The sequence below is a fragment of the Lontra canadensis genome, unplaced genomic scaffold (assembly GCF_010015895.1).
Source record: "Lontra canadensis isolate GAN:19392208 unplaced genomic scaffold, GSC_riverotter_1.0 scaffold69, whole genome shotgun sequence".
Classification (NCBI taxonomy): domain Eukaryota; kingdom Metazoa; phylum Chordata; class Mammalia; order Carnivora; family Mustelidae; genus Lontra; species Lontra canadensis.
The window spans coordinates 3345105-3633462 of record NW_022631063.1 but is presented as its reverse complement, the minus strand read 5'-3'; the positions used below and the strand labels follow the sequence as shown (position 1 = coordinate 3633462).

Below are 288358 nucleotides of genomic sequence, written 5' to 3'. Positions count from 1 at the left end.
TAGCATCTCCTGTCAGCTCTACCTTCAAGATTTATTGTCAGTCTGAGCACTTCTCACCAAATCCCACATCTCTCACTTCTACCACTCAACAATGGTTTCCCACCTGGTCAATGCCTTCTCAATTGATTCCCCATTGCCCATGCACACAAGTGTCAAGCTCTTTGCCAATGGTCTGCATTTGCTCTTCATTCTTTCTAGAAGTCCCCTCTCACTCCAGATATTACATGGCCTAACCCTAACCCTACTATTAAGAATCTATCTTCAAAAAAGTAAAGCACTGGCGGCACCTGGGTGGTGCAGTTGGTTGGGCTTCTGACTCTTGATTTCAGCTCAGGTCTTGATCTTAGGGTGGTGTGATTGAGCCCCACCTTGGGCTCTATGCTTAGTGTGGAGTCTGCTTGGGATTCTCTCCTTCTCCTCCCTACCATAAACAAATAAATATATCTATATCTATATCTATATCTATATCTATTAGAGAAACAAAAGTAAAGCATTGGAGGAACTGGATGGCTCAGTCAGTTAAGCAACCAACTACTGATTTCAGCTCAGGTCCTAATTTCAGGGTTGTGATATCAAGACCCATGATGGCTCCATGCTGGGTGTGAGCCTGCTTGGGATTCTCTCTCTCCCCACTCCTCCTCTCTCTTTTCCAGTAAAGCACCAGTATATAAGGACTTTTTCAAAAGAATATGCATTATAGCCTTGCTCTTGCTGCATAAAAGCTAAGCTGAAAAAAATGAACACTTGTAGGGGAAAGACTGAAAAAAATAGAATATATCCAATATTTTGCAATCATCAAAAAGAATAAAATAGAGCTATGACAAGGACATTGGGGAATTTTCATAAGGTATTGTTCAATGAAAAGAGTCAGGATTAAGAAAAATGTATATAAGATAATCCACTTTTGACAAAAAAATCTTTTGTGACAATATCTTTATGATTATTTGATATTGAAAAAAATGAAAGGATATAAACTAGGACAATAAGAGTTACCTACAGGAGTTAGAAATATAGATGAAGAATGCACAGGAAGAAAAAGGAAAAACCAGGGCGCCTGGGTGGCTCAGTCAGTTAAGCATCTGCCTTTGGCTTAGGTCATGATCCCAGGGTCCTGGGATCGAGTCTCCTGCATTAGGCTCCCTGCTTAGTGGGAGCCTGCTTCTCCCTCTCCCACTCCACCTGCTTGTGTTCCCTCTCTCTCTGTGTCTCCCTCTGTCAAATAAATAAATAAAATCTTTAAAAAAAGAAAGAAAGAAAGAAAGAAAGAAAGAAAGAAAGAAAGAAAGAAAAAGAAAAGGGAAAGGAAAAACCAAGCAAAATAAAAAGAAAGAAAAGAGAGAGGGAGGAAGGAGAGAGGGAAGGAAACAGGTAAGAAAAAGAAAAAGAGAGAGAGGGAGGGAGCTCAAAATAAGATTATATTTTAGTTAAATTATTTGTGGATTATCTTGGAACCAGAAAATATCATGAAAATAATTCAACAGTAATCGATAGAACAATGTATAAAATTGAACATGCACTATGTACATGAATATTTAGAGCAACATAGGTTTTAATATAAAAAAATGAGAACAACTTAAAAAACAACTGGCAGGAGAAGGGATGACTATATTGGGTAAACTTATGCTGTGGAATAGTATGAAGAAAGAAAGAGATAGGAAGAAGGGAGGGAGGGAGGAAAAGAAAGAGGGAGGAAGGAAATTAAGTAAATTTTGTGAAACAATATTTACGACTTCACATAAAATGCATGTGTGTATGAAAGAGAATTATTCAGAGATTCCATTTTGAAGCACAGTATGTTTTTTGGACATTGGGCCCCCAATTTTCTCAAGCAGAAACCAACTTTTAAATATAAAATTGATTGCAGGTCTTCTTAATCTCAGAGAGAAAATAAAGGATTGCTGCTAGAATTGATCAGGTTCTCAGGAAATGAATAAATTCTTACAGATGGTCCCAGGAACACAGCTAAATTGCAGCCTATGTTAGTCAGTGTACTTTCAGTGTATGGCAGAAAATAGAAATCAAACCTAAAAAAAGAAAAAGCAATATCTACGGACAGGAAGAAAGAGGAAGAACTTTACAGAATGTGTTCACTCAACTTTTAGTTGTCAAAGCAGCCTGTGGTATCTGCTTTAATTTTTATAGTGGGCATTGTCCCTCATGGAAACCACACAGTAACTGTCCCACAGGGGAGGAACACCCAAATAAATAGTTGAATAGTTGCTGGGCTGCCCTGACAACTGGCATTCCCTTGAAGAACAATGAGGAACAAATCAGAGACATTGTATTATAAAGTACGTTCTCATCTTCTCTGCCACAATAAGATACAAGGAGCCTCACAAATATGCCCCTGTTGGAAGTGTCCAGCACCTACTATTTCATAAATGCTGATGTACTTTCTTCAGATTTCAGAAATATTGCATGTTGTGGCAGGCAGAATGGGGGTAAACGATTATGTAATTAACTTGGTCACAAACTGGTCCACTTGTAACACTGTGTTGCTACACATTGTGCCATGTTGAATATGAACTATGGATAAAGGAAAGAGGGATTCATTCTGGATATTATCTGAGGGAATTGGTTATAGAAGTCTGTTGTTGGACTTCTTGATAGATGACTATAATAAAGTGACTTTACCAGAAGGTGAATATAAATGAACCCTGAATGAAGATTTTTAAAAAATATATATAAGTAGGGAAATGCTGATTCAATACAGTTAAAGGGAGAAATATAAGTGACATAATAATGTAATATAAAGTGCTCAGGCTCTCGAGGATCAAAAACATAGACATTAACATCTTGCTGATGCTCTCATCTTACTTTATGACTTTGGGCAATTTACTTAACATCAGTTTCTTCATCTGTTAAATGGGCATATAAACTCTGATTTCATATTTTTCAGGAAAGATAAATAAGGCATTTAAAACAACATGTGAGGGATGCCTAGGTGGCTCAGTCATTAAGTGTCTGCCTTTGGCTCAGGTCATGATCACAGTATTCCTGGGATCAAACCCCACATCGGACTCCCTGCTCAGCGGGAAGCCGGTTTCTCTTTCTCCTACTCTCCTTGCTGGTGTTCATGCTCTCGCTATCTCTCTCTGTCAAATAAATAAACGAAATCTTTAAAAAATTATAATAATAAATAAATAAAACAACATGTGACTAATAGCAGATCTTTAACATATTAGTTCTCTTAATTAATTTTAAAAAGGGTAACCTAACATCACTCCTGACTTAATCTTGTTTTTACCTTGTTTTCCTTTCCCATAATTTTCTCATTTATTTTATATTTATTCTTATTATTTTATGCAAAAGAGAATTTTGATAGAGTATTTATAAATTTAAAAAACAATTGACATATTTCCACTATTCACCATTTATTTGTATAGTGCTGTTTAAACAAAAGTAATTTAGATCTTCATGTTTATTTACTATGGTATCAAAATGAATTACTAGTATGATAGCCATTATTATTGGTGACCCAACATATTTTTCTTTCTTCTATTTTTTTTTCTCTCTTAACATACTCTACATCTCCTTATTACCACAAGAGTGGATAAATGAACAAGATCTAGCCAAACAAAGAACCTCATTCCTTGGCCACAGTGATTGGTTCAGTGAAGGGCATGTCACCCAGGCTAGAGTTATCAGGCAGGGTCCAGTTCAGAAAACAGAGGCAATGCTAGATGGTTCAATGGAAGGAATTTCTTATGGTGAACTGGTTATAATAATTTTCTGAGTTGAGATGCCAGACAAAACAGAAAACAAAGGAACTCGGAGATAAGTAAGAAAAAGCTAACATTCCTTCAGCTGGAGGCACAAAGGAAGAATGGATGTCACCATAACTCAAAACCTGGTGCTACCTCGTGGGAGCTAGATATGAGGAAAGGCTGCTCCATGGAGTCTGTGACCATAAAAGCAAGGTCATTACAGCAAAGGCTGGAAATATGGTAGAGATGCAGTGGCCACTGGAAGTATCAGCTGAGGCATGGATGAGTGCAGGGGAATACGCTGGTTTATCCTTTCATCCTGCCCTCTATTGTCCCACCAGTGCATCTCCTCTGTTGAATCCATCTGGAAATCAATGGACAAGGTACAATTTTCAGAGGAAGGGCAGACTGAGAACAAATGAGCACACAGTTGACACACCGAGATAATTCTCACAAAGAAAAGATATTTCATCATCTAAGTTGCTGGAGCCAGGAAAGGAGATTTTTTCCTTGCCTTCAAGAACATAGTGCTAGGAAGACATCTATGTCTATGTGCAGGCAGATATCTTCCACAGATTAGGGAAACCCATAATCCCATATCGGTCAGAGAAAATGAGGCCTTCTCATAATGAGAAGAGAATGGGGGTGGGGAGAGCACTGAGTTTGCCACATGAGCCCCAGATCCATTTTGCCCGATGTGACCTCACACCTGTCTTTCTTGATTACATGAACTAAGAGGTCTCTTTTTGGTTTAAACTAGGTTATATAGGGCTTTTTTCCCTTGTAATAAAGAGTCTTGACTAACATAACCATGACCATTAACTGAATATCTTAAAGAGGTTCGAGGACAAACGCCGAATATTACCAGTAAAAAAAAAAAAAAAAAAAAAAGAAATCAAAGAATGGATATGTTACCAGTAAAAGAAATTAAATGAACATGGTGATGTTGACAGGCCTTGGTTGACATAATAGTAAATGAATTCTCTTTCTCTTTTATCTTAAATAAGGAATTTAAATACAGGGAAAAAAAGGAATCTAAAAAGGTAATTTCCCCCAGCCTCTTAAGACAGAGGAGCTGGTTGATTTCTTTGATTCATGCGTGGTAATCAGACTACAAAAGGAATCCAGATCAATGCCAGATGGGGGCTATCAAAACAAAAATTGGCCACAAAGAAACAAAAATGTATTTAAAGTTAATCTGCAGCTATAATATGTGGGATGTTAAACAGAGCAGTTTCATCCTCTTTTATCCTACTTCAACAATTCAAGAGAGAATTTTTTTAATAATGTAAGTGAATGATTTATCCTTTAACCCATTTGCAGAAAAGGTAAAGGAGGGCCGGTCCACTACCGTATCTGTTTACTTGTGCTGAACACTATCGTTTCTAGCTTCTCCATCTTGCACAGCAATCAATATATGTACTCTATCTTTTTACTACTCCTCAATCAAGTGGAAAATAGAAATTAATGGGTTTTGCTTTACAGAATAGAAATCCTTAGAAACCTAAAGGTGGTTAGCAGTTTGTTTGCTTTGAGTACCTAGAACAAAGAGTCAGATCTCACTTGCCAATAAGTAATTTTGTTTGAAGAACTTAAAACAACCCCCACCTTCCCCAAAGCATGTTTCCATTCAGTGATGCATCTTCTTCTAGGTCAAAGTTTCCTAGAGATCAGAGTTGATCTTTCTCCATTCTACATAATTTTCAGATAAAAATGATATTTCTCAGTATGGTTTCATGTCTATTAGTCTCATCTATTCATCTAGTGAGAATATTCCCCAGGGCAGGAGCACACTTTTACTCTGCCTACTCTCCAGCATAGTCTTCTACACACAGTGATCTCCATTGATTCTCTTAGGAACAGAAACTTAATAGCCTCTTGGTATATGGCAAGACTTTATATCCCTTCAGTCTTAGAGGTACCAGGGGCAGGAACACCAGAGGTTCAGCATTTAATTAAGCTAATTTTTGTGGCAATCAGCATAGGTGGGTTAAACTTGACCAGAATCTCAATTTCTATCACTTTCAGTTGTATTTCATTTTATTCTCACTAATATTAATGTAAAGGAGGACTGAAGAACCACTTGTCTTTAATGTAGAAAGTTCTTCAAAAATTGAGGATTTGAAACAAAGTATCTGTTACGTGGCATGGAAACAAAATGATTGTTTTTAATTTTTTATGGATTTTAGAACATACCTCAGAGTGTAGTGGTTAACAATGCTGTCTCTGGCATTTGAGCTTGTTTTAATTCCAGCACCAGCATGTACAAACTGTGTGAATTTAGGCTTAGGCATGTTTATGCTACCTTCTTCTCAGTTTCCTCATCTGTAACATGGAAATTCCACCAAGATCACCACCTTCACTCATGTCATAGATTGTCTTGTGGGGATTAAATGAGATAGTGATTCAAAGGCATTCAAAATTGAAATGAAATTTTTGTGAATGGCATATGATAGGGATCCAGTTTTGCTCTTTCGTATGTGAATATCTAGTTTTTAAAACACCACTGATTAAAGAGACTAATTTTTCTCTACTGCATATTTTGGCTCCCTTGTGAATCATTGGTTGGCTATATATGCATGAGTTTATGTTGGGGTCTCTATTCTGTTTCACTGATCCATGTATCTGTTTTTATGTCAGTACCATTTTGCTTTAATTACTACAGTTTTATAATATAGTTTGAAATCAGGAAGAGTGTTGCCTTCAGCTTTGTTCTTTCTTAATGAAACACATTTTAAAGTGAATTTTAAATTAACCTTGGCCATTTCTAAGGGCCCTTTAATGCATACACACTGCCAGACTAAATTTGATCCTCATGTGGGATTAAAGATTTTATTTATTTTTATTTTTACGAGAGAGAGAGAGAGCAAGTGTGCACATTCATGAGTGGGGAAGAGGGTAGAGGGAGAAGCAGACTACCCGCTGAGCAGGGAGCCTGATGCAGGACTGGATCCCAGAGCCCTGGGATCATGACCTGAGCAGAAGGCAGACGCTTAACCAACTGAGCCATGCAGGTGCCCTTCCTCATGTGAGATTGTTACCTTATTATGTAAAAGAGTTGAAGGTATTAATAGTTTTATATTTGGAAAAATATTTTTCAGTTTATAATATTAACAGGTCATAGAAAAAATGGGATTGTTTTGATATGAACTAATGAGGAATACGATGTAACTTCATAGTGCTTATTAATTAAAAACTCTTAATGGAAGGATACCTCCTTCATATAGGATAATGAATATCCTATGGCTAGATAAAGATATAACCTGGGAACATTTCCATTAAAAAAAGAAAAACAATGTCTTTTTAGTAACAAAAATAATCTGTTACAACATATATAAAAAGTCTCATTCATAATAGGGTCAAAAAACTTTGGGGATTCAGCAAGGAAAATGCACAGCAAGAAGAAAAGCACAAAACTACTGTAGGCAAAATAAATATGAAAGGATATCTGGCATTCTTTTTTTTTTTTTTTTTAAGATTTTATTCATTATTTATTTGACAGGCAGAGATCACAAGTAGCAGAGAGGCAGGCAGAGAGAGAGAGAAGTGGAAGCAGGCTCCGTGCCAAGCAGAGAGCCCGATTCGGGGCTCGATCCCAGGATCCCGGGATCATGACCTGAGCTGAAGGCAGAGGCTTTAACCCACTGAGCCACCCAGGAGCCCTGATATCTGGCATTCCTAAAATGGAAAAGCAATATGGCAAAGACACCAACCTTCCTTATGAACCAAATTAACCTACAAATTTAATGTAATTCCCATGACATAGCAATGGTTTGTTTGGTAACTTGGCAATATTCTTTTAAAATTCAAATAATGTTCATGTGAAATAGCTTATAAAGCCTTTAAAGAGTATGGTAGTGTGTGGTGTTTCTGTCTAGTTAAGGAAAATTGGGAACTCTTATGTGAGATAGTAAAACTTAATATAGAGTCCTAACATAACACTATTGTTGGTTTTGGAATAACCATCCAGATCATGAAACAGAAAGGAGACCACAGACACTAGTCCTATTGTTTTTAAGCATTTGGTTCAAGAAAAGAATACACTTTCATATTAATAGAAACTATATTATTCAGTATATGATTTTTGGAAAACTGGAAAATTACCTATTTCACACAATATGCCAATAATTTTCAACTGGTCTGAAGATTTAAATATATAATAGAAAGTTACAAAAGTTCTAGAAGAAATTATTTGCACACAATTAATCTTGGGAGCAGAGAAGTTCCACCTAAGTATTTCCTAAAAGCCAAATCCATGATATATTTGACCACATAATCATATTTCTATGGCAAACATAGAGTGAAAAGACAAATGGCAAAATAGGAAAGGCATTATTGCATATGTGTTAATCAAATAATCCTTAATATTATAAAACAATGAAAGAGAAATCATGATCATAATAAAATAATAGAACATTCATATACACAGAAAAAAAAGCAAATAAATAAATATATAAATAGTTGGCTTCCTAGTATTCAGAGAAATTCAAGTTAAAACACCAGTAGAATCAGTTCTTACCTACCAGATTGGCCAAGAGGTATATGTGAGCCCAATTGGCAAGATGTTGGGGCAATAGGCACTCAATTACTCAAAATAGGCATATAAATTGGCAAAGTTTTCTGGAGGGCAATTAAAATTATATTCTTTGAACTATGATTTCCATTTTTAAGGATTTATTCTAAGATTTATCTACAAGCATGTCATGATAGCAATAATCATATTAGTGAAAAATCTAGAAAACTATCATAATGAATGAACACAAGTCTTATTAAGCTAAAAATATGTGAAAATAAATTGAGAAAACATATAGATATTGTGAAAATTGAGAAATATGTAAATAACAAAACTTACTATCCATAATTTTAATATCCAGAGAAAATGTCTCTTAAGGTTTTCTATATTTCTACAGAAAATATTTCTCTTTTTACCTCTAGATCTTATTTTATACATATCTCATACAGATATGAGAGGTTTTATAAATAGGAGTAGAAATGTAATGGAGGTTTTATAAATGGGAGGAAAATATAATTTTGCAAACTTCTTTATTAATGTGAATATATTTTTATTTAATAGATACATTCGTTCAACTGTTTTTATTGGCCACAGAGTAATTGACTATATGGATTTTCCATAGATTATTTAAACAATTGTGTGGTATATAGGTTCTACATAATTTTTCACCCTAAGAATAAATACTGCAAAAACCATTGTTAAAGCTAAAATTTTTATACATTCAGTTTTTTTTTAAAAAGATTTTATTTATATATTTGACAGGGAGAGAGAGATATCACAAGTAGGCAGAGAAGCAGGCAGAGAGAGTGGGGGAAGCAGGCTCCCTGCTGAGCAGAGAGCCTGATGTGGGGCTTGATCCCAGGACCCTGAGATCATAACCTGAGCTGAAGGCAGAGGCTTAACCAACTGAGCCATCCAGGCACCCTTACATTCAGTTTTTGAAAGTAATAAGTAAATGTTAAACAAATTGATTCAAAGTATTTCAATGTTCTAATCTTAGAATATTCTGACTTAATGAATAAGCTTACAGATTGGTAAAGCTATGAGGGAGGTTGGAGAGGGATTTCACTTATACTGGCAAAATTGTGTGCATAAATTGGAAATTTTATGAACATTTGATAGAAATGTTTTTTTCTATGAGTCTGCACCTGTTGAAGTTCACCCCAATTGTATCCAAAATTCTTAATTTCTCTAAAATTAGTTAACTTATTTCAGTTGTCTCACGTCATGTTTAAAATGACAAATCATTTAATCAATTAAGCATTTCCTTTTTCAAAAAAAGATGTGAACATGGCAATCGAAAATAAATTTATTTAAGACCTAACATCAGAATGAAATGAAATAATTTGTTTAAAACATCTAGCATAATGCCTGGCAAATTATATATGTTCAATAAAGCTTGTTGTGATTATTATCATTAAGTAATGTGGGGTGAATATGGGATGCAGCTCTTATCCTCAAGGAGTTTAAATAATTATAATGATTAATTTCAACCATTTTCCATATTCTGGCTAAAAGCTAGTGAATGCTAAAAGAAAAAAAGTTATTTGAAATATAACAGAATTTATTTAAGCTGCATTTCTCCTTTTTGGATTCCATTCATTTTTTAGTTTTTCATCAAAACTTTTATTTACGTCATATTAAGGGGGAATTTCTAAGTATATATGCTTCTTTATTAGTGCCTATAAATTACTTAAGTTAAGTTTACTTAGATTTTGTTTTGCAGCCTCTCTAGCTTTATGCATATTTTTAAAAAATCTAGGACAAATATAAGATATAGATGTCCTAATGTAGCCATGATCTAATTAGCATAACATTTAATTTTAGTATTGATTAATCACCATGATAACTGTCAGCTTAATGATCAATTATTTTGGGAAGTAAAAAGTTCTTTTTTTTTTTTAAAGATTTATTTATTTGACACAGAGAGAGATTACAAATAGGCAGAGAGGCAGGCAGAGAGAAGAGGAAGCAGGCTCCCCACTGAGGAGAGAGCCCAACTCGGGGCTCGATCCCAGGACCCTAAGATCATGACCTGAGCCGAAGGCAGAGGCTTTAACACACTGAGCCACCCAGGCGCCCCATGTAAGTAAAAAATTCTTAAAATGTGTGTATGTGTGTATGTGTCTGAAATATAGGTACTACTTTCTCCAAGCTAAAATGGTGGTTGTCATAGAAACAGCAAACAGCAGAAAGTCAGATCTGACATAACAAGAAAATAGTGGACAAAATCTTTGGAGAAATTGTGAAATAGGACGGCTATATTAGAAAAATTAACCATATTTAAAATTAATTAGTCATCATTTCTTCCAAACCAAGTTTCTCAGGGATGGAATTAAGTATTGCACACCCTAGCATTGTTAAAATTTAAAGTATACATGTTTTTTCAAATGTAGACATTGTAACCATTAGAGGAATTTTAAGATGAAATATATTAAGTATTCTTTGTGAATATTTAAAAGCAATTTTATTAATAAGATGGTTTAATAATAAATATTTACATTTTTAGTCTTAAAAGATATATCCATTACCATGATCACGCAATCATTGTGCAAAAATGTGTTGCCTTACATGCAATTCAGGTCTTCACAATATCACAACTAATGGGACTCACTATTGCATTTCAGTCAGAAATATCTAGTGCTTTTAGCACTCTGTCTAGTAATCTTCCCTAGCTTTCATGTTGCTTTGTAAATTGTTTTAATAGAGTTTGCTTTTTTCGTCACGCTAATTAAGACCACTGCAGCTATCCATTAAGGATCTTAAAGTGATTTAATAGTTCATTATGTAAATCAAGTTTCATAACATTTCATTCAAAGTCCTAGAATTCTAAATTACATAAATCAATCTGTATTACTCTTCTATTATTATATTTGTGAGATAAGATAAAACCAAATACAACAAACTGAGCATCGATTTCAATTTTAATTCACAATACTTTTCTACTTGAACATTAAATATTTATTACTTTTAAAAATGCTTTTCTAATTTTTTGTGTTGACCTTCAAAAATCAAATATTTGTCTTCTGCTATACTTATTATGATTGCTCATTCTTCATTACATGTAAAAACTATACTTTTAACCTTAATCCCACTGTCAAATGAACTCAGTAAACTTGAGATATATAACAATTCTATTTCATGCCAGATCACTGTAGCTGAACATATAAGACATATGCTACAACAATTCTGTGGCCCTAAAACATTCCCAGTTTACTCCCAAATTCCTCAGACAAAAAAAGGGAACATTTTCAGAGTACAAACATGTACTTTCCAGAGTGAAATGGTTAAATATCGCAGCCAATTCAGAAATAGCACCAACTGGCTCTTTTTTTTTTTTTTTTAAAGCAAGACCAGATTTAATTCTATTCTGTATTCACATGCACACAAATATACTTCCCTCGAGCTGTCAGAAAGCATCAGATTGCCTAATCTGCATGATGAATTTTAAAATCTTCTGAGAAACACAAGGACATTTGCTTCAGGCACTATGATTTCATCATCACCATCATAAACAAGTATAAAGCCAGTCAACCTTTGGTATTCAAACCAAAGCCAAAAGATTATGGGGCTTTGAAAACGATTAGTAGAATTTGAATCACCTCAATTTCATTTGGATCCATTTTTGAAGTCATGATATTTTGCAGTTAGGCAATCATCTATCTATTGCCTGTGACTACTCCTAGGTTACCCCAAAATAAGGATGTAATTCTTATCAAGAGGTTTATAAAACATGCAAATATTCTATGAAATATTTGTAAAGAAATTACATCATCAGATGAAAATATTCTGATCACTAATGTGAAGATAGTGTCTTTAAAATTTAATAGCAACTCTCATTCTTATACTCGTGAAATACAGCTACCCAATCAATTCTACCTATAGACATTCTGAGTAAATAATGGATGTAGAAAATTGGAAGATTTGCTATGATATATTTTGGATCCCATCCTACTAGGGCTTTATCACTTCTATACTGTGAGAAATAGTACCATTAACCCCACGAGGAACTACCTTTACATTCTGTTTTTTCATGGTTGCTAACTGAGAGTTAAAACCACAAGCAGTAAGCATTGTTTTTCTAGATTCACTATGACAGTGATATATAAAAACGTATTTGAAATTCAGACCAATTGTGCTTAAGTTTAAAGCCAAATTTAAGTTTTTCAGGGCTTAAAACAAACAAGCAAATATAAAAGCCAATTCTGTACCTAGGCAGCAAAATGGAATATAATTACTGCATTCAGCCAGAAGCTGTGACTAAGTGAGTCTAATCGAAATGCAAGGTAAGTGGGTTTCTGAAGTCTTGAATTATTGAACAAGTAATGTAGGGTCCTGGAGTTCAAGGGATGGAAAGATATCATTATCTTTTTTTTTTTTTTCCTAGGGAGTCCAGGATGCCCATTCACCCCTCTGGCAAAAGTGGAATGTACAAAGGTTTTACTTTTAAGGTAAATGAAATAACCCTCTATTTGCTAGCTGCTGTTAAAGATGCACACTGCATACTTCATCTCATCTTCTTTTCATTGTTGCATTTTCACATTATCACAAGTAGCATTATGTCACCAAGACAAACCAATTTCCTTCACGGAAATGTAAAACAACATGTTTGCTCTAAGATATTTCCATCAATGTCAGTGACATACAAGGGAAGTCTCAACAGTCTGCCCTGTCACTTACTTACAGAAAAGGGGAAGGGAAAGTGCTCATTCCCACTCAAATTGAATTCTCTGTCCACTATTTCTTTTGCTCATTGAATTTATTCATAAAACTCATCAATGACACTATATTACATCCAAGAGATACTAGCACTTTCACTAGAAACCAACTGAAAAGGAAAAAAAAAAAAAAAGACAAGAGATGAAATGCCAATTGCCCTTTCACCAAAAGACTCATTCCATTTCTAAGAGGAGCTGGCACAAAAGCTAAACCACTATCTCTCTCTTGGTGATTTGGGTCTGACTTAGTATTCAGTGATAAAACAGACCCACCAGAGAGCAGCAGCATCAGTCTTATTGAAAGGTAGACCCTAAGGTTCTACAATAAAGTCCTCTGCCAATAGCTGACATGTGGATTCTTCTCTAGTTACTCTCACTGGGCCTCAGTCTCCACATCTGTAAAAATAAGAAACAGTCTAGATGTTCTCAAAGGTCCTAGTATACCTAACATTCTTTGAATTCAAAATGACGTTGATTCCTTACTGTTGTTTTGGTCTTATTCCATTACATTGTGTTGGATCCTCTCAAAAGAAATTAAAATGGGTTTTCTTCCTTCACTTGCCCAATTTTATGAAATAACAGTAAGCTTTATATTGATGATTAAGCTAAGAATCTCACAATAACAGGAAACCATCCATAGGTCATATTTTCCAACCATTCTTTCTTAACCTCCTCCCCACTGTTCATCTCAAGTCATGGTTCTGATCATGCATTCAATTACAAGTTGTCCAGTGATGCACACCATCTCCTTACATCAGCAAACATTTCCCTCAAAACCCTTGAAGATTCACTAAGAAGAGTACATTAGCAACAGTGCTCAAGGCAGTTAATGAAACTTTTGAAGCTACTTTCTTCATCAGCCTGACTTCTCCTCCTGGAGCCTCCTCCTCCACAGACTTTCACAATGGGGATGAATGAGAAAACTGCTGAACAGATGTCCAAATAGTTTATTTTATCCAAATAAAACCACTCTCCCCTAAACTTTTCCCTTTCTGGGGTGCTCAGGTGCTCATATCAAGTGCCTGACCTATAATTTTTCAAACTCCTCAAAGCCACCAGAACATCACTTTCATCTGGAAAGCATCTTGAGCCACAACTGTAAGATCTGATGGTATTTAAATGAACATTATAGGTACTTTGTGAACTCACAAGCTATAGAAATCAATAGATGTCTTGCATAGAGTGTCCTACAATTGATTTTTCCAGGAGAGAGTCAATTTGTAACTTTAGGAGAGACATAGACACCAGGGAGGTTGAAAGCATATTGAAGGTTTAAAAACAACAACACAGGCATGTGGAAATTGCTGCCCTAGTGAGGTGGTATCTCAAAGAAAGAGAGTCTAGACTGATGATGTTTTTCAGGAGTGGCTAAAGGGAAAAAGTAAAATAATTCCAGGGAGCTCCTGCGGTGTTCTGGGGCTTGGAGAAGGAAAATTCTCCAAGGTACACATGCAGGGTATTCAATAGCATTCTTGAGGGTCTTGAATTTAAATATAGAGTAAGGATAAAGACGGCCAGTAGATTCGTCCTCTCTGGCTTTTAAAAACTGCCTGAAATTGTAAAAATAATGTACTGCCTACTTGAAATTTGCTAAGACATTAGGTCTCAAGTGTTCACCATTAATAATGAAAACTAACTATGTGAGGTAATGGAAATATTAATTAGCTTGATTGTGCTGATTATTTCACAATGCATACATGTAACACAATATCATATTATACACCTTAAATATGTACCGTGTTTATTGTCGAAGAAGGTAACTATTACAAAAAAGGAAAAAGTTATCTAATTTTAATCTAATCACTCAATAAAAAAGTCTAAGCGTCATTCAATGCTTAGTACTCTTCAGCAGTCTGGGTGACAGCAAGTTGTGTCAGTTGCTCAGAGGAAGGAGGTGAAAGGTTTATTTATAGATAAATCTCAAACAAACCTACCCCCAGACCCACTGACTCACAATAACCTTTCTGGATAACTAGAGAATCCCATTCTCAAAAGAGCTCTTGCTTTCTCCCTTCTCCCAAGTGTTCCTTTATCTCCTCCTCACTTTTTATACTTCCCACAAGTTCATAGAAGTATGAGTTTAGAGATAAACGATACAAAGGCTAAACAGTCTTATAAAATTATACCTATTTTTATTCTAAATGCTTCTAACAGGGATGAGGGAGAATTCATGAATATCAAACAAACTTCCAAATTCTTGGAAGTGGAGGAAAGATTATTAAAGATGGAGTTTCAGGGGTCATAGAGCCCTGATGCATGAACAGCAGTGTGAATTTGAAAAGGTTATTTTGGGAAGTTTGGTAAAAATCCCCAAACATAAATGCCTCAGAAGAATAATATAGAAAAAACTATTATGGAAAAAAAAAAACCCGTAAAACTTCTCTTTTCTGTTGGATAATTTGTACTTTTACTTCTGGAATGGAGCTTTAAAAGGAAGTTGATATCCATCATCTTCTGGGACTTTATTTGACCTTGTTTAGTTTTGCTTTGGATGATTAACTTCTAAAACTAATTTAGAGATCCCTCTTTCCTTAATGACGGGGATTGAATGGACACAGGGATGTTGGAAATTTTCACCTATTCCGAAATCAGTTACATGTGTATTAGTTACAAAGAAGGCAGGTTGGAAGCCTAGAATTTTAAGTTAGAACCTACTACCATACTAAGGCAAATATTCTTGTTCATATTAACTGCTTAGGAAGGTATATATGTGCAGAAAGTGGCACTTACTATAGGGCATGAACCTGGCCTCAAGTCTGAGGTTTATCAGTGTTCAAACAGTGACAGAAGCTGAGGGATTTCAAGGCTTTGATTTCATAGCAGCATTCTTCTAAAAAACAAACATCAGGGGTGCCTGGGTGGCTCAGTGGGTTAAAGCCTCTGCCTTTAGCTCAGGTCATGATCTCAGGGTCCCAGGATCGAGCCCCACATCAGGCTGTCTGCTCTGCGGGGAGCCTGCTTCCTCCTCTCTCTCTGCCTGCTTCTATGCCTACTTGTGATTTCTGTCTGTCAAATAAATAAATAAAATCTTTAAAATAAAATAAAAAAATAAAAACAAACATCATTTTCTCACCTAGGAAATAAATGTTTTATACTGAGTGCTGTTAATTCCATAACTCATTATCCAGTATTATTAGAAGTTCAAAAAAGCTCAACTGATCAGATTTCAAAAAGATGGATTTCAGAAAGCTGAAGACGCAGAGGAAATCATTTTCAATTGCTTGCCTTAAATTGGACTCATTTCTGCCTCTCAGAATCACTCCATAGAGATGAACAGAAGAATGCTACTGAGATTTAATTAACCAAAATGATATCACATTTTACAAATAAGTCTGATAGGACAAAAAACTTGGAGCAGATATAAGGCAGTGGATAAAGAGAGAAACTCTAGGAACCAACTGTCCAACACGATTTAGAGTACAGCCTGAAATAGAGCTTCAGATACTCACCAGTGAAAAGATTACAAGCGGACGGATTGACACTATCAACACTGTCAGCACCGTCACAGCTAAAAACTTCATCATCTGATTCCCGCACAGAGGAGTGGGGTGAGGAGCCGTCAATTTCTTCAAACTTCCCCTTTAAAATTCCTCTCATAGCTGCAATGCTGTCACATGTACCTGTAACAGGAATGGGAACAACAGAGCCCTGAGACGTTTGACCACGGCAGAGTCCAACTCTTCAAATCGTTTTCTGAGGCTGTAATTTTTTGAACTACATCTACCCCATTATCATATCTGTGCAGAAATTATTCCTCCCATAATGTTTGAGAGCGTTAAAAACAATCCTACCCTGATTCGTTGTTATTTGCATTCTCATTTCTGACAATGGCATTTTATAAGAAAAATTCCAAATTAAGAAGGTAGAATCAGGGCACTGCACAAGGAAATAGGGTTCACTGTTTTGAAACGTCAAAACAGGAGTCCATTACACTTATTTGATTTGTTCTAGCAAATCGTGTACTGTCATTGACAGAGCTAGAGTTCAGAACAAAATAGATCACTCACTTGCATGCTGTCATACCCAGAGCATACTGATTAGGGCATGTCTATCTTGCTTGGGATTTCTTTTTTCTCGGGTACAAAGGCATCTACTTTCCTGGGGCTCTTTGTCCATCAAAAATCAAATTGGTTGCTAGGAATGGCTGGCTATACCTGCAGAATTTAGATGCCTTATCATGTTTCTAGTCAATTCAGCAGAGCTGCAGGGAGTACCTGAGTCCTATGCCAAGGAGGTTTGGCTGAATAGATTTTAGGCAGAGTGAACCACAGTCCCTAAGTCTTTTACTGGATAAAATATTAATTTGAGACTGCTCACTCTCTGAAACAGCATGGTCAGTGAAAGCCAGTCAGAGGTAGCCTGATGTATTTAAAAATTTTGTTAATGTCAATTTAGATGAGTCATTAAACCTCCAAGAGTAATAATTTCTTCATAGCTACAGAGTAACTGTTAAGATGATCAGCGGTTCCTTTGGTGACAGATAACCTCGATGAGTAAAGAGGGTCAGATGTAATAAAATCATGAAGTCATTTCAGTCTTCTTTTTTATCTACTGTTACTTGTAACAAAGGTATCAAGAAATATTCCTCTACCCTACTGAGACAAGAAAATTAAAGGGAAACCATGAAAAACTGGGGTTTTTTTTGCTCCTTTTCCTGTTTCTATTCTTATTAGGACCTAACCCTCCACGTCACACATGCCTCATAGAACAGATAATGTATGTACTCCTTTACAAGGCCAAAGAGTTAATGTCAAAGAGTTAATGACTTCTTTGGAGTCTTCCAGCGTAGTAGAAAACATCTAACGAGGGGCCGGGCAGGGTTCTCCAAGACCACTAGCTCACCAAGATCCCTGGCTCTAGGTCATATGTGACTCTCGGAGTCACTTTTAAACCCTTTTCTTTGTTCCTGGATGCCTGAGAAGACATGTGCACCAGACCACCATTCCCAATAAAAACCCCAGGCCCCAAGCAAAGGCGAGACTCATTCTCCTGTCTTTCTGAGTCTCCCAGATGCTCTGCCTGTATGCGCCTTCTCTCTCCATAAACTCTGCTCTCCCTTCCTCTTTATGCACATTTGATCTCTATTCTGTAAGCCAAGGACCATCTTGGCTAGTCCTGCAGGACCCCTCTGGGTCCTCAGTCCCCACCAGCTCACATCACTCTGATAGCACAGGCACAATAATAAATGGCCTCCCAACCAACGAGAGAGCGGGTAGTAAGTAGCATGAATTGTGGTGAAGTCAGGATGCACAGCCAGGCTGAAGGGGGAAGCCACTACTCAGATCCAGTCATTTCAGCCCCACGCCTTCCCCGCTGAAGCTGCTCTAATACTTGGCCAGTGTCCCATTCACTTTCAGAAGCAGTCCTTACTTTTTACGTTTTACATTCCCCATCCCCCTTCCCCTTATTAATCTTGTTTATAAAATTAGAAGAGCAATTTTTAGATTACATTGTAATTTAAAGCCCAACTTGGACTGGCTCAGGAAGAATGACAAAGAATGGTTCAGGTAGGTGATACCAAAGTGCTCACAGACTACAAAATCAAAACATTCCCTTCTCCAGTCACCCGGCACAATACCAGAAATGCCTTTGCTAGAAAATATCAGCTGGAGGAACAAACTGATTTTACAAAAGACATTCCAGGACATATGCTACCAAGGAAAGGTAACATCTGAAGCCATTTTATCTCAGCATGGCAGGCCTATCTACGTCTTTTGGTAACGCGGGACAAGTCTAACTAGAGTAACTTTGGTAAAAATGTAGCGACCTTGGGACTAGCTACCCTCCTAGGGCCTCCCACTGACCTCACAGTCTCCTGTTGCAGTAGCAGCATCTCAGCAGATGCTTCTATAACGAACTAGTAACTATCTTACCATTCAATGATAAAATAAGAGCATAGGAAAAAAAAAAAAAAACACTTTAGAAAGGGCCTGCTTCCCCCCACCCCCGCCTCTCTGCCTACTTGTGATCTCTGTCAAATAAATAAATAAATAAATTTTAAAAATTAACGATAAAAAAGTAAGCTTTCCTTTATCACTCTACAGGAATATTTCTTTTAGTATGGCAGAAAAGAGAGAATAAATGGACAATGGTTATTATACATGGGAAAACAGAGACAAAGCGTTAATAACTATTTTATTCACCACCGTTTCTAAAGTTACTTTTTCAAGATTTTTTAAAAAGTCAGATATACAACCACCACCTGCTGCTGCAGGAATTATAAGACTCTGGATCTGTTTAAAAGTCAATCTCCAGGGGCGCCTGGGTGGCTCAGCAGGTTAAAGCCTCTGCCTTCAGCTCAGGTCATAATCCCAGGGTTCTGGGATCGAGTCCCGCATCGGGATCTCTGCTCAGCAGGGAGCCTGCTTCCTCCTCTCTCTCTCTGCCTGCCTCTCTGCCTACTTGTGATCTCTGTCTGTCAAATAAATAAATAAAATCTTAAAAAAAAAAAAAGTCAATCTCCAGCTTAAAAAGTCACACAGTAGCCTAATATAACCGCTCATTATTTGGTTGAGTGACTATCTTATCTTCAAGTGACTTATAGAGGTTTTAGAAGAATTACAGAAAAGGTCCTAAAAACTCAAAGCTGTTGATAGATTTTTTTTTTTTTTTTAATGTTGATAAAGGGGCACCTGGGTGGCTCAGTGGGTTAAAGCCTCTGCCTTCAGCTCAGGTCATGATCCCAGCGTCCTGGGATCAAGCCCCACATCGGGCTCTCTGCTCAGCGGGAAACCTGCTTCCCTTCCTTTCTGCCTGCCTCTCTGCCTACTTATGATCTCTGTCTGTCAAATAAATAAATAAAAATCTTTAAAAAAAATAAAAAATAAGAATAAAAAATAAAAAAATACTTTAAAAAAATAAATGTTGATAAAACTTAAGTTTGTTAGTTCTAGGAAACTATTTGGAAATTTTTCCTTTGCTGATATGAAATCAATATGATTAATTTATGTGGATTTGCTCATATTTATGCTTTTAGGTCCTCGTGGCCCTGAAGAATCTTGGGCAAAGTCATTGAAGAGAGATGGGACTGTAGAACTCCACAGCAGAGGAAACACAAAGAAACGAAGTGTAGAGGGAAAAAATGTCCTAAAGCATAACAAACACTTGTTGAAAGAGAGATTTCATCCTACAGATTGTGTCTGCCAATCTGATCCCACTGGAGTGTGCTTTGGTTGTAGGACTAAAACTGAAATACTACAATTATTTCCATGGCAACAGACATGAGATCAGCAGGAAAAGCTAAATTGTGACTTTAAGATGCTCCCCCATTCAGATTTCTGCAGGAAGAAGTGGGAAGGAAGACCAAACAAAAGTTATGAATGTCCTTGGATGAGTTTTCCCCATCCACATAATCAAGTGGAAGCAGTCCTAAACAATACTAAGTCACCCCTAAGAAACAGAATACTGTTTTGAGAGTATGTAGCCAGAAGAAAATGTTAGCAAACAGCAAAGTACAGATGGCTTAATTTAAATCTGCAAGCATCAAAAAGATCATGCTATTTTTTGTATATTTGTTAGTAGTCAAAGTTTTATAATTCTACTTCGGGATCTCCAAAAAGGTATGCATTTCTGAGGTCAAAAAAAAGTAAAGTTTTCTTAAGCTGGTTGGCTTTTTTCTTCCTTCCTTTTTTTTTCTTTCCTCTTCCTTCTTTCCTCCCTCTTTCTCTCTTTCCCTTCCTTCCTTCCTTCCTTCCTCTGGGTTTTCTTGGTCTACTTAATGGAAATACTATATTATTACTGATCCTATGCCCAGTAATTCCTTTTTAGAAGCATATAAAACACAATTTTCTTAACACTGCTTCTAATATGAAAAAACTTACCATTTGTTTATCTGTCAAATAGAATAGTCAGATTTTGAATTAAAATATTTGAAACAGTTTAATACTTTAATACAAACCCAGACCCTGAAAAGGCAAGATATTATTAGCATTTAAGAGAAGAAAACTGTACGTTCTTAATTTTTATGTTCAATTGACATTGTAATGAGAAGTAACCAAGTGAAGACAGATTGCTAAGAGAATTTAAAGATAAAAATATATTGCATTTTGAGGTTAGAACTACTATGAATGTTGGGTACATTGACCTTTCTACAAATGGAATTTTTTTTAAATAATAGTTTAGAGTTTATGTGGATATCCCGTACAGACTTAAATATTTGTTGCGATTAGGCAAGCTTTACAGAACAAAATACCCAATGGTTGATTTTTTGATTGGATAACGAATACCAGTGAGCACAAATATTTTAGTAGTAAAGCTCCACAATCACAGAAATGTATTTTTATGTTCTTCTTATTTCCTCTGCAATAAGGACACTTCCTATAGAGCTAGAATACAACTGTAGGCTTGGGTTGATTAGTGAGGTTAATTGACAAGTACTAGAACAAGAGTGGGATAGGTTGCTGGGGCTAGAGATGGAGACATAATAAAGGTGAATAAAAATGAATGGAAGGTCCTGGGAATATGGAGGGAAAGTAGGGCAAAGGACAAGAGTCTGAGAAGAATAGAAAGCAATCCCCAAAAGAGAAATGGACAATTAAGTGACTTGAGAGATCCGGGCATTGATTCTTATCAAGGATTTAACTGCAGAGAGCAGGAGGTAGTAGAAACTCCATGGGCTATAGAGTCTGGAGAAATGCTAGTTCCAAAGATTATGGAGCCGTTCGTTGGGCTGATAGGGAACTGGGAAGAATTTCTTTAATCTGAATTCGTGGTGATAATCTTGATCTCCAATTAAAAACACATCTGTTACTTTGAAATTGAACATCTGAGAGGCCAGCGCTGGAAAAAGCTTAGGAGAAAAAAGCAATCTGTGTTGCTACTGTCACCACTAATTGGCCTTCAGGTACAGTAAAGCAGTGATACGTACTGCAGAAGATTTAAACTAGGCTAATCGTTAACATTTCCAAAAGCTATCTTAAAAAATAGAGTCCCAGGGGCACCTGGGTGGCTCAGTGGGTTAAAGCCTCTGCCTTCGGCTCAGGTCATGATCTCAGGGTCCTGGGATCGAGTCCCGCATCGAGCTCTCTGCTCAGCAGGGAGCCTGCTTCCTCCTCTCTCTCTCTCTGCCTGCCTCTCTGCCTACTTGTGATCTCTGTCTGCCAGATAAATAAATAAAATCTTTAAAAAAAAAAATAGAGTCCCAAGAACCATTAGGAATCATGGATGATGAAAAGATGGAAGCCAGTTGCTTAAAAATTTGGTTTCACCATTTTGTAAATAGGAGTTTTTCAGCAAGTCACTTAATTTCTCAGAGCCGATGTTTTCTCACCTGTGAAGCGGGGCTAATGGCTGTGGTATAGTGGTAGAATGTGGTAGAATGAGCACTACAGTGCTCTCCTCAAAACCGTTCACGTCTACCTCCTCCATTGGTATGTTTTATTACGTATTGCAGAATCTTACATTATAGCTGAAACAAAACAGAAACCATTCTCTAAAATCTTGACTGAGACTGTAATTTAGCCACTTTAATATAAAACAGGGCTATACATTAGGAATGAGCGACCAAACCACACTATTTGCATTTCGAGGCATTGAATGTCAACAGGACACCAAAAAAAAAAAAAGAGAGAGAGAGATGATGCAGTCTTTTTCTGAGGATGCCCATGTTGTTCTTTGCTTTCTTTCTTTCTTTTTTTTTTTTTTGGTTTTACAACCCATGTTGTTCTGATTGATGGACACAGCGAAACAGACATCTGAGTACGTTCTCTTCCTTGTCAAGTAACCCTGTCTAGCCAAAAACTTACCTCAAACTTTAGGAAGGATGCTGAAACTCCATAAGAAGTCTCTAGGAACCTAGTACATACAGCTGTCGCGTCAGGGTCTGTTCCCTCCCTTGTCAAGTGAACTTGGCTTTGCTAAAAGGCTACCTAACATTCTAGGGAAAAGCATGAGTTGATTAATATTGCTTATGCAATTTTAACCTATAATTTCTCCACTTCTGTCATGAGTTTCCTTCTCATTCAGTATTTTTCAAAAACTATATGTTTGTTTTATTTGATTTATACTTTCGTGCTTAAGGCTACATAACATTTCATTGAATAGCTATGCTATAATATTTAACTAAAACTCTAAAGGGAGATGTTTAGTTTCTCTTTAAGTGTTTATTATTATAAATCAAGTATAATTAACTTTTCTTTTGCATACCTTTGTGTATACCTCTGATTATATCTTTAGAATAAAGCCCTAGAAGTAGAAGTACTGGGCATTCAATATACATTATCAAATTACCTGGCAGAAGCATTCTACCAATTTGTTTCTTTTATGGTACATTGGTATATCATTTTACCATACCCTTGCCATGACTATGACAATACTATTTTTTTTAAATATCTGTGAGTTTTGGGGTGCCTGAGTTGCTCAGTTGGTTAAGCATCTGACTCTTGGTTTCAGCTAGGGTCCTGATATCATGGGTCATGGAACTGAGCCCTATGTCAGGCTCCATGTTAGGCTCCACACTCAGTGGAAGTCTGCTTGGATATTCTCTCCCTCTGCCCCTTCCCCTGCTCATGCTTTCCCTCTCTCTCTAATAAATAAATGTTTAAAAAAATAAAAAATAAAATAAAATAAAATATCTGTGAGTATTTCAGATACTCCATAAGAACAAGGGCTACACACATATAGTATTTACTATATGCCAGCACTGTTCTAGCATCTCACATATATATTAGACTGGATTCTAAAATGGCATCCCTATCCCCTAGTGTGCATGCCTTGTATACCTCTAGGATTGCAAATATGGTGAGATATCAGTCCTATAATTATGTTCACATCACAAGGCAAAGGGATTTTGCATATATACTTAGAGTCCTGTATCAGAGACCTGATAAGAGATGATCTAGGTGGGCCTGACCTAATCACATGAACACTTTAAATCTAGAGGTAAGAAATTAAGGGTGAGATTATGGATTTAAAGTAAGATTCTCTGTAGCTGACTTTGAAGAGGGAAGGGGTGCTATGACATGGCACGTGTGCAGACTCTAGGAGCTCTGAGAGCAGCTCCAGCCCAGCAAGCAGGATACAGGGGCCCCAGTCTACAACCATGAGGAGCTGAATTCTGGCAAAAAGGATGAGCTGGGAGGTAGATTTTTCCTCCACAGAATTACCAGACAAGAACTCAGCCAAACAGACACCTTGGTTTCCACCTTGTGAGATCCTGACCAAGGAACTTAGCCACACAGTGCAGGACTTCTGACCTATATGCTAATAAATGGGCACTGTTTTAAGTTGCTACATTTGTGGTAATTTTGTTATATAGTAATAAAAAACTAGTATATCATCATCTCATTTAATCTTCATCGTGCATATATGAAGTAGGCATTATTAAGGACATTTTCCAAAGAAAAAACAAAGCATAAGAAAGGTGACTAGGCAAAGGTTATAGAGTTAATTAGTCTTTAGAGGAGGCATTCGAATCCAAGCATTTTGGCACTTGGAATCATCCTTTTAATCACCACTTTCTTGACTATTGATGGTATCTTACTGCTCAAAATTGGTTTTCTCTGCATATTTGTGAGTTAGAACTATTTTTTCCCACGTGCATTCTTTCCCTCCTTATTGGGTTTCTGTGTGTTTGTATTGTGTGCATTTATCTAAGTTACTTAACATATTTTTTCTCAATAAAGGATATATTAAGTTTGTGTTTAGAGACATTTTATTATAGCTATTAGGAGCACACTCTGGCTTGGGATTTTTGATATTTTTACATTACGTTTAGAGAAGAAATAGGTCATAAACACTTTTACATCCAAGTGCCTCTTTAGAATTTAAATTGAATTCATTGGGATTCCTTCATACTGTCCATTATGTTCTACTTTTTCTTAATTAATAAATTGCTTTTCTTCTAAAAAAAGATGGATCATAATAATGTGGCTGAGTCCTTACTTGGTACCAGAAACTAAATTCTGTGAATGTGCTATCTCATTTGCACTTATAAATTGACTCTGAAATGAGTATTATTGTTGCTTTATTATCATTGGGCAATATGAAGCTTAGAATATATGTAACTTATGTATTTTGGACATAAGGCTCCTTTGTGACAGCAAATATTTTGAAACATAAGTGCACATGCCACTTTGTAGAAATTTAAAAACAAACCATGGGGGAAAAAAGAGAAATTTAAATTTGTATATATTACTCTTATGAAGAATATGCAATTCATGGAGTAATTTTGGAAATGTTTTTATTTTGGAAACATGGGAACTATTTTCATATTGAAAAAATTATTAAAACATGTTTCGACCTTGGAGTTAGAGATTCTTTGGGAGATTATAGGTATACATCTGTCTTAAAAATGATTAATGTAGCATATACAAAACTTGATCTATAAAATTTTAATGATTGAAGTTTTGTGTTAGAAAGGGAGTCTATGATCAAATAAGTTGAAAATTCTTAATACTATATACCCTTTTTGAAGAATCTCATTGTGTATTAGCCTAATAAAGGCTATACAGAAGTTGGTATTGTTTAAATTTGGTCAAGATTCTTGCAAACTTATTTAAGCATAGCAATTTTTTTTTTAAGATTTTATTTCTTTATTTGACAGAGAGAGAAAGTGAGAGAGGGAACACAAGAAGGGCGAGTGGGAGAGGGAGAAGCAAGCTTCATGCTGAGCAGGGAGCCTGGTGCAGGGCTTGATTCCAGAACACTGGAATCATGACTGGAGCCAAAGGCAGATACTTAACCAGTGAGCCACCCAGGCACCCTATAAGCATAGAATATTTTTTTCATGGAATATTCAATAACATTTCTCAGAACTTTGAAAAATGCTTTACCAGTTTATTATTTTGAAAGTCTTACCACTGTTATCCATTAATGATTCTAGGATTTGTTTTCACCATTATGAAAACAAGGAAAAATACTATCTCATACGATACTAACTTAATTAGCTGATGTCCAATGATCTCATGGCAGTTAATGTGGAAGAGTAGAAAAACTTGCCAATCAAGAATTTTATGGGAGGAGGAGCAAGATGGTGGAGAAGTAGGAGACGTAAATATCACTGGGTCCCAGGAGTTCAGCTAGTTATTTATCAAACCATTCTGAGTACCTACAAACTCAACAGGAGATCAAAGAAAAGAACAGCAATTCTAGGAACAGAAAAGCAACCAATTTCTGGAAGGTAAGACATGCAGATAAGTAAATCTGAAGTGATATATGGGAAGACAGACCACAGGGGGAGGGGCCGGCTCCTGGTAAGAGGTAGAGTAGCAGAGCACAAATTCCAAACTTTTAGAAGTCTGCTCCACTGAGGGATGTCGCTCCAGAGGTTAAGTGGAGGGTAGAGCCCTTGCAGGGACAGTGTGGTCTCAGGTCCCATGGGGTCACAGAAAGACTGGGGGTGCCCGAGTGTGGCAGAGTTGCCAGGTATCAGAGCAGAGAAGCTGGCTACGGAGATGGAGCCAAGGAGTGAGCTCTCAGCTCGGGATTACCTTAAACTGTGATCTGCGGCACAGTTGGGCCAATGCTCTTCGAGCAGAGACCCTACAAACTGTAGATACTGGGAGACCCCCTCCTTCCTTCTCTGGGAGGAACGGTACAGGAGCATGCTGCAGGAATCTGCTAGGTTTGGAGACTCCAAACGGGGCCATGTGCCTGAGATAGAAACACTCAGTCACAGGCCGGGTGAGCTCAGAGCGCAGCCGGAGACCAGGGAGACAGGAGAGATTGACTGCTTTTCTCTGAGGGCACTCTGAGGAGTAGGGTCCCAAGTTCTCGGCTCCTCCCGGCCAGAGATTGGGAGGCCACCATTTTCTTTCCTGTCCTCCAAAGCTATATGTAGCATTCAGGAACAAAAGCTCCCAAGAGCAAAGCCAAGCAGATTACTTAGTCTGGCCCCTGGCAAGGACGGTACAATTCTGCCTCTGGCAAAGACATTTGAGAATCACTGCCACAGTCCCCTCCTGCAGAAGATCAGCAAGAACATCCCGGCAAGACCAAGTTCACTGATCTACGAGAACTACAAAACTTCAGAGCTACAGGGGACAGCATATAGAATTCATGGCTTTTCCCCCCATGATTCTTTAGTCTTTCAACATTAAATATTTTTAATTTGATTTTTTTCTTATTCTATTAATTTTTCTCTTTCCTATTTAAAATGTTTTTAACTACTTTAGCTTATCAATACCTTTTTAAAAATCTTTAACTTTCATTGTTATACTCCTATTCTATCCCTTCATTGTATTTAGCCTTATTTTTTGTATACATATAGATTTTTCTTTCTTTAAAACTTTGGGATACAGTTTCTTCTAACAGATCAAAATATACCCTAAATCTAGCACATGGCTTTGTTCTACATTCCAGCCTAATCACATTCTTTCCTCTTTTTTTTTCCTTTTTCAACCAACTTCTTATCTTATCAATTCCCTTTTTAGAATCTTTTTTAATTGTCATTTTACAATCCTATTTCATCCCTTTGTCATGTTCACCCATATGTATATATAAATGTTTTTCTCTTTAAAATTTTGGAAGGCAGTTTCTTCTAACAGACAAAAATACACCCAAAATCAAGTGTGTGGCTGTTCTTTTCACCAGTCAAATACATATATATAATTTTCCCCCCTCCTTTCTTTCTTCTGCACCCCCTGATTTCGGGTCTCTTCCGATTTGGTTAGTGTATATTTTTTCTGGGGTTGTTGCTACCCTTTTAATATTTTGTTCTCTCATTCATCTATTCTTATCTGGATAAAAATGACAAGGCAGAAAAACTCACCACACACACACAAAAAAGAACAAGAGGCACTACCGATAGCTAGGAGCCTAATCAATATGGACATTAGTAAGCTGTCAGATCTAGAGTTCAGAATAATGATTATCAAGGTGCTACCTGGGCTCAAAAAAAAGCATGGAGGATACTAGAGAATCCCTTTCTGGAGAGATAAAATCCCTTTCTGGAGAAATAAAAGAATTAAAATCTAACCAAGTTGAAATTTTTAAAAAAGCTCTTAATGAGGTACAATAAAAAAATGAAGGCTCTTACTGCCTGGAAATGAGGTAGAAGAGAGAATTGGTGATATAGAAGACCAAATGATGAAGAATAAAGAAGCTTAGAAAATGAGATAAACAACTACTGGGCCATGAGGGAAGAATTCAAAAGCTAAGTGATACCATAAGATGAAACAATATTAGAATAATTCGATCCGAGAGGAAGAAAAAAGAGAGAGAGGCAGAAGGCATATTGGAGCAAATTATAGCACAGAATTTCCCTAATTTGGTGAAGTGAACAAGCATCAAAATCCAGAAGACACAAAGAGCCCCGCTCAAAATCAGTAAAAATAGGTCAACACCCTGTCATCTAATAGTAAAACTTACAAGTCTCAGTGATAAAGAGAAAATCCTGAAAGCAGCTCAGGACAAGAGCTCTGTAACATGTGATGGTAGAAATATTAGTTTGGCAGCAGACCTATCCACAAAGACCTGGCAGGCCAGAAAGGACTGGCATGATATATTCAGAATAATAAATGAGAAAAATGTGCAGCCAAGAATATTATATCCAGCTAGGCTGTCATTGAAAATAGAAGGGGAGATAAAAAGCTTCCAGGACAAACAAAAACTAAAATAATTTGCAAACACCAAACCAGCCCTACAGGAAATATTGAAAAGGGTCCTCTAAGCAAAGAGAGCCTAAAAGTAACAGACCAGAAAGGAACAGAAACATATACAACAACAGTCATCTTACAGGCAATAAAATGGCAATAAATTCATAGCTTTCAATAGTTACCCTGAATGTAAATGAGCAAAAGCCCCAATCAAAAGACAAAGGGTATCAGAATGGGGGGAAAAAAAAAATCAATATGCTGTCTGCAAGAAATTCATTTTAGACCCAAAAACACCTCCAGATTTAAAGTGAGGGGGTGGAAAACAATTTACCATGCAAATAGACATCAAAAGAAAGCTGGGGTGGCAATCCTTATATCAGATAAATTAGATTTTAAGACAAAGACTATAATAAGAGATGAGGAAAGAAACTATATCAAACTTAAAGGGTCTGTCCAACAAGAAGATTTAACAATTTTAAATATCTATGCCCCTAACATGGGAGCAGCCAATTATATAAACCAATTAATAACAAAATCAAAGAAACACATCAACAATAATATAATAATAAAGTAGGGAACTTTAACACCCCCCTCACTGAAATGGACAGATTATCTAAGCAAAAGATCAACACGGAAATAAAGGCTGTAAATGACACGCTGGACCAGATGGACATCACAGATATATTCAGAACACTCCATCACAAAGCAACAGAAGACACATTCTTCTCTAGTGCACATGGAACATTCTCCAGAATAGATCACATCCTGGGTCACAAATCAGGTCTCAACCAGTATACCAAAAGACTGGGATCATTCATTGCATATTTTCAGACCACAATGCTTTGAAACTAGAACTCAACCACAAGAAGAAAATTGGAAAGAACTCAAATACATGGAGGTCCTACTAAAGGATGAATGGGTCAACCAGGAAATTAAAGAAGAGTTTTAAAAAATCCATGGATACAAATGGAATGAAAACAAAACTGTTCAAAATCTTTGAGACACAGCAAAGGCAATCCTAAGAGGAAAGTACATAGCAATACAAGCCTTTCTCAAGAAACAAGAAAGGTCTCAGGGTGCCTAGGTTGCTCAGTCAGTTAAGTGTACAGCTCTTAGTTTTGGCTCAGGTCGTATCTCAGGATCGTGAGATCAAGCCTTGTGTCGGACTTCACCCTCAGTGAAGTCTGCTTAAGATTCTCTCCTCCAATCCCTCTACCCCTCTTCCCTGTGTTCTCTCTCTCTCTCTCTCTCTCTCTCCCTCTCTCTGAAATAAATGGATGAATCTTAGGGGGAAAAAAAAAGAAACAAGAAAGGTCTCAAGTATACAACCTAACCCTACACCTAAAAGAGCTGGAGCAAGAACAGCAAAAAAAGCCTAAACCCAGCAAGAGAGGAGAAATAATAAAGATCAGAGAAGAAATCAATGAAATAAAAACCAAAAGAACAGTAGAACACATCAATGAAATCAGGAGGTGGTTCTTTGAAAGAATTAAGATTGATAAACCCCTGGCCAGACTTATCAAAAAGAAAAGAGAAAGGACCAATATTAATAAAATCATGAATGAAACAGGAGAAATCAAAACCAATGCCACAGAAATACAATTATAAGAACATGTTATGAGCAACTACACAGCAGCAAATTTGACAATATGGAAGAAATGGATGCATTCTTAGAGACATATAAACAACCAAAACTGAACCAGGAAGAAATAGAAAACCTGAACAGACCCATAACCAGTAAGGAGATTAAAGCAGTCATCAAAAATCTCCCAACAAACAAGACCTCACAGCCAGACGGCTTCCGAAGAGAATTCTACAAACTTAAAGAAGAATTAATACCTAGTCTCCTAAAACTGTTCCAAAAAATAGAAATGGAAGGAAAACTTCCAAACTCATTTTATGAGGCCAGCATTACCTTGATCCCAAAACCAGACAAAGACCCCACCAAAAAGGAGAATTACAGACCAATATTCTTGATGAACACGGATGCAAAAATTCTCACCAAAACACTACCAAGTAGGATCCAACAGTACATTAAAAAGATTATTCACCACGACCAAGTGGGATTTATTTCTGGGCTGCACGTTTGGTCCAACATCCACAAATCAATCAATGTGATAAAATACATTAATAAAAGAAAGTACAAGAACCATATGATACACTCAATAGATGCTGAAAAAGCATCTGACAAAGTATACCACACTTTCTTGATCAAAACTCTTCACAGTGTAGAGATAGAGGGCATATACCCATATCATTAAAGCCATGTATGAAAATCCCACAGCGAATATCATTCTCAATGGCGAAAAACTGAGAACTTTTCCCCTAAAGTCAGGAACACAGTAGGGCTGTCCACCATCACCACTGCTATTCAACATAGTACTAAAAGTCCTAGCCTCAACAATCAGACAACAAAAAGAAATAAAAGGCATCCAAATCAGCAAAGAAGTAGTCAATCTCTCACTCTTTGCAGATGACATACTGTATGTGGAAAACCCAAAAGACTCCACTCCAAAACTGCTAGAACTCATACAGGAATTCAATAAAGCATCAGGATATAAAATCAATGCACAGAAATCAGTTGCATTTCTATATACCAACAGCAAGACAGAAGAAAGAGAAATTAAGGAGTCGATTCCATTTACAATTCCACCCAAAACCAAAAGATACCTAGGAACAAACCTAACCGAGGAAGCAAAGAATCTGTACTCAGAAAACTATGAAGTGCTCATGAAAGAAATTGAGGAAGACACAAAGAAATGCAAAAATGTTCCATGCTCATGGATTGGAAGAACAAATATTGTGAAAATGTCTATGCTACCTAAAGCAATCTATACATTTAAAGCAACCCTATCAAAATATCATCAATGTTTTTCAAAGAAATGGAACAAATAATCCTAAAATTTACATAGAACCAGAAAAGACCCTGAATAGCCAGAGGTATGTTGAAAAAGAAAACCAAAGTTGGCAGCATCACAATTCCAGACCTTAGGCTCTATTACAAAGCTGCAATCATGAACAGTATGGCACTGGCCAAAAACAGACACATAGATCAATGGAACAGAATAGAGAGCCCAGAAATGGACTCTCAACTCTATGGTCAACTAACCTTTGACAAAGCAAGATAGAATGTTCAACAGAACAAAGACAGTGTCTTCAACAAATGGTGTTGGGAAAATTGGATAGTCACATGTAGAAGAATGAAACTTGACCACTTCCTTATACACACACAAAAATGGACTCAAAATGGATGAAAGACCCCAATGTGAGACAAGAATCCATCAGAATCCTTGAGAATAACACAGGTAGCAACCTTTTCCACCTCAGCCACAGCAACTTCTTCCTAGAAACATCACCAAAGACAAGGGAAGCAAGGGCAAAAATGAACTATCGGGACTTCATCAAGATCACAAGCTTTTGGGGGCGCCTGGGTGGCTCAGTGGGTTAAAGCCTCTGCCTTCGGCTCAGGTCATGATCCCAGGGTCCTAGAATCAAGCCCTGCATTGGGCTCTCTGCTCCTCTCTCTGCCTGCCTCTCTGCCTACTTGTGATCTCTGTCTGTTAAATAAATAAAATCTTAAAAAAAAAAAAATCACAAGCTTTTGCACAGCAAAGGAAACCGTCAACAAAACCAAAAGACAACTGACATAATGGGATAAGATATTTGCAAATGGTCTATCAGATAAAGGGCTAGTATCCAAAATCTGTAAAGAACTTATCAAACTCAAAACCCAAAGAACAAATAATCCAATCAAGAAATGGGCAAAAGAGATGAACAGACATTTTTGCAAAGAAGATGTTCAAATGGCCAAATGAAAAAGTGCTCAACATCACTCAGCATCAGGGAAATGCAAATCAAAACCACGGTGAGACATCACCTCACACCATTCAGAATAGCTAACATAAATCAATCAGGAAATGACATGTGTTGGTGAGGATGCAGAGAAAGGGGAACCCTCCTACATTGTTGGTGGGAATACAAGGTGGTGCAACCACTCTGGAAAACAGTATGAAGGTTCCTCAAAAAGTTGAAAATAGAGTTTCCCTACAACCCAGCAATCGCACTACTGGGTATTTACCCTAAATATACAAATGTAGTGACCCGAAGGGGCACATGTACCCGAATGTTTATAGCAGCAATGTCCACAATAGCCAAACTATAGAAAGAACCTAGATGTCCAATGGATAAAGAAGATGTGTTTATATATGGGAAAAGAATTTATATATCTATCTATCTATATATATATATAGATATATATAAAACAATGCAATACTATGAAGCCATCAAAAAAAAATCTTGCCACTTGCAACAACATGGATGGAACTAGAGGGTATTATGCTAAAGGAAGTAAGTCAATCAGAGAAAGACAATTATCATATGATATCTCTGATAGGAATTTGAGAAGCAGGGTGGGGGGTCGTGGGAGGTAGGGAGGGGAAAAAATGTAACAAGAAGGGACTAGGGAGGGAGAAAAACCATAAGAGACTCTTGATCTCAGGAAACAAAGTGAGGGTTGCTGGAGGGTGAGGGGGAAGGGATAGGCTGGCTGGGTTATGGACATTGGAGAGGGTATGTGCCATGGTGAGTGTCGTGAATTGTGTAAGCCTGATGATTCACAGACCTATACCCCTGAAGCAAATAATACATTATATGTTAATAAAAATTTTTTTAAAATGAAGAAGAATTTTTAAAAAGATTTTATTTATTTATTTGACAGAGAGATAGAGAGGACAAGTAGGTAGGGCAGTAGGTAGAGGGAGAGGGAGAAGCAGGCTCCCTGCTGAGAAGGGAGCCTGATGTGGGACTCGATCCCAGGATCCTGAGCTCACGAACTGAGCTGAAGTCAGCCACTTAACTAACTGAGCTACCCAGGCACCCAAAAATTAAGAATTTTATGGGTTTTTCAGATAATCACATCAAAAAATGGGCAGAAGACATAAACAGACACTTCTCCAAAGAAGACATACAAATGGTTAAAAGACACATGAAAAAATGTTCATAATCATTAGCAATCAGGGAGATTCAAATCAAAACCACATTGAGATACCACCTTACATCAGTTAGAAAGGCCAAAATTAACAAGACAATAAACAACATGTGTTGGGAGAGGATATGGAGAAAGGGGAACCCTCTTACATTGTTGGTGGGAATGCAAGTTGGTGCAACCACTTTGGAAAACAGTGTGGAGATTCCTCAAAAAATTAAAAATAGAGCTACAATATGACCCTTCAATTGCACTACTAGGTATTTACCCCAAAGATACAGATGTAGTGAAAAGATGGGCCATCTGTACCCCAATGTTTATAGCAGCAATGGCCACAGTCGCCAAACTGTGCAAAGAACCAAGATGCCCTTCAATGGACGTATGGATAAAGAAGATATGGTCCATATATACAATGGAGTATTATGCCTCCATCGGAAAGGATGAATACCACTTTTGTATCAACATGGATGGGACTGGAGGAGATTATGCTAAGTGAAATAAGTCAAGCAGAGAGAGTCAATTATCATATGGCTTCACTTACTTGTGGAGCATAAGGAATAACACGGAGGACATTGGGAGATGGAGAGAAGTGAGATGGGGGAAATTGGAGGGGGAGACAAACCATGAGAGACTGTGGACTCTAAAAAACTAACAGGGGGTTTGGGTGAGCCTGGTGGTGGGTCTTATGGAGGGCACGTATTGCATGGAGCACTGGGTGTGGTGCATAAACACTGAATTTGGGTACACTGAAAAGAAATAAAATAAAATAAAATGGAAAAAAGGAATTTTATGGGCTTTTGATACATTAATGAAGAATAATACTTCGGAGGTCATTAAAAGCCCTGGGTATTGTTTGGCTCCATTCTTCCATTCCTAGTTTCCAATTCTTAGCTTATAAACAGAAAAGGATGACTAACAATAACAAAAATTACACACAATTCTGTATTATGTTCCACATTCTGTGGTGAAAAGTGTTCAACATATATCTATCAGTCTTTACAGTATCACCCAAGTTGATAACCAAATTTTACAGAAAGGGCAGCAGAGGCTCAGATAACTTAAGTCACTTTCCCAAATTTACAGAGGCAGTAAGATGGCATGACTAAGAGCTGAATGACAGTCACCTGATGGCAAAGTCCAATATGCATCCCATCAATTATTACACTATACCACCTAAAAAACTAATGGGCCAGCCAAAGTTAAAATACCCCGTTAGCTCAATGTATGCATTTCTAGAAGAAGGCACGCTGACTGGCTGACTAAATTATTCATTTAAGGGGATATATGTATACCACGGTACAGTTCCCACATAAATGAGAACAGTAATGTTATATTAGGAATCAATCTTTCTCTTGAAACTCCCAGACATCACATCAAGGCATAACATTCTTTTTTTTTTTCTTTTTGGTCAGTTCTACCTGGCTGTGGTAGACTGTGGGACTTCCACTGGTGTTATATTATCTGCCTACCTTTACCTTGAGACATATTAAACTCCAGCAAAATGGATATATAAACTCTCAGCATGCAACTTTGATTTCTTTGAGGTTGATTCAGCATTGTCACTTGCCAAACATTATGGCTTAGACTTGTTCACCAGAACATAATATAAATGGCAGAGTGAGGGCCCAGAGCAGAAGAAAAATACTGGTGAACAATTCTTATTTTAATCAACTTGTTGCTGAACAATTCAAGAGAGTGAAGAATACTTGAATAAGAGTATATGTATGAGAACAATCAGAGATTGGTAAAATACATATTACTACAGTGGTGCTCCGAAGGGGCACATGCACCCGAATGTTTATAGCAGCAATGTCCACAATAGCCAAACTATGGAAAGAACCTAGATGTCCATCAACAGATGAATGGATAAAGAAGATGTGGTATATATACACAATGGAATACTATGCAGCCATCAAAAGAAATGAAATCTTGCCATTTGCGATGACGTGGATGGAACTAGAGGGTATTCTGCTTAGCGAAATAAGTCAATCGGAGAAAGACAACTATCATATGATCTCCCTGATATGAGGAAGTGGAGATGCAGTGTGGGTGGGTTGGGGGGTAGGAAAAGAAAAAATGAAAGAAGATGGGATTGGGAGGGAGAAAAACCATAAAAGACTCAATCTCGGGGTGCCTGGGTGGCTCAGTGGGTTAAAGCCTCTGCCTTCAGCTCAGGTCATGGTCCCAGGGTCCTGGGATCGAGCCCCACATCGGGCTCTCTGCTCAGCAGAGAGCCTGCTTCCCCCTCTCTCTCTGCCTGCTTCTCTGCCTACTTGTGATCTCTGTCTGTCAAATAAATAAATAAATCTTTAAAAAAAAAAAAAAGACTCAATCTCAAAAAACAGACTAAGGGTTGCTGGGGGGAGGGGGGACGGGAGAGGGTGGTGGGGATATGAACATTGGGGAGGGTATATGCTATGGTGAGTGCTGTGAAATGTGTAAACCTGGCGATTCACAGACCTGTACCCCTGGGGATAAAAATACATTATATGTTTATTTAAAAAAATAAATTAATTAAAATACATATTACTACATTTTCTTATACAAATATGATTTAATATTTATTACATGTTAATGCAAAAATTATAATTAACTATGTTAATTTACAATGAATCCATTCACTTACTCTATGATGATGGGGTGTGTGTGTGTGTGTGTCAAAAACAGAGTAATAGATAATGAAGCAGCATAGAACAGGGAGTTATGAGATGCAGAATGCATGCAGAGGAGATCCCTTGTGAGGATAGGTGAGCTCAAATGGAATTTGCACAATAATATTTCTGCAATACGTAATTTTGCATGGCTTAACATTTACATGGCATGGACATTGTTAGATTGAAAAGCCTTAACAGAGAAGCCCGTGGAAGGAGGGTACTATCTCAGAATGGAATGGGTGTCACTGGGAGGGTATAAGACAAGGGTAAGAGGACTATCTGACACAATTATTCCCTTAGCAAAACAATTTGGCACGTAGGACGTGTATCAGGCATTATATTAGATGTTGTTGATAGAGACAAAGGACACCCCTGCCACCAAGAATTATAGTTAAGATAGCTGAATAAAAATTTATGAAGAGGTCAAAAAAGTGGCTGTCAAACCACATCAAGAAGCCTTGGTAGAAAGTGCGGGACAAGCCCGAGGCAGTTCTGGGTTGTTTTCATTGACTCTGTCCAGAAGTACTGTGGAGATCCCTGAATATAGAAACTGAAAAGGGGAGTGCCCAGGCTCAGTTTCCCATCTGACACTGAGCCCTAGAGGACTTCATTGTGTGCATAGGAGAGTCTACGTGGGACGCTTACTAATTTAGGTAAAACAGGAGGCAAAGAATCTCAAAACTTTAAGGATGAGTTTTATGAGCTACCAGAAAGGAATTTCGAAAAAGAAAAAAAAAAAAGAATTTTTAAAATAATGTTCAAAAACCTTTTCTAGAGTCTTTCTGGCTTAATATGCTGACAGCATCACAACCAGTATTACCTGGGTAATGACTGATGACAGATATTGATTTTCTGTGGCTAGCCCAACCTGGGAGAGAAAAGGAAATCTTTGTAAATGCATTCAGGAGTCCTGTTTGGGAAATTATTTGTTTCATTTATTAAATATATTGTGATACATTCACAACATGACAGCAGCTAACTGTATCAACCCTTACTAGAGAACAAAACTAAAATGTATTTTTTACCATGACAGCAAGCTCACAAAAAGTCAAGGAGACTGTGACAGTAAGTCAAAGAGATCAGTAAAAGGATACCAGGGCAGGTCTAAAGTGGAGAGTTCCATGTAACTCTAAAATTCCTGTGCTGTTATGCTTTGTGGACCATCTGGCCACAACATGCTTTTTCGCCTTCTTCCAAAGTCCTCCTAAACTGAATGCTTTTCTTGCATCCAGTATTTAATGCATTATATCCAATATTTAATACAAACACATAGTGTTTGGCTGTTGTTATTTTGCATAAGCAAATGCTCAGTTTCTTACTAAAATATCACTGTGGAAATCCCTCTCTGTGCCTTCTTTCTTCATAGGTAAAACAAGCAATCCAGGAAGAAACCATCTCTACAGGCCAGTCCCATGTTTCTAGGGTAACAGAAGACTAAAATATTCAAAGGGAATGCATGAAAATAAAATGAGTATTTGCCAAAGGGTTTTATAGTCAATATTCTTTAAAGATACAAAAATTCACAGAAGAACTACTTGTGTGTGGTGGTTGGTTTTTGTACAAATGTGCAATGCGAGTCAGGAGAAATATTAAGATGTGTATACCACAATTTGTTGTTGAATTAGAAGTTATTGTGTTAAGCTCTGTTTTTATAAAGATTTTATTTTATTTATTTGAGAGAGAGAGAGAGCGTGCACATAAGCAGGGGATGCTGCAGGGGAAGAGGGAGAGGCAGTCTCCCCTCAGAGCTGAGAGCCCCATGTGGGGCTCGATCCCAGAATCTGGGATCATGACCTGAACCTAAAGCAGACATTTAACCAACTGAGCCACTCAAGAGCCCTTGTGTTAGGCTCTTGATCTCACTAAAGTAGGAAGTCTTTGGAAATAAATCACATAGTTTCTATTCACTTCTTAGCCATAAGATTAAAAAGAATGGCAAAGTTGAGCTCCTTTCAAGTGTTTTTTTTTTTGTTAGACTGTTATTCTTAGAATTACTATTGACATTAATCAAGGTCATCATAATCTTGAATTAAATGCTTGGAAGGTTATGTTAAGTCTGTATTCTCAGAGTATACACATTTAGCAATTTTCAGGTCAAACTATTTAGTCTATTATAACAACTCAGATCTGAATAGTTGACTGACAAATCAAATGATCTGCCCAACTGATTGACTGAATATGTGAAAACATCCAAATGTGATCATTAGCTTGATAATCAAATCCAGTTCTTGCTTTCTGATGTACAAAATGGTAATTAAAAAGTAATTATGCTGCTTTAGACCAACCTCCCTTCCATACCTAGATAAGCCCTATATAATATTATCAAGTATTAAACATATACTAAGGCAAAACTGACTTCTGATCAATAATATTTTTGAATTATGGCCTACCATTGTACGAACACTAAAGCAATTCTTCATCTGTTTTAATTACCTGAGTACCTAGCACAACTTGAACATTGGGAAACCAGACCCAAGCTTTCTTACCTGGGTGTAACTTCCATTTCTTTTAAATCCCACCCTTCCATTCTCGGCAATGCAATGTTATTTGACAAACTAGCATACTTCCATGACAGATATAAAATTGTCTACCTATATTATAGGAGCAGCTATTAATATTTCATTTTCCTGAATACATTTTGTGAGACTTAAGAGACCCATGCAAACTTATCTACGAATCTGGCAAGCCACTTGCAGCAAATAAAGAACCACGGAGCAGTCAAGAGCCACTACTAACAAGCTGTGTTTTAAAATCATCTGCAGGTGCATGTGAGCCTAGGCAATGCGTTATTTTCAGGAACTTGAAATGCGCTTGAAAACTTTGATCGTGCCTGCAATAAGGGTTATCTGGAAAGCTTGCCCGACCCATCTCCTCATCCATCTGCTTTGTTGTCAGTGTGCTTTTTAAGGTCATCTGTCTTTAAGCTGAATGTGTTGCCCCTGAAGGGCTTTACTCATGTTAATAGATGAAAACTAAACACCTCCCATCACCCTCTTTGTGAAAAATAATGTTCTGATGTACCATATTAATTTAAGTAATGTATTGGCTAGATATTAAATACATTAATATATAGTTTAAGCATGTGGTATTTTATTTGCTGTATTACTAACAAGAAATCTAATAGACTAAAGTTATTATTACAAAAATAAACAATATGTCAAAAACATTGAAGTGAGAGGTAAAAGAGTTAGGAATCTTATTTGAATTATGATAAAATAATAGGAAAGCTATAACAGCTTTATGATGATTTTCCCTCTCAACAATTTGCTGAGAGAAAAATATTTATAATGAATGTGTTCTAATTTAGGAAATTGCCTCAGGTAAAATATGACAATTGTGATTTTTTTACTTCTAATCTTGCAAAGCCACATAGAGTGAAATTTTATTTCCAAATAAAGCAAAAGCCTTCCAACAAAACAAAAAAAGTGTATTTATAATAATTCTTTTAAAAATTCGATCACATTATGTTATTAATATTTAAAGTTTTTAAGTTGTGTAATTTTTTATATATCAGATTACAAAGAACTACAGTATAGAAACAGTATGGACATTAAGTTTAAAAAAGTCTTCATCTGTCAAAATATGAATTTGATCTTTGCTATCCATAGCCTGAACATAGATCTCAAGCTTTTCTTTCTATGATTGAGATGACTGATGCACTAAAATGTATTTCATCATTTTATTGTCTCATTCAGTATACTACTAACCATACAAACAGAAAGAAAAAGGAAAGTATTATGCAAAAGGAACATATGTAACATATAAACACATAACATGTAAAAACCTATATTTGAGTCTTAAAAATGCTCTAAAGGAAAAAACAAATGATACTGCATTTGCCATCTCACAGAACAGCCTTACATGGTTTTCATTTGCCTTGTTTCATCCTTCACTTGGACAGGAAGCTCTTAACTGTTTTCTTTCATGCTTTTTTTTTCCTCTCTTGCCTCCACTCCAGTGCACATGCCTGCCCCCGCCCCCCACCAACACACACTCTTTTTTTCCTATAGTCTCTGCAGTAAAAGCTACCATAGTTATCTCATGGAGATGTCTCATGCAGACGCCTCAAGCAGACGTCTGCCAGTGGATGATAGGAAACGCTGACTGAGAAAGGGTTTATCTACTTTTCATCCAAAATATGTGAACCATTAAGGAAATTATAAAAAGCAGCAACAATATACTCTGGTTTTATTCAGAACCTTTCCCTTAGCGATTATTAAAACGATGATATTTTTAGCCAAAGAAAGCAAAATGCATCTGCAGCAGCTGGTTTCCAAGGAAACAGAATAATTTAAAACCATGTGGAACTCTGCTCTCTAATTTTCATCAATTCCCCTTCATTCCTGGAGGTAGCTTTACTCAGAATTTATAATTTCCAAAAAACATAACTGCCTTGATTTATTTTTTTCTAACACATTTTAGGAGGTGAGAACTCTCTGGACTTATATGTCACCTAAATTCCAATCTAGGGGTAGATTAATTTCTACCATCATTTTGTTTTAAAAACCAAGATCAGAAGATTCCATCAATAATTAGAAACATAGCAACATTGCAGTATCGTGTAATGATTCTTGAAATCCAGAAATAGTTCAAAATAAACCATGCAAGTGTATTTGCTTGGGTCAATAAGACACAAGCATATAAACATATTATTAGCTATTTTTAGTATGTTTAGGAAATTTAAGGTAGTTCTCCATTCATTTAGATGATCTTTTCCAAATATTCAGTAGTTTTTCTCCCTTTCTCTTTTCGTAATTTTTTCAAGAACTATTTTGCATTTGTCTCATTTAAAACCAAACCCCATTTCTCAAACAAAAACAAAAAGCAAAGATCAAAATAATTCATAGATATGATACATATTCATTCCTGTTAGTTTGTGATTTATTCAAAAGAAGTATTTTTAAAATACTTGAATATACCATTTACATCAGAGAAATACTTTTATTATAATCGACAAGTCTTAATTGATTGCCAATGTGCCCAGGTCAGTAGAAATATTTCTTAAAAGAAGCTTGATTTTAATTAGATTCCCTCCTCCCTTAACTGCTCCCTGTTTATGAATTAAAATAACTAGAAAAGTAAATGACTTGTAGTAAAATTATTTTCCTTCTTTTTACTGTAAATGTGTCATTTAGTGTATATTTTTAGAACTCTCGCCTATTTTCCCTAAGGGTAAATCAAAGACAGTATTAAGAGATACAAGCAACTGGTGAAGTAAAATCTTAACTTCTGAGTTCTTTAGGAAAAAAAAAAAAACAAAAACTATTGCCCTAGGGATATTACCAACAATATAAATGTTGCGAAGGAACCCTTATCTAGATATGTTTGATTGATAAATGAAATTTGCCTATTAAGATGCTATTTTTTACAGCAATGTTTAATCCTTCACAAACAGGTTTTTGAGGTTTTAAAATGAAAACAGCCCTATGCATGTTGCTAAACATAGAGTCGCTTTATCATCACCTAAGCTTACGATTTACGAAATAAAATGATACGATTACTCTAGCATGAGATTTATCAAGAGCAGAAAGTTAAATGAAAGAGCTTAAACGCACACGAAATCATTCATTCTAATGCAGCACTGAAAGTCTCCAACCTGCAAAAATTATTTTCCTAAACCATTCACTGTATTGTACATATTAAAAGACACCACATGAAATTTTATGTCGTATATTCAGAGAAAGCTCCATGCTCTCCGAACCTGTGGAATTTACCGGGCTTTCGTCATCTTTCCCTTCATTCTCAATCACACAAACTTGAATTGGGGGAAAAAAAAAAAAAAAAAAAAGACACATGGTGATTCATTGTATCTATTAATTTTGCTTCAAGAACACTTCCTAGAAAGTTAACCAGGGCAAGACATGCCTCTGGTGTTTTTATCAGCTAATGGTTTGGCAGGGAGGAAACAACCGCTCACTGCAAAGCTTCCTTAAGCCACGAATGGGACACACTTTCGGGAAATGTCTTCAGAATAATTTTCGTATCATAAGATTGTCTCCATAGGCACGGAGAAGCATTCTGTTTTGAAGAAAAAGATTTTTTTTTCTTTTTTGCTCTTACCTGTAAATATGGTTTCTGTACTTCAGCTCCGTCAGAACAGACTGAAGAGTTCACTCCTCCCTCGTCTATCCATCAGGCAGCAGCCGACCAATAACAAAGCCAGATCCGCGCCTTCTCCGGCTCACGCTCCCCGCTCTGCTGCCATCCCTTGTTTCCTCCCACCCCCAGGCTCGTAGAGGGCAAGTCCTTGCAGCTGAGAGAGAGGAAGGGAGTGGAGAACAGGAATATGAAGGGGAGAGGAATAAAGAGATGAAAGATATTTCAAAGAATAGCTCCAAACTACCAAAAAAAACCCCACAACCAACAACAAAAACCCCACAATATATATATATATATATATATATAGAGAGAGAGAGAGAGAGAGATATCTATATCTATATATAGATAGATAGATAGATCTGCAGGTGAACTCCGCTGAAGTAAAATGCCTCTCTTCGGATTTAGGAAAATAGGGTTAATCAGTGTCTCAACCACCTGAAATTAAAGCCAAACACTCATGATAAAACCTAGGTAAATTGCCTGTCTTTTCAGCTCCCACTGATTTTTCTCGAAGGAGGGAGGGGGGGAGTAGCGGGGGGGGGGGGCGAGAAAGCTCTCTCCGTGGTCCGTTTTGATATGTAGATAGAGGAGGTTGAGACTGAACATCAAGATAACATTATGCATATGCCTTTTGCAAAGAGATAAAATGAATCAAGACACTTTCTGTCGATGTAAATGTGATGTATTTGCATTTAAACCTCTGTTTGGCACTGTTTCCATTTAAAACCAGTTTCAGAGTCTAATCAGTATGAAAAGGATATTTCTTCCTGAGAATTAGAATATTTAAATATTTCAAAGCTATGTGGTTTGCGTTACTTCAGATTCCTTAAAAGCTAGCATCAATTTGCCTTTGTGAATAATGGAGCTTGTTAAAAATTAAAAAGGGATCAGCCACTTAGTTGCTGTGTCTCAAAGTGACTAACTGAACTCCAATTTTATTCTAATAACCTTGGGCAAAATCATTTCACTTTTGAACTAAGAGCGTAACATGTATAAAGGGACAACTGAGGAAAGCATCCAGTTAGAAGCCTTTAAGGCAACAAAACAAATTTATCCATAGCTTTAAGGAGGTTAGGTTGGGACTAACAAAGAATTTAAACTATACACAGATTGTATTCTTAATTTTAAAAAATAGAATACAAACCATGGCTCTTTAAGATAAAAAGTGTTATTAACTGAGCTTCTGCTAGTGGAGGTGATCTGAAAAAATTTCCTTGGGGAGTTATAAATTTAACAATAGATACTTTCTCCCCTTTAGTGCTATGTACTGTCTACCTGAGATATTATAGGTTTTGGTATTCAATTTCTTAAATCCGTAATGTATCCTCATGGAAATAAGGCCACAGGGAAAAGAAAGAAATGGCAAGAAACTATTCTTTATCTCCAAGAGCAACATGGGAGCAAATCATTGGTGGTCCAGAAACAACTATAAGGAAAGGGTTTAGGGGTATCAATCTTGTTAGCGGGGTGTGGCTAGTAACTTGACCTGACACTGACTTCAGAGAGAAGTACACTGATTTCATTTAGTGTGTGTAGTTATTTGGAGTAGTTTTGGGAGACTCTACTAGAGATAAAGGGAAGGTTAGACTGTCCTTTATTCCTGCTCAGCCCCTCTACCATGAAAAATGCTTTCAAAACCTGGAGATTCACAGACTTGTACCCCTGGGGGGAAAAAAATATATATGTTTATAAAAAATAAAATTAAAAAAAAAATCTTTAAAAAAATAAAAAAAATAAATGCTTTCAAATCTTCTACCGTCTTAACTACTAGCACTTGCTGGAGGAATCCCTCGGACAGCATTTTTTAAGGCGGGGGCTGGGGGCTTTCAGCATCAGAATCATTGCTGGAAACCTTGTTTAAAGTCAGATGTATGGGCTTCACTCCAGATGTAAGGAATCAGCATTTGAGGAGTTTGCAACTCAGCAATTTTTGCAAACTGCCCCAGGTGATTTTTATGCCAACATGCTATAGGTAACAATCCCCAGAGGACAAGTATTCCTTGGACACAAACTCTAACCAGATTTCATCATCATTTCAAACAGACAAAAAGAAGTTGGGTGGGGGAGGGAAGTTAACAGATTCAACTTACTTTGAATTTTTCAAATATCCAGATTGAAATATTAAGTAGTCAGCTGATCTGATGGATAGGTCTGGAGTATAGGTGTGATTCGGAAATTGTCTAGAGCATGGTCAAAGCACTGAGAGTAGATGAGCGCCCTTACGTCAGTGCTTCTCCAAAGTGTGGCCCAAGGAACTCCTTTAATGGAATTAAAAATGCTGACTAATGGACTCCACCCCAAAGCTCCTGAGTCAGAAACTCTGGAGTGAAGTTCAAGACACTCCATGTCTACTAAATTTCCTAGCCAACCCTTTTTGTACAATAAAGTTTGAGAACCACCACTCTCAAAAGAGAAGTAGACTGAGAATGAAACTCCAGGGTATATTTACATTTCAGAACAAACAGAAGAGGATGGAAGAAAAAATTATGGGAGGAACAATTAGCCAGGAGGAGGAGAACCAAGAGAGTGGTCTAGCAAAATCCAAAGGGGTAGAGAATTTTGGAAAGATGGCCTATCAATGGCTCCGTCAGGGTCTAGTGCCTTTTTTTTTTTTATTAAAGATTTTATTTATTTATTTGACAGACAGAGATCACAAGTAGGCAGAGAGGCAGGCAGAGAGAGGGGGAAGCAGGCTCCCTGCTGAGCAGAGAGCCCGATGTGGGGATGGATCCCAGGACCCTGAGACCAGGACCTGAGCCAAAGCCAGAGGCTTAACCCACTGAGCCACCCAGGCACTCCAGGGTCTAGTGCTTTGCTATACAAAGTGCAATTCACTGAAGTTAGTTGAAGCCTCAAGTTAGTTGAAATATATTTGACATATAAGGGTGTAAATTTAAGGTGTACAACATGTTAATTTGACACATTTATATGCTGTAATATGATTGTCACTATAGCGATAATTGTCCCTCTATCACGATACATAATTATCCTTTCTTTTTAGTAGTTCTTAATTAAGTTTTAGTCTCTTAGCAAGTGTGGTGATCGTAATACATATTGTTATCTACATTCACTGTACTATACATTATATCTCCGGGGCTTCTTTACTACTTGTAAATTTTGTAGTTGTAAATGTGTACCCTTAAACAACATCTGTCCTGTCACCCAACCTTTATGCCCTGGTAACCACCATTTTTTCTGTTTTCACAAGTTTGGCTTTTTAAAAAACTTCCACCTCTAAGTGATACTATACAGTATTTGTCTTCCTCTGACTTGAGTTTTAGAAACACTGTTGCCACCTGTTGAATTTGACGTAGTTCTTGGTGAAATGAAAGTAAATTTCAGTGGAGCATTTGGGGCAAGAGGCAGATTAAAGCGTTTTGTTGTTGTTGTTGTTGTTTTAAAGATTTTATTTTATTTATTTGGCAGAGAGAGAGATCACAAGTAGGCAGAGAGGCAAGCGGGGGTTGGGGGGGAAGCAGGGCCCTGCTGAGCAGAGAGCCCAATGCGGGGCTTGATCCCAGGACCCCAAGGCCACAACCCGAGCCGAAGGCAGAGGCCTCAACCCACTGAGCCACCCAGGCACCCCGATTAAAGCGGTCTTAAGAGCAAATGAGAAATAAAGAAATGAAGACTATGAGTTCAGCGTTTATATACACCCAGAACAAGGGTCTTGTAGCACACTGATCACCAGGTTGTCTCAATTCAAAGGAGCTGAATATGAACAGAGGCATAAAGTGGTCTAGTTTGCGGATGTAGGTCTCTACTTTGTCCACTGCTCTGACAGAAGTGATAAAGAATTAACAGAGGTTGATAGTGAGAGAGGAGATGCTTTCCTAAGGAATAACGACAGTTGGACCCTTGATCATCACAGGAGCTCAGGCATGTATTGCCAAGAGCAAGGGTAACAGACCTTCCGAGAGTCGTCGGAGGATTTAAAAATCCTTTATGACAAGGCAATAGAAGAAAAATCTCTAGAAGTTAAATACCATTATTAGATAATTTAAGAATTCTTAAAAACCTGGAAAAGAAAGATAACTGGAAAGAACAAAAGAATTGCCAGTCCTTAAGGAAGTCTCAGAATTAGAACTGGTTGTCATAGGAAGGGACTTCAATATTTTATGCATTAACTGAGTGAAGCTTCCTGCAACTGAGCTGTAGAAGTAAGGTTTCAAGATAATACAAGTGACCACTAAGGAAACAGATGAGGCTTGACCCTCCAAATGATTAAACAAAAATTATTCATGCTTAACTGGCTAAAGAGATTATCTTAATAAAACCTACAGTTTTGAAAGTCAAGGACTTGCCAAGTGAATAGAATTGGGACTATCTTGAGGAGCGGTAGTCCAGATGCATCCAAAATTATGCTGTTCAGAAGCAAGGACACCTTTCCAAGGAACCAAACTGTCAAAGTTAAAAGACCTTCAAATATATTAATTCAAGCTGAAGGATCAATGAACTATTTCATGTCTCTGGTCTCATAAGCATGTCGAGAGTTAAAAAATACAGAGAGTATTGTTTTTTTATTCCAACTTCACTGAGGAAGTCATTAAAGGATTCTTAAATTGCCTTTTGGAATTTGGGATTCAGAACTATCAAATCAAAATGTGTTAAAGAATACTAGGACTCAAAAAAAAAAAAAAGTACTAAGACTCTTCAGTAAAGAGCAGTGCAACTTGTTGGTAACCACCCAAATGTTTGTAAGAATTCGAGGATAAATTTTGGTGCAACAGGCCAAAGTATTTTGCATGTTGCTGTAAGTTGCCTGGGTGCCACACATACTTTGGCCTGTTGCACCAAAATTTATCCTTCACTTCTTACAAACATTTGGCTTCTACCCATGTGAGAAGACCATGATAACCATCAGACAGTAAGAGATGCTCAATGATATTTGATAAAATCACTTAGGGTTCAATGCAACTTAAGAATCTATTCATTAGTGGCTTGTGAGGAAATTAACAATGTACTTCCAAAAGTATAAATTCACAAACATGTATTAAGCATTTCATGTGAAAGTTACTGTTCTTGATATTAAAATACTACAGTAAACAAAAGCAAGTCTCTGATTTTATGGAGTTTCCATTCTAGTGGAGGCAAATTATATCTTACTTATACGTATATGATCTATACTATGGAAGTGGAGTGCTGAATTAAGGAAAGAGATCCAAAGAGATCCAAAGTAAACAGCAGATGGGCTTCCAACCCTTGAAAGGCATCCCAGCAGAATGCATAACAAAAAGGATTTTGGACTACAGCAATAACTGGAATAACTATAGGAATAGAGGTGACAACCTATTTTTGTAAGAAAAAAAAGTGTGCCTTATGATCCCTTGGTTAAAGAGGTTTAAGCATATAAATTTTAATGTGGGCAAGAGTAATTTTTTTAAAATTCCTTCCAATACTATCATAAAATATGACACTTCAGAAAGATGAGTATTGTAGAAAACTGTATCAAAAGTAAAGAGTTCTCTTAGTGATGAGATGCTCTGGATAAAAATAAATTGATAACACAGTTTCTGCAGGGATTCATACTAGAAACAGCTGCAAATAGGGTTGTTAATCTTGTAACAATTAAGCAGTATTAATAACATATTCTTGAGGAACAGCAAAATAGTCAAGTGCTCTGATTCTACTTATATTTCCTGGAGAGTGCCATAAGAAATACATGAGAATAAGCTATAGAGAACTTTACAGGTCAGCATGAATGAACAATAAAATAGTAGGAGATTTTAATTAGGAATAGATATAAAGTTATAACTTAAGGACAAGTAATTTAAACTTCAAATGTGATAATGTTCGAACATCATTTGTAACTCAGGAAAAGATTATCATTTTGGTGCCTAAAGACATTATTTCTTGCCACCTACAATTGAGACACCATAGTAGTTACCAGCGATCACATTTCAAGAAAGACACAGAATAACTAGAAAATATCTGGAGAAAGGCAAATCAAGGGATCATTGGAATTAAGGAATTTCAAATGAGTTTGCTCATGAGATTTGGGAAACTTGATACAAAAATGGAAAAAAGACATAATCCAAGTCTTCAAATTATTGATGAGTGTGTATAACGTAAACAGAAATTTCTTTACCAAACTATAGGCAGTGTGAGCACTTGGAAGGGAGATCATTTCATGATTAATAAAAACAAGTCATTGTTTCCACCTCCCATCCTCCCAAGTACCCCACATCTGAATTACCCAACACGGATGGGAAATGCAGTGATTTAGACTGGACTGCTTTCAAAATAATTTAAGGGTTATCTTTAAGATTTTTAAAGCATGGAAAACTGTATTAAATATTTAAATATGCAGCATATAACCCAGGGAGTGGCAAATAATAAGTGTTCAATAAATGTGGAAAGATAAAAATCCACAGCGAGTGTGAGTGGAGTTTGGAGAAAATGTAGAGGAAAAAAAAGGAAACAAAAAGGACTGAAAGAGAGAGAGAGCAAGCACATACAAGCACAAATCAGAGCCGTATGGATAAATTGATCTTGTCTTAACTTTGGCTACCCTTTAGAATTATAGAGAAAAAGAATTTCAAACTCTCTGAGCAATGCCAACTTCTGGAACAAGGAGGTGAGATATAGATCCTAGAAATAAACAAGAAGTAACAGCCTTGTGAACCAGACTGAAACTGCTACTCTCTTTGGGTATTCATCTAGCTAATGATTCTCTGTCCAGAATATTCTGAGATGAATAAAAGGAGAGGAAAGCAAAATAGTGCCAAACTCCTTAATAGGAAACAATTTGGCAGGTGACAGTGAGAGAGAGCCCAACTAACACGGAAACATGCAAAGCATCTCTAAGATGCCTGCTGATTTTTGGTTAGGCATCAGAGCCAAGAAGTTGAAAGGAAGCTTGCATTTACGGCTGGTGAAGACTACAGAGAAAGCCTTTACTAAAGTGTGATTTGGCTTTCCCCCAAACATTACATTACCCTTGAATGGAAAATTGATCGGATGACATATGGTGATAACATCTGCCACCCATGGATAGAGCCGTAGTGCCATGTGGGTGGTAATAGAAGCTGTAATAGTGAGGGTGGAGAATTTAATGACAGTATGTAACACCGAGGAAAGTAACAGCAATCTGAAAGAAAGGAACAATTTGTGTAAATCTTTACGATGGGTACTTCAGGACCATACATCCTGTTCAGTAGTCATCTCGGAGGGGCATGATAGAAATGAAAGATGCTTTGTCATTTTATTTCCTCCAAGTTGTTCTCAGCCATAACCCCCAGGGAGACATTTCTCCCTTAGTGTTGTGCAGAGGCACTCTTTTCTTATCATTAAATAGATATTTATTACAAATCCAGGATGATCACAGCAAGACATCATAGCAATTCAGGGCTGTTTATGTTAAAGATAAAAATGAGGGTGGACGCATCACTTCCCGGATTTTCTAAAAAATATTTAAATGTGAATTTTCAGTAAGTAAAAGAAAACAAGTAGCAACATAATAACATTTGATAAATGAAATACTTAAGTCCATTTGTTTTGTCCTGCTCATATAGGAAGAAAAGAAATGGAATCCTCAGCTGCACACTGCAAACAGAAGAGCTTTATTTGCAAGACAGCAAAAAGAACAAGGTCCGTCTTGCTATGACTATACAATAAGGTGAGGTTTGGCCAAAGTTTCCTGTGGAATTCAAAATTTTGGAATGGCAGCAGGCATCCGGATAGAAACGGGCAATAAAAATTTTTCAGGTGAATTTTCTTTTTCTCAAAATGTCCTTCAAAACTGAGACTCCTAATACAATTTTTAAAAGTGTTCTTGATTAGTTCAAAGGTAGGTCTCCGTTTCTGCAAATTTCAAAGTATAGCTTTTGGTTTTCCTCTCTCCCAAAGTAAAAGAAAGCAGCAGCTGATCCACTCTGACACGCAGAAGACCCTAAACTGATTCTTAAAGCAATCCATAGAGGGTAATTGGCCAGGGCCAATTTTCTCAACCAGTTTAAATTTTTTGATCTGGTTTAAACTAATCCAGTCTAAATCACTGCATTCCCTTGCTACTCACATACACACACACAATTCTGAAGTCTTTTCATCCTCCCAGTTTTTCTTCTTATCTCCATTTGCAAGAACAAAAATGACATCGAGACTTTAAGTTCTGATCTCAAAGCAGATGCTGTGAAGTGATTATTGTTATTATTATTGATAAATATCACTTTGTACTTGTGAACTTCCCTTTTTATTTATTTATGTATTTTTCAAATGTATTTTTTTGTGAACTTCTTTAAAGCAAGGGATTAAGAATAAACTCTTAAGCTTACAAAAGGATAAAAATGAATAGGGTATGTTTTGTGATCTTTTTCTCACCTAAGTGTTTGTAGTGAATAGTAGTTGATTGATGAGAAGCATACACAATAGAATGTCTCAGCAACCTACCTTTGTTTTGTGGGTTTCAGGAGAATTTCTTCTCGGACTAAGGCATATACACTTTCTTCAACAGGAGTAAGAAGATAGTATGTTTGAAAGTCTGTTATATAAAGGAACTGTACTAGAGAAATAGCAGGAAAAACAGGAATAAAGATTAACTGTTGTCTAGTTGTGAAGATAAAAACACACCTTAAAATCATGGCAGATCTACATGCCAAGTACTGTTTTATAATTCAAGGGCTGCAGAGACACAAAAGTATCTATTTTTGATAACCTACGTGATCAACATTTGGAACCTGAACTAGAAAACATATCTGTTTCTCATCTCAGATTTGCAGAATCAAAATCATGAAGTAAGTCTTGGCCCAAGAAAATCTACATTTTCACAAGGTAATATACATTGTTCTTTAGTATTTTATTAAAGAAAATTTCACAACGATACAAAATTAGAAGGAATAGGTGAAATAACTCCAATGTATCCATCACCCAGCTTCACCAATAATCAACTCATGACTGGTACAGTGTCTGTCATGTTCCTATCCACTTCTGCAGAAAATACTTATGGTAGCAAGCTATAAGGGGCAGAGCTGTTGAGGGCCTGGCTGGGCTGCATTTATGGGCAAGGAGTGCAAAGAGGGGAATGCCCAGCCAGAATCCAAACAGGAAGTTCATTGGCTTGAAGCTTGGGAGGAGTTCTCGGTGGATGTTCATTGGACAGAAGGTAAGTCTTGGTCTTTCGTGAATCAGGTGTTTGTGGGAAAACAGACTCTCTGTTTTTAAATTTGTTTCTTTTGAGGATACGTGCATGAGATTCTCCATTACACATCCTCTGGTTCCACTTTAGATTTCAATCCTTTCACAGTACTATAGTGTACTGGAGGAGGAAAAATAATTTTTCATCTACCTTCTGTGTTCTTGGCTGAGAACCCTGTAACAACAGACAGACTAATGAAAGAAAAGCAAGCAGAAGTTTATCAACTTGTACACCTCATATATACATGGGAGATACCCAGGTAAAACTGAGTAACACCCAGGGTGGCCTAAAGACCATCTTCAGCTAAAGATGAAAGAAAGGTGTGGGAAGGCCTGTTATAGTGAGGTCCCCAGGAAAATCATAGTAAACAAGGGTACAGTTTCTTACACACATTGAAGCTTATGCCTTCTCCAAAGGTGAGAGTTTCTTGTGCTTTAGTCATCCACTCTTCCTGATACAAAGAGAGAGACCCTGACACATGGAGATTTCCTTTTCAAGTTTCCTTAAAGAGAGTAACCTCTACTGTTTTCAGAGTTTTTCTGTGTATTCTGGTTCTCAAAATCACCAACCCAAGATAATCCTTGTGTCAAAGAGTCATATTCTGGGGTGGCGTCTTCTGCTTCCCTTCACTGTCTACATCTGAAACTTCCTCAAGAAGTTTCACAGTCTAGAAGCTGAGTTAGTACATGTCTCACTAAACCAGTCTTTTAGATCTGAGAAGAAATCAGTTCAGTTAAACGATTGTGTCTCATATCAGGACATGGTGATACCAGATGGAATCCCAAAGTTGGGCTTATGTGGTGGGAGCAATCAGGTATTTCATAGGAGTCATTTACATGGAAGCAAAAGAAAAACAAAAGTTAATGATTGGAGTTGACTGTAAACCTAATTGGAGTCTGGAGGGCAGCCTGTTGAGATGTCTGCCTGTCAAGCTTGAAGCATCTTGTGCAGTTTGAATGTCTCTGGTGACGTCATCAGGTATTCTGGTGAACTTTCTGAGTAGCCCACACAGCAACAGGCAGGAAGCTTGTCTGTACATAAGCTGTTGTGGTGACTTCCTTATGTCTATAGTCAGTCATCAACTTCAACTGGCAGGGCTTTGGGAAATGATGGTTTTTGTTTCTAGTTATTCTGGGTCAGAAGAGTGTGAGATAATTGGAAATGTTAATTTGGAGAGTGGTAGCCAGATATTTGAGGAAGTGAAAGAGTTCAGAATCCAGTCCAGCTTAGAGATGGGATAACAAAACCTTTTCAAAGACACTATACCGGACTAGAATCTGATATCCTCAGATATCAGATATTGTTTTCCATTGAAACATAATTTTCTATCTACAGTCACCCCTGCTTCTATCAAAGATAATCACAGTAAGACTAATTTGTTTGCAAAATAAATCCAGTCTCATTAAACTTGGCCTGTTTGCTTACACAAGTGCAGCAAGAATAGTGATGACCATAATATACCCTTCTGAAGTCTGCTTTGCTACCACTCTTCAAAATAAATCTCAGATTGGGCTTTTGAAAATCTCTCATAGCAAGGGAGCCAAACCAAAGACTTACCATTAAGACTTTACCCGTAATATCTGTAGATTTGGGTGAATTCCTCTCTTCTCAAGGTCCCCAAACATCCTGAAGTTCCTGAACCTGCCAGGAAGTGACCTTCCTCACTCATGTCAAAGGTACCAGAAACCCTGATGGCAAGAGACCAGCAGGTTTTTTAGAAGGAGGCTTTATTGTCTTGACCTTGGTTTCTTAAAACTGGTCATTTCTGTTCTATGCACATCATGTCATGCTCAAATGGGATTCTTGTCAAAATCTTGGTAGCATAACTAACTTTTCCAGTTGTGTCTTGTTACAAAGGAAACAGAATCTTGTTGAACTTTTGCAAGCAATTGTATTGCCATGAAAACGAGACTACTCAATTAGTTTCCAGTTTTGCTGATTGTATCTCCATAGTATTATTTATGTTCCTCTTGTATTTGGATCTAGAGTTTTGATTACCTTCAGGCTTTCCCTTCAGGCTGTATATGTACTTCTATCTGTGTAAGTATGACTTGGGTTTGTTTTGTTTGTTTTTGATATTCGGTATTCATAATTATAAGTTAGATCCATTGTTTGATTGGAAGCTGAAAATTAGTGACAAGGTAATGCTACCATTCCTTGTACACTGAATAACTTCAATTTTTATTCTGCCTTAAGAGCTCAGGGGCACTTGGGTGGCTCAGTGGGTTAAAGCCTCTGCCTTTGGCTCAGGTCATGATCTCAGGTCCTGGGATCGAGCCCCACGTTGGGCTCTCTTCTCGGCAGAGCCTGTCCCCCCGGCCCCCCGCCTGCCTCTCTGCCTGCTTGTGATCTCTCTCTCTGTCAAATAAATAAATAAAATCTTTAAAAAAAGAAAAAGAGCTCATATACACGGGACAAAGTAAATCTATTTTTCCACTTCATTTATCATTCAAAATAAAAGGTTAAAGGTTATATATGTATGTAATTTTGCTAGAATTTAACAAGTTCCTTTTTTAAAGGAGGTTCTTCCATTCTGTAGAACCGTCAGAGTCATGCAAAGTGTTCGTGTTTGTTTTGTCACAGCCTCACCAACAGGGTATTTTGTGACACTTTTGAGTTTCTGTCAATTGGATTAGCAATAAATGAAATGCAGGTTTTTGAATACAGAATTTACAATGCATGATTAGGTCTCGTATATCCTGGGTATTTTCCTGAAAGAGCTGAGATGTGTACTGGATTTTAAGTAGAACGGGGTGGAGGATGCCTTTGTTTCTGCAGTAGAATTTGGGAGATTCGTTCAAAGGCAAAAATTAGAAGAAGCTAATTTTAAGAAATGACAAGAAGTAGGCTTAGGAAACTCTAGAGATCAAAATCCATTTCCTTTTAAGCAAACTGTTTTTTTTTTTTTTTCCTTTCTTTTTTCCTTAAAGGATATCATTCTCCTTAGAAAGAAGAAGTGGAAGGGAGTAGATCTTGGGTTTGGGGGTGGAAGAGAATTTTTTCTAGGCTATAGAAAAATAAGGGAGCAGAAGTAAAGGGATTCAAGGGAGTTTCTGAACAACTGAAGTATGTGGCTCTCGTTTGGAGTTAGCCACATGACTGGTTTGCAACTGGTGCCTAGATATAAATAAACCAAGTTCCAGGTCAGTATCAAGCTCTTGGACCTCTGTGTGATACAGATCTCAGACTAACCTCTTAACCCTCTTTGCTTTTGACATACTCACCCGACTCAAATCGCAGCAAAAGAAACCTTTATCGTGCCTCTAACGTTTAGGCATTCCTTGAAGGTGACCCAAATGGTCATGTTGAGCACGGGCATTTTAGGAGATCCTTAGTTCTAGATCTCTTCCTTTTACCATTTCCTTCACTTCCACTAGGAGGGACTGGATACAACAAATCAGCCTAGAGTTATATAAGAGACAACAGTTCTCATTTCTCTTTCTTAATGTTTCTATCCGTGCACTCTCTTCCAACCAAAACAGGATCTTGGATTGGAAATTCTGAGAGTTCCTCTGGAAAACCTGATTACAAAATCTTTTTTCTTCAGCCTGCCAAGGCACACATTTCATGAGCTTTCTAGATAATTGGGCCTGAGAAATAACTTTCTGGCAAAGAGTAAATTGGTCTTGGGCCAATACTGGGTCTCTAGGAAAGATTGTTTAAAAAGGAAATTTCAAGATAGTTATGATGTGGGAGTGGTCAGTGATCAAATAGGCATGTTTCCCTTTTAAATGCCATTACTAGCATAGAAAAATATGTATTTTTCCATAGATGAAAACACCGTTATGTCATGGTTTACTCCCGTTTTAAGGCTTGAGGCTCAGATGATGGAGGGAGGAAGAAAACCCCATTCCATTTTCATGAGATGTTGCCCAGTGTACTCCATCCTGTACTTTCAATTCTGATGTGTGAAACAAACATTCATAGCCAGATAGCTCCCTAGTTACCACGCAGGTGCCGCTGCTGAACATAGCACTGTTGCAACTAGTTTTGACACCAGCCATTTGTGCTTGAAGAAATGTCTAATTTTTTGCTTCCCTCAGATGGTTTCACACACCCGTAGCAAGCGGGGGCTTTTATTATAACATTCGTTTTGGGTCAGACTACACCCATTTTTGGGAACCCACCAACACAAATGTTAATGATATGCAGATCTGGCCTTTCTTAAGATGGCATTACATCAGCCAAATTCCATTTCCTGGGGAGGTTGCTAAGACAATTCATAAATCTTGCCAAATTTCATTAATGTGCTGAGTAGACCCGATGTTATCATATGGGTGTTTATCAGGAGCCAAATCTCTGTACATACATATTGATCATCTCCTTTTTGTGTTTTTCCTGACTACTGATTTCCATAAAAAATAGGAGGTTTAAGGAGTCTCAACCATGTGCATTTCCCTTGAACAATATCTATCACAATATTTTTATGTAATTTCTCACATGAAAGTCAAAAAATTTACCATTCTCAAGAGACTGTCTCATGGTTTAACGCAGACCCTGGCTCCTCTGTTGGTCATCGGTCTTCCGTTGCTATAAATCTACCTGAGTGAAAAGTAGATTTGTTTTCAAAAGTCAACAAACTCAACACTTCCACCTGCATGTCTCACAGACTGTATAGCTGTCCTATCTTATCACTTGCCATGGCCTTGTTTACTTCCTGGAATTCTAAGTTCATCATAATTTTGTAATTATGCAATACTCTCTCATTTCCATACATTCATACATTTTCTTTCCTCTGCTCTCCTCTGCTAAAAAAACCCAGCAAATGCCAGTTAGCCATAGAGCCTCAGAACAGACACTGCCTGGCCCGAAGCCCTTCCTATTTCTTTCAGGAAGTCTTGCAGGGGTGGCAGTGATGGTGGTGGTGTTTCTTGGCCCTCTATCCCTGCTGTCCTTTGTCCCCTTCTCCACTACAAAAATGGTGTTATTGTATGGTAACAGTTTGTTTCGTGGCTGGTTCATGCGATGTGGGCACATATGGCTCTCCAATAGGTTTTGAACTTGGCCCACTGAAAATAAAGAGTTTTGGTAAAACATTCTACTTATGCCCCAAAGTAGGGGGAAAAAAAACCCTGAAAATGAAAACGATAGAGTGCCTCCTTATAAGAAAATTTTGAGGGTGTAATTTTGCAAACATTTTCTATAGAAATATGGATAAGGATCATCATATTTGTTATGGACTGAAAGTTTGTGCCCCACCCCCCAAATCCGTATGTTAAACTTCTGATTTCCAATGTGGTGGTACTACGAAATGGGGTCTTTGGGAGGTGACTGGGGCATGAGTGTAGTGATCTCATGAATGGGATTAATTCCCTTATAATAGAGACCCCAGGGAGCTCTCCTGTGCTGTCTATCAGGTAAAGACACAGTGAGAAAATGGCCTTCTACGAATCAGGAAGCAGGCTGTCACCAGACTCTGAATCTCCTTGTCCCTTTATCTAAGATTTCTCAGCCCCCTGTGAGACAGAAATTTCTTTTGTTAAAAAAAAATTATGTTTATAAGCCATCCAATCTATAGTATTCTGCTATAAGCTGTCCAAATGGACTAAGACAGTATTTACATTATAAAATACAATTAATCTTGAGGTAATATTTTAAAATAAACCAGAAACACCTGGGTGGCTCAGTCAGTTTAGCATTTGCCTTCAGATCATGATCCCAGGGTCCTGGGATCAAGTCCTGCATCAGGCTCCCTGCTCAGCATGGAGCCTTCTCCCTCTACCTGCTACTCCCCCTGCTTGTGCCCTGGCTCTCCCCCCACCCACAATTAAAGAAATAAAATCTTAAAAAAATTATAAACCAAAATATTATTGATTCAAACACATTCCAGGTGGAGGGGGTTAGCCAAAAATTCTATAACCAACTATGTAGGTAAAGAAGATAACCTAAAAGTAATAAAAAATTTAGAGTTATAAAAAACTTCAAATGAAGACCTCAGAAAACTCAACACATACTTTAAACAAAATGTTCTTATCCAAAATTGAAGAAATTTCAAATAGGTCTTTGTGTTTATGTTTGTGCAGTAAGTTTGCAAAATTCCCAAGGGTTTTGAGGTAGCTAGAACTTCTGGAAGCTTAAAATCACTCGCAAAGCTCTTAGGAAAGGCATTCCTAACATTGCCTGGATCATTCCAGTACAGTCTGGCCTTGAAGGCTTCACCATGTTCATGCCACTATCTCCTTATCTCCTTGAGAGCTGTCTCAGCCACTTTGGATTATTTCCCTTAATTCTACCATACTCCTCTGCTTCATGGCCTTGCCCTCTGTCTGTGGAGGCTTTATCTCACCTCTGTCCTCTCTCCGGCTATGTTCACCAGGTTAATGCTTGCTTACACTTCAGAAAGCAGCTCAAATCTAATTCTTTCAGGGATGTTTTCTCTTGCCCTGTCAGATTCTATCATGTTCCCTGTTACGGTTTTGTTCTAACATCCTGTATTTGCATTTCCAAGTACATGTTACTATTTGTGTTTATATATTTGGGTGATGGTTTAGTTAGTATCTGTTTCCTTAACTAGACTGTAAGCTACGAGAGGTGAGGTGTTTGATTTGCTCACCATTCAATCCCCAACATCTAGTACGATGGAATTGAAAGCATGGGCCCAGATCTAGAGCCTTCATTCCACTCCAGGCTCTAGCATCTAAATCTCTCTAAGGCTTGCTTTCTTCTGTGTAATTTGATTAGTAGTGATAACTTCTTTGTAGGGTTGTTTTTATGTGTAAAGAGACAATATTTATGTTTATAACATATGTATATATGTATATTTAGTACAATGCATGTAAGAAGAAATATTTGCTGAAAGAATAAATAATAAAGTAGTAATATAGGGTTTTCAATACATATTAGTAGTGTACTGATTTTAGTAACTAATAAATACTAAATTTTAGGAACCTTTAGTAACTCAGTGTTGAGTTTGTAATTTAACCCTTAGGTGTGCATAAAAGGGAAAGCCAATGGAAGTTTCTATCACCCTTCCATCAGATGGAGTGAAAGAGTTCACCCCATCACTTACCTCGAAGCCTATGTAAGGGCCACAGCTTTATTCATCATTGAATCTCCACCATCTTGCACTCTGCCAGTTGTGTAAAAAGGTGTTACAAATATAACTGAATAAATAACACTACTCCTTATCAATTTACAGGTGGTTCAAGACCAAATACCTAGTTTGTTTGTTTGTTTTAAGATGTATTTATTTACTTGAGGGGGGAGGGGCAGAGGGAGAGAGAATCTCTAAGCAGACTCCATGCTGACCACAGAGCTTGACATGGGGCTTGATCTCACGACCCTGAGATCACGACCTGAGCTGAAGCCAGGGGTCAGATGTTTAACTGCCTGTGGCCCCCAGGAGCCCCGGAAATATCTAGTTTTATTCCTAGTGGTTGATCTGAATTTATAGAGGCCGGGAAATTTGTTTCATGGGGGATAAGTAGGTGACCCACTTATTCAGTTGACTACTTCAATAAACTTAGGATAAATCCTTCCTAAACTTTGAAATGACAGAACGAATTCTAAATGTTTCCGTTCTTTTCTGTCAAAATTCAGAAAAAAGTAGAAACTAGTAAACCTCATAAATCAGATGCAATCCGCCTCATATAGAATTTTAGGCATATTTTGAATATAATACTATAGTCCGAATGAAAATTCTCTCTTTCTGGAAATGACAGTAAACACAATAGGAAGAATTTAATAAAAGAACTGAACACTTAACAACACAGGTAGTAACTGGTGCATATTGAGCACTACATGAATACCCACCAAGAGAAGGAACAGGCTGTGTTTGACTTCTCTTTTAAATGTTTAGGTCTCAATGTTACAGCAGTGGTGAACAGTAAAACAGCTGGAGCAAGGACAACCCTAACTAGTAAAACAGCTGGGGCCCCATAATCTGCACACGATCCAAGGTCACAGCAGACATGTTTAGCACAGAAAGCACAGAAAAAAGTCGCCATCTACCAACTTCTTCTGGAAACATTGGGACAAGCCCACCTTCGGAAGAAGGGAAGGAAGGGAGGGAGGGAAGGAGGGAGGGAGGGAGAGCAGAGAGGAAAGAAGGGAAGGAGGGAAGGAAAAAAGAGAAAATGGTTTTAGAAGAACAAGGCTTGCAAATAGGGATTAACAAATTCCCACCTCGCTGGAGGTTTTTTCTCATTATTTTCATAGGGTGTAGAAATTTTGAGGAAGAAAGAGCTTGATTTTCTGTATGTAAAATCATGTACATGGACATACCTACACCAAGCACACACATTTGTTTCTATGCCAAGCCTAGGCATTTAGGAATATGCCTGAGAAAGAAACTGTTTTCTGATAAAGGTAGTACAAAGGGTCCATAGAGTATTCCTTGAACACAATATCCTTTTTGGGGGAAACTGTTTTAAAAAAATATGGGTAGTAGGGAGAAAGGATAGAATCTTCTTGCTTTATTTCTTCAGCTTCTTGGTAGGTGCAAACAAAGGTATAAAGCTTGTCAAATAAAAGCAACCTCTTTCCTATTGTTATTCAAGTTATTGTGGAAAAGATATGGAGGGTAGGCTGTCGAGAATATCACCTCATCATTTTCTCTCAAAACCGAGTGTATTTCATAAGCACGTGGCAAATATCACCAGAAACTGAAATGATATATTCATAACCCAATAGGATTTATTTCATAATAGTCTTAATGACTTCATTTGTTTGCCAGGGAAGAAAGGATTCAAAAGAGAGTGGGGGAATAAGAAACAAACATCAGAGGAAGACCAAAACTGTAAGGATGCTTAGAGTAGACAGATCAAAAAGCATAAAAGCCACATGTATGTATCAACAGCAAACTTGGTTTACTCATAATTGCACAGTTTGGTAAAATATGGTGAGGTAGTGTACAGAGTTAAACACGTGTTACTCATATATTCAACTGATGTGAGAAAGCATAGGTTATATTTCTGAAAAATGGAAAAAAACATTTAAATAAATAAAAAGACCAAACTCTTGGTGCTTTTATGAACTAAGAACTTTAAAAGCAAGATCTTCTTTAATTCCAGTGACACTTCATGGTAGGTAGCATGCCGTCTAATTTACAGGTGGGAAAATGAGATCGGAGAAATTAAACAAATTATCTGAATCAAATGAGTAAGGAATTAGAACATGGGAACATCTGACTCTCCAGAATATATCACTGACATCTTTCAAAAACCTTGAAATCTATAGTGTCTTGCCAGTAAAGGACACCTACATGGTATTTTGGACACAGACTCTGTCCACTGAATTCCTCAGCCCTGTCCATTGTCAGACAAGAAACTGGGCCATAGCAGGCTTCCTCAGAATGAACACGCACATAAAGCAAGCCATCATCTACTTTCTCGGAATTGAAAACTTGGGGGGGTTAACCTTAAAAAGACAAAAACAAAAACAAAAAAACAGTCATTTTACCAGCGAAAATGGATTTGTTTGGGAATAGCTGAGAATTGCAATATTGGACAACCAACCTACAATAAAAACCATAGACAAGTCTGCTGAACAAAGGAAAGGAGGACTCTTTTACAGAGGGAAGGGGGAAGTTGGAAGGATTGTTATAAGCAAAAACTCCATTGGAGTAAACTGGGAGTTCAAAGTATAGTGGCTTTTCATTGGCTGAGTTGTGACTGTCTTTCACTGGCTGGGCTGTTGCAGGGGTGGGGGTATTGGAGATGGAGGGGTGGGGGTGGGGTAAGGGAGTGTGGTAAGGGGGTTGGGGGATGGTAGTAAAGTAGTATCCAAGCCCAAGGTAAGGCCTGTCTCTTCCTGTCGGATTTGCCATTCATGAGGAGTTGTAGGGCCTGAGAGCTTCCCTGTGAACCTCCTCACTTGTTCTAGTGAGGTTTCCCTTTATTATTTTTAACAGTGGTAACAACAGATTTTTATATTGAGCACTTGGATAAAGGTGGCTTACTCTCTGATTTTTCAAAGTCTCAACAATTTCTTTGGAGACAGACCTTAAAATGGTTTAAGTAAGATTTGGTGATGTCATAAATATTAATATAAAACATATTAGAAAAGTATATTGAGGCTCACATCTTTTTTTCAACATATTAGGTTGTCAAGCATATAGTATCAATATTTAATTATATAGAATTGACCAATAAATAATAAAATGCTATTATGCCATTTAAGTAACATTGTATATTCACAGTAAAAAATGCATTTATCGACATGGAAAAAAATTCATAATGTGTACTTTATGAAGCAACTATTTAGTGTGTGTGTGTGTGTGTGTGTGTGTGTGTATAGAAAGAATTCTAGAAGAATGTATCAAAATGTTTACAATTTTTTTTCTGGAGATAAGGTCATGTCATGTAGGCTTTTTTCTTTTGCTTATTTGCATTTTCAAATTACTATGTAATAAATATGCACCATATAAAATTACACAATAGGTTAGCATAGTAAATCCCTGTTCAAATATCAAGATTTCATGGACATCAAAAACTCTTTGGTTAAAGCCAGAAATCACTTTTGTGACTTCAAATAATTTTCAACACAAAGATATTACACCAAATTAGGTTAGGGAGAAACAAAGAGTTCTTTTCCAGGAAATTGAAGGCCCCTTTCCTGCTCGTGAGTTCTGTTAGAAACACATTAATCCTGACTCAAGTGTGGGGTGACATCTAGTGAACCGTTTCTGTAGATGATTGCTGGGTTATCTCCTCTATGGCTCCCTCTTCTGCCTCTTTGCTTTAGTACATAGTCCTTCAGATCTGTCCTTTTCCAAAGTATGTGTATGTCCCCAATATAGAGAAGGCAGTATCTGAGTCATGTGTAGGCATAAATGAGATTTCTCATTTTGTGCACCTTGGCAAGAGAGAGCTGTTCAGTTTGCCATGTAAATAACACATGCTCTTTTCTCTGAAGAACAAAGACTTTGGTAGGCCTTGGATTATGATTCACCTAGCTTTTCATCTGTTCATAGTTAATAAGATGACTCCGTATTTGCTAAAGTGTAGGACAAGCAGAAAGTATCTATAGTCAGTCAACAAGTCACAGACCAACTCTTCCTTCACCAATAAGCTTGCATTTTGGGGAACAGACTCCTATCCCTAGGGGGTGCCAAGAGAGGCCAGCATAATCCTTGGGTTCAAGACAGATAAGTTCGTTATCAGTACTGAAGGTCATGACCAAGGCTGTCCCAGCAGGACCTGCAACTTAATGCTAAACTATATATTACTGAGATGGAAAATACTTTCTAAAGGCAGGATTGGTCCTGAAAAATAGACTGGACAGTAGCCAAGTGGCCTTGGCAATAGGGAAAAATACTGTATGCAGAGTCTGACACATGAAGTGGACAATCCTCTGTAATAATTTTATATAATAGAGTTTAGTCACTCTCCATATTATTTTAAAAGTGATCAGGATTCCATTTAAAGGTTGCCCATGAGTATAAATTATTGATGTAAGTTTGAGATCATGGCTCTTCTGAGTTTTAAGAGGAATTTTGACATTACAAACACTTTTGGCCAACCATAAGCAGAGATTTAAGCAAGCACTGGATATTTTATAGTATCATTCCTGTAGTAAAAAAATTTTGAGATCCATTAAGTTCAAGTTCAGAGGGTAGGATGGGTAAAGGGGAGTGGTAGGAGAAGAAAGGATTGGAGTCACATGACAAAGCTTGCTAGTCATCCTACGGAAGTACTTATTATATATTATCCATATTTTTCCTAAAACATGAGGCTGACTGGAGATCCTATATCCTGAAAATCAGATTTTAGTCAATAAATGTCAAAGGAGTAGAATAAACAGCTTGCACACTTATACAAAAATAAAGATAGTAAAGTGGCATACTCAAAAATCCACAGCATTATGGATATTAAATAAAATTGGGTTAAGGCAAATTTAAGTTACCAGTATGTACCCATTAAACTAGCAAAAGCACTAAAATTCCATTGGTGACAGGTTAAGGTAAAAAAGGTACGCTTATATATTTTAAGTGACATTGTAAATTGGTTCAAATTTTCTGCGGAGCTATTTGTGACAAAAACTATATAATGGTTTCTCTCCTTTGACCTAGTAATTTCACTTTGGGGAATATACTCCTAGAAAATAATCTAAAAGCAAACAAGTAATTTGTTCCCAGCTTTTCATACAATGCTGTTAGGAAAGGGGAAATTTAAAAATAACCCAAATGTCCAGCAATAAATGATTATCGAAGGAAACTAGTGTTTAATACCCTGAAATACAAGCTGGCCTGTTAAGTTGTGTGGACTAGTTGATACAGGTCCGTATTTATAGTAAATAACTGAGTGAAGTAAAAAAAATAAGATCCATCTGTGAAATCTGATTAGTCATCTATAGGCCTATGGATGAGCTGGCCATCAGGAAAGACGGAAGTGAAGAAAGGGAGTGAGTTCAGGTTATTGATATATTGAGGACATCTGTGTCCTGATATCTTTACATAACTTAACTCTTTTAATCTCAGAGCAGTATTGTGAGACAGATACTATTTATCCAATTTCTAGTCAAGAAACCCACTACTTGCCCATGGTCACGTGACTGGGCAAGGGACAGAGCTAGAATTTGAACCCTGTCTGGAATTCCAAAATCCCTAACTTCTAATTCATCACGTTGGATGTTTTCTGAAGTTCTTTTTAAAAACCACTAGTCTCATTACAAATGCCTCCAAAACAGATTGATTGGTTAAATAATTTTGAAAATGTATTAAACTACATCTTTCTAATGTTAACTGGCAAAAACTTTGGAAATCTTAAAATAAATAAGCCCATTTACATTTGTTTAAGCCAACACTTCCCAATCCAGTAAATCCTGTTGGGTGTTGTGTGTTTACAACTGTATGTAAGTATATATGGCAACTGTTAATAAGCCATAAAACTCAAGATCTCCAGAACATAGTTTGGGAAATACCAGTTTAAAGTTTTGTGCTCACTAGGCATATTCTTCTGAGGTTAAGTATTAAAACCTCAAGTTTTTAAAATTAAAACTAAAAGGATTGACCTTAAAGTGTTGAAATTTATAGAAGTTATCTCTACTGCATAAGCCTCTATCAGAAGGCACTCAGAGAATTAAATGTAAATTAGGGAATTGCTCAGAGCTTTAATGTAAATATATATGTATGGCCAAGATGAATATATATAAAATATATACATATGTAAAATACATATATGAAATAGGAATAAATATTTTTCCATATTTTCTCTCTTCCTTAAAATAAGTGGCAACTCTTTAAATGTTGGCACAAAAAATCACCATGGGATGCCTGAGGTTCATCTCCCCTGGAGGAGCAATTATATGGCAATTTGTCCTAGTTATTCTATAGATAAGAATAATAAGAATTTTGATTTTCTTGGATCAAAAATTTAGCTACTGGAGTACCACTGACGAGGAGGTAGAAGATGAGGATTCTGAGTCCATGAAGGAACACATCCTGGTAATGACACCGACCCCAGCCCTCTGAGAGACAATTGATTGTCTTGGTGAACTTAAAATAAATGAACACTAGGAGTTGTAACCCTGTGGGGTCTAGGCTAGTCAGGAATGAAGGTGTGGTTCAGAGGACTAATGTTTTCCCAAAAGCATTTTCACTTCAAGAATGTGGCACTGGCCATACTAGAGAATTTGGCCTCCCTTCTCTGACCTAACCTTTGGGTTCAAGAATTGGTTTGACAATCAGCCAGTTCTTTGACCATTGCAAGCATTATAATTAGGTGGCTGGGGTATGTAGCTTAGCTCATAACCTTCACCAACTTCTCATAACTCTGTAACTCCTTGAATTTCAAGTATAATAGGAGACCAAGACAGACTTGTCACTCCTCTTTAGATACTGATGCTGGATTTCCTGGGATACATGACAGGGATTGGTGTAAGAATTTAGAGGAGAATTTATTGGACTCCTGGACCCATTACTGTTTCTACAATGTGCTAGTCCCAATACATGGAGATGGACTGGCATAGATATGTGTGCCCAGTTTTCAGGTCAATTAGGTCAGAATCCATGGTTGAGCACTGCTATTTTTTAAGTTTCCCGGGTGATCTGAAGAATCTGGTTTGAGAACCACTGATGTAGAAAGCCATCTTTATTACAGATTTGTGGTGTACCTTATAATGTATTTTGTGATTTAAACTGTCCTTAATCTTTGCAGTCATATTCTCAGCTTCAGATTTCAGCCATTTCTGGTCTAGTTGATCTTGTATAGCTTGTGGAACAAAGAGCAATGCATACTGGACCCCATTCTTGCAACTTTAGAAAATAATTTTCTCTTTTTCTAAATTACAAGTAATCCCTAAATAGAAATAATAATCTAGTAGAAGTAATATAGAATATACCAAGTTCCTTCCATTAGCAAACATCTAACTGAAATTCAGAGATTATTAGGTTTTATTGAACAAAAAAGAGTTTGGAGTTACTAAAAAAATGCAATGAATACAAAGTAAACAATATTACCCTTTCTTCCTCAGATGTTGGACCACATCACCTATTCAAACAAAGCCTTGTTTCTACTTTCTGATCCACAAGACAAATGCCTTCTTGTTTTCATGATCAAAGATATAAAATGGTTTCCAGACACTCAATTCCCACGGAGGATATGCTCACAAACTTCCTTCCTGACTTAAGGAAATATCTATTCAAATCACCAACATGTATAGTTGAGGAGCACTGGAGTTTTTTGTCTAAGATCCAGGATGGTCTTAGACAACTTTTTACATCAGTCTGAGCTTTAAGTTTCCTCATCTATGAAACATGTTTAAACTGGCAGCTCACGGCCTCATTTTGGCCTAAAGATATGTTCTATTTGACAAACAGAACTTTTTTTTTTTTTTGCATGCATCAGCCGCCAACACTTAAAAATTGGGATGTTTACATACAAATCCATTATTTATTTATTTATTTTTTAAATTGATAGAGTTGGCCTATATTCTCACTTAGCAATAATTAGCTGTAGCTGTGTCTTCACTCCCCTCTTTAAATGGGACTTGTTCTCTGAAACATCACAGTCCCAAGCAGACCTGTTCCACACACAGTGGTACTGTCTGGCTCCCGGAGCATTAGAGATTGCAATCTGTGACCTAAGAATCTCTTAGGTCCCTTCCAGGTCTGAAATCCTAGAATCCTCCTTTTCCTTAAATACAAAACACATAGAGTGGGACAGGATGAAAGGTGGATGGAAAGGGTTAGAACAGGATGGGGAGAGAGGGGAATTCTCAGCTTCCTTTGAGGGTAGATGTGTAATTTCTCTTAGATAGAACTACTCCCTTCAAAAATTCAATTCACAATTTCAGAGGGGGTAAAGGATGAGAGATACATACAAACACCACAGTCATATTTACCACGTGATATGGAACGGAGAGAATGTCAAGATAGAAAAGTAGCTACTGAATTTCCTTTCTGTTATTTCAAAACATAGTTTAGTTTTTTGCTTATTTGTTTATTTGTTTAGAGCAGGAGGGGGGGAGGAGCAGAGGCAGTAGGAGAGGAGGAGAGAGAATCCCAACCAGGCTTCATGCTCAGCACAGAGCCCAACACAGGGCTTGATCCCACAACCCTGAGATCATGACCCTGGCCTAATCAAGAGCTAGATGCCCAACTGACTGAGCCACCCAGGTACCCTGAAAGTTAGATTAGTTTTTTTTTTTCAGATTATAAAATCAATTACATCCATCTTAGAACATTTGGAAAATTAAAAATGTATAAAGCAGTTCCAGATTAATATCCACTAAAGTCAAGTTTACAGAGAGATAAAATATTTTTATATCAATTGATTATAACAAGGTGCTACTGAGCACCTCTATGTGTGTTAGGTACTATAAGGGATGCAAAAACAAAGACAAACCAAAGAAATAATTTTGAACTTCAGGAAGCATATAATCTATGAGGAGGAAATAATAAAAGTAGCATATCCTTGATATAAGGAAAAAAGACCAAAAATACAATCCTTTCAAGGTCTGTAATTCAGAGAAACTTGCCAGTAAAAGAATATAAAGAATTTTATATAATCCAAAACAAAGAATACATCTTCAAATTTTGATTTACACCAAATAACACAATTCAAAAAATAAGGAATTGACTAAAACAAAACACTTGCTTATCAATGTGATGCATATACATGATCATACTTAATCAAAATTAATCTAAAACAAAAATATTAAACTATTGCAAAAAAAAAATCAAAGTAGAATATGAAGCCCATCCCTAATCATTGTGGTAGTATAAGAAATAGAGTTCAATTTCACAGTTACTGGGTGAACATTACACTTTGACCCAGACTTCATGGGACCTAGCACTGAAAGCAATTACCATAACTTAAAAAACTCTGTTTGAAAGATTTTCATTCTCATATAGGTCATAAACCAAGCAGAACATGATTTCAGTATGTTATGAACAATACTTGAGAGAGAAATTACCATGTCCAGACATATACTGGTAGAGAAGAAAAAAAAAAAAAAACCTTTCTCTTGATTTAATTTGAAAATGATAATTGGTTCATTTTTCAAAGGGCCTTAATTCTGAAAATGTTTTGCCATAGCCTTTTTGTGTATGTAAAACGTAATGATACCCTAGATAACAAGCTCCCAGATGAAATTACAAACAATTAGATGCTACATATGTCATTTTCAAGTCTACAATGTTATTAAATTATCATTGTTTTGCAAATTAATACTTGCTTTCATTTTTATAGTAAGTGACCAAGGGCAAAATAAGCTCAAAAATGAATGTAAAACAGAAAATAGGAATCACTAAAATTTGTGGCTATTTAGTTATACAATCATTTCCTCCTACATGTAAAATATGGTTTATAATAATAACAAAACATTTCCCCTAGCTTTTCATAGTCTCAGAAACTGGTATGCTTACCACAGGATCTTTATTAGTCTAGGAAATTTAGTGGAAACAGCATGCTATCCACTGGATAAGCCACGTACAATAAATGTGACCCTTCAAATTTACTGCTGATTTATCAAATGTACAGTTGTCAACTAATCCATTTCTTTGATGGATCAACATTTCCATTACTAAGAGAAAACGTACACCTCTGAGCTGTATACTATTCTCTGCAGACCAAAAAATGTGGTTGTCATGGCAACTGCAAACCGTGGCAAGTCTGTCATGACCCAGTAGATGTATAATGGAAAACATCTGCTGGGAAATCACAGCCTGGCACAAGGTCTTCAGGAGGAAGTATTTGTGAGAATTTAACCTTAAAAGATTTCCTCAACCCTGATCTCAGCCTCGCCCAATGCAAATATATAAAATGGTGCTATTCTTGCCAGCGTCCGCAGCGCACAACATAAAGAGAAAGACAGAGAGAAAACACAATGTTTCATTTGTTGCCAGTAGTACAACTTTTAAGGAATTAAGTTATTTCTTCACTATCAAATTGTTTCTTATAAAGCTCCCCCTGACATATACACACACACACACAAAGAAAAGGACAAATAATTTTCATTACTTGACCTCAACCACCAATCTCGAACTTAAATGTGTATTGGAATTGCACACATGGCTTGTTAGATGGCTGAGCAGCCATGCCCTAAGCTTCTGATTCAGTAGGATGGGGTAGAGTCCGAGAATTTGTATTTCTAAAGTTCCCAGGTGATGCTGTTACTTCTGACCCTGGATCTGCATTTTGAGAACCACAGAACCTCAGAGAACTCTAAAAGCTTGCTAGTAAGAGAATTTTGAGTGGAAAAAGAAAAAGTCAGTTCTTACTGCACATATAAACTTCAACTTCAACAATATAAACTGCAGTGGTTTCTACACCTGGCTCTGCATGAGAAATGATTTTAAAAATATAAAATTCCGGGTCTTACCCCTTGAGATTTGTTTTTAGTTTGTCTTGGATAGAAGCCAGCGTCTAGATATATTTAACAAGAATCCCAAGTTGATTCTGATGTAAGCTTGTTTCTCTATTCTGCTTGGTTTACTAACTGGAGGCAAGTTGTCACTTTGTGGTACATCCCAATCACCTGAAAGCTTGTTTTGAAACTTTAATCATTGTCCCAGCTCCTCAGGCTCAGTAGTTCTGGATGGAACTCAGTAACTGAAATTCTGTCAACCACCACTAGGACTTGGTGAAGTGACCACAGAAATCAGTCCTCAAAATGGCTTATTCAAGACATCTATTGAAAATTGGGGGGGAAGTACTAGAACTCTTTTTTTTTTTTTTTAGATATTTTTATCTGAGGCACCTGGGTGGCTCAGACAGTTAAGTGTCTGCCTTTGGCTCAGGTCATGATCTCAGGGTCCTGCAACGGAGCCCCTCGTCGTCCTCACTTCTCAGCTGGGAATCTGCTTCTCTCTCCCCATTCCTGCTCTTTCTTTCTCTCTCATTCTTTCTCAAATAAATAATTATAAATAAAATCTTTTAAAAAAAAGATTTTTATCTGAAAGTTAAGAAAGACGTTAAGCTTTACTCAGAAGTATGGCTCTCACAGTGGGTCCCGGACAGTCATGAGCCACCTACTGTAGGAGGCAAGATGGACCTTTATCATGGAGTTGGGGGAGGAAGGAGCACAGGGCGTTGATAGCAATACTCTGGTTCCTGTATTATTACAACAGAGAGCAGTTCTTTGGGACTTATTTAGGTAGACTTATGGATTTATTTTTGCTAGTTTTCACTGACCTAAGCCTTCAGAAAATGGGCTAGTGGCTTAAAAAGAATTGCAATTGATTGGAGACATTACAACTAATGCAACCACAAGTAAGCCACCTGAAATGGTACAACTCACACCATTTCCTGCTCTTAGTGCAAGCTGTTTCCCAACCTAATTAAGAAGAATAATTTAAGATCCAAGAAGTTGATCAATGAAAAGAAAGTAACTCTTTCCTGCAAGAAATGCAGGCTATGGACAGAGCATATTTAAAATAAATGTTTCCATTATTACATAAACTAATTGTTAAAATTTGCACACTTAAAAACATGGAATTCAAATGTTCTACTTTGATTAAAAATCTTCAAAAAGGAAGAGCTACTGGCTGGCTCAGTTAGTAGAACATGCAACTCTAGATCTTGGGGTTATAAATTCAAGCCCCACATAAGGTGTTGAGATTACTTAAAAAATATATTAAAAAAAAAAAAGAGCTTACTTTAAAAAAAATCTTCAAAAGGATTTCAGTAGGATTTGAACCACTGTTTAAAGATACAATAAACAAAAAATTAAGATATGATTTATACTTGATTAGTTTAAAAAACTGATAGAATGTGGGGAAGATTAAAATTTGCTTGAATTTCAATAAAAAATCTTTAGTGGACAACATGGAGAAATGAATAGAATGATTTGGTAAGCAAAAATCAAAAAATAGACATGATTCTTCCGTATGGATCTGCATCTTTTTTTTTTTTTTTGTCAGCTAAGACAGACTTCTAAACCCAAATATCCAAGTAAGCTGAGGTTAAACCCAGACCTACAAATCTGTATTATAAAGCGTGAGGCCAGGATGTTTTTGTAAATAATGAGATAGGAAAAGTATTTTGTTCCTTTTTAAATTAAAATAGTTGTTAAAATGCTTGTTATCCTCAGTTTGTTTTTTAAAAAATTCTATTGTATTCTTTTACGAAAGATTTATTTATTTAATTTAGAGAGAGAGAGAGAGAGAGAGAGAAAGAGAAAGGGTAAGTGGGGGAGGGTAACAAAGGGAGAGAGACAAGCAGATTCCCCACTGAGCGGGAAGCCAGACGCAGGGCTCCAAGCCAGGACTGTGAGATCACGACCGGAGCCAAAATCAAGAGCTGGACACTTAACCAACTGAGTCACCCAGGAGCTCCTAAAAAAATTCTACTGTATTCTTTGTAATGTAAAGACTACGGGAATGCATTTCTTTATAACATATAAATAAATAAATATACATGTATTGGGGATATGTACTGAAAATATCTTACTGATTTGTGCATACAAATTAAAAAGTTTGGAGATCCAGCTTTTGAAAAACTGGATTAGAGAAAATAGTTTCCCTTAGAGACATAGTCAATAAATTAGAAATCCTTTTCTCATCTATGAATTAGAGATATGCACCAACTGAGGATAATGATGTAGATATTAATTATGTGTGTATTAAAAGCATTGTGTTAATGCTACCTGCTATAGATGTTAAAACTTATGTAATTACTAAATAATTATTGAGCTAAAAGTAACTGAGACTTATCATTCCTTTTGTGAGTAAATAGTGTCAGAAAAGGTTATGGCATTATAGTTGACTACATGTTAACCAGCATCTTGAAATTGAAAGTCACGAAGTAAATATTTTAGCTTAATTATGTTAACCATCTTTGGGAAATCAGCGAAAGATTCCCCCATTTAAAAAATATAATTTGCTTTGCTATCACACCCTGTATAGACTTTGAGCAACATACAGTATAAGTACTTTTTTTTTTTAATTTTATTTATTTATTTGAGAGAAAGCATGAGAGAGAGAGAGAGTATGAGATAGAGATAGCATGCACGAGCTGGGGGGGAGGAGTAGAGGGAGAGGTAGACACAGGATCCCCGCTGAGCAGGGAGGCTGATGTGGGGTGCAGGGCTCCATCCCAGGACCAGGAAATCATGACCTGAGCTGAAGGCAGATGCTTAACCCACTGAGCCACCCAGTGCCCCAATACTTTTTAAATGGTCACAAGAAATAGAAAACACATGCTCCCCTCACATGGAATGAACAATCCAGTTGGAGAGGTAACACCTATATATCTATTTACATGATGGGGAGGAATGTCACACCGCTTGGTTACTCAGTCTTTGACCATTTCCCCTCCAGATGATGGTGCTTACTGTGTGTAGTGAGGGAATTTCTCACCACTACAAACATACCGCTAGCACTGGTGGTAAAGAAACATTTTGTTGGGAGTTGATGTCATAATTAGCACAATGGAACTTCAGCACCTCCATCGTATGGGCTTATTGGTTTTTCATTGCTATGTAACAAATTACCACAGATTAGAAGCTTAAACCAATAACTGTTTATTATCTCAGTTTTTGTAGGTCTCAAGCTCATGACTGTACTCTCTGGTCGAGGTCTGCAAAGCTGCATTCAAGGTGTCAGCCATGGCTAGAGTCTTATCTCAGCCTCATGAATCCAATCTCCTCTTCCAAGCTTCTGTGGGTTTTGGTGGAATGTATTTCCTTGCCCTTGTAGAAGTCAGGGTGGCTCATTCTTTATGTCCAGCAGGAAAACGGCTTTCTTAGACTCTACCTCCTTTCTCTTTTTTTCTTTTAAAGATTTATTTATTGGAGAGGAAGAGAAAGAACACGAGCAGGAGGGGCAGAGGGAGAAGAAGAGAGAATCTCAAGCAGACTCCACACTGAGCACAGAGCCCAGTGTGGGGCTCGATCTCAGGATCCCGAGATCATGACCTGAGCCGAGACCAAGAGTCTTGTGTTTAACAGACTGCACCACCCAGGCGCCCCAGACTTCATCTCATTTGAAAGGCTTCTCCTTGCTTAGATCAGATCCAGCATGATTACCTTATTTTTATTAACTCAGTGTCAGCTGATGAGGGCCCTAATGGTTGGAGTGATAACCCATCAGATTCATTGGTCCTGTGCTTAAACACTTCAGTGTATTATCAGTTTTGCATTAAACAGTTGAGTATCTTTTAAAGAACTTAAAAATGAGAAAGTACATTTTTATATTTTCCCAGGTATTTAGCATTTCTGATGCTCCTCATTTTTTTGTGAGAATTTATATTTCTCTCAGATGTAATTTTCCTCCTGCTTCGTGAACTTTTCCTCAACATTCCTTGTAGTGAAGGTTGACTGGAGATGAATTCTCTAAGCATTTTTGTGACTAAGAAAGTTTTTATTTCACTTTTATTTTTGAAAAGACAGTTTTCTGGATAAACATTCTAGAACAAAAGGGTTTTCTTCCTTTCTTAAAAGAATTTAAAGATACTGCTCTATTGTGCTTCTGACCAGTCTGACATTCTTCTTTCTCTTCTTTTCTTTTTTTTTTTTTTTTCTGGCTATTTCCATGATTATCTTTTTATGATTTGATTTTCAACAATTTGATTGTGATATGCCTTGACATAGATGTCTTTAACTCTGCTTGGGGTTATTAAGTTTTCTTGAGCTATTATTTTATAAATTTTATTAAACTTGGACATTTTCAGCCATTATCTCCTCAAATACTTTCTCTGTTCTTCCCACCTTCCTTCCAGGACACCAATTACACATAAATGTGGCCAGTTGATGTTGTCCTACAGATCACTGATTCTCTGTTTGTCTCCCCCCACCCCAGTCTCTACACTCTCTTTACCTGTGATCAGAGCTCCAGTCAGCCAGTTGTTGGCACCATGTAAACCATGGTAGCTTCGACTGGACTGCTTCTCCCAACCATGTTGACAGAGGAGCAGGTAAAACTTCTCTGCAGAAAAAGTAATAATAAAATCTGTCCACAGAGAGAAATAGGATTGAGAGACAGAGAAAGCAATGTGCTCTGAACTCTTTTTTTTTTTTTTTTCCCCCCCACATCCTGGATTCAGTTCTGTCTGAAGCTTTACAAATTCTTGTCTTTGGAGTAACAGGCACAATTCTTGCCCACATTTTTGTTCTTGGTTTCTGAGAAATGCCCAGTTTCTTTATAATCATCTTTATTTTCTTTCAGCTAGCTAAAAGTTCGTTTTCAACATCAATTCTAAGACATTTTTCCCCATTTGTTTCTGTGTGGAAAACTTTGTTCAAAGTGAATATCAATGGAACCCCAACATGTAAAGAAACAAACGTGGAAGTGCTCCAGGTCTGCAGGTGTTGAAGGGGTCTGTGGGGGTCCAAGTATTTGCATCCCTTCGCATCTACCACGGCACCTACTTCATTCTGCACAACTCTAGGGCTTCCTGGAACACAGTTTGACAACCACTGTCCTACAGGATTAGTCTAGCTACTCACATTTTCTGTGCATAATTATTGTCTTCTCATATCTGTGTTTTAGTCCATGCTGTTCCTTGGCTCTGGAATGTTCTTTTCCTTAACCTTTTCTTTACCTATGTTTTGCCTATTCCTTGGGGTCTATGTCATTTAAATGGGCAATTATTCTGAAAGCTTTCCTTAATTGTTCTTCTAAGGAGAGAAGTGAGGACAAGCCAAGATTTGGTGCCGCTTAAATATATTGTCCCATCTTTCATTTCTTTTTTTTTTTCTTCTTTCATTTCTTAAAAAAAAAAAAAAATTTGAAAAACACTTACCTAGTTCCTCAGACCAAAGAATCAAAATTAGCCAACCAAAGTTGAACCAAAAAGAACCAAAATTAGCCAACATAGATGAAACCTAATCTTTGTCATGCTTTGTGAACAAAAAGGAAACAATCACGTTTCTTTAAATATTTGGAGGAAAAACTTAACAAAGAGCAATGTTATTTTGTATATTTACAAACAACCTATTGTTCTAAGATACTATCTGATGTTAATGCTCTGAAAATTTTGCCTTAAATCCTTATGCCATCACATCGATAAGGGAAGAAGAATGGAACCATTATTGATAAACACTGTATACCAGCCAATTCATTAGGTTTAATTTTCCAAACTCTTTATGATGGTCAACTTTTCAAATATTTTCAGTTGGGACATTGTGAAGTCAGGATTCAATTGATAGTACTTATTTAATGAGACAAATGATGAGTAAGAATAATCTAGCATTTTAGAATGTTTATGTTAATTTTTTCTTAGAATTCAAGGTTTTTTTTATATGTACCAAATCTGTTTTTTTTTTTTTTTTTAAGAACAAAGGTGCCTTGTGCTAGTGTTTATAGTAAGAAGGAATGAAACAAAGTCTGATTCATGGTAAGAACTTCTTTCTAAAGGATGTTTAATAAATCACACACATCTAGTATAAATCATTTCATATCAACACACCTCTTTAGGTAAGAGTATCTTGTATGTGAGGACAACTTTGTGGCTGTTAGGTCATATGCACGTAACTTTCTATTGCAGCCACTTGCTTACTTTTGTCAATCAGCTCTCAGACATACTAACATTTATAGCCCAGTATCCTTCACGACAATGGTTAGAGAGGTGGTCTTCTGCAGTCATGTACAAATGTACATGATAAGATAAAATATAACATCTGTAGACTTAGCATAATATAGCATAACTATATAACTATGTATTCAAATAGTCATAATACATTAATATAACTGTCCCATCTTTTATAAAAAATATATTTAACAATAACCTTCATATTGTGCTACCACCAACAGCAAACACTAAAACATTCCAAATCCTATCACACACCAACTTTCCAACATAGATGCAACTTTCAGATGCACTTGTCAAATATTAAAGATTAAGAATACAGTAGTAGTAAGAGTACCAGGTACAGAATTATGCTTTGCACCGGGAGAGAACTATAATAGATACAATCCTTTCTCCAAGAATTTGTAACATAAAGCATTTGACTTGAGAAGACAAAAAAGTGAGAGAAGTGCTGAGAATCCAAGATAATTACACCATCACTGTAACACAGACCTAAGGTACTATTTTATTCAAAAGTTCAGTTTTTAAAAGTGAGTTGTTTAGTTTTTACCATATTAAGTACTTAGGAAAAAGAAATCTAAAAATGGGCTTTAGGAAACCTAAAATAACTTGTGATTGCTTGCGAAATATTTTGGGGGAGGGAGAAGTGTGTACATTTTGCTGGAGAGAAAGCATATGGCTTTCACCAGACTCTTCACTAGTCTAAAATCCCCAAGAGTTTTAGAGCTATTAGTCTAAAAGTTCAATTGGATTGTTATTTTATTGTTAATGGGAATTATTGCTGTTTTTATATAATGTTGACACGACAAAAGTCTGCTGAAATCAAATTGGATTTAGATGTAGGTCTCTGTTTAGGATAATATTATTCAGAATTTAGCAGGTATCTCACAGTTAGCTTCATCAATCTGATTAAAATCAGGAGACACTTGCCCAGTGGTCTGACTTAGGAGGCCAGAAAGGTGTAAAAAATATGTCGAATGACATAAACATGTAGGACACTACAGAGTAGTAGGAATGATGTAAAACCAGATTATTAGGCTCTCCTAAAGGTATTCAAATTCAGTGTGTTTCTTTTAATATGGGGCTGAAGAAAATAGCAGTTGTGACCCTGTAAAGTTGAGGAATCACTACTGATGATAAATGGAATCGCACCATGGGTGCCCGTGACACCACTACCGGCTTCATATGGTTTTACTGAGTAGGCAGAGTGAATTCGTCTCACATTTGCCAAACTTTTATTGGGTAAATAAGCATACAATGGTTAAATCATTCTAATTCTGGTCTGGGTGTATCCTCCATTTTTTTCTTTTTTAAAAGATTTTATTTATTTATTTGACAGAGAGAGATCACAAGTAGCAGAGAGGCAGGCAGAGAGAGAGGGAGGGAAGCAGGCTCCCCGCTGAGCAGAGAGCTCGATGCGGAACTCGATCCCAGGACCCTGAGATCATGACCTGAGCCGAAGGCAGCAGCTTAACCCACTGAGCCACCCAGGCGCCCTGTCCTCCATTTTAATATTAATTTAGATTGCTTCAAATTTGGTAGAAGTAAATTGTTAACAAGCCAAAACACTTTATCCTGTTATGTTTAGTGGTTGAAAGCTTCTTATTACACTGACAAATGACAGATTAGCAAGAAAAAATACAGATTAAATTATATATGTACTTGGGAGTACACAAAGAAAGGTGAGTCAGGGAGGTGGTTGAATTTGGGGCTTATATCCCATCTTCATTGGGAATGGGGAAGGGCAGAATGACATTTTTGGTGGAGCAAATGACTTGTTAGAGGGGAATGAAGGAGCACTTATGGAAAAACAAATGACTTTTGGAATGGGGCTTTAGGAAAATAGATGAAAAATATGATAATTTTGTGGCAATGTCTGCTTGGGTGATAGATTTCTGGTCTCCAAGAAGAGTTGATTAGAGTTACCCCTGGATGGGGATGGAGAGGGGACTTAGGACAGTTGGGTTCTCTTGGGAGGCTTTGCTTTTAGGCAGATAAGGGATTTCAGGAATTCAAATGTCTTTGGCTCAAAATAATTTTTATGCACACTGGGTTTATTCTGGACTCCTTCAATATGAAACATGTTATGAGTATATGAAAAAAAAAAAAGACTGCTTCCATTGTGAAAAGTCAACAACTGAGGTATCTTAAATCATTTGTACTAGACTCATTGAAGTTCATATTTTTGCTAAGTGTAGTGAGTTAAATCCACAAAGTCACCAGCCTAAGAAGTTTTGGGGAAAAACAAAACAAAACAAAACAACAACAAAAAAACCCTTAAAAAAAAACAAAAAAAAAAAACAAAAACAGGCCTGACTTGCTAAGTCACAGACCACAAACAAGTGAGCTGAAACAAAACAATTTGGTAAAATCAATGATTTATCCTTTTACTCTTTAAAGATCAGAGACTTTATTTTTTTTTTATTTTTTTAAGATTTTATTTATTTATTTGACAGGCAGAGATCACAAGTAGGCAGAGGCAGGCAGAGAGAGAGGGAGAAGCAGGCTCCCCGCTGAGCAGAGAGCCCCATACAGGGCTCAATCCCAGAACCCTGGGATCAGGGCCTGAGCTGAAGGCAGAGGCTTTAACCCACTAAGCTACCCAGGCGCCCCAAGATCAGAGACTTTAAAAAGTTTTTCTGAACTCACATGACTTTCTTACCACCAGCAACTTAGTAGTTTCATTTTAATTAATATTACCACTAAAAAGCTGAATCTGAGCAAAGTAATCTGGATGCCTAATAGGTTAGATAATTTTCTTTAAGAGTATACACTTAAAAAAACGAAATTTGTTCTACTTCACACTGACAATACAACAAAGTTCCCGAAGTTCTAGAGCAACCTCTCATACCTTCTAGATGCATCTTCCCGCTGGGACTTTCATTCTTCCACATCCTTCCCAGGACCCCATCATCTTAACTGCCCTTCTTTTGTTTTCTCTCCCAGGGATTGTTTTCCTTTTCAGGAATTTCTCTTTGACCCAGTGGCGGAAACTCAGAGTTACAAAGCACTCCCAGATCAGAGATACAGGAGCAGCAGCTCTGAAGATTCCCAAAATGAGAGAAGTGAATGGATGTGATTTTTAAGGGGTGAGAGCACTGCTTCTCAATCTTAATGAATGGGTTTACAAACCTCCTGTAGACTTTGTAAAAATGTCTATTTTGGGGATGAGACCTGAGACTTTTGAATTTCTGACAAGCTCTCAGTGATGCTAATGTTGCTGGCCCATGGGCCACTCTGCTTGGTGACAAGGAGTCAGACTGTTCTCTGTGAAAGCACTCCTTCCTCAAATGTTCTGAAAAACACTCTAGAATTAAACTGCTTTTCGTTATTTTGTTGTTGTTGCTACTTTATTATTCTTTGCATTTACTCAAGGTTGCCAGCATTGATTGATTGATTGACTGATTGATTTTTAAGTAGGCTTCTTGCCGAGTGTGGAGCCTAGCATGGGGCTTGAACTCATCACCCCGAGATCAAGACCTGAGCTGAGATCAAGAGTCATATGCTTAACTGACTGAGCCACCCAGGCACCCCAAGGTTGCCAGGATTTACACAGCATTTGTGAAATCTACTGTGTCTCTTAGGTGACAATGTTGTATTAGGGCATGGATCATGATGTATCTGTATGATAATCAGAAGATAAAACAGCTTTGCCTGATTCTTGAAACAGTATAACAACATTGCATTTTTAAAAACAACAACAACAATCCCAAAGACTATTTGTTAAATATCTATTCTGTTCCAGGCATTCTATCAGGTCCTGGGGATTCAGAGTTGAAAATTACATCATCCCTACTGGTAAAGATCTAAAATTAATCGTGCTAAGTGCTATAGTTGGGTATACATTAATGACAGGGAAACAGATGGGAAAATAACCTGCATATGGGGAAGAGTGAAAGGCCACTGAAAGGAGGTAAAACTTGAGTTAAGGACTGAATGATAGGTAAGGCTTACCTGTCAGGAAAGGGGGAGAGAACGTTCTCTGTGGAGAAAATGGCAGGCTCAAAGGTGTAGAGGCACTTGTCCTCCCAGGAGACTTATGAAGGTGGGTGTTAAGCTCTTTATCTGACAAGTTCATTACCCAACATATAAAATTAGCATTGCAGTGAGAAATAGTATTATGTTAGTTACAGTGACAAATAAATGAAATGAGAAGCAGGTATTTGTTTTAAAAAAGTACTTGCATAAGTAGATATTGAATTTTCTGTAAGTACTCTCTGCACTGCCTTTTAAATGAAGCTTTGTAAAAGAAAAGAATGTGTTTTGCATCTGTGCACAGCTCACTGATGAGGAAGCTACTAGAGCATGGGTCAGAAACAGCTTCTATTGCTTTTAGGCACAAGACTAGTTTCCCTATGGAATTAAAGACGGTCATTTTGACTAGGATTTTAGGATATCTCTACATGCGGGGTAAGCCTTTTAAGAAACGAGCTTTAGAAGGACTAGCTAGTCCTTCTTTTTGCTTTGTTTTTTTCCTATCAGCCAAAGTAACTGATAGACATTTATAAGGGGAACACTGTAAGCAAAACAGTGTAGTGCAAGTTTCAATTATAGCTAACATTAAATTCATTTGTTTTTTTATGCCCATATTTATTTTGCAGTATTTTATGCTGAGCACTTCTCTAGGCTTTGGAAGTAAAATGACAAAGCAGGCAGGGGTCCCTAATCCCAAGAAGCCTACATTCTACTGGAAACACCACCAAGAAATGGGGAACTCTATTTAATGTTTTCTTTTCTTTTCTTTTTTAAATTTATTTATTTGACAGAGAGAGAAATCACAAATAGGCAGAAGTAGGCAGAGAGGCAGACAGAGAGAGAGGAAGAGGCAGGCTCCCTGATGAGCAGAGAGCCCAGTGTGGGGCTCGATCCCAAGACCCCAGGATCATGACCTGAGCTGAAGGCAGAGGCTCAACCCACTGAGCCACCCAGGCGTCCTGGGAACTCTATTTAATAAGCGGTTCTCAAAGTGCGGTCCATGGAAATTTGGGGTTCCTCAAGACCCTTGCAGCAGGCTTATGGAGTCAAAAAACTTTTCATAGTAACACTAAACCATTTGTTTCCCCTTCTCCCCCACTTTGTTGACATTTGCATAGATGGTACAGAAGCAATGAAGGGTGAAACTGTGGGCGCCTTGGCACAAATATCACAGTGGTACCAATCGTCCTGCATTTCTAGCCATTGTATTCTCAGAGCCACACGTATGCAGGAGAAAAACGGAAAAAAGCCAGTTGCATTTAAGAATATACTTAATGAAGTAGTAAAAATTAATATTATTAAATCTTGAACCTCGAGTAAACATCTTTTATTAGATTGTACAATTTCAGCAAAATGGCAAAGCTTTCTTTTACCTTCCCATTAAAAAAAGAAAAGAAAAAAGAAAAAGAAAATACAGTTAGCTATCCATGAATGAAAATGGCCTTAGCAGGATTCAAGATTTAAATTCACATTACAGAAACACAGAGGGGGGGAAAAAAAGAAAAAGAAAAAAAAAAAATGGAGAGTAACCACGCCCAAAAGATTGCTGGGTGATGATGGCAGAGCCAAGACATCTGAGAAGGCTAGAAAGAAGGCTATCAGTACCAGTGTCAGTATCCCAATCAGCCCCATGGCTGGTTTTGTCCAGGTCCCCAGGGGCATCATCATCGCTGAGGACCCCGGGGAGGGAGACGCTGCTGTGCGCCTCCCAGGGAAGGACTACTGTTGTGTGTTAGCCCTGGAATCGGGGCTTACACGTCCCCTACCCCAATCCCACGGAGGCCTTGGACCCCAGACCTCCAGCCACGGAGCACGTACCTGTCCTCCAGACCATGGCTGTTAGGACGTTCCACACGCACCCACCAGCCAGATCCTAACCCCTCAGCTGCTCAGCGTGCACACGCAAGCGGCCCAAGTAGCCAAGCCACAGCCACGGAGGCCTACCTAGCCAGCCCCTGACCGCCAGAGCTGCGCTTTCCTGTGCACCAGCGCTCCAAGCCGGCTCTCTGGCCACTCCCTGGTTCCCAGCACATCAGACATCAGTGCTAAGGTGACTGCAGGGGACCTGCTAACCACACCTGGGGTTAAGGAGGGATCTTGTTAGCCACAATACCCTCCGTGGGAGAAAGGACTGGGGAGGTCTCCAGCAGCCTTTGCCACCAGAGAATCTGAGAGCTTTCACCACTACTGCAGACACAGACATCCTGGGCCCTTGAGAACAGCTGAAATCTTCCCCAGCACTGGCTGGGGGAGCCACAGGGAAACCGCATGGCTGAGCCTTTCCTGCAGCGGGAACTACCACAGTCCCTACAGCTGGGACTCTCTACTCACCCACGGGCCAGTCTCTTTCCCACACAAAATGAGCAGGTAAAGTCTGGAACAGGTGAGTGCTGCATGAAATGTGCAGATTATTAGTGAGAAATTACAAGAAATATGACAAGAAACAAACCAATAATGAGTAGAATTGTTAGACATTGTATCAGTAATCAAAAATCTTTCAACAAAGAAAAGCCCAGGACCAGAAGACTTCACTGATGAATTCTACTAAATAGTCAGTAGCAATCCTTCTCAAACTCTTCCAAAAAATTGAAGAGAGGAGATACTCCCCAACCCATTTTAGGAGGCCAGGGTTTTGCTGACACTCGATATGGACACTACAAGAAGTCAAAACTACAGATCAATATCCCTGATGAACAAAGATGCAAAAATCCTCCACAAAACGTGAGCAAGCCAAATTCAACAGCTTATTAAGACGATTACATACCAGGGGAGCCTGGGTGGCTCAGTGGGCTAAGCCTCTGTCTTCAGCTCAGGTCATGATCTCAGGGTTCTTGGATCCAGCCCAGCATTGGGCTCTCTGCTCATCAGGGAGCCTGCTCCCTGCTCCCCCCCCCCCCCCCCCCCCCGTCTCTCTGCCTACTTATGATCTCTGTCTGTAAAAAAAAAAAATAAAATCTTAAAAAAAAAAAAAAAAGAAGATTACATACCAGTATCAAGTGGGGGCCAGCCCTGGGATTCAAGGATGTCTCAACATGCACAAAGCAATAAAGATGATAAACCACATTAATATGCAAATGGTAAGTATCATACGATCATCTCCATAGATGCAGAAAAAAACATTTGACTCAATTTCAACATTCGTGGTAGAAACTCTCAACAAATGAAGAAATGAACCTGAAATGAAATGAAATGAAATGAATGGGGTAACTGGGTGAGGGACATTAAGGAGGGCTACCTATAGTAGGCAGGCACAGTCAAGGGCACAGTCATCCACCTGGCTGCCCTCACTTCAGATCCCAGCTGTAAGGTAGAAGGTCTCCAGGCCATCTGCATTTCTGACTAGCTGGCTACAATTCTGGGAAGTTCTCACTACCTTTTCAAGTTTAACTATTCATTAGAACAACTTAGAACCCAGGAAAGTGCAATATTTATGCTTATAGTTTTCTCATAGCAAAAGGATGCAGATAGAACTAGCTGAAGAGACACATAAGTAAGGTCTGGGAGGGTCCCAAATTCAAAGTTTCCACCCGCTTCACACCCCTGGGAATCAGTCACTTTCTCAGCATATTGATGTGTGACAGTACCCGGAGTATGACTAACCAGGCAGCTTTCTTAAGCTTCAGTGCCTGGAACTTTCATTGCGGTTTCATTACATAGGCATGATTGAGTAAATCACTGGCCACACGGTTGAACTAAGCCTCCAGTTCCCTTCTCCCTGGATACTGGGCTGCTATCACATGGCTTAAACCCCAACCCTCTTAACATATCGTTGGTCCTGAGTCATCTCAGCAGAAAGATCTAGAGCCCCCCATGAGTCGCCTCATTAGTATAAACATCCATCAGAGACCACTGTGAATGACAAAAACACTGCTAACACTTGGGACATTCCAAGGATTTAGAGGCTAGTTTCCAGAGACCGAGGACAAAGCCCAGCTAAATTTTTTAGTTTACGACAGAGACCATAGGCACTGAAATATGGAGACCTGAATACACATGTCTTCCATGACTAAAGACTAAACACTAGATTGGTTTCGCTTTAAGATATTTTGAAATATAAAATGAATGACAAACCAGAGAAAAGCAGTTTAGGGACATTTTATGAGGAATCTTTGACAGTAGCCCAAGGATCTTATCTTTTGAATAATAGAAAATCTCTTCCTATTTTTGTATGTGTTTGTTTCCATCTATGATCCTGACCTGAGTGACTTCTGTTTGGTGAGATGATGGAATTTCAAAAGATTTTGACAAAGAGAATTGGCCTCGGGCACCTGGGTAGCTCAGTCATTAAGCATGTGCCTTTTGCTTAGGTCATGACTCCAGGATCCTGGGATCAAGCCCTGAATAGGGCTCCCTGATCAGTGGGAGCCCGCTTCTCCATCTCACACCCCCCCGCTGCTTGGGTTCCCTCTCTCACTTTCGCTCTCTCTGTCAAATAAATAAATACATCTTTAAAAAAGAGAGAGAGAGAGAGAATGAGCCTTGATCATGTTTCTAAAAAATCTACTTCATACTTACAAATTGTTTCCAGTGAGGCCAAGAAAAATGTACTGAGACACCAGCAGCTTAGCAAAAATAAGAGCTGTCCTGATGCTTTCCTACAAGGCACTATTTGGCTTCCCAGGTCTGATTGCTTATCTAGCTTCCTCCCTTGACACTAGATCTGCTTTTGGTCTCTAGTAGTTCCCATTTTGTTTCCTGATTCAGTATGTTTTTCCTCTAGGATTCCAGATGTCTGGCTCCTCCCTGAAATATTTTTTTGTGTCCTAACTTATCAATGTCTGTGTTAATCCTTAGTTTGCCTACATGTTACCTCCCGCAAAGCCATCATAGCCAGATGCCTAAGTCTGCATCACTGTTATCCATGTGACCATGTCCCGGCCAGAGACTGCCAACTCTTTAGCTTGTGTCTTTCCTGTGATGCTTGCACTCTTCTTGTATGAGTGCCCTTTCCATTCCATTCCAGTTCTCGGCTCTCAGTCCCACAGTGGGATTTCTGTCCTAGCATACTCCTCCGCCATGGCACAGAGCACTGTACAACATGGGCACCTGATTCTCCACAGTAGCTCTACTACTTCTGCTGAAATAATTGACTATTATAAATGATTTATCCCCTTCCAAAAACCACGGATCTTTGAGATGGTGGCACACAATAAAAAGAAATTGTATCTGGTCTGACTTACAAAAGATTCTCAATATGATTAAATGTTCTGTGCTAAGCGAGAGATGTGAACAAATGAAAGGACCTCTAATCTCATAAAGCTAATAATCAAGTGGGTAGATTTTAACTTTTTGGAATATAAACACTATTAGTTAATTTTTAAACATGTCCTTTATTATATATATATATTTATACATAATATCCTAAATATAATAAATAAGTCATATATGTATATATATATCTTTAATAATTACAGATTTATTAATGTAATAATATATTGTACATGTTATAAAATATAGATAAACCAGAAAATCAGAAGGATATATTACATAGTATTTTTGTAGACTTCTTGATAATGTTTAATGTCTTTGGCCAGCTTCTTATTAGATACAATTTTCGTATCAGGTACATTTTTCATTGCTTTTGCCTGATTACATGGCTGAAGGAGAGGTCTAACTACTAATAGTGGAAATGCCATTTTCTGGTTGTTATGTCCATTTCACAGTTCCCGACCGGTATCTTTTTAAGCTACTTAGGCATAGAATCCAGAATATTTCTCTCATTTTAATTTAAAATGCCTTTAAGTTATTCAAACTTAAGGCCTCAACCTATGGTTAGTAACTCCTATATTCCTCATTCCTTTATATCTCCAGACAACCAGCTGAAGTGGGCTGGAATGATTCCTTCCAAGCACAGGTAGGCAGCCAGGCCATCCAGATTCCCTCTCTGGAATCCAAGGTAGGAAACAGAATCTGCAGGAGCCGAATATGTGGAAACAGAAGCTGAGAAGCTAGCCAGGATGCCATATTGTGGCAAAGGCCATGAAAGCCATGAGTGAGGTGAAGGGAAGCTACAAATGAGATAAAGGAGCTGGTTGGCAGGTGGCAGGAGCAGAGATAAGCGTCTGTATTGCCCTCGAGTACTGTTCTCAGTAAATGAACCCTAATACGGTGTAGATAACGCTACCTGTGTTCTATTCCACGAAGCCTCAACCGTTCAGCTGTTCGCGAGTTCCTGTGGGGTTCTTGCTTCCCTTATTGCGCAAGCATCCTTCTACTAAACTCCTGCAATGTGAGGTAGTCTAAGTGAGTTTCGGCTCCTGACCAACAGACACCACCATCGCTACTCCTACAAGCAGTGGGTCTCCTCCGTATTACCCTTGCAGGGCCCATCCTCTCTGTCACTGCTCCCCTGGGTAAGCTCCACAATGCGGCACCGGAGATGTCCTCCTCGAACCAAAGTCAGGTGAGAGCGAAGTGACGGAATGTGTGGGAAGGCATCTGTACAGTGTAGACGTGGTGGTATATTAGAGGAGTCCTAAAGCGCTATTTCGTGTACCGGTATTTCACAGGAGTTGGAGAATTTCCATTTAAATTTACAATCTGCTCTTCCCTAGAACACAAATGGATTCAGGGGCTTCCACCCAGTGTACACTTGAGGAGACCCACTATGATGCAAACAAAATCACTACCTCCTCTGAGGCTTTATTGTTGGGTCTGAGGCTTTATTTCTGGGTCCAGTTAATCCTACCAGCCCTCTTATTCCATTGCTGCCTTTAAGGAGCCGTCTCACTCCTTGCATGGGACTAGATTACATGGGACTAGGTCAGTTCACGTGCAGTCATGGTCGGGAACACCCAGCCTCCTGCAGAGAAATGGCTTCAATTCCATCACTTACACAAATAGACTTCTCTTGGATGGCTGGCATCATGACATGTTGACGCCATTTTGTACCCTTTTCACTGGCTGCCCATACGCATCAGATATTCTTTTCCTCTTAGAGTTATGTACTATTTAAATATTCTCAATCCCATAGCTTGTAAAGCATTTCTTGTGTTTAGGTTCTTTTGTGGCTTGTATGTCTTGGACTTAACACAAAAATCATTTTTAAGAAAGAGTCTTCAGGAAGCATGCTGGATTTAGGGCAGACAGGCCCAAATAAAGGGGCAGCTGGTTCACTAGTGATCCTCAGTCCCTGGGATTCAAGACAAAGTGCTCATTCAGACATTTGTTAAATGAATCAATTAATTCAAAAGCAAACCTCTGTTGTTTCATTATTTCAACCCTTCTTATTCCCAACTACATAAAAGTTCAAACAGTTAAAAAGACACTTGATACAGCAATTTCCCCCCACCCCGGGATAGTTCATCCTGAAGGAGGATGTTGGTTATTAATATTGCTGGACATGGGAGAGCTTTACAAGTACTTTGACCTGTCTGGTTGAATGGAGCCACTGAGAGAGTTAAGCTGTTTGGAAATAGAGGAGGGTTGAGTCAAGCTCATATATGCAGCATATCTCAGTGAGTAAGAGCTTAGGTCACACTGCATAGGTTCAGATGCTGGCTTTACAACCCAGCTCTGTGATATTAGGCAAGTTACCCAATCTCACTGGGTCTCAGGTTCTTCATTGGTAATGGGGAGAACATTATACACACACACACTTGATGGGAGAAGTCAATGAGAAAATTCATATAAATTACTTGGAAGAATGCTACATACTGAGTCTCAATTCAGATGAATAATCATAGTAAATATAACAAAAGTATTACTATTATTATTGTAGATAATAATTATATTATTATCATTATAATTCTTGGTAGGTAAGGAGCAAATATGATTATAAAAGAAAAATCTCAAGGAATATGGTAGAGAAAATTTTCATGGGAAAATTTTCATGGGAAAATTTTCTGGGGGAGTTAACTGTAGTGACTCGAAATTATCCTCAGGAAGATAAAAGATGATAAACCAATATTCAAGTTTCTTCCCCTTTGATGATAAAGTCACTTTATATTTCTCTCTTTCTTCTAATATTTTCTCTTTCACCAGCTTTGAGCCACTGCCCATCACAAGCCTCAGTCTCTTTCTCTTTTACTTGTTTTTACGCTACAGACATGTGGGGTCTACTGAATCTCCCCTGCTCCTCTCAGTGGAAGGCATATGCGTAGGGAGATCATGTGGGCTCAAAATCCTGGACATCAGGAGGGCTGACTCATGGAGAAGCCTAACGCTAGATGGTCAAGAAGTGGATGCCTGATTGGTGTTTTAGGAAATCAGACACCAGGAAGAACTCCAGAGGACATGACATAAGACCTGGAGTGTTTGGGGAGCAGTTTATTTCCCATCATGCATTGCATTACCTAATCCGAAGAGCTGCCCTCACCTATTCACAGCAGGAAGTCAAGCTTCCCCATGGAACTCCGCCTATTTAGCCTTCAGCTGCCCAGTGAGCATGGCTGGTATATCCTGATGGTTACCCAGTGGTGATAAGATCTGACTCTGAAGTTTGGGTTCTTGCTCAATGATATGTGTAAATGTACATCCTGCCACCCTTTCACTACTGAGTGTGGTCTGAGAGACGATGACAATAGGAGGTTTGAATCAATCCTCCATGGTGAGCTAAAGTGTGGTCAGAGAAAGAGTTGTAGAGTGAGACTGGGCAAGAACCACAGGGAGTGCTGGTACCAGTGAGAGTGGAGCAGGAGCTGAGGCGGACAGATCCATGTAGCCCAGGGCAATGTGGCAGGCTGGGGAGACATGCACTTCTGTGATGTTAGTAACTGTTACTCCAGGGATTACCAACTACAGTAATAACTTCAAAATACATGCATATATATATATATATATATATATATATATATAATTTTTAGTTTTTAATCATTCTCTGTAACCTATTTGAACTTAGATTTCTTAGCAAGGAAGAGTAAGAACCAGCAATATATTATTAATCAAGTTGTATACACTCTAAAGCAGATGAGTTTCATTAGAGGGTGTATTTTAAATATATGAATCTTATAAAATATTTTAAGCATATTGAAAAGTGTAATAAAAATAACCAAGAGAAAAGAAGTAAAGCAGCCTCAGATTTTAAAAAAAGTTTAACAGTTTATTTAAAAATAATACTATTCATTAAGAAGTTTTATACATAATATTTTGTTATTTGGTCTTCATGGTTCTCAGGAAAATCCACATAAGACATGAACTTACTTATATATTATTAAATCTGTGTATATATTCATGTAATACTATATGTATTTTAAAACAAACTAGAGTCAGGCAATTTATAAACTCCAGCTTATAAATAGAAAACCTCTACCAAATGCTCAACAAACATGTTCAATGCTACTGAATCTCTTCATTTTCTTTACAATGCATCTGTCACTTTCTTTATGTTAAACTATTTCTACTGAGAATTATAAATTTATATTCCTCTCTCTCTCCCTCCTCCCTGTTAAGCTGGGGAGCTGTTGTTGTTGATACAAAAACATTTTCCAGAAAAGGAATTTAACGGAGTTTAAAGTTGCTACATCCCTAAGAGTTTGTAATGTGAGAATGGAGAGAAAAGCTATTACATACTCCCAAAAGTTTTAAGTTTAATAAGTTTCATGCTTGAAGTGAGAAAAAATGAGGAAATAAAGTAATTCACCCACAGATGCCTTGTGTTCTTTCTTTGGCCTCCGGCACATTTCAAAACCCATAGATAATCTTACTTAAAACATCTTAGGTTGAAAGTAATATAATCTTCAAAATAAACAAAAATAAATGAATAAAAAGGGGATTTATTGAAAAGACATTTCACAGCATCCAAAGAAATGATAAAAAAAAAAAAATCCTTAGAAAGACAGAATCTTCCTAGCTGCACCAAATAGTTCAACTTCCAAATACCAATCTCTATGTCTTCAGTTCGGATTTATAAAAGAGAATCTGATTGATCCAGCTGGATCTTCATCCTTCACCCCGTGACCAGAAAGGTAAGGCAGCAGAGCTGGAAAAATGCTTGACAAATGCCTGGTGTGTGGGGACACGGGGTATGATTTGGGGACAGTTCTCATGGGAAAGACTGCCACAAGATCCAAGTTGTCCTGAACCCTTCAGAAAGGCTACATAATGGATTGTCATTCATTCAATTTCACAGCAATATTTAATAAACACCTGCTATTTTCCTGTCTACATGGGGGTGGTAGCACCCTGGCACTATCCCCACTTTTGACACAAATGACTGATTAATCTTGAGGAACTGACATCAAAGCCTTTCAAAAACACCCAGATGCGTTGATGTCTTTATGGCTGGTAACCATCCTGAAAGTAGCCACCTGGATTCTTAGACATTTGCTCACTTGTAGAAAGACAAAAACACAAGTATTCATCTGCAACAGGCCATTCTGTGACAAGTCATTATGTCATGGGGATACCTAAATGATAGCCAGCTTTGTTTGGTGACAAGACTTCCTCAATATCCTGATTCATATCAAACTCAAGTCTGGCACAAAGCCTAGTCCTGCACTGGGCATGTGACAGGGCTTAAGCACACACTTACTTATTGATTGACTTGATTGTCTTAATATTTCTAGTGATTAATTTAATCAGGACTTGCAAATGGTCCTCGAGTAAGAATTAGATTTTCAGTTTCAGATAATTATTCCAAATGTTATAGATCTCACTCCCAGCACTAACAAATTATTCATGATCATACAGACAGGACTGCGAGGACTGTTACCTCTACAAATTTTCTCCGATGTCTATTTCTCCAAGGTCTTTACTGCCTTCACAGAAGACTCTTCAAGCGTAGCATTTTTTACTTAGTGTTCTTTTACTTGTTGCTTTTCCCTGTTTCTTTGTAGCTGCGATTTAAGAGACCTCTTTTGTTTTTTCTCCCTGAGATTCTGATTTTTCAGGGAAGAAGTTGGGTAGACTAACCACTTCTTTTGATTAGTGCAGTAAGCGGTATCTGGATGCCAGATCATTTCAGTACCATCTGGAAATAGTTAAGTAAAGTTAGGTGATGTGAGAATAAATCATTGTGCTTTAAAAAAAATAGGACAAAAGTCACTAAATGTCCCAGGGATTCTTTACGTACGAAGTTAAAAATTATGCTGGGTAAATTCTAGCAGCTAAAGTCTACTCGATTTTCCTTCTGAGGTACTGGTAGAGATTTAATTACAATTTTAAAAATTCAGGCCTCATGCTTCTGAAGGAAATATCCTTTGGACAAGGGAAAACAATTGCCAGTGCTTAAGTCACTGTCTGATAGAGAAAGATAGTTTATTTTTGGAGTGCAAATAAATTAATATACTGGTGTGAAGGATGAAGAGTGATGTCTGGTTGTAACTGTTGCTTGTGTGATATATGTAGCCACCCAGAGAGAAATCAGCCTCGTTATTCTCCAGTGATAAGAGGCTTACAGAAGAGGGTGCTTTCTTACTGGCTTGTCTTCTCTGAGCCATATAATTTTGGTTAGGATAGTCAGGTTTCATTTAGTTCAGCTATCTTTATATGTGGCAGACACACCTAGGGTGACCCCCTTCCCCTTAGCTATTCCACCTGATGTAATTCCGTTTACCTGAATTCCAGCAGAACCTGTCACTTGTTTTTAACCATTGACATATGGCAAATGTGAAGGAATTTTGCATATGTAATAAAGATACCTAACTGATTTAATTGTATTTAAAAACTTTGTTCATTTGTTTTTAGAGCAGTTCTAAGTTCACAGCAAAATTGAGAGGAAGGTACAGGGTTTTTCCATATGCCCCTTGCCCCTGCACATGCATCACCTCTCCCAACATCAACATCCCCTACCAGAGTGGTACCTGGTACATTTGCTACAACTGATGAACCTATACTGACACATCATAATCACATTACAGTTCACTCTTGGTGTTTGGCATTCTATGGGTTTGGACCAATATATAATGATGTGTATCTGCCATTACAGTGAATCTGGAAACTCGAAGCAACAAAGACTCCTGCTGGCCTTGAAGAAGCAAGCAACCATGGGTTCTGTAGCTGTAAGGAACTGAAATCTACAAACAACCACATGAGTGTTGAAGGGGCCCGCAAGCATCAGATGAGACCCCAGGACTGGCCAATAGCTTGACTACAGTCTCGTGAGACCCTGAGCAGAGGACCCAGGTAAACCGTGCCCAGATTCCTTACCCACGGAAACTGTGAGATAACAAACATACGTTGTTTGAGTTACCACATTTGTGGTTATTTGTTACTCAGCAACTGGAAACCAGTGCACTATAACAATATCTAAAAGTTATTCCATGGAAAGGACAAAAAGATATTTCATTTTTTGGCCTTTAGAATGACTGAATTGAAGCACCTTAGGAAAATCTATGTATGCCTTATATGTTGACTATAGAGTAGGTTCTGACATATTTCCATTTCTTTCTAAGTAAATGTTTGTGAATTTTTAGATTCTCTTGCCAAGCCCCACGCTGAGTTTTTTCCCAAACCGTCTGTCCTGGAATGTCTATTTCACACAGGACTTAGTAGAAAGACCATTCTGATTTTGCTCAGAGTGTGGTCTTTATAGTTTTTATCAGGTGATTCTGAGGAAGGCTTTGCTTTCTGTTAGTATGCCTTGGAAAATGCTGACTGCTGACTTTATAAATTAACCCAAGAATGGTGGTACAATGCTATAATTATATGGTACTAATTAGAATGCTTTGAATCAGATTTGCTTTGGGGACTATGTTTTCTTGGGCTAATTTTTCTCTGCTGCAATTGGGACCTGTTGTTTACAATAGCAGGAGGACGTTCTTTTTGTAGGAAGAGTAACTTATTGTGTGGGTTGAATCTAAAAATAAATATTCCACACATGTGAAAGCATGACCCTTCCTGTGTGACTTTGTTAGAACTCCTGGCCATAATAGCTCAGGGAGATTATGGTCTAATTATTTTATTCCTAATACTACTTCAACAAATATAGCTTTATTAATGAATACATGACGAGTTATCTTATGAATTAGGGAAGGAATTTAATACATGAGCTGAGTTGGGCAGCCAGATTTTATTGTGCTCATGAAAATATGGATGAACACTTCAAGAACATCTCAAGTACTTACAGTAATAATGAAAAGTTATTTGAAACTATGTACTTGGACATTTTGTTCATCCAGTTTTATGTGACTTTCTGAAATGTTTTCCATTCACCGTTTCTTTGGCTTCATAATTTATTTGTGTTGGTTTGGATTTTCAGCTATGAGGTCTTCAGCGTTCAAGGAAAGAAATATTTGCTTAATAAAGATGCTTCACAAACTGTTTTTTCCAAAAGAGATACATTCAAATGTAAAACAGTGTTTTCCAATGTTTCCAAATGGTACAGTTGCTTCTATTTTTTCACATCTAAAATAGATGCAAAATAAGCACAAAATGTATTTGCAAAGGTAACTCTCCTACACCACCAAAAAAAAATGCTTGTCATGTTTCGTAATGGAAGTAGCGCCCCCTAGTGGGGAAGAGTTGCAATAATATTAACGAATTTTTTTCATATACATTTTATTGAAATGAAATTCACGTAATTATATTAAAATGTACAATGCAGTGGCACTTAGTGTACCCGATGTGTTGTGCAACCATAATCTATCTTTAGTTTCAAAACTTTTAAATCGCCTCAGAAAACATCCCATGACGAGTAAGCAATCACTCCCTATTCTGCCCTCAACATCCTCTAGTAAGTTCTAACCTGCTTTCTGTCTGTATGGATTTGCTTATTCTGAATATGTCACATAAAAGAAATCATGCAGTACCTTTTATTCTGGACTCTTTCATTTAGCATGATGCTATTAAGGTCAATTCAAGTTGTAGTATGTATCAGTACCTCATTCCTTTTTATTGTTGAATAATATTTCATTGTATGTATACTCCACAGTTTATCTCTTCATCCAATGATGGGCATGTGGGGTGTCTAAACCTTTTTGCTGAGTAATGTTAAAAACATTTGTGTACAAATTTCTGTGTGTGTATGTTTTGTCATTTCTCTTGGGTGTATACCTATGAGTGGAATTGCTGGGTTGTATGGTAATTCTGTCTAGCTTTTTGAGGAACCATCAAAAAAGGGCAACCAAGACACATAAGAATATGGTTTCATAAGAATATGGTTTCCTAAAATATTGGTTGGTATTACAAGAGAATGCTTTTTAGTTTTGGAAAATAATGGCAATAGTTATAAGCCCACTCATAGTTCCTTTTAATAATGCAATCTTTTATAGGAAGCCTTTCTAGAATTGAGTATGCGGTGATAATTCCTTTTACTCTCTAAAGACTGGCTTCAATAACATACAATAAAATTTGTCAATTAAAAATATGTGATGTATTTATGTAGAGAAAACAGACAAAAAAATCAATAAAGGTGAATTTTGAATGACATAAGCAATAAACTTGATCTATTAAACATATATAAAATATTGCAATAACAACTGAATAATACACTTTATTTTCAACTACATGTGAAATTTATATTTGCTAGCTGCAGAACTACAAAGTAGCCCCCTTCCAAAGTTAAATAATTAAAATTATGCAGAGAATATTATCTAAACAAAGGGAAAATAAATTAGAAGTCAAAACAAACCTATCTAGAAAATTCCACAAATATTTGGAAATTAAGCAGTACTCTTATGAATTTCTTATAAAATAAGGAAATCACAATAGAAATTCAAAAACATTTTTAACCGAATGGTAACAAAATAAAATGTAACAGAATTTGTGGAATGTTACTAATGTCACGCTTAGAGAGAAATTTAGAGCCTAGCCTAAGGCATTTACTAAGAAAGGAATAGAGGCTGAAATTTTTTGTTAGTAATTTAAAAATAATAGCAAATTAGAAGCAATGAAATAGAAGTAGGAAAAGATAAATATAAAAGCAACCAAAATTAATAATGAAATAGAAAAGGATATACTGTAGAGAAGATTAAAAAAGCCAAAAGTTCGTTCTTAATATATAACAATATAATACAATGTAACATAATATTAATATAATCAATATTGGGGAAAGGGTTTTTACTACAGATCCTACAGAGTTTTAAAAGATAATATTAAGTTATAAGTAACTTTATAAAGTGAATAAAATTGAAATCTTACTTGAAAAGTTAAATCATTAGAAAAAAATAGTTTTGTGGCAACTGAAACCAGAAGAAGCAGGAAAGTTAAATGGTCCTCTATCTAGTAAAGAAAATAAATACATGATTAAAAAGTTGAATGCAAAAAGCAAATCAGGCTTGAAAGACTTCACAAGTCATCCCAATATTAAGACAAATCAACACCTATTTAAGATTTTTTATTTATTTAGTTGACAGAGAGAGAGATCACAAGTAGGCAGAGAGGCCAGAGAGGCCGGCAGAGGGAGGGTGAGCAGAGAGCCCCATGCAGGGCTTGATCCCATGACCCTGAGACCATGACCCTGAGACCATGACCTGAGATGAAGGCAGAAACTTAACTCACTGAGCCACCCAGGCACCCCAATTAACACCTATCTTATTTAATCTGTAGCAGAGGACAAAAAAGGAGAAAACCTTTCCCAGCTTGTTTTAAGAGCATACCATTACCTTATGACCTAAATTTAACAGGCACATTAAAAGAAGGAAATATTGGGAGCCAAGCTGTTTCACAGATGTAGATGCGAGAATCTGAAACAAAATATTAAAGAACTAAATACTGTAATATATGAAATTGATAATGTTAATGACAAAATTGGAATCAATTCCAGGAGAATAATTAGGATTAACATTCTAAAAGCAATCAATACCATTTACCATAACACCAAAGTAAAGAATAATAACAGTAATATGATTATCTAAATAAGGTACAATAAAAATTTAATAAAGTTCAGTGTGCACTAATGATTTTGAAAACTCTTAAGATTAGGTATCACAGTGATTCTCTTCAAGTTGATAATGTTTATCTATTTTAAAAACTTGGGGCACCTGGGTGGCTCAGTGGTTAAAGCCTCTGCCTTCGGCTTGGGTCATGATCTCAGGGTCCTGGGATTGAGTCCCGCATCGGGCTCTCTGCTCAGCAGGGAGCCTGCCTCCTCCTGTCTCTCTCTGCCTGCCTCTGCCTACTTGTGATCTATCTGTCAGATAAATTAAAAAAAAAATCTTTAAAAAAAAAAACTTATACCAAACAACATACTTAATCTTAATAGGATTGAAAAGAGCAGAAATCAATGAATAGAAAACTGAAAAAATGTAGAGAAAATCAATAAACCAAAAGTTGGTATTTTGAATACATTAATAAAATTGAAGAACCCTTAGATAAGCTAATCAAGAAAAAGATAAATTACAAATTTTCAGTACCAGGAAGGAAAAAAGGGACGTAACTAGTGGTGCCACAGATATTGAAAGCATAATAATGGAATGACATGAACCATTTATGCAGTAAATTGGAAGAACAAATTCTTTAGAAAAATGCAATTTACCAAAACAACAAAAAAAAGAGAAAAATCATAAAAGCCCTATATCTATTAAAGGAAAAAGTATCTTTAATTAAAAAGTTCCCCACAAAGAAGAGTCAAGTCCTATGTGGCTTTACTAATGAATTTTATCAATACATAGGGAGAAATAATTCCACTTTTACAGAAATTCTTTCAGGAATGGACAATTTCTAACTTGTTTTATGAATCCAGCATTATCCTGATACCAAAAGCTGACAAATTACCCAGGAAAAAAAAACTAAAAATAAAAAAGGGACAGTAAAAAACATGGGAGAAAGATTTAGAAATTTCAATATATAACTCTCAGGAGTTTCAGTTGGAAAAAATAGAAGAATATAGGATGAGGAAATATTTGTTTCCTGAAAGCTAAGAATTTTTGTGAAATTTTCTGAATTATAAATATGAATAATGTGTCAAACCTCAAAATATATTAGCAGAAATTCTGTAGCATAGTAATAAAAACAATTTCATAATTAGACTAAAAAATTTAAAAACACCAGAATAATTATAATCTAAACTATTCCATTAAAAATACGACTGGGCTCTTTGGTGGCTGAGATGGTTAAGGGTCTGACTCACGATTTTGGCTCAGGTCATGATCTCATGGGTTGTGAGTTGGAGCCCCACATCGGGCTCTGCACTCAGTGGGGAGTCTCCTTGGGAGTCCCCCCTCATCCCCTCCCCAACTCATGCTTTCTCTGTCTCTCTTTCTCTATAATAAATAAACTTAAAAAAAAAAGCTGAAATAAAGCCATTTTCAGAAAAAAGAAAAAGAGTCAGTTTACTACCCACAGATATTACTAAAAGAATTCCTTATGTATTTCAAGAAGGAAATGGGGGGGCGGCGCCTGGGTGGCACAGTCAGTCAAGCTACCAACTCTTGATTTCAGGTCCGGTCATGATCTCAGGGTCATGAGATTAAGTCCCACATCGGGCTCCAAGCTCAGGTGCTCAGGGTGTGGAGTCTCTTGGACTTTCCCTCTCCTGGTACCACACCTCTTAAACAAATAAATCTTAAAAATGAAAAAAAAATAAATAAAAAAAGAAGGAAATAGAACACAAAATGTAGTAGACCGAAGAAACATATTTTAGGAAAGACTAATTAACAAGTAAGTCTAACTGAGCACTGACTACAGAAATTCACCATAATACTGTTCAATTTGTTGTGTGTCAGACCGAGTAGAATTAAAATAGAGACAAAAATCACATCAAAAGTGGGCAATAATATGCACTGAGTCTAGGGAACTTCCTTGTTCCAGATAAGGGTACAAATGCTGGTTTTATTTCACTAGTTATGTATGCATATTAAAATTTAAGGGCAGGGGTGCCTGGTGGCTGTTAAGCATCTGCCTTTGGCTCAGGCCATGGTCCCAGGTCCTGGGCTCGAGCCCTGTATCAGGCTCTCTGCTCAGCGGGAAGCCTGCTTCTCTCTCTCCCACTGCCCCTGCTTGTATTCTCTGTCAAATAAATAAATAAATCTTTAAAAAAAAATTTAAGAGCACTTATTTAAAACAACAACAACAACAAACAAAAACAAGAGAAAAGGGAGGAAGGGAAGAAGGGAGAGAGAGAGGAAGATGTGTAGCTTCTGGGCCAGTATGGATGTGGGAGAAAGAATAAACATAACAAAATTAATCTAAAAGAGGACAAAAAGGGAAAGAAGACAAAAAAGAAAACACTTGACAAATAAAAAGGACAGAATAAGGTAATAAAAAATAAAACCAAATATACCTGTGTATAAAATAAATACAAGTAGATTAAGATAGGCTATTAACAGAAAATGTTAGGCTTCTTTAAATCTATGTATATTCTTTTAAAAATATATACCAAAAGATAAGAACACAGAGATCTTTAAAAATAAAGAGATGGGAAAATGAGATCTCTGTGAAATATTAGCAAAAAGAATGGTCAGTGTAGTCCTCTTACTATCAAATTAAATAGGGACAGGTACACCTAATTTCACTGCCAATGTACTGCTCAGGAGTAATCAATCATTCCTCATTGCGAACAGAGTAAATCTCAGGGTCTTTAGCTTGACATTCAAGGTTCTTCACCTCTGGCTATACCTTTCTTTTGGACAGTTAATTTCATCTTTGATCTCGCAGCTCCTATCACAAAATTAATATGTAGTAGACACTCAAATATTTATTTAGTTCCGATGACAGGAAAAAATTTACCAATGAAATCATTCTAACATTTACTTGCATAATGTCCTCTTCAACTTTTTCAGGAGTATTTTTTCTTTAAAAAAAGAAGAGAGGAGAAACATGTTTGCACTGCACATCTAACATATTGACAACTAAGCAAAATTTCTTTTCCTATGCCTTTTCCTTTCCCCTTCCTTCACTATTGTTGTAGATACTAACAGCAAGACCTTTTCCCAGAGGATAATTTATAAAGCATCCCTTCCCATTTTTGTACACTCCTCCTTCCCTCTACTTCCCCCGGTTGTTCTTCCCTCTTTCCTTCTCCTCTGCCTTTCCATCCCTCCTCTGATTTTCTCCCCTCTTCTCATTGTAAACCAATCTGTATTACACAAAACTCGGGAGAACATGTGTTTGTGAGAGATGCCCCAGAATAGAGAAGTAGAGACTGGAAGTCTTTCCTGTTTAGATTTGTGACTTGATAATGGCAAATTGAATGTATGTTTTATGTGGACTATCTCCCCTTGGTCCAGATTAATGGTTTTTACCTGACAGGGCATGTAGGATTCACCTGAAAGAGCATTTTATGAATCCATAGTTTCCTAAACCATCTGTGTATTCATCTCCCCAATATGCACTAGGAATAATTGGGGAGCAGGTTGTGGGGTATATAATTTGAAAAAGCTCTCAAAAACATTACTGATAGAATTCCGTTTCACCAACTACAGTGTTAGAATAGAATCCCTGATACATAAATAGGTCAATGTCAGTTCCTCACAATGTAAGATAAACACCTCAAAAGCCACTATATTGGAAGCCTCACTTTATATGCAATGAATTATATAATGAAACTCTGAAATGGGAAGGGGGCATTTTCTGTAGAATATTTTTTTCCTATTGGGCATACAGGCCCTCATTCACTGGCTTTCAGCCCTTAGTAGGAACCAGCATCAATGGCAATCCTTAAAAAAAAAAAATTTAGATGTTTAAGTCTCAACCCCAGAAATATGAGTTCTGTTCATCTGGTCTTGGTCCATACTCTGGTATTTAAAAAAAAAAAAACTTAAGTATTTCTAATATGCAATCAAAATTGAGAAACATTTCCCGAACTGCTCATAATTAAGTAGAAAAATTTAATCTGTGGTTTTAATTATGATGTATGAAGACTTGAGATCTAAGCTCACGTAGAATTTTTGCCAAGGAAATTATAGAAATGAATATAATGATACACTATGGATTTTTTTTTATAGTGACAACAAGTTACCAGGGGTTTAAATTGTCTATAGGATGTAATTAATAAGAAATTGAGTGAACAGAAAAGAAACAAGAAAAGTATCCTGAATGAAAAACAAGAGCCAGAGGAAGGAATGTAAAATACAGGGGAAAGTAGATCAAGAATACACAGGGAAGGGCTCCTGGGTGGCTTAGTTGGTTAAGCGTCTGTCTTTGGCTCAGGTCGTGATCTCAGAGTCCTGGGATCAAGCCCCACATTGAGCTCCCTGCTCAGCAGGAATCCTGCTTCCCCTCTCCCTGCCGCTATCCTGCTCTCTCTCTGGCAAATAAATAAATAAAATCTTAAATTAAAAAAAAAAAAAAAAGGAATACACAGGGAAGAAACTGAAGTGAAAAGGAGAACAAAACAAAACAGTAGGTAGATGGGAAGGAGAAAGGACGCACAGCTTAAAATATTAGTCAATTTTTTTATTAAGTTTTGTAACTTTCCAGTACTCTACCCAATACCATATCTAGATTTTTGGCCAATATTAAAACTAGATATCCAATACACTCTTCTTAATTGATTTCCATTCCATGAAAAAATTTAAAGATGAATTATTATATTTAATGTGTATTCTTTACATTTATATTTTTTCTGATAGATCATTTTTACATGATAGAAATTTACCTTTAAATGGCATTTCAAAGATAGAAACAAAGACAGAACAATTAAATACAAAACAAAAGCAAAACCTTTATTCTTTTGGCTTGATTGTAATGTGGCTTACCGTTCTGTATGGTAATAGCATTTTCCTGCATGCATTTCACCAACACACTACAAGTCAATAGCTTTAGTATAAAGAATCTACATTTAATGTTGCTTGTGAGAGAAAAACAAAATGTTTTGCTGTAACTGGTAATATGATTTCACTACCTGGCTTTGTGAGGGAAAAAAAATAACCAAAACTTGGGTCCCATTATCATAACTGATACAGTTCTAGTGCCATACGGGTCAATAAGAGTAAGATCTATCTGGGTAAACGAACACTGGAAAAGACCAACGATTTACTGAATAAAAAGACTAGATGGAAACATCTGATCCAAGCAATGCCAAGAATATCAACTGATCTTTCCTTAAGCCTCTTTCGATGATAAGGTGTTACTATTTGAAAGCAAATGAACGCTGGACTCAGTCTGAGATTTGTTTCACATTGAAATGTGTGCAAAGTTTACAGTACTAATAAAAAAGCGGAAACCTACACTGCGTCTTAGTCTTTGTTTCTTATTTTGTGAAGTGCTGCAATTTAAAAGTGCTAGGAACAGAAACTAACAATAGTGACTGTGACATCAACCTGAAGATACTTTTAATTTCTCATTTTATGTACAAAAGGTTGAAAAATAAAATAAAATGAACTTTGTACAGTATTTATATTTTCTTAGAAAACTCTAACCATATAGTTTCAACAGATTTAAGCAGCTGGCAACATGTTCGTACAGTCGGGCTTTTTACCATAGGGTGTTCAATTAAGATTGGAAGAATAAAAAGCAAGAAGCTCTTCATTGTTTGCTGCAACCTATTGCTTAATGACATGAAGAATGAGGTCTTGGTCGAACAATTTTCTTCACTTTACCACTGACATATGGCTTCCCATATTAGACTTCGGGACAGTGGAAGGAATAAGATACAGCAGCAAAGGCAAGATAAACATGCAGCAGTGACAGCTTCAAACTATAATGGAACCAATTACATCATATTACCTGTTGAAAGCTTGCAAACTATACTTACTGTGGTACATATTTGATGCAATAAATACTGTGCTTAAGTCGTCATTTTTGTTTGCTCAAACATGCACCACTGGGTAAAATGACTATTTACAAAGCGGACTTTTCTTGTTTAAATTGACAAATACTCTGTCAACCTCACCAAGAGCAGAAGATGGCTAAACAATACTGCAGGAAAAAAGCAGAGTCAACTTTATAAAGTGGTGGGGGCTGCTTTTTGGTCAATTCAGGTTCTTAAAAGGATCGAGACGATATTTTTAGTTTATGCCAAAGGACACTTATCAAAAATGGTATAGTCATGCTGCCGGGACTTGGAATGACTACGTAATGGTGTATGTTTCTCTGTGTGTATACATATATATGTATATACACGCACATATACATATATACATATATACATGTACATATAATGGATCATGTAAAAATAAAATGATTCTTCAACGCTCGTGAATTCTATGGAACATTTACAGGCACATTAAAATTTTTCTGGATGAGAAACCTTAAAAACATGAATAGCTATTTAAGCACCTCAAAAATCTAAAAACATCCTGAAACAAGAAGTAAACTCTTTCCTTTTGTGATGTGTTTTTTTTTTTCATGTGTGAATGAGAAGTGCAGCATGCCTTCATTTAAAATATATCCAGTTATACAACAGAGAAATGCAGAATTCCCTACCTTTAATCCCTCTCCCCAAACATAAACCCATTTACAAAAATAGTCACATATAATAGTAAACAACCTGGGAATTAAAAGAAAAAAGGTGATAAATTCACAGCATACATCTTGTAAAAATATGGCAGGTGTGGCAGTTAAATCATAAACAGTGGTGACGATTACTATCATCAAGTGTCACGTGTTGAATTTACATAAAAATTTAACTTCCCTCCCCACTTTAAAGTGGTTCCTATAGTCTGAGTAGCCATTACATCTCTGCTCTTCAGCAGTGTCAGCTGGTTGTGAAAACAGAAACCTCCCGTCAATGCTGTTTTTCTGGTTTATTGAGTCCCAGTTTGCTGACCAGAGGTCTCTGTCTTGTTATAGGCACTGACCTTAAGTATACATTTGTAAAAACAGTCAGTTTGGCATAGACTTCCTGTGGGAGTCTTGTTGACACCAATACATCACCATCACAGGCTGTAAACAATTGATCACAAAATGGAATTATTCTTTGTTCCTTTTTACTTTTTACTTTCCCTGATATCTTTCCCTTTGTCTTCCTTTTCTGATTTGTCTTTTTCAAATTTTTCTTTTTCCGGCTTGGTCACACTATCATAGGAAGGTGGAGAAGTGGTAGAAGGCGTCACATCGGTTTTCTCTGGAGTTGAATTCTCATTTAGTTTGTCGATAAGGATATCTTCTTTGATAGGTGTTCCCTCACCTTCTTTGCCTTTGTCTTTCTTGTAGATACACGAAACCTTTTTAACTTTTTGCTTCAAGAGGTAGCGTCTATAAGCCCTCTGGATAACGATAGCAGACACCTCCTCTTGTTTGCGTTTCAGAGTGGTTGTGATGGGCTCGTAGGAGACTTTGGAGGGGTTCGATGCCATGAATCGCTCCTCCATCTGTATTCGAAGGGCATCCATCTCTCCACTTTCACCCAAAACACGCTTTGTAAAGGCAAATAAAATATCGAGGCAATGGATCCGGTCCCCACTGACCATGGGCAGGTCCATGGCGATGAGCTGGACTTTGTTTGGTTTGGCTATGAGAAGAGGAGGATCCAGGGCAGCTGCAAAATCAGAGAGCTTGGCGAACTCTATAAACTGGGTGGCATCAGGATCAAACTTCTCCCAGACTTCATAGAACATCTCGAAGTCATCCTCACTCAGGGGCTCTGCACTTTCTTCCGTGGCAACACTGAAGTTCTCCAGGATGACAGCGATGTACATGTTCACCACAACCAGAAAGGATATGATGATGTAACTCACAAAAAAGAAAATCCCCACAGAGGGGTTTCCACAGTCTCCCTTAACTGAGCTTCCAGGGTGATCTTTTTCAGGGTCACAGTCTGGAGGTCCGCTATTAAGAATAGGCGCCAGCAATCCATCCCAGCCCGCAGAGGTGGTAATTTGGAACAGGCAGATCATGCTGTTGCCAAAGGTCTCAAAGTTGAACATGTCATCAATTCCAACTTCCCTCTTAACATAGGCAAAGTTGGACATTCCAAAGATGGCGTAGATGAACATAACCAGGAAGAGCAGGAGGCCGATGTTAAACAAGGCAGGAAGGGACATCATCAGAGCAAAGAGCAGCGTGCGGATCCCCTTGGCCCCTTTGATCAGACGCAAGATTCGACCAATCCTGGCGAGCCGGATCACTCGGAACAGGGTAGGGGACACAAAGTATTTTTCTATGAGCTCAGCCAGAAACATGCCTGTGGAAAATCAAGAAATACAAACAAACCAGTGTTATATTTAATATAAGATTTACTATGTTATAGTAAATTAGTATTTAATATATTAAGTTAATATTATATTAATGTTTAGCAGTGAATGAAAATTTACATGGATCAGACAGTCATTAATTTTACAAAATGTGGACATAAATATTAGGTAAACACACACACGTACACACACAATCAGTGGTATTTGTTTAGCAAAAGGAAACTGGTGTGTTTAGTGTTAAAACATTAACCCCTATATGCTAACTGAGGTTTCAATGGTCATTTTTCCTAGTTCAAGAAAAGCATCTGTTGAAAGATTCAACCACTTGAAGGCCTAAAGACATCATAAAGTATGGGGAAGCCAAGCAAAGGAGTGGACTTGCAGTTCTAAAATCCAGTTCTAGTACTGGCATAAGAACTAATGGACAAGGCTTGTGATTTTTCGATCGGAATAGGGGAGTTCTTACCCTGACACCATTGTGATCCATTTTATTTGGAAGGTGGCAAGAATGATGGATAGGAGAGAATCCAGGCTTTGGAGACAGACATACTTGTGACTGAATTCTATCCCTTTTTTTGGCATCACTAAATGGTGATAGCATCTACTTTTGTTGTTTTTGTTAAACTTAGCACTCAACTGAGCCTTTTCTCTGTACTAGGCATGCTACTAAGTGCATCTACTTACATAATCTCATTTAATTCTCACAATAACACTTTACAGAAATATTCCCTGGAAAGCCAGGGTTTGGAGGTAACTTGCCGTAGGTTACAGAGCTGGTAAGCAGTGGAAATAGGAAAGCTCCAGGCCAGATCTGTATGATTCCCGAGTCTCATCTCTTAATCACTAATATGACCACCTCATAGCACTCTTGTGAAGATCAAACAGAATGGCATATTGCTTCAAGTGTTTTAGTCCACCAGAGAAAGCAATTTAAACAGTGGAATACTATTCTTCCCCCTCTGTGTATGTTTTCTTTTCTCAAATAGGCAGAACCTTGTCTTAAATCTCTTATATTTACTGCCAGCACCTCATTTAATGCTCTAGACCTAATCAGTTAATATGTATTAATAATAATGAGTCTGTTTTAGTTTTTTGAACAAAATGTCTACTTCTGGAGAAAGACTATTACAAGCCCTAGAAACTACTGGAATCCAAAGATAAGAGGAAGTTTATGTGAGCACGCATGCTAACTCTTCAAACTATCAACAGCTTATTTGTGGGCAATTTGGTTCCTTCTATTCATTTTTGGGTGTCTGTGAATGTGAATTATTTATTCAACGCAGTACTTGTCCATACCACAGGAGTGTGAGTGACTACAGCAGTGTTATGACAAATTGCAGTTATTGTCTTCTGAAATGAGGCAAGATGATAAATGAAAGCTGAAAAATATAAAATCTTTTTTTTTTTTAACACATCATTTCATGCACAGCATGCAACAAGAGAAATGACAAACTGAAGAAAGGACTCTTAGACTTTTATCTGAAATTTTGGGATGAATGAGAAAGATTAGGAAGAAACACTTTCAAAGTTTTTTGTTTTTTTTTTAAGATTTTATTTATTTGTCAGAGAGAGAGAGATCACAAGTAGGCAGAGAGGCAGGCAGAGAGAGAGAGGAGGAAGCAGGCTCCCCGCGGAGCAGAGAGCCCGATGCGGGGCTCGATCCCAGGACCCTGGGATCACGACCTGAGCCGAAGGCAGAGGCTTTAACCCACTGAGCCACCCAGGCGCCCCTCACTTTCAAAGTTTTAAACAAATTTTCATTATTAACGTCCCTGAGTAAAATCACCTCTTCTTACCTACAATAGAGAGAATGACCACGACAAAATCAAAAATGTTCCATCCGATGGTGAAATAGTAATAACGAAGAGAGATTAGTTTCAGCACACACTCTCCAGTGAACAGCACAATAAACACCAGATTAATCCAGTACAGAATGTTTGTCATCTCCTGACTCTGGTCATCAGTTTCCACCATCATGGTGACCATGTTGAGGCAGATGAGGATCATGATGCTGATATCAAAGACTTGTTTGGTTACAAAATCAAAGACCATTCCTTGGAATTTGTTCTGGAACAAGGAACATGCAAAATTCAGTTAGAAACATAAAGAAAATCAAATTTGACTTACCTGCTTTTACCACAGCAATATGAAAATGCAGCTTTTATAAGAACACACCATGTTTATCTAATACTTGGAAGAAGAGTTTGTATACGGGCATATGCAACTTTTTTCAAATGTATTTTATGTATACTGTTCATATCAGATTTTATAAACTGACCTTAAGAACCACGTATTGTGTTCTCAGTGCCCATCACATCATCAGGGGTATGGCAGACAGTCAGTCAATATTTGCCACTGTGACAAATCTCTGTTATCCCATGTATTGGAGGTGGGTATCAAAGCAAACTTCAATGAACTAATAAATACTTTCCCAGCTTTTTCCCTCATATTTATTTTTTTTTCATTTCTGTTTTTATCGTCTCTCCCCAAAGCCAGAGCACCTTAAATTTCACCTGTGAAGATGTTCTAAAAAATTGTAGCTCAAGAAAAAGGACATATGTGGAACACCTGGTGAAATCCAATTAAATTCTGTATTCTATTTAAATGGTATTGCACCACGGTTGATTTCTTAGCTTTGATTACTGATCTATGGCTATGCCAGACTTTACAATAACGAAAAGCTTGGTGAAATCATATGGAGATAACTCTTCTGTAAGAATATATAATAATCTTTTAAAAAGTTATAGTCCACAATCAGATGTTCAAGTTTTTCCTTACACAGTTTGGACCTTATTTCCAAGGACTAACTGGCTTTTTGTCTTGTTTATGAAATTAAGTCCTCACCTTATCAGTTCTGCTCACTTGGACCCTGTTTTGTACCATTTTGCCTACACCTGCTTGGTATTTCAGCCTTGACTTAACTTGCACTAGGCTGTCCTCTACTTTCTTAACTAGAAACACTGATGATCTGTTACCTACACACTTCATAGGCTGCTTTCCCAGATCTTGACATGTTTATCCATCTGGATTCCCTGGTGCTCGCTTCGGCAGCACATATACTAAATTGGATTCCCTGTACGAGTGTTCCGACCTCTCCCTGTTGAGAGGCATCCGTTACTCCCTATGGAAGTTCTTGGACATCAAACACCACCTGTTTGTTGTATTTTTCTCTTTTTTTTCTTAGTAGATATCTGGTTTGCTGGACCGGACTTCTATTGCTTCAGCTGAGCCTGTCCTTCAAGAGCCTTCTTCAACTTGATAAATGTGACTAATTCCAGTTCCAAGCCCTTCCTTCTTAGTTCTTATTTACTGTAGCTTACCTTTCCAAGTCTCCTATGTTTCTTTTATTTCTACCCTTCTGATATTTCCTATCCCTCTTAATAAAGTTTGCAGATGACACTGTGTCATGTTGTCTTGTCTCTGTATACTGAAACAGACTTCCCTCACTCCTTCTCTGGTGACTGTAAATTCAATTTGAAGTTTTAAGCACTCTGTGTCCTCAGAAAACTTCATGTTTACATTTGTCATAAAATCGATGCCACTGTATTGCAAATGGTTTGCTCTTGTTTATTTGATTTTAGTTTTCTCTTCTAGTTGTTTGAAGGCTTTGCAAAGACAGAGCAGTGTCATTTTTCTCATAGATAGAGCACCTAGAGTGTAGTGTGTTCAAAACTCCTTAAAATCAGAAGGGTTTTTTTTTGTTGTTGTTTTGTTGTTGTTTTTTTTTTTTTAATCAATGAAAAGCTCCTTAGATTTTCTGCTCATGTAATTTTCCAATGGGTCACTTTGATGTATAACTCCAATCCCCAATCACTAATCACTATCTCCAATTTAAACCTCAAGGTGTAGTATACGCTGAAGGAAGCTACATAACCCTGGCAGCCTTGTTCACCAAAGATTTATGTTCTCTCACTTCATCTTGGCCCTTGACAATGATGAGGAATCCTTTATCCCTCACTTGTTCCAGGATAGTTCCAAATTTCTAAAAAATACTCTATTCTTTCGCCTTCTTTTCTTTTTTGAGAGCATCAAAATCAGTGTAAAGAAATCTTCTACTTCTTTTTGCATTCATATTATCTTGACTTTTCACACTTTCATATATTACTCCATATTCATTAGAGGACTCAGTCCCTCTCACCTTTAAATCTAACCTAGACCATTCTATTCTTGACCTACATATTATGTGTGATTTTATTCTATATTCCCTCTCTTCACATTCTTCTTCTCCAGAACTCTTGCTTTGCTTCAAACCTAAACCTCTCTCCAAACAAATCCTAAGAAACTTTATTTTAGGGGCGCCTGGGTAGCTCAGTGGGTTAAAGCCTCTGCCTTCAGCTCCGGTCATGATTCCAGGGTCCTGGGATCGAGCCCCGCCTCGGGCTCTCTGCTCAGCGGGGAGCCTGCTTCCCTTCCTCTCTGCCTACTTGTGATCTCTGTCAAATAAATAAAAAACCTTAAAAAAAAAGAAACTTTATTTTACTACTTCTAGATATTCATTCTTCCCCCCATCTCCTTTCGATTGCCAGATTCTGCAAGCTAGCATCTCTAATTTTTTTCTCCATGCTGTCCCTTCTTCATATCCTGCATGACACTGGTCATCCGGCGTGTATGGCAGAAACTTTTAAGTTCTCTTTGTTGGGTCCTTCTTTGTCTCCCATATCCAATTAATAGAAAACCTTTAAATTTCACTCCAGTGACAGCTCACAAATCCACCCACTCTAATTCATCTCCACACCACTCTGGTTCAGGCTACCTCTCAAACAGCTACCTCTGAAACAGCTCCAAATAAGGCTACAAAGCATACACATTGTCCCTATCAATACTGGTTGAGTGATCTTTACAAAACAGAGAATGACCAGGTCCCCTTCTACAGTTCCCCAATGCTCTAAGGATAGAGACAATTTTTAATGTGGCTTACAAAGTTCAAAAAAATCTGGCCCATCCTAACCTCTTCATTCTCAGCACATCCCAGTGAGCCCTCCCTCTGTTCTCTAGCCTCACTGGCCTTCCTACCTCAGGGCTTTCACACAAGCACTGCCCTTCTCCTAAAGGGCTCTTCTCCTGACAACAATTTCCTGTGGCAACCAAGCAACTTTTGGCAAATATATAATTAGAATAGCCATAAAAATTCATGAAGAGAATGATGTTATCAGATTTAGAAGCAAGATGCTAGGGGAAAATATGAAATATTTTTAAAACCAGAAAAAAACAAAACCTGTGACTTGTTTCATAAATGATTCCATGTAATCACCAGAGTGGGATAGAAAATGGGGCATATCTGAGATGTACTGATTATTTCAATTGGTCCCCACTGCACTCTGTGAACATTCACTATTTCCACACAATGTATGTATGCATATGTTTTCTTCTCTACATTACTAGAAGCTCCTCATTGACATCAATCCTAGGTAATGCTATTGGCATATAAGTGTGAATTTTTTTTATTTACATATATTTTATATGCATATATATTATACCTATATTATATATTTTGTGCATATGACATATATCACATATACTTAGGCTAAGATAAAAATTTTGTTTTGCAAATTCACAAAAATACTAGTATCTGGCAATTTGGACTGTGTAAGTGATAAATAGCAGATCTTTCTGGGAATTAAAGCATATTATTTTATTGACATATAATGTATTATTTGTTTCAGGGGTATAGGTCTGTGATTCATCAGTCTTACACAATTCACAGCTCACCATAGCATATACCTTTCTCCCAATGTCCATCACCCAACCACCCTACCCCTTTCCCGACCCTACCCGCCCCCCCGCAACCCTCAGTTTGTTTCATGAAATTAAGAGTCTCTTACAGTTTGTCTCCTTCCCCGGTCCCATCTTGTTTCATTTTTTTCCCCTCCCTAGTCCCCACGAGCCCCACTCTGCCTCTCAAATTCCTTCTATCAGAGAGATCATTTAATAATTGTCTTTCTCTGATAGACTTATTTCAGAAAACATGTTATTCTTACAGCTGGTCGAGGTATGGGTTTTTGTGGTTTCTTTGAACCCAGTTTTTTCATTGCATTGTAATATTTCTTCTGTTCTTCTGTCATAAAAATGTCTTGACCTCCAAAGTAAAGAAATAAAAACAAAACTTGTTAAAATCATGTTCTTTGCTAGCTAGAAAATCCACTTCGTCGTCGTGTGAAAATTGGCTTCCACATGCTATTCTAGTGTTGTTAATTTTTGTATTTACAAAGACAGATGCATGTATTCCATCTATAAATTATTATATATTAATCAGTCATATTTCTATACTAAAAATATCAATCCATGCTATCTGAATTAGCAATTACTCAAATACTGCAATTGATTAAATAGTTCAAAATAATTTCAGAATTTTATATTCCTTCTTTTAGCTGATTGCATTTTAGAGCTAAAAAGAACCAGTATGAGATGTTTAACATTTTAGAATAAAGATAAAGGCTTAGTATACTTATCTTCTTTTTCTGTTGGTTGAAGTTATCTATGATGACACCAATGAAAAGATTCAGGGTAAAGAACGAACCAAAAATAATAAAGATGACAAAATAAAGGTACATATACAGATTGTCTTCATATTTGGGTTGTAATTCTACCTACAAAATATTAAGGAATGATAACTATTAGGACCACTACTTGTTTTATAAAAAAGACATCAGCTAATTTTCAATTCGCAAAGCATGTCTCAATTGTTGGAAATGGAAAAAAAAGATCAAGCATTAAACAGATTTTATGAAACATCAACACTATTGTGCTTGTTGAAGAGTCCTGCAAGACCAGTCATTGACTTGACAAAGTGAAACAACTCACGGAAAAGTCTAGATAATTAAAATTAATTTCACCCAATAAATTTCTAGATTATGACTGCACTTTCTCTTACAGGCAAAGACTTCCAACAGGGTATGCAAAGTCAGGATTTCCCCTTCCTGCAGAAGAGATGTTTGAGTCACACTATATTATGTTAAAACCTTCAAAATTTATTCTCTCTGATTTGGGTTTTTCATTTATAAAATGGAAATAACAGAACCTTAACCTCAGAGGGTAGTTGGGAAGATTAAGTATATTAATATATAAAAAGAGCTTAAAGAAACAGTGCCTGGCCTATAGTAAGTGTAAAGGTTTGCTTTCTATTACACATTTCTTTTCATAGGCTAGAATTATTACTGTATGTGTGGATCTGGGTACATCTGTAGGATCATTCCCTTCTGTAAATGAGTCTAAGATTCATCCTATTTAGTAGGCTTTAGGTGCAGTTTCTGTAAGAATGATGCCTTGTCTTATCCAGCACACTTTTGGTCAAAAAAAGAGTGACAACTGGGTGAGCTTTGGTTGTGATCTATATCTCAGGTCTCACAGAATATTGTTCTAACTAATTCAGTTAACCAGTCACAGGTGGTAATAGATACAGGTAATGACCCATTGTGTCAGCAAATCAATTTAGAGGGTAATGGCCAACATGATATGTTTTTCTAATGGTATAGAGTAAAATGGAAAATATTAGAAATATTGTAAAAGTACCTATTCTTTGATGAGATTTTATTTCATTTATGTGTGTATACCGTGAACAGTGATATGATATTTTTAAACATTTCAAAATTAAATACAATACATACAGAAAAGTGTACAGCACATTAAGTGTAAAATGTAGTAGTAAATTGTTATAAAGTGAGTCTCATGGTACAGGACATTGTCAGGAACTCAGAAACCCTTGCTGTATCCTTCCCAAACATAAACTCTATAATCCCTGCTAGAGGCAATCATTATCCTGAATTTTATGGTAATTCCTTCCTTGCTTTTTCTTTAGAGTTAACAGGTAAGTAAGCATTCTTAGATTAGTTTTGTCTGTATTTTGTATAGTGGATACATTTGTTATAACTGTTGTATTTTAAGATTCATCTATATTGCTATGTATGCTGTACTCACTGTATAACATTCAATTATTGTCCATTTCTACTACTTTTGAGTTGTTTCCAGTTTTTTGCTAGTTCAAAAAGTTATGTTCATTCTTGTACATGGACTCTGCTATGCATGTGAACAAGTTTCTGTAGGATATATTGCTAAAAATGAAATTGCAGGGTTAAAGAATATCTTGAATTTTATTGAATAATGTAATAATGCCCAACTTCTTAGAAGAAATATTTATTCTTTTGTCCGGTCAGTATTACATAGGAGTTCTTATTGCCCTTTGTCCTTGACAATACTTGGTATTGTCATAATTTTTAATATTGACAATGAGGTAAATGTATAGTTTCACAATTTTAGTATCCACTTGGATTTCATCGTTTGTAAGTGCTTGAGTTATGTAGCAGATACTGTCTGCTGAGTTACTAAGGAAGGAACCAAAAGAAAGTTGCGTATCAGGCTGCTGCTAAGGAAGGTAGAGAGAACTGTAAATGAATTAGTCAAAAGAGGTAGGAAACTACCATACAAGAAAGTGGTTATGAGCCCATTGTTCGTGGTCAGAGTTAAAAAACATGTACTACCACTTACCACATTGAGCCTATTTGCTTCAATAGTAAATGCAGTTAATATCAGCCACAGCATAAACGTTGTTATTTAAGATTAACTGGGATAGTGTAAGAAAGCCCTTGGTAGAGTGAGTAGTAATAAGTAGTAAATAATTAGTATTATTAAAAAAAAAAACCCATGACTGGGATTCCTGATAGCACTCACAAAGATACAATGCAGGGCACTTCGTTCTCATGCTTGCTCTTTTTTTAAATAAGACAAAAAATTAAAAAAAAAATTTTTAAAAAGCCAACAACTCGGGAATTCTTTCTTAGCTACCACCTGGCTATTGGTGCTAGGAAAATAACATTTCAAATTTAATTACTTTGTTCTGGCAATATACCAGAAGCCAATCTCTTTTTTTTTTTTTCAAAATGTGATTTCCTTCCCCATTGTTGAATAGTGAAAAATTAATGAAAATTGTACAAAATTTTCAAAAGTGCTGAGGTGTGTAAGGCAGACTGTGAAGGCCCTTTCTACCTATAACAAAATCTCACTTCCCAGAAACACTGTGAAGTTTTTGTTTGTTTTCTGTTTGGTTTTTTTCCCACCAGTAGCCAGATTCTTCCTATTATAGGGAAGATAAAAAGATGGAAGAAATCTGTGACAGATGAAGAAAGTGCATGTTGAGGGTTTCTAATGCACAAATGGCCACAAATCAGAGCCGGAAATAAAATGTCTCATTTTGCAAAATCAACAGAATTTTAAGTACAGGGTACCATGCTAGATATTAGAAAAGGTGTGCTAGAAGATGTACAGTAAGCAGAGAAAAACATTCAAATCAAAGTTTGGAAAAAATAATGTGAAGTTGAGTATTTTGTTTTTGTAATATAGATATTTTCTATACATTGATCCATTGTTTTATTTATTAATAAATTACAACACTGTGGAAATATTCACTGGATCACATTAGACACGCTACTCTCTAAACAGACTTACATTTCGTGAATCAACAGCTGCATACATGATATCCATCCATCCCTTAAATGTGGCCTGTAAAAAAGTCATACCATTTAATTTTTTCCCTACAAATTATAATTTTAGAAAAGAAGTTCAGTATCAGATTGATCAATTCAATCATTCAAAAACAGGTTCATAAAAGTTTGAGGTTAGTATTTGAAATCTGGGCAAAGTTTTATAATAGATGCATGGAAAATACTTCAACTTTACATTCTTCCGTAAATCTATAATTATATCATGGTAGATTTTAACAATATGCTACCATAAAAGCAATTATCAACAATCTTTGACTCTGACATATCTATAAGAACATAACATGAAATTTGATAAAATCACATCAGACAAGTTGAAAAATATGTTGCATTGATTTTAATGCTTTCCATCCTTATTCTTTTCTAAATGGTATTACCACCAATCACTAATCATGAAGATTTGTTCTTGAAAAATCTCCATATTGTTGATTACACTATTTTGAGGCAATTATTCCATAAGATGAAGTAGTTGCCTAATCTGAAAACAAACATATTCAACTGCAATTTACTCTTTTAAATATTTGTGGGTTTTGTGCAGATACGTGCACATAAAAACAAGTTTTACACATTTTTTTTTCAGTTCCTTAGAACCACGGGATCTGTCCTTCCCCCTAATATTCATATAGCATTGGGTGTCATGGAGGTGGATCATCTCAGGGGGTGGTCGGTTGAGAAGCTGAATGGATTTTTATGAATTTCTAACAGACATCATAGACTTGATAGAAGATTTTTACTTGCAGGATAATAAACACCGTATCTGAAGAAGTTCAAGCAAGAGGCAGGAAAGGGGGGAATCAGAGTAGATGTCTGTGTGACAGATGTAAGGTGGGGAGTTTAGTTACGGCCGTCGTCAAGATTGGGTGGATGAAGGCCTGATGAGGGTTTGGTACTGTCTGGTAGCTGAGGAGTACAGAAATCGATCACTCCCCCCCATCCACACACACACTTCTCCACACTAGGGCCAGTGCCTGTACTTTGCTCAGAGTAGGGGTAAGGTAAAAGCCTGCGGACCTTCATAGAAATCTCAGTAACAAAGGACTGGTGCTGTGGTAGCTAATGCCTAGTCTGAAAGACCATAAACTTTGCAGAGCAGTCCAGTTTCCTGCATGATGCAGAAAAGATAGTTCAGCGATGATTAGAAAGAATCTAGGCAGATGGGCTTGAGGAAGTATGTATTTGGAAATATTGAGAAAGGAGATTTCAGACTCACTTCAATAATACATCACAGAGAACAATAAAGTGGTTACTTACTACTTGAAGCAGAGAAAGATATCCAAGTCCTACATTATCAAAGTTTACTTTCACATTTTTCCACCTGGCGGTTTGATTGCTCTCTATGAGTGCTTTACATTCGCTGTAGTTGTTGACCACACTTACATCAAACATTTCTCCAGTGGTGTAGTTAATACAATGATAAAACTTGCCAGCAAAGAGATTTACTCCCATGATACTGAATATTAGCCAAAAGATCAGACAAACCAGAAGTACATTCATTATGGATGGAATGGCTCCTAAAAGAGCATTGACAACAACCTGGCACAGAAATGAGAAGGCAAAATAAGTGAAAACTCAGCAATCATGTTGGAACACTATTAAAAGAACAGCAGCCAAATGACAGAAAAAATATCTGTTTCTAAAGTTAAATATTGAGCAGAAACTAGTATCTTGTAGTTCCAATAAAAGACTCTTACAGTTATAGTTCAGAATGATATAAAATATATTTTATATCATAGAATGTTTTCTCAAGAGGTACGAAGATACACAGAGCAAATTTTCATCGAAGAATGGAACTAATTATAAACACAAATAGTGACAGGGCAATAGAAATAGTGTCAGCGCAGAATATCACAATTTCTAAAAATTTGTAAACCATAAAATTTACTATCCAAAATTTCAAAGTAAAAGAGAACAACACTTCAGGGTCAATTTCCAGAGCAAAAGGGAACACTAATAATAGTTATTCTGAGAAAGCAAGTATAAGCCAGTGTAGTCAGCTAAAACTTCAGAGTGAAGAGATTAGAGCATGGAAATTGAATATGTGCCAAGGAGAAAAGGGTTTGGAAGTCAGGAGCTCTGTGTTCCAGTTTACATCACAAATTAGCTGTGCACCTTTGGGTGAGTTGTTTCATTTTTCTGATCCTCCTTTGGGAAATCCCTTTCAGAAGAAAATTCTCATAAAGCATTGCAATTTGAGCCTAGGGTTTTCACTTAATGGCTTTGTTACTTGTAGCTTTCTCAGTTAGCCAGGGCTTTCAGGAAACATTTTTCAGCACTTTTTAAAATTATCCCTCAAGGAAATGTTCAGCTAAGAATGTTGTTCAGTGCAAGTGCACCTAACCTACATTAGCAATAAACTTTATCAATGAGCAGGCATGTAAAATATAATAAATACATGTATTTATCCTCCTCAACTCCTTTATGGGGTAAAAAGTACATACAACACATACATACATACGTACATACACACATAAATACATATGAGTAACAACATCTTACAACAACCATACCAAATGGGTATTTGGCATCAGGCACAACTCATCTACAAATTAGCACCTGGAGCCTATTCAGTAACAGATAATATTTTAAAGTATTTTGAATGAAAGTAACCTCTAAAGAATGTATTACAGTGTTGTTTTTTTTTTCTCCTGTAGAGTGTACTTTTATTAGGAAAAAATTTAAAAAGCTACATAATGCCATTTATGCCTTGTATCAGACACATTTTCTTAAGCATTCAGACTATGTCTTAGGACTTAAGGGGCTGAAGTTGTCCATTTATAAAAACCAGATCCTTATCCCTGACCACAGTGTTCCCAGTGAAGCAATGGGTCAGATTCCATCTCCCTGGAATGTTTTAGCACTTGGAGCGACAAACTGGAAAATTATTCACATTGATTTGGCTCCGACACTGTTGGTGGGAATGCAAGTTGGTGCAGCCACTTTGGAAAACAGTGTGGAGATTCCTTAAGAAATTAAAAATTGAGCTTCCCTATGACCCTGCAATTGCACTACTGGGTATTTTCCCCAAAGATACAGATGCAGTGAAAAGAAGAGCCATCTGTACCCCAATGTTCATAGCAGCAATGGCCACAGTTGCCAAACTATGGAAAGAGCCAAGATGCCCTTCAACTGACGAATGGATAAAGAAGATATAGTCCATATATACAACGGAGTATTATGCCTCCTTCAGAAAGGATGAATACCAAACTTTTGTATCAACATGGACTGGACTGGAGGAGATTATGCTGAGTGAAATAAGTCAAGCAGAGAGTCAATTATCATACAGTTTCACTTACTTGTGGAGCATAAGCAATAACACGGAGGACACTGGGAGATGGAGAGGAGATGTGAGTTAGGGGAAATCGGAGGGGGAGAAAAACCATGAGAGACTGTGGACTCTGAGGGTTTTGGAGAAGAAAGGGGTGGGGAGATGGGTGAGCCTGGTGCTAGGTATTAAGGAGGGCACGTATTGCATGGAGCACTGGGTGTGGTGCATTAACAATGAATCGTGAAACACTGAAAAAAGAATAAAATAAAATTACAAAAAAAAAAAAAAAAAAGAATCAGGACTTGGGTTTGGTACGGTTACAGTGTTGTTTCTACAAGAACTTCAACTCTCTGATGATTCAGAGGTACTTGTAGACCTAACAGTTCATTTTTAAATTCACTACAACGAATGTTCTGCAAATACAAGGAGATTCTGGTAGCAAGAGTTAAAAAAAAAAAAACAAAAAACTGGAGAACAAAGAAATAATACATGTGTTTTCCAAGATAGTCAGATGTATGGAACAACTGGGAATTTAGGTCCTTATCCATGCAAATTTGGTACAGAAAAAATGAAAGTTATTCTAGTACTGAAAGTTTGCCCTTTTAAAATTAAAACTACTACTGCAAAAACAGTGATTTTAAAGTGGTAAAGTGAAAAGAATTTAACAGCTAACAATTTCTTTTTATGCAACTCTCAGCACAACACAAACACACACATCTACACACATCATTCATTTCTGTTTAGGTTTGCAACATTCAGAGAAAGCCCCAGTAACTACTTTCAAATTATAAAAAAAAAATCATCATTTTCTAAAAGTTTCTTTTAGAATAGCGAAATCCACAGAGACAGGATGTCATCATTTCCTCTGTGCTGAGGGTGTGTGGTCTCAGGTTTTGTGCCTTGGACGGGTGACAAATGGCAGTACAAATTCCTCCTTCTTCCTTTATACCACCTTTCTAAATGAGTATTAGATTTCCACATTATGACCTACTTTTTAGCTACCTCTGCCTGTGTTTGAAAGCTAAAGGACCAGATTCAGATTTTAAAAGGCTCAAACACATCATATAAAGCAATGAAGAAACGAAGAGGAATTCTTTGGGGTTTTAAATTACAGTCAGTGGAATTTCCCGCACATTTACAAATGGAACGAACATAACTAATCTTGACTCACATCGGAAGTCTATACGACATGATAGAGATTTCCCACAGAGTGAAAAATCTACTTAGAAGCAATCACTTAGACATTCTATTCTGCGAGCGTCTCCAGCAGTGTCAAGTTTACAGATGTCTGACACATATTGATTGGTAGGTTATGTCAGTATGAATGTATAAGATATAAATCTCCATGGATTTGTCATTTCTGAGGTACAAAATGTCAGTCTGTTCTCAATTATAATTCCAGCAAATTCTAAGGCATGCGGTCTTACCCTCATTCCTTCAAACCGGGATAAGGCTCTCAGTGGCCTCAGAGCTCTTAGTGTTCTGAGGGATTTGATGGCACCAAGTTCTGAGTAACCCAAGGCATTTGCAGTCAAGCTAACCAATGAGACCTATACAGAGAAAGCAATGCAGTTTTCTCATTTACAGACAAAAATGCTTACCCAGTTCAACCTTGCTCTGTAATAAACCAGTTCAACCTTTAGTGAGTGTCAAAATCACCTGGAGGTCTTGTTGAAAACACAGATTACTGGCAGGGTCTGATTCGGCAGTTTTGGGGTGGGGCCTGAGAATCTTCAAGTTTCCAAGTAAGATTAAAGATACTGGTCTGTGAGCCATACTTTGAGAACCACTGTCATTAACTTATGAGAAAGAAGCTATGTTCTTTTTTCAAGATTCTTGATAAGAACAGATTTTTAAAAATTAAATGTAAAACAAGAAAACGAATGCCATTGAAATGCAATCTTCATCTACAGATCTGTAAATTTTTATCATCTCTCATATTATTTAGCTGACCTAAAAAGAAGATGACTAACACTTAGTGTAAGTACACAGGTGAACTAAGGAAACCACTGGCTAATCTGAACACAAACACAGTCAGAAAGATGTAGGCCTCTAAAATAGTGGCTTTGTCTTCCTGTCAACTTTGGTCTGAGGGCATCAAACCATGAATTAGGTCAAATTAAAATAATTAACCCAAAAAAAAGAAAAATTGAGATTTTAGTATGACTAATTAGAAGTTGCCAGACAATGGTTTTAGTCATTTATACAGACTGACTAATGTAGGTTGATAGAAATTCTAAAAATGTCAACTAAAAAGGAAAAGAACAACTGTCATAGGTAGCACAGAAATGTCTGATTTCCTTTGAAAATACATAGAAATCTCATTAAAATTATATAATCAAAGAAAAGGTATTTTGTCCAAAAGGACACTTGAGTTTCAAAAGCAAATAAGTAAAAATAGATGTGTAATAGAGCTTCTAAGAATATGGTGTTAATGGACATTTGAAAAAAATACTTTTTAAGAAAAATAAAGCACAAAAAATTTTTACAAAACTTATTCAAATCAATTTTGCACATACAATGTGAAATAGAAAAAAACCTCTAAATTTGGCAAAAAATGGCTACAAAAATTTATCTTAAGTTGTTTATATGTTTTTCTTAAAATCTAATTTTTTTTAATAAAGATTTTATTTATTTATTTGAGAGACAGTGAGAGATGGTGAGCGAGAGAGATCACAAGCAGGAGGGAAGGGTGGAGGGAGAAGCAGGCTCTCTATGGAGCAGGGAGCCCTGTATGGGGCTCGATTCCAGGACGCTGGGATCAAAACCTGAGCCAAAGGCAGATGCTTAACTGACTGAGTCACCCAGGCACCCCTAAAATCTAAACTTTTAATTTTACGGCTTCTGAGCCCTCTCTTCACTAATAATTGAAAAATAAAGTTACTGGATTATCATTTGTTGTGAAGATTTTCTGTATATAAAATATGAGGACCTGGACTACTTCATCTTTCCTGAAGACAGAATCAATAAGACATAAGCATAAATTAAAGGATGAAAGATAAATGTAGGACATAAGAAAAAAAAATTCTGAACAGAGGCAGTATTTATTTGCTAACTAAAAGAAATGGTGAAATACCCAATTTTATGTGACTTGTGTAGCTAAACATGAGGAGATACAATTATGCTTTCTCCTCTTCGTGGAATGATCTCCTAATTAGTCTTTTGGTCTCTAAAAAATCCTCTTTCTATTTCGTCATTCACAACTGCACCAACATTTCTCTCCCTAAAAGGACAAGCTTTCATGTCACTTTCCAGAAATAATGCTTCAGTGGCTTCTTCTTGAACTAGATCAGAGGCCTACATCTCTTTGGATGGCATCACAGGTTCTTTAAACTCTTCTCCAACCTACCTTGCTTACCTTGTCATCCAATTCGAAAATACTTTTCCTCACCCCGTGGCACTGTTCTCACTGTCAGGGATTATTTGTTGCTTGAACAGGCGCTGATTGGCATGCATTGTCTTAATGCTTTGGTGTCCTTCCCCTTATCTGTATCTGTTGATGTCTTCAGGCCTTAAATGCCAGCTCACAAGGGCACTACCTCACAAAGCCTTGCCTCCTTCCTTAGCAAAGTGAATGGCACTTCTAATATAGATGTCATCCTCTCGTTATATAGGTATCTATCCTCACTAGGCCACTCGAAGTTCCCACAAGCTAGAAAAATGACTTTCGTATTTGTATCTTCCATAACAAAACAGATGATCAAGAATGTATGTGATACAAAGCAGAGAATTGGTGCATTTAGCATATTGTCATAATTTTCTTAAATCTAAGAAGGTAAAGATCAAGATACACTCAGTATTAGCTTAAGGGAACTGGATTTCTCCTAAGAATTTATTTATATTCAGGTCATATTGATTTAATGCCTTTAATGTTATAAGGATACATTACATATCAGATATTTTTATTATAAACTTTCCAATGTTTCATAACTACATTGAGATAAAATAAGGAAAAAGTATCAACCATAAATCCAATTATACAAATAAAAGAAGGGTTATAGTCTTGGTATATTTTTCCTTTGTATAATATCCAATCATATGTGGTTTTAAGTATTTGTTTATTGTCTTCCTTTATAGCCAGGAAATTTTTCATGTAATTCTACATGTAGCATTATATATTATATTTAATAGTACATTTGCTGTAGGGGCGCCTGGGTGGCTCAGTTGTTAAGCGTCTGCCTTTGGCTCACGTCATGTTTCTAGGGTCCTGGGATCGAGCCCCACGTTGGTGTCCCTGATGGCAGGGAGCCTGCTTCTCCCTCTCCCACTCCCCCTGCTTATGTTTCCCCTCTTGCTGTCTCTCTGTCAAATAATAAATAAATAAAAATCTTTAAAATAAATAGTACATTTGCTGTAGATGGATTAGGAAAAAACACAACAAAGATACTCTTCTCTTTTAAATTCAAAGAACTCTTTTTTCCTATAATTTTTTTCTTCTGTTTGATGCTTGGAAAATTCAAATTGAATTAAAAGTTTATACTTTTTTCATTTGAAACTGTAAAAAATACCTTTCTCCATGAAAGGGTCCTTTTTTTATTTTGCTGGCATGATATGTAAATTTAATATATCAAAATATTTCCAGTTAAATGTATGTCTTTTATTTACAAGGAATCACAATCAACAAAATATTATCTTTAAATGCACTAGTTAGGGGTGCCTGGGTGGCCCAGTTGGTTAAGCTACTGCCTTTGGCTCAGGTCATGATCCTGGAGTCCCGGAATTGAGTCCTGTATCGGGCTCCCTGCTTGGTGGGGAGCCTCCTTCTCCCTCTGACCCTTCCCCTTCTCATGCACTCTCTCTCTTTCTCAAATAAATAAATAAATAAAATAAATGCACTAGTTAGCACTTGTGCTTTTTTGCAAATTCCAGTATCATCCTCTTCCTTTGTTAGCTGAGCACATCATCCTGTCACGTCCCCGTGTGCCAGTCCTCTGTCCCCACTGGCTTGCCTAGTCTTTTCTAGACAAAGGCTTCTAAGTTTCTTTTTAACCATTTTGAATGGACTACTAATTTAAGAGGTATTTAAGAAGTAAATCTCCAAGGTGCCTGGGAGGCTCAGTCGGTTAAGCGTCTGCCTGGAGTTCGGTCATGATCCCAGGGTCCTGCTATTGAGTTCTGCATAGCCTGCTTTTCCTTCTGCTTCTTTCTCTCCCTGTCTCTCATGAATAAATAAATAAAATCTTTTTTTTTAAAGGAAGCAAATCTCCAGAACTAAATGAAAACGATTTTTAATTCTTTTGTTCAATTAAGATTTTATATTTGTGAATAAAAGATGAGATCTTTAAAATTCTCCCTCAGAAATCACAAAGTAACCTTGTATTCAATTTTTTTAAAGACTTTTATATTTTGGTACTCCATCTCACTTTAGGTTCAACACCAGTGCAGATTAATAAAACTTTTAAATAAGTGACCCACAGCTAATCTGTTTCAACCATCATACAAATCAAGTGTGTCTCCTGCTTTTTTGACTTTCAAGTTTCTCTGTAGTTAGTAACCCATCTGTGGGACAAACACTTCTCAACAGGCTCTGGTGATGACAAAAATATTAATGTCAAAGATAACCGTGAGGCATTTAAATACGGTTATTGTGTCAAATGTAAGAGTGAAAAAAGCAAAACTTCTACATTAATATATTATTCTGTATAATTTGGAATTTAAATATTAATTTGAAATGAAATCAATAAGTACAGTAAGGCAGCATTTGACTGTTTGACCTGTGAAAGTATATGAATTTAAATTAAAAAATTGGGGGGTATCTACTCATTGGGAAAATTGGAATCGTCATTTATATTTACATCAAGTATTTACTGAGTGCCTACTGTGTGCCAGGCACCATTGCTAGAACGATCATCACATGGCAATGGAATGAAACACGGAAGTGCAGAACACTCACGTCAACAATCAGGAAATCCAGCCAGCACCACGCATTGGTGAAATACATCTGAAAACCGTATGCGACCCACTTGAGAAGCATTTCCAGGATGAATATATAAGTGAAAACTTTGTCGGCATATTCTAACATGGTCTTAATGGTTTTTCGCTGCTCAATATATATATCTTCAAAGGCCTGTGAGTGAGAAAATTCCATGGAATTTCGTTGTCATAAACTGTCTCTAGTTGATGTCTTAATAGAGCAAACCTGCTTCAAGCCTCGTCTCAGGTGCCTGTGTCTGGAAGGCTTCATGTTCCCCATGGTGGCACTGGCTTTGGGGTCTACCTGCAGGCACACTTCAGTCAACCAATGAATTCAAATAATTTTTCAATTTGGGTATCGGAACATCCCAAAGAGCTTAAAAACCCTGAGAGAATATCAGGTGCTTCTCTCTACAGCAGGAGACAGAAAGTCTTCTGTGAGTAGATCTGCTCTGTTCATTACATTAGAATGCTTTCTCTCAGTAATGCAAATGTAAGGCAAGGAGACAAGGACCACTATTCCCATGGTAGCCATGATAGCTGAGGAAAGAGGAACAGAAGATTACCCCTTTCTCCTCTCTATTTCTCTCGCTCAATGTGGGCACCTATGTGGGAACGTGAGGAAGCTCCCTGTGTTCTGCTCTGCTCTGCGACATTTTGCAGAGCTCTTGGGACACCATGGAGAATTCATTTTCAGGAGCCTCTGGGTGTTCTAGAATGAAAAGATCATTTATCCAACTCAATCCCCTTATAGGAAAAGCTATCACGATACCTTGGTCTGGATTAAGGACAAAAGATAATTTTCTTTTTTAGAGAAAAGGGGAAACTGGGCTTGTGATCAGGGCACAAAGGCCTAAAGTCCTTGCAGCTCAATTTATAGTTGAAGCTGGAAGCCCCTCAGAAGACAGCCATTGTGCCCGCACTTTGGTGAGATTTGACTGAGTATAATTGAGAACCAAGAGCTAAGAGAGCAAAGGCACTAGTTACTGGTGAGACTTCGGAGTTCCCTCTCTATTGGCATTTGAATACAGGGCTGACCCTCTTTGCTTAAGTACACGGCAAGAGGCAGGATTCGTATTAGAGACAAACTTAGACGCCTCAGATACAAGACTATAATCCTAATGAAATCAACTCGCCAAACCCTGTAGTGACTAATTGAAAAATAAAAGAAATGCAGCCATATATATATCGCCAAATGGGAAAACAGGTCACACTATTTTCATACATTAATTAATATTTTGACTAAACTGACCCTTCCATTGAATGAAATCGGACATAAATTAAGTTTTAATGTTTTCACTTTGCTACTCCTCCTCAGTAATTAAATCAGTCTACTATTTGCTATTTACTGTGACTGGCACTAGTGAATCAGCATGAACAAGACAAGTGAATTCCCTGCAAAATGGAGCTTATGTTAAGCAGTTTGATATTTAGCCGATAATCCCGTATCATGTCTGCATAATTGATTACTCTTAATAAGAACTGCCTCTGTTGACTCAAAGTCAGAAATATCTTTCTTTAAATATTACAAGAAACCATAATCTGAGTTTGATTCAATCTGAGACCTACTCCACAAAAATAAAAATTGCTATTTAGTGACCCTTGCACTGTGCTAAGAATATCACACAATGTCTCTTACTTCACAAGCACCATATTTAAAAAAAAATGTAACAAGAGGTTCCCTGAGGGGGGAACTAAAGAGTTTCAGTAAAGGAAAAGGAGCAGATCACATGTCACCTACCAGTGCCCCACTGCTGAGTAGAATCATGAAGACGATGAAGGTTTCAAACCAGTTGTGCTCCACTATCTTATAGCAAGTTTTTCTCAAGTTCCACCAGAGTTTCCCTTTGCCTTCTTCTATGCTTATCTGACAACACTTGAACTTCCGCACACAGTCTACAATAAGTCAAAGTAAATGAAGAAAAAATAGTTACTCTTTGATTATGTACATTTGTATTGGTGGCAGACTCATCTACGTTATTACCTAATACATTGTAAATAAATAACTACTTTTTAAGATGGCTTCCACTTACACAAATGGAAATCATCTGTACAGTTTTTAAATCATTCATTCAACAAATATTTTATGTATATATGATTATTGTAATGGATTATATTATAGATAAAAACATACAGAAAAACAGAAAGAAAAAATCAACAAAAGTTGGTATTTTCATCTTACCCTTATCATTCCATTCATACATGGACATTTGAATTCTAAGTATTTCGTTTAATGGTGTAATATACACATTTCCCTTTTATTGTAAGTAAATAGAACGTGAAAGGTTTCACTTCTCTAAATAAGATTACCAGACTTAACCAGAATCTGTAGAATTTTTCCACTATTATTGAATATGTTGTTTTAATTCTGGCTATTATCAGCAACAATAGTATAAATATCTTTGTGTAATTTATGAACTACTAGATCAAAGGCTTGTCAACAAATATTTATTGAAAATCTGTTATGTTCAAGGGATTGTACTGGACAAAGCAGACTAGTAGAATGTGTAAACATAGACTTTCTCTTTATTTATTTATTTATTTATTTATTAAGATTTTATTTATTTATTTGTCAGAGAGAGAGAGAGAGGGAGAGAGAGCGAGCACAGGCAGAGAGAATGGCAGGCAGAGGCAGAGGGAGAAGCAGGCTCCCTGACGAGCAAGGAGCCTGATGTGGGACTCGATCCTAGGACGCTGGGATCATGACCTGAGCCGAAGGCAGCTGCTTAACCAACTGAGCCACCCAGGCGTCCCCATAGACTTTCTCTTTAAACAGTGTGCATTTTAGGGCCACCTGAGTGGCTCAGTCTGTTAAGTGTCTGCCTTCAGCTCAGATCATGATTCTAGGATCCTGGGTTCAAGCCCTGTGTCAGCTCCTGGCTCAGGAGAGAGTCTGCTTGTCCCTCTCCTTCTGCCCTTTACCACTACCACCCCCACCCATGCACTGGCTCTCTCAAATAAATAAATAAAATCTTTTTTTTTTTTTTAAGTGTGCATTTTAGGTAGGGGACTTTTGCTCACAAATTCTATAGTTATAGATAGCAAAAAAAAAATCACAAATTAAATAAGGTATTGTGAGAGTTGATTGGTATAGACTAATTTCTGATATTGAGCTTTATAGAAGAAATGAATTTCAGCTTAGACTTTGAGGGATATGTAAGAACAGGTCTAGTACAGGAGCTATAAAAGAATGGAGAAACAATAACATCAATAAAACTTAATGATAGATCTAGAAGTTGCATGAAAGAACTAGGAGTTGAGACTAGAAAAAATACTTGGAGCCAATCTGAAAAAAGGAACTGAGTGAGTCAGCTGGAGAATTTAGATTTTATATACTGCCCAATGAGTAAAACACTGAAGGATTTACTTGGGAATTGTGAAGATTCACTTGATAAGAATACTGTTTTAGAATGATCTCTGCCTATAAAAGGCACTGGATGCATAGAAGAAAGAAGAGGGAAAAGGAGTTAAGAGTGCATGAGATTCAAACAAGGGTAACAGGGGTAACAGTGGTTAGAAATCAGAAGATACCATTGAGCTGACACACAGAATAGGGGGATGCTGGGGTGTGGGAGATGAGTCACGAGTTAAGGCTTTAACCATGAAGAGGGCCCTTGTTCAATGAATAGAAAAATGGAAACCTCATCTTGAAAAGAGCATAATATTTTACTGCGTAGATATTTATCAGATACTACTTTATAATGTCAGTCAGCCAGATCATATCCTTTGTTTCATGAAAATTTGATGATGTGCTATAAAATGTTATTAGCTTCTCAACTAAGAAATAAGTAGAATTATATTTGTTGTTTCTTTGAGGCAAGATACTTTTCATATTTTTGTTTCCCAAAAGATCAAGATTTACATGCCCTGAAAATATTCATTGTAGTAAATTAAATGGAACTAAATTTAGGAGTTGTTTGTTTTTTCCCTATAGAGGATATGAGATGAAAAAACAGTTTAACAGAAAAAGACCAATTTTAGCGGGAATAACGAATGCCAAATTTGAGACACTGGTTTATTTCTGAGAGGAAAGGGAGAAAGTAAGATAAGGAAGGGGAACAAAATAGGCCTAATCTGTATCTGTTTTACTTATAAATAAGAAGTCTGAAGTGAAGATGACAAAAGTATTCAAATTGTTGAAGTTGATTGGTGGGCATCTATGTATTATTCATTATTATTTTCTATAATGTTAAGTTATTCTATATTCTATGTAGAATATATTCTAAAATATTTCATACTTAAGTGTTTCCTTAAACTTTACAAAAGACAAATGTCGATAGTACCATAATTATTATTTCATAATTACTTACTATTTCATTATTGTGGTATATATGAACATTTGTGACCCTAAAAATAAGCTAATTTCTGACAAAGAGTAAAAACTAATACCACAGAAATTATTTTTGTGATATACCACTTGAATGTTTTGGAAAGTCATATTTTTTTTATAATCAAGTAACTGCACTGGAATGTACACAGACTTTTTGAAGTAAATAGCAAAGAGTGACTTCCCTCATAACTTATGCTGAATAAACAGTTCTTCCTCTGAAATTATTAAAAAATTGGTAATTAATATTTAAGTATTTATTTTCACCAATGCATTAAAGTAATCAATAAATATATGTAACATAATCTTCTGTAACAACCTTAAATCCACTGACATCAATTGTGATTTCTACCATCTGTGTAATTAAATATTCCAAAATTTGCTTAAAGTTTAAATTAAAACAGCTTTAGTGTTCTTAATGTAAACTTGGATAACCCAAATGAAATACTTTCAGAATTAGTTGTAATAAAATTGTATTACTGTAACAATTTGAGGCAGTAACTATTTTTTCTTTTCTTTTTTTTTTTTTTTTTTTAAGGATTTATTTATTCACGTTAGAGAGAGGGGCAGGGGCAGGGGCAGAGGGAGTACGGAACAGAATCCCGAGCAGACTCCCCGCTGAGTTACAGAGCTTGATCTCACAACCCTGAGATCGTGACCTAAGTCAAAATTAAGAGTCAGATACTTAACCAACTGTGCCACTCAGACAGTAACTATTTTTTAAAAAAAACTTTTGTTTAAGCAATTGCTATATGGTATTGATTTGAGACCAAGACATAATAGGATTATTAAGTAGCTGTTAACTAAAAGAATGAGTTGGGGCATGTGGGTGGCTCAGTCAGTTAAGTATCTGCCTATGGCTCACTCAGGTCATGATCTCAGAGTCCTGGGGTCAAGCCCCACGTCAGGCTCTCTGCTCAGCTGGGAATCTCCTTCTCCCTCTGTGCCCTCTTTCTCTCTCTCCTTCTCAAATAAATGAATAAAATCTTAAATAATTTTTTTTTAAATGAGTTAAATGAGAAGTGATATCCAGGGTTTTAGAGAAATGTTCCTGTACCTACAACAGTGATTTATATAAGAAATTAAAAGAATTTCATATTTTGTGATATTGCACTAAATTTTCCTGCCTCTTTGATCATTAGTGGTGCATTCCCACACAGTCTGGACTGGCTGGGTGACTTTGCTTTGGTGAAAAGGTCAGGAGAAAACTTGGCAGAAGCAGACGCTTGGCTGTTAGGCTTCCTCTCTTACTCCTGTGCCTTCACCCCAAGAATATGCCTGACCACTGTGCGGAGGATGAGATGAAAGCGGACTGCAGCTGAGTCAGTCCAACAGTCCATCCAAAACCGTAGGCTTGGAAGAGTCCTTTCCAAGATCAGCAAAACCATCAAGCTGGCCTTGGACTTGTGAGCACAAATACAAGGGTTTTTGTTTTTTTTTTTTTTTTTCTACATGCTAAGAAGTTCTGGGTTGTTGGACATATAGTATTATTGTTCAAGAGATAACTGACCCATACCTCAAATTACATAATTTTAGCTTTCTTCAGAAAATCTTCTTGGTATTATTGGCCCAATGGCATGGTGCTCCGTATTATAAAACTCATAGTATATTTTGGCATTTCATTATCTATTATCTATTATGATTCAAAACTAGTAAAAAAATTAATCTTGACAGATAGATACAGGTAACCATTACTCATGGACAGTTTTAAATGTACACTTATCATTTACTCCTCATCGTAAACTGACAAAACAGTAAACAATAAATTACCTCTTTGACCTTAATTTTTTTCTTTTTTTCTTTCTTTCTTTCTTTTTTTTTTTTTTTTTTTAAAGCTGAAGAGATATGTTTGATTTGGCATTTTCTCTGATTTGATATTCTAGAAGGCCACCAAAACACCAATATAGTTAGAGGCATTTCTTAGTTAAACAGTACATACAAAAATAGGAATGTCTGATAACATAAATCTTATCTTTCAAAAAATTATCTTTGTTTGAATACAGAAAAAACAAAAACCAAACAAATAAATGAATAGTCACTAAACAGACAGATATGATTAGATGGTGGGGAAAGAGACAGGTAAGAGGGGTCCGGTGAGCTCATATGCCTTGTTCCCACTTACCTTCTGTGAAACAGGCTTCAGGTTCAAGGGATTCTTCGGGTTCTACCTCAGGTTGCTCTCCCTCAGCAGGAGCTCCTATATCAACTGTGCTGCCTTCAGATGAACTAGTTGCATTTAGCTTCTGAAAATCAATTCCACAGAAAAGCTTTTAAAATATTTTCTTTAATCTATAATATAAAAATTCAAAAGGCGTGCCCTCAAGTCTTCTGTATGCATTTCCTTGATCTGTAATTCAAGAGTATCTTAAACATAATGCCAGTCCGCTTTAGTAGAGGTGGGGGGTCACAAGATTAGATGCAGTGCCACAGCATTTTTTCTCTTTAAAAATATGGTACTAACAACTTAAATAATTTTTTATTAAGCCCATGTATAGAGATTCTGGAATAAAATCCTAAAGAGAGCTCATGAAAGCTGCCAGAGTCATATAGTCATCTGTGATCTTGCTTTTGTAAATTAGCTTGCGAATGGTACAGTTTATTTTATTCTAAAATTGTGACCCAACCAACGAAAGCTGCACAAGTGTATTTTCATGTCAAATGCAGAAAAGATTGATCCAATGCACATAAACAGCAACAATCTAAATTTATCCACTTTTCATTGACATGAAAACATAGACCACTAGTTGTTATTAAATGTATTCTATAGTTTTCTAATTCAGAAAAGAGCAGCACATTGTTAGCTTTATAGCAAGAGCTGGTATTTTGCATTCTCTTTGGCCAATGCACTCCTGTGTTTCATTGTGCATTTGGAAACTACTTGTTACTCTGGCACTCTTACCTGTCCTGTTAATACAGGGAGAAATGATTCTTTGGCAGTTGTTTTGGTTTCCTTTAGGCTACATCAAAACCACCAAAAGAAAAATATAACAGAAAGAAGTTGTTTTAGACTGTGACATACAACAAACTTTAGCCAGGTCAGAGTGTTAAAGGGACAGGCTAAATGAAGGGATACCAGTCTTTATTAGCCTGGTCTTAAAATGCTGCAGGAATGACACAGGGCCAGGTATGAGTGCCACATGGAATCAGAGTAGTTTGGGCCACAGCATTCTCGGACCTGTTACAATGTTATTACCGTTAGTGCATAACATTAGGAAATGGCTGAGCTGGTAAGAGCTACTTTATAAAGGGGATGAGGTAAGCACATGATAAAATGCACACTGAAGTATGTTCAACTACTACAAAGTGGATATTATAGTTGGTACTAGAAACACTCTACTCATATTTGAGCTAAGGGTTATATGGATCTGCTCTGGAAAGATGGTTCCTTTATTTTATGAAAATCATTTTCCTTATTTAAAATATTTTCTTGGCATAGTGATGCTGATGAAGTGAAACTAAATGCTTTTGTCTTGTTTAATTTAAAAATATAGTGATAGAAGCATAAATATTAGATATGCCTCTCTTCATAGAGCCAGTTTCAGGGCATTTTCTTTAATTTGGCTGAAACAGTTAAATCAAGGATTATATATTATAAAATGCTTGAAGTTTGTTGAATTCTTCTCTTGCTCACCAGGTGTATTTACAATACTAGGTAGATAATCATGATATCTCTGTCCTTATAATTTGAATATATTTTGTTTTAAGATGAAATGTCAAAGTGGGACAGTTTATTTCACATATTTTAATTTTTTAGACTTCTAATTTTCTATCCTTTGTCTTTTGGTTAGACTTTTTGATAATATAGCTGTGTTTACATACATGTAATTGACTAAGATATGACCAAATTATCCTCTCATTCCAATCCATCTGACCCACATGAAATTGTTATATATTAGGGAGCTGATGATACTGATTTTTTCACTTGCAGGTTGTTGAAACATGGTAATCAGAAGAATTGAAGCTTTGTCATACCTAATCTAACTGCAAACAGCCCATAAAAAGAGACGGAAAACGTTCCTTTTAAGAAAAAAAGGATAACACTGTAAATACAGATTGAGGGAAAGCCTGGGGGTGAACCCAAGGTAGAAATGAGGATCCATATTCTGAGTACTCCATATGCTCAGGCTGGCATTTGTGAAGGACTGTATTCCAGCCAACGTTAGCGCTGGGTAGGTCACAGTTACTCAATAAATATTGTTTAAAAAATGAATGAATGAATAATAGACTTCTCTATAACAAAATGAAGGTTAGCTCTTGACAGTGACTGGGAGAAGTCATCAGATAACAAATTCCAGTGAATCTTGGTTTGAAATGATCCAGAGGATCCCAGTAATGTTAACTGTCACACCTTTCATTTAGTGCAGCTCCTTAATATTAATATAGAAGTAATGTTTTTTTTTACTGAAGTCAAGTATTTGTGTATTTAAAGGTCAGGTTACTACTTTTTTATAAGAGCAACATGAAACTGTTGGGTCTCTAGAAGACATATAGCACAAGACTTAATCTTCTGAAACAAAGATACTGCTTTTGCCATCTCTGTGTCCCTAGTACCTATCACCAATGTTTGTGTTTAATAGGCATTTGTTGAATAAATGAATAAATGACCTGTGCATGGAGTCTTTTATTCTTCCAGTAACTACTTCCAACACCTCCTATCGAATGCTTTTACATTTAAGTGCAGAATAACACAAATCCTTAGGTGCAGAATAATACAAATCCTTTAAGATTCTGAATTGTATAAATAATGGCCAAATAACTTTTAGAATAAGGAGTGCTGCCTGAACATCAAGCTCTCAATTATTCAGACCTAATACGAGTCTACAAAGAAAACTGCAGTTGAACTCTGGAGTTCATAAACTTATACCAAATCATTCTGACAGTGTTTTCTTTCTTTTCACTCTTTATAGGTACATCTGCAATCCCACTGGCAAATGCAATCTTTTTAAGGAGAGGCAATCTTCTCCTTCTCCATCTTCCCTCTGATATGGAACAGCAACCAATCTGGTATCTATTTAGAGAAGGAAATGTGGCTTTAAATATCTTGTCATAAGTTATAATGAGTCAGTAGCTGGACTCTAGATCTTCTATTTTACCAGAATTTCCTAGAAAAATTTCTCATGATTCAAGTAAAACCAATCTCTATCAGTATAAAATATTTAGTAGATGTAATGTGTGGTTAAATGTTGTAGGTTCAAGATAGTGCTCGTGATATTATGGATTCCCATGTTTTGTAACAATGAACTTAGTATTAGTTCAATTTATATTCATATTCTTATATGTATTAATGTAGAATAGAACTAAAAATTCATTGGAATATTAAATGAACAAAAAGTTTGAACAATAATACTGAGAGGTAGGCAAGAAACTGATTTATAAAATCTTCATAACATCAATCCAGTGACTTTCTTAAGCAAATATCATAATATAAAATATGTTGACTAAAAGTTAAAATGTGTAAAGAATCCATAAAAATCAAAGGAATAAAATTAAGACTATAAAACTCCAGCTTCAGATATGGTCATAATTATAATAAATCCTAGCTATGGTACAAATTCACCAAATAGAACTGTCAAATATACATCATTATACGGAACTTTTAGAACTCAGGTACTTGAAGAATTTTCAAATAAAGGTTGCTTGCAAATGCTACAAACTAGGCAACATCCACTGTAAAATGCCACATGAGTAAGAGACCAAAATATGAATTGCCTAGAAATAGAACCAGTTTTATACTTTTAAGTTCTACATTTGGCAAGTTTTATATTTCCCTTTGGTAAAAGTTAGATGTTTAGGTTCCCTTTTTATTTTTTGTGCTTATTTATTAGGAAATAAATGAACTACATGATATTGTTAGAGTGCTCTTGCCTAGTTAAATTTTAATAAAATATGATGTATTCTAGTATCAGGATAGTAAAAAGATCAAACAGGAATAGCCAATTGCTACTTGCTATGAATAGCATTGGCAATAATTTACTTTCAGGTGGAAATATTACTTGAACATTTGTTTTAATGAAAATCTCATACTATAGGGCTCTACCTATTGAAAATCTGCGGGATTATTAAAGGAGTTAAGCCAGACAGAATTGTATTTTGCTAAATGATCTAATAAATAAATATTAAGGCACATAATATTTCATTTTGTATTTTTAAACATTCTATCTCTTTTACTTTTCCTATTATTCATATATTATGATTAAACATCAACATGCCAAACTATAGTCTTTCTTTCAGAAAGTAAAAGTATTTTTTAAAACAATCACAGCAGAAAAAATGAGAGAAAACATAACTTGGCCATTTTTTTTCATAGGCACATTTGTTTCTCATTAAAAATTGAAATACATTTTTAAGGAAATATAATTATTTATAAGATTGTACATAATATTATAAAGATTGCATATAATTTAGAAAAGAGATGTATTTTACTCTGATTCAATAAAGGAATTGGGTTTAAAGAACGAAAACTTCAAATATAAAGTAAATCAAATAGTTCGTATCTGAAGAGTTTGACCCACAAGAATGGCAGTCCTTTGTTCCACATGGATCCTATTTCAGATTTATATTTGAGGAGCTCTGGGTTATTTTCCATGAAAAATCTTAACACTAGAACAATGAAAGTTATAATCTTGCTTGCTTTGGGATAAACTAAGAGCAAAGTGGCACAATAATACCAGAAAGGGATTGTTGGTGTTATGATCTTGATAAGGAAGATGGCAAAACCAAATATGTGACAAAAAGTATCATTATCATTATACTACATTACCCAGAAACCATTTCTGTCTTTATAATGGATACATTACACAATTTTCAAACCATACATTGTATTTGAAGTATCCTTCTTGGTCCAGCAACAGTAACCCTTATATCATGTTGGTCTACCCCTCAGCAGATAGATAGTGCCCCAAAGACACATGTTTAGTTCATTTTTTTCCTACATGAAGGCTATTAAGAGTCTTTTTCTTCCTTAATCTCTATGATACTGGAAAACTGTCCCTTGAGGACTAAACATTTCCCAGGATAAAATCATAATGGGTTCTTATTGAATCCTTCTCAAAAAAACATTCGCTCACATCTTTTTCCCTCCTCTACCACTTGTGTTGGAATTTAGTATACACTTTTATATACAGACAATGTTTCCTGAGGGAGGATAAGAGACATATTCAAGGAAATCGAAAACTGTAATAATGTAAGAGTTAAGAATAAATGAGGTCAATTTAAACCAGTTTGGGCTTAGTTTGTGTTTCACAATATGTACTCCAACTAAATCTCCTAAATAAACTGGTAGATAATACATCTGATAATGACTTTCTTGGTATACCTGTATATACAAAACTTGGAATATGGGATACTCAGAAAATAAGGAAACGAACCTTCCCTTTTTCCAAGAAACTGGGGGAAAAAAGCTATTATCTTAAGGAGTCAAATCCCACACTTTTCTGAAGAATTAATACATTCTAGGGAAAAAAAAATTTCTCTCTAGTCCCTCTGTATATGTTTATCTGTGTTTCATTGTGAATAATTATATATCTTAGGTCTCATTAGATGTCATTCTTCCAATATACAAAGCATCATCATTCAGAAGTCCTAGAGTGCCAGAGAGACTGAATATTTTGTCCCAAAGTATAAAAGAATACTATGAAAATGACATAATCATTGCTCCTTTCCAGAGAGCCAAATATGCTTATATTAGGGTTGTTCTATAGTTTTAATGGCAGAAGAGGAAACTGCACCTAAGAGAAAAGTATTTAATATTTCCTTTTTTTTTTTTTTTAACTAGTTTTATCCTGGAACTCTCTTTTGGGTATACTGGTGATTCCTCAAACATAACATATATTCAAATACTCATATATTCAGATATTCAAAGACTATATTCTTCATATGCCTGTCTCTAGACCTTTTGTCATAATTAGTCTGGGCTTACAATAAGCCATATCTATTTTTAAAATAAACTTTTAACTTTAGAACAGTTTTTGGCTTTCAGAATTATTCTAAAAGTAGTTCAAAGATTTCTTGAATGCCCTAAACTCAGTTTCTCCTGTTTTAATTAACATTTCTTAAGAAAATAATTAAATCGCATTGAGTAATTTGGTTAACATATTTGAGTACAAAACTATGATTTCAACATTAGGAAATGCAAAGGTCCAGCAAATGGACTCCAAACTGTGTTACCCTCATTGCCATGGTCATGACAAGGGAGGTCCCTTCATTTAAAAACACTAAAGGAGCGCACAAGGATTCTCTGTCTATATAGGAGTCTGTAGTGCACAATATATTTACATAACGTTCTTTGGTAGAAATTTCCCAGCAGGTCTGGATGAAACGAGGAAAAACAAAGGACAGAGGAACAACTGAGAAAAGAAGGTGGATTCCAGATCTATTTTCAGAATGAACATACTACCTAAAAGACCATAATCTTATTTTTTTGGTGTACAAAAGGCATTTTTTTTTCCTTTTCTTTCAGTCTTAGGAGTTTTAGGGGTAAATATCAACAGAATTTCCAAGAGAATCATATTCTAAATGTAAAATACTTTTGGTCAATTGCTGAAAAAAAGCAATGCCATTTTCTCTGTAATGAAGCAGACCAAAATTGTACCTATGCTGCTAGCAGCCAAAATGTAAACATTCCAATTCATTTACATTATTACCACATTAAAATACCCTTTAGGCAGTTTGAACATGAATAAGGAATTGCTTTGGTTTGCATATTGCCCTTCAGAAAACCTTAATATGACACTGAACAAAAATTACCAACAAAGTACACCCATTGGGGCTATATTAAAAAAGAAAAAGAAAAACAAAAGAAAACAAAAAAACAGGGCAGAGAAAGCTTTTCTGCAAGTTTTTAAAGAGCACCTACATTTCTCCTCTAAGCCCTTAGCATGTTCAAATCTCTGTAGCATTAAATGGAAATTAAATAATCCATAAAGGCATGCACTTTTATTTTTCAGTGAATATAATTTCTATTAAAAATCTATGTAAGAAGATTAGCAACTAAATCATTGTTTTAAAAAGTTAGGGTTGCCAGACTTGCCTGACCATGCTTTATATGACTCAGCATAAGAGCAGCTGTGCATATTTTTATTTTACTGCCAATGGATGGGCAAGGAATGTAGCTGAGTAGCATGCAGGCCAGTCAAAATTCATTTAGAAACTGATTATATTTATATATGTACCACTTGCTTGGGTAACCTGGGTAAAAGTGGTGGCCCGAGCCTCTGGCTGGTTAAAAAACACCAGAGCTGCACTCTTGATGGCTCCAGCTTGATTTTACTCCTGTGAGAAGTAAGAACGGTAAGCAGTGAAGGTTACCATATTGTACTAGTAAATTTCACTTTGAAAAAAATCATTTAAGCATGGCTTCAACATTAAAACTCTAAAAGAGAAATCAATCATTCAAAATCACAAACTATGAAAGGAATTACATTAAATATAGTCAAATAATGTTGAGTTAAAGCATACATGAGTGCAACATGATAAACTCTAGAGAACTTACAGCAAGTATCAAAGAATCACACAACTTTGTCAAAGACATAGAGGATTCAATTCAAACACCCAAACAACCTCCAAGTCCACCTGATTAGTCTGTTCTATAAAAAGGAAATTTTAGGCATTCTAAAATGTTTTAAGTGCCCTATTTTTTCCTTTAATTAAAAAAAATTTAGAAAAGAATATAAATAAGCTTTATACCATTTCTTACTATTCTACATGTGATATTTTACAGCACAACCCCATCCCACCAGTTAAATAAATGAACAGACAAAAATAACTAGAAGACAGAACACTATAAACTGATATTTTAGGTAGGAATATTTTGAATTTTTGGATAATTCTCTCAAATCTCTTGTTTTCTAGTATAGAGCTACTAGGTAAGATACAGGATGATTAAAACCTGCACATTTCTTTTTCTAGACTAGTGCCCTAATCTCTTATTGGTTTATGAGTTTATATTTAGGAAGTTTGATATAAAGACATACTTGAAAATTTCTGCAAATAATAAATTTTAACCAACCAGGTAACAATCTCTATGGTGGGAATGAATCGAAAAGACTCCACAGCCAAAGCAATAAAATAATTCTATTTCCAACAGGCAGCTCAGTTCTCTGCCTCCATTTCCAAAGTAACGACTTCACATACATTATTTTGTCGTACTTAACTGAAACAAAACAATTAAAAAACTTAATGGTAACAGAAAGAGAGAGTCTGGACTTTCCTACTATAAGCCCCACCTGACTGGACATTCCTCCTGTGTCAAACATAATGTTTTGAGGTGAGGTAAATATATATGCAGTTTTGGAGAAGCCTAAGGCTTTAAAGTTTCTGAAAATTAAAAAGACTGGATGTCAAGTTAACTACACCATGAAAGATACTCAAACTAAGTCAAAAGTTTAAACTAACTGAGGGCTTTAACATTTGATTCTTCATAATTTTTTCTTAGTTTATATGAAATATTCTAAAATTAAACATACATAAATAGAAAAATTGAAAAAAAAAAAGAAAATGGACTTCTTTTTTGGTAAAGGAAATATTTACTATTTGGTATAATGTCAAGATAATGAGAAGGGGAATATATAGTAAAATTTAATGACCCAATTCTCTTTTCTAAAGGCTGGCTTCAATTTCTTGTAATATACAGTAGGAACAATTAGGACCGATCCTCTCCTTCAGCAGAGCCCAACAAACTATGCTTATCCAAAATTCTGCTTAACCATATATTAAGATATTATTAAATTTAAAAATAATGGCCTTATTAGTAAAGATTTGAGTTCAACTAGTTACAGCAATTCGTTGCCTCAGGCTATAACATTTTATAATTTTCCCCTGGAATCACATCATTTATTTTGTGAAACTAGTAACTACGGCCTTGTTACTTACCTGTTAATTTTAGTACCTCTATTTAAACTTTCTCTGGGGTGCCTGAGTGGCTCAGTTGGTTAAGCGACTGCCTTTGGCTCAGGTCATGAGTGCAGGGTCCTGGGATAGGGTCCCATATGGGCAGGCTCTCTGCTCAGCAGGGAGTCTGCTTCTCCCCCTCCCCCTGCTCATGTTCTCTCTCACTCACTCTCTTTCAAATAAATAAGTAAAATCTTAAAAAATAAATAAACTTTCTCTGGATTTCACATTTAATATCTACTTAATCACAGAATTAGCGATACTTATCTTAAAACAAGAAAGAATGAAAAATAACATATTCTTCAGTAATTTTAGGTTATTAACATGGGAATACTGACAGCTAAGGTTTCCTTCATAGAAATATATTTTAGTTCATAATTTTATTAACTAATGTCCAATTTTTGTGACTGTTACACTACTTAAATTTTATCCTTCATTGTCTCAAGCTCCCCAGTCATCTATCTTTCTTAGAATGAAAATAGTATTGGAGGACTTTCTCTTGCTGTCAATCAACTCAAATGATAAGAAAAGATGAATCTTTGTTTTTGGCTTCTATTTTTATTTGCTTATGCAAGCTTTAATCACTGGGAATTCTGTTTTCATTTTTGTAAAGTTAAACAATTAAACATTAAGGGCTTAAATTCTTTCTTCTCTTTATCCCCGCTTTGTGCTTATTAACCTAGAGACAAACTAAAAGCATACTCCGGTACTCATACTTTTCTAGTAAATCAAAGACTACTTTAAACTGCCAAGACTGGTACTGTAGTTGATAAACTCAGAATTTTACATTCTCTAACATACCATGACTTCTTGTTTGTGTAGACAGCATGCACTAGGCTCAGCAGAGTTAAACATTTTCAGCATGACTCATTACTACCTTCATTTCCTTAAAAAAAATTACTTACTTCAGAAACATGAAACTATATGTAAATATCAAGCCAAGATCCCAATCATTTTCTGTGAATAAAAATTCCTATGCAAACTACGTAAGATCACATTTTAGGAAGTATTTCATAAAAGCCAAGTAAGAATTGGAACTGCCTTCTCACCAAGTATTTATCTAGTACATACCAAAAACTACCATTGTGGGAGAATTACAAGAAAGTAAACAAACTGAAGCATTTACACAAATCTCAAATGATTTTCAAATAATTAGAGAAATTCACATTAATCTGACTATTAATATTATCAATAATTCGAGATGGCAAATATTTTTAAAAATGAGTCAGAATATCATTTGTCTGGCTTTATTTTAATCTGTCATCAATTTATCTATCACCAATTTTGCCATAGAAAGTGTATCAATATCCTATTTCTTATAGAGATAAAACATAACCTTAAAGTGGACTCCTGGTTTAAAGCATACATTATGTCAAAATATCTTACTTAAAAATTCCTACCTCTTTGCTTTCCTCCATATCTGACTCGCTGCTAAACTCTTCAGTATTTAAGTTTTCGAAGTCAGACTCTCCGACAGCAATCGGCACTGTCACAGTGAGGCTGGGGTTGTTTATGAATGACATGTAATCACTTTCATCCACAACATATTTTTCCACACTGCTGCCTATGCCACTGGTTGTTCCATTTCCATCTTTGAGATAATTGAGATCTTTGCCTATTTCTATAGTGGTATGGTTGGAAATACAGCTGTCTTTTTTGTTATTTAGATCTTCGAGTGGTTTAATTTCATCTAGGGCTTTCTGCTTTCTTACAAAGGCTTTCTGAATAAATTCACGTAGTTTTCTTTTAACATAATCAATTCCTTTCTGCATCCTTCCCACAGCAATCTGAAGATTGTTCATTTCATTATCATCATCCGTGGCAGCAAGGTTGTCAGAACTGAACGAACTCAAGAGCAAGGCCAGGAAGAGATTCAGAACCTAAGCATGATAGGAAAATAGGTGATGAAAACATTGTATTGTTTCAGTTGCTCTTAAGTATAAGTTTTCCAAAATTGCTCTTACACCACATTTTTTACTAATAGGTATTTCTTTTAGTTTGTGATAAACTATCCTGAACAAAAGGTGAATGAAATAAATACCTGTCCAATATCAAGTGATACTATTAAGAGTATTTCCTTTTTAGTCATTACAAAATTACCGAAACCACTATTATGCGAAACTTCTAAATTAAGTTCAGTTCCAAAAGAGAAATCTTAGTTATCTAGTTAACTGTAACAGTGAACAAAGAAAAAAAAATTTTATTTGGGATGCTAAGTCTTTTCCCATGTAAACTGGATTTTCCAGGACACTGATAATTTATCATAACTTTATTCCTAAAATGATAATTCTAATACATTTAAACATGATTTTGTTTTCATGTATTTGTACCAATTTTTGCACTAGATAACTTACCAAATTAGGAAAAAATATACCTATTGCTAGATCAAAAGTCACAGTTTTTGGTTCAGAAAATCATGGCCACTAGATCTATATAATAGCTGTACATACTATAAAAATGGTTTTTATACAATAACCATCATGTTAATATTGACTTAAAAGATTGTGGAATCAAGATATTGCCATGGACAAAAATCACTAATTAGTCTGTAACTTGAGTCTTCAAAAATAGGCCCCACTGGTAGTAGTGAGTGAAAAGATTAGTGACTATAAACCCACTCCATATGTACTCAAAAGATGTAATTTACTAATGAATCAGGTACTCATAGGGGAAAAGATCAAGCTGTATAATTTTTTTTCAGGATTTGATTGATAATTTTATGAGTTTGTGATTATTGAAGTATATAGAATAACAAAGGATTTAGTAGTAAAGTAAGCCAAAGACAAAATGTAAAAATAATAAAGAAGAATCCTAGAAAAAACTTTAAGTAAAACTCCAATGAAAAGGATGCTGCATTCTTGCTACATTCCTATCTTTCCAAGAAGCTAATAAGGCCTATAGCACCTTTGTTTAACCAGTTACAAGTTAGTCTACCAATGGTAATAGGAAATGTAAAAATGTGTAAGATCCACTAAGGAATTCACATAATCTGTAAGTCTATTTTGACATTTCTCAATTACTATACCGTGTTTGCTGGTATTCATATGAAGGCCTACTCCTTCACCAATAAAATTATATTTTATTGTTATTTGCCTTTGAATTTGTTATTTGGATGAAAAATAGATGAAAGAAAAAAGTTAAATGCTACACTTTGGTGTTTATCCATAATGAAAATGAATGTTGGTGGCATTATTTCCTAGATTTTATTTCTGAAGGTTTATTAATGAACGATCTTTGTCTATTAAGAAATTTTTCTTGATATGTATCAATCAATCCTGCCAGAGTGAGATCCAACTTATATTTCCTCTTCAAAGCATGGAGGCAAATGCTCTATTTGTAACTGTGTCATTTACTGATCTAGCTGTATGGCCTGCTGCCCTTTCTTGCTAGAATGAGTGTGTGCCAGTCTTTGGCCCCTCCTCTGTCTTATCTGTGGACCAGTCATGGCAGTGATCACTGACACTTCTTGTGGTGGAGCACCATAAGAAGTTTATGTGAGTTCAAAGGGGTTATGTCAGCTTGCCTTTGGGGGACCTTCCTCTCTTCAGGGAGTATGAAAAAGAAAAATTATAGGAGGCATTGCATGAAGTTCATTCCATCTTGTTTAATCAAATGTAATATGAACACATTTCCTTACTGGTGGTAAAAATGACACATTATCACTACTTTAGCTACTCTGAAATATATCCAGGATCTCATGAAAGGGGGAACGTTTTTTAGCTCATAGTCAAAAAAGAAAGGAGAGTCTTTAATTTTCTCCTTAAAATACAGAGTTTCAATGTATGCATGTAGATGGGAATGATTATTTTACAGACTATTTCTCTTTAATCATTTATAGTAATCCAAATTTTTAAAAAAGATTTTATCTATCTATCTATCTGTCTGTATATCTATCTATCTACCTATCTGAGAGAGAGAGAGAGAGTACACATGAGAAGGGGTATAGGCAGAAAGAGAGGCAGTAGCTGACTCCCCGCTAAGCAGGGAGCCTGGCGTGGGGCCTGGGATCATGACCTGAGCTGAAGGCAGACACTTAACAGACTGAGCCACACAGATACCCCTACAGTAATCCAAATTTATATTAAATGCAATCCATAGGTATAGATGCTTCTGAAATTCTCCTTTCAATCTGAATCTTCTTTACAATTACATGTCAGATTTGTCTTATTTCTGTAAATTAACAGATTATATGGGATATGTTGAATTTCTTTCTCTTTAAATCCAGTGTCCATTTTCCAATTGCTCATTGTTAGCTTCCTAATAAAAAGCCATCTGTAGGGGCGCCTGGGTGGCTCAGTGGATTAAAGCCTCTGCCTTCAGGTCAGGTCACGATCCCAGGGTCCTGGGATCGAGGCCCGCATCAGGCTCTCTGCTCAGCAGGAAGCCTGCTTCCTTCTCTCTCCTCTCTCTCTGCCTGCCTCTTTGCCTACTTGTGATCTCTGTCTGTCAAATAAATAAATAAAATCTTAAAAAAAAAAGCCATCTGTAGCTCCGAACTGCCTACAAAAAATCCAATTTTATTGTGTATAATCGGTCTTCCCATAAATTAAACTCTACACAGTCTAACCCTACAGTTAACTTTCTACTACTCCTACTATGGATTCCCTGCTGCAGTTTGATCTGTTCATTCATTGTTGTCATAAAGGATTCTATTCTTTGCCTTTTCTTCTTTTCTTCCAATATATGCCAAATACATATATGAAATCAAACCAAATCTATAATATAAGCCTATGACTTTTTGTTTCTATTCTTTGTAAGCCCAGGACTCTCTCTTCCTGTTCTATGCAATCCTGTACTTCTTTGAAAAAAAAAATTGCATTAGGGATTGTGGTGGCTATAAAATAAATCTACAAATTATTTGTTATTCCTCCATTCAAGAGTTAAAGCCTAATTCCTTCTTAAGTTGAGTTTTTCTTAGTGACTAGCGCTGATGAATACAATGTGGCAGAAGGGACAGTGTAGGACCTCAAGATTAGAACACAAATCTTCTCCTTGCCTTCTCTTGCATGTCATCTGCTCTGGGAGAAGCCAGCTGCATGTCCTGGAGACAGTCAACAGTCCTACGGAGAGGTCCACATGGAGAGGAACTGAGGCCTTGTGCCAAAAGCCAACAGGTAACTGGGACTTCCTGTCAAAAGCTATGAGAGGGATGCTTCTTGGAAGCTGATCTTCCAGCTCCAGTCAAGGTAACTGGGGCTCTAGCCAACATCTTGACAATAACCTTATGACAGACCCCGAGCTGGAACCACCCAGCTAAGCTACTCCCAAATTTATGACCCACAGAAACTAGAGATAATAAATATTTGTTGTTTTAAGTCACCATTCATGTTTCTGGATTGCACCATGCTCATGTTTCTTGTTACTTCAAGAATAGGTCTGCATTATCTAAGCTAATATTGAGGAGGTGGAAATCTGCAAATGAATAGAAATAAATGATAACCTCTTGCCTTTTTTCCTCTCCCTTTTTTCTTCCTTTGAGGGAACTGGATGTTACTTTTATGTGAAATGAAATTAAATCTATAAATTATACATTTAAAAAATATGGTTATGTCAATCCTTGCTCTAGTCCACTGGATTGGAACTTAATCAAGCAACCCAGAATAATTCATATGTGAAGTATAAGAACCTGATCCCCATCACTGAGTCTATTGTCTTCTCTTCCCCATCCACTGGGTCTACTACTGCTTGGTTTGCGACAGTCTACTTTTCTTCCTACCAAGCTAAATCTTACATCTTAATTAAAGATAATTTGGGTTCAACCCCCTTGACAAAGCCTGTCTAAAGCAATGTCTCCACTTTGTGAACTTGACATACAGCACTTTGTTTTTATATTTTTGACGTGTATTAGATATTTCCATCTTTACTCCTGTTTGAGTATAAGTCATACCATGGTGTATATCTATCTTCTTATCACCTTTTCCATGCCTCCAGGACTCTCTAAAGATGTACTGGGAATGGTTCATTTGACACAGACATGATAATATATGATTCTTGAGTCAGTGTTATTTGCTGATACTGTAGTTTTTAGGCACCAAATAATGCATGCCCTTTTAATGCATTTGAGGTGATCATTAATTTTTTTGAACTCCAATTTGTAGGACACCAAAATATGAAAACATCTTTAAGTGATACAATTGTTGATACTTTAAAAAAGTGAGTGATTATTCTTAGTACCACATCCATGCTTTAACACAAGAACTAAAAGATAAAAGCTAGAAATGGCTCTCTCCATGGAATAGTAAGAAATATAGGTATGAACTCTGGTTCAAATGGTATTTTAACAGTTATGCTATATGGTATCTGTTATATGTCAATCATGTAAAACTGGAAAAAATAAAAAATAAACAATGAACAAATATCTTTTAAAAAGTTAATGTGGGTCTCAATAGTCCAAACTCTACCTGGCTCCTGCAATAATGAATAATTGAGCATTGTTTTTAAAAAGCCAAAATCATATAAAACATTCCTCAGTTGAACATACCTTTAATGGTTACATTTCTTTTACTAAAAATAAGGAAAATATTTTTACTACATACCACCAGGTTTCCAATCACCATGACCATCATGAAGACAGTAAGGCACATGGTTTGGCCAGCGACCTCCATACAGTCCCACATGGTTTCTATCCACTCTCCACACAACACGCGGAACACAATCAGAAAGGAGTGGAAGAAGTCATGCATGTGCCAGCGTGGGAGTTCACAATCATTGGAGATCTTGCAGACACATTCTTTGTAGCTCTTACCAAAGAGCTGCATGCCGACCACGGCAAAAATGAAGACGATGATGGCCAACACCAAAGTGAGGTTACCCAGAGCCCCCACTGAGTTGCCAATGATCTTTATCAGCATATTCAGGGTAGGCCAGGATTTTGCCAATTTGAACACTCGGAGCTGGAAACAAAAGTGAGAAGGCTATTACCGCCCTGACTTCTAAAGGATCTATAAATTTATTTACAAGGAAAATCTATGGCATAATTGTCTCAATTATAGGGTGATGGCTTATTTGCATGTCAAATTTTACCTAGCAAATGTATCAGTTATTTAATACCATGGGTATTTTTCATTCTAAAATAGTCTATTTTATAAGTAATACAAATATATTATACAGTTTTTATTGGCATTTTAATGATAAGATACACCAAAACTTCCAGAATCCTACATAAGCATATGTAAGATTTTTTTGTTTTGTTTTCCACAGGGACCTGACATAGCTAAGATTAATGATGATTAATTGGCAGAGACTGTTTCACAGAAGTAGAAGCTGTCATTACTTGGGTATTAAGGAGGACACGTATTGCATGGGGCACTGGGTGCGGTACATAAACAATGAATGCTGGAACACTGAAAAGAAATAAAATAAAATGGAAAAAAAATCTCAAAGTGGATACATTTTTTTAGTGTACTTGAGACACATAAGTACAGATAAAATTAACACAAATTATATAAGGTGCAAGAGAAAAAAAAACTAATTTCCTTAAATCTTTAGATTGCTTTAATCTTGCTATATCATAAGTTTGCTGTAACATCAAACTGTATTTTAAAGGAGATTTATTACTCCATAGTCCACCTGTCCTTGTTTGCATTTTCACTTTCTGTGAACCATGGTCAACCGCGGTCTGGAAGCAAATGATGCTCCTTCCTCCTTCTTAATAGTGGCCTAACGCTATGTCACAATGCCTACGTCGCGTACATCACTTCATCTCAACACATACGCATTTTATCATCTCAAGTCATCACTAGAAGAAGGGTGAGTACAATACAATAAGATATTTTGAGAAAGACACCACATTCAGATAACTTTTATTAAGAGTATATTATTGTAATTATTCTATTTTATTATTACTTATTATTGTTAATCTCTTACCGTGCCTAATTCATAAATTAAATTTTATCACAGGTGTGTATGTATAGGAAAAAAACAGTATATACAGGGTTCGGTACTATCCACAGTTTTAGGCATCCACTAGGGGTCTTAAAACATATTCCCACGGATAAGGGTGAGGAGACTACTAGGACTTATTGTATTCGAATAAGAAATATTTGGACTTAAGTAAAAAGCTGTATTTTGTCAACTCTTATGTCTTCAGTGACTTAATCAATTCATTATAGTATGTAAATGGCTTGCCACCACTACTTCACATGTCAGTTGTATGAGCTCATGGGGTCCTCTAAGGTACCATTTACAATTCAACTGCAGCAGCATCTTTATTTCTGATGCTTCAGTAAATGTCAGGCCAAGAGTAGTGCATTATTTAATGGCATCTAAGTTACCCAAAGGAGTGGATATATAAGTACCAAAATGCTTACTTTATTTCCAGAGAATAATTAATGCAAAAGAGCTACACACTAAGCAAAACACTAATGATAATATGTTTCCTATTCCCCCAAACTGCATCACATTATCCAAAGATTTACTAAATATTTTTAAGTAGTTGCCCATATTATTTGTTATATAATCACTTCTAATTTTTGCTCTGTTTTCTGCATCCTTCTAGCTTCAAATTAGATTCACAGCTATCCATGACAACTAGGGAAGGAAACTGTAGCTCTAAGGATCTCAACTGAAATTTCATCTTTGAAGGTGGTACAGAAAATTCTAAATAGACATCAGAGCAAAGTCTTGAATCTAATCACCATTAATACATTACTGATAGGAACCTGTCTTTAGTAACTATCTACAACCCCTGTTAACAGAAAATAAATCATAAAAAGAGCCAACTCAAAGTAACAACAAGATAAAACATATCGCACTTTAAATGGAAATGTGTCAAGTGATATTTTGTCTCTTAATTTTAAAAGATTCGTGAACTGATGAATATAAAGATCAAATAAAAGACTCTTTCTCTAAAATTAACATAACATAATATAGCAAGTCTTCTCAGGACTACATCTGGTGACTTCCTGCCTGGCAGAAGGGGCAAATGTGTGGGGCGCTCTACTTTCTTCCCTTGCATACTCTACCCATTCTCAAATCTTGACTTCTGTGGGGGCAAGGTGGGCAAATCCGTAATTCCGAGCCTCTGAGAGAAAGGTGAGCTCATCTTAAGTCTCAATCAAGTCTTATGCACCGTTAAGCAAACTTCACAAAACTGAAAGATGAATAATATGTTGTTTAATTGTATTTGGATTTATATATGAATCCTTTTTTCTCCCTCCCTATTAGCCCTGCCATTCAACTACTAAAGACAGAACTGTTGGTTGTTCATTTGAATAAACATCATTTACCTGTCAAAGCTATGATGAAGAACAAATTACCAGCTGGTTGTAAAGGAATCTGGTTTGTTTTTAAATATACTCAAATAATATTTTAACTATAGAAAAAATTATAATTCTTGTTCCTACTAGGTAAGAGAGAAATCTGATTAAATTAATTATAAAAACATTATGGATACTCTCAATTAACTTACCAGCCGAAATGATCGGAGAACTGACAATCCTTCCACGTTTGCCAAACCAAGTTCCATTAAACTAAGGCTCACAATTAAACCGTCAAAAATATTCCAGCCTTCTTGAAAGTAATAATATGGATCCATGGCTATTATCTTGAGAAACATTTCTGCTGTGAAGATCCCAGTGAAGACCTAAACAAGAAATGTTATTACACAAGTGAACACTCTTGAAATCATAAATAATTATTGAGCAATTTAATTTACTCCCAATAAACCACAATTAAATTATAAATTTTAAAAATTGGTTTAGATCCAGTAACCTCAAATGGTGTGTACTCAAATCAATATTTAAACTGTTTATTATATTTAAGTTTTATTAAGTTATGAGGAGTATATGAATTAAGACCATAAAATTAATATTGTCATTTTTATTTTCATGAAAGTTTCAGCTAAAACATTGTGGGCAACTGCACTTCATAAATTTCAATTTGATGATTTTTCATTTTCATTCATTTTCAAGTATTTCTAGTCACTCTTGTGATTTCTTCTTTAACGTGCTGTCATTTAGGAGAATTTTTTTTAATTTCCACATATTTGTAAATTTTCCTAATTTATTATTTCTAATTTTTTTATAATAAATTGTATTTTTTTTTAACATATAATATATTTTTATCCCCAGGGGTACAGGTCTGTGAATCGCCAGGTTTACACATTTCACAGCACTCACCATAGCACATACCCTCCCCAATGTCCATAACCCCACCCCCCTTCTCCCAACCCCCCTCCCCCCATCAACCCTCAGTTTGTTTTGTGAGATTAAGAGTCACTTATGGTTTGTCTCCCTCCCAATCCCAACTTGTTTCATTTACTCTTCTCCTACCCCATTAACCCCCCATGTTGCATCTCCTCTCCCTCATATCAGGGAGATCATATGATAGTTGTCTTTCTCCGATTGACTTATTTCACTAAGCATGATACCCTCTAGTTCCATCCACGTCGTCGCAAATGGCAAGATTTCATTTCTTTTGATGGCTGCATAGTATTCCATTGTGTATATATACCACCTCTTCTTTATCCATTCGTCTGTTGATGGACATCTAGGTTCTTTCCATAGTTTGGCTATTGTAGACATTGCTGCTATAAACATTCGGGTGCACGTGCCCCTTCGGATCACTACGTTTGTATCTTTAGGGTAAACACCCAGTAGTGCAATTGCTGGGTCATAGGGTAGTTCTATTTTCAACATTTTGAGGAACCTCCATGCTGTTTTCCAGAGTGGTTGCACCAGCTTGCATTCCCACCAACAGTGTAGGAGGGTTCCCCTTTCTCTGCATCCTCGCCAGCATCTGTCATTTCCTGACTTGTTAATTTCAGCCATTCTGACTGGTGTGAGGTGATATCTCATTGTGGTTTTGATTTGTATTTCCCTGATGCCGAGTGAAATGGAGCACTTTTTCATGTGTCTGTTGGCCATCTGGATGTCTTCTTTGCAGAAATGTCTATTCATGTCCTCTGCCCATTTCTTGATTGGATTATTTGTTCTTTGGGTGTTGAGTTTGCTAAGTTCTTTATAGATTCTGGACACTAGCCCTTTATCTGATATGTCATTTGCAAATATCTTCTCCCATTCTGTCAGTTGTCTTTTGGTTTTGTTTACTGTTTCCTTTGCTGTGCAAAAGCTTTTGATCTTGATAAAATCCCAATAGTTCATTTTTGCCCTTGCTTCCCTTGCCTTTGGCAATGTTCCTAGGAAGATGTTGCTGCGGCTGAGGTCGAAGAGGTTGCTGCCTGTGTTCTCCTCAAGGATTTTGATGGATTCCTTTCTCACATTGAGGTCCTTCATCCATTTTGAGTCTATTTTCGTGTGTGGTGTAAGGAAATGATCCAATTTCATTTTTCTGCATGTGGCTATCCAATTTTCCCAACACAATTTATTGAAGAGGCTGTCTTTTTTCCATTGGACATTCTTTCCTGCTTTGTCGAAGATTAGTTGACCATAGAGTTGAGGGTCGATTTCTGGGCTCTCTATTCTGTTCCATTGATCTATGTGTCTGTTTTTGTGCCAGTACCATGCTGTCTTGATGATGACAGCTTTGTAATAGAGCTTGAAGTCCGGGATTGTGATGCCACCAACTTTGGCTTTCTTTTTCAATATTCCTTTGGCTATTCGAGGTCTTTTCTGGTTCCATATACATTTTAGGATTATTTGTTCCATTTCTTTGAAAAAAATGGATGATACTTTGATAGGAATTGCATTAAATGTGTAGATTGCTTTAGGTAGCATAGACGTTTTCACAATATTTATTCTTCCAATCCAGGAGCATGGAACATTTTTCCATTTCTTTGTGTCTTCCTCAATTTCTTTCATGAGTACTTTATAGTTTTCTGAGTATAGATTCTTAGCCTCTTTGGTTAGGTTTATTCCTAGGTATCTTATAGTTTTGGGTGAAATTGTAAATGGGATGGACTCCTTAATTTCTCTTTCTTCTGTCTTGTTGTTGGTGTAGAGAAATACAACTGATTTCTGTGCATTGATTTTATATCCTGAGACTTTACTGAATTCCTGTACAAGTTCAAGCAGTTTTGGAGTGGAGTCTTTTGGGTTTTCCACATATAGTATCATATCATCTGCAAAGAGTGATAGTTTGACTTCTTTGCCGATTTGGATGCCTTTAATTTCCTTTTGTTGTCTGATTGCTGAGGCTAGGACTTCTAGTACTATGTTGAATAGCAGTGGTGATAATGGACATCCCTGCCGTGTTCCTGACCTTAGCGGGAAAGCTTTCAGTTTTTCTCCATTGAGAATGATATTTGTGGTGGGTTTTCATAGATGGCTTTGATAATATTGAGGTATGTGCCCTCTATCCCTACACTTTGAAGAGTTTTGTTCAGGAAGGGATGCTGTACTTTGTCAAATGCTTTTTCAGCATCTATGGAGAGTATCCTATGGTTCTTGTTCTTTCTTTTATTAATGTGTTGTATCACATTGATTGATTTGCGGATGTTGAACCAACCTTGCAGCCCTGGAATAAATCCCACTTGATCGTGGTGAATAATCCTTTTAATGTACTGTTGAATCCTATTGGCTAATATTTTGGTGAGAATTTTAGCATCTGTGTTCATCAAGGATATTGGTCTGTAGTTCTCTTTTTTGATGGGATCTTTGTCCGGTTTTGGGATCAAGGTGATGCTGGCCTCATAAAATGAGTTTGGAAGTTTTCCTTCCATTTCTATTTTTTGGAACAGTTTCAAGAGAATAGGAATTAGTTCTTCTTTAAATGTTTGGTAGAATTCCCCCGGGAAGCCGTCTGGCCCTGGGCTTTTGTTTGTTTGGAGATTTTTGATGACTGTTTCAATCTCCTTACTGGTTATGGGTCTGTTCAGGCTTTCTATTTCTTCCTGGTTCAGTTGTGGTAGTTTATATGTCTCTAGGAGTGCATCCATTTCTTCCAGATTGTCAAATTTGTTGGCGTAGAGTTGCTCATAGTATGTTCTTATAATTGTCTGTATTTCTTTGGTGTTCGTTGTGATCTCTCCTCTTTCATTCATAATTTTATTTATTTGGGTCCTTTCTCTTTTCTTTTTGATAAGTCTGGCCAGGGGTTTATCAATCTTATTAATTCTTTCAAAGAACCAGCTTCTAGTTTCGTTGATTTGTTCTATTGTTTTTTTGGTTTCTATTTCATTGATTTCTGCTCTGATCTTTATGATTTCTCTTCTCCTGCTGGGTTTAGGGTTTCTTTCTTGTTCTTTCTCCAGCTCCTTTAGGTGTACGGTTAGGTTGTGTACCTGAGACCTTTCTTGTTTCTTGAGGAAGGCTTGTACCGCTATATATTTTCCTCTCAGGACTGCCTTTGTTGTGTCCCACAGATTTTGAAACGTTGTGTTTTCATTATCATTTGTTTCCATGAATTTTTTCAATTCTTCTTTAATTTCCTGGTTGACCCATTCATTCTTTAGAAGGATGCTGTTTAGTCTCCATGTATTTGGGTTCTTTCCAAATTTCCTCTTGTGATTGAGTTCTAGCTTCAGAGCACTGTGGTCTGAAAATATGCAGGGAATGATCCCAATCTTTTGATACTGGTTGAGACCTGATTTAGGACCGAGGATGTGATCTATTCTGGAGAATGTTCCATGTGCACTAGAGAAGAATGTGTATTCTGCTGCTTTGGGATGAAATGTTCTGAATATATCTGTGATGTCCCTCTGGTCCAATGTGTCATTTAAGGCCTTTATTTCCTTGTTGATCTTTTGCTTGGATGATCTGTCCATTTCAGTGAGGGGAGTGTTAAAGTCCCCTACTATTATTGTATTATTGTTGATGTGTTTCTTTGATTTTGTTATTAATTGGTTTATATAGTTGGCTGCTCCCACGTTAGGGGCATAAATATTTAAAATTGTTAGATCTTCTTGTTGGACAGATCCTTTGAGTATGATATAGTGTCCTTCCTCATCTCTTATTATAGTCTTTGGCTTAAAATCTAATTGATCTGATATAAGGATTGCCACTCCTGCTTTCTTCTGATGTCCATTAGCATGGTAAATTCTTTTCCACCCCCTCACTTTGAATCTGGAGGTGTCTTCGGGTTTAAAATGGGTTTCTTGTAGGCAACATATAGATGGGTTTTGTTTTTTTATCCATTCTGATACCCTGTGTCTTTTGATTGGGGCATTTAGCCCATTAACATTCAGGGTAACTATTGAGAGATATGAATTTAGTGCCATTGTATTTCCTGTAAGGTGACTGTTATTGTATATTGTCTCTGTTCCTTTCTGATCTACTACTTTTAGGGTCTCTCTTTGCTTAGAGGACCCCTTTCAATATTTCCTGTAGAGCTGGTTTGGTGCTTGCAAATTCTTTCAGTTTTTGTTTGTCCTGGAAGCTTTTTATCTCTCCTTCTATTTTCAGTGATAGCCTAGCTGGATATAGTATTCTTGGCTGCATGTTTTTCTCATTTAGTGCTCTGAATACATCATGCCAGCTCTTTCTGGCCTGCCAGGTCTCTGTGGATAAGTCTGCTGCCAATCAAATGTTTTTACCATTGTATATTACAGACTTCTTTTCTCGGGCTGCTTTCAGGATTTTCTCTTTGTCACTAAGACTTGTAAATTTTACTATTAGGTGACGGGGTGTGGACCTATTCTTATTGATTTTGAGGGGGGTTCTCTGAACCTCCTGAATTTTGAGGCTTGTTCCCTTTGCCATATTGGGGAAATTCTCTCCAATAATTCTCTCCAATATACCTTCTGCTCCCCTCTCTCTTTCTTCTTCTTCTGGAATCCCAATTATTCTAATGTTGTTTCGTCTTATGGTGTCACTTATCTCTCGAATTCTCCCGTCGTGGTCCAGTAGCTGTTGTCCCTCTTTTGCTCAGCTTCTTTATTCTCTGTCATTTGGTCTTCTATATCGCTAATTCTCTCTTCTGCCTCATTTATCCTAGCAGTGAGAGCCTCCATTTTTTATTGCACCTCATTAATAGCTTTTTTGATTTCAACTTGGTTAGATTTTAGTTCTTTTATTTCTCTAGAAAAGGCTCTTATATCTCCTGAGAGGGCTTCTCTAATATCTTCCATGCCTTTTTCAAGCCCAGCTAGAACCTTGAGAATCGTCATTCTGAACTCTAGATCTGACATATTACCAATGTCTGTATTGATTAGGTCCCTAGCCTTTGGTACTGCCTCTTGTTCTTTTTTTTGTGGTGAATTTTTTCGCCGTGTCATTTTGTCCAGATAAGAGTATATGAAGGAGCAAGTAAAATACTAAAAGGGTGGCAACAACCTCAGGAAAATAAGCTTTAACCAAATCAGAAGAGTTCCCAAATTGTGAGGGGGAAGAAAGGGGATAAAAAGAGGTTCAGAAAGAAAAAAAAATAATAAACAATTAAAAGAAGAAAATTAATAAAGAAAAAATATAAAAAGGAAAATATATATATATATTAGATAAACTAGTTAAAAAACGTTAAAAAAGAAAAGGGTAAAAGTTTAAAAAAATTTAGCAGAAGAAGAGAAAAAAAATTGAAAAAGAAAAAAAATTGAATTAACTGCAAGGCTAAAGAATCATGGGGAGAAAGCCATGAGTTCCGAGCTTTGCTTTCTCCTCCTCTGGAATTCCGCTGCTCTCCTTGGTATTGAAACTGCACACCTTGGTAGGTGAACTTGGTCCTGGCTGGATTTCTTGTTGATCTTCTGGGGGAGGGGCCTGTTGTAGTGATTCTCAAGTGTCTTTGCCCCAGGCGGAGTTGCACCGCCCTTACCAGGGGCCGGGCTGAGTAATCCGCTCGGGTTTGCTTTCGGGAGCTTTTGTTCCCTGAGCGCTTTCCGTAGAGTTCCGGAGGACGGGAATGAAGATGGTGGCCTCCCAGTCTCCGGCCCAGAGAAGCCGAGAGCCCGGGGCCCCACTCCTCAGTGCGCCCTCAGAGAACAGCACCCAATTACTCCCGTCACCCTGGCCTCTGGCCGCGCTCCGAGCTGACCGAGCCTGAGACCGGTTCAAGGTAATCCTGAGCTGAGAGCTCACTCCTTGGCTCTATCTCTGTAGCCGGCTTCCCCGTTCTAATACCTGTAAGCTCTGCGACACTCAGACAACCCCGATCCTTCTGTGACCCTGTGGGACCTGAGGCCACGCTGACCCCGCGTGCGCTTCACCCCGGTTAAGCCTCTGGAGCGATGTCCCTCAGCGGAACAGACTTTAAAAGTCCTGATTTTGTGCTCCGTTGCTCCGCCGCTTGCTGGGAGCCGGCCCCTCCCCCCGCAGTCTATCTTCCCGTCACTTTGGATTCACTTTTCCGCCAGTCCTACCTTTCAGAAAGTGGTTGATTTTCTGTTTCCAGAATTGCTGTTGTTCTTCTCTTCAATCTCTCATTGGATTTGTAGGTGTTTGCAATCTTTAGATAAGCTATCTAGCTGATCTCCCGCTACCTGAAGTAGTCTCAGCCTGCTACTTCTCCGCCATCTTGACTCCTGTATTATTTCTAATTTCATTCCATTTTTGTCAGAAAAGTACTTTGTATGATTTCAATCTTTTTAAGTTTATTGAGGCATGTTTTATAACCTCATATATAGCTTATCTTGGGGAATATTTCATATATACTTGAAAAGAATGTATATATCCTGTCCATACATTTTCTACCATTCCATGATTCACCTCAAATGCAAATCTTGCCTTCCTTAACACATAAGACAAGTCCCACTTTGAATTGTTCATTTGTTGTTTTTGTCTTTCCAGCATCTACTCTCTCTTCATCTAGAAATGGTAGACTTGATTTTTTTTTCTTTATAATTCCACTCATTTACTCTGTCTCTAGTGATAAGAAATGGTTCTGGTTTGGCCAAATAGGGCATTCTAATTCTAGAACCAGAGACTGGCTTAGAAATGGTTATGTAACTCCAGTCAGGCCAATAATCATCAACTCTCAGACCTTTGTTAAGGAACTATTTAGGAAGCACAATCCTTCTGCTCAGGAAACTATGCTGGTAAGATAAAAGTTGGTGGGCTGTTGCCACCAATAGAATACCCAGCCAGAGACAAAGGAAACATACTGGGAAGAGCCAGGGTCAGAAAATGACTTCCAGTGACATTGCTCGAGAAACGGAATCCGTACAGGTTAAAACCTGGAGCTGTGTCCAAATGGGTGTTAGCTACTTGAGGTAATGAAATTCTATTTATTTTTGCTTATGCCCATTTGAGTTGTTTCCTAACACCCACTTTCATTAAGCTTTCTTCCATCCCTTGCTTGTTTTGTAGAGATAATATTGAAGTGGTTCCCATATAGGTGAAAATTTGGACTAGGTAATGTTATTTTTACTTCCTACTCCATAGTTCTATGATTTCTGACTACAGTTTATGATATTCTCTGAAATAGCTTTCAGAGTCTCTGATATAGTGTTCAGACATCCCATTGCTCTGTCAATTTCTTCTGGGTACAGTTTCCCTAGTTGTCAAATACAAACATAGTATCTGCCTTAGGACTGAATTTATGGGAATCTAGAGAGAGGAAGCTCATGTAAATTTCATTTCTCAAGTCAGGAGGTGCATGAGAACCTAAGCCACCTTCATTTATATATATATATATATATATATATATATATATATATATATATATATATATATACACACACACATATATGTATATGTATATATATACATATATAATTTAATTTTTTTCAGTGTTCCAAAATTCATTGTTTATGCACCACACCCAGTGCTCCATGCAATACATGCTCTTCATAATACCCACCACCAGGCTCACCCCCCCACCCCCTGCTCCAGTAAACCTTCAGTTTCTTTCTCAGAGTCCAGTCTCCCAAGGTTTGTCTCCCACTCCAATTTCCCCCAACTCACATTTGTATCAATATATTTTTGTTGCCTGAGTTAAGATCACTTTCCTTTCCTTTCTGTCACTCTACCATATATCCAGTGAATGTTAATACAAATTTTTAAGTGAAAATGTATGCAAAAATTTATCATTATAAATTCCTAAATTTACAGGAGAAATCCAAACAGAAATAAGAATCTCTATATGATTATTTCCTCCCAAAAGATTCCATCTTCAGTGTTTATAAATGATGTTTCAAAATTTTCTGACTTGGTATATTTTATAATTTGACAAATGTGGTCGTAACATTAAGAATCTATTCTAACTACCTGATGAGAAACACATCACAATCTTGTTAACATAGACCAATATCCTCTATAATTAATATGTGTCTTTCTAGTAAAATTTAATTCTAAATCAAATTGTACATAAAATCTTCCACTCTTCTGCATTATTTAACTGTAACAATCAATATATTTTTGTTATACAAAAAGGATGTTAAACTTTTGCTGTCCAGGTGTACATGGCCAATTAATACACATTTAACTTGAAGGTGATATATGAAATTTATCAAGGCAGTCATGAACTCTTTCAAGGGGAAGAAGAATCCTCAGCGAGTCTTACCAGGTTCCCGACTGACAGCACACTGCTGAACTGCTCTGTCATGGGGTAGTGCTCCATGGCCATAAAGAGTGTATTTAAGACAATGCAGATGGTGATGGCCAGATCAACAAACGGGTCCATCACAACCAGGTTGACGAGATGTTTCACCTTTAACCATGGTTTACAGCAGTCCCAAATCAAACACATGTTAGCAAATTTGTACCAGCAGGGTGGGCATTTCTGTCTGGATTCTTCAAGTTCTGGGGGAAAAAAGTTAGAATACTTATGAAAACTGCTTAATTTCTATTAGGCAGCATTGCTTTAAATTGAAAGTGATTTTTTAGAAATCTGAAGTTGTCAAAAGGCATTAATAGCTTAATCTGATGGTGGAACAGGAAAAGACCTATTATGGGTTAGTTGTCATAAAAACATGGGCACAGAAAGGCTAGTAAATTTTCCAAATCTATTTTGGCTAAACATAGTTTCACAGATTCTATCTGCAATATTAAACTGTCCAAAACTTATCTTCAAGGATATTTGAAACTAATGGGGAGGACTTAGGTTAAGCTCATCCATGCTCTAGATAGAGCCAGATGCATATAAATATATATGTATATTATACATATCAAAGAACCCCTTCTCAGAAGATGTCCTAAAATTTTTATCAGTCATGCTGAATCGCAGTTTCTTGGATTAGATATATGTTTTGAGTCTTTTAATGAAATAGTTTGGTCAGTGTCACCAGTCTTAGTCAAAAAGTTTCCAGTGAAGCTTTTTTAAATATAGGCTTGCATATTAAACTCAACAGGATTCTTTTTCTTTAAATTTCTTTATTTAACTAGAGGGCACAAAAGAAGAGAAAATATGCATGTTAAGAAACTAGGATACTCACTGTTAGCAGAAACCAATGTTTCAATTGAGAATTATGTACTACTGATAAAATACAAGAGGATTTTAGGTGGAACGTATGTAGAATTCAGAAATTATCATGTTGTGAATTTATTTTAAGGTATTAAAGTGTATAACTATCATACCAAGCCTGTGATATAAGATTTCATATCATAATACACTTATTTAAGAAAAAAGTACAGTGATTTCAAGAGGCATTTCAATTGAATAACAGGAGAAAGACAGACTTGCATAGCTCTTTAAGGTGATACTCAAAATACTGAATCTTGGTAAATACTGGCAAAGAATTTCAGAAAATTAGGAAGTGGGAAATTGCTATCTTCTTTGGTAAGATGATCTTTTAATCAATTCTTGAGTGGGAAAAGAATGCAGAACTTCTTTTCTGCCCATATCATTCCTTCACACCTGATTATCTGTTCTGCCAAATATAAGACCACCACTTCTTAGCACTAAAATAAAGGAAAAAGATTCTTTTTTAATTCATGGTATATTTGACTCTGGTCAGTTATTACTACTGTTGCAACTGGAATATTTCTTCAGACCTGATATAATTCACTAGAAGCTAAACTTTGTGGGGGAGAAAATAACATATGGAATGGATAAACACAACCATAGCTAATGATTTTTTATTTCACTGTAAACATTCACTATTAACTAATACTGGAAGTTCACCACTTTCCTAAAGTAAATTAATTTCCTGATTATTTTTAGCAGAAATCCATTAGAGGTAGATTCTTCAGTTGTCTCTTTAGACACTAAAATTCTTCAGGTGCACAGTTCATTTCTCTTTTTCTTAATACGTAATCTTGTAAACAATAAAGAATAGTTGAGGTATAAATCAGAGGAAAAATATAATATCAATAACCAGTTATTGCACAGATGCTTTTAAGACTCCAAAACAATGTCATGTTTATATTGAAGATAAAAAATATCATTTATAGTAATTAACAAAAGAGAAATTAAATAATAACTCTTGGCCTGTGTACAGTCAGGATAAGTATTTTTAATGCTACTTGTCATTTAGCAGGTAAAGAGAAGCAAATGGGAATTGTGTAGAAAACAAACAAACAAACAAGAGAAAAGTTCAAAAGGGAAAATTCAGGCAGTGTTGCTTATCTTGACATCAGGAAAAAGTGGATCAAAGTTGTTTTAGTTCTAAAATAAAATCATCCCATTATTCATGCCAGAGAGAGAGAATGAGAGACAGAGAGAGAGAAAGAGAATCTTACATTTTAAAACAAAACATAGCACTCAGGAAAGAACGACAGCCATCTCTCCATTATTCCTGTGTGGATTATCTGCACTGGGATTCCCTTACATCCTAGTTTGCGTATTTTGCTGGTTCTCCTCAATTCCTCAAGTGTTTGTAACTTACCCTCCCTCTATCCTTCCCAAGGATGTACCAGGAAACATTTCTGTACAGTTTTTGCATTTAAAACTTGAAAAGCAAACAATTCGTTTTTGCTCACCTCCTACAGTTTCATTAAGTAGGAGGCTATTCATTACATGGGACAATGGAGACTTGACTGTAGTTCAAAAGAAGGAAAACAAAAGATGCCAGCCAGCTGGATCAATAAGCCTGGTTCAAAGAGAGAGAGAGAGAGAGAGAGAGAGAGAGATGGGGTGGTGGTGGGGTGAAAAACTAACTCATGATTAGACTTAGAAGAAAGGACCCCAAATAAACGAATTATGTCACCTAAGAAACCTTCTACTGTTAGCAGGACCAAAAAAGGAAGGACTATGTAAGACAGCTCTGATATGCATGTGTATGTGAAGTATTGCTAACAACCAACCTAGATCAATGTCACATTCAAAAGTTTTAGATACCATTGAATAAAGAAAAGAAAGGTTTATATTCTATAAAACCAATGAAAAACAGAATGAAAATGTTGCCATGGTCCCTTACAAAAGTATAGTCAAGAAACTCTTCAGGTATTAAACCAAACACTCTGTCTTCTGCTTCCTAAGTTATACATATTTCTAGGACATCCTAGGCAACTCCATTGAGATACATTTCAGTGGAGAGCCATGTGGATACACTCATTTTGAACTTCGTATCTTAATTCGTGGACAAGTTAAATCTTGTGGTGGGTTGATGTTTTTCAGGTAATTGCTTACGTTAGCTCAAACTTAATGGTATCAGAAGTGCAAAGTAGGACTGTTGATTTAGACTTACCCTGTCTCCTTCTCTACTTCTTGCTTTAGGGAGCAGACATGCTGCTGACATCGGTAGCAGAACCACTGGCAGCTTCCTCTCAGTGGTTTTGCTATGGCAAGGAGCAGAAGACCAGAGAATCTTCAAAAGATTTACCTGGAGGGACAGGGAGGAGCAAGCTACTGGCAGCTGGGGGAGAAGAGGGAGTGCAAGCTAACGCAGGCGAGGTTGGGGAAGAACGTACTGAGTTTAATATTCCATAGAAATCAATGAGAAGATTTCTGATACTGCATTAAGATATTATGAAAATTGGGTCTTGTAATACTGACGTGGCTGTGATATATATCCAGACATCTACACTGTGGGTTTTTTCTGGCTGTGACTTTTAGGCTTTTGGTACTGGTATTAGTATCAAAAAATCTTTGCATTCAGACTGGAAAAAGAATTATTCCAAGAATACATCCAATGCCAAGAGAAACTATAACTAATAATAAGAAATGCATGTGCCCGTGCATTCTCTCTCATTCGCCATCTTTCTTTTTCCTTTGACACGTCTACAGAAACACACACACACCCATGCACACACATAAAACCTAGGAAAGGGCAGAAAGAGGGGGGTTATAAAAGAGAAAGGGAGAGAAGGGAGATGGAGGGTAAGGGAGAAGGATAGAATATATTTTATATGAAAGTATTTTCCAAGTAGTTGAAGTTGATAGTTCACATTTAAATTCACTTACAGTGTGGAAAGACACAAATGTGAATTAACAAAAACAATGAAAGTAAAATGACAATGATTATATTTACTGACTGCCTTCTACATTCCAGATATATAGGTGTTTTATATATGATGACTAAATTCTTACAACAACCTGATGCCTAGACCTCATTATCTGCATTTTACTGATGAAAAAAACCTGAAGTTTAGGGTCATATTAAAACATTTAACATGGAGGAGAACCAAGAATCGATCACAGATCAAGCTGTCCCCAAAGTCTTTATTTTGCCGTTGCAAGATCCAGACTGCTAAACAATATGTTAACTACTCAGATATACAATCTGCAGCTAAAGAAAGAGCTGATGTACTGTAAAATTCTGGTCAAAGAGAGGCAAAAGTAGGTCTATAAAATTTTGAAAAGTTTGCTTCAAACTGGTTAATATCAAACCTTAATCCATATTTTCATTTATATTTCTGGTTAAATCAAAGGACTTTATAACTTTTGTCTCAAGTAGTTAATACAATTCAAATGGGTTAGCATAATCATGAAAATAAACGTTTATCATTATACTCCTTTCATTGTCATGCACACAATAAGTTTCAATAGTTTAGAAGTGAATCTACAAAAGCAGTATTCCAAGCATATCTTGAATTTGCAGTAGCTTCCTGGAGGCTAAATGTAAAAATCTGTATGAGATAGTAGAATCTCCGTGTTGTATGTGGATTTTATTTTATCTGGTAAAAGACATAATGCTGATGTGATATAAAGTCAGGAAGAGTTTTCTTGGAATTTATGGAATTAGTATTTTTTTCATCATTACCAACACACCACCAAGTAGCTCTGCTATAAGACTTCTGACATACCTTCCATTGTGTTGGTCAAAATACTGGCTAGACTCATTGCTCTTTGCCTTGCTGTAGGATCTTCCAGCAAATCCATGGAAACATGATAAGAACTGGACCTTCTCTTTCTTAGTTCTGTTTCAGTAGTTGTGCCCTGAAAATAAAACTTCAGGTAAAATAACTGTTATTCTTAAGGGAAGCAACACCCAAAGTGTTGGGACGCCTGCATGGCTCAGTTGGTTAGGCAACTGCCTTCGGCTCAAGTCATGATCCTGAGTCCCAGGATTGAGCCCCTCGTTGGCCTCCCTGTTCAGCAGGGCATCTGCTTCTCCCTCTGACCCTCCCCGCTTCTCATGCTCTCTATCTCTCTCTCTCTCTCTCTCTCTCAAATAAGTAAAAAAAAAAAAAACAAAAAACAAAAAAACAAACAAACAAACAATAAAAAGCCCAAAATGTTCCTATAGTAGGTACTACTTAACTAAGCGTCTACCAGTTGAGAACAGTTCATTAAGATTTTGCTGGAATCAGCATTTCTGGGAAGTATTTGAAAGCCCATCAGATTCTCAGCCTTCAATGACGCCTGGGTTTGCAATCAAGATGGACTTTAATTCCTCGACGGTGGAGCTTTTGGTGGGATCATGGTGGGATCATGCCTACCATTGCAAAGATAATCTTTTAGCATTTCAACTATTCCTACCTAGAACTTCAGACTGAAACTCAGTGTTCCTTAATTTACTTTCAGGTTGAGTTATTAGATCTTTATAAATACATATTCATATGTTAAATATGTATATCTATGTATAGATACAGTTTAACATATGGGAGGAATTTTTAAGGTTTCCCTAATATGTGTTAGTAATGGTTCGCTTAAAAGATGAATTCAACTTATAAAATGCTTTTGTTCATTATAAGTAGGTAACGACTCCTAACATCCTTAATAATAAAAGCAAATATTAGAATTAATTTTTAACACTTACATTTACAAAACTCCACAAAGCATCCACAAAACAACACATCCTTGGTGCTGAACCTCTCATTTAAGTCAATAACACCAAGTTGGGGAAATTTGATTTTTCACTATGACAAAATGATTCAATGCTTTCCTATTCCAAAATAAACTCACCAAGATTTCAACATGGGCAGAAATTTATTCCTACCTTAGGAGATCAAACAATGAAGTTAATTATCACAGGAAGAAAGGGCAAAACTCACATATTTCATATGCTGATTTGAGTGCTAATAATAAATAAGAAGTCAAAAGTTCATAAGTTCATAATCCTCCCTATTTCTAAAAGAGCAACATGAGTCCTGTTCATCTACTTTGACTTTACTGTGGAATGAGAAATTAACATTATTTTATTAACCTGAATACTTCCAATGCAGACATTCAAAAGCAAAGTTTCCACTCAGTTGAAATGATTGCCACTAGTGGTGATAAACATCCATCTAGGTCACCCTAAAATTAATTTTATGGTAGAAGAGAAGCAAGATTAATGAGAAAAAAAAATACCTCCACCGTCACCACCTCACCCCTTTTTAACAAAAGCCCCTCAAATCAAAAAGTTGTTTCTCAGAAATTAAAATATTTGGCCTGGTCGGAGAGGCAAAGTTTTAAGGAAAAAATAGGGTCACTTAAAGGTCATCTAATCTCTTCTGCTCTACACAGAACTATATGTGAAATCCTAGATGTCTAATTTTTAATGATAGATTTCTGATCCTCTAATGATATTACTGAGGAAATTCTTTCTTAAGCTAAATTGCTTCTATTGAATTTACATGTTGAGGATGCTTGTACTTTGGGGGATATCATTTGCCTTCAGTGGTTCATTTTCTATTCTCATTTTCCGCTCTGCAGTCTCTCAAAGCCTACTCCTTTGCCTGCACCTTTGGCTCAGTGCCCTGCCTCTGAGTGCCTGGCTGCGTGATTGCAGAATGGACACGATGGAGTGGAAAATAAAAGGACCTCACTAAGCTTGGCTTCAAATGGGCTCCCATTTGCCTTCAGAGAGGTGTCCTATCCTTTCTGATAGGGCAGGAGTTTTATGGTAATTACTGATAAATTCTGTTTTCCAAGATACTCCTTGTATTTATGTAAAGAAATTAAGGATTTGTTTTATTTATTTCTTTACCATATATCAAGATCAGTGATGCTCATACTTTATCCTGTGTAAGAATCATCAAGGAAGGAGTTTCCCAGACTTTGTTCTCTTCAGTCTTGTGGTGTGAGTAAGTCTTGATTGGCCCAGAAATCTCTATTTTTTCTCTTTAAACCACTTTATTGAGGAATGACTGACATGCAAAAAGCTGTACATATTTAATATACACAATTCAGTGGGTATACACTTGTGAACTATCACCACTATCAAGGCCACAAACATCTCCATCACCTTCTAAAGTTTCCTTTCATCCCCTTTTTTACTGTTGTTGTTGCTGTTATGGTTTGTGATGAGAACAATTAACATAAAATCTACCATCTTAGCAAATTTTAAGAATACAATACAATATCGTCAGCTATGGGAATTATGTTATATAAATCTCCAGAACTTATTTATCTTGCTTAATAGAAATTTTCTATCCTTTGGCCATCAAACTCACAGAAGCAGAGAGCAGAATGGTGACTTCCAGGGGTTGGGGGAAGAGGAAAATGAGGAATTTCCATTTTTAAGAAGCATCCCAGGAAATTCTGATGTAAGTAGTCTGAGGATGAAGTATATTTTGAGAAACACTGCGTTAAAAATGAAAATGTTTGCTTCCTTAGCCATTTTCTTACTTTCCATTTAAGAAAATTTTAAAAAATTCAATGGAAGACAACATTGCAGTTTGGGTAGAATATAGGTTTAGTAGCTAGCACACCGGGGGTAAAATCTTAGTTCCACCATGCACAGACCTCAGCTTCCTCCTCTTTAAAATAGGGATAATATTAGTACCTATCATACTTAATGAAATAAATGGACTTAATTAACTAAAACACATGTACAGTGTTCTGGGCTGTGTCTGGTACATAGTCAGGCATGATTATTTTAACAGAGAAGTTGATATTCCTTCTGCATTCTTCCTGGTCCTTCATTACAAAGTTCTACTTTTTTCACTATTTATCTGACTCCAGGTACTTGGACATTTCTTTGGGAGAAAGTGGTGGGGAGAGGCCATGGGGAAAAAATAATCAATGGCTATTTCTATAACCTAGGTAAGGGGTAAGAAATTTCTCTCTTAGGTGACTGAAACCTGACTACATATGATTTTAATGTGGCTGAAAGAGCTTCTCCAGCTATAATAAATGGGCTTGTTTTAGAAAAATCATACAAAGAAGGTTACAATATGATTTGGAAAGCTATAAAATACAACCCAATGACATTGCTGGAATATTTTTATGTCAGGCAATAAAATCTTATTTAATACCAAAGTTAAAAAGCATCTCATGTTTTACAAAGAAAAATGTCAATAATATATCCCTATAGGTGTCTGCTATTTAGTTGAAACTCTTTTTTATATGCTTGATTTACAGCTTCTTTGTGTACAAAAAGAAATTATGATAGTAATATAAAAATTGAAATCTTCTCTAAAAATTGCAATACATGACTCTACCAGGTACTTTGAGTGACTTCTTTATCACACAAAGGTACAATGGCTGGCTAAAAATGAGTGGGTGCTGAAAATGTTACAGCATTCTGACCTGCAAAGAAAAAGAACAGTGCATGGCAGGATTTAGATGTCTTTAGTAATAGTATCTACTTCAAGCGGAAGTATCAAATTCTCCTTTCAATGGAACAGTGGTAATAAGAATCTTTTTTTATCATTTCTTGCATTTCATTCGATGATATTAATTAAACATTATGTTTGATAAATTGTTGCTGTGCTTTTTGGCAAGTTTCATACCCCTAGGCCTTTAAGGATATCCTTTTCTTCTTCCCATATAATGATGAATATTTCTAATCAGATGCTGTGAGAGCCAACCTATATTTTTAATTAATTTGTTGAAACATCTAAATAGAACAATTTGACAAAGTGAGTTCACAGCTGGACTCAACTAACCCCAACAAAAGACCTCACAAAATTCCTGGATATGGAAATCAAAAAATACAGCCACAGGTCCCTTCCCAACAGTGGCAGTTTTCATTGGCCTCACCTCAGGAAGGAGCTGTCCAGCCGGAGACGTGAGGGCAGAAGGGCCCCCGACCAGTGAGACCACTCCATTGCAATCCACCGCACTGTGCATCTTTCCGTTCACCGGCAGAATGGGGAGTACCCTGGAGGCACGGCTGGCCTGGCTGACATTGCTGTGACGCCGCTCTCCATGTCTGTGTGGCACAAACAGAGAGTCTCTCCGGCTGTCATTGTCCTCAAAGGTGCTGTGCTCATCATCGGCAAAGTCATTCTCAGAGCCAATATCCTTTGTTCGGCCTCTGAAACTGAAAAGGCTCGCCCTACTGTTGCGTCTTGGAGAGAAAAGGGAGCCACGGATGCTCAATAAAGACTATGAATAATAAGAAAGCAAACAAAACATGGATGAACAGAATTAAGAGCAGTCATCCCCAAACATGTGAGATGTGACTCGTGTCAGATTTGTTGACTTACCTGAGAGTAAGTCTCAGGACAAGTTGGAACCATGGGCTCCTGTGGTAACTGCTGGTGTTCTGGCACACTCTACCACGTTCACCCCATTGGTTTTGCTTTACCTTTTTCTCCCTTCCTTCATTGTTTATTTTCTATCATATTCTCTATTTTACACATGTCTTAAGATAGTTGCAAGTACCCCTCACCATTATTTTGTCCCATTACTGGCACATAGAACAGAATTTTTTGCTAGACTCTATTCTAGAAGTTAATTTCATTTAACATGCCAATGACAAGCAACTACACAAACACCTACATTCAGATCCTTTGAAGCCAAAAATACAGCCAGTAAGAGCCCACTAGTGACCATACCCTGATGCAGATCTCACCACAGAGGAAAATAAAATCAATCTTGCTAGTAGGTCTGTTTAATTATAGTACAAGGAGCAGCTTCTCCCTTCCCTTTGCATATTTTACAATGTGTTCATGAATAAATTAAATAAATCAAGCTGAGAGAACTGTATGATTCATTCCCTGATTTTCCCTCTTCTGTCTCTCAAGAAATTTGAAAAGACCATATTCACAAAAACCTGGTTTTCACCAAGTATTTGGTCACAATCATTACACAGATTACTAAATGGCTACATTGTCACTGCTACCGTGCAGTTTTCCTTGATTCTTAAGCATTGTAGCATTGAACACAATCATTTCGCGATTATTACTAGTCTACTTTTATGACTTCACTATAGTCATAAACACTTTCTTGCTTGTCCAATATCCATTCTTCCTTCTTCTTTCAACAGTACCCTGATTATCCTTGACAAATGATCCTCAGTCAAGACTGTGACCAGGCCCAGCCAATGAGTGCATTCCATACCTCAGGCTATCGAGAACCGTTTAAAGCTGGGCAGGGGACCCTGCTTGGTCCATTGGCAGCCCCCTTTTGCTTTCACAATTGTTGAGAAAGAGATGCATTTTCAATTGGGGTTGCTAAGAATATGGAATGTAAGTCTGAAGCTGCAGTAGCATCTTGCCACTGTATTTGGAGGAACTAAGGCTTAAAAATATGGAGAAATGTTTGGCCATAATAACATGTTTGAGCCTTTGAATCCAGCCATACCTGAAGCTACTGATAGATATTATTTATCCAACCTAATCAGTTCTCTTGATTAAGCTGGCTAGAGTTGGATTTCTAGGTTTATTAATGGAAAGAATACTAATTTAATCATTTAAATGTTGTTAGTTTGATCTTTTTCTCTCCAAAGGATTTAAAGCTAACTAAAATTATTTTGTACCTATATACTTTTTATATTTCCTGACCAAAAAGCATGCTTTTAATTTTCTTTTTGGCTAAAAAATAATTTTTCTCAAAAATGTCTATAAACATCTGTAAAACATTTATGAGCTTTAAATACTATCTTGTGTTATGGAATCTTATTCATTAATTACAGAAAGAAGGACATTTATTTTTTTTTAAAGATTTTATTTATTTATGAGAGAGAGAGAGAGCGAGCACAGGCAGACAGAATGGCAGGCAGAGGCAGAGGGAGAAGCAGGCTCCCTGCAGAGCAAGGAGCCCAATGTGGGACTCGATCCCAGGACACTGGGATCATGACCTGAGCCGAAGGCAGCTGCTTAACCAACTGAGCCACCCAGGCGTCCCAAAGAAGGACATTTAAAGAGACTGATCTGTTCCCTCAGAAGACAGCCTTTCTTCTTTTCCTGTTCCCATTTTTTCATCTTATTACCAACTTCACTAGTAAGATTCCTTCTTTTCCCTTACTGTTTTCCACATAAGTAATTTTTTTTATGTCTCTCTTAGACTACTACCCAATTTCCTTCACCTCTTTTCTCTCTTTTCACAAGGGACTTTGAATAAGCTATAAAAACATGAGAGTTACAGGATTTGTGACACACTGGCTATCAGCTCAAAAAATCAGGCAAGAAATGCTTGGCAATAAGAAATAAGGTAGAAACTATACGTATCACTCTTAGTAGGAGTTTATATTTTAACTACAAGTACTCTACTTAATTAGAGCCAATAGAAGGGTTTGGAGGGAAAAAGGTTATAAAATTGCACACAAGGTTTCTCTCTGAGTTCAAAGGTGAATTATGCCATACAAGAACACAGCTTACATGAGACAGCTGTATGAAAAACGATTGTGCCCCATCTGTTAACATTAGCTTCTGTTGTTTGCATTAATTATCTAATCCATAACAATCAAATGCTGCACCACGAATAAAGGATGGCCAATACGAAAAATCTGCCGTAACAAATGAATCCCTAAAAAAAAGCGAAACTCCTGCTTTATTATAAATAGGAAGTGAAATAATAACCTAAAAAGGTTGACTATATCTAATGACTTAAGAAGGTTGACTATAACTTCAGAATAAAATACTCAGGGACACCTAGGTAGCTCAATAGATTGAATGTCCAATTCTTGGTTTTGGCTCAGGTCATGATCTCATGGTCCTGGGATTAAGCCCTGCATCAGGTTCTGCACCCAGCACAGAGTCTCCTTGGGATTCTCTCTCTCTCTCCTTCTCCCTCTGCTCCTCTCCACACTTGCACATGCTCTCTCTCTCTAAAATAAATTTTAAGAATAAAATAAAATAAATAAACATCCAGATTGTTTTGAGATTTGATTAGAGATTGTACTCTTGACTTCCTTCTCTCCCATCTCCCACATGAACAAGTCAAACTGAAGTCTAAGAAATATTTCAGACAATCCACCTACTTTACTGAAAAAATTATAATCTTGCAGTTGAAGCCTACATTGTATATATATTTTTTCAGTGTGTAAATAGAAATGGTTATCAACACAATTGCCTTTCCATCATGTCACCACAAAATGATAGTCTTTAATACTCTTTGGGGTCTTAGACTCTCAAAAAAATCTATCATTGGGTCTTTCATCACCTTAAGAACCTCTATCTTCCTTAATATTTTCTGATTAGTATAAATTCAGGATTCTCTCTTTCTCTCTCCTCTCTCCCTCCCACTCTCCATCTCTCCCCATCCTCTTTCTTTCTCCCTCTCCATCTTCCTAGCTATTCATCTATTTATCAGATGAAAGGAAAGTTTTCACTCTTTTAAAATATAGATACCACTTAAGAAACAAATATCAATCTGAGCTAGATGTTGCATGTTGTATATGTTAGTAATCACTTATCATGCCCAACTAACTAGGAAATAGAGTTACAAAGAAGACGGTACTGGGAAAATGTTATATTTGTCGGCAAAATTTGCAGAAAGAAGTAGGTCAGAACTTAACCTTTTTAGGCTTCACTATTTCACCTAGACTTAGTTCTACTGGATTTGAATTTGGAGCAAATTGAAGACACCTGGTGATCTGCAGTCTCAAATTTAGGCCTTTTTATCTCTCTAGTAACTTACCTTCCTTCTCCGCTCCCTCCCTCCCTTCTTCTTTTCCTTCCTTTTCAACATGACCAATGCTGTAAAAAGGGGATCTGATTTTTAAGAAACTCACATTTATTAAGATTAATGTCTCCACTAATTAAATCAAAATGATTATGACAACAACATGAATGAGAATGGGTATAAAATGTAGAATTAAAACCAAATTCTATTTTAAATGCAAATCCAACACCACTAATCTTTTAATCTATCCTATCTCATAATGTTATTTGGACTTAGAATGAATTGAATTGACCTACAAAAATTTTACACATATTTAATATGAGATTGTGAGACTGTATATACTGCAAAGTTTATGAAGAGCAAGTATAACCCTAAATATATGTATATTTTTAGGGAATTCAAAATGTAAGTTTCTTTATCTGTTTTTTAAAATATTCTTTCTAGTCACGCTGCTGAAATGGAAAGTTTCAGTGTCACACCAAATTTGAATACCACCTCAGCCTTAATAACTACATGGCATTGGTTAATTATTCAACTTCACTGGGCCTAGTAAATAGTGAATACAATACTAATGTTAGCATTAATTATGGCAATATAACAAGAATACCAAGGATAAAACAAGCACTTGACAAAGAATACAGCCCTCCTGTTCTCACATCTCTAGACTGGGGGTGTTAATTATAGTACCCACTCGGGGCTGTAGGCCGAGTTTATACTGGAAGATGCAAAGGACTACGTAAGTGTTAGCCATTATCATTGCTATCAGTGTTGTTCTCGTTGTTATGATTACTGAATCATCCTAAGGTTTCACTACCAGTGACACTGTCATCTGAGAAACTCTATTTCTGGTAATTGTCTTGGTAATTGCAAAATATAAGGATCCTAAATTTCAAAGTCTCAACAGCTTGTGTTGGTACGTAAGCCACACGCATCCAGTGAACATTTACTATACCATATAATCAGGATATCTTTTCAGCACAAATCCTACATTAAACATGAGAGAGATAATCAAGTGCAATTAAGCACCACTATTTATTTAGTGTCATAAATAATCCTTAGAGCATTTCCCCCTAAGAATTTTGGCTACACTTCTAGAAAAATTTTGCATCAGTCTCCTTTGAAACAAGTGTCTGAAGAATGATTCTTCCAATGAAGTTTGTATGTGAATGGGAGCAACTACACAGATGGTATGGAAGAATACATCGTTCACTTCTAGGAACCTGCCACTCAGAAAACCCATAGCCACTGGGTCCCAGCACAGTAGTGTAGCTAAAAAGGGACGGGAACCATCTGCTGATAATTTCTCATATGGAAAATTGCCCCGAGATGTTTGAGCCTTCCACGAAACCTCAAAACCATAAACCCTCCCAAGCTCAGTGGGACCTAGACTCTAAAAACACTTTCTTGGGATTTCAAAAAGTTGCAAAACTCACAAATTCTCTGAGGTGATAAACACAATATTTGATGATCATTACAGTTCTGAAAGTACTGTGCGGTTTTATTTCTACCAAATTCTGGCACACCTTAAAAAAATGGTCTGTTGTGAAAATGCAATTTATGTAAGCTAAGAATATCTTTACCTGATGTGGAGAAGAGAACCTCTTTTCATATGTCAACCTGCTTCCCTCTAGGGAAAAACGGAAACCTTTTCTTCTTATGCTGTCTTCGGATTCAGATTTGCGGACCCCATCTTCCTTCTCTTCTTCTCCAGACTGCTCTTTCTGCTTCTTTTTCTTCCTTCTGTTTTTCAGCTCTTTTTCACTCTTGGAGCTCAACTTTGATGCTACTGAAGAACTCTCTGAGAAAACTCCTATCCCGCCGGCACCACTGAACTCTCTTGATTCCGCAGATGCGGCTGCAGCCGCCGCCTGGAAGCACACAAGGGAAACCTTGAAAAACTCTCTCCCTGTTTACTAGTTAACCGTCTTCAGTATCACGAATATGACCTTGAGAAGCAGTTCTTCATTCTGGTCCATATTTTGGAAAACCATGCGTTGTCATTAAACCAATTAAAGAGTTACGTTCAAAAGACACATGGAAGATGATACATGTGACTTTGATGGAAACTTTAAAAGCTCTGGCTTCTCACTATGCTCTCTAATTATTCAACAATATGAGCAAGACATTCAAATATCATAACAAATTTTCCATGACTTAATCACTGTATGAAGAAGGAAAGAATTTAAGAATTAAAGTTTCCTATTTTAACCTGATCCATCATACATCTATTTGACAATAAATTTTTAGTGCCAGCCTAAGTTATTGAATTTTATTCAATTAAGTATTTTAGTTTGGTAAACTTCTGTCTATGACTTAAGTGGGGGTATTTCACTAAGAAATATACAACAAAAACATATTACAGATCATATATACATATATGAATCCCAGATCATGGCATCTGAATAAATTTCTAAATTATTAAAGTACAGTTTTGGGAAAGGTATTGCATTCCATCTTGTTGCTGTTACCCCAGTATATCTTATCTATCTGACCTTTATTAAATATTTAGGATACTTAGTATTAAAAAGGAACTGTAGTCAAGATCCAAGAGAAGCCAAAAATAGGCACTTGGATTAGTTAATGCCATGAAGTCGAGCAAATACAATTAGAGCAATTCTTGTATTATTTTTAAGTCTTATCAAATCCAAATCAAATTATTTTTATAGGATAGGAGGCAGAGAATGTAGTGATTTCCTACATTTACACACCAGGATTTTCTTTAAGCGACCCATAAATTTGTATTTAAATACCCTTCAAATAAAAAATAAATATTAAATAGGTCCTCACTCTTCCAGGTTCCAGGAAATAATCTCAGTTTGAATCTGGTTTTCTGACCTTTCCCACCTCTACTGACACTAATGAAGAAGCAACTATAACAAATTCCTCTTCCTCAGGGCATTAAGAAAATACTTCAATTGCGGGCATGTAGGTCTAAATACTTTGTGAGCCTGAATAAATGAGGAGTCACAAGGGAGGAAAAAAAAGTCAATAAAGCAATTCTAACTCTCCATGTTTTGATGCCATCAGCATTGACAGTAACCATCAACATAAAATAATAACCTAAAAATCTAACACGCTCTTAACACCAAACACATATGACATGTTTCAAATGTTACTTTTATCCACTGCTGGTTTTGTGTGGTAAATGCCCTGACCTCACCAGTGTGGTCAGAGGATTGAGATCAACAAACACAAGAGCTCTATGCTCTTGATAACAATACCTGAGCTTCTTCTTGTTGCTTTTTTAACTGTTCAAGCATCTGTTGAAATTCAGCTTCTTTCTGTTCGGCTTCCTCAAGAGTTGCCTGATTCTGTTCCTCATAGGCCATGGCCACCACAGCCAGAATTAAATTTATAAGGTAGAATGAGCCCAAGAAAATTACCAGTACAAAAAATATCATATATGTTTTCCCAGCAGCACGTAGTGTCTGTAAAAATACAAGAGATATTTTATTAAATTTTATATAGATGCTAGAAGCTCACACTTCAAGTAATACAGTATTTTACAGCAATTCCCTTGATCTCAGTATTTCATGCTTCCCAGAACAATCTTTTTATCTGTTCTCACCAGTTGGTAAAGGTTTTCCCAGAAGTCTTGAGTCATGAGACGAAATAAGGACAAGAAGGCCCAACTAAAGGTGTCAAAGCTTGTATAGCCATAGTTAGGGTTTCTACCAGCCTTAACACAGATGTATCCTTCTGGACATTGGCTGTAATTAGATTAAAAGAAAAAGTCAGTACTGCAAGTCTGCTGGGTGACTTCCCTGTTTCTACAGATTCCAATATCTACTTTATATGACAGTAGGGAAAACAGATTTCTCTCACCATACCCATCACTTAACCCAACACTATGTGGACTGATTTACATAATAACAGAATATATTAGGTCTATTTGTGGATTTCTCTGTGATTCATAATTGTCATTATATTTATGTCTCCATATAAAAGTAACCCACCATGATTAATATCTTTGGAGACTTGTAAAATGAATAGAAGAGTAAGTCAACAGGGAAAAAATAGATTTTCACTGAAGATATCGAGATGCAGAATGTGTGTGTGGCAGTAGAGAAGAGAGGTGATGGAAGGATGGATGGGAGCACATGGAGAGGAAGGAATGTCTCTGCATAGTGAAGATTTCATAGCTATGACTTTAATGATCAAGTCAAACCTGGCCCCAATATTGTGCCTGACACTCCTGGGATGCATGATCTTGAGTTAAGTTTCCTAACTTTGCTAATCTTCAGGCATCTCGTATGTAAGAAAGGGCTAATAACAGAACCTGCCTTACAAATACACAAGCGTTGAATAAGATATTCTATGTAAAGCATTTAGTATGGTACAGACAAGGAATTAAAATTAGCCTGTTCAACTTAATCACTGGGATTTGGAGAAAAAGGCAGCACAATATTTATCAGATGAACTGAATGGAAAGTCTGTTACCACTGGAAATTCTCCTACAGGGATTAGTTATTAATGTCCACAGCACCATCTTCCCCTGAAGAACACGAAACTTCTTCTATGGTTCTAAATTCTTGCCAAACAGGGAAAGGTAATTATTTCTCTGAATTTTCCTAGGCTTTAGCTCCTAGTGCCAATGCTTCTTCATAACAAAGTTCACATGTCAATCATAATAATCAAAAGCATTATTGAATGCTGTTATAGCTACATATCTGCTAATCCATTTAATCCTCACAGCAACTCTATTATTATACCCATTTGTCACTAGAGGAAACTAAGGCAAGGGGAGGGAGTGTTATTTTGTAGAGTCAGGATTGAATCCATGCAAACTTTGCAGCCTGTGCTCTTAAGCACTTTGCTAAAATATGCTCGACATACACTCACCATGACTCAGATACTGACATTATCTTCAGAGATCTTACATTTGAAGCCATGGAGACCACATTAGCATATATAAAATATCACACTTACAAAAGTACATGCTTATGAATTCCATTAACTTAATCTTCTAATACATATGTACTGCTTTTCTATTTTCCATTGAACTAATTTGGAAGATTAGCTGAGACCTAGTACGGAAAAACAATTGCCACATATGAGTGTGTGAAGGAGGTGAGAATCCACACTTATTTCAGCTATTTTGAGAATCAGCGTGAAGTGGAATTTATGGAGGGCTCTGAATGGGGAGTGAGGGAGGGTTGGGTGGGAGGGATGTGGCAAGTTTTGGGGGCCAATGGAGCAGTGTGGTCTGAAACTCAATATGAAACATCACTTACCCTGCATCTGAGCTGTTGCCACAAAGCAGAGCATCATTTTGCCCTTCCAAAAAATAAAAGTGACCTATTTAAAGAGTGAGGAATAGAAAGAATCATTAAAAAAGTGCTCAAAACACTTCAGCCATTGTGTTCAAATAATAAACCTCATAATTTTTTCAACCATAATGAAATGGATAAAATAATAAATACGCATATGGCTAAATGAAAATATGTTAATAACCGAATACTAAACAAATATCAAAATATAAAATTTTTATTTAAACAAGTGCTTAGAAAATCTGTTTTAAAAAGAATATTTTGGGGAAGGAATAGCTATTATAGCATTCTCTTATCAGCATTTATTGCAAATATAAACTCAAATTGCTTGGGATAGTTCAAAAAAAGAATTGCAAATTAAGGCTGTTTGGCACAAAAAGTGAGAGAAAGGGAAGGCTTGTTGCTTCAAATTGCTTCCATGCAAGTAAAATTTTACTTTATAAGTACTTTTTTGCATGGACTCAAAATAGATTCAGACTTTTTTTCCTACCAATTTTACCTAATTTCCTGTGAAAAGTGGGGTTAAGTCTTTCTCTTCTATGATGCTCTAAATAAGTATTATTTGGGATCTTGGCTTGATTACTGTCTTTCAAAGGAACAGGATAAACTTATTTCTTTGAGGATATACAATTTTCTAAGTATATCTAATTTCTATTCTTAGGAAATCTTATATATAACTTCAATAAGTTGCAAAGATGATCTCAAAAAACATACACATTCATAAACATACATATTCACATACAAAAACACACAAACATTAAAACACATACATATAGGGGCGCCTGGGTGGCTCAGTGGGTTAAAGCCTCTGCCTTCAGCTCAGGTCATGATCCCAGGATCCTGGGATCGAGCCCCGCATCGGGCTCTCTGCTCTGCAGGGAGCCTGCTTCCTCCCCTCTCTCTCTGCCTGCCTCTCTGCCTACTTGTGATCTCTCTCTCTCTGTCAAATAAATAAAATCTTTAAAAAAAAAACCACATACATATACCACACAAAAAATTATTATAATGGTTTTTAAGACTGCTTAAAGACTATATTGAAGGAATTCCTTAATATATTATGCAGGAAAATCTGGGCTGGAGTTTCGCAAAAAGTTTTAGATCCTTACATCACAATATATGCCAAAAAACAATATTTCTAGATTTTTAAAGAGTGAAAATTCAAACACAAGTCTATTAATATAATACAAAGAATATATAAGTGTTTTTATGTAGGATATATAGGTGGTTCCTTTATACGTACAATATCTAAGGGAATTAGAATATCTTTATGATCTCTGAATTAAGAAGCATTTTCTAAACTTAAATAGAGAAAAATGAAAATAATTTTGATGATTATATTGCCTAAATATGAAAATCAGTTAAGCATTAAAAAAAAGCAGTGAGATGAAAAACAAGTTAAATATATTTGCCAAAAAAGGACAAAATGTTAACATGCTTGATAAATTAAAGAATTCATATGAATTCTCCAAAATTTACTATCACTTGGTGAAATAATGGGTAAAAAAATCAACAGATAATTCACATTATATGAAATATGTAACTTGTTAATGATACTAATAAACATGAGTTTAAAAATTCCACTGCAATAATAATTAAGGAACAGTACACTTTTCTTTCTACCAAAAGATTTTAAAATACAAAAACAGTCAGTATTAAGGAGAGTTCAGTAAGATGACCAGTTCTGTAGGGAGTATATAGTGGTATATGATCTTTCTTGAGAGCAATCTGACACTCTTATCTCCATAGCCTTAATCTGGTTAAACCCTTTGACACCCCCCACCACCAAATTCTATTAATAGAAATTTATCTGAAGGAAATAATCAGAAATAGAGAAAAGATTTATGTGGAAATATTGTCACTGTGCTGTTATTATAATATTAATAAGTAGGAAACCCCATAAATAACAAATTAAAAAAAACTATTTATTCAATGAATCTTAATCCCTGTTACAGAAATCTTCATAGGAATATTAACTCTTAAAACATGTTATAATTTGAGAAGGGATAAAATTTCATATGGTTCTAAAAACCATGAAGGATACCTTAGAGTAAGTATTCCAGTAGAATACTGATAATCAAAAGACCAATGGGAGTTGGCTAGCTAAAGCACATGGAGAGGGAAACACTTGGACATCCAAGTGACAGTGAGGCTGGCTTCAGTGTTAAGAAATTATACTGAAGTATATGGCGTCATACATTTATACTGATGTCCATTCCTAAATAAAATCAAACTAACTAATAAACAACTCTAAAACAATGACTGACACCAAAGGGATAAATTACAATCACAGAGGTTGGGTTTGAGTTTACACTTTCTAATCATCAATAAGTGAATGGCTGGACTGTGGTTGCTTAATTTCCTGATGAGTACACAAACGTAGATTTCCATCTTGGTGAGTGATTTCTCTATTTCCAGATATATCATATGCACTCAATACATATCATGAGTCAACCAAATAAGGCCAACTTATTTTCCCAGTCTTCTTAAAAATGCATTTCAGCATAATACACTGAATAGTTCAAACTACTGATTTATTTACTACACGACTGAAAACTCCTTCCTGATCAATGCTTACCAAATACCAAATAAAATGGTATTGCTTTCAACACTGGTTTAGGAAAAGATAACACATTTTTAAATGATAACTTTTATTATACTGATTGATAGGTAAGGAAAAAGGAGTAAAATATCATCATATCATAAATATCATTTGATTTCTGTATCACATGTGTTATCTTAAATTGGTTAAGTCATTTAGTTTACATTAAAATTGAGACAATTTCCACTATATGTATTTCTTTAACTAAAGGATTAAGCAACTTAATGGTTAAAAGAGTATATCTTACTTTTATCCTCAATATAGTCATCCCAGTTAAAAATGCTCACTGTCCTATTGAAAGTGGTACCATTCCCATCCAATGAGTTATTAAAGAAGGAAGTGATGTTTATTTCAAAGGAAGAATTATCTGGGGGCCATTGCAAACATTTATTCCGCAGGTTGCCCATAAACAGCTGTAGTCCTATTAGTGCAAACACGCTCAGACAGAACACAGTCAGAATCATTACATCAGAGAGCTTCTTCACCGACTGGATCAGGGCCCCCACAATGGTCTTCAGGCCTATGAATAAAATCAGAGGGAGGGATGTCGATATACTATTCAACAGCTACGTTATCGACAAAAACATCATGAGCTTGTCCTGGAAAATAAAGATGTCATGCAGAATGCCAAAAATATTAGTTTAATGTTTGTGACTGAATAACATTTTCATGAAAAGCCTGTAGCTGGTGAAAATGAATGAAAGCAGAACTTGAATTTTCGTTAGAAAACTGTGAATGGCAATGAACCAAAAGTGTATTTCCAAATACCCCTTAGAGCAAAAGAAATGATTCTGTTATTCATGCTTAAACATCAACCTTGTGTAAATATTTTGCTTTTATTTGCAGATGTCTTACTCCTTAACCTCTTATTGATTTTACAAAAATCTATATGAATAGAGTAGTAAGAAATCTTAAAGTCAATGGATTATGAAGTTATATATTTGTGATTTCTGCAAGCGTGAATATGGGTTAAAAAAGGAAGACATCTGAAAACTGAGCCCCATGCAGCACTCATGCTATCTATTGCTCTTTCATTTATCTGCAGATAAGAACATCACCAGTTTTCGACCTAAACGGCCAAATTTGCATCAGTCTGAACGCCTCATTCTTTAGCTTCTATGCGGAAAGCTTGATGTTACAGGATGCAAACCATGTAGCCTGTTACTGCAAATGCCTCATGCAAAGACCTGTTAAACTCAAAGGCTGATTTAGAACAGTTTTAAAGAAAGCAAGAATTAAAAGCAAAGAATCAAACCCATCCAAAATATGATGTCTTGATTCTTGCTTTTTTACATATTTCTTTGCGAAGTGTGACAAGCAAAAGGCTTATGCACAAAAGCTGTGATTGTAACACCAATGCAGTAAAGTCAGCCTCGGTGTTTAACCTAGCTCTCACCTGGAATGACTGAAATTGTTTTCAGTGCTCGGAGAACTCTGAATGTTCTCAACGCTGAGACATTGCCCAGGTCCACAAACTCTGTCACATATCTGTAATAGGGAGTTCACACACAACACAATAACAAAACACAAGAAACAATTGGAGATATAAGGGGCCTACCACCTTATACCAGTTTCTTCTTACCTGGAATTACAGAAATAGTTTTCAAAGCTCTCAAGACTCTGAAAGTTCGAAGAGCTGAAACATTGCCTAGGTTTACAAATTCTGTTACATACCTGTAGAATTAAATCAGAGTTATTCAGAATTTAGGGAAATCTAAGTCTATGTTGGTCTTTCATCAAGACCTTTTCAAGTTCAATGAGCGTTGCCATCAGATTTCCCAATTAAGAGAAAAGTGGCATTGTCTTCAATCTTAGTCTATGTTACTTGGGAAACTTTATTTTACTACTTTACAGTGCTAATTGAATCCAAATTAGACAATTTACTACTAGATCCTTAATCTTTCCAAAGTGCATCATTTGATTAGAAGAAAAACATTCTACGTTTACATGATAACTAAGAAAAATGCTTGATCTGTCAAGGGAGGCCACTGAGGAGAAATACAGCATAGGCTCCCACCAGTGACTTATTATTCCAGGATGGAAAATGTATGAAGATACTTACGCAAAAGTAATGACTGTGAAATCCAACCAATTCCATGGATCCCGCAGAAATGTGAAATCTTCTAAACAAAAGCCCCTTGCAAGTATTTTTATAAGTGATTCAAAAGTATAAATTCCTGTAAAGGTGTACCTGAGAGGAAATAGCCAAGTCCACATTAAAGAACTAGTAGGTAATTGACATTACCCGTCTTAAAGGAAACTTAACAAACAAAAATTAGAATCTTCCATGTGGGTCTATACTAGTCTCCCTATGATGTAAGCTTAGGAAGAGTTTAAGGCAAAAGAAATATTACATTTTGAAAGACATTTTCATTGGCTGTAAGTAAGTAAGTATTGTATTTGCTACATTAACTAATTTGCAGGCCCAAATAATATGGTTCCATATGATGATATTACCTGAAATACACTGGCTTTCAGTCTGATTTAAGTAAATAGATGTTAACCTCCAAATTACTGTAGCATTGTGTTTAATAAAATATGTATCATTAAGAGCCATGAAATATATAATAATAACACAGAAAGATGATAGCCAGGGCACTTGGGTGGCTCAACTGGTTAACCTCTTGATTTCAGCTTAGGTCATGATCTCAGGGCTCTACGTTCAATCCCCTTGTCAGGCTCATTGGGGAGTATGCTTAAGGATTCTCTCTCCCTCTTCCCCTCCCCCACTTCCGCTCTCTAAAATATATAAGTAAATCTTTTTTTTTTTAAGATTTTATTTATTTATTTGTCAAAGAGAGAGAGAGAAAGAGAACACAAGCAGGCAGAGCGGGCAGGCAGAGGCAGAGAGAGAAGCAGGCTCCCCACTGAGCAAGGAGCCCGATGCGGGACTCGATCCCAGGATCCTGGGATCATGACCGGAGCCGAAGGCAGCGGCTTAACCAACTGAGCCACCCAGGCGTCCCTATAAGTAAATCTTAAAAGAAAAAAAAAAAAAGAAAGAAAAGAAAAGAAAGGTTATAGCCATGAGAAAAAGAACATACAAATTAGGTATAACTTTTATCACTGGATATCAGTAATTACTGATAATATTCAAATGTGTATGAGACTCACAAGGAAGATAAAGGGCTACAAATACTGGCAAACAGGTGCAGTAATTTCAGCTAATGAGTGAGCCACTGCAAGCTTTGTCCTACGGGAAGTTAGTGGTTGAAATGATCCTGAATCATTGTTTAAACTTGTCTGGTTTAGAGTAGCTAGTATGATTTGCTAAAGAAAGTGACAGGGTCTCAAGATAGTAAATTTGAAATGCAAGGGATGACAATATTGAAAAACATTTTTCATTTTCTACTTACTCCACATTCTTTGTCCAGTCTGGAGGGTTACTCATGGTCATAAATACACAGTTGGTGAGAATAGTGCACATAATGAGCACATTGAATAAAGTAGAAGAGTATTGTCAAGGAAGACAAAATACAGTGGAAAAATCTCACTTTTATGCCCCACCATGCCTTTTACAACATGAAGCTTAGAATTTTCATGCCCTTATTATTTTATTCTTAAGTCCATCTTTTCCATTTCTGTAATCCAACAGCCACATATTTAGGCCATGTCAGGCCAAGCCTTCAAATATTCTGAGGCCATTTAGGTATTTCTTAATAATTAGATATAAAGAGATAGGCTCACTGGTAAATAATTTATCAATTTAAGTTTTTTAAATGACAGATTTACCTCAACAACTGAACTGCAAGTTCAACATGTCTGTAAACTATGACAAAACCTCTACAAAAGAATTTAAGTGATTACTTAAATGCATTATAATTCCATTCTAAGGATCATTCTGGCAAAGTGATTTTAATATGATCCTTTCTGTATGGAGTGTAAAATATACAGTAACTGCTCATAAAATTTTAAATAGCATGAAAAGATGGCTGTTATTAGTGACGGCATTTCTTGGGTTTATAACTGTGGTGAAATTATTTACTAATGTACCTAAAACTTGGTTCAATTCACTATAAAACTGAGAAAAAATAACTATTTCACAAGATTGCTGTGAGGATCAAATTAGTTAAAATAAACAAAAGCTCCTGCACTTCATGTGCCTGGTAAAGAAAAGATGCTCAATAAATTGTCTTCCTAATTTCCTGAATCATAGAGAACATTCCTTATAACAAACATCTGGTTGTGTCACTGTTTCTTACTTTGGCTTTGTAGACACAGCCAATACCCTTCACTTTCCTTCATACTGAAAAACAACAAAAACTGAGAAAATATTTGGTAGTCAGAGAATTAAAATGACTTTCATAGTTAAGAAAAAGCACAAGAAAGATTAATTTGCAATTATGTAAAATGACAATCTTTAGCAATGTAAACTTAGACACAATGATAAAAATCCCAGAAATTGAGTAGGTGCTGTTCATAGCCCTTCTTACTCTTAATTTTTGTTGTAAGTTTTCACATTACTTGCACAAAACAAAATAGTAACATGATTTTAAGTACCGTCAACTAGGACACTGAGTAGCCAGTGTTGCATTAATCTATAATGGAAGTTTCTTTGCACCTACAACTGCTGTTAGTCAAAGTCACAATTCATTTTTCATTTTTGCTAACAAATAGCATATTTGTTATTCATATAAGGTATATGCTTAATTCTCAGCTTGTTTAATGCATCCACATTAAAAATAGTCCTATGTGAATGACATAGATCAGCCATGTGAGGGCAGTAGAACCTAGAGAACACTTTAAAAAACAGCATTTCAAAGAAGAAACACCTACTTTTCCTTAATTGCTAGAAATAAACAAAAAGATAAAATGTAAGATGGTTTGCTATTAGTATATAAAACTAGATCTTCCATGTCTGCTAGCTTGCTAGGTCCTACGGGAGAAAACAACACCTTTCAGCAGATTGGCACCATTCTAAATTCATGGTTCTGAACCTGGTCACTCCTCTACACAGTCCTGTAGTCCTTAGCACCATCTCTGACCCTCTGCAAAGGCAATTCCATTCTCCAGTCTCCTCTGACCTCCAACTCTCTTCCTCTTTCCCTCCCCACCTGAAGCTGATGTCCTATTACCTACTTCACTCAGAGAACAGTATTGGATCTCTATTTCCAACTCCCAAGCTGATAAACCTCTCTGGAGCCTTCTGGACCTATCCTTTTTTCCTTCCTGTTTCAATAGGGAAAGTTTTCAATGCTCCCCACTTCACATTCTGGACACCTTCTTTTCCAAAATACTTCAGAAATCTCTTCTCTCTTTTTTTCTTTTATCTTTATTATCTCCCACCCTAGTGAGAACTTCAATATAAACTTGCTTAAGCCTCTCTTGTCTTGGGGGAGGGCACACTTTCTTGTAATCCCGAATTCTCTTAAAGTATTTACAGTCCTAACTTTTCTCCATTTCACAGCCAAACTTCTTGAAAGAGCCATTTATCTTTTTTTCTTCCTCATGTATCCAGCACATCCTCAGCTTACTAGCTTTTTTTCCCTAAAGATGGCATACACTTCATGTTTTGGCACTAAACAAAAGGGCAATTTTTTTTCTTACTTGACTTGCTCTCTCAGCAGAATTCTGCAAGGAAAATTCTTCCCTCTTTCATTAAGTTTTCTTCTCTTCCCTTTATTGAAATCCCAATTCTCTGGTTTCCTCATGCCTTATGGGAAACAATTTTTTGCATCCTTGGAAATGTTGCAATTGCCTTTTGAAAAGGAGATAGGTTATCTCAGCCATTTCTCCCCTCTCTTGCTATATTCATCCTAGGAGAGTTCATCAACAAACATAGGTTCAAGTGTCATTTATGTACCCACTATCTCAACTACTTCTCTCTAGGTCAGACGCCTCTTCTGAATTCTACACAGTCAAAGGTTCAAATGGCATCTGTACTATGTGTCTCACTGATACTTCAAAATCATTTAAAAGATTCTGAGTTCTTTTCTTTAAGATTTTATTTACTTATTTAACAGAGAGAGAGAGACAGCAAGAGAGGGAACACAAGCAGGGGGAGTGGGAGAGGGAGAAGCAGGTTTCCCACTGAGCAGGGAGCCTGATGTGGGGCTCGATCCCAGGACCCTGGGGTCATAACCTGAGCCAAAGGCAGCGAGTCGCTTAATGACTGAGCCACCCAGGCGCCCCAAGACTGAGTTCTAAAACTGAAGTAAAATCTTTTCATCCCACCCTTCCCATCTCCCCAATTCCTTCTCTTCACACTGCCCCCATACTGCTCCTTTGACATTTCTGTATCCTACAGAATGTCCCAGGATCTAGCCAGGAACCTAGAAGCAATCCTGGATTTTTCTCTCTCCCTAAACCTCTAAACTCAATTTAGCACCAAATACTGTCAATTCTATCTGCTGTCACTGGATCCGGTGTACTTTTGCATCCCCACATCACTACATAGTCCCTGCCACCAAGTATTTCCTCCAAACTGGTCTTTCCGAATCCATGCTAAGTTCTTTACAATACATTCTGCATACTGTACTAAAATGACTTGTATAAATGTAATTCAGATGATTTCAATAATTTTCCATTATTCTTAAGATGATGATCAAATGTCTTAACACAGTCTAGATTCCAGAATGTCTGAACCCTGTCTACTCCCCTAGATTTGCACACTTTACTTTTTTTTTCTGTATTGCTCACTCTTAATTGCACTCTCCCATGATACCATAATTGTTTTAGATCATCTAATGAAATATTCTCTTTCTCAGATAAGGGTCTTTGCAAATGCCACCTCTTCTCCCTGGAAATGCTCCATACCACACTGTAGCCAACTCATACTTGTTCTTTAGTACTTATCTTTAGTACTTATTTTGAAAAAGATTTCTGGTAGAAAGTTACTCGCCATAATACCTCACCTGTTTAGGTCTACCAGTTATATAACCCCATAGCATCTTATATTATTCTTCCAGTGACTAATTTTAATGCTGATCTTTTCTTCTACTAGACTGTCAACTTCATGGGGACAGACACCATGTCTGTAGTGTTCACCACTAAATCCTGGCCATTTTGCACAGTCAGTTGACAACTGAATGAAGTAAATTTTGCAACCCCTTTGTTACTAAATAGAATAACATTTTTCCTGTTTAATGATTTCTGATGAGGTATTGATATGATATGGGATAAAAATACAGCATGAAATTTGTCTTCATGTATACTGAGTACACAAGTTTCTATACTTTGTTTTTTGAAAGAGAGTAGGAAGGCAAACATAGGTGGAAATTAATAACCTTATGGGATTTATGTCACATGATGATCTGAGTCATGGTTTTATGACCCTTAAGAAGTATTTACTCTTTATAATGGTAGAATGTAATTATATATGATGAAGTAAAATAAAAATTTCAATATTATTAAACAACAGAAAGAATGATTATTGTCCCATAAGTCACAATTAATAAAGCAATTGTGCTCATACAGGAGTTTTCCACATTGCATGACTATCCTTTTAATAATTTGAAAATATACTTAAGGGCGCCTTGGTGCCTCAGTGAGTTAAGCACCTGCCTTTGGCTCAGGTCATGATCCCAGGGTCCTGGGATCAAGCCCCACATTGGGCTCTCCGCTCAGTGGGGAGCCTGCTTCCCCCCACCCTCTCTCTCTGCCTGCCTCTCTGCCAACTTGTGATCTCTGTCAAATAAATAAATAAAATCTTTAAAAAAATACACTTAAGTTAAAGATCCTGACAGGCACTCAGGAAAGGAAAGCAAATAGGATTATTTTGCTTTTAAAACAAAAAAGATAACTAGAGGTAGGTTTTCTGCTTTTGATTTAATAGGTATCTCTAAATAGGGTGTGTATTAGAATTCATCAACTTATAGAGATCACTGTGGATTAATTTTAGCAGTCACATACTTCTAAAATTCCTGGAATTTAGGGAGTAACTTTTTATAGGGTTTCAGATAATCATGATAAATATACAGATATTTTTAAAAATGTAGGTATGGATTTTGTTTTGATGATAACACACGTTGAAAAAGTATAGAAACTCCACATCAAGGCAGATTTCAAGGGGGAAGAACCAGTAATAAAGTGTGTAAATCCTACATTATTTTCTGAATATATGGGCCAAGACATCAACAAAGTATATTTTTCAAAAGAATAACGTACCCCAGAGCAGTATTTCCTTAAGAGCCTTCGTATATAAAATATAATAGAAGCAGACTAAGCTTAAAAAATTCCAGGGGAAAAATGATCCTTTTAATCTATTAATTTGTTTATACCAGGTAAAATATGTTAACCTTTGATTGATACTGCTGGTTGGCAAATCTAAAGTATTTTCTGTGTGTATATGATGAAAAGAAACTTCAAGTTTATACTGCACATGGTTCATGTACCCTTTGACATGATATCTGAATATTTAAAAATACTGGCATGCCTACCCCCAGCTCTGTGAAGATAGGATGGGACAACATGAGCTTTATCGCACTGAAGGACAGACCAGAGGTATCCTTTACCAACTACAGGGGTTTGAGCAAGTTGCTTAATTCTTGGATGTTCGATTTTCTTACGTAAATACAGTACTAATGCTTTCCTTAGAGAATACAGTTATTTTTATTACTATTAATCACATGCTTATTGAATATAAAATGTAGGGCATTTCTTTATTATTCTTAAAGAAGGGGAGGTCATTGTTTGTGAGTCTGTTCAGGGACTTTGTAATGTTATATAATATCCAGAGATGTTGCAGGGGAATTTTTAACTCTAAAGTAGAGGGAGAAAACAGTTTAATGTTAGAGTTTTGTTTTGTTTTCTTAACATAAAAATAGAAAATTCAAAGCAGAGTAGGTCAGGCCTCTTTCTACCTATCAGTGCATATTTCTAAGCTAGCAGAAATATTAACTAAATGTCACATATATACTTTTAACTCTTGAGTTGTTTCATTCTATGATTAACCATCTTTCCTAACTATGTTATAATGCATGACAACTTTTTTTTAAACAATTTTTTTTAAGATTTTATTTATTTCTTTGGCAGAGACAGATCACAAGTAGGCAGAGAGGCAGGCAGAGAGAGGGGAGGAAGTAGGCTCCTTGCCGAGCAGAGAGCCTGATGCAGGGCTCGATCCCAGGACCCTGAGATCATGACCTGAGCCGAAGGCAGAGGCTTTAATCCACTGAGCCACCCAGGTGCCCCAATGCATGATAACTTTTGAGCATTAAAAGCAGGGGAGGGCGCCTGGGTGGCTCAGTTGGTTAAGCAACTGCCTTCAGCTCAGGTCATGATCCCAGAGTCCCAGGATCGAGTCCTGCACGGGGCTCCCAGCTCCATGGAGAGTCTGATTCTCCCTCTGACCTTCTCCCCTCTCATGATCTCTCTCAAACAAATAAATAAAATATTTTTTAAAAAATTAAAAGCAGGGGAAATGGAAATCGTAAGTTGTTCCCCTCCTCTCCTACAGGCCTATATATTTCTTTGCAGGAAAAACTGTAACTTTTTTTATTATTATTATTTCTATGTGGATACTGTATAATTTTGGAATGAGCTAAAAAGCCTACTTCTTATTTAATGAATTAGTAAGTTGAAGCCACTGAAAATAACCTTTGGAGTTCATACAGACTGCGATATTGGCAATGCACCTAGTACATTATACCTGAGAGTTTTCTTCTCTTGGGCGGAAAATGCAAAGAGCACTAGGCTGAGAATGAGAAGACCTGGTCTGAAGTTTTAGATCTGCCATTGATACAAAGTACAAAGTAGCCTTAGAAAGGGAGTAAACACTTCTGGGACTTAAGTAAATCATCTGCAAAATGAGAAGGCCGCAAAAGCACATTATGTTTTAGTCACTTAAAGCATCAAACTCTGGTGGCATAAAAACATTTTCTTGGGAAAGTGAAGCCAGGAGAAAACAGTGATTTATACAGAATTCTTTGTGGAATTCCTTAACAGTATGAGAGTTTTCCTTTACTAATCTTGCAGTAGTTGCTGCTAGAATTGTACTTACTACAACCAAAATCAGCTATCATAGCAACCATTTATCAAGTACCTACTAGGTGTTAGTCATGATGTCAGGTACTTCGCATAAATTTTATTATTATTAATGTATAAATTTTGACTCCAATTTCATAGATGGAGAAACTGAGATTCAAAACAGTTTTAATACCTTGGCCCAAGGTCACAGAGCAATAGGTAAATCTCAGAGGTGTGTCTGAATCCAGGTTTTCTGATACCAAAAGCTGTTTTTCATTTTTCTATTCTGTGTGAATGACAGGCAGTCTGAACTAGTTGTGTTATTTGGGGTGTCACAGATCTTTGTTATGACTTTAAATACCATTAAATACTGATGTCTTCCGAAGTTTTATCACCAGCCCTATGCTTTCCTGAACTCCATACTTCTATTTCCATCCAAGTACTCAGCTCCTTCCCTGAATGTCTAACAGCCATCTCAAAAACACATTCAAATCTAATAATCGTTCAGAAAATCCTGTTGGCTCTTCTGCAAAACACATCTAAGTTTGATGCCCTTTTGCCACCCTCACTGTTTCTACCATAGTCCAAGCCACCAGCATCTGCTGTCTTCATAATGGAAGGAGGTTCCCAATCAATCTTCTCCCAACCTTTCCCTCCATGAAGTCTATTCTTCACCCAGCACCCAGAGTGGTATTTTAAAAATATGAGTCAGGTTATGATATTCTTCTGCTGGAAACCCTTCAATCATCACTCCACATCTCATTCAGCCCGACTTTGGTGTCCTTATCGTGGCCTACAACTGCAGCCCTGCCCTCTGCTCTCACTGACCTCATATCCCACTACACCCTGCCTTCCCCACTTCACCCCATCTCTCTGGACTCCTTGCTGATTCTCCTTGCTGAGCGCACCAGTTGTACATCTATCTTTATACTTTGCCTTCACATTTGCTATTCTCCTCACACTTAACTTTTCCCTAGATTTCCATGTCTCACTCCCTTCCTTCTGATCTTGACTCAGATGGTATCTTTTTAGAGAGGACTTCTCTGATCGAAAATAGTACCTTGCCATTCTTCTCTTTTTACACAGTTTTATTTTTCTTAATAGCTCTTATCATGAGTTGGCATATGATTTTTCTCATCTTTCTCCTCTCAAACACACACATACACTGACCATAATAACTACATGAAAGCAGGAACTCTGTTATGCTCAGTGCTGCATTGCAATGTCTAGAAGAACACCTGCCACATATTAGGAACTTCATAAATATTTGCAAACAAAAGTAAAATAAGGTAGAATATGCATATTAATCTAAAATAATAAAAACTGTCATGAAACACATTTAAAACTCTGATAAGAAATTTTAGGAATATGGATCATTTTTAACTTGTTTACTATCTAGAAAATACAACCATATTTTATTTAACTAGCAAAACAAGATATTAGGCATATCAAAAGCATTTTCAGCTTTCAAAATACACCCTGGCACAAATATAGTAAGCATAAGTATAAGTTCTCATTCTGCCAAAGTCAAGAAACAAAGCTAATTTGATATTCAACAGCTCCTAATGAAGATAACAGCTCTTTAACAAATGAGAGGATTTTCTTTAGAAATAGAGATATTAGTCTAGGCCTAAAATACAAATTTCTTTATTGTGAATGGGCATTTTCTGGTTTATAAATTAATGATAATAAATATACAATGACCTCTTAACTGTGTCCCAACCCACCATCATCATCTCCAAGCATTTTAACTTTAGAGCAAAAGGCATGTGCTTGAAGTCAGAAAACCAAGATTTGAGCATAGGGCTTATGCAGGGAAGAATAAAAGACAAAATCACTAGCAGAATCACTTACAAACCCTATAGTATTACACCCATCCAAGTTTACTATGCTCTCCCATCAAATATGCTACTATCCAAAAGACAAAGATTTATTTATATCAGACTTTTGGTCCACTTGCTTTTTCTTTTATCTTTACTCCAAGACGAAATATCTGAAATATAATATTTTAATTAAGGAAATTAGAGATTTTTAAAAATCTACTTTTTTCTACACTGGAAGAAATTTGTGGCTTATCACCATTTGTAAGCATCTAACTGTTCACTTTAGAAAATCTTTTTTTTAAAGATTTTATTTATTTTATTTGACAGGCAGAGATTACAAGTAGGCAGAGAGGCAGGCAGAGAGAGAGAGAAGGAAGCAGGCTCCCTGCTGAGCAGAGAGCCCGATGCGGGGCTTGATCCCAGGAGGCTCAGTGGGTTAAAGCCTCTGCTTTTGGCTCACGTCATGATCCCAGGACCCTGGGATCTTAATAGATTTACCTGACAGCCTTCATCTAACTCACATTACAGCAGGTCTCCAAACAACTCTGCTCCTTGAAGATTTTCTTTCTTCTGGGAAGCAAGTGAAAACCCTCAAATTCAAGTTGTCTAATTCCCAGAGAGCACCATAAACTATGTCTTTAATACCTGGATCTTATAATCAAAACTTCTAAAACTGTCCTTGCCCTCTACCAATAGGAGTCTCTTTTCACAAAAGGTCTTAAATTAGGACTCATGGGTTCCCTAACTTCCTAGGATTTTCTGGAGTGAGATGATGGCTTTCATGACACTTTCGAAAAAATACATGATCTCCACACAAAAGGTTTAAAATAAAAAACTGTTTTTTATCCTTTAATATTAGGCTTTCTTAATTCCATCCCATCACTCAGATTCAGGACGAAATAGATTTTTTTCTGACCTATTCAGCCCTTCCACTTTGTTACTCGTTTCGCATCTGATTTTCTAACCTCTGACTCAGTAGTCACTTATTTTTCAATGCATACTCTCCTAGTTATCTACTCTTAATAGAGCACTGGACATAAGTTTGAGTTTTCACAGAATTTCATATAAAAATAAAGTTTACATAAAGGGTGTATAGTTATCTGATAATAAAATAAATAATTTATGGAAAGATTTATTTAGTGCAAAGATTACAAATACCCAAAACATAATAATAGACCATAATTTATAATCCAGGAGACCCAAATCTAAATCTCAACTTTATTATTCATTTCTAATGCCAACTTAAAAACCTTTATGCCCCAAACCATTGGATTCTCTTTCTTGAAAAATAGAAATAAAGAAATGTTATTCCTTTAGATAATTCAAAAAAATATTAAATCTTAAAGCAAAAAAGAAATAACAAATTAAAATATGCTGATGTGTATGCAAAGAACACAGGGAGGAAAAGAAACAAATTAGATGTTGAAGAGAGACTGAATTCTAAAATGTCATGCTTCTGAAAACATCATTTACCACACTGCCTGGCAAGTCTGGGGATGTGATTTACAGCCCCTCCACCCATAACTGAAATGAGTTCCCTATACCAAGCTTATCCCATATCCTGAATTCCTCACTTTATCTAATTCAAACATTTTCTTGGACTACTGCAGAAAGTAGGCTTTTACACCAAAAGTCTCATCATGTCATGGAATTCCTGGCCTGATCGTGTCATGGAATCCCAGGGAATGACCCTTTCTAAAGGAGAAACAACATTAAAAGTTGCCTTGAGACTCTGCTTAGATTACAGTTCCCCCTTCAGGAACCTTACCTCTGGTTCCTGATGCATATCAATCTTCATCTCAAGGTTTAAGTGTTCTTCCTGTAAATGCCCCTGCCTGGCAAGACCCCAGTCTTCCAAACCTTGGCTTCCCTGGTTTTCCCAGGGCTGGCTGTCAGTCAGACCACTGTCTTTTACCTAAAATAAAATCTCTCATTCACAACTATTCTATTTAACTTCTAGGAGTAAATCAGATTACCATCTCCCACCAACGTGTCATCAATCTCACTTCCAGGATGTTGCTACTTCAGTAAGGAGAATGAAGAATAAAATGAGGATGTATATAGTTTGACAGACAATAAGCCTTGGAGAGAGCCAGTTGTAGCAGAATCTTTGACTTGAATAAAACACAGAAACAACTGAGAAAGAGAGAGAAAGAAAGAAAGGGAGGGAGAAGAGATAAAAAGAAAAGAAAAGAAAAAAGAAGGAGGAAGGAAGGCAGGAAAGAAGGAAGGAAGGAAGGAAAGAGAAAAGAAGAGAAAATAGAAAATCAGTGGGATGCTGGTGGGGAACAAAATTAGAGAGATATCTGAAAGGCTAGTATGTATACAATCACAACTGTAAGCATTTACTAACTCAAAGCTTTCAAATAAAAAACAGAAAGTAGTAAAACTCAGATCAAAAAGATATAAAATTGTGCAATTCAGATCATTTACATATTTTCCAAATGTGAAAGCAGTAAGGAAAATTAGCTCATGGAGTTCACCCATTGCAAAACATTGTAAAATATGAAGACGTGTAAAAGGAGGACTTGGCAACATAATCAATATTAATGAAGTCTTAGATGTAGCAGCAATTCAGAAGGAAGCAGAAGAGGACAGAAGAAAGGAAGAAGCAGTGAGTCGGGAAGAGGGGACAACTAGAAGATGAGGTAAAGGGGTTCACTTACCTATGATCCCATTTGCAATATGCGAACAGTTGAGTAAGAGGAATAAAAAAAGGAGAATGTAACATTGCCAAGCACATGATTTTTTTTTAATTTCCAGATCAATAATTCAATCAAAGAACAAAATCTTAACAAGCAACTATTTGAAAAAAGGATATGAATGTACCAAAATCTTAATAGCTAATTTTCTAATAGGGTTGAAGGGAGTTAAAATGTACAGGGCAGGGGTGGCACTGAATCGAGAGATTGCTTTCCCTTTATTCAATACTATAAATGTCTGAAAAAGAAAACACAACACATAAAACAGAATTTAGGATCTTAATATTAAAATTAAGAACATTTTAAGAGAAAAGTAAGATCATCATTTAAAATTTTGCCTTACAAAATACTATAGTAATACACTAATTACCAACACACAACATGATGATAGGTGTTTTTTTCTTTCCATGCACCATTAACTTTCCTAAATTTGGTTAAGTGATATGAGGATTTAAAGGAGAAAAAAAAACTTGTAGTAATTGCTGTAGGAATTCTTAGCACCTTTTATCAAGCTTTGATATCAGTATTTTAAAGGTATATTTGTAATACACAAAAAGCATAAAAACGAGGCTTTGATTACTTCTTCATTTTGATAAAAAATTTTCATGAGAACTTCAGAGTTTTCCACGTGTGTTTTTGGATGAGCTGCTTTTGGGAGGGAGTACTTAAGTCACCTATTATTATTTCTTCTGCAGAGAGCTGTGGAAAGGGCAAAGTGTATGGCAAGAAGGCATAATCCTGCTGCCAATCAAAGGAACTTAAAGAGAGCCTGAGATTATAAAAAAGATTTTAAATATTACTTCTGGAAATATAACTCTTGTTTTGACTTTCTGCTTCATCACACTGTAAGGTGAATAGACTTTTGCCCTTCCCCAGTTACCCAACTGCATCATGCCTCCTCAGCTCTGTTCGTTCTGGGAATGTAGGCTCAAATGAGTACTTCCAGGAGACTTGTAGGATAATGGATCCATTACATGCTCAAGCCCACCCAGCATCCTAGTGATGCTTCAGACAAAGGGGAGGAGGCACACCATTCTTCACCAGACAACTGTGGGACTAGTCCAGAACCAATTAGGAAGTAGGGCAAGTAAAGACAACTTCACTAAAAACTCACTTTCTTATTGATATAGTACGGGTCCAGGTCCTCCAAGGGCTCTGACACCATCTCTGGAGGAATGTCTCCATAAATAAATGGAAGAGATTTCCCTGCTTCCAAGTCACTATTTGGCTTTGGGCCATTTTCATCATCCTCATCCTTACGCTCTTGTTTGGGTCTCTTAGCTTTCTCTTCTGCAATGCGTTGTTCAATAGCAGCAAGGGATTCCCTGGTAAAGAAGCGGAAGCTGTCAGGTCCTGGTGGTACCAGCACTGACTGTGCCATCTTTTCATCCTGCTCCTTTAATCACTGTTTAGCTCCTTGCATAAAAAAGTGCTATGGAAACAAGAGAGAGAGAAGAGAGAGAGAGGAGAGAGAGAGAAGCAATGGTCATTAGGATAAAAGGTAACTGTGGCAATTACATGATACTGAGATAAAATATATAAACTAAGCTATCTGCAATATTTTATTAAGGAAGCTGTATTCAGGGGATTCTCAGGCATGCATTCATTTGCTTGCATAGAGATCTGTCTTTCACATTCAGTAGATGTCTATGAGGTAATCTAGTCTCCCACTCCCAAAATGTTTTAAGTGAAAATATCCAAATTCGGAGCACGGAAATGGAGGATACTGGTTTGTGCTTGCTGTTTCACTTGTGTGAATATTTTGGCAGCCATCTTTTTCAGCATCCTTTCTGAAAAAAATATCAGAGATCCAAAACAAGAGATGAATAATCACCCAAAATTATAGAACCTGGGCTATGCAAGGATCTTGCATGTACCTCTATGTTTTGTTCCATGTTCCTTTTGGCCAACTTTTCCACCTTTAATAGCGTATTCAAAATCAATGCACCTGGTAAAGAGCTCTGGAAATCCTGAAATGCCAGGCTATGGAAACATAGGTAGATACTGCTTGAGAGCAAGGGAGCAGGAAGGAGCGGGGGATGCCCGATTGCATTTGGAACTGCTCGGAAGCTGCACAGGAAGGGATCCAGCTCCTGCCAAACTGGGCAGGAAGTCATCCACGTCAGAGGTCTGGATCTTGGACCCCCCTGGCTTAGCAACCTGCTGCTACCTAGTATAATTGCTTCTTAAATTAACAAATTTGCAGTACTTAGTAAACACTGTAGAATTAGTTCATTTTCTCAAATAGTGTCCATTTCATAAACATCTAAATAGCAAATTTAGACTTGAAAAAATAACAAGTTTAAGATAGTTTATCTTTTAAACAAACTCCTATTTTGTTGGTCTTTGCCATGACATAGAGGCTTACTGTATTCTAATTATATTTCACTGGACTAACAAATATAACTTCACAGAGCACACCAATCATTCCAAATGTTACCTCTGAACCAGTTGCAAGAGTTTCTATGATTTTTGAAACCATACAACCAAAACATTAACTCCTAAATGCCATCTGTATATAATTCTTCTTTTTAAAATATCAATCCATTTTAACCCCCATCCTACAGGAAGGAGAATTGCAATTTAATTATATGAAGTGCGTTTTCAAAGAGTAAAGGCATCATTTCTGTAGCATATGCCAGAGCAAACAGGGAAATTTAAAATAACATAAGCTACTCTACCGTTTCTACATTTTTTCTGAAGTAGACTAGGACCTTTCAGCCACTAGCTAGCAGACTGCCCTCTCAGTATTACACTGCCTCCAAAACATCCCTCATTTACCTCACCCATCCCGAGAGACCCTCATGCCTCGATAGAAATAGGCATGAAGAAGGTCCATGCATACTCCATGGAGGAAACTGCCATGCCTGGATGCTCTAATAAAAGAGACATGCTAAAACATGCAGCCAGCAGCTTCAAAATGAAAGTGGTCCTCTGCAGATTCCCCCAAGGATTCTACTGTACAGGTAGAGAAGCATCACAGAGAATAAGCATAATAAGAATATTAAAACATTACCCCTGCGGAATCTTTTACACCCAGAGTTTGGGATTGATAAGCTGGCACCAAGAAGACTGCAGCTAAAATTCCATCATTCTTTTTTTCTTTTTTTTCATTTTTTTTTTTTTTTTTTTAATTCTCCTTCAAAGACCACACCTAACTTCCTGTAAAAGGATTCTGGTAACTGAAGTAAGAACAGGCATTTCCTGTTTGGGGACTACAAAATGGCGTTATTATAACTACCACTAGAGGGCGGGGGAACTGTGAAGAGAAACCCCTCACAGTGTACGTACACAGAACCCTGTGTTTGAAGCCGCCCAAAGCTTTCACTAATGGAGCTCTGATTTTTTCACAGGCTTTTCTTAGAACAAAACGCTAAGACTTTGCTGATTTCAATCATCAATTCTGCTAACAGATTAAGCTTCTGATCACGCTTTTTATTTGCTAAGCCAGAAGTCATTCAATCGATACAAATAATTCAAAGTGAAAAAGGAAAATAAATACTGTTAAAAATGAAAACATAAAAAAGCAATTATACTAGTGAAAGTCTTACACACAGTGGAATTTAACATTAGCCTCAGCCCCAACGTATCTGAAATCCAATAAAGTGCTCTGCTAATTCAACAGAGATGGTCTTTGTGCTACACAAATAAACTTTCTCTAGAAAAAAAATAACCCTGATGAGACACCAATCGTATTTTAACTCTGATTTTAGTGGCTGAAAAGCAGCCAGAAGAAAACGGAAAATCCAGTGAAATCCTAAGTGCCAGTCTTTCAATTGATGATAAAGTGGTGATTTGAGGACTTTTTATGTGCCAGTCACTGACTGGGCTAACATGTCTGTATGCACCATATCATTTCATCCCCCTCACAATCTTATCAAATAAACACTTTCATGATCCTGATTTGGAGACTGAAGAAAGGACGTTCGTGTTATGATCTTAGTCATCTAAGATCACACACGTAGGATTCAAACTGAAAGTCTGACACCAAAAATCTGTGAACTTTATTCAGTCATAAACACTTGCTCATGCAACTAAAGCCTGAAATAAAGATTAAATAAATACTAGGCAGTGGTACCAATTATGACCAGAAACAGTCCTAATTATTAAATCAATATATTTTGCATATTTTCTAGCTTCATCATTTTCATTAGAAAATGTATTTGTTGGAACTGAGCATACAGAAGATCCAGTAAAAAAAAAAAAATTAATCACTCTAGCAGGTCTCTTTTGGTTATAAGAGACAAAAGAATGACTCACACTGGTTTGAGAAAGAAAGAAAGAAAGAAAGAAAGAAAGAAAGAAAGAAAGAAAAAAGAGAGAGGGAAGGAGGGAGGAAAGGAGGGAAGAAATAAGAAAAGGAAAGAAAGAAGGAAGAAAAGAGGGAGGGAGGAAGGAAGGGAAGAAAGAAAAGTGGGAGGGAGGGAGAGAAGGAAGAAAGGAGAGGAAGGAAGGATGGAAGGAAAAGGAAGTTCATTAGTTCAAGGTTTATTTTCTAGGGCTAGGTTTAGGCATGGGATGATTCTGGAACACAGATGACATTACCAGCATCTAGTTATGCTTTGACTTCCATGGTGTTAACTTTCCTAGAGATTCATTCCTTATTGTAATAAGGTGCTATATAGCAGCTCCCAACCTCCCAGACTTAAATCCAATAGGAATAAACACTCAGAAAAACTCTCATTGCATCTCACTGGCTCCAGCTGGGTTACATACCCATCCCTTAAGTAATCACTCAGTCCTAGGTAATGCCGTGCTTCATGCTTTGATTGACCTCCCCTAAAGCAAATGCCTCACCCTTGGAACTAGAAGGAAACCTTCCTTGAAACCTATGAACAGTCAGGATTGTGGCGGTGGTCTAGGAATATCCCTCAAAAGCAAAGTTGGAATACTATCCCTGGACAAGAGGTGGACAGATGCTTGTCAACAAAAACAGTAAAGTGTATACTCTGGTCACGTACTGGTCATATTTGTGGTGCCTCAATAATTGGTAATATTATTAATGTCAGAAGATCTATCTACCTATACAATATATATACACATATATAAATACATGGATATATATACACATATGTATAGAGAGATTTCTGATGAAAATGATAAAGCTAGAAAATATGCTATATATATATGCTAGAAAATATGTTGTATACATATAGCATATATGTATATGCTGTATAGCATATAGCATATTTTCTGGCTTTACCATTAGAAAAAATTGTATCTTCTATGTATACCATCCTAAAGACTTAGAAACCAGACAAGACAGTTAGAAGATTCTTTCCCCAAAATAAATTGTCCTACTGGAATCATATGTTCTACGAATGTCTATGATGAGCATTAGCTTCATTTATCAAATGAATACATGAATATCTTGGTCTCACTTTACAAATGTGCTTAATAATAGGCTTTTGTATAATAAGATTCTAATTCAAAAAAAATAAATTAAGGAGTAAAACAATTACAAAGTGATTTGGCAAATGTATCTTTTGGGGGAGGTTAATGGTAACAACACATACTGCACTATTTTTGTCAGGCACTATTTTGAGAACTATTTAAGAGCACTTAACTCATAACAACCCGATGAAATAGATGTTGTGATTATCCCCATTTAAAACACAAGGAAACTGAGGCAGCAAAAGATTAAATAGTTTGCAACATGCATTAAGTTTTCACAGCTGGAGATAGTAGAGTCAGAATCTGAACTCATGCTTTTTGGTCACAGAATTCATGCGCCTAACCATGATGCAATGCTTCTCCAGCCTTTTCCAGGAGCCACTTGCTATCAGGAATGCCAAGGGACTGTGTAGTTTCTTTGACATCATATTAGTTGTAGGGTCACCCATTTTTGTCCCAATGATCCTAGCTAGTGACTATGTCACAGGATACTTAAAAGGGTGAGCAGAAAACGTTTTACCAAAACACCCAAGATATATGAAGAGCAACACGTGATATTTTTTCCATTTCAAAAATACTTTTATGCAATATAGATTTGAAATAAGAATCATAGTCTCTTATTTCTGATTTCCCAGGATGAAGTTTTCAGAAGGCTTGCACATTAGCTTTTCTTCTATTAGTTCTTGTTAAGACCAAACTGACATTTTATGAGATTGCTAAATGGCACGTTACATGAAGTTTTTAAACTTCATTCAGTTGCATTACTTTACAGACAGGTGATTTTATGTTACAACTTTTAAAGCCAGACATTATATTTGGAAGACTCATAAGTAATTGGAAAAGCACACGATATTATTTTAAGTAGTCAGAAAGGAATGAATATTATGAACTGATTTCTAAACTCTGATAACATTTTTTGCCTTTCAATCCCATCTTTTAAAAATTTTTCTCACTTATAAAAGAGGAACATTAATTTTCTAAATTAAAATATAAAAGAAGCCATGTTATTATATTTGATGACATCTACAAATATAAAAGTTATCATAAAAGATAGAGTAATTATAAAATAAAGATATATAGTAAAAATAGCATATGACTAATTTCTTTCCACAAAGATTCACTTTATAATAATTACTCTAAGGTTCAACTTATACTGAAAAAAAATTGGCCTCCTTAATCTCACAGATAAGGAAATAATTATATAACAGTTTATGTTATAATTAATAATTGTGGATAACTGCTCAAAAACTTGAGGAGTTTTACTCAAGAAAGCTGGGAGAGACTAAGAAATGTCTTTCTGAAAGTTATCTTTTAATCCTATTTTACAACTAATTTTTAGTTTTCTTCATTACATTAGAAAAATGCTGGAAACATAAACTAAGAAAAGACTTGCTAAATGTTATCTGAAGATTTATTTTTGGATTTTCTAGGTTACTGAATCCATAGATTTCAATTTATTTTTTCAGAAACTTTCTGATTGTCACTTACTGTGTTTTTACATCTTTCTCTCTTTAACCTTGATCCATTCACTCATTTCTGTAACTAACAATTTCCATAAAAGGAAGAAAGTTCTGAACAAATATATTTACTTGTTTTTCCGCTATAGATTGGGAACAGAACATAATGGAAAATGAAAGGCATAGGCTTAGTAGATACTATTTGGATAAATCATCATTCTTCTTTCAATTCTAGGGTTAGTTCCAATATATAGTTCCAAAAACTCATTTTCTGTATTTTCTGTTCATATTATAATTGTTGAACAATATCCTTCATTTCTTTAAATGACTGTTATTTTTTTTAATTTGTTTATTTATTTGAGAGAGAGAGAATGAGAGTGAGAGAGCATGAGAGGTCAACGGGAGAAGTACACTACCTGCTGAGCAGGGAGCCTGATGTTGGACTCGGACCCAGGACTCCAGATCATGACCTGAGCTGAAGGCAGTCGCTTAAACAACTGAGCCACCCAGGTGCCCTGTTATATTATTAAACATTATTTTTTTCTTTAACAGATATGCACATCAATATTTTCATAATCATGATGATCTCTGGGAAATACTATTCAGTGTAGTAAATAATCATTTTACATCCAACTTTCCTGGGGAAAAATAAGTTATGTATTTTTCATAGACATGCCTATATCTTTATGCAGGTATTTTTATTCTATTGCAGATAGTCTGGCAACATTGTTGTACATCCTTTTTTAATCTTCAGATATATTAAGTGCATGTTAGTAGACTATCCATGAACTACCTCAACCCTTCCTAAATGATTTGTCAGTTGGAAGGCCACCTCTACTCTGATTACATATTCACTTATTTTGATGGCTAAATTATGTTAGAATCACAGAATTCCAATTCTGAATTTAATAGGCAAGGAAGAAAATTTCCCAAGTCATGGGCCTCCCCAAAAAGTGAAAAATTATTCCAAATGCTAGAATATTTCCAGCTCAGTTTTCTTCATTCCTTCATTCCTTCCATTTCATTGAGGACCTCTACCTGTAACTTGGCCCCTCAGCTCTCACCCTCCTCAAGGGGGAGAAAAAAAGGCAGTCTCTAAACTCCTCAGTGGGGTAGTGGATCTAATGTCCAGGCATCATCCCAGGAGAGAACAAGGTAGGCAGAGCCAGGAGCAGAAGGTCTTTGAAATGAAAAATAATGCTCAAAAAATAGCTACATTCCAAAATATCCTGATACAAAATTTGTGCATGCGTGTATGTATGTGCATGTGTTTGCCTCAGAGAGACAGAGAGAGAACTAGATAGGAGAGAGGATGAGACCATAAGAGACCACAGATTTGTGTCTTCATTTCATGTTCACGTGATTTAAATTCTGATGCTCTACTTGATTCTTGATATTAGTTATCTCATTTTATCCTTGTGATATTTTGTAAGGGAAGTAATGATGTTGACACTTTTCTAATGTGGTGGTGATCTGGGCATATGGAGGCTGTAATGAGGCACTGCCAACAGAGGCAGCATTTAAACTCTCATGTGTCTGATTTCAAATTCTAAATATGCTTCATCATTCCATTTTCGGAGAAATGTACCATTGATACACCAACTGAGAAGGGTAACGTGAAATACGCCTGATTTTTTAAGTCACCAGATCCCTTTCTATACCTGAGATATTGTCACAATACCATAAGCTCACTGCTATTAAACTGGTGACCTACAATATAACTGAGTTTCCCCTTATAATGTTATTGTGGGGTTATCTTGACTTCTGCTGGAATAAGACTTAAATTCTCTAAACCTTAATTTTCTTATCAGTAGGAATCAAGGCTCATTTTGAGTTTTATGAAATAAATTTATAAGAAAAAACTAAGCACTATGCCTAGAACATAGTAGATACTAAATAAATGCTGATTTCTTTTTTCAGAGACACCTTAGTGATGTTTGTCAGTTCTACTTTTTATTAAAGTTATCCATGTAAAACTTATCTCCCCTATTATCTCATATTTCTTATCTTAACCCATCTCTTTTTGTGGTTTTTCCACAATGTCCAGCATACCTAATTATCTGAGATAAATCATCCAATAAATCATTGGTGAATTAACAGTTGTACCCCTATATTATTCAGAAGCTCTCTTGCCTTTTCACTCAGTACACTCTCACCAGTATATATTTATGTGTCACGACATCTGCCTAATTCCAGGTTTCCAGTTTTGTTTCTTTCAGTTACACAGGGCCGTGTAAGTGACTCTATAAATTTATGGCCAGTCCACTGTTTGAGCTTACTTTACCTTTCTTAAAGTCAGACTACTTAACAAAAGTCAGACTACTCACTCCGCCGCCTCTCCTCTCCACTACACAAACACACACACACACACACACACACACACACACACTATATCCATACACCTGTGCACGCATACACATATACACACACATATGCTTGTTTCTGCCTTGGTAGCTTATTTCACCAGCCCAGACAGTTCAACAATCACTTATTTGCCAGTCTTTCAGTTTTTCAGGTGAAATTTCTTGGAAAAATTCTCTTTAAGAGATCTTTTTTTTTTTTCTGAATTTCCTTTATACGTACAGTAGGGAGTGCCATTTTTTCTTAATGCATTCCTATACATACACTTTTCTTCGCTTTAGTTCATTCCCAAAACTACTGCTAAGTCAATTTAATGAAAGTATAACCTTGTATTTGTCACCCTCATCCAAGAATCTTCAAATATTCTCCATTACCATTCATATAAAGTAGAAATTCCTCTCCCTGACATTTAAAGAACTCACCAGTCTTATTACCTCTCAACCACTACTAGCACTTTATGGTAAAGAAGAACTAATTTGCTCGTTTTCCTAAACTTGCACCCTGATCTCTGTGTTTCTACTTCCAAGTTGCTGCTTATGTTGTTTTCACTACCTAAAATTCACGACAATTCAACCTGATAAGACAATATCAGTTTTAAATCTCAAATGTTACATTTCCCATGAATATTTCTACATCCTTTCAGCTGGGTATGGCCTTTCACTTTTTCAAACTCAACAGCACTTGCTTCTCACACACTATTTGTCATATTTATGTAACTACCTCGAGGTAAGGCTATGATATACGCCCTTTGTGAACCTTTAAGTACATAAAGCCATACCCTGCACAAAGTAGATACTCAATAAAAGAACTAGGTAACGGATAATTTCAAAGAGACACAGTTTTAAACAAGCTGTCATGTTGCAGGGGGCCTAGATGTGCAAAAGGCTCTTCTGACTCTAGAGGACAGATTGAAGACAAATAGGAATGTTATAGGAGAAAAAACTTAATGTTCAAATTCTTAGACTTGCCTTAAACAAAGCGACTATTTTTTAACAAGAAATAATTCTCTGAAAAACAATCTGAAGGGTTTGAAGAGGTGGGGGGGGGGGGGGGAGGTTGGGGGAACCAGGTGGTGGGTATTAGAGAGGGCACGGATTGCATGGAGCACTGGGTGTGGTGCAAAAACAAGGAATACTGTTATGCTGAAAATAAAAAAAAAAATTTTAGAATTAAAAAAAAAAGAAAGAATTCTCAATAACCAGAAATAGTCAAGCAAATGCTATAGAAAGCATGCCTGTCTAGGCTAATAACTGAAAGGTAGAATAGTAAAATACTTCCAACATCCAGATTATATGATTACCTAAAAAAGAGAGAGAGACAGAGAGACAGAGAGAGCGCATCAAATTATCTCTCACTAAGGAAAGAAAAATGAAGACAGAATTTAATTAATTATTAAGGGTTTTTTTTTTTTTACATAAATTCTGGATTAGAGATAACAACATCCAGATGTTCACGGAACATGTTATCTCCCTTAGCAGTGGCTGCTCCTGCTTGGCTCTGGGCCCCACGAGGGCAGGGAGCTTGTCTGGGCTTGCTGGTTCTCCTCCAGTCTCCTGTGCCCATTGCATCATGTGGTTTCTCCATACATATATGGTACTAAATTAAAAATGAGACCTAACTTGCATTTGTTTCACTAGCTCAAAAGAGGTCAAAGAGAGGACATAGTAAAAAAAGATCATACGGATAAAATCTGGCTTGCTTTAAAAATATGATTAATTACTGTTTCTTCGACCACAGTAAGAAGACACTGAAGAGCAGTTCTTCCTGCCTTTTCAGGATCAAGAAAGAATCTATTTGTCGTTGTTACTTTCACATTGTAAACAATATATTTTCAGCAGATATGTCAAAACATGTGTCCAGAAACATGTCTTCCTTTTTAAGTTAGTTACCTTGGAGGTCCACGCACTTAAGCCAAAGGTGCTATGGTTCTAAATAGTTTTGGATTTCCTTCTTTTGGCATTGACACTTATCTTTTTCAGAAGCTAATTTACAGTTCTTTTTTCTTAGCCAATCAGCTACACCTGATTTATGCACCATCATCAATTTTGAGGGACTCTTGTTGACTTACTATTATTTGGTGGGCACCATGCTTTGAAGAAAAGGCAGTAACTTTGGAGCCAGATGAAACTAGTGTGCATACTTATTCTGCTACTTTCTTGCTGTGCTTCTTTAGGCAAAGGACTTGGGTTACAGTGAGGATTAAATAAATAAAAAACCCAGTACACAGAGTACGTGCTACTTATCCAGATTTTCCTATGCCCTTTTTTTCCTTCCATGTTCCAAGATTCATTGTTTATGCATCACACCCAGTGCTCCATGTAATACGTGCCCTCCTTAATACCCACCACCAGGCTCACCCAACCCCCCACCCTCTCCCCTCCAAAACCCTCAGTTTGTTTCTCAGAGTCCACAGTCTCTCATGCTTTGCCTCCCTCTCCAATTTACCCCAATTCACTTTTCCTTTCCTTCTCCTAATGTCCTCCATGTTATTCCTTACGCTCCACAAGTAAGTGAAACATACCCTTAAAACTCTTACACATAGCACTGTACTAAGCTGAATAAGACCAAATATAAAGCTTGAAGCCCAGTACTTCAGAATTTTCAATGCAATGTATCATTTCACAACAAGAGACAACTTTTTTAAAGTGCTAAGAGCCAGTGTTCTTCCAGATGCTTAGAATACAGTAAGTAACCAAATGGATCTGCCCTCATAAAGCTTTTATTTTATATATCCTAATGATACAGATTATGTACATCAACATGGACTAGAGCCTGTGCTCTATCGCTATGGAAAAAGTACTGCAGGGAAGGAAGAGAAAAAATATCACGGTCGGGGAGAGTGGTGTGTTGAAAATTTAAATAGGGTGCTTAGGGGGAAGTCTTGCTGAGGAAGTGACATTTAAGGAAAAGCCCCCGAAGGACCCAAGGAAGGCAGCCAAGTCATGAGGCCTCCTGGATAATGGGGTTCCAAGCAGAGAAAATGCATGAAAAGAGCTACAGAAAGGAATTCACATTTAGAAAGGCCTGTCGAAGGGTAAATAGCATTGAACAAATGAAACTGCAACACAGGACAAGAACATCAACAGGAAGAAGAAAGTAGAGCAGGTGACAGGGACAATGAGTACAACAGCAGATGCTGCCAACCTCAGTTAGGCCTGCCATCTGGTTTCCCGGCAGTTTCACCGGTGACACCTGTGACATAAATGTCAAGATCAGAGCCCAAGCCAGACCCTGAGAAGCAACAGTCATACCAGAAATACAGGAAAGTTCACTGCCACTAAATGGCCTGAGCCTGAGCACAGAACAGAATGGGGGTGTTGAAAGCGGGATAGCCATGCCCGGCTGCTCAGAGAAGTCTAAACCTGGACGGCTATCTGCAGGGTGGACCCAGGAACAGCCTTGCAGATATGAAAAGTGCAGTAGCCATATTTAGCATCCAGAAACAGCTCGATGTCAGAGAAGCAGACAAGGCAAAATGTTGCCTATCCTTAATGACTAGAAATATTTGTTGAAATTTTAAAAGATTAGAAAAGAGATCATCTTTCTGACCATGATGCAGTTTTTTAAACAGACCAACATAATAGCATAACCAATTAAGACATACAATACAAAAAGTTTTGTTTGTTTGCTTTCACGTGGGAAAGTGTTTTGATAATGTATTTGTCTGTTCAATATGTTGGCACTCCTAATCACTCCTACATTTTAGAGAGAAAACACAGAGAATTAGCCATTCTGTTCCTCAGTTCACTTAATCTCTTGACCTGTAGGGCTTTTCTCTCTCTTTTTTTCTTTCTTGTTTCTTCTCTCTTCAGAATAAAGGTAATTCCTGTTGTGATCAAATCAACAATGTTGCTGCTGGGATGAATTCAGATCATTTGAAGTAAAATGTTTTTTGAACAGCATAGCATCATGCATTGATCATTCATTTTCTTCTCTTTTTTAATATTATTAATATGACAATTTTTGCCTGTAAGAATGAATGAAGAAATAATCTCTTGCATTCTATATTTTTTAAAGTTGCTCCATATAACTTCAGGCATGTGAATTACAAAAGTATGGTTAAACTTGTAAGATGTTTAGATTTTGAATAGCCTTCTATCCATGCACATAGATGTGACTGCCACCCCACCATATTGCTGCACTGTTTTCAACTGTAAATGAAAACAGGAGAAACTATATGCTTGAGAAGGGAAAAGGGCAAAAGGCTTAGGAAAACATACTGCGTTCCTCAGATAAAGTAATAACCATTTGCCTTCCACGTATTCATTTGCAAGCTCATACTCATGAATGACATTTCCCATTTATTTTTCTCACTCCCAATGAAACAAAATATACGGAAATCATTAAAAGTAGGGACTGATCTGTAAAAGCAGCTTCGTCACTTGGAAATTATCAAAGGGCAAGACATGACTCACACATTTTTTGAAAAGCTCAAGTCATGATCACAAATTTTGAACTGAATATTCCTTGATTTCTCATAAAAGATAAACACAGAGAGAGAGAGAGAGAGCGAGAGGGAGAGTGCAAAGAAGCAAAAGGAGGAGAAGGAGGAGGAGGATGAGGAGGAGGAATGTTTGTGGAGTTCTATAAATAAAATATTCTTCCAAATAAAAGAATTTATCAATTAGAAGATATAACTTAGATTTAGAATTAAACCCCTACCACTCTTTATGGCGTGAGCAAACTTTTTCCCTTGTGTTGGCACTATAACTAACGCTAATTAAAATCATAGGTTTTGTGTTTGGAAGGGGGCCTTCCAATAGATCATTTAGTCAGACTGGTTACATTCATTAAGGATTGAACCAAAATCAGAGACAGATGGTTTTGTCTCAGATCTCAGAACAAAGATTTCACAACTTTTCTTGGTTGTCTATTCAACTTTTTAATCACTGATTAACTTATTCTTTAGTTATAATCTTTGTCAATATTTAACTATCCAGACTATTTCTGCTAATGTTTCATTGGATGAAACGGAAGCTTCATACGTACCCCTATATGGGTTTTATCAGGGAAAAATTGCCAAAATATTTACTTAGCATTCTGTTTATTGACACTGAAAGGATATTTGCCTATTACGTTAACCAATATCCAGTGACTTCATTATAATTGTAACAGAATAAAAACATTGGCTGATAGTAGGTATAATCTCTTTCAGTCGCTTTTTTGCCTCTTCCCTTTCATGTTATTTTGACTATTAATGTTAATTTGATCAATCAGTCCCAAGACAACAGAATGATTAAAAGGCATGAACACACAGACTTTTAACATGTTGTATTCTAATTGTCATTCAATGTAGAACACTTTCTAATTTTCCTTATGATTTCTTCTTTGACCCATGTACTGATTATTTAGAAATGTGTTGCTTAATTTCCAAAATAATTGGCTTTTTATAGATACCTATTATTACTGGTTTCTAATTTAATTCTACTATTGTCAAATATTCTTTTTTTTTAAAGATTTTATTTTATTTATTTGACAGACAGAGATCACAAGTAGACAGAGAGGTAGGCAGAGAGAGAGTTGGGGGGAAGCAGGCTCCCTGCTGAGCAAAAAGATCCCAACACGGGGCTGGATTCCAGGATCCTGAGATCATGACCTGAGCTGAAGGCAGAGGCTTTAACTCACTGAGCCACCCTGGCACTCCTGCTGTCAAATATTCTGAGATAAATTAAGGCTTATATCATGGCCTAGCATATGGTCTTTGATGAATGTTTCATGTATACTTGAAAAGAATGTATATTCTGCAGTTGGATGTATTATCCTATAAATGTCAATTAGGTCTTCATGTTTGATAATTGATAGTATTATTCAAGTCTACTAAATTTTTTCTATTTGTTCTATCAACTACTGAAAGAAGACTATTAAAATCTCTAACAACAACTGTGTATTTATATATTTCTCACTTATTTTTTCTCTTTTTATTTTGGAACTCTATGATTTTATCATTCACATTTAAAATTATGTCTTGTTACAATTCAGCCCTTTTATTCCTATGAAATGACATTTTTTTTTAAATAGGCTCCTTGCCCAGTATAGAGCTTGAACTCACAACCCTAAGATCAAGAGTTTCATGCCCTACTGACTAAGCCAACCACGTGTCCCAGAAATGACCACTTTTTTAAAAAACTGTGTTAATATTCCTTGTCTTGAAGCCTACCTTCTGTATTAATATAGTCATTTCAGCTTTCTTTTGCTTAGTGTTTACACACTATACCTTTTGCTATTCTTTTATTTTCAACCTATCTGTATTAGTATACTTAAAATATGTCTCTTGAAAACAGCATATCTTTGGATCTTGCTTTTTATTCAGTCTGCTGACAATCTCAAGAGTAGTGAAAATATGTACCCGCTAAAGACCTATGCCAGCATGTTCACAGCAACCTTTTTCACATCGCTAAAGCCCAGAAACAATCCAAATGGCCATTACTAGGTGAATGAAAAATAAATTAAGATATATTTATCCAATGAAGTAATACTCAACAACAAAATGTTATAACTTGTTATATATGCAACGAAATGGTTGAATCCTAAAAAGGGTGCTGAGTGAAAGAACCTAAAAAAAAAAAATAGTACGTATTCTATGGTCTTATTTATGTGACTTTTTTGAGCAAAACTAAGCTATGGTGATAGAAATCAGAAAAGTGGTTGTCTCTGGGAGCAGGAGGGATTGACTGAGAGGTCACTGGGGAGGTAGAGATGTTCTCCATCTTGACTGGGGTAGTGGTAACAGTAGATTACATTTGTCAAAATGCAAATGAATATGCATTTATTTTATGCAAATTATCCTTCAAATAAAGAAAATGGCATGAGCCCAAGCCAAACTGCCTTCTACTTCTTGTTTCCCAGAAAGTCTTGTGACTACACCAAGCCAAACCTGGGCAAGCTGAGACAAACCAACTCTTTGTTCACTCCCTTGCTGATCCTCTTTCAGCTGGAGAGTATTCCTATTAGGTATCTTCAATTCACTGTCTCCGTGCTACTAGGATGAGAATATAAGTTTCTCTGGTATGGATTTATACTTTAGTAGGAGATACAAGCCCACTTATGTCTCAAAGATAATTAGTTCTAAGATAATTGGGAATTTGGCTCTTTGATCTTAATACCATCAATATTCACTGCCCCCAGAGAATTAAAAACTTAATTAGGTAGTCACACGTAGACATTTAAATAATAGTACCAAGCCCAGTAACAGCATAAGAGAATAATGTACTAAAACAATACAAGGCAACTAACAAGGCCGTATATGATTTGTTTGTGATTAACAATGATAAACTTGAATAGATATTTAAAAATTTTACAAAATGCTTTTACACACATTATTTTATTTTTACTAAAATTTTAAATAGAAGTATAGTTAATACAAAATACTGTATTAGTTTCAGGTTTACAACATAGTGTCTTGACAATTCTGTATGTTATGCAATGCTCTCTAGGAAAAATGTATTACCATCTGTCATGATACAATATCATTATGATAGTATTGATTATATTCCCTAGGCTATACTTTTGTCCATGCAACTTATTTTATTTAAATGAATAAGTTATAACAAGGTAGATCAGAGATCAGAGGTGTAAACAACTTCATCTTAAAAGAAACTAAAGTATAATCAGCCTATGTGTTTAATCAGCCTACGGCCATAGCAAATAAACAACAGATGCAAGGCTGCAGCATGTTTTTCAGCTTTCCTCCAAAAAGATTTATTCTATATCTTTTGTTGGTTATAAAAAGCTAAAGGCACTGAGGGCTGACATGATGAACAAAGACTTCTTTGATGAGGTAAAACTTAGGCTGAGCTTTAAAGGCTGGGCCAGAAATGGAGGACATTCCAAGTGGAAGTGAAATCATGAGAAAATGCCCTAGAGAAAATGCCCTAAGCAGGATCTGACTCAGACCTACAAGAGACAATAAGGCAGGTCAGGGCAATAAGTAAATGAAAACATCAGTTGGACTGAACTAGATCACGTTACAGATCTAATCAGGGAAAAATGATAGAAGCCAAAGTGGAGATGTCAAAATAGAATGTCAAAGGTCAATGGCAACATGCTGAAGCTTTTTAATAAGAAAAGTGAAATACCAAGAAAAAGAGTATATATTATAAAATATCTTAAGTATTATAAAATGTGGATATGAAAATAATAATACATACTTAAGATTACAGTTTGAGTACACTAGTGCAAGTAGATAAGCAATAAGTGGGCTATAAAGAAATAAAGGAATTAGGTATATAAACTTGTTTAAGAAATATTAAGTATGGCAAAAAGTCAGAGTAATGGATGAAAAGACTTAAATTAAGGTTAACAGAAAGATCAGATTGACCTAATCACCTCAATCTTTTGAAGGAGAGCAGTGTGATAGATATTGCTAAAAAAAAAAAAATAATAATAATAAAACCATTTGAATCATCACTGATGAGAAACAGATTTTGTTGTTATTTACTGAAGAAATAGGATATTATAATAAAAATACAGAAATTATGGAGATGATTTTTAAAAATATACAAGTTTAGGTAATAATTCATACATACATAGGATCTCTTACTATTAATTAGAATTTTTTCCCACTTGAATAAAAGAGACTATGATGTCCTCATGTAAAGTCAACTTTGGCTTAAAATTAGAAAAATTTTTCTATCTGAATACTCCAGAAATGAAACACTATAGAACATCAAAATAACCAATATTTTGGTGTTGTTAGTCAACAAAAACTATTATTTGTTGAAATCTTACTAAGGCCAAGTATTGTTCTAAATGTTTTATGTGTACACTGTAGTATTTAATTCATTCTTCATGATAACTTCTGGAGTAGGAACAATTACTAACCTTATTTTATGCAAGGAGGCCCAAAGAGGTTTCTTTCTTGCCCAAGGACAGATTAGTAAATAGAGAAGCCAGAATGTGGACTTGGGCAACCTCATGTCTGAGTCCAAATTCTTAACCACCACATTTACATGGTGACTAAAATCACCTATGTAAACTATAAAATGTTAGTCATGGCTCTACTTCCTGTTCAGTGTTAAGATTTCAAAATTTTATTCTAAGGTCTTCTATTACCAGGTCAGATTGTGACTAACACCATAGCTCCAGGCTTTACATCCAGTAGAACCTCATGTGGAGTATGAAGCCCATGGGGTAGAGTTGCCTCATGTACAAACAAAACAATCTGGATTTAATACTAAGGACACAGGGAACATTGTGGAACACTCTTCAGAAAAGCAATACAATCACATTTATTTCTTAGATGTTGCACTGATAGTACAGAAGAGGTTTGGAATGTAAAATCCTTTAGGGCAGGAGATAAGAGAAAAAGCTATTGTAAGAGCCCAGACCGGAGGCAATGAATGCCAAAATATGGCAGAAGCAATGGGATGAGGATATGATCCGAGCATTTCTGAAGTTGCTTTAGTAAAATCTGAAGTTTGACTGCACATGGGTGGAGAAGGAGCTACCAAAGATGAAGAGGACTCCAAGGTTTTTGTCTCGGGGACACGATGCACAGGAGGCAGACAACTTCTGTCTTTCACAGATCTCACTGATATTCATGTTCTATGAAGTCAAATTCTATATGAAGCCACACAAATTTATGGAGCAAAACAGAATGAAAATTGTATTAAAGAAAACTTATTCTGCCCTGAGATACTAGAGCAAGAGGAAGACTAAAATCAGGGATGGTAGTGAGGAATCTTGCTCAGTAAGAAAACTAAGTCAGTTGGAAATTCAACTGTGTGTTGAGGAGCAAGGCAGTTAATGAATGCTTCTATTATTTCATAACAGAAAAAAAATTGAGAAGTTTGAATGGTTAATAAACATTCTCTTTTTTAATACAAAGATATATAGGTATATGTTTTTTAAGAGTAAGTATTTCTGCATTTCATTAGACTATCATAGACTTTTTTTCTAGAACAAGGAGAAAAATGATGATCTTTCAGAAAAGGGAGTTGAAAATTAGATTATTAACTAAGATAAAATATTTAAAAATTGTTATAGTAAAAAGAAATGTAATGAAAAAGTAAAAAATAACCATTTTCCTTTATTTAAATTTTGTTAGTCTACCTGAACAGGAAAATAGTATTAAGAAAAATATCTTGATATTTTAAACTGTCAATGAATATAAAAGGTGAATGGAATTTTTGTTCAAAGGGAAGTTGAATTATAGTTTCACTAAAGAGGTCAATAATAGGGGTAAAAACTACCAATATCTAAAGATTTAACAAAAGGCAGCGTCTTTGGTACAGAATGGGGGTAGAAGAGCATGTTAAAAATTCCCAGTCATTAGCAGAGATGGGCGTGAAACATGCATACACAGAAGGTCAAAATGTTCACACCTTGGTATTTGATGAACTATGGTCTATATCCTTCTACCATTTCCAGCCAGGATAGACATTTGGATAAAACACTAATTGGGTTTGACACTGTATTGTAACATTTTTTTGTTTGCAACATTTTCCATTGATTACCAATTAAAAAGAGAGAGAGACCATTCCATTGGAGAGATAACCAAAAGCTACTTTTCATTGTATGGATTAAGAAAATGCCCAGAGAAATAGTAACAGTAATAATAAATTACCATTTACTACAAATCAACACTTAAGTAAGAGTGAAAGATAATCCCTTTTCTCTTTATCAAAAATCCAAAACACATTCCACATCCTATACATAGTGACTGAAGTGGTGGGGATGATCAGGCAAGGTGTGAGGAAAGATAACAGAACTAGAGCAATATTATCTGTGAGAGACAATCTGCTGCAGAAAAGATCCCCAAGGTGCATTCCCCAAATTACTCCCACAAGTATACCCCTCACTTGAGGTAGTTGGCACATCTTCTTTTGCAAACAATATGAGGTTGACAGGACAGAGAAAGTTAATAGGGGGAAGCCAAGAATATCCCATTGAATAGCGCATTAGTTAGCTAGTTTATAAATTCTCTGTTTTACTAGTAATCTAGAACCAAAGTGCTGAGCCAACTCTTGTCTTTTAAACAAGTAATTAATTTCATCCCTCCATGTTGATCTACCTTATATAGATTTTTAAGTGTGGATTCAGTCTAGCAACGGTTCCATTAATGTGAACTTGAAGAATTATAGAGCTAGAAGGCGCTTTAGAGAGAATGTAGTCTATTTCTTTCATTTTAAGGATGATAAAATTGAAGCTTATAGAATTTCAGAGTATAGATAGTTAGCATCAGACCTGGGACCAGCGCTGTTTTTCTGGCTCTTAGTTCAGTCCTCTTTTTACTGGTAATAATTTATTATTTTGGAAGAAAAGAAAAAGTTATGAGTTTTTTAAAAAGAAAGATAAAAAAAGAAAGATAACAGAAGTAATTTGAACTGTAAGATTATAAAAATAGAAATTGTTTTCCATTAAGTAAATAAAAGTATCTATTTATTAGAGTCAGTGAATATGTCATTATATCTCTTTACTCATGAATAATCTTAGGATTTGAAGGCACTTACTTTTGAGTGAAAGTCTGTCAATCACAGACATCTCATCATTCTCCTTCCAACTCACCATCCTCTCATTTGCCAGATTCAAGTGAAAAGAGCATTCCATACTCTGAAATGAGTTGAGGAAGGAAAACGTGGGTCATTGTTGGCAACTAGGAAGGAAGTATCTTTTTCAAGAATAGTCCACAGGAGCTGACAAAAAGAAAACCAAATATATCCAGTATTGTGGGCATAAGGAAGATCAGCTTAATTCAGAAATAAGTGAAAAATGTGCCCATAGAGCATTATGACCACAACTGGATTCTACCGCGAGGGTTAGAGCAAGAGTAAGTTTTGCAGAAGCAGTAGGGCATTGAGAATATCACCAATATTTCTGAGATGTTTGCCAGATGGCAAAGTGTATGCACAGCTTACGACAGGTGCAGACAGCCATGCCAGACAAAGAACAGGAATACTGCTCCCCATGAAGGCAAATGAGTTCAGGAAATAATGCATCACTTCCCAAGAGTATTCCTGGCTGCCAAATCTACACAGTCCCTGCTGTGATTAGCTCCTATTTTCCTTAGGCCACTGGACCTTTGAACTGGCAAAGTTAAAGCAACTGGGAATTTAAAGCTCTCTCTTTTACCTAAGATTTTTAGATGTTTATAGGAAACCGATACCTTATAGAGCCATCTCAAATCCCAATGTATTGAGGATAGAATATCATCTGTAAGGATGAGTAAGCAGAAAAAAATCAGACATATAAAAAGAGGTCGTTGTTCAAAATAGGGGGCATATTCCTTATAATGTTGCAGATAACTCCTTATGAAACATAATTACTACAAAAAGAAGAGGACATTTTAATATTGAAATATTCTCTAAGATTAAGAAGACATTTTATTTTTGTTTAATGTTTTTGGAGGGGAGATACAGAGGGAGAGGGAGAGAGGGAGAGAGAATCTCAAGCAGGTTCCATGCCCAGTGCATAAGTCCAGTGTGGAGCACCATCTCATGACCCTGAGATGCTGATCTGAGCTGAAACCAAAAGTTGGATGCTTAACTGATTGAGCCACCCAGGCACCTCAAGAGAACATTTTAAATACGCAAATAAAGCTAGCAGCAAGAAAGTCCAGTTGGACTGCATGATAAATTCATAGTACAATATAAACAGTAATCAGCAGGTTTGAAAATGCAGAAAATTAAGTCTGTTAACTAGAGGACAAACTAAAGAAGTTTTTACAGATTTAAGAGAAAAAAGAAAAAATATAAATGAATATCATACACACACACACACACACACACACACACACACATATATGAATGACAAAGACCAGAAGATGCTATAATTAAAGATAGTAATCTCAGAAGGAGAAACCAAAGCCAACATAGTTGTAAAATTTCTAATCTCAAGAAAGACTACAGTCTTTATATCAAGAGTCTATAAATCAAAAAGGGTCATTGAATACAGGCAAATTAATGAAAATAACTCTAAATCTAGACATATCCTACTAAGACAGGGAAGGTAAACAAATAAATAAAAATTCAAATCCTTCACGTTCCTGGTAAGGAAAAATGGTTAGTTTCCAAGGAGGAGAAAACGCAAGCAAAACTCTGGCTGTGTATTATCTTCCACCTACAATTGCCATTCCTATATAAGGGCACTTGAGAAACATTCTCACACAGCAAGAGGTTAAGAAATATATCATCAATGTATCCTTTATAAAAAGATGATTTTAATGTATACTTCAGCTCTATAGAAGATAATGGAAATATTGGGGAAATTGTAATATAAAACTCAGGACATGGAGTTAAGCCATAGGGCTAAATTTAAATCACTGTTGCAAGCATGGTAACAAAATAATACACTTATAAAGAATATTTCTTTAAATTAGTATGAAATACCAAATAATTCCTTTTTTAAAAAGATTTTATTTATTTATTTGACAGAGAGAAACACAAGAGAGGGACTATGGGCAGGGGGAGTGGGAGAGGGAGAAGCAGGCTTCCCACTGAGCTGGGAGCTCGATATGGGACTTGATATGGGGCTCGATGCAGGGCTCAATGTAGGACTTGATCCCAGGACCCTGGGAATATGACCTGAGCTGAAGGCAGACATTTAACAACTAAGCCACACAGGCACCCCCAAATAATTCTTTTAAAATAATTCTTTGAAAAACTAGGAAATAGTTGGACAAGGAAGGAAAAAATATTTCATATAGATGGCAATAGTAAGTACCTTCATTTATGATGCTGACAATTTCTTTTAAAATAATGCAGTAAAAAACAAGGCTCTCTATGCATTCCAAATAACTAGGGGGAAAAAAATAAGAGAAAAAGGATAAAAAAGGAAAAAAAATATAGTTGATGTAGTCCATAAGCAAATCAGGAAAAAGAATAAAGGATAAAAATAGAAACCACAAAACAAGTTGTCAGAAGAGAGACCAAATATACCTAACATTTATGATAACAAATTGTGAATTGCTTTATTCACATTAAATAACAAAAAAATACCAAATTAGATCAAAAAGAAAAAGTTGAACAGATGCTGTTTATTTAAAAGAAGCATGAAACAAATTACCAAAATTAAAAATAAAAAATGGGCAAAAAATATATCAGGCAAATACAAACAAAAATGTAGAGCTTGCAATGTTATTAGAGACAAAATATATTTCAAGGCAAAAAATGACTTAAATAGATAAATAAGATAATTTAATACTTATAAAGGTAAATACTTCAATAAAATAGTCATAAATTTATAAAGCTAATAATAGTATATTATTATGCAAAACTATTAGAAGTTCAACATAACTGGAAAAGACAAATTCATTTGTCTCAGTTTTTGAAAGATGAAATATGAAAACAAAGGCATTAAGTGCATTAAATTTTAAACAAATTATCATTATTGTTATTTTAATAATTATGTAACAAACTTTGTTCTATATAATTTATAAACTTAATCAATTACATAGTAACAAAGCAGCAAGAAAACAAACAAGTGATTAAAAAAATCCTACCTTGATGAATTCTAAAAGGTAGAATTTCTAGACCTAACCTATATGTTTTGACTATAATACATTAAACCTATAAAACTTATTTTGAAATTTATAAGTCTTTACAATTTTCTGTGAAATGGTTAACATATGAAAGTGAAAATGTCAAAATGGTATAAAAAAACTGATCAGACAAATTATAAGAAAATAAATTGAAAAAATATAAAACTACTTTATTTAAAAATTTTTTTAATTTAAATTTTATTTTTTAAAACTACTTTAAAATAATAATAAGGTATCATGTTATCAATGAGTTATGGGTATCTTCTAGGAAATAAAAACTGACATTATCTAGAGGCACTTCATTTCTGCATTTTAAAAATTGACTCAGCATATTGTATGGACTTGTCCAATTCCTATGCTATACACCTGAAACAAAATGTGCATCAACTCCATTCCAATTATAATAAAAAACACTCAAAAAATGGCTCAAAAATAGAAAAATAGAAAATCACCCAAAAGGTTTTTCAGGAAAAATAAAAATTTGAGAGCAAAACTTTATCAAAAATTAAATCTACAGGGGTGCCTAGTGGAGCAAGGAGTCTGCTTCTCCCTCTCCCACTCCCTCTGCTTCTGGCCTGTCTTTCTCTGTCAAGTAAATAAATAAAATCTTTTTAAAAAATTAAATCTACAACCAATGCCACTAGTGAATACAGACATAAAAATCTGAAATAAAATTCATCTACTTAATAAAATAATACACCCCCCAAAAAAACCCAAGGTAGGAATTTTAAAATGATGTAATATTAGAAAATATATTCATGAAATTGATTATGTCAATGGATCAATAAAGAATATAACCAAATCCAGATGTGAAAAAAGAATTTAATAAGTCTTATATTTACTTGCAAATTATTATAAATGCTATTTCTAAAGAGAAATAAAAGAAACCTCCTCACATGATAAAGTCTGTCTCAAATAAAACTTACTTTGATACAATTGTATCACTATGGGTACTGATTTAAATATATTTTAGTGATGAAACATTATAAATATTTATATCAAAGTTTAAAAAAGCTAGATATTTTCCACTATTGATTTTTCCAAGAAAATCTGCCAGTATAATTAGGAAAAAGCACTGATCATAAATAGCTAGAGGAAACCTGATTAGTATAAGTGTTGAAAATCAGGGAGAAGAAGATGGGGCAGAGTAGGAGGATCCTAGGCTCATCTTGTCCTATGAAAAAAAACAGATAAATATCCAAGCATCCTAAATACTCCAGAAATCAACCTCAAGACTGGCAGAATACACACCACAACTAAATGTAGAAAAGAGACCATATCGAAGAAGGTAGAAGTGTGGACACTCAGCTTGGGAGAGAAACGGATGGTGGCTACTGCAGTGGGGCAAGGGCTTTGGTCACAGAGAAGGGCAAGAGACAGATTAACACACAGGGGAAGAACATGGAGAAAACGAATCTCCATAGCAGTTGGCTTGGAAAGTGAGAGAGCTTGTATTTTGTGAGTTCTTGCAACCAGTGGGGCTTAAAGCCTGGTTTTAAAGGTCAGCATACTTGACTCTGGGAGAGTTTAGAGGACATTGGGGCTGCTCTTGGAGAAAAGGAAAGGCAAATAGTGTGTGCAATGCAAACTGGGGCAGCTACTCTGGAAAACAGCATGGAGGCTCCTCAAAGAGTTAAAAATAGAACTACCCTACGATCCATCAATTGCACTACCAGGTATTTACCCAAAGAATATAAAACCAGTAATTCAAAGGGATACATGTATTCCTATGTTTACAGTAGCATTATTTACAATAGCCAAGATATGGAAGCAGCCCAAGTATCCATCAATTGATGAATGCATAAAGGAGAATGAAGTTGCAATAACACGGATGAGCTAGACACTATAATGCTAAGTGAAATAAGTCAGTCAGAGAAAGATAAGTACCATATGATTTCACTCATATGTAGAACTTAAGAAACAAAACAAAGAAAAAGAAAGGCAAACCAAAAAAACAGACTCTTACCTATAGAGAACAAACAGATAGTTAGTTACCAGAGGGGAGGGGGATGGGTTAAATAGGTGATGGGGATTAAGGAGTGATAAGCACCAAGTGACTATGAAATTGTTGAATCTATATTGTACTATACTGTACACCTGAAACTAATATAACACTGTAAGTTAACTGACTGGAATTAAATAAAAACTTTTTAAAAAGGAGTACTGGAAAATAGTAGATATAATTAACATAATTATCTACAAATAAAATTATATACATAGAAAAGCTGAAAGAATCAACTGAAAAAACAGAAAAAGTAATAGGCTATACCTGTAATGTAGATATACCTATACATTTTACTTCATAAATTCATTCATCCAGATGTTTAAATACCGTCAAATACCTATACTTCACAATTAGTACAATGAGAGTATATGGGCCAGAGGTCTGCTGCTCAATTTCTAAAAGAGCCATTTAGTGAATGTTTTAGGCTCATGGGCTATAGGGTCTCTGCTGCAGCTATGCATCTCTGTCCTAGTAGCATGAAAACAGCCATCGACAACACATGAACAAATAAACATGGGTGCTTCAATAAAACTTTATTTCTGGACGCTAAGTTCAAATTTCCTGTTATATCTACATGTCAAAAAATAGTCTTCCCTTTTTCCCAACTATTTTAAACAAAAGAGGCTTTTAAAAGGCCATAGTGTGTTGACCCTTGTTATATGCTATAAGTGGCCTATTAGTGATGTTATCACAAATCCATCTGCAAGGTATATTATGCAGATCAAAATGGCAGTGTCAAAACCACGTCATGTCAGAAAGAATTTCATAAACTTTAGGGAAGAAAGATTATTTTACTACCAGATATATAGGTGGGAAGACTATTTTGAATATAAAGGTTAGGAATGGCAGGTAGGAGACAATGAGGGATTTAAAAAAATATCTGTCATCTTCTCTTCTAGTTTCTATAGATGGAATAACAATACACTCTGATGTCATTTTTGTCATACTCCTATGTGAGATAAGCAAAATTTTCTCTGTAAGTATTTTTTCATCTTTTTGCTTTAAATGTATTTTTTAATTAGTAAGTGAAACACATTTATTAATTTTATTAACAAATCTTTAGAAATTTTTTTTCATTTTAATCTAATTTATCTGTTTCTGGTCACTGAAAAATGATCACAAACAGCAAGTAGATTATCTATTTCAATTAATTTGTATGACGTATTTGTATTAATAAAAGGCTTTCTTTGTATATGGAAGAAAATACTGTACCTCTCATTTCCATTTTCATAAGAATTATGATATTAAATAGCATCTGGAAGCATTCAGATATGAACAGTGCATGTAACAGACTATTTCCAAATCCAGATCTCTGTGTTGTCTGTGTTAGTTTTATTACTTATAAATTAAATTTTCCTGACATGTTTCTATTTATCCTATTTTTTTCTGTACTTAAGTCTTGTCAATGAGATTTATATAGATACCAAACATATGAGATTATCTTTAAAATCATATTAATTCTTGTACTACTACATCTAAGATCAGCTCTGGAGTCAAATTCACTGGAATCTATTTTGGCTTAGACAGTTCTTAGCTATGTGATCATCAAGTTATTTAAATTTTATATTTTTCAGTATTCTCATATTTTAAGTTTGGTTAAAATAGTATCTAACGCACAAGGTCACTGTAAAAATCAAATAATCTGAGTCATATCAATTGTTTCACTAATGCCTATATTATGGTGAATTTTTTTTTTGGTGGAAAAATAGATAACACAAAATAATTTAATTCAGGCATGAAAACACACACACAAGAAGACTATTCATAATGCCTGTTAGGTTTAAGGGAATCCATCAAAGTGCTATACTACCCCAGGGCTAGCAGCAGTAAAAAGCAAGAGGAAGAAATGATATTGTAATCAGGAAGGAGTAGGAGTTCCTTGGCAGGAACTATGGGCTTCACATTATACCATAGCAATCCGGAAGGGAGGAAATGTGAGGAATAAATATCCTAACTTCATTCCCTTCCAACCTTCCAACCCTCCAGTCCCTGCTGGTGACTATCTTTGGTCGTTTCAGCCAGAAACCACAGGTTAAGGGTACCTCTTGATAGGGGCCAGCAAGGAACATCCCAGGTCTCAGAATATGGTGTAACAAAACAGAGGAACAAATTATATGTATCCAGTACAGCTATTAGGCCATCATCATTTTTCAAACCATCTGTTTTGTTTAAAAGTATGACTATAATCTTTCATTATATGCTATTATTAGTTGCTACTATTTGGAGTCTATCTGCTAATCCAAACCACAAATGCCCCAAATATATTTCTTGGTAATGATTGGAAATATGAGTTTAATATGATAATTCAACCTATGCTTCAGTTCACTAGGTGGCCATCAATAAAGCTGAAAATTAGTCTTCTCCCTTTGGCTAAAAAGTTGACAACATGCTCCTTAAACTAGCTTTTAAAGAACAAATGACAGATGCTCACTGGTAATATTTGATGTAGTATCTTCCTCTAAATCATCAAAAATTGAATTACATAGAAAACATACAAGTTATTAGCATTAAGGATTCTAATTTGCTCAATGCCCTAGTCATTTTATACTTAATAACAAAGTGTACTAGTTTCCTATGGCTGCTATAACAAATCAACACAAACTTGGTGGCTTAAATAACACAAATTATTCCTTTACAGTTCTGAAAATCAGAAGTCAGAAATGAGTTTTACTGGGCTGACACCAAAGTGTTAGGATATGTTTCCCAGTTTTCTATCTCCTGAGGTCATGTACATTCTTTGGTCTGTGAATCCTCCCTTGCATTATTACAACCTCTTGCTTCTATCATCCTGTCTCCTACTTGTTCTATACTTAAATATCCCTCTGCCTTCCTCTTGTAAGAATTCTTGTAATTATATTTAGTGCTCATCCAGATAATTCAGGATAATCTCCCTATCTCCAGATCCTTATCTTAATCACATCTGCAATCTCTTTTGCCATACAGAGTAACATTCACAGGTTTCAGGGAATACTAGGGCATGGACAACTTTGGGGCCACCATACAGCCTACTACAAAAGGCTATGAAAGTTCTTAGTTTACAAACTGAAAATCGCACACAAAAATCTGTATCTTTAAGCTTACTCTTTTCCTTCCTTCTTTCCTCCCTCCTTCCTTCTCTCTCTCTCTTTCTGTCTTTCTCTCTCTTTCCCTATGTCTTTCTCTTTCCCCACTTTTAACCTATCCTTTTACTCCCAGGAACCACTAAGTGTAAAGCTAACACATATTAAATTATATTGTAATTCAAAAGAAATGCAGTAGAGAAGTTAGTTTTTCTATTCAATTTGACCAACTTATCAGTGGCTAGTCGAAAGGAATTAAGGATTCTCTAATCAATTCTCATTTGCCAAACTACCATGAAGAACTTTATGCCATGCAAGGTTAACAGAATCACCAGACTAGAAGATACCCAACATATCAACATACGCAAAACTTTGCAATAAATCCCTGAGACAAAAGTTTTGTTATGTTTTCATTGAAAGTCTAAATGTAAAAATATACCCCCATTGACTTTTTTTTTTAGTATTATTGATGTAGCTTGTAGGGTTTGTTTTCTGACACTTCCTTTTAGAATCACCAATGTTCCACTGGTTTTTACCATCTATATATTGGAAAATCTGCATGCATGTCCTTTCTGAATCCATGTCCACGAGCTACTCTATACCCAGATTATTTTTTTTAGTAATATTTTCCTTAGTCTGTTTCTGTTCCTTGCTATAAAGAACATTAGCTCATGAAATATCACTTCCCTTAATTTGCTAGAAACATTGTCACAAAAACTAAAATATTGTATACTAAAATATAGCCCAAATCCATTCACATTTTAGAATGTTTTGAATTGTAAAATGTATTATACTGACTTTTAAATTATACCTTGCTTCATTTATAACTCTTTCTGGTCTTTAATAAAGAGCAGAATTTTTTTGAAGAGTTAGCCAAGGTTAGGAATCTAAGAAACCAGGAGCTCAGGAGAAAATGAGCTTAAATATATTGGCTGAGTAAGGTGTTACCTGAAACAATTCTGCAATTAAGGATTTGAAATAGCCTACAAAATATACATTCTCTATAATCATGATGTCAAAAGAGTACTATAATCTATATTTTACTAACTTCTATAGGAGCTAGGCCATTTTATTTGCTATGTTGCATTTTTGAGGATAGATAATGATGACTGGAAGAGATAGAATGGATATTTTTGTGTTTGTGTGTACATGTGCGTGTGACTATTGTTAATTAATTCTGTTATTGGTTATAAAAGTTAACTATTCATGGACTAATAGAATTCATTATGAATGATAATTGGAAATTGAAAATGTGTATGGGAGACAGAGAGAACTTCCCACAATTATATTTATTATTTAAGTTTTCTCTGGAAATTTAGTATATGCTTAATCTATATCCTTCTACAAAGAACTATGTAGTCTACTAAAACAGTAATTTTAAAAGATATTTGAAGGAGTTATCATAAAGCAAACTGCAGAGAGCTATTTTAAGAAGTCACTTGAAACAGAAAATAGTTATGCTGTGAAAGTAAAAAATTTCAAATAATATCCCAATTGAAGTTTTAAATGACTAAAGCTCAGCAGACATATTGATCACTATGGAAGGCAGTATGTGTAGATACTGGGTAGCTCAGTAGAACTATATGACACAATGTCTATCTTTATACAGTGCATAATTTCATATGAAAGATGACCCAGATAAGCATATATTCGACTAGTCCACATTATGACAAGTGAGAGACAGCTGCAGGATGCAATGGAAGTACAGAGGAAAATGTGACTTTCCATATGAAAACATCAGAGAGAGCATTACAAAAGAAGTGATATTTGAGTTAGATCTAATTAGGACAAAAGTTCACATACATTTCAAAAATTTTTCACTGAAACCTTGGAATGTACTGAAGACAGAAAAATAGTGGAAGCTATTTTCAGTATAAGATCAAATGGAAAGTGATCCATTTTCTAGCCAGTTGGCATATTTATTTAGAGGAAACTTTCTATAAATAAAGTAATGAAGACATTAGGTATTTAACAAAAACAAGTATCTCAGCTGACACTTAGAAGAAGACATGCATGAACACTCTTTAGGAGAAATAAATTGAGTAATTTCAATTATATCCTAATGATGTCAACATCATAAGTCATCCTTCATATTTCCTTCTCAAACTTGCACAACAAAATTTTGGTATCCATCCCTGAACAAAAGTGCCTCCATGGGAGTTGTGGGATCCAGTACCATATCCCAAGGCACTCAAGTCTTACAACCTGTGCATCAAATAATAGGCAGAGAGACCTCATTACCACTTGTGGTTCCTGCAGAAGCCCATGAACTGGTTCAGGTCCCTCTCAGCCATAGTCCAGGAATACCTGAAGAACACTGACATGGGAAGTCACCCATGGACAAGAAAGCCCATTTCCAGGAGAGAATTTCTAGCACTCCAGTGGAGAAAAAAAATTTGGAATGTACTGGAGTGAATAAGAGGAACAGCTTGAATTTGCCTGTACCATCCTTCCCCCAAGGTAGCATAGCTTAGGACTGTGACATTCCCAGCTATTTCTCCCATGGGAAAGGGGGAGGGCAGATGAGTGTTTGCTTGACTTCTTCAACTGTGTAGGACATTGCCAAAGAGAATCCTTTCTCCCTTGAAGAATCTAGATTACTAAACTGAAAGTTCCATGACAAGGGGGAGGGATGAGATTAGGAGGAGTGTAGCTGATAACATTATCAGAGGTCTTTAAGGGACATGGTCCCTGATGGTTACACTGTAGACTCTGCTGCTGGGAAAGCATCACCCATGGATCTCTGCAACTAGCCTGAATGCCTCACGCATATCCCCCACATTCTCAGACATCGATTGTTTCCCTGTGTGAACTTCCAAGGCACCAGTAAGAGAGAATCTTGAGTAGATGACAAAAAAAGAGTGGTAGACACAAAAAATAATCAAATGAAATGAAAAATGCAATAACACCTGACCAGGCCAAAGAGAAGAATAAATCTGTGAGTGAGAAGATAAGAAACTTAAAATTATCTGGTTAGAGGAGAATAAAGAAAAGAGAATGATGTGCTATGGTGAGTGCTGTGAATTGTGTAAGACTGATGATGCACAGACCTGTACCCCTGAATCAAATAATAAATTATATGTTAATCAAAAAAAAAAAAAGAAGAAAGAAAAGAGTAAAGAAAGTCTACATGACACAGACCTGTACCCCTGGGGCTAATAATACATTATATGTTTATAAAAAATTTTTAAATATTAAATATAAAAAAAAGAAAACCTACATGATCTCTGAGATACCATGAAAAGAAACAATGTGTGAATTATTGGAGTCCAAAAGAAGAGATGTTCTCTAAGGAACAGAATAATGGTTGAGAATTTCCCAATCTGGGGAGAGATTTGGATATTTCAATCTAAAATTATCTCCAAGAAACATTATAATAAAACTGTCAAAATCAGAGACAAGGACAAAATCCTAAAAGCAGAAAAAGAAAAAAAAATGTAACCTACAAAGGAACCTCCATTAGTCAACCACCAGATTTCTCACCAAAAACTTTATAGGCCAAAGAAAGTGGGATGGATATGGCACTTTCCTTATGCTTTCACACGTACATTTGAAAATGGTTCTATCTTTATGAAAGAAGATGTTAGTTGAAAGATGGTTTCTAAAAAAGATGACAGAAGAATAGGGGACCCACATTTCATCTGGTCCCTTGAATTCAGCTACTTATCTATCAAACCATGCTGAACACCTGTGAATCCAACCTGAGAAGTAAGAAAAGAATTCCTGCATTCTACAAATAGAAAAGCAACCACTTTTTGCAAGACAGGAGATGTGGAGACATGAATCTGAGGGGATATATGGAAGGATAAACTATGGGGGGAGGGAGCCTCCCTAAGCCAGCTACTGGAAAGTGATATAGCAGCGAAGTGCAAAATGGGAACTTTTAGAAGTCTGCTCCTGTGAGGAATATCCCTGCCTGAAAGGTGATCAGATAAGTGAAGTGGGGCAGAATCCTAGGTAGGACAACATGGTCTCTGGATCCCCAGGGTCACAGAAAGAACAGGGATGCCTGAGCTGGCGTAGTTCCCAAGCACTGGAACAGGGAAGCCGGCTACAATTAATGAGCCTTGGCATGGTCTCTCAGCTAGGTGTTGCCATAAATTGCAAACCGCTGCATGATCCGGACACTACTCTCCAAGCAGGGACCCAGCAAGCGACAGCTGCTGGGAGACCCTGCTCCTTCCCCTTGGAGGAGTGCCCAGATGCATATACGATCAGGAAATTACTCCAGAAGCAGGGGTCCAACAAGCTGCAGGACCTCCCTGAGACCCTGGCCCTCCACACACACACACCTGGGAGGATTGGTGTGGGTGTGTACCACAGCAGTCTTCAGAGTTTGAAGTAAACAAAAGGGATTGACTGCTTTTTCCTGACAGTGCACTGAAGAGTGGGGGCAGCAATCATTCAGCTCTGGAGCTAGAGACGGGGTACAATCATTTTTCCTTTTTTTTTTTTTTCTCATTTCCTAAAGCAGCAAAAGCCTTCAGAAAACAAAAGCTACACAGAGCAACCTGAAGCAGTTTACACTGAGCTCTGCCCCCTGATTAGGGGTGGTGCGATTCTGCCAGGCAAAAACACCTGAGAATCAGTGCAACAGACGCCCTCCACACCCCAGAAGACCAGCAGGAACATCAGTTAAATACCAAGTTTATGAATCACTCAGAAATGAAAAACTCCTGTACTGGGAAAAATACTATAGAATTTGAGGTCTTTAGTCTTTGGTGTCTCCATTTAAAAAAATTTTTTTTTTCCTTTTCAAGGTTCTCATTTTCCTTTTTAGCTTCTCATTTTATCAACTGTTTGTTTTTTCAGTCTTTTTTTTAAATTTTCATTTTTACATTTACAGTTTATAGATATATTCTTCATATTTGGCTTCCTTTCACTGTATTCAATTTTATATACATATATATTCCTTCACAATTTTGGGATTTAGTGTCTTCAGAAAAATAGACCAAAATACACCCCAGACCAAATAGATCACCCTGTGTTTGTCCACTTGGTAGATTATATTCTTTCTTCCTTTTTCTTTTCTTTTCTTTTTTTTTTTTTTGGTTTCTGACCTCTTCAGATTGGTCCAGTGTGCATTTTGCTGGGGTTGGAGTTGATAGTTTTGATTTTGTTCTTTCATTTATCTATTCTTCTCTGTAAAAAATGACTAAAAGGAGAAATTCACAGCAAAAGAAGGTACCAGAAGGTAATACTCTGCCATAGATCTTGTCAATATGGATATAAGGAAAATGTCAGAAATTGAATTCAGAATAATGATTATAAAGTTACTAGCTGAGTTTGAAAAAACCATAGAATACACTAGAGAATCTCTTAATGCAGAAATAAAATCTAATCTGGCCAAATTAAAGAAGGTTTTAACTGACATGCAGTCTAAAAAAATGGATGCTCTAACCACTAAGGTAAATGAGGCAGAAAAGAGAGTGACATAGAAGACAAAATGATGGAAAGGAAGGAATCTGAAGAAAAGAGAGAAAAACAACTAACGGACCATGAGGGGAGGCCTCGAGAAATGAGTGATACTATAAAGCAAAACAATATTAGCATTATTGGGGTCACAGAGGAAGAAGAAAGAGAGAGGGTGACAGAGGGTATATTTGAGCAAATCATAGCTGAGAACCTCCCTAATGTGGGGAAGGAAACAGGCATTCAGGAGGTAAGAGAGACAGGAGGTAAGAGAAGTCCCCTCAAAATCAATAAAAATAGATGAACACCCTGACATTTAAGAGTGAAGCCTGCAAATTTCAGCAATATGAAGACAAATCCTGAAAGCAGCTACATACAAGAGATCCTTAAAATACACAGGTAGAACACTAGATTGGCAGCAGACCTATCCACAGAGATCTGGCAAGCCAGAAAGTGCTGGCATGATACATTCAGAGTACTAAATGAGAAAAGCATGCAGCCAAGAATATCCAGCAAGGCTTTCATTCAGAATGGAAGGAGAGATAAAGAGCTTCCAGGACAAACAGAAACTAAAAGAACTTGTGATCACTAAACCAGCCCTGCTGGAAATATTAAAGGGGATCCTATAAGCAAAGAGAGGGCCCCAAAGTAATATAGACCAGAAAGAAACAGAAACAACATATAGAAACAGGGACTTTACCAGTAATACAATGGCACTAAATTCATATCTTTCAATAGTTATTCAAAAGAGAATGGAATGATATATTCCAAGTGCTGAAAGAAAAGAAAATGTCATCCAAGAATATTCAGCAGCATCATACTTCAGTAATGAAGGAGAAATAAAGACTTTTCCAGACAAACAAAAGTTGATAGTTCATTACAAGAAATACTAAATACTGAAAGGAGTTCTTTAATTTGAAATGAAAGAATGCTTAATAGTAACATGAAAACATATGAAAATACATATAACATTGTAAAAGTAAAAGTATAATCAAATTTGGAATACTCTAACACTGTAATGTGGTAATGTGTTAACTGATAACTATAATATAAAATTTTAAAGGACAGGAGTATTAAAAATAACTATAGCTACCATAATTTGTTAATGAATACACATTATAAAAAGAGATTTTGACATTCAAATCATAAAAGAGGGTAGTAAGAGGGTAGAGTTGTTGTATGCATTTAAAGTTAAGTTGTTATCAGCTCAAAATAGACTATTACAAAGATTAAGCTTCATGGTAACCAAAAAGCAAAACCTATAGTAGATTCACAAAACTTAAATGGAAGCATAGCATATCAACACAATGAAAAAAAAAATCACCACTTCACAAAGGAAGGCAGCAAAAGAAGAAAATAAGAAGGGAGCTACAAAAGACCCAGGAGACAACTAATAAATAGGCACTGGTAAGTCCTACATAACCATAATTATCTGAATGTAAATGGATTAAGTTCTCCAATCAAAAAGCATACAGTGGCTGAAGTAAAAACAAACAAACAAACAGGACCCAACTATATGCTGTCTATAAGAGACTTGCTTATCTTTAAGGACACACACAGACTCAAAGTGAAGGGATGGAAAAAGTTATGCCATGCAAGTAGAAATCAAAAACGGGTGTAGCACTGAGCTTATATCAGACAAAACAGACTTTAAGACAAAAAGAGTAACAAGAATCAAAGAAGGTCATTATATAATGATAAAGGGGTCAATTCATCAAGAAGATACAGCAATTGTAATATATACACATCCAACAACAGAGCACCTGAATATATTAAACAAATACAACAGATCCAAAGGGAGAATTAGACAATACAATAATAGTAGAAGATTTGAATACCTCACTTCAATGACAGATAGAACATCCAGACAAAACTCAACAAGAAAATAATGGATTTGAACCATACTTTAGACCTAATGGGTCTAATAGACATATATAACACATTCTATCAAACAGCAACAGAATACACATTCTTCTTAAGTCTGCACAAAACATTCTCTAGCATAGATTTTGTTAGGCCACAAAACATGTCTGAGCAAATTTAAGGATGTTGAAGTCATACCAAATATCTTCTTCAACTACAATGATATGACACTAGAAATCAATAACAGGATGAAAGCTGGAAAATTTTCAATATGTGGAAATTAAACAACAGACTTTTGAACAACCTATGAGTCAAAAAAATTCTTGAAATAAATTAAAAGGGAAACACAGCATACCAAAACTTATGGGATGCAGCAAAAGTAGTTCTAAGAAGGAAATTTTAGTGATAAATCCTACATTAAAAAAAAATCTCAAATAAACAACCTACCCTCATAATAATAACCTAAAAACCATAGAAATAAACAACCTAATCTCAAATAAACAATCCAGAATTAATGGATTGATATTAAATTTTGTGTATTCATTCAGTGATTAAACTAGAAACATATAAACTAGCAAAACTGAAATAGGAAGAAATAGAAAACTTGAACAGACCTATTATAAGCATAGAAATTGAATCAATAATCAAAAAACTCCCCAAAACAAAAAAATCCAGGGCCAGATGGCTCCACAGGCAAATTCTACCAAACATGTAAAGAAGAATTAATACCTATTCTCAACTATTCCAAAAAACAGAAAAGAAAGGAAAACATCCAAACTCATCGTATGTGTCCAGCATTACATGATATCCAAACCAGATAAAGACCAGATAAAAGAGAACTATAGGTAAACTAGTATTTTGAAAACAACAACAACAACCAAAACTTCTTATGTACCAGCACCAGGGTAGGTCCTTGAAAGACAGATTTGAAGATCAAATTCCTGACTTTGAGGAGCTCCCAATCCAGAACAATGACAAATAAGCAAATGAAGCCCCAAGAGAAACACACTAAATTTTATATAAATTAGTAATAGGCCATTAGCCAATATTAATGGTATGTTTACCTGGAAGGCCAGATTTTATAATATTAATATACATTTCACTGTTACTGACAGAAATACTGAGTGAAAAATTAAGCAGACTGTTCTGGGCACTTTTAAATGTGAATCAGCTCAATAAAAGTGAGAGAAAACATGCTAAGAAAACTTCTTAGCATGCTTAAAGGAATATACTTTAAGTATATTCATTCATTTATAAATAAAAATAAAAATTCATTCATTTATAAAACAAATATTATTTTAGTTCTTCTATTCTAAGTTTTTGTGATACATCAATGCACCAAAGAAATAATAATGTCTGATCATTTGGAGGTTACATTACTGACAGAGGAGACAGAAATTTTACACAATATGCTAGAAGATGATAAGAGTTGTAAGATGGGAGGGAAGGAAGGAAAGAAAATGAAAGGAAAGAAGAGTAAAGCAAGAAACAAAAAAGAAATGAAAGTACTGCAGAGTGTGGAGGATCAGAAGAGTGAGCTGGGAAAGGGGGATGAGATTTTAAATAGGATAGAGTGGCATCATTTAGAAGTGACATTTGAGCCCAGACTTGAAGCAGGTGAGGGAGTTAGTCATGCAAATATCTGAAGCAAAAGACTTCCAGGAAGATGAGCCATCGCTAAAGATGTGAGCATTCCTGGAATATTCAAGAAACAGTAAAAGTGAGTAAGGGAAAGAGAAACTGGAGATGAGTTCAGAGAACTAATGAAATGGAGGCCAGATTCAACAAAGAAATTATAAGATATGTTTTAGTCCGAGAAAATTTACTCTTAGAGAATTTTGAGCAAAGATGTGGTGTAATCTTACTTCTGCCTGCTGTGTTGAAAATAGATTGTGAGGAGGAGTAGAAAAATAAAGTCCACTTATGATATTATGGCAGAAATCCAGGAGAGACTTGATGGCTTAGATCAGGCTAGTAGCAGTGGAGATGGCAGGATACAGTTTGATTCTGGATATGTCCTGAATACAAAATAAGCAGAAATCCCTAAAGAATAGGATATGGGATATGAGAGAAAGAGAACACTCAAAAGTGACCCTAGAAGTTTTCAGTCTAAGGAACAGGAAGACTGGAGTTACCTCCCTAACAAGTTAGATGGGAAAAGGCTGGGGGTGGAGCAGGTTGGCCAGGGAGAGGGAAAGTCAGAAATTTAGTTTAGGGCTTGTTAAATTTGAGATGTCTATCAAATATGCAAACCAGTAAGTCAAATAAGCCGTTGGACACATAGGTCTTTAGTGCAGCAGAAAATTGGGGGTAAACATATTTGGAAGTCATTATTATTTTTATGAGATTTAAAGCCTTGAGATCCAATGGGATTACAAGAATAATACAAAGAGTGAGAATGGACCACTGGATTTATAGTGTGGTGTTCACTGGATTCCTATGAAAAATTGTTTTGATAAAATGGTGGAAATGAAAACCTGATTAGAGTGGATTTAAAAGGGAATGGGGGAGTAGAGAGAAAAAGGAAGAGAGAGAATACAGTGAACTTCTATGGCAGGTATTTTTGAAAAGAGAAGGAAAGAAACTGAGAAGTACTGGATAAAGGAAAATATTATTTTAATATAGAAGCAATAATAAAATGCTTGCATGATGATACACTAAAGAACTAAAATTACTGAAGTAGGAGCGAGAAAAGAACTGCTGAAGCAATGCCCTTATGTAGGTAAGAAGAAATAGAGAAATAAGATCTGGTGCACAAACACAGGGATTATTTTAGGTAGAAGCAGGGATAGTTGATTTAAGGTAACAGGTGGGAAGTCAGATTATGTAGGTGTGGAACATGGTAGGGAGGTACATGTAGTTATGATAAAAGTCTGAAGGGAAAAAATCTCTTCTTATTGTTTCAATTTTCTTAGTGGTGTGGGAACCAAAGTTGTCAAATGAGAATGAAGATGAAGTAGGAAGTAATGGGGAGAAGAGAAAAGAGAGGATATGGAATCCAAGTCCCAGAAACTGGGTCAGTGAGAGGTTCGGGACACTGTGGTGATTGTTGGGCAGTATCAAGAGCCCACTTGAGGTTGTGCTTGTGTCTAGCTACATGGATGCAAGTATGGAGTAGGGGAGAGTTGGAAATGACTAGGATGGGTATTTTTCCAGATAATTAAAAAGGGTGGGTAGTTAAGTGTGTATGTGTATGTAAGAGGTGATTATTATGGATGGCCATGGAATTTAATCTATTTAATAAAAGTAAAGAGGACATTCAGTAAGTAAGGACAGTGAGAGTGTGGTAAGATCAATGCACTGGAGTCCTGGTTGGGTTAAAGCATCGTTTGAGTTGGGGTTCAAAGTACAACGCTAGGTGGTGCAGACCGCATGAAGTAAAGACCATGGTCAGGTCACCATATTGACAAAGAAGATGTCTAAGATACAGCCATGCAAGTGAGTGCCTGAGAAAGGGTAAAGACCACCACCAGTGGAGGAAAAGACTTTAAGAGAGCTAAGTTGGTAATTTAGGTTTTAATATAGACAGTATGTTGAAATCATCTATATACAGACTGAAATTACCAAGATTTTGGGTAAGGGAGTCAGGCTAGAGATAGTGCCAGTGAGCTTAAAGCCAATTATCACGTATTTGTGCAAATTCCTAAGAAGATGCATATTCAAATGTACAAATGTTCTGAATCAATATTTTATCATGGGTTTGCTTTTAAGGTTTGAACAATTTTTGATGCTAAAAAGAGAGAGAGAGAGAGAGAGAAAGAATAAAGTACACACAAAATAAAACCCCTACAGAAAAATCTCATTTAGGATAAATACTATTAAACTATATCCAAGCACCATGGATCTACATTAAAAAATACTTTGGTACAAGTTATAACATTTAAACATGAAAGGAAAAATATTATCAGATGGTAAGTAATGGATAATATTTTATGTGTATTTTTAGTGTACAAAGAAATTCATGACTACTATTAAAAATGCAAACTGAATAAAGGAACATAAAGTACAAATAAGTTAAATATCCTACATACTAATCTTCCCATACAAATCCAGAGCTCCAAGATAACCAATTAAAGACTCTGTATATTCATCCAAAATGTTTCTAAACATATGTAAATACATATCAATAAATGTAATTATAACAGCTTTTCCTTTTTTTCCCCACAAATGAGATAACGCCATTCATAGTGTTATGAAACCTGCTTTCTTCACTTCACCATATTTCTTGATCATTTCTCCATATCAGTATATAGAGGCCTAAAATTATTTTTAACATCTATATGATAATTGTTATAAAGATGCATCACAACTGATTAAGCCTGTCCCCATTAATGGATATTTAGGTCATTCCCAGGTTTTTTACTATTAATAAACAATGCTGTAATGAATGCCGTGAGTGAGCATATTTATAAGACTGATTCCTAGAAGTGAAAATGTTCCATCAAAAGATAAGCATCTTGGGGCGCCTGGGTGGCTCAGTGGGTTAAGCCTCTGCCTTCGGCTCGGGTCATGATCTCAGGGTCCTGGGATCAAGCCCCGCATCGGGCTCTCTGCTCAGCAGAGAGTTTGCTTCCCTACTCTCTCTCTCTGCCTGCCTCTCTGCTACTTGTGATCTTTCTCTCTATCAAATAAATAAACAAAATCTTAAAAAAAAAATAAGCATCTTTTAAATGTTGACAGATACCGTCGTCTTCCCAAAAAATTCATCACATGAACACTAAGAATTTTCCATTTACTTCAAAATTGTATAATGGGTTTACCCTCTGTAAAAAAAAAAGTAAATTAAAACTATTATAATGTTGGTGGTGGAAATTGGACTGTTGACTAATTATTTGAACTACAATCAAAAGAGTAAAACTGTTGGAGCGCTGGGTGGCTCAGTCAATTAAGTGTCTGACTCTTCAGGGTTGTAAGTTCAAGCTCCGCATTGGAGCTGCAAACCTAGTGTGGAGCCTACTTAAAAAAAAAAAAAAAAGAGTAAAACTGTCAAGCAGGATGTTTAATCTATGACACAAACTCACATGTAGACAAAAAAAAAAGATTTTCATGGCAGCATTGTTTATAATAGTAAAAAATCTATCCATCATTATAGAATTATACATAACTTGTGATATAGTCCTATAATCGGAAGTTATACATCAGTAGAAATTACTGAAACTTATGTCCATATATCAAACAGATCAATTCTCAAAAACATGATGTTGAGGTTAAAAAGAAAATATGAAAAGACATTTTCAGTATAATACCACTTATAAAATTTTAAGAAAACATGTAAAACAGAACTTCACATTATATGTGTGTGCAAGTCATGTGGACTATAATTTTACCATATGAATGTAAAGACTGTGCATCAAATTCAAATAGCTGTTACCTGAGAAGGGAGTGATAGGAATGGGATCAATACTGAGTACAAAGGATTCTTCCACAATATCATGTTTTACCTCTTCTTCTGAGAATCTGAACTAATATGACAAAAGAAGTCAATATGAATTTTTAAAAGAAACAAACAAAAACGTAAAAGCAATTAAGAAATATATTTCCCAAATAATGACCAGTCTCATTTTTTTGCCTTGAGTGCTTCAGGTAGGCCTGGTCAGCAATGAAACCATATGAGCAATTTTAAGTAATCTGTTCCAGAATCATCCCCTTTGGTTCATGTCTGCTCCCTTCTATTTCTGACCCCTCTGCGGCTGCTCTTCAATTGCTCTCTCTTCTCTAGTGTGTTCAACTATTTATATATTCTTGTCTTGTACTAATGGCTTCCTTTACTGGATCCCAAATAACATTTCCTAACTTATGCATTTTAAGTAATACATATGCATATAATTTATATATATTTATTTATTTATTTATTTTAAATTCTTTCTAAAAGACTTTTTTTTTTTCTGAAAGACAGGACAGAGACAAGTTTCTCTGAAGTCCTGATTTAACAGATTACACTTTCTAATTCTCATTTCAGTCACTATAGAACTTTTTGAGGCTCTATGCTATACTCAGGGGTTCTCAATTTCGCCTCCCTATGTTACAAGACTTCAGCCTTATACTTGCACAGACTTTAAAACTAAACCCTCTGGGAAATTGGGCTTTTTTCTATGTATCTCCTTCTACTCCCCAGATCCCTGGGTCAGCTTTCTTGTTTATTACTCAGGTTTTTGTTATCACTTTATTTCTGATTACTGAAGGCTTTTTTATTTATTTGGAGCTTAACCATGTATTTTAAAGGCATTTTAAAATTGTGTTTTATTTATAGTTTCTAGATGTTGGCAAATGAATTCTATGTTTACTCAACCCACCAAACTGACAGAATTGAAGATTCTCATAGGTTTTGTGCAAATTATTACTTTTATTTTAGTAGCTCTTATTTCACCTTGAAATTCCTAGGGATATAGGAAGCTCTGATTCTGAGGATACAGGACTCATGCTGAACCCATCAATGCAGATCTTCTCCTGAAAGCCTGTGAATAAGCTATAGCAAGTGCAAAAGGGTTTCCTATACTCTGCTTCTTTCAGCTGAGTCTAGGTTGGTACTATCAGCATGTATCAGGCTCAAAATTCATAAAATCATGTCATTCCTGATGATACAACTAGGGATTCAATGAAGAGTCATAAGAGATTTCAGTTGGTAGGTTCAGCAAGGCCAATAACTGAACAGCTCATCTTCATGTTCTTTATCTAACTTGATGGGCCATTTTACATATTAACTTTCTGACACTGAAGCACCTAAACCATGGACCATTAATTTAGGTAGACTGATCAAATATAAAACATGGCATAGTACTTTTTTTTACTTTTTTCTCTTCCAACTGTTAGAAATGTGATGACCATGATATCACATTTCATTTGAGACAGTCTTGATATACACATGTTGTTCTGGAGAAATTATTAACAAACCACATCTTAATTTAAATGATACACTATGGTCACCCTGTCTAAATAACCAGGCTCCCCAGATTTCTAGGACTGTTGATGTAGGAAATAGCAAGTGTAAGTCTGGGTATTTCTCTGGCATTATCCTATATCTGGCCATTTCTGGGCCATCAGAGATGCTCTATCCAGCTGAGACACAAAAGGAGAAAAACATCCTAGCTCACAATGCTGGGTTGATAGAGATACTACCCAATTGGCCTCTAGCTGGCTTGCTTCATGTCTTACATATTTCACCTTTTGACATCAGTTATTCCAAAAGGGAGACTGTCAGTATTCTCTTACCATAATCTTATCATAAACTCATTTTTCATGATATTCCAACCAATTCACTATTCTTTATACAAAGCCTAATAGGAACTTTCTTGTTTCATTGTCACTCTCCCATACAAATCAACCAACACAAGATGTAACTGGGCATAATTATACAATCACAAATTGCACACTTATCTGCTAATACCACCAAGACATGCTCTTGCTGAAAGTGTATTATAATCCCAACTGATCCTAGATAACAATACAAGATTTAATCATTCCAAATTTTAATAATAATTCAAGCAATTCAATGTGATTCTTGAGGGTTACTGCTTCCTAAGATCGTTTTATTCCAGTAAAATTTATATTTTAGCAAGCACAAACATAAAGTTAACTAAAATTATGATATTCTTACCCTCAAAAATCTTCTAGCACATTCTGATAAATAAAATATATTTAAATACCCTTGATTCTTAAGCCAGTTCTCCAGAATTTTCACAAATAACAAAAGCCCCTTTATATGAAAGAAAAGTTTTTCCATTATTAGTGTGGTTAGTAATTATATTTTCTTCCAAATAAAGGTCTTGACTTGGAAGTTTAATGGAATATTACCAGGAAAAATCTACACCTTTGATTTGCAAAGTCCACCTTGCCCTCTGCTTCAACCTACCTCCAATTTCTCTAAACCCAAATGTAATAAGGAAGAGATGACACTACTGTATGTATATTACAGGGAGACAAGTGAGTAACTTTTGAGATTCAGTATGATTTCATTTTATGGTCTTAATGCTGGTCATCTTTTCCAACATAGGCACTACTATGTTGCTAATGGTATTCATCACTATAATCAAAATGTACATAAAATTTGAATGCTTCTTAAAATCAATATAATATGAAATTACATTTTGATAATTAAAGATCTTATTTGCCTTTACTGGCATTATGACTTTTCTTTTTTGAGTCCTAAAGCGAGATCATTCAACAATATAAGCAAACCATATTTTTCATAAACCTTAATGTTATTATAAACAAAATTAAAGAAGATCATATTAAACTTGTATTCTGCAGGTAACAGACATGGGAAGTAAGTGTTGGAAAAATCCAAATCCACACTATTTTAAAATGTAAAACCTGTATTAAATCTCTTGACTTTTTTCCAAGTGGGTTTCCCTTTGATATAAACTTGTTTATAACTATCATCAGTATTTAAAGAACACTGAATTAGATGCACTAAAAATTTATAAAGCAAAAAGTGATAAAATCAAGGAAAGTAGCGTTTTTTTTTTTCTCTAATGACAGCATCTGAAAGTGGTTTGGAGTTGATATTAAAGTATTTGCAACATTTGTTAGAGAAGTTCTTCAATAGAAATTTTAGAAGACCTTGTTGTTTACCTTCTAGGATATTTGTTTTGAGCAGAAATTTGAACGATATCATTCCAAGACCTGCTTTGTATTTTGTATGACCTACTATAAAATTATAACACTATAAAATAAATAATTGTCAATGGAACTTAACAAATCCAACATAGAATCTGTGAAAGTAATCTGAGCTGAGAAGTAATAACTTAGGTTTGCTATATGATAGCATTGCCTATGACCCTCCTGTGGGGTGCACAACAGTTATTAATGGAATTAAACTTGACTTAGGGTTTCTATTTCAAATCATCAGCTATCCCATCTATACCCCCAAAAGTGTCTGCACTGCTAGTCAAAAAAAGACGAAGAAAAATAAACATCAAGTTTCTAAATGGATAAGGATTAAAAGTTCCACAGTTGTTAGTAGTAACTCCAATTTCTTAATAACAACGGAATAAAAATGAACACAAATAAAAGCTAAATTCTATCTTAATATTTCAATGCCTGGAAATTGAAGATAGATAAAGATATAATTATTTATTAAACTTAGAAGCTGAGTGAGGTAGTTATGAGGATATCCAGAGGTTACCTCCACAAAAGAAGACTGGAGGAAGAGGACTGTGGATTGGGGGGGCGAGGACTGCCTTTACAATGTTGCCCAAGCTCAGTGCTGAGGGAAGAGAAGTCATCTGTGTCCATACTGCCACCTAAACACATACTTCTGCTCTTCTCACTGACCCGCCAGGTTCACCACACAGTGGGATAAAGTTAGGTCTAGAAAAAGAAGGTGGATTTCTGTCCCACCAATTCTAAAGTGAATTACATTAATCTGAACTGAGAAAGCAGCAATTTGAAAGGCTCCTTTCTGTGTGAAGGATGGGATTTTTCATCATACCTGTGCCTTTTTCCAAGCTTCACATTGCTATCCCCTGGCCTGCAAGTGCAAGGGATTGCCTAGAGGAGATCTAGAAAAGACAAGATTCTGAACTGTCAATAGAGAGGGAGAAAGAACTTATGGTAGGAAGCCTCATAAAGGAGGTTAGTTTGCCTAAGGGAAGGGACTTTGTAATTAAACTGACTCTCTTTTCTTTCTCTTCACACATTTCCTTGTAAAATACTAATGAAACTGGGAGGAAAAGGCACATGCTTGAGTAATTAATTCAGATGCTAGCAAACCAGCCCGAAATAATCAAATTAGAGAAAAGAAGATGTAAAGATGGAATCAGAGGCCAGAGTGTTTGGCCAAGAGATGAGGAAAGTGGACCACTTCTGCAAGCCGACAAAGGCACAAAGAAGTACAGCATAGAGAATATAGTCAATAATATTGTAATAACATTGAATAGTGACAGATGGTGACTATACTTATCCTAATGAGCAATGAGTAATGTACAGAATTTTTAATCAATACCTTATTTACATGAAATGAATATAACATCGTATGTTAATTATACCTAAAAAATAAATTAGATACATATAATAGATAATGTATTGGTCTAATTCTTTGAAAGTTTAAAATAGAATCTGTTTTTAAACAGGTCATTCCGTAAGAAATGGGTAACTGAAGTATGTTCAATAAGCCTAATGTGAAACAGTGTTATTAGTTTCCAATTCATGGTTTAATGAAACTAAAAAATGCTCTATTGGAAAGTGTCTTGCTACTGAGAATTAATTATTTCTTCCAGAGAGTCCACAAACCGCAAATAGCCTTTTCTGAAGAACCAACTGATTTAAATAGAAGAGATATTTTATCTTACAGACAAGATTTTAATTTACAAGTACAGAGCACCAAAAGCAAGTTACATCAGCTTTCTTTTATATCACCTCCTACCCCTTCTTCGTATCTCGAAGAAAATACATTCTTGAACCTTCCCTCTCTCGTCTGCTGTAGGACCTCATTTTATTTTTTGTTTCTTCAGTTTCTCTCTACTGACTTCATATCCTTATTTTATGAAGGGGCTGAGTTTTTCCTAATCCTGACTAAAATCAATTTTCACTCAACAGTACCTTCCCCCTCAAGATAAAAAATATTATATATCTTTCCTTCACTGGTAAGTATCTTAAAATTTAAAATTACTCTTCAGGTGTCCAATTTCCCATTTTGTCCTCAGTCCAAACCCCTGTCTCTGCAAACCTACTAAACCTCTCCTCTTAAAACCTATCCATGACCTAATAATAATAATAAAGTCTATCAGCTCTGACCCCATTCTCTTATTAATCAAACATTTTATGGGTTTGCTATTGTTTCTGATCCCTATTTTGGTAGTCCATTAACTTGCTTTGCTTCCTAGGAAACTTATTCCTCCAATCTCTTCCATTACTTTCCCACAATTAATATTCTTTCTAGACTCTTTTCACTCTACCTAATCTTAGAGTAATACTGAAGTCATCTTTACCTCACTTTTATTCCCTGCTGATGTTCATTTATGTGTGATCTAACTCTTGTGACAGCTTCATGCACAACCATATATTTAGCTTTTCTTTCTAATCTGATATCTGGACATAAAATTTTCACTGTTAAAAAAATTGTTTTTACCTTCTTACAGAACATCTTTATGTGAGAGTATGTGTTAGTGTGTCAAATACGTTACATCAAAGGCCAAATTCATTATCTTAACTTGGGCTGCTCCAGGAAAAAAAAAAAAAAAGCCACAACATTTTCAGGCTTCACTCAGATTGGATTATTTACCATTCTCTATAATTTCCCTCTATGATGTCCCCTAGAGGTCTCCATTGCCTTATATTTGCCTGCCTCACCCCTTTGTTCCTGGAATGAGCAACTTTTTACATTTATTTGTTTATAACCAACTCACCCATAAAGACCTAATTTAACTATCATATCCTCTTAAAATTTTTTTCTCTAGGTTCTGAGCTCCTCATGGACTGAAACGGTGACTGTCGGCTTTATATGAATCTCAGGATGTAACACAGTGAGCCTGACACAAGATGGGTGTTCATCCTATACCTGTTCCATTCACCTTCTCACCTTTCTTCATTCTTATTTTGATGTTTATAAGATTTTGAGGTATACTACTATCTGTACATGCACATTTCCATGAAGAAAACTCTATGCCTTTGTTTATGTCTCAATCTCTACCATGGACAGTTCTTGGTAGATGCATGGTACTCCATAAATATTGTTTGTGTAAATGACACATTTTATTTAATTCCTTTCCTTTCTCAAGATATTGCAGAAGTAGGATGCAGTCTGTGCCTAGTAAGTGAAAACAAAAAACAAAACAAAACAAAAAATCAGAACAGGAAGGGAAGAGCATGGGATGATGGTTTTGTAAGGGTCAATAGACTAATCTATACGTACAGTCTACTCTTATTAAGTAAGAAGAATAGAGATGTGAGCTAAATGTGACCATCCATATCCCTTATGAGTAGAGAATAGAGTAATATACCTCATCAAATGGGAAAGGAGAATACCAAGAAACAGAGAGTCTCCATAGTTATTTTAGTTTCCCTGGATGCTTTGTCAAGAGTCTTGAGAAAATTGAGCACTATATACAATATGCCATGAAGTAACACAATGTGTACCTTGAAAGAAACTCTATTTCATATAATTAACACACACACATACACACACACACAGAGTCAATATCAGCACACCTGGTATATGCCATTTGGAAATGTCCACACTAGGGGTAAATTGTGTTACTGCTATGAAAGACATTGAAAACTGTCAAACAGTGTTCTAGCCTTGCTTCTGATTCAACTCAGCATGTGGCTGTGGGAAACCAAATCTCTCAGCCACAGTTTTTTTTTTAAATGATGAAATGAATAAATGCTAAAAATCTGTGATTCTAAAAATTGTCATATATATAGAACTATGTGGAATTTCAAACTCCTTACAGGCCTCACATGTCAGAAGAATGGATTTTTTTCTTTGGTGGTTCAAACCATTCTATAAAATCATGACCCATAGCTTTCACAACCTCTGACACAGCACAACTACCTCTTTATAGCAAAATGATGAGTAAGATAGAAACATACTGATGCACCCCCATACCTGCCACCTCTACCACCACCATCACGCAGACACATACACACACTGCTCTTCTCAAAGAGACAGAAGAGATATTTAAAAACAATCTTACAAAAATATTTTTTAAATATTTTAAAATTTTACTTTAAATGGATACAAGTGACAGTTATGATTCTTAAATGCAGGATTTCTAAACTGCTTTTTTCCTATTGAGTTGATAACAATAAAAAGAGGATTTAGGGGGTAATCATAAGAAGCAGCAGAGAAAAGCAAGGCTGTTGCATGCAATTTCCAGCTCCTGAGTCATTCCACCTTTTAGCATAGCTAATGTTACATCACCAAAAATAATTTAAAATGTGAGTATCTTATACAATATCGACTAGTTTAAACAACCACAGTCCTAAACATCATAAATACACCAAAATCTAAGAAAAATCCATTTTCTCAGCAATTAATCTGTTTTTAGTTTGCTCATTACATCCATACTGGGAGAGGGCGAGGGTTTGTACTATCATTCCAAGTCTATTAAACACATTACATAAATCTTTCATGGGAGAAATGGCTTACAAATTTTTTTCTAAAATTGAAAAAAAAAAACCCAAAATGTAAATAATCCATACCATCATTGCTAGCAGGAATTGCTCAGAAGGCCTTTGGGCTCAGAATGTTGGTATGCTTCTGAGGCGTCTATCACAAGGCTCAGTCCTGGGCTTTGGCAAAGCCACTGCCATGTTAATCTGCTTCATTACATCTCTACAATTTGTTCACCACATTAAGGAGTGGTATTTCCCTTGTGAGTGGAAGACCCATCCTTCACTTTGAAAGCTTTACCTTCAAAAGGTACACAAATGTAGTCACAGATGGGCACTAAAGGCCAGAAAGCCAAATAAATATTAAAATACAGCATGTCAGAGTTGAATCTCATTTCAGTGCAGGAGGATTTAAAGATCTAGGGCAGCCAGAATTAGAGGTATTCAATCTTTTAGATCTAAATCCAAGCTTACAAAGCACACACCTTATTTTAATTATCATTAACACATATAACAATTCAGGGATAAATCAAAGATAGAATCATGTTGCCTTACCTGAAATAAAGGGAATTGTAAATCATAGCACAGAGTCCATATATGTGGTGAATATAATAGTCTCCACAGCAGTTCTTCAGAATTTTTGACTAAAGCAGACGGTAAAATTTCACATGTGCTCCATCCTCACTGAAGAAGAAAAAACAAACAAAAAAAAAAGGGCGACTACGGCATCCTCTCTGCTTCTGCTTTAGCTTTCTGTTCTGACGCTCACTCGATGGTACCCACTGTCTGTTAGAAAGCAGCATGCTAAATTGAAAAATAAATAAATAAATAAATGTAAGCCTGCATCTTACGTGACAGCTCCATCTCCTGGCCAAAGCTGGAACCATTTTCATTCAAGATTCTTTAACAACACTGTATTTAGTAAGTTCGATTAAATGGTGTATAGTACATAATTCCACTGTATTTGAAATCAACTAACTTAATTACTTGTAAATTAAACATTTAGGAAGCATGGGAGCATAAATTTTTAAAATTTGTAATCCTACTTTTAGGATTTATTTAAAATTATTTATGTTATATTTAAACTAAATGGAAGCTTTTCATAGCATTACAAACTTAATGTTTACCTTAAGAATTACTTAACTTTATTCACTACCTTTGAGAGCAACATGTATCTCCTATAAAATAATTTTAGATGCCAAGTTTATCTTTACTGGTACCTTTTCGTGGAGAACGTGTTTAAATTTTTGTTATTAGAGAAATTCTTTGTTATGTTGTTATTTTTGCTATTTGGAGGTAATTTTGGAGAATTATTAAAGTTAATGTGGGACAATGAAATTACTAAAAGGCAAATGAAAATCTTTAGTCAACCTGTTTTTAAAATAGTTCAAAATATACAGATATCAAATTACATGCTATATGAAATTTGATAACTGCAGTAAATGTGTATCACACCTTCTTAGCAGGATAAGAGAAAAGTTATTATGAGAATGCATTTGGTAAATAATGCCAGTTACACTGAGCATGTTACGTGTTCAATATGGATCTGTTTAATTAATTTTTCTGTTAGCAATTGTGAAGATCTGGTTCATTCTTAAATTTCTAAATAAAAAGATAGACAGCTTTCTTTCCACTTTTTTACAATACCATTCAGATCTGGGGACAGGTATATGAACTAAAATTCTCCCTGCCAAGGAGTTTGATCCTAAAGTCTTAATTATTCGTAGCTTTGGCATTAACGCTATCCGTGGTGCTGAAAACCAATTCCAAAACTCACAGGATTCCAGGTCTTAAACTGGTCTGAAATGTTGTCTTGTAATATTTGATAAAAATTTTATTTTTAAAAGTCTTATATCATCTAGAATAAGCATATCATCCAGAATAGTATCTGAGGTTCAAATATCTACATCCTATTTTATCCACAGAATACATAATATACATGTTGACCGGTAGCCATAATGCTGATGAACCAATTTAATAAAAACCGGAGTATCAGTCACATGTTTTTGATCCTTTATATAATATTTCACTTTATCCTTGCTGAGGTCATATTATGTAGCTTGTTCCTGCATTTCGTGTACCACTGAATAGATGGAATAGATGAGGATACCCAAGCCCACTTTTTAGATTTTCTCCAGAGTTAACTAATAAGCAAGTCAGAAGAACAAATCTGGTTCTCTAAATTTTCTCCTATTTCTACAATATCATTAAGATACACTTGTATTGTTACTAAAATGCTTTTTAAAATTTATTAACATTTCACAAAAAAAATAAAGCGACTTAGTAGGTCACATTATTTAAATATGTGTACTCAACTATTTCATCTCATAAGTTTTCTGCAAAAACATAGGATACTGCTATAAATTCTCAGTGCACATAAATCATGATCATTTTCCTCAAATTTTCCAGCAAAGCACTCCTAATGGCCAAGAAGCTAGAACTCATCAAATTAGAGAGAGAGATGCTACAAGCATGAAATACCACTGAAGCTTAACTTCATCTTTAAAATCATAGGAATTTTATAATAATTTATATAACATTTAAATATTTTTCTTGAAATATGAATCATTTTTCCCATTGTTTTGAAGGTAAATTTTACCCTTTAGGACGATGTGCCTAACTTATCCTGAGACTTTGTGTACTTCCAGGTACACCACTGCATACTCTTAGGGAGACAATATCCCAGTTTGAGGACCATGAAATGATGTGATGTAAAATCAACTTATCTCAGCAAATAGATAATTACCTAAAATACTTTATGTGTATTCCTTTCCAGCACATAACTTCAGTTTTGATGAATCAAAAAACATAGAATTCAATATTCATAGGTTATACCTTTCAAAAATTTATAGAATATATTTGCATTCTTTATTTTTAGTATGCTCTTGTCAGTATTACTGTGGTATATTGTAAATGGTGTCACAATCCTTTTCTTATCGGCTATTCATGTTGTTTTCAATGTGACTACTATTAGGAGATGGAGGTTATCTTTCCATCTTTTATCTGGGCTGACCTCATGATTTAGCAAAAGAATATATAGTGGAAGTGATATCATTCCAGTTTTAAGTCTTAATCTCAAAATTTCTTAAACATCTTTTTTAATAGATTTTATTTATTTGAGAGAGAGAGAGAGAGAGCAGGGGAAGGAGCAGAGGGAAAGGGACAAGCAGATTACACTAAGTACGGAGCCTGACATGGGGCTTGATCCCACAACCCTGAGATCATGAGCTGAGCTAAAATCAGGAGTCAGATGCTTAACCGACTGAGGCATCCAGGCACCCCAAGACCTCAAATTTTCTTGTATGCCTCTCCTTATTTTCTTGGAATCCTCTCTGACCACCATATGAAAAAGTCTGGGCTGCCTGTGGAAGACATGAAGCCACTTGGAGTAGAGACAGCTTTCCTTGCCATAAACTTCCAAGAATTGCTAGCCCCAAGCTGACCTGGCAGTCAATACAGGTGAATGAACAAATCCAGATAAGATCAGGTAAGTCTAACCAGGATCAGCAGAACCAAAAAACCATGAACTAACTAAATGTTCATTTGGGGATGCTTTGTAATGTGCCAGACTCAATTTCTTCATGCTCAATTCAGCGTTACACATTTTTCAATCATAATATTTGAAAGCATTTGAAAAGTTTGCTTACTTTCTTTTTTTTAAGATTTTATTTATTTATTTGACAGAGAGAGAGAGAGACAGCAAGAGAGGGAATACAAGTAAGGAGAGTGGGAGAGGGAAAAGCAGGCTTCCTGCTGAATAGGGAGCCCAATGTGGGGCTCAATCCCAGAACCCTGGGATCATGACCTGAGCTGATGGCAGATGCTTAACGACTGAGCCACCCAGGAGCCCTTACTTCCTCTTTCTTGAAATACTTTCCTCACTTGCCTTTGCTTGACGTCATTCTGCAGTCTACTTCTTCTATTCATGGGTGCTTCTACTCAGTGCCTTATGCTGGTTTTTCCCTCCATTATCCCTCCTTTGAACATCGACACCAGAAAATAGTCTTTGACAACTTCTAAATTATTGCTCTAGCCCAGTCCTCTCTCCTCAACTCTAGATTTATAATCAAATGCCATTTAACATATTCACTCTCTACTAACTTAACATGTCTAAGATGAGCTTCTGCATCTCTTAAAATACTCACCATCTTGGGTAATAACAATTCCATCTTTTAATGATGTTAATCCTAAACTTTAATGTCACCTTTGACTCTTCTCTTCCTTTCATACTCCACATCTAATCAATTTATAAATACTTAGCTTCTCTTTTGAAATGTATTCAGAATCAAACTCACTACTTTACTATTTTACCTTGGCATAAACTAGCATCACTTGTATTTTGTATCTTTGCAATATCTTTTTTTTTAATTTTATTTATTTATTTGACAGACAGATCACAAGTAGGCAGAGAGGCAGGCAGAGAAGAGGGAAGCAGGCTCCCCACCGAGCAGAGAACCCAACGCGGGGCTCGATCCCAGGACCCTGAGATCATGACCTGAGCCAAAGGCAGAGGCTTAACTTCCTGAGCCACCCAGGCGCCCCTCTTTGCAATATCTTAACTAGTTTCTTTCTCTACTTCTTCCCTTGCATTTGCTACAAGCTATTCTTAGGAAACTAAAGTCATCCTATTAAACTGTATATCATATAAGGTACTTCTCTTTTCAAAACCTTCCAGTGGCTCTCCAACTCCCACAGAATAAAGCCAAAGCCTGACCAAATGCTCATCATGTACTGAACAATCTGGGCCTCTTTACCTCTCTAATTTATTCTCTAGTTACTCTTGACCTCACTCACTCTACTCCAATCATTCTAGTGTGTTTGCTAGTTACTCTAACATGGCATCAATGTTCCTTCTTCAAGAAGTTCCATCTTTTGATCTCTTCACCTAGAATGTTCTTCTATGGGTTTTTCATGGCTCACTTTCTCTGCCATTCTAGTCATGGATAAGAATGACCTCCTCAGTAAAGCTAACCCTGATCCCTACCACTACACCCTAACTCCTCTGCTTTTATTTTTTCCTGTATTACTTAGCTGACATACTATACATTTTGTGTGTCTTTGCTAAGAATAATGTAAATTCCATTAAGGCAGAGATGTTTGTTTTGTTCATTGCTATAAACCTGGTTCATAAAACAGTACCTGGAACATCAAAGCAGTCCAAATAATGAGTGAATTAGACACAAGAATATGCATATCATTTTTTAGTATTATGTCATGGAAATGTTATTTACTTTTATGTGTGGATTCCATGTTTTCATTATAGAGTGTGAACTCAAGTGGTAAATAGCATGCCTTTGATTAAACTACCATCCAAGATCTAAACAGAAAGCTGAACTTAAAGTGGGTATTCAATAAATATGTTGGGTTAATTAGATAAATATTGAGAGCAGACCACTATGCTCAGCAATTGTTTTCAATGGAGTTCTTTTTTTTTTTTAATGGAGTTCTAAAATAATTTTGATAAAATATCATTGAACAACACTTATTTCATGTTAGCATTTTTGTCACTTTGAAAAAGACTTTGAACAAACTTGAAGGAGATTATTACAACTTTATTTTTATTAAAATGTTTATTGTAATCTAGAATATATATATGAGAGAATTTATATATTCATATATATGTATTCTGAAATTGATTTGACATTCTTTTAGCTAGCAACAATAAACCAAAAAAACATAATTTTTTTAATGATATCTCTTTCTGGCACTATTTTAATCATAAAAACTATAGTTCTATTTTGGCAGCTTGATTTTCAAAATTACTTTAACTTTTAGGGATAAAAGCAAGTGTTGTCATTAATTTTATGTGTAAACTCAACTGGCTAAGGGAGCCCAGAGTAAACATTACCTATGGATCTGTGAGAGTGTTTCTGGATGAGATGAGCATTTGAACTAATGGACTCAGTAAAACAGATTGCCCTCTCCAGTGTGAGTGGGCGTTATCCAATCTGTTGAGGGCCTAAATAGAACAAAAGGTAAAAGAAGAAAGAATTCATCCCTTTTTCTTTTGCTTCTCTGCTTGAGCTGAAACTTCTCCTCTTCCCTCAGGATGTGATTTACACTGTTGTCTCCATTGGTTCTTAGGTTTTTGGACTCAGACTGAATTACTCCACTGGCTTTCCTGGGTCTCCAGCTTTGTGTGTGTATGTATTATATAAAATATATTTATATATTTATACACACATATTTTGTATAAAATATATATCATATGCAACTTATATACATTTAATATATTTTATGTTTACTTTATATATAGTTACATGTATTATATATTATTCTATATTTTATGCATTATATATGATATGATCATAATTGTTAAATAATATATTTTTTACACATTTATATGTATGTTTGATCAAAACTTGACTTTGTCACTTTTTATCACATCTCACTCAATTTTTTAACACCTGTACAATCAAGAAATGGAGAAAGACAGTCTAGTTTGGGCCCAATATTTGTTTATGTTTTTCTTGCATCAATTCTTCCCATATAAAATGTCTACGTTGAAGAAATACAACCAAGGAAACCCCTGAAAAAAACAATTTAATTTATGCAGTTTTAGTCACCTTGAAATATGCCAATATCTTTTAAATTGTTGGTTGCCAACTTCAAGACAGTTTTAAAAAGTTGAGCTCTATATCTTATGTTTTTCCTGTAGCATTACCATTAGGACATCACAGCCCTTAAGCTATAAAAGTCAAAATTTTTTAGACCATGTTCAAAGATTTCTAATACTGATGAAAAAAAAGGGTAGCTTATCATACTAATTCCAATTAGTATGAATTGAAATTTACTAGTATGTTTTCAAATGATGGATGAAGAACTAAAGGGGCAGTACAAATTAGGCATATAGCTTCCATAAACAAAATATCATGAACAGAATATGTGCTATAATCTTTTGAAAGAGGAGGTGTTACAAATAATTTTAGCAATAGCTAATGTTTGTTGAGTATTTATGTGCCAACCAGTGTGCTAGGCACTTTGCAAAGATAAACTCATTAAATTCCCACAAAGGTCTGTGGGAAATCTAGTTGATTTTTTTTTTTCTTCCCTCATAAAGATGAAGAAAATAAAGGTAAAAATCCTTTAGCTTACTAGCTGTGTCTTGTGTCCTGTGTCTGGAACTCCAACTCAGACCTCTAATCTCAATGGTCAGGTTCTATTTGAGTACTACCATAGACTCAGGAGATAAAAACAGTGAAGAGAATATTTTAATAAGCTTTGGAATTTATGTGCTTTTTGTTCTCAGCTCCAAGTCCTCGCCAATTATATGAGCCAAAAGGGCAGGATGGAAATAAGAATGATCTTCAGGTTTGCTTCTCTTAACTGTGGCATTTAAGAATGCATGATGGGTTTGCAACTGATGTAAAGACTAATACAGGAAGACTAAAAGAGAAGGCAAAACAGAAGGAGCCAAAGTGATAAAAGTAAATAAACTGTCAAGAGATTGATGATTGGGAGAAGAGGGCAGAGTGGTGAAGAACAGAAGCTTAGGACACCTGGAATTCTGCCAGAGACTCTTCTCTTCCCAGAACATAGTTCTTTGAAAGAAAATGCTGCTTTCCATGATCCACTGAATGAGAAGTTCTCATACATGGTAAAAGTCTCCTGTGATCCTGTGACTGACACCAGAAATACATGAATGCTGGCTGGTGGCTCCCTGCTGAGGACAATCAGGTTATCCTGACATCACTAATCAGGAGGGGTTCTTTTGTCCTGAGCTATCAACCAATATGATGTACTACTTAAACACACTGACACGCTCTGAATCTTATGACAAAATATGGTCACTTGGTGTCTGCAAAAATCCCCCTGATAGGCAGAAGACTGATTATAAACTCCAAATCTTTTTTTTATGGTTCTTATGGCAGCCATTTCATAGAGCCTCATTTTTCCAAGCTTACCATTATTATTATTACTAATAATGGCAATTCTCAGCTAAAAAATTTAGACTAAGAACTGCATTTGGTAAATTCCTAATTTTATTTCCTGACAAATTCACCTCTGTGGGGTAAATAACAGAAGGTAAAAAAACTACAACCATGGGGTGGGGGGGCGGGGAGCAAGGAGCAAGATGGTGGAGGAGCAAGAGACCTAAATATCATCAGGTCCTGGGAGTTCAGCTAGGTAGTTATCAAACGATTCTGAACACCTACAAACTCAACAGGAGATAGAAGAGAAGAAGAGCAGCAATTCTAGGAACAGAAAAATGAAAAATACTTTCCAGAATGTAGGATGTGAGGAGAAGTGAATCAGAGGCAACATACAGGAAGAGAGACTTCAGGGGGTGGGGCCAGCTCCTGGCAAGCAGTAGAGCAGTGGAGCACAAAATCAGAACTTTTAGACGTCTGCTCCACTGAGGGACGTTGCTCCAGAGGCTAAATGGGGGTGGAGCCCTTGTTGGGACAGTGTGGTCTCAGGACCCTCAGGGGTCACAGAAAGACCAGGGGTGTCTGAGTGTGGCAGAGCCTCCAGGTATCGGATCGGGGAAGCCGGCTGCAGAGACAGAGACAAGGAGTGGGCTCTCAGCTCGGGGCGACCTTAAACTGTGATCTGAGGAACAGTTGCGCCACTGCTCTTCAAGCAGGGACCACACAAGTGGCAGATCTTGAGAGACCCCCGCCTACCTCTTCCGGGAGGAGTGGCACAGGAACGTGCTGCAGGAATCTACTGAGATTGGAGACTCCAAATGGGGCATGCACCAGAGATAGAAATGCTGGGTCACAGGCTGGGTAAACTTGGAGTGCAGCTGCAGACCAGGGAGATGGGAGAGATTAACAGCTTTTCTCTGAGGGCGCACTGAGGAGTGGGGCCCTGAGCTCTTAGCGCCTACCGGCAGCCATCTTCATTCCCGTCCTCCAAAGCTCTTTGGAAAGCATTCAGAGAACAAAAGCTCCCAAAGCGAGCCCGAGCAGATTACTTAGACTGGCCCCTGGAAAGGGTGGTGCAATTCTACCTCAGGCAAAGACATTTGAGAATCACTGCAACAGGCCCCTCCCACAGAAGATTTGCAAGAACATCCAGCTAAGACCAACTTCATTAATCAAGAGAACTGTGGAACTCCAGAGGTAGGGGAAAGCAACACATAGAATTCATGGCTTTTTTCCCCATGATTCTTTAGTCTTTCAAAGTTTAATTAAAAAAATTTTTTTCTTATTCTATTTTTTAATTTTTCTTCTTTATTATTTTAATGTTTTTTAACTATTTTATCTTATCAATACCTTTTTAAAAATCTTTAAAAATTTTCATTGTTATAGTCACATTTTATTCCTTCATTGTACTTAGCCTTATTTTTTGTATACATATGGGTTTGTTGGTTTTGTTTTGTTTTTTTTTTTTTTGCTTTAAAATTTTGGGATATGATTTCTTCTAGATCAAAATATACCCTAAATCTAGCACATGGCTTTGTTCTAGAATCCAGCCTGATTACATTCTTTCCTCTTTTTTTTCTTTTTCAACCAACTTCTTATCAATTCCTTTTTTTAGAATTGTTTTTAGTTTTCATCTTTACAATCATATTCCATCTCTTCATTGTGTTTACCCTTATTTGTGTGTGTGTGTGTATATGTGTGTGCATATATATGTGTATATATATATATATATATATATATATACACATATAAGTTTTTCTTTCATTAAAATTTTGGGAGGTAGTTTCTTCTATCAAACCAAAATACACCCAAAATCAAGTGTGTGGCTCTGTTCTATTCACTGGTTTTATAGATATAGATATAGATATAGATATATAGATATATTTTCTTTTATCCCCCCTTTCTTCTCCTCCTGGTTTCGGGTCTCTTCTGATTTGATTAGTGTATTTTTTCTGGGGTCATTGCTACCCTTTTAGTATTTTGTTCTCTCATTCATCTATTCTTATCTGGATAAATTACAAGACAGAAAAACTCACTACAAAAAAAAGAACAAGAGACAGTACTGATGGCTAGGGATCTAATCAATACAGACATTAGTAAGATATCAGAACTAGAGCTCAGAATGACGATTATCAAGTTCCTCTAGTTATAAAAGTAGGAACCTATCTACCTCACCTGCCACTGAAAGGATAAAAGAGTGGTCACTGGAGGAGACCACTACTCCAATCCCCCAGCTTCACTTCTAGAGTTTTACTGGAATAAACTAATGATGTAGAACCTAATATAATACTTTCTATCCATAGACTCCAAAAAGGAAACAACAAAAATAAAAATAATGGTAGAGAACTTATCTTGCTGTTCCCAAATTTGTATATGTGCTTGGAAATAAACATAAAAGGCTTTCTTCAATTGAACTTTTTGAAAGAGAAAAACACTTTACCCACACATTAAAATATTATCCACAGACTACAGTCAGTATTTTTAACACTTGTTAGTTAGGAGTCATACAGCCTTATAAGTTTAGAACAGAGTACCAGCACAGAAGGCTTAAAATATAAGAGTGGGAGTTTTGCTGTTGGGACAAATTTAATGGCAGTTGTGGTTACAGCAACAAAACTCAGGTTTTCTGCCATGTGCCAATAATTCTACGTTTCTCTCCTGGCTCTCTATCTCACTCTGATTGCTCTTTTGTCTTCCTCCTTCTACTATCATTTCTATCTGTTCAGATGCAGTACTTTATTATAAATATATTACATTTAATTTGTTAATAATGGTAATAGGCCCATAGATGCAAATAATTATTTTTTTAATTGAAGTATAGTTGATAACATAATGTCACATTAATTTCAGATGTACAACATAGTGATTTCACAAGTCTCTATGTTATGCCATGCTCACAAGTGGTACTTATCAGCTGTCACTCTACAATGCTATTACATGATTGACTATATTCCTTATGTTGTACCTTTTAAAATTATTAATGTTTAATATAATTTAAAGTGTACCTGAGATTATCCCTATAATACCAGGAGTCCCACTCACTGTCATTCAGAGTTACTTTCTTTAGAGAGGAAGAAAGTTAGATTTACAGTTGGCAGGTTGGTGATAGCCCTTTACCTTGGGTAGAATGATGAAACTGGACTGCAAGTGTAAGGAGCATATATTTTGAAGAAGAAAAATATTACATGTCTCTGTTCCAGTTATTAGCATTTGTGCTTTCTACATAATTTATACTAAGAACAGAACTTATTATGATTACCTGCTAGAAAATATTCAATGGCTCACTACTATTGAGGGATGAAGTCCCAGCCCCTTAGGATGGCAAGCAAAATCTTTATGATGTGATTTCTGCCTGCTTTCCCTTTTCAGGTTTATCTCCACCCCTCTACCATGTGCCATTAGCTTTCATATTCTCAATCACAGCATACATTTTCATGTCTCTGTTCCCCCCCTTCATATTGTTATCTCCACTGTGAACCTTTTTTTTTCTATCATCTGCCTGGAAATCTACTAATCTGGTAAATCTCAGAAACTATACAGACCCTGCCAACCATCTAAAGCAGATTCATCTTGGATATAGTATTATAGCTCCCTCTATCACCCAAATACACAAGGTTGTTACAAGGATCAATCAAATAAAGTTGTGAAATTATTCCTGAAAGAACAAACTGCTACAAAATCATTTTGAAATTATAAGTAGGCAGTGCTGAATAACAATCCCAAGAGAACCTTTGAGCTTCTTTGTTTTTCTCCCTTGGTATTGATGTAAGATGCTGTCACACTGCAGTATCATATTTATTTAATTTTTTGTCATTGTGGCCCCTCCTTCTTTTAGCTGTCTCTGGGAACACAAAGAGCAGACTGCTAATCAGAAGAGTCCCAGCTGGAATGAAATTGACAGTGTGGGTGCTGAACAAAGTGTTATTAACACTGTGGGCAGAAGCAAAGGATCAGAGAAATGCTTTCTTCCTAGAAATAGCTCCTGGGCTCTCCTCCACCTCATTTGCACCTCTAGGTGTTAGTCATGTGGATTTAAAAAGATAGGACAAAAAAATTCAAACCTGTCCTGTCTCTTTAAATAAAGGCAATCCCAAATGTCTGAGCATATCCATACCATTGTGTAGATCCAGTTCATGGGGTAAATGTTTAATGGTAGACCCTGTGTTAGGTGTTAAGGACCCAAAGATAAACAAAGCAAAATCTCTGCATCAAGTAGTTTACCTTCTAATAGGTAAGAAGGAAAAATGAAACCAAGATTAGCACAGAGTGAGATACATTTCATAATGCAGATAAGTATAGCAGATGACAGAGCTAACAAATTTGAACTTGGAAGCAAAGAGAAAATCAAGACTGGTTTCTCAGGTGAAAAAAATAACAAATGTGTATCTACTAGCATACTGATACAACATTCCACCTAAACTTATTTTGTTTTTTGGCCCAGCCCTTCAGAGCATATGCTCTATGAATTTATCACTTGGTCAAATTCTTCTAAATTTGGGGAAATATTATAATCTACATTTGGAATTACCAGTTAAAATACTTTCCTCCCTTACCTTCTATTCAGTCTGAATTTTAAACAAATTTGATGTTTATTTAAACATAACCTGAAGTTATATTTAAGCTATTACTCTGCATATTTCTTTTCTTACCAAGGAATTTTAGAGTCAAATACTATAAATTATATGGCATTAAATGTTGCAGATAATTATTTACAAGTTAAATTTCATTTTAAGCTGATTCCACTTTGAAGTAACTTTCTATGCCCTATTACTTTCATTTCTGCATTTCTGAAATTATTAACACATTCTGGTTTTTTAACAGATTAGAGACCCAGTTACAAACACAAAGGATCATATTAAGTCCCACTAACATATTCAATAAGGTCATTCCAGACAAATATTTCAAGGTCAAAACCAGAACTAAACCAGTATTGTTTGAGTAAAAGCCAATGAGTAGAAAGCAATTTTGACTAGGTTTTTAAAGTTCTTATATATTTCAAGGAATCCTGAAGTGTCCTTCTTCAGAACAGTCAATAAAAACAATTTATCTCCACTGAAACATTGTAATAAATGCAATGGAAATAAACCTGCTGCATATAAAAAATTTTTAGAAAAAGTGATTGTATAGAAAGAATACAAGTGGAAACTAAACCTCCCTGGAAAAATCTTCAAAAAGGTATAAGATGACCCTTATATTGTTGATTCCATTCAGGTAGTTGCCTTGTTGTGCACATAAGCTTATCTGATGACAAATTTCATTATTAATTTCAATATAAAAACCCTGCTTTTGTTTGAGTCTGGTCATCAGTGAAACAAAGAAAACCCCTTCTCTGGCAATGCACTGGCCCAGCTTCAACTAGCAGGAAATATAGTATAAGTCACTGCTTTTAAACAAGAAAGCGATGAGGCTAAAAACAGAATGAGAGCCAACAATCACAGTGTGTCTCCTAGGATGAAGAGCTAATTTAATGCTGCTCTTTCACAAGTAAATAGTTTTCATTCATGCTTTAATTAATCAGATTAATGTAAGCACTATTTGGATGGAATAAATGTTTGTCTTTTCCATTCTTGTGTGTTATGATTTGCTTATTGGTATCTCAGCTCCATTTCAGATAGCTTAGAGGAATAATTCTGCTTATTCAAGCATGCTGGCAGAGCTGGTTCCAAGAAGAAATATCTCTGCATTCAGAGTATGGCTCAAAGGTATCTGCAGAAAAAAAAAATACCATTTCTATTCAATCAGGCAAGAACATTTTTCCCAAAGTGATGAATCAAAAAAGTAATCTTTTATAAGGCTCAGACTGCATGTTCTAAGAGACATTTTTCTTATACTATGATATTCTTTATGGTAGAACACCTCCATCATCTCTATTTCCTCATTAAGTTTGCTTTAAGAGTCACCTCTTTCTGAACTTGTCCTGACTACCTTGGCCCACTTTGACTTCCTACTTAAACAATGCATCTTTTTTCTTGCATTGATCCTGACAACAACAGCATGAATATATGGTCAATACATTGATGTGTACTAAGGCTAAAAAAGAATGTGAGCTTTGGAGCAAGATAGTGCTTGAATGAAATCTTGGTTCAAGTATTTACTAGGCCTGTGACCCTGGACACGTTACTTAACCATTCTAGTGCCAGTTAACTCCTCTGTCATATTCATCTGTAACTATCTCATAAGGTTGCAAGTTAAAAAAAGTATGTAGCATACCTAGAACACAACAGATATTCCATAATGTCATCATAGTTTCTATACAAATGATGTCATAGACTATGATAGAGAAGGTTTATTCATGTTAATTATATATGTAAATTCTTTGAATTTCAGTGAGTTAATGTACAGTGTAATATTAGTTTCAGGTGTACAGTATGGTGATTCAACACATTGTCCACACAACACCTCATCACAACAAGTGTACTCCTTAATCCCCACCACCTAATTAACCCATTCCCTTACCCCATGTTAATTATATTCTTGATTAGAGAAAGAATATATTTTTAGGTATAATTCAAAAATCTATTCAATTCCCTGAGTCTTCCAGCAAGACTATATATTAAATATTCCCAAATGGCCCTTCTGAAATATTAACAGATTCACTTACTTGTTTCTTGTTTAAGAGACTACTATTTGAACCCTAAACCAAAATACAGGAAAAGCAAAGTTTGCCGTATGTCCACTCTTCTTTGATCCACACAAATTTCACTATCATGTCCCAGCCTCTCTCTTTCCCCTCAGTAGGACCACTTTCTTCATTGAGGCACTCAATCCTTTCCACATCTATACTTGCTTCCTGAAGAACCAATCAAAATGGTGGTTTCTAAGAACTCAGTCTCACAATTTTTGATAACTGAAGAACTGCTCTTCAAATGATTTTCCTTTTAAACATTTAAATCTTTATAGAACAGTCTGTTTCATGAATAAGAATTTTAGACACCACATAAAAAAACATGGTGATATATGTAGATGAGATTAAATACACACACACACACACACACACACACACACACACACAATATCTAGATCTAATGTATACCTTATTAGTTCTCATTGTGCCTAAGTCCTAACTAAGGCAGAGGCAACAGAAAGGAAAGAAGAACAGAAAAGAGAGATATTAAAAATACATACTGCACAGTATTTAAAAACAAGACAAGGGTACCAAGAAATTCACTGATCCTTTCAACAAATGGTGCTGGGTCTACTGACTATCCACATACAAAAGAATGAAGTTGGACCACTTCCTTACACCATGAAGAAAAAGCAACACAAAATATGAACCTAAATTTAAGAGCTAAAATTATAAAACCCTTAGTAGAAAACACTTAAGTAAATTTTCATTACCTTGGGTTAGGCAAGGCACATGTAACAGAAGGAAAATTTAAAAATTCCACTTTGTCAAAATTAAAAACCTTTGTCTTTCAAAGAACACCATCAAGAAAATGAAAAGAAAACCTACAGAATGGAAGAAAATATTTGAAAATCATATATCTGATAAGGAACTTGTATCCCAAATATACAAAGAACTTAAACAACTTGACAATTAAAACAAAAAATCAACCAAACAACAATAAAAAAACCTCCACTTCCAAATTGGGCAGTGGACAAAGGACTTTTACAGATATTCTCCAATGAAACTACATAAATCGTCAATAAATACAGGAAAAGATCTTCAACATCATTATTAGGGAAATGCAAATCAAAACCACAATGAAATACCACTTCACACTCACTAGGATAGCTACAATAACATTAAAAAAGATAGACAAGTGTTAGTGAAAACATGGAGAAACTGAAAACTTTCATGTGCTGATGGTATTGTCAGATGGTTTTGGGAAACAGTTTGGCGATTCCTCAAAAAGTTCAACATTGATGTACCATGTGATCCAGCCATTCCATTCTAGTAAATATACTAGAGAAAATTTTGTATACCATATAAAATCTTTTACATGAATGCTAACTGCAGAATTATTCACAATAGCCAAAAAGTGGAAATTATTCAAAAGTCCATGAACTGAGCAGTGGATAGTCAAAATGTGGTAAATCTTTATAATGGACTATTACATGATAATTAAAATGAATGAAATAGTAATACATGCTCTATGATGAATGAATCTTGAAATCATTATGCTAAGTGAAAGAAGCCAGTGACAAAAGACCATTTAATGTGTGATTCCATTTATATGAAACATCCAGAATAGGTAAATTGATAAAGACAGAGAGTAGGTTAGCAGTTGCATAGGGTTGGAGATACAGGGGTGGAGGACTGGGGAAAATGGAAAGTGACAGCTACTAAATATGGGGTTTCTTATTGGAGTGATAAAGATGTTCTAAAATTGATTGTGATATAATTGCACAATTCTTTGAATATACTAAAAACCATTACTTTGTACATTTTAAGTAAGTGAATTGTATGACATGCAAATTATTTCTCAATAAAGTTGTTTAAAAATCAAATCAAATGTATTGGGGAAGGAATATATATGAGGAATAAGTTTAGGCTGCCTCTGTTTCTGGCTTAGAAGACTAGAGACCTGACACTAAAAACCACTAAGGTAGGAGAAAAGTCAATGTTTTCACCAAAGACAACAGAGAGTAGAATTCTACGGAAAAAGAAGTCAAGAGTACAAAATGATAGAAATATCAAATAACAAAAAAAGGAATATGCCCATACATTTGGTAATCATAAGACAATGGTGACCACAAGGAAGCTGGTTTCTGAGGAATGGTAGGGTGAAATCAAATTGCAATAGTCAAGTATTAAACAAGGACTTGACAAGCCATTTTGCTATCCTTCCTAGACTGAGAGAACACATAGGCCAAACATAATGTCTAGATGATACTTAATCTTCTTTCCTTCTCAACCTAATTTAATCACTATCTTTGTTCCTCCTCCTCTGCCACATTGCACTCAGATGTCAAGAATTAGAGGCCTTTCTTTCTATACCCTCCCTATACTCTTTCTATACCCTTCACAATCCTCAACTTAGAACCCGGTCATAAATCCTGGCTCCAAGAATTCTAGGGTGCATGCCACCAACCTCTGGCTTTGGGGATGGGTAGAAACCCTGAGCAGAGAGGACTGTGGCATAAGATGAACAAAACATTGAAGCTTCATTTTAATTCAAATCATAGAAGATGAGATGTTAGAGGGAGAGGGACAGAATGGTTAATAGAGTTAAATAAACAATTTTGGTCTTGGATATAGTAAAGTCTAAATTTAATCTTAGGATGAGGTGGATTGGTTTTAATAAAATCATATCTGAAAAAGAAAAATGGAGCATCTGGCTTCTTAGAATAAATCTTCAAACTAAAACATTATAGTGATCGTTCTCTTTGGCTCTCTATATTATCACTTTGGTATTAATGCAAAGCAAGTTTAATTTACCTAATAAAATGAAAAACTCCCCGGGGAATATTTCAGATGAAATGACAAATGGAGAAACACCTTAAGAATTGCAATTTCTACATACAAGTATGTTTTTATTGTTTTTAATCAGAGGTATATCAAGACACAGGAAGATATTGCCTAATTGAAATAGAGTTTGGCTAAAAATTGACCTGAATTTGGGATAGGGAGAGGGACTGTCACTTATTTGGGTGTTCAGCTGCCACATACACATACCCTACAAGATATAATCTTTCATAGAACTATTTCCAAGGAATGTAATTTTAGTGGCTTTTAGATGTCACCACAAGACTCCCTGTCTTTGCTTCACCATCCTCTTCCTAGACTGACCAACAGGAGAAAACTCTACAAGGGGTACTTGCTGTACTTGCCACTCTGCACATATCACTTCTTTATGCCTGTACCCCAGTTTTTCTTTAGAGATCTTTCCTGCCCAAATTTTTGGTACTTACATTTTGTCAAGATCCTGTATTCTTCTGGACACCAAACCTCATTCAAGATGGGACATGAATCTCAACTGGAGCCAATGGATTGAAATATCAAAGTTATAGAACTGTCTGAAAAGAAGGACACTTCCTTTTTAACTGGAGTTAACTTAGAGTTGTGAGAATGTAAACCTGGAGCTCCTGGAAGCCATTTTAGTGTAAAAGAAGAAACTATAATCTATGAATAAAGCCAGTAGTGGAGAAAGAAGAGGAGAGAGCTGGAATAGAGCTTGGGTCCAGCCAATTTCATTTGATCCCCTGGGCACAGGCTTGCCTCAAGTCATAGCATCTTCTGGACGTTCCAATTCTCTGAGCCATAAAGTATTTTTGCTTAAGCCAATTATGAGTATTCTATCACTTGAAGCCAGATAATCCTGACTGATTTTTACATCACTGCTTCTAAAATGCCTGCTTCTTGGCAGGAAAAAGAAAACTGAACAGTCTTTTTTTATAGCCAGCTAAGGACCCTATGTAAAAATAAATTGTAAATTCAGTCTGGCTTACCAAACATCTTTTCTTTCCAAATGATATTGATTATTAATATGATTGATTTAACTTTGTATAAAACACATAAATGGAATAGCACAATATTAAAGAAACCTTTTTATTTGCAAGTGCTCTGGGAAAACATTATCAGATATCAGATAGGTCTCAGAAAGTAGTTTTAGTTCTGGCACTTGAAATTCGTGTCCTCAATTACAAATTTGGTTTATTAAATGGCAATCTCATTTTACTTGCTTTTACCATGCACTGGGCTTTGCATTTGCTGATGCTTAGGACACATCCTATGAATTAAGCTTTAAGGAAAATGTCCTCTTATGCTTCGATTGACCTCCGTATTCAAAATGGAATGAGGACTGTCCAATAGACAGAATGTGTTACCTAAATGCAATGCCTTCAACTTGTGAAAGAGACATGCCAGACAACCTTGCTTTGTCACCTCATTTATTTCCCCCAATTTTATGACTTACAAAATGAAGTCTTTCAATGCTTTCTTTATTAGCAGCTAGCTTGCTATTGTGTGGTAACACATAGAATTGTAGGACTCAGGTTTCTAGAAGTTACTTAATATTTCTCTGTAGTTAAAATTGTGTGTATGTGTTTGTGTGTGTATAATTGTAGTTTGTCTACAACTTGAATCATTAGTCTTTCTCCATGTCACCGACCCATCATAATCAGAATAGACCTTTTTCTGGCAGATCTTTTACGTCTAGCTTATTAGGGGTGATCAAGAACTTAATTGATTTAACTGACTGTGTGCTTTTAGTTCTGTCAAACTCTGGGGTTTGGAAGTGGGACTTTTGGAGATGAGAACTCTGGTTTATGAATATGGCTGTCTTTTGCTGGTTAGTTTGTCTACTTTTCATTTAATGCTCTTTATCACTCATTTACTAAAAATTATCAAGTACTTTAAGAAGTAAAATATACTTCCTTAATCTTTATTTGTTCTTAAAGTATTGCTATAAGTTCAGGAATTTGTAGGACATATTCCTAATTAATGAAGAAAAATTGCTTATGCTACTCCATCTTTAAAAAAAATGAACTGCATTATTGGAAGTTATCCTTTACATCATGCTGCCTGTCAGTGATGATAAAAACAATGCTAGTACAATTAATTCACAAGAGAACTCTGAAAACAGAGGAACACAACAAGGACAGGATTATTGGAGTGTTTAATCAGTTTTGCTAGTGAAAAGTTTGGTGAATTATGAAAATACTGGAAAATAAATGAAACACTGAGGCTTTATAAAGATCCAACAGCTCACTACAAAGGATTTGGAGATAAAATAGGTATGGATTAAACAGAGTAGGTGAACCAAAATGTTTAAATTGGAAAACTGAAGACATAAATGTAATGTTATATTCCAAAGAACATTCCAGACATCCATATCTGAATGAAGTTTCATGACTCTTACAACCTTATACCTCAAAGAAACAAAATTTGGTCTGTGGAAATTACAGGGGATTTTTGAAGAAAATTATCTTTGAAACTCCTATTGATTAGTTTCTAAAACACCTTCCAGCAAAAGAGAAAGATGGAGGTAACCGCTTCTTCACCTCAAGGATAGTTGTAGGCATTTCAACAGAGTCAACCAAGGAGCTTGATACAAGTCCCCAGGATTTAATCAGTGCACAGAAAAATCTAAAATGCTGCTTTGCAATTGTTACTCTTCCGAAGCATGAAAAGTGGTTTCTGCGCTGGAATTGGAGCCTATTCACAGAAATTGTTAGGGAAAAATAAAGAAACTAAGAGTTTCCACGTGGTAAAGACAGTTAATGTGGGAATCAGTTTTAAATCTTTTCAATTGTTCACCTGAAAAGTCAATGAGATATGGACAAATAATCTGCATGAGGTGGGTCACCAAACAAACAGGAGCTGAGAAAGCAGCATTTTTCAGGGGAAAATACATGCTTTGTCCTTGTGAAGGGAAGGGCAGTCAAATATTCTCAAATATTCCCTTTAAAGAAGCACTCTTGAAAGAAAGAATTACCTCTAACCCCTTGGCAAATTCTTCAGATGATGATACGCTGAAGCTGTCTTACAACATTATCAGCCAAGTAAGAACTTTCCTTCCACTTTCCATCTCTCCCATCTTTAATCCAAGAGTGGTGTGCTGGAGAGAAGAGGTGGAATCATAAGGAGGGAAAAGAGGACTGCATTCCTGTTTCCACCAGATAAGGAGAAAGTTTTGTTTCAATCAAGTTCAAAGTTTTATTTTCTAAGTGGGTCTAGATATACATAGTGAATTGAGAATGTGTTCATTACAAAATGAGACTACAAGATTTTAAGTAACTTAAAAGTGACCAGAAAAGTTATTGAGCACGTCCAAGATTTGAACCATGAACAGAGGAAGAAATTTTTCCACTCTGTACCTTTTTAAAAAAACATTGAAGAGGGTCTGCTGGGGGGCTCAGTTGGTTAAGCGTCTGCCTTCAGCTCAGGTCATGATCTCAGGGTCCTGAGATGTAGCCTCACACATCGAGCTCCCTGCTCAGTGAGGAGTCTTCTTCCTCTCCCTCTGCTGTTCCCCCTGCTTGTGCTCTGTTGCTTGCACACTCTCTCTCAAAATAAAGAAATAAAATCTTTATAAAAATTGAAGATAAAAATGCAGTTCTCTTTGATATCATATGTTGTGAACCCTGGCTTTTCAATGTATATTCTGGCTATGAGTATTCTGTAAACATATTGATGGTCTAGCATTTACAGTGTCATTATGTATATAAACATCCTTATTCCTACAACTCCTGAATATAAGTTTTTGCATATAATTTGTTTAGGCCTTTCAGTAGCCACCGATCTCCAACAGAATGTTTATCTTATTTCGAAGGCTTCCAAACAATGGAATAAGTATGACTAACTTTGGGGTAATTAACAAATAAACAATAAAAAGACATTGGAAGAGACTAGAGGAATCTAGGAGTATGAAAAATCCAAATGTTAGTTTTCTTGATAGTATAGGAAGCTAAATTTCCACAATAGATTTTGATTTTTCTAATGTTTTCTATGCGTATATAAAAGGAAGATGTAATACAGTAGAAAGAAATCTTTACGCAAAGTTGAGTAAAAACATATGTTTGCAAAATAAAGTCTGTGAAGAAATATAGTGGTTGACAGTTTAAAAACAATTCTGTCCATCTATTTATCTTGCCAACAATCCTATGAAAGAGGTAAAACCAGAAAAATTACTACACTTAAAAATGATATCAGGGCTGATCTTGAGATTTTCACTAGTGCTCCTGGTAATTCATTCTCACTATTCATAAATCTGGTTGGCTATAAGCTAGGACCTGCAGAAGTACACCATGTGCACACGGCCTAAGAAAGAAGGCAGCATAAAAGAAACTGAGTCAAAGATGGAGGGAAAGATTCCAGAGGCCATCATTTCAGGACATGCACCTACATGCACCCAGAGCACCTCTAACTCCTACAATTTTTAGTTCATGACCTTGTTATTGCTCCAACTGTCTTCTTTTAAATCCATAGTGCTCTAAAATGCAACTGGTGGCAATATAGCCACATGATTTCTTTAGACATAGTTTTCTAGAAGCACCCATTAATACACTTCACAGAGATCATTCTGTGTAAGGTGACCGACTTCAGGACATTTACACATTTTAAAGCCTGCTATCCCATTTTTGAAGCCATTCCTATGTAACATGAAAAAGAAGGAATGATTTTTTCTCTGAAGGGCAATTCCAGTCATATGTCCCCTAGTACCTGTGCAAACCTCCATCTACTAAAACTGCTATAGGGGCGCCTGGGTGGCTAAGTCTGTTGGCCGTCTGCCTTCAGCTCAGGTCATGATCCTGGGGTCCTGGGATTGAGTCCCGCCCGTATCAGACTCCTTGCTCAGTGGGAGTCTGCTTCTCCCTCTGCCGGTTCTGTCTGCCGCTCCCCTGCTTGTGCTCTCGCTCTCTCTCTCTCTCTCTCTCTCTAGCTGACAAATAAATAAATAAAAATCGTAAAATAAAACTACTGTGTTGTCACTCTCTCTCCCTCAAGCTCCTTGAGGTCAAGGCCAGGTTTTATACTTATTCATGTTCCACCATCAAGTAGAATGAGCGGCATATCTTAGGCTTTCAATAAATGCTTGTTAAGTAAGCTTCAGTATTTTTTAATTTTTTTTAAAGATTTTATTTATTTATTTGGCAGAGAGAGAGAGATCACAAGTAGGCAAAGAGGCAGGCAGAGAGAGAGAGATCACAAGTAGGCAAAGAGGCAGGCAGAGAGAGAGGGGGAAGGGTCCCTGCTGAGCAGAGAGCCCAATGCAGGGCTTGATCCTAAGACACTGAGATCATGACCTGAGCCGAAGGCAGAGACTTAACCCACTGAGCCACCAAGATGCCCCAACTTCACTAATTTTAAAACATCGAAAAACATCAAAACATCAATAATTATTGCAAATAATTCCCTTTTAAAAATTTTTTATGTTACATTAGTCACCATACATCAATAGTTTTTGATGCAGTGTTCCATGATTCATTGTTTGCATATAACACCCAGTATTCCTTCCTGAACACCCATCACCAGCCTAACCCATCCCCCTCTCCCCTTCCCTCTAAAACCCTCATTGTGTTTCCCAGAGTCCATAATCTCTCATGGTTCATCTCCCCAACTGATTTCCCCCACTTCATTTTTCCTTTCCTTCTCCTAATGTCCTCCATGCTATTCCTTACGTTCCACAAATAAGTGAAACCATATAATTGTCTTCCTCTGCTTGACTTATTTCACTCAGCATAATCCCCTCCAGTTCCACCCATGTTGATGCAAATGTTGGGTATTCATCCTTTCTGATGGCTGAATAATATTCCATTGTGTATATGGACCACATCTTCTTTATCCATTTGTCTGTTGAAGGACATCTTGGCTCCTTCCACAGTTTGGCTATTGCGGACATTGCTACTATGAACATTGGGATGAACAACTGGGTGAATGTGGCCCTTATTTTCACTACATCTGTTTCTTTGGGGTAAATACCCAGTACTGCAATTGCTGGGTCGTAGGGTAGTTCTTGTTGTTTTTTTTTTTTTTTTAATTTATTTATTTATCAGACAGAAATCACAAGTAGGCAGAGAGGCAGGCAGCAAGAAGAAGGGAAGCAGGCTCTTCGCTGAGCAGAGAGCCCAATGTGGGGCTTGATCCCAGGACCCTGGGATCATGACCTGAGCCGAAGGCAGAGGCTTTAACCCACTGAGCCACCCAGGTGCCCCGGATAATTCTCTTTTACCTTTTTGAGGTACCTCCACTCTGTTTTCCAAAGTGCCTGTATAAATGATTCCTTAAGCTTCGAAGGTGAGGTTCCTTCTCTCAAGGTACTCTTTTAACAGTGATATTACATATTATATTCTTTACACAAAACACCCTGAGCATGTCTCTGTTCCATTATAATAATCAAATAGCACAGATGAATGATGTGATTCTTATCTTGATGTTTCTATTCCTAAGAAATAGAGATAATCTGGCTTTACACTATTATTTATGTTTACAAACCTGCCCAGATCAAGTGACCCACAGCCTTGCTTTAACAGGTTGCTACTTCCTCTTCTGTGTTCTTAAACCTACACAAATAAATAAATAAACAGGCTAGATGGAGGAAATTAGTAGTATCTACCTGAAGGCTGGGAAACTGACACTCTTAAAACAGTGAGAATAAATCAACAACTAATATTTATCCAAGTGCTTACAATTGTCCAGCCTAGGCAGAGCACCTGCCTTGGTGTTAACCAGCATTTAACTACTGTGTAAGTGGCTGCCAAGCCCTACTTACTGCCAGGAATTATTTTAGAATCTAAAGTCTGTGTTTGCATTATCAGTCCTTCTATTTGGCTCCCTCCTGAGCCTCCCAGAGCCATGCCTGCCCACCCACTCAGCAAAGCTGCCTGGCAAGGAGCAAAGCACTGTGCTAAGTCCATTTATGTCCCGCAGGACAGCCCACCCTCATCCCACCTGCTCTACTTGAGACTGAACAATTGGGTCCAGGTGTGCAGTGACCCATAGCAACAGGGACCAAAGCCAGCACCACCTGTCTTGCTGGTTAACAGAAGGAAAGATTTTTCTAGAAGACTACACATAGCCAATTTGGGTAAAATTAATGTCTTTACCTGGAGGAACACTTTGCAAGGGAAGTAAAGGCACTACTACTGTCCAGATAGAGATTTTTTAAAAAAGAAGAAGAAGAAGAAGAAGAAGAAGAAGAAGAAGAAGAAGAAGAAGAAGAAGAAGAAGAAGAAGAAGGGGAAGAAGAAGAAGAAGAAGAAGAAGGAGGAGGAGGAGAAGAAGAAGAATTAGTGTTGCTAGAGATAACCTATTGCAAGAAAAAGAAGTATGCAGTTGTCCTCCAAAAAACTTTAAAAATACTTAGTGTTAGCTATCAAAGGGGAGATAAAAATCATTTGGATCTATCCATACAGTTGAGTAGATCTATGGTAAATTATAGTTTCTCTCCACAGAACCAAACTTTGTATGCTTCAAGTTACTTCTTTGTCTTTCTATTCTCCAGGCTTAAACACTATTAACGTAGTTAACATTTCCTAATAGGATTTGTACTCTGTTAACAATTGTGTGTGCTATCCTTTTCATTTTGGTCAATCTTGAGAATCATTATCCATAAACTCTGTATCTTTCATTTTTAAAATTATTTGTCTCCACACTTAGCAATTAAAAATTTCTGATATAAGCACTCCTGCTGTCTATGGTTTTTAATTTTACCACTATTTTCCCCAAGTTCTTTAATTAGGTCTCAGATGAAAAATATTGCAGCATTACAAAATGCATTACCTACTTTGTCATCAAAGAAGTAATCATTGTTTCAGAGATATCTGATTGTAATTTATTTTATGATTTTGTCCCACTCATTTCCATAACTGTTTAAAACATAAACTGCTGTGTACAGGGGACCACATTAGAAAATTTAGAGATTATAAGGATAAGCAAGATATTTATGCTTCCATGAAACTTACAATCTACTAGGTGATTTAGATATTTAAAAATTATAATATAGGTTTATACATAATAAATGCAAAAAGTGAAGTTTTTCTAAATCCTTTACTGTAAGAATCAAAGCACAGTGGCACCTGGATAGCTCTGTTGGTTAAGCATCTGACTTTTGATTTTGCCTGAGGTCATGATGTCACGATTATGAGGCTGAGCTCTCCCTCGGGCTCCTTGCTGGGTGTGGAGCCTGCTCAGAATTCTCTCTCTCTTCCTCTGCCCATGTTCTCTCTCTCTCCCTGTCGCTCTCTCAAAAAAGAAAAAAAGAAAAAAGTCAAAGCTGTAACTTTGACATTCCATTATCCGATTCACTACCTGTGTAATCTTGGTCCAGTTACTTGACCTCCTGGAGCTTCAAATTCTACATCTTTAAAATTAAAATGAAGGCAACACCAACACTTACAACAGCGAGTTATGAGATTAAATGAAAATAATACATGTGAAGCACTTAACACAGTGCCAGTCACTGTGTCCACTAAAAATGAGCAATTTAATATTATGGTCATATATTTTTATACCAAATTATCAGAGAGGTTAAAGTTCAGATAGAAGAATCAATGAAAACCTAAGAAGCAAACTGATTAAGTAGAAAACTAATGGCATTGGGTAAGGCCTTGGAGACTTCACTTCTGTGTGATAGGGGAGGGAGACAATAAATCCTAAAAATAACAGTTTGAATTACTTATCACTGCAGTGGGATGGGGCACCAAAATCAAAATAAAATATGTACATAGAATGTAAGGAAAGGTGGTATTTCTTGCATGCCCAGTTTGTAGACACTCAATTGAACTTACTACTTTTGGTCAAGGTTGATGCTATGGAAAGCTAACTACCTGCATTTCTGGGTTGCATCATCTAGTCACTCAGCAGCCACTCAGAAAAGCTGATTCCCCCTAACTTGAATATTGTGGTGTTTGTTTCAAGTCCAAAGGAGGGAAACCTGGTCTAGTTAGGTATCAAGTAAGAGAAAGGAGAGTTGCAAGGGACTCTAAGAAAGGACACAAGATTTTCAGCAAATGCCTCCCAAAACTTGTCACAACTGCTGAAGCTAGAAAACCAAATAGAAAATAGTAGTTTATAAAAGTACAGTGTGAAGGAACAAAGAGGAGGCTGGCGTTTGAAAGAATGAAGACAAATTTAGAGAAGCAATTGGAAATGAGACGTTTCAACAGAGATCCCTTGAAATGATGTGTAGATTGAGAGCAGTAGGTATTTGAGAAACAGGAACTTGGGCCCTTTTCTCTAGTAACAGCCTGAAGAGGGACCACGACTTTAAAGAGGAATGGCTGATTTTTACCATCCAAAAGATGTAACCCAGGCACCTAGATTCCCAGCTTCATAAAATATTTTGACAAAATTTGCCAAAGACATGAGCCATTGCTTAAATGTTATCATCTTAATAAACCCTCTTGCATGATTATCTAACTTCAAATTACAACCTCCTACCCCATTGACTATTCTAATCCGTTTCACTACATTTTAATTTTTATCTACTCAATACTAATCATCTTCTAACATATTATATAATTAACTTATTTTAATTATCATTTATTGTCTGTATCTTCTCTATCCGTAAAAACAAGCTTCAGGAAGGCAGGGATCTTTGACTTTTTCACTGACATATTCCAAGCACCAAAAGCAGTTCCTATCAAACAGCAGACACTCAATAATATTTATTGAGTAACTGAATTATCACAACCTATGAAAATATATAACCAAAGATTGACCCCCTCAACTCCGTCTTCATGTTTCAGTCCCATACAAGACTCTGGAACTTTGATATGATGGGTAGAGGTGCCCTGGTAATCACTGAAGTTGAAATTATAATCAGTATTATTTTTCACATGCCTGAACATAGATTGAAATTCATATATACAATATAAACTCTGTAATATCTTTCAAATCCAAATTCTTTTGTCAATCTCCACTTTCATCAGCTTATGCATACCATTATCTCTCTCAGGTCTACAACAGTAACATTCCATGTTTTCTCTGCCTTTCCTCTTGGCCTCTGTTTATTAGATGCAGTGGTCTAGCTTCTTTTCCAGATTTTTCTTCATTAGCATCTCCCAATTCCTCCTCCCCATCGCCCATCTTCATACTTTTCTTAACAACTCCTCTCCCTGCCCACAGCACATTGGAAAGTTGCACTAGCCTCTCTACTTTTGTAAGCTTACAGCAATTTTCTGAAATATGAATATATAATTTCAATTATGATTAACCTGATTAAAAAATAATTTCTTTGATTTCTTTCCTCCACTAATAAAATGAACATACAAACTGTGAAGGATTTTTTTGGGCTAAATTCCTCCTTTAAAATTGATAATCTAAATAAAAGGTTTCATAAAATAAAGTTTTTATAGGCTTCCATAAAATAAAGTTTTTCAAAGATTTACACTCTCTAAACTTAGAAGATATATTGTCCAAGCACAGTTTCCTATTTTTAGTTTCATATCTTATGAGGTAACACTGAAAAATGTTAAATAGTAAAAATTTAACATAAGATCAAGTAAATATTTAAAAAAAATGAAAGAAAGCCTTTCAAGTTAAAATTTCAATTCTTCCTATACTGACTTAATCATGTATAGATTTGAACATAGTTACCTGTATGCACCAAATTTTAGAAGACAGAATGAGAGATTGTATAAGTGAATTTTCTAAGTGCTTGCTTATAATTAATACTAAATGCTAAGAGTTCATGGAAAAAACAACACTACATTTTTTCCTTTAGCTTAGCTGATCTGGTAGTCTGACAGTGTCACACTAGTAAAGTTTGTGTAGGAAAAAAAAAAAAAAAACACAACTGTTGCTTAGTCACAAAGCCCTAGAGTGCAGAGTGTATGTGCATATGGGTAATTGTCAAGTGATCTTTCCTGAGAGCAGCAGAAAGGTCTATCTCCAATACCCAGCCTTATCTGCTTCACATCTGTCTTTTCCTAATGAAACCACATGGTAAACAATGGGCATTTGCAATCATCTAAGAGTATTTAGTCATCTGAATGGATGACACATTCTCACTTCCAATAATCTGTACAATAGTATGAAAGATAAAAGTTATAGTTAAATTGATACTTTGCACTTAAGTATAGGTACCACAGTTGTTACACTATTGGTGAGGTGGAATAAATTTGCCTACCTTTTAAAAACAGAGTAAAATCTTATTCTAACTCTGGTATTCAATGACAAGGCCTTCCTCACTACTGGCTTTCTGAATGGAAGAGGTAATTAGTACACAAAGGTATTCCTAGTCACACAGTACCATCCTATGTGTAACAGATATTTATTGAGCACATGTTATGCGCCAGGCATTATATTAATAAAGAAAAGGATATAAAAAGGTATAATGCTTGCTCTCAAAGACCTCATAGTCTCGTATAGGAGTGTTGAAGAAAATGACTGGAAACAGATAAGCCAACATTTACAATACAGTATGAAAAATGCTACTATAGAGTATGACAAAATATAACCAAGTAATAAATGCTACCCATATATTCTGAAGAATGCAGATAAGGATTTGCAAATCATTTATGGAGAAAGCAGGACAGGATATCAAGTTTATAATCTTAACTGAGTCTTTAAGAATAAATAGCAGTTGGCCACATGCTGGAATGAAATGTGAATGAGAAAGGCAATGACAGCAAATTCAAACCCAGGAATAGCAGCAAAAAAGGCACAGTGGCCAACGTACCTTCTGAAAATTGCAACTACAGAGTTGTACAGCAACAACATGGAGGGGAATCTATATCAGAAACCACCTGAAAATGGAATATTTTTTACTTTTTTTTAATAAGGGTAAAAATATTTTACTATATTTTACTGAATCAAAGCACACCTTATAGGTAATATTTTGACAGCTAATGTATCTGAGATATTTGTATCCTTGATATAAAATCACTTTGTCTACTGAGTAGACTTTAAATTGACAATTATCTTGTTTTTTAGACTGATTTTTACCACCATGTAATTTTGCTTTTCTGTACTAATTTTTGCCACCTTAAAAATGTGAAAAGTATCTATACATCTCAACTTTTAGAGGTGTTATAAAGTAAAAAAAAAAAAAAAAAAGTAATGAATGTAAAAATATTTCATTATCTCTTATCAGAAGAAGACCATTATTCCTTTTTATAATTTACAACACCTTATATATGAAACACTGGCAAACATGAGTTAGTTTCAGTATTTATCAGCAGAAGATTAAAATCTAAAATGGACTCTAGAGGTATAATGGTACAGAGAACATAATGTGAATTATGTTTACTTAAATTAATAATAAAAATAAATGCAAGCATAGTGGTAGGTAGCTTTGTTACGAAGGTGACTAAAGACAGAAGCACAGGAACCTGAATATAAGTATGAATGAGCCCTTCTGGAAAAACGCAGGTTCCAGGATCTCTCAAACAACAAAAAGGATCCATTCCAGACTCCAAAGGGAACAACTGAGGGACAAATAAATGTAAATGGCATGCAGGTATATATTTAATGTTTTTAATATCTTAAATGTTTTTAAATTACACTAATAATGCACACACATGTAATTGCACAAGGTTCAAACAGAACAGAAATATAGACAGAGCAAATCCTGAAATTTCCATACATTTCATCCTTCATTCCCTTCCTCCCATGAGAAGTGACAACTGTTAAACCCTTAAATGTGCCTCTTAAAAAAATTCAGTATAACTCACATACAAAACAAATGCCCCTAACATAAATGCTGGACTCAATTAATGATCATGAATTGAATCCCTGTGTTACCTCCACCCAGGTGAAGATATAAGATGATACCAGCTCCCAGATCTGCCCCAATCTTAACCAATTCTTGCCAAAGACTACCTTATCTCAAGGTGATTCACTATTCTTACTTCTAATATTAAAATTCATTTTACCTGTTTTTAAAATTTAATAAGAATAATCACAGTGTCTTAATTATGTGTGTCTGCCGTCTTTCTGCTCAGTGTTATATTTGTGAAATCCATCATGTTTCAAGGAGGAGTTTTAGTTCCTTCATTTTCATGTATGTACAATATTATGGATTAAGAATATATCAATTTTGTATCCATTCTCTTGTTGATGGATGACGCAGTTCTACTCCTTTGAACAGTTTTCAATAATGCTGTTCTCTTGCATTATACATTCTTATATATATGCACACATTTCTGTCATGTATATACCTAAGAGTACAACTCCCTGGCTCACAGGCTACATTTAGGTTCAGCTTTAGTTGATAATATCAAACTGTTTTTCAAAGTGATTGTACTAATTTACATTCCCATGAACAGTATATGAGAGTTTCTGTAGCTCCAGGTCCTCACCAATACTTAGTAGTATTAGTCTTTATAATTTTTGCCATTCTGGTAGGTATAAAATGGTACCTCATGGATCCAACAAGATAATAGTGTTCCTTTAAACACTGTTTTGGAAATAATAGTCTAGGAAACAGGAAAATGTGGCCTGGGTCTGGGAGTTTTATTATAAAGTTTATAGGTGTTCTGAAAAAGGGTTATTTGGCTATAAAAGCTTATGAAATTGAAACAGAGCCAGTAGAGTTAGAGCTCTATGCACAAAGTTTTTGAAGATCCTGAGGAACCAGAGGCTGAAGGAAGAAAGAGACCAACTCAAAAGTCCTAGCTGACGGTTATTAGCTCTATTCTGTTAATAATACCTATGATTCATTCAGGATATGTTTACAAAGTGTTGTTAAATACCACCAAGGTTCCAGAAGCCCTATATTTGTAACAAATAACTATTTTTTTAAAGATATTTTTTATTTATTTGACAGAGAGAGGTGTCACAAGTAGGCAGAGAGGCAGGCAGAGAGGCAGGCAGAGAGAGAGGGGGAAGCAGGCTCCCTGCTGAGCAGAGAGCCCGATGCAGGACTTGATCCAGGACCCTGGGATCATAACCTGAGCTGAAGGCAGAGGCTTTAACCCACTGAGCCACCCAGGTGCCCCGTAACCAATAACTATCTTACCTAAACCTCAGGACCCACTTACCGAAGACCTGAAAATCACCTGTCCTTCCACCTGTAGAAGGAAAGCATATAAGCCACAATGAAGCTAGAATCATAGCAAATTATATCACCCTTCTGGTCACTTCTCCTTTTTCTCCTTTGTATTTAAAATGTTAATCCTGCTCACATAATGAATTCCTATAGCAAAAAAAGAGTGAAGATCTTTTTTTTTTTTAATATTTTATTCATTTATTTGACAGAGAGAGATCACAAGTAGACAGAGAAGCAGGCAGAGAGAGAGAGGGAAGCAGGCTCCCTGCCGAGCAGAGAGCCCGACTCGGGACTCGATTCCAGGACCCCGAGATCATGACCTGAGCCGAAGGCAGCAGCTTAACCCACTGAGCCACCCAGGCGCCCGAGTGAAGATCTTTTTAATGACATTTATTTTTCTTTTTGCTGTAAGGTATATTGGCACAATAATTATCATTTTTTTCTTGTCTTATTCAACCAATATTAAAACGTGGCCTACATCAGTTCAACATTCAAAAATGAATTAATGCAGGGTGCCCGGGTGGCACAGTTGATTAAGTGTCCGACTCTTGGTTTTGGCTCAGGTCATGATTTCAGGGTCATGAGATCAAGTCTCTCATCAGGCTCTACACTTAGCACAGAGTCTGCTTGAGATTCTCTCTCCCTCTCCCTCTGCTCCACCTACTTGTGTGCTCTCTTACCCCCACCCCAAAATAAATAAAGAAATCTTTAAAAAAACAAAAACAAAAAACAAAAATGAATTAATGCAATCCATCACATCAACAGGCAACGAAAAGGAAATAATCATCCCATTTGTGTTTGATACTTACATCAGATTTCCTTTGTGGATATCCTTTGTTTCCACCTTATAATGTGGACTGACTTATTTTCAGCCTCCACAAAAACTTGATTCTGGGATAGGATGTTACTCCTCACTAGGCAGATTCACAGATGAATTTGAATGTTTTCTGGATATCGTGTCTTTGTCTTCCTTGGTTTTCTTTTTCTTTCTTCCCTTTCCTTTTTTCTTTGGGCGGGGGGTAAGTTAGCTGGAGTATATGCTCAAATGACTTTTCAAAAAAGGACATAGAGAAGCTATTGGTTAGATTATCTCAAATACCTTATTTGGTTCTCATACGAGATTTGATTTTCTAGCTTGGCTGGAAACAAAACTATAAAACAACATTCTCTACCCCTTCTGATATCCTTCCTTCCTTGTTTCCTACTATCACTGTTAGTAAGTCTGAAGGTAATCTGATTTTTTGTTTTCTTATTTTTTATGTTTTGAAATTTTATAGTGCATCTTAATGTATGTTCTTTTACATCAAGTGAATCCTTAGTGAGTCTTTTCATTTCTGGAAATTTTTCTTGTAATACATTTACTCTTTTTTTTTAAGATTTTATTTATTTGACACAGAGAGAGAGATCACAAGTAGGCAGAGAGGCAGACAGAAAGGGGGAAGCAGGCTCCCCGCCGAGCAGAGAGCCAGATGCAAAGCTCAATCCCAGGACCCTAAAATCAAGACCTGAGCTGAGGGCAGAGGCTCAACCCACTGAGTACCCACAGGTGCCCCCAATACATTTACTTTTTTTTTTTTTCACTTTGGGGATTGATGCTTTTTTTTCTTATCATATTTTCATATCCTTATGTTTAGTTCAACTTTCTAAAAGGTGTCTTTAATTTTTCCTTTCAGACTTTTTGTTTTTCCTCTGCTTTATGTATGGTATATATAATTTATGAGCACTCTTTATTATATTATATTATTATATTATATTATATTATTCTCCCATGATTTCCCATTCCTGCTTCATAGACGCAATATATTTTTATTTCTCCAGGATACCGATTATAGTACATATATATTTACTGTGTCTCCATACATTGTCTTGATTCTTCATATTTACATTTATACTATTTGTGCATTTGGCCTAGACCTAGGGGACTACCTTTACAAATTTTAAGGTAGGGATGGAAATGAGTAGGAGATATCTAGAAACACTTTATTTTTTTTTAAAGATTTATTTATTTATTTGACAGGGATCACAAATAGGCAGAGAGGCAGGCAGAGAGTGAGGAAGGGAAGCAGGCTTCCTGCTGAGCAGAGAGCCCGATCCCAGAACCCTGGGACCATGACCCAAGCCAAAGGCAGAGGCTTCAACCCACCGAGCCACCCAGGCGCCCCATATCTAGAAACACTTTAAGGTGAATTCTGAATTAGGTTTGGACATTGCAATAATAATTGTTACTCACTGGCAGATCTAGTGAAGCAATTAAAAATATTAGCAATGAATATGTAAATCAGAGGAAACTAATACTACCTGTAAATTATTTTAAATTTGGCATTATAATATTTTTATTTTATATTAATGTTTATTATACTTAAATAATTCTATTAAATTTTTAATAATTCTATTAAATTTGTGTAATTCTATTTTTTATAGAACTGCATTGTTTTTCTTTTTTTTCCTCAAAGTTTCATCCTATGATAATCCCATCTTACTCTGCTTAGAGTAGTTTAAAACACACATGCATACATACTCATACAAAAAATTAGCTCCCCAGAAAACACTATGAGAAAAATCTTTGGAGTATACAGATATGATCTTTTGCGTATATGCCCCAAATTGGGCATCAGAATGAATATACTTTTAATTATTATTATTGGTGGGGAAATTAGTATAGGGTGTTAGGGACTGGCAGAATTAATGAATTTAGTAAAGTAGTAGTAAGCGAGGATACTTTGGCTGTGACTAGAGAAAAAACATAAAACTTCCCAGAAAATAGAAATATTTCATGACGGAAAACTTACAAAATGAAAGAGTAAATGTCAAGAATTTTCATTAAATGTGAGTAGCAGTGGTCGAAATTAATAAAAGCTCATTTCCTTTATGCTTCTCCAGGACTCGGTGCATACTGGTGTCATACATCTGGTGATATGACATATGAAGTACTAATTAATATATTTTTACCTCCCTCCATAGTTTTTTCATCTGTAAAATGTGTATAGTTCTTCCTACAGGTGAGGGTTAAGTGAATATACTCAAAGGTCTTAGAAGAGTATTTGACACATAATACTGCATAAACGTTGGTTTTTATTATTGTTATTATTAATGAATTTCTTCATTATTGCCTGAAGATCTTCCCTCCCCCTCCACTGCCCCCAAATTCTGGCCAGATACCAAAGTTATTATTTCCTAAGTGAAATTATCATGGGAAACAGATAAAAGAATCATCAGATTCTTGCATTTTAAATTCAAAGGTTTTGGTCTTAAACGTTATAAGCTAATTTGTGTCTATCCTTCTCCTCCAAAAACAAAAACAAAAACAAAAACAAAGGTATGTTGAAGTGCTGATCCCAGAGTCTCAGAAAATACCGTTTTGTGGAAATAGGGTTTTACAGAGATAATCAAGTTGACATAAAATCATTAGGCTGGACTCTAATCCAAAATGACTGGTGTCCTTACAAAAAGGGGAAATTTGGACACAGAGGCAGGCATAGTACAGAAGAAAGACTATGCCAAGAGATGTAAGGAAAACAGCATGGAAAGATGCAGAGAATGCAGTTATGCTGCCACAAGCCCAGGAATGTCTGAGCTGCCGGAAGCTGGAAGAGGTAAGGAAGCAGCCTTCCCCTACAGATTTCAGAAGGAGCAGGGCCCTCCTGACACCTTGATTTAGGACTTCTACTGTGAGACAACAAATTTCTATTGGTGGGAGCCACTCTGTGTGGTATTTTGTTACAGGAGCCCTAGAAAACTAATCCATTATGTATAAGAAATATTTGAGAGGAAAACTTACAGAACCAGTTCATTATTGGCACAGCAGGAAGAGAGATGGAAGCAAAACTTTCGGGGGGCTGGAAAGGAAGTTTGGGAAAAAGCAAGGGAACCCAATCGAAGAGGGTCCCTAATGGGGATGCTACATAGCTTGCTCACCTAAGATTAGCTAAAAACGTAGAGAGATGAGAAGCTGGAATATTCCAATGGAGCAGACATGGTGCCTCACTTGGCTGAAGCCCGCAGAGCCCCTATGCTCCACGAGATGAAAACAGTAATAAGAGATTGTGGTGTGGGGTACCTCAGGTATGGGACTTTGTCAGTCATTTATAGCCCAGAGTGACCTGGAAGCCTGCTAGTTGTATTTCTTCCTTCCTTCCTCAAGGTTAGGAGCAAAAGTTACCTGAGAGGTGGAGCTGACAAACCTGAGGTAACTAATGCCTATGAAAGGGGATGCTGCCATGCAAAACCAGATGGATGGTGTTTTGGGGACCATAGGGGAATGCGGGTACATACATCCTGTATGTAGAATCATACAGGATTCTACACCTCATTGGATGCCCACATAGAAAAGCAAGAGTCTGGGAACCATACTCTGCTTTCTCCACATAGGTAAGCATTCCTGGACTTAAACCATTCCCTGTGTAAGAAGATGGAAAAGGAAAACTGTACATTGGTTTAGTATAAACTTGAAATCACTGGGAAAAGCCTCAAGTGACTCAGTCTACCTCTAACTGACAAGATTTATTTCCTGACATTAGGCAAAATATGGATGGAATAAAACACTAAGTAAATAACACTCCTTGAGCACATAGCTTGAAAATATGGCACCTGTTATATTTGTCTCTTCATTATACATAAATTCCTTGATAGCAGGCACTGTATGTGTTTATCTTTGTCTTTTCACAGCTAATATAGCTCTTAACATATATTAGGCTTCTCCATCAATATCAATATACTTTGACCAATTAATGACAAACTAATAAAATTATAGTTGTTTGCTCTAAAGTAAATATAAAAAGTCAAGTAAAATGAAGAGTTTTCTTAGTTGACAAATATCTTCAAATAAACTGACAAAAATCTTTTTCATTTTGCTTATGTATTGCATGCTTCAGTGTTCTTATAAACAATGTTTTCTCAGTATTTTAAAGACATAGATAATAATTGATTTGAATTATCTCATATAAAGTGAATTTAACTGTTCCTCATGTCATATACACATGCCAAAATTAGCTATACATATATATATACATATACACACAGATCTAAATTAGCTAGACCTCGCTAAAGTTTAGAATACTTTTCCACATTCAGATAATGTTTCTTGCAAATGTTTTACCAAAAGCAACACAAAGACTAACAGTAAATGTGTATTACACTGTTATTTACTCACTCGGAAAATAATCCATCCCGTGAGAAGAACAAATTTTCAGAAGACCAGCACAGACCACAAGAAAGATTTTTGTAAAACTCTACATGCAGAGTGTAAGGTAATCTAAAAACATAATTTTCAAACAGATACTTGTAAGTTTTATGTTCATTGTAGTAGATTATGAGTGAATAACCTTTGTAAATTTATAAAAAGTATTGGCGAGGTGCAAATAAGTGAGTATGGGAAAGAGTCTCTTTGTACATACTCATATGCAGGGAAATGTTACATTTTACCTTATGCTAAAGAATAATGAGGATGTTTTCCCTTTTGTTCAATTTTGTGTGTCTGCCAGTAGATGGCGGTACCATGTTGAGTGCTGTCAGCCTTTTTTTTTTTTTTTTTTTTTCCCCCCCCCCAAAGTTTTTTTCTGATATATGTTGGGTACCATAGAGTGAATCTCAGAACAGGAAGCGGAGGCATAAGCAGAGAGGATTCTGGAAAGGTCTCTTTGTTTTCTTGTCCACAGAGAAAGCAAAGAAAAAAAACACTGTAATTAATTTGTAAATCTCTGTGGCCAAAAATCTGAACAACCGCAGAGGAAGGCACCTTATACTCTAACCATCTTGGATACGGGGCTTTGTTATGCTGTGATCTGTAAAGCTCTGTTTTATCAGGTAAGCTGGCAAAACATTTAATTATCTGCACCATAGAATCTAGCCACCAGATCGTTTTTCTTACTTTAAACTTATCTTCATGCAGCTATTTTAAACATAATGCTGTTTTAATGTAAATTACAGGAACCAAACTCATCATTTGATGGGTAAACTGCTTACTATTCCTTTATCTCTCAAAGGAAATAGAGCCTCTGTTAGAAATGGTGACTTATGGTAGAGACTAGGCATTACTGATCTCGTGCTTTTGAGACATGCAGATTGTTATGATTCATTGTATTCAAGGAAAATATTTTTTATTGCACAAAGCTGACCTAATGGATTTCATGGCTGTACATCATTTATTTGAATGTCCAGTGTGCCACTATTTTTTAAACATAAATGTATAGTGAAATTGGAACTATCATTCTTGTGCTTTAGTCTTTTATTTAACATCTTTGCAGGGTCCATGTGTATAGGGAGTGATAACAATATAGAGGTGTAATAACGTATTTTCATGGAGGGAAGAAGATAACCAATACTAACCATTAAAAAGAGATTTACATTTTAATGATAAAATGATCCCTATGTGCTCCATAATGTGTTATTTCTTTTATATTTTAATATGTTCTTTTTTATAATAAGTATTTAAATTTATTGACTTAAAGGGAATTATATTTTCTTGAATTATCTCAAAAGCTTGATATATTTCTGGTTTTTTTTTCTGTGTAGATTTAACAACTGGCTGTTGTTATTATTATTATTAATTACCAGGAAGAGCCACTTCAGCTATAAAACAATTACTTACTTAAACTATAATATATATTTTCTGTAGCTTTCTTTAAAATATTTTATAGCAAACCACAAATTCTGTATTCAGTTAGCAATCACATACTTAGAATAAGAAATTATTCTTATAATTTGTAGGTATTAATTGAAAGAAGGGTTTTAAATATCATAAAGTCGTTATTTTTTAATACAACAGGTGGTGTAATGTAGCATATGAGGACAAAGATAAAGGCATAAGTGCTTGTAGGAATTTGCATGGAAAAATTTCAACACAACCACTCCAAGTAGTGTATGTCCTATGTGAAATAAAGACCTCTGATTTTAACCTGGGCTTCCAGTCGGTATGGTCAAAATGGCCTAAGGATAGAACTTGAGTATTTAAAAGCAATTGTAATTCCTAATGATATGGCAAAATATTGACTTCTCAATATTTTACACTGAGTATCAATTATACTCCCCCCTAAAAACGTAAAATAGTGGTTGCCTCAGAGAAAAGCCCTGAGTCTTATGTATTTCGGAAGAACTCCTACCATAGGATATGAAGAAAACCGTTTCTTTGAAAAGGGTTCCCAGAAATGGATGTTAATTGGCTTCAGTGTATTGTATACTCCGTACTTCTCTACAGGGGACTGCATTTGAGTAACTTTGTTCTATGTAAACACAAGAGCTGGTCTTGATTGAACTGTTTTACATTTATGAATGAATGCTTATATTTCAGCCCTCAATATCAGCAATTTTGTCAGTATAGTTGCAATAATCACTTATTTGTCTATATATGTAGTCATGATGTGAAGAGTATAAGCCCACAGAGTTCTTCACAAAACTGCCTCTTAGAAAATGTTTGGAAATCAAACCTGTTTTGAGTAAGTGATATATCAAGTAAGTTTGGGCATCTTACTCTCGAGAAGAATCTAACAGTGACTTCATTTGTAAGATCAAGAAAAATACTGTAATTTTCAGAAGACCAGCACAGACCACAAGAGAGATTTTTACAAAACTCTACATGCAGGGTGTAAGGTAATCTAAAAACATAATTTTCAAACAGATACTTGTAGGTTTTATGTTCATTGTAATAGATTGTAAGTGAAATAAGATTTATTTAGTGAATAAGATTTATTTATTTTAGAGAGAGCACAAACAGAAGGGGCAGAGGGAAAAGGAGAAAGAAGCTAGAGCAGACTCTGTGCTGAGTGCGAAGCTCAACGTGGGGCTTGATCTCACGACCCTGAGATCATGACCTGAGCCAAAACCCAAGAGTTGGACACTTAACCGGCTGAGCCACCCAGGCGCCCCAAATAATACTGTCCTGTAATTTAATGATGCAGTAGAGATAAATAAATTGAGCACTGAGCTGGAAGGCTCAATTTCTGATTCAAGTTCTGCTACTCATGAGCTATGTCACCTCAGAAAAGACACCATGTATCACTGAAGTACATTTTCCTTGCTTGTATGGTTATTAGAATCAAAAATATATAAGAATACTTATCGTTTTTAAATTTTATGGTTCTATTTTATCTGCATTTTCTTCAATTGATTTCTCAGCTTAACTGTAATATGATATATCTTTAACACATACTGAGTTGTATATTACAACTAATGGTGACAGTGGTAATATACACTATCTAAGGGATAGAAAAATAGAGGACTAGAGATGTTTTAAAGGTCCTTGGCCAATTCCTTCTGTGGTGGAAATGACCAGGAAGCATTATGGAGAAGTGAAGAAGAGCAGAGCTTACAGACTGAATCTTAGCTTCACTATTAAATGACAAAGTATTTAAACTTTCTAAGCCTCTATTACATCATCTATAAAATAGGAAGGAGGGCATCTAATGCTGCAGGACTGTGTAAATAAAGAATGTCTGTTCGGTGTTTATTATACATCCTGGGACAGGACTGAATGCCCACCCTCCCCTTTTCCCCGGCTCCCCCCATTATTAGTGATGGTGATATAGTATCCTCCACCACAACAGGAAGGACAGACTGAAACTGCTAAGAAATTCTGTAGCTGAAAATGATAATTCTCATCCTGGAAGAATGCCCTTGCTGAAACAACAACAACGACAACAATAACAAAGGTGCTCCCTACAATAATATCGATTAGTGTTAACATCCTGAGCATTTGCTGCGAGTTTAAAAAACTTCCATAATACCTTCTAGAAAACCATTCTTTGGCCCAATGATATATTGTCATGGACTCCACTTCAAAGGCTTTCTTTTTTTTAACAAATTAGGGGCAAGGAGCTTTTATTTCACTTGTGCCTTAACAGATACACTTATCAGAAAAAAGTCCTCTTTGAAGATTCACAAAGAAAATGTAGATTTCACCAAGCACATTTAAATACCCCAAAATTCCTACTATAGCCATCAAATGACAGAGCCTAAATCCCAGCAATGACCACATGTGTTGGCTATGTGATCAATTCGCAAACTCTCTCTTGCTTAAGTCCTATTAATGATACAATAAAAGGTGGAAGGGCAAATTGTGCCTGATGAAATTGTGGACATACTGCGAAACGTCTACTTCCCTCCAAAGGTTTTCTCTACGTACAGTTGTGTGCTCTTGACAGCTCTGTGCTCCCGGGATCTTTGGGAGCTACAGCTGGGTGCCCACTCAGCACCCAGGCCTCCTAATCCTGCCCTTCAGCCACCCTGGGCCTCTTTACACAGACTCAGGTAACTGCACTGTCATTTTCATCTTTATGGCAGGCAAGATGACTTAATGGGCTCATAACTGGACAGATGTGAGAAAGTTTGGGAGACTTAAAGATACGAGGGGCAATTTTCTCAATTAAACTGTGCTCTGCCTGGAATTTGTGGGTGAGTCCGTCTGCCTTGGTTCTAGGTAACTCCAGCTTTTGTGATTCCTTATCTTTAGGGTTGAAATTAACTGAAAGCACTCATAAACATATGGATATGAAGACAAATGCACCTTTTTTTCCCACTAAAGAATGAACATGTGACTAGATAGTGAAATCTCTTTGTGTGAGTGGCTGTACAGATTACTTTTTCTCATTATCATTCATGTATAGGAATACTGTGAACTCACTGAAGGTTGGGAATTAGTGCTTTGTTTGTCATCTAAAAATATATTATTCATATGCTTGTTTTCCAGATTTACTTAATACTGATGGTTGTTTTCCAGATTTTCCAAAGCTATGAAGATTAATTACCTACCTGCCCCTGAAATATAATTTAAGATATTAACAGTACACTTCTGCATTTTGGGAACTATTTTTAAATTTTTATTAATTTCAACACTAAGTTGTCTTTGGTTCCACTTGAATTTTACCCCAGAAACAACTTTAATGGCAATTCAACAGAGAACCTGGTATGTGAACTGTTACTTCTTGAGGTAGATTTTTGTTTGAGGTAATTAAAAAATTTGGGAAAGACAAAACCCAATTGGATTATTGCTTGTGCTGCAAGGTCATAATATTTATCTTTGATTAGGATGCTACTTTTTATTTCAGTTTTACCTGATGATATTTTTCACCCTGGGGCAGAGTTAACACATTCTTCAGATACATCTTAATGGAATATTAACAAGTGTAGATACCTATATCAGAGCAGAATAGTGTTAATTTTCTTTTACTTGATAATGTGGTAATAGAGAAAATCTGGCTCTCCTATTATGCAAAGACATACTTTGTTCTATGAACTGCCTGACAAGTATCAACTCTTGGGGTACCTAAAATTTGAAACTACACCCAGACATATAATTAGCCACAGTAGAAAAATTCTTTAAAATTTGTATGAATGCCTCCTGGATACCACAAGTTTTAATGTGCCCTATTTATTGATTTTTTTTATACTCTACCTCTTTCCTTCAGGATTTGAAGTGATAAAGGACCTTGTAGAAAGAATTTTAAAGATATATGACTAGAGAATAACTGCAAAGTAGCTTATAAGCAGGGTTTATAATATTAAATATATGTATTCCATACAAATACAGTGCATATAAACATATGCTAGCTAGTGGTTTGGATAAGGGAATTCTCAGGGGTTGTTTCAGTTCAGAGAAACCTTTTAAAAGTCTGGAGTTATTTCTGTAATAATTGAATTAGGTTTTCATCCTTTTGGAGACTGCACATAGGGAGCCCTTCATGTGATTAAGCTCTGTGCTGGCGCAAAGTGAAAGAAATGATGGTCCTTAAATTATTAAACAGTGGTTGAATATTGTTTTATTCAATGGGTGAATTCAAAGATGGGAAGTCACTCTTTAAATAACTTTGTCCATTTTCTGCCAAGAAGCTCACTTTGGGGAATTTTAATCTCCTAATATTCAGAATATTCTTACTTGGGTTGTGCAGAACATTGTGTCCTTTCCTTTCCCAAGAGCTCTGACTGGAATAATTCACTAAATCCCAGTTATTATTGCTAAGTGACATTGTGATTCTGATCTAGAACCCAAAATATTCTTGCATAGGGCTTAACAGGACACGTTTTAAGGGCTTAAGCCTCTAGTTAAGAACCAATCATCTGTTAGTTTCTCTGTCTCCTCGGTGTTTTTGCTTGTGGCATTTATTTTTCTCTCTGTAAATTATTTTTGTTCCTCCTAATGAAGTGCTGAGCAACTTATATCATGTTGGAAATAACCTTGCAAATAAATTCTTAAGGAAACAACTCCAAATTTCTACATAGGCAAAGTGGGTAAGAAAAAGAGTGAAGCCAGCCAGGTTGAGACTACAGAACTGGACAGCCATAAACAACCATATCCTTTCCAAGGACGGGAAGCCCCATCTTAGGGCTAGGAGACTGATGAATCAAACGATTTCTCTAAAAAAGCTAAAAATCCAAATTTTTATTAGAAATCTCCCTCTTGCTGTCAAATAAATAAAATCTTTAATAAAAAAAATCTCCCTCTTATTAAATGTTGTCATCTATTTCAAATTATTTACAATACTGGGTATATCCAAAAAAACATACCTATAGGCAGGATATGGCCAAGGGGTTTGGCCAGGTTTTTTTGTTTTGTTTTCCTTTTGCCAATCCAACCAGTATTTTCACCAGTGAGGAAAAATAAACCTGATGGAGAGGAAATGGCTTGACTGCATTTCGAGGCACAGCCACAATAACACTCATATTTCTTATCTACTATTCCAGGCCTTAACCAACTGCCTGTGATTTTCCTATTACATTCATTTCAAACCGTTGAATATTCTGTGCATTGCCTTCCATATTTCTTTTTTCCCTGCTGATATTTAAGTCACCAAATTTTATTTATCATCATAGATCATTTTTATCCCAGTTTTGTTGTTATTAGTGTCGCTATCATGTTACTGATAAGATAGTTGACATAGTATGTAATATTCCCACTTCTGCCCTGTTCTGAAACAACTGAAATCTGTCTTTGAATTAAAATTCAAAAATCAATCCTTTAATAGGATATTTACATGTTCTTGAGTCCTATATGGTCTCAAAGTTCTAAAATACCATATTAAACGATCTTTAATCATAGTCAACAATGATTATAGTTCAAGTAAATCCATTCTTAACGTTAGTTTTCAACCACTGTGTTGGGCTCCACTACCAATCTATTTATACCAAAAATTAAAGTATATTATTATATCAGCTTTGGAAGAACAGACAAAAGTATAATTCACAATCATATTGCATTCTCTTTCATTGACATAAAAATTTGGTAGCATCAAGTAAGAATACAAAACAGATACATGCTCCTGGAATGAGAACTTCTTGGCCAGTAAATGGAAAATCGGGGCGGGGGGAGGCAAAATGAGAAATGACAAAAATTAGATTTTTAAAACCTCACTAATAAAAATGACAGAAGAAAAGAACAGTTGAAGGGAAATAGATATGCAAACATTCTGAGAAAAAAACAGAAAAAGGTACAACATGATAAGCTTTAGCTGCACACTGGATTCACCTGGGAAGCTTAGAAAAGAGCAATGCTGGCTCCACGTTAGACCAATTCAGTTATATTCGCTGGGGCTGAGCCTGGGTATCAGTGTTTGTTTAAAAGCTCTGCTAGTGTAGTTCAAATATGTGGCCAGGTTTGAAAACCAGCTGACTGAAGGAAGGCGGAGAAAAATAAGAGAAGCTAATGAAAGGTTGGCTAGTGAAGTAAAAGAGAGCTGAGAAATGACTTTCAAAATAATTTGAAAATTCTAGTAAGTGGGCGTGTTAGGTAAAGACACTATGCAAATACTTAGGAAAATAACAAAAAATGCATTCGTGTCCACTTCTTCCTTGGTTAGCAAGGCTAGTATTTATTCTATATGTTTAAGCAGTTTTATATTTCAAATTGCTAATTTCCTACCCTTACCTTTATCTGAAAGTTGACCCAGCTGCTGGCTATGGTATATTCAGCGAGTTAACAATACAAACAATTGTGCAGGCTCAGAAATAAGCATCTGTGAACTGCAATTTGTACAACCAGAGATTCGCTCTCTTTTTATTCTGTACCTCATAAATTGTTCTTTTGAAAATTAAGTCTTAAATAATCAAATAAGAGTTTCTATTGAAAGATAATCTTTGAATGTCCAGGTCATCCAACTGGAAAAAAAAAAACATATTTGATTTCTATTTTTTGAAACAGCAACTGTGACAGATTGAGAGGAAAGGCAGACCAGTAAACCAACAAATTTCTTAAATTCAAAATGCATTTAAAAGTGTATTTTCCAGAAAGCGATATTTATAAAAAAGAAATGAATTAACCTAATAGCTAAGTGGAATTAATAAAGAATTGTATTTCTTAAAAGGAATCCCATTACTAAGGTGAGTCAGCTTTTTCAACTCTTTAAGAAGACATTTGCAGGGTTAACACCCCAGTCGTTTTTTTTATGTTGGCTTCTTGCAGTGCAGTCCTTTCCACAGCTGGGAGGAGACTGCGGTAGCCTTTAATAAAACAATCTTCTATGGCCTCCAGGGCAAATTATACCCTAAACTCTTTCCTCTAGATAAACATCATTTAATATTTACTACTTAACTCTGTTTTCTTCACAACCTCTACCATTCTGTCAACCTGGTCAGTAAAATTACCCCATAGAGAAAAGATCCGTTAAACCTCAAGATGAGAATATCCATATTTTAAGGCAGGAGGCTGGTGCTTCTATAGTAAACTGAAGAAATGCAACATTATGTTTGAGGCTAGATTTATGATGGATGTCTGTGAAACAGTGCCTGGGATCATAAACTGGGATCGGATCATTTACTTAAAAATAACTGATGTACTATCTTTCCATACAAAATACTTGGGTAGTAAATAACGAAAATATAAAAAACAACCCAGGGAAATGTTAATAAGAATTAAAGCCTGAACCAGAGAAGAAATGTTTTTCAGAGAAGGGTCACCTTAAATTATTCCATGAGTACAGAAAGTGAAAAATTTATCGTTGATATAAACATTCCCTCCATCAACATGGTGACAACTGTGATAACTAACATGATTCTTTGGGGAAAAGCATCTTAACATGTCATTCAAAAGCATTTAGTACAATTGAAAAGGGAAAGAGTAATGCTTAGGAGTAAATAAAAAGTGGCAGAGCACATCCAAATTGTGATGCAGATCTTTATGCAAATTAACACAAAGGAGTTAAGCTACACCACCAAAGCCACAAAAGTGAGCTCTCTCTCATACCTTTGTTAGACATGTTGTTTACTAGGTGTCTTAAAATTACTTGAAGACACTATAAGGCACGTTTCTTTGAAACATCCATTAAATGTACAATAGCGATGACATGTCTCAGACAACATACTATGAGATCAATTTAATCATAAAAGAATACACATTTTTTTCAACAATCCCTATCCCTCAGGAAAGCTAAATTTAGAGGATTTTATGCCTGAGAAAATACTTTCTATTTATTCTCTTGAATTCTTCTCGAATAAAAAGTCTCAGGGCTAAATATTTAAAGCAATTAAAAGGCACCCTTAATGTGGGGTCTCTTTGTACCTTCACAACCAGTTTTTTTGTAAACCTAGAATGGCTCTAAAAAGAGAGAGTCTACTAATTTTTTTAAAAGGGGGTGACTTGAAGAATTAGTGAATTCAATGCCCAATATTGCAGAAGCAATTTTATCAGAATCCTGAATGACCCACGTCTTTGAGAGAATTCAGGGGGCACAGATGGAACACTGAAGGAACGCAACCGATTCCAGTTCTGTCCTTCCTAGCATCTTCTCCCTTTAGCTTTTACATTCTCCTTGTGATTGTTGTCCTCTCTAGCCAGGGCCTTACTTGCTAGATCTTCCACCCTGGGGAGAACTAGGATGGACAAGCTACACCCATCTTGGCTCTCATTAGCAGTTTGGTTGCTACAAATCCTTGCCTGAAATACAAGCTTGCATCACATGTAATTTTTTCTTACCTGTGGCATTCTGGTTGTCTTTAGCCTCAACAGAACTGAGCACTGAACAGCATCCTTCCTGCCTTTACATGCAGAGACATTCCACTGTGTGTTCCTGCTGCAGTAAGTGGCATCATTGACACCTAAATCAGGGCACTGCACTCAGGCCCTTGCTCTAATTTTGGTGCCAATGATGTGCTCAGTGGCTGGAAAAAAACATTGACTTTTGGGGACCTGAATTCAGATCCTAGAAAAATATTTTCAGCTTCTCTTTACTTCAAAAGCCCCTATTTGGGCAGGATGCAGGGTGGAGGGGGATTTAACCAAGTGACTTGTCATATTCACTGAAAACTAGACAATGTTTTGTGAGTTTTTTTTTTTTTAAACTGCTATTTGTATAAATTTCTCATCTAGGAAGAAATTACATATATAAGAGTTACATGAAGAAAACACAGGAAGAAATCATGTATATAGAATTGAATATATAGATTTAGAGAGGATGTAAGGGGTAGTTCTTTTCTTCAACCAACCTCCCAGCTATGTTGTACTCAAGGCAATCATAATATTTGTTTATCAAAAAAACATGGTTTAAACTTGATCAAGCCCTTACTTCATGAAAGTATTCCGAAATGAAGATAGCCTCTAATAGGTATAGTCCAGCCTAGCTCAGTTACATGATTAGTCCAATATTCAATAATCCTTGCTCAGAGTACAGGACTATTGCTGTATCCATCATTCCTTCCCAGAGGGATGGATGTTGGAGTGTATCTGGTACTGAGTTCCAGAGTCTGGACACAAGAACTAGAGTTTTAGAAACCAAAGAGGCACTACAAATGAGCTATTCAGTTTTCCTCCTCTACATTTCTTTTGTAGATGTGGACAATGAACACCTAAGATTTGAGCATTCAATATTTCATAGCAAGTGATGGCAAACACATTCGTATCTAGAATACAGGTTCTCTGAATTGCAGCTTCCATTCCCCTCTTGTTTTCCTCTCTCTCTTCCTTACGTTTTCATTAAGACTTGTTTCTAAAAAGATTAAGCACAGCAAACTTTTCCATTATGTTACACTGTCTTCTGTGGTACCATCTTAGGGTGATCAGAGTGTAAGGCATTATAATCATCTATTCCTGGGGCATGCTTAATAGAGGAGGTCCCTCACAGGGCTGGGTTCTGATGGATGAAGAATCACTTGACAGTCAAAACACAGCCCTGCCTAAATCAACCTGTGCTGCAGTGGAGTTTACCCGCAGAAGTGATGTGAAGGCAGTGATTACAACCTCTCTGCTCCAGGCTAGATAAATCTCAGTCCTCTGTATTTTAAACCTCAAAGGAATGCAGGTAACATGTAGAAAAGTAAGCACCACCATCTTGAACGAACGCAAGTTGTACCTCAAGATCCTCGTTCTAAGTTCCCTCAGGTTGCCAAGTGAAAAAGGCAATCAACTCTTAACACTCGGTTGTGAAAACAGTGTGCTGTCATTTTGATTACAGTCAGTAAACAGTCTGTGGTTGCCTGGAAAGAAACTGCCTAAAGCACACGGCACCAGCAAGCAGTAGGAGAAACGTGGCTGAGGGCAACTCAGAGAGCTCTCCGTTATGGCTGAAGCAGCACTTGTTACCCTGATGTTAGGGATCAAGGATTTATTATTGGTCTGAGAATGCTGTTTGCTTTCTGTTTGCCATGATGCCAATTTATTTCAAAATAGAAAGCTTTCTATAATTCTGCTATATTCAGATTGAAATGTAGTTTCCTCTCCAGAAACACATGTGCCACAGGCACACACCCACACAAAATATTTGCTTATGGACAAAGTAACTTTTTCACAATAGCGTTTCTTGGTCCCAAGTCCTATGACATAAGGACAAAAACAACAATCTGACTAAGTAAAATAGAGAAATTATCCATCCAGAGAAAGCCCCTCACCCTTTTTGAGCATCAGAAAAGAGGATGGCCTCCCTTTTTACTTTTTAACTCATGTGTCGGTTCATGGGTTTCATCACTTGGAGGAGGATTGCAGGGGGCGGTGGGAAGGAGAAAGGGATATACCAGACCAGCACTATTCAGTAGAAATATAGTGAGTCTGAAAATGTACTTGGAGATTTTCTAGGTGCTAAAAAAATAAGGCAAAATAAACAAGGGAAATTAATGTTATTGATGCTATGTTTTATTTAAGCCAACATGCCCCTAATATTATCATTTCAAGATTTGGCACTAGCCACATTTCAAGTGCTCAATTCCTGCATCTGGCCAGTGGATACCACAGTGGACAGGGCATTTATAAAATTTGTAACTTCCTGCTTACTAGTAGCTAGTCAATAAAATCTTTATTGACTCAAGGAATTTAACAGTGATGTTGAAACATAATAATCCTTATTCCTCAAGGAATTTGATACGTAAAGGTAGAAGCAATAAGGCACTTCCTTAAGAACAACAGAAGATAGAATATTGTAATTATTATATGAATTTTAAAGACAGTATGTGTGTGCTCTGGGAGTTTAGAGGAACGCAAAATCACTTCTGGCTTTGGAGTGAAGGTAGGATTTTAACAGGCAATGACTGGTGGTGAACGATATTTCAGGCAGAAGGAATGTTTTTGAAAGCCCGAGGCCAGAGACTGGGACCTTTCAGGGAATGGCAAATAGATCAGTTAGACTAGAGAAGAGCATATATATAGGAAAGTATGTAAGATGAAACTGCAGAAACAGATGGTAAAATATTTTTAGAGAGAGAGAGACTCTGATTACTTTTTCTAAAGAAAAACAACACTGGATTTGGTAGCACCATTTACTAGCCATGCAATCTTGGACAAGTTACTTATCCTCTCCGGACCTTATAGCTCCTTTATCTGCAAAATGAGGGCAATAATCACATTTATCTCATAGGGTTATTGTGAAGATTAAATGAGCTAATCAGTGCCTATCGCATAGTAAGTGCTTACTGTTCTTTATTATCATTATTATTTCTTCTCAAAGGCATTCTGGAG

The 288358-nt window shown here is 36.2% G+C and overlaps 3 protein-coding genes across 15 annotated transcripts in view; 1 reads left to right on the top strand and 2 right to left on the bottom strand.

Moving 5' to 3' along the window:
* Nucleotides 1-42250, bottom strand: part of CSRNP3 (cysteine and serine rich nuclear protein 3) — a 199457-nt gene extending 157207 nt beyond the window's left edge. The window contains exons 1-3 of one of the 4 annotated variants that reach the window (XM_032880342.1): nt 42170-42250; nt 22207-22344; nt 16388-16558 (exon numbers count right to left, since the gene is read on the bottom strand). The gene's annotated coding sequence lies outside the window, so the exon portion shown is untranslated. Of the gene's footprint in view, nt 1-16387; nt 16559-22206; nt 22345-33996; nt 34035-42169 lie in introns of those variants that run through there. The other 3 variants (XM_032880343.1, XM_032880344.1, XM_032880345.1) reach the window with 3 other exon arrangements.
* A 57174-nt stretch (nt 42251-99424) lies between these two features.
* Nucleotides 99425-239970, bottom strand: LOC116880903 (sodium channel protein type 2 subunit alpha). Of its 5 annotated transcripts, XM_032880338.1 has the most exons (28): nt 239805-239970; nt 210832-210931; nt 191284-191601; nt 190289-190407; nt 179095-179184; nt 177801-177929; nt 177135-177226; nt 175986-176258; nt 173104-173167; nt 171438-171579; nt 171091-171297; nt 169450-169737; nt 164060-164407; nt 159955-160087; nt 155333-155571; nt 146412-146585; nt 143539-143895; nt 138403-138882; nt 128238-128358; nt 123530-123684; nt 121769-121942; nt 117303-117425; nt 113862-114143; nt 112558-112611; nt 109569-109706; nt 109098-109202; nt 104916-105186; nt 99425-103109 (listed from the first exon to the last, which is right to left on the bottom strand). In XM_032880338.1, exons 3-28 carry the CDS (start codon nt 191548-191550, stop codon nt 101914-101916), a joined length of 6021 nt encoding a protein of 2006 aa, XP_032736229.1. In that variant the 5' UTR covers nt 191551-191601; nt 210832-210931; nt 239805-239970; the 3' UTR covers nt 99425-101913. The 5 variants fall into 5 exon arrangements, with proteins under 5 accessions (XP_032736229.1, XP_032736228.1, XP_032736231.1 ...); XM_032880337.1 differs by lacking the exon at nt 210832-210931; XM_032880340.1 differs by lacking the exons at nt 177135-177226; nt 210832-210931; nt 239805-239970 and adding exons at nt 177321-177412; nt 193186-193319.
* Nucleotides 239971-276077: 36107 nt separating this feature from the next.
* Nucleotides 276078-288358, top strand: part of SCN3A (sodium voltage-gated channel alpha subunit 3) — a 107378-nt gene continuing 95097 nt past the window's right edge. For all 6 annotated transcript variants that reach the window (XM_032880333.1, XM_032880332.1, XM_032880331.1 and 3 more), the window contains exon 1: nt 276078-276300. The gene's annotated coding sequence lies outside the window, so the exon portion shown is untranslated. The remainder of the gene's footprint in view (nt 276301-288358) is intronic.

Bases quoted from the DNA above. Each gene is read 5' to 3' on its own strand.
- LOC116880903 (XM_032880338.1), bottom strand. From the start codon at position 191,550: ATGGCACAGTCAGTGCTGGTACCACCAGGACCTGACAGCTTCCGCTTC. The intron at 117,426-121,768 runs GTGAGTGTTCTG...TTCTCTGTATAG, and splicing joins TGGATTTCCTGATTGTTGAC to GTCTCATTGGTTAGCTTGAC. The intron at 109,707-112,557 runs GTAAGTCTGTTT...AATATTTTGTAG, and splicing joins CAGCTGTTGATTCACGAAAT to GTAGAATTACAACCCAAATA.